The sequence below is a fragment of the Accipiter gentilis genome, chromosome Z (assembly GCF_929443795.1).
Source record: "Accipiter gentilis chromosome Z, bAccGen1.1, whole genome shotgun sequence".
In the NCBI taxonomy this organism is placed as follows: Eukaryota; Metazoa; Chordata; class Aves; order Accipitriformes; family Accipitridae; genus Astur; species Astur gentilis.
This window is the reverse complement of record NC_064919.1, coordinates 35,275,570-35,556,928: the sequence shown is the minus strand read 5'-3', so window position 1 is coordinate 35,556,928 and position 281,359 is coordinate 35,275,570. Positions and strand designations below refer to the sequence as shown.

General features: G+C 42.5%; 3 protein-coding genes and 1 long non-coding RNA gene across 11 annotated transcripts; 2 read left to right on the top strand and 2 right to left on the bottom strand.

Moving 5' to 3' along the window:
* Nucleotides 1-12,596: 12,596 nt before the first annotated feature.
* Nucleotides 12,597-85,272, bottom strand: SLC44A1 (solute carrier family 44 member 1). Of its 5 annotated transcripts, none has more exons than XM_049795266.1 (16): nucleotides 85,021-85,272; nucleotides 65,319-65,408; nucleotides 62,719-62,861; nucleotides 53,827-53,963; nucleotides 41,114-41,207; nucleotides 36,637-36,806; nucleotides 34,650-34,739; nucleotides 32,602-32,729; nucleotides 31,517-31,703; nucleotides 30,054-30,219; nucleotides 26,716-26,872; nucleotides 26,378-26,461; nucleotides 25,225-25,362; nucleotides 23,219-23,455; nucleotides 21,585-21,665; nucleotides 12,597-21,441 (listed from the first exon to the last, which is right to left on the bottom strand). In XM_049795266.1, exons 1-16 carry the CDS (start codon nucleotides 85,045-85,047, stop codon nucleotides 21,331-21,333), a joined length of 2,040 nt encoding a protein of 679 aa, XP_049651223.1. In that variant the 5' UTR covers nucleotides 85,048-85,272; the 3' UTR covers nucleotides 12,597-21,330. The 5 variants fall into 5 exon arrangements, with proteins under 5 accessions (XP_049651223.1, XP_049651226.1, XP_049651224.1 ...); XM_049795269.1 differs by having other exon boundaries at nucleotides 12,597-19,335; XM_049795267.1 differs by having other exon boundaries at nucleotides 12,597-15,934.
* Nucleotides 85,273-153,753: 68,481 nt separating this feature from the next.
* LOC126036034 (uncharacterized) lies at nucleotides 153,754-164,300 on the top strand. Its single transcript, XR_007505082.1, has 3 exons — nucleotides 153,754-153,978; nucleotides 157,496-157,801; nucleotides 163,570-164,300. It is a non-coding gene; the product is annotated as an uncharacterized LOC126036034 (long non-coding RNA).
* An 8,736-nt stretch (nucleotides 164,301-173,036) lies between these two features.
* Nucleotides 173,037-269,482, top strand: ABCA1 (ATP binding cassette subfamily A member 1). 3 transcript variants are annotated; one of them, XM_049795261.1, is made up of 53 exons: nucleotides 173,037-173,181; nucleotides 173,516-173,594; nucleotides 175,082-175,121; nucleotides 188,536-188,682; nucleotides 194,357-194,450; nucleotides 198,320-198,461; nucleotides 199,379-199,500; nucleotides 219,106-219,227; nucleotides 222,560-222,751; nucleotides 230,167-230,253; nucleotides 234,791-235,031; nucleotides 235,598-235,737; nucleotides 236,435-236,551; nucleotides 239,430-239,618; nucleotides 240,498-240,703; nucleotides 240,796-240,972; nucleotides 241,585-241,807; nucleotides 242,162-242,383; nucleotides 243,010-243,214; nucleotides 243,765-243,878; nucleotides 244,347-244,518; nucleotides 245,074-245,205; nucleotides 245,736-245,875; nucleotides 246,898-247,035; nucleotides 247,577-247,797; nucleotides 248,269-248,341; nucleotides 248,882-249,084; nucleotides 250,108-250,156; nucleotides 251,044-251,157; nucleotides 251,500-251,648; nucleotides 252,103-252,227; nucleotides 252,599-252,697; nucleotides 253,883-254,072; nucleotides 254,228-254,322; nucleotides 254,729-254,761; nucleotides 255,342-255,447; nucleotides 256,141-256,215; nucleotides 256,639-256,808; nucleotides 257,721-257,898; nucleotides 258,451-258,566; nucleotides 258,655-258,799; nucleotides 260,043-260,166; nucleotides 260,785-260,914; nucleotides 261,048-261,168; nucleotides 261,352-261,414; nucleotides 261,872-261,978; nucleotides 262,408-262,549; nucleotides 264,395-264,529; nucleotides 265,299-265,402; nucleotides 265,530-265,622; nucleotides 265,804-266,047; nucleotides 266,240-266,359; nucleotides 268,046-269,482. In XM_049795261.1, exons 4-53 carry the CDS (start codon nucleotides 188,617-188,619, stop codon nucleotides 268,055-268,057), a joined length of 6,777 nt encoding a protein of 2,258 aa, XP_049651218.1. In that variant the 5' UTR covers nucleotides 173,037-173,181; nucleotides 173,516-173,594; nucleotides 175,082-175,121; nucleotides 188,536-188,616; the 3' UTR covers nucleotides 268,058-269,482. The 3 variants fall into 3 exon arrangements, with proteins under 3 accessions (XP_049651218.1, XP_049651216.1, XP_049651217.1); XM_049795259.1 differs by having other exon boundaries at nucleotides 266,240-269,482; XM_049795260.1 differs by lacking the exon at nucleotides 173,516-173,594 and having other exon boundaries at nucleotides 266,240-269,482.
* A 1,674-nt stretch (nucleotides 269,483-271,156) lies between these two features.
* On the bottom strand, nucleotides 271,157-279,523 carry NIPSNAP3A (nipsnap homolog 3A). 2 transcript variants are annotated; one of them, XM_049795289.1, is made up of 6 exons: nucleotides 279,393-279,523; nucleotides 277,017-277,224; nucleotides 274,890-275,051; nucleotides 273,237-273,386; nucleotides 272,762-272,848; nucleotides 271,157-272,658 (listed from the first exon to the last, which is right to left on the bottom strand). In XM_049795289.1, exons 1-6 carry the CDS (start codon nucleotides 279,471-279,473, stop codon nucleotides 272,582-272,584), a joined length of 765 nt encoding a protein of 254 aa, XP_049651246.1. In that variant the 5' UTR covers nucleotides 279,474-279,523; the 3' UTR covers nucleotides 271,157-272,581. The 2 variants fall into 2 exon arrangements, with proteins under 2 accessions (XP_049651246.1, XP_049651245.1); XM_049795288.1 differs by lacking the exon at nucleotides 279,393-279,523 and adding an exon at nucleotides 278,368-278,478.
* Between the last annotated feature and the right edge of the window lie 1,836 nt (nucleotides 279,524-281,359).

Below are 281,359 nucleotides of genomic sequence, written 5' to 3'. Positions count from 1 at the left end.
AATTGCTCTTCACTTAGTGATACTTCCATGCCAGTGTAAATAAGGTGTTAAATCAAGTTCTGAAGCTTTTTAAATAATATTTTCCTCATTTAAAGCACTGAAAGTCAGTGGAGAATCTGTCTTTAGTGGCACTGAATTGCGAGGAGGGAGGAAAGGAGTGTGGTGTGATTGGTGTAAAAACCACCAGCAGCACTTGGTACACAATAAATCAGGATAAGCAGGATGAAATCTTTTTCACCCCCTCTCCAACTTGACATCATCACTGTTTCAGAAAACTTGGAGCCTGAATCCATTCAGGACACACCCTGCACCAGACAGCAGAGTGCCTGTGCTGGCTCCCTCTCCCTTGCTCAATGCTGCCTGGAGTTCAAGCCTTGGATATTTCTGAGGGAGAGGGAAAATAAGAAAAAAAAAGAGACATGTGGCATGGAGCATCTCCTTGATCAGCCACAGCATTTGGATTTGGAGGTTTTGCTTTTTGCCTCTGTAGAGACCAGACTTCTGTGAGCAGTTAGCTGGGAAGGCAATGGATGCCCAACAGGCTCCCCAGCAGGCAGTCCTGTAGCTTGGAGAGGGGAATATTGCCAGCCTGCCGCTGAACCACAGCCTCTTCCAGAAGAATTAAACATCCTGCCCCGTGCAGATTAATTTTGTGGTTTCGGTGAAAGGGCCTGTACACGCTCCTGGCATTCCACATGTTCTTACAAAGGTTATTATCTGCACGTGCCCCAAAACATGCTTTAAAAAATTTCTGAAGACGTGAGAGAAAAATCATACCTAAGCTAATCAGTTAGACACCTTGTGTTCTTCTCCAGAGTACCTTTTACTGTTAAATTCCATATTTATTTTCTCTCCTACTTCTTAGTCCCATATCCATAAGTTTCATACTCTCAATATTGCTACCCTGTGTGACCCTCCCATGTACACTACATACTATTACACACCTGTATTTTAAGGCAGCTCCTCCGTCCGTCACTGTCAGAGCGTATTTCCCTCAGGGCAGGGTCCTAAACTCCCTGGCTCCCAGCCCATGCCATGGTGCCAGAAGTATCACAGAGACACTCGCAGCTGTGCCCTGGGTCATCATCTTCAGATCAGTAGGGTGATAATAAAAACTGTATGTAGCTGCAGAGGAAGCTGAACAGAGATGGCTTGTGCACATTTAGGGTACACTTAAGCCTACAGAAAATACCAATTCCAGTGTCACGAATTGTCACAGAGCTCATGGTAACTATGACTGAAAAAAAAATAGCCATCCTCCAACCCCTTGAACTGGCCTTACATTAAAATGCATGAGCTGTGGGAGTAATAAAAGGGAGCATCCAAGCTTAGTAAAACCAGTTCTGTTAATGGCAGGCCATTGCCCTGTGCTGGTACCAGCTCTCTGGTAGCACATCAATGCCTTGGCACAGCACCAAGCTTGTGCCATCTCTGGGACCCTGCCCCGCTGTGAACTTTGTTCTCCTACTGCTGACTCTTTCTGTTGTGTTCAAAAGGACCCCTCTCAGTTGAGTTTGGCCTTCAATTTCGCTTAACTACTGCGAATTTTTTCTACCGCCCCTCTCCCAAGAGAGGGAGAAACTCTTCAGGGTACAGGATATATCTATATAGGTAGGATATACCCATATACACCACTCGAACAAAGCAGAGCCAAGGGAGTTCATGAGAGCTGCTGGAAAGAAATGAAAGACCCATTACGCAAAAAGAAAGTTAAGTATATTGCTCAGGAGTCACCCATTCATGAAGATGAAGGTTGAGTTCTTCAAATCACATGGTTTTGTCAGTTTCTGAAGTTGCTCCTCTCATGCCGAAGTGCCTATTGGAATAATCTTTGACCCATGTCAAAGAGCAGTGAATAAGTACATTTTCGTAGCCACCGCCTATGAAGGCTTGGCCCAGAGCCACACAGTCCAGAAGTCGCTTCACATTTTAAAACTAGATTTTGAGAAGCCCTGCAGCTAGCCAGGAGCAAAAAGAAGACAGGCAGAGTGAGGAGATAAACCATGGAGGAGCAGCAGCAGCAGCAGGAGAAAAAGCAGAGAAGGGGAACTTTTTCACATAGCATAAAAGCAAGCACACCTGGGAAAATGAGGTTTTCAAGGCTGGCTGCACTTTGCTGGTCTGTATGGTTGGCTGCACTCCTCTGGCCAGTAAAAGTTAAGGAATACTGCTTTTCCAACTTGCTACATGGACATCCCCTTTCCTTTTAAGAGGTTCCCAAAGCAGATTGTGGGCAAAGGCTTTACTGCCAGGGGCACCGTTGCTGCCATGCCTGCCTTTAGACAGCAGGTAAGCACTGGTGGATGGTGGGGCGCACCATGGAGGATGCAAGGCTCCCTAAAGCTGCTTCATAGCGAGGATTAGCCACTGTCCTCTTAATGGGCTCAAGGCCTCCTAATCCTCTTTTTGCTCTGCAGACCTGTTTGCCCTGCTCCCCTAGGGCAGGCACACACTCTGCATCTACTGTTGTCTGCCACAGAGAGCTTGTTGAGCATAAAAGATGTGGTTATGTGAAGCCACTGCCTTGTGGTAGGAAAGTCATCTGGGCTCCAGGCAGCAAACACCCAGCTGATGGCACTGTGTCTTTGTCAGTGTGCCTGGCCGGAGGCGAGCGGTGGGTTACCTGCCTGTGATCAGTGTCTAGCAGGAATGCTGTAGCTCCAAACGTGGTGCATGACCAGTCATTTTTATCCACTGGTTACCGCTGGTTTGCTGAACAAGGTGGTGGGGTCTGAAGGCTTTGCACAGGAGGAAGCTCTTGCACACAGAGACCGTAGCCTGGGCACAATGGAGCTGGAGGCTGTGGCATGGGTGGCAATCCTTGCTGTCCTCTTGGGAGTTGCAGATGGCCTGAAAGGTGAAGGAGCAGCTGCTGACAGCCCCACACCTTCCTTCCAAAGACAGCCAGCTCCAACTCCATCCCAACACCACCAGCACTCGCCTGCAAAGGAAGAGATGTACCCAGTCCTCACTCACAACCTGTGGCCAAGCAGACCTGTTTTCCTTCACCACGGTGCCTGCCTGCTCTCTGGAGCAGGATGACCTGTGCTGCAACCAGTCGGAGACATTCTGTGCCCATCGTGGCCTGCCAGCTCCCTCCACAGGGTGGGATGGCTGCCCAGATCAGCGAAGTTCCGCAGTGAAGCTCCACAACGTGCTCCCCTAGAAGGCTGCAGCTGTTGCCAGGGGCCTAAAATAGAAAGTAGGCTGTTGTGGTCCTCGAGAAAACATCTGTACATTGTGCATGTCTTTCTTCATAGAAACAGCTGCCTGCTGCTGATGCAGTTTGGATGTGCCTGGCTTGAAAGGCCTGCCATTTGCTGGCCAGCTGCCCAAATAGGTAGCTCACTGATCACTGACAAGCATTTATAATTAATAGTGTTTTTTACTAGATCCTTCTGGGGGCATGTCCTCTTCTGAAGTGGCTGCAGTTTTGCTCAGGCAAATCGAGTTTACCGAAGTTATTGGGGACATTTGAAGAACTTTGCAAAAGATTTGAAGAGCAAAGACAAGGCAGAGAGATGGGTGATGTGGATTTGCAAGCAGTTTTGCTGGCTTTGCAACAACCTGCATTACCCCAGGGCTTGTATCCCCACAACACCCCCAGACCTGGGTATTGGCAGCACCCATTGCTGTGCTCCCTGGCCCCACTCGTGCCCCAGGGTCCCTCAGTCCCTGCTGTTGCAGACGCCTGTCTGGCCCTGTGCCCCACAGCCCTCACCCACTAGGGGATGCTGAGGGTCCGCGCAGAAGAGGACACCATGAAACTGCTGCAGGGACACACCTGCCATTACACGAGCTTGCGTGTATGTCAGTCTGTATGCCCAGGATCATGGGGGTCTGCCACCTGCCAGCTGTGGTCTCTTGGGGGACAGGTGGGTAACAAAAAGTGGCACTATGCTCTACTAATGTGACTAACTGAAGGAAGTTTTAATTAAAAAAAGCCAGGTACTGAAAACACTAGTCACTTTAGGGTGCTCTCGGGTTTCAGTTGAAAAGTGCAGTGAAATCCTGCAGACACAAATGCGACTCCCCGTGTTACCTGAACTAGAGCCAGAGTGGAGTGCGTAACTTCTTGTCTTCTTAAAGGGAGCACTTCAAATAAATTATGGTATTTAATTTATAACTGGACCCAAGGCAAAGCACACTCTAAAACAAAGCTTTAGGGTTGTTTACATCTGAGTCTAGGCTCTGTGTCTGAATTAAATGTAAACAGATTGCTGCTTGTATTTATGGTTGTGTTGCCATGCTCAGAGTGCTGTGCCAACAAGGGACCCTGCATCTAGCACTTTCACTTAAATACTAGTTGAAGAATGAAGTTGAAAACCACCATGCATAAGGCCTTTGCGTCCTTGCTCAAATCATTATGGGGTGAGACTTCAGAGTCCATTTCTATTCTCCACTCTGCTTGTAGTGCAATTAAGGGGGGGGGGGGGGGGGCGGGGGGGGGGCAGAGCCAAGTGCAATTGAAATTCCAACAGTAACATTTTGTATTGGAGTGGGACCCCTGGTTTCCCAAGCACTGCACAATGGCACACCTACAGAGACAGAACTGTAGCATGGACGTGCAAGGAAGTAGCAACACATCCGTGTTCTCAGTTGCCAGCATTTAGCTACAGAAAAAGGAGATTGAGGCTTAAAATAGCAGCAGAACTTCGTGATCATCAACTGATCTTGTAAAAGGCAGAGCAGAGATTTCAAGCTGTTGTCCATCGGCCTAACTTCACTGAAGTTATTGGGGCAAGCCAGAGTTGCAGAATGGAGACAGCATCCATTTTCTTTCCCTGAGGGATGTTTAAACTGTGAGACAGACAGAGATATCTAGCTTGACAAAGGACAGCGAGAGCGCGGGAAAGATGAGGAACATTGTCTCAGATTGCAGGAGCAAGAGTCAGAGTGAGCAGCCATGGCTGTGTGACACATCAGGTCTGAGCTGGAAGAGCAGAGAGGTGTCATGGAGGGAAGGTTTGGGTGGGGGAGAGGTGGGGATCACACGTGGTGTTCAAGGCTGGGGCCAAGGGCTTGATCTGGGAAAATCACTGAGGACAGCAGAGAATCACAAGGAGGCACAGCAGGAGCAATGCTTGGGTGAGAGTGTGGGAGAAGAGAAGGGATCTAAGGCAGATGGGGAGAAGGAAAGCAGCTGAGCATATGGAGAGCAGAAGCACAGACTAAGTTTCAACTGTGGCACAAAGATCTCCTGTCCAAAGAAAAGAAAAAAGGAGGACTGCAGTGATTGAGGTGAGGTAAAAAATAGTGGTGCAGGCGATGTGAGCTGGAAGGACAAGAATAAAATTATAAAAGGGTTGAAAGTTACATTTCTGCACCTCTGTGAAGGCAGTGTTGCATATCTTTGTGTGCACTCTTAGGAGACCAGCAATGGATGATGGATCTGAGTCCTTAAATTCTTGTATCTTGCAGGGAAGTCTGGCTGCACAGCAAAAGAAGACTGGCAGCAGCAAAAAAACACAGTACGGTTGGGTGTGATGAGCTGTAACTCTCCTTAAGCACAAGAAGCTGAGGAGCATGAAATGGGTGTTCTGACCCTGTCCTGCATTTACCTTGACTGAAATACAAAAGGAGCAGATCACCTTTGCCCCCAAGGCTAATTTCCTGCTACCTCTTGGAGAGCAATAACCTCTGGTGCATCGCATTGGGTCACACTCTGATAAGCTAGCTGGGGGAAGCAAGGACGGGAGCCGGGGGAGGTCAGTTACTGGCAATGCCAGTGCCTTGTGCACCATCTCCTGTCTCTGGGCTAGACCAGTCAAGAGGCAAGCTTCTTATCTGTTCATGTTCCTCACGGCACTCATAGGCTGGCTGCGTCCAGCATGGAAATCACGCCAGGTGCTTGGACCACAGGCTGCAGGCGGGCAAACGCTCACACAGGTCAACCCCCTGTTGGAGGTGGAGGGATGTGGGGGGGACACACCATTAACATCTGTCAGAAGGTCATCGAGCTGGCAATAGTCCTTTGGCTAAGACCATAGCAAACCGCACAGCAGGGAGACCACCCTTGGGGCAGGCTCAGAAGGCAGAGGGGGCATGGAGATAAGAGGTCGCAGGAAGGGTCATTTGAAGCCTCACTGCCCAGCTGCAGCACCACAGTTCATCTCGGAACAGGGCTGTCCTGAACTGGGGCTGGTCCAGGAGGTGTCTTCAAAGATTGGAGACTTCATTGCACCAGGATTATTTCTGAGGTGAGAGATTTCATGCCCTGGGCTCTCAGGAGACAAACTGCCCTTTGCTGGTTTGTTAGAACAGATAGACAAGGGAGCAGTTTACTCTTACAGGAGAAATTAGAGGTGAAAAAAAATGTTGCACTTTCCTTTCAGAGAGCTGCACTCACTCTCCAGTCAGGATAGCAGAAGCACCATTGCTGGGGGGCTTCCAAACCCAGGGAGTGCCATGCATCCACTCACACTGTGGGAAGCAGTTGCACATTGCTGGGGTATTAAATTAGATTCCTTAATGAGCTCTGAGCTGCTAGTGAGATCCAGCAAGCCCCAACAAACTCCATTTTCTAGGACCTCACTGAAATAGCCTGCAGTGAGACAAGCATGGCTGGTTTGGTTTCCTGATCTTCACGCACAGGGGAAAAAGCAGGCCTATCATACCCCAGAGGAATAAATACGGCTCAACGCATGCCGAGTTGAACTGAATGGATTAATTTATGGAGGATATTGCAGAGCCGAGCGTGCAGCTGGACGGCCGCATCGCCTCTCCCAGCTGAGGTCCATGAGGGGGAGCTGTGGACAGCCTAAAACCTTCCCAGCGAGCATTTGTAACCATGCACTCCTGGCTGGGCTTGGGGGAAGGGTACGACAGAGAAAATTTGCTCGTCAGCACAGGTCTGAGCACAGCGTTCAGCAGAGAAATTCCTCCTGGTGACAGCCCGTGATGAAAATCACTTGCTGGCTTCTTTGTGGTGTTGCTTAATTGAACACACAATGAGTTTCAGGGAATATGCAGCTCCTGTGATGCTATTTTGGTGTCAAAACTACTCTATCAGCAGCCCATTCAAAATGGGGTTATGATGAAGCACCGATCTTATTAGCTAATTGTGCTTGCTAGTCTACAGTTCTGTATTTCACGGCCAAATTACAATGGTTGGCGGATGGGCTCTGCAGTCAGAATAGTTCTAATTCCCCCTGGATTTCATTATTGTGACTGCAAAGGAAGGAATAGAATAGCAGATGAAGCTGTTGCTGTTTAGGCTCATGATGCTGCCTGTGCCTTGTGCTAAGCTGTGCCCTTAAGCTGAGCGATTTGGCAGGACTCATCTGGAGGAGTGAAAACACAAATTTTGTATTTGTCTAGGCTTTTTTAATACAAAAAAATTAACCCTTTGGCTCAGGAGCAGCTTCTGGTTTTTTCCAAGGAGTAGACTACTTCAGTTTCCGCTAGGTAACCTGTACAAGCACACCATAGGTATATCTGCATATATGTGACATGCTCAGTACCACTTGCCTGCTGTGTTACCGCTATCACAGCAAGATGCTGTTTCCTGGCTTGCAGTGGTGCATCCTTTCCTACCAGACCTTCTTAACAGTTTCTCTATCAGAACAAGCAGCAAGGACAGCTTTGCCCCCTTACAAAGGTAAGACACTCAAGTGAAGGTCTCTCCAGAAGCTCCATCTGCTGCAAATCCAGTGATCCTCAGACTGTAATGGTTCATCTGTCTTCATACAGTTTTCCCAGACACCTCCATGCAAATGCTTAATTCTAGCCAAAGACGACCTAGTTCTTTTTAATTGCCAGCAGCAGCAGTTGTGTTCATCCAGGGTAGCTATAATGGGTAGAGGCAAGCACAAATACACATCCTGAAAAGAAACAGACTGCTGCCATCCCTCCAATACGTGAGGCACGGGTAATGCTTTTCGATCGCCTCTGAGATTTCCTGCAGCCCACTCCTGAGGAGGGTCTCCATATTCTGGCATGTCATTTACTGCTTATTGCCTTTTCCATTTATTGGCTTTTCCATTGCCTTTTCCCTAGTTACTAGCCTTTCTAGCCTGATCCCTCCAGAAGGGTTAGCTGGAAAACATCTGCAAGAGCTCAACAGGGGAGGGCATAGGTACAAGGTGCAAATACAAGGTGCTCTGCAGCCTGGACACTGAGCAAGGCTTTGCCATTGCTGGGACTTACCCTGGCTGACATCCTTCCTCCCACTTTCTTCACTGTGTCATGGCTGGGGCCCTTCTGGGGCCCAAGCACAGTTTGTGGCCACTTATCAAATGTTCAGCTTGCTTTGAGCAACAGTTGCCTTGCCCCCATGGCTCAAAAACTCGATGGGCACTTTTTACTTGTCCTGTTCTTGAAGTAAGTCCAGATGATGATTACGGGAAGGTTGAGGGCCCTGGCCCATGAACACAATGATATGAACATAAATGTCGGGTTTGTGTATAGTTCTCCTATATTCTTCATTCAAGATTGCCTTCCTTATTCTTTCTTTCTGAAGCTTAATAGCTTTTCAAGCTGTACATCTCCTGGGAAACTCAGACCTGCGCACTCTTGTGCTGGGGTTTTTGGGGCGCAAATTCTATTTTGATAAAGATCTTAAGCTTCCTCTTCATCATAAACATCATGAACCTTAGATGGTCTTCTGGCAGGCTGGTCTCCTGCTGTTATGCAGTACAGGCCCTTCTGAGGTTTCTTGTTGTCTCACAATGAATGAATGGATGTAACACCAGAGCTTTCAAAAGCAAGCTGTGGTGCTCCTTGCCTGGAGGCAGCAGGACTTCTGTGCTCACAAGAATGAGGCAGTCCTCTGCAGTCTTCCTCCCAGGCCTTATGAAACAGGCAGCAAACTCACGATTTGAAATCCCTTTACTGTCTCTAGCAATATTCCAACGTTAGGTATTAAAGTCAAGTTTTGCTGTTGTCATTCGGGGTAGTGCAATTTGGAGAGGTTTGGAAGGGACCCAGCAGCACCTTCTAACAAGTGATTTTTTCCTTCTTGCAGAAAGCAGGCTTTTGCGGTGGTGTTCCTGGCCTGGTATTTGAGACATCTTGTTTCAATCCAGTTCTGTCATAGAGTGCTTTATGCATGGTATGCTTCATGCATGGTTTGCTTCCACTTATGAGAGGATTAAAAACCAAAATAAAACCCCGAGTTCTCTCAAGATATGCTTCTGAGCCCTCCCTCCCCCCTTCCCTGGGACTGACATTGTTACCGTTCTTGCTGCTCCATCCTTCTGTTGATGAAAAGTCAGGGAAATGAATCCCAACACAGAAAAACATGGGATACTGAATTGCATCCTGAGCCAGGAACGCTTTCACTGAAACCAAAAGTGTCGGAAACAAATCAGAAGATGACTTATGGTGAAAGGAAGTCAGGATGACTTCATGTATGTAATGAGCTACCAAGGCCCATTAAAAGACTGGAGGGGGTTTGCTAGTAGACTATTGAGTTTTTAGATATTTAAGCATCGGAAGAGGGATGAGTCTCAGGTATCCATGTCTGTATTATTTCCCTGTAACCCACCCAATTCACTGCCTTGTGCAGCTGCAGAGAGGCATTTTTATATCCCAACTTCCCACATAGCCTTACCTGCCCCTGTTTCATTCACACCTCTTGCAGTATCTGAGTGCCTACTGATCTTTATTAATGTACTCACCTTCACGGCATCAGCATCAGCTGGGAAAGGGAGACACAAAGACATCAAGTGATGAGCCCGAGGCTACAGGAGAGGTCTGCAGTGGAGCAGCAGTGTGTTGGCCCCAGGCAGGTGTCCACATCTTTGAACCATCCCTCTCATACCTGGAAGCCCCTGGAGCAAAGCTGGGGGGATGTGGTGGGCCCTACAATCGGGAGAGGTGGCCAGACAAACCTGCCTCTGTCTAACATTTCCAATGCCTACTGAATGTTTTTTGCCCAAGGTCTGCATTCCTCCAGGACTTAATATTTAAAACTAGAATACAGTTAAGAGCTGTCAGAAAAGTAATTAAAATCAAGGGACATCTTATCACTATTTCTGGGACTGTGGCAGACTCTTTTTTTTTTTTTTTCTTTTGGCAGGGCACAGGCTTCAGGCCTGTGATTCCTTCTTCAAAGTATTGTGGTGTAAAATACCTGCTCACCCATTTATTTGTCTCCCACTTGATTACTGTCAGCTGAGGCAGCTAGATAAAACAATTCAGTAGCTTCTGTCATAGGCTTTATTTCTAGTTTTGACTGCTCTAGCAAGGGTCTCAGAAAATCTGTACTGGTGCTGGATTTTCTTCCAGTTTATTTTTAGTGTATCTAAGGTAAACAAGGACTGAGTATTAGATGGAGATTATGGCAGTAGGTGTCAGAAAAACAGCTTTTTTAGGTGCTCTGTGTGGGGGAGTGCAAGCTCCATCCATTTCACACATTCATAATTTAAATAGTAATTAGAAATTCTAAATAATCTTTCCCTGGGCACTAGCTAATCTTCATTAAACATCTAAATACCAGCGACTAAAACTGGGTCAGTTCCTCAGTGGCCCCTGGTGGGAGGAAGGAGCCGTGCCAAACTTCAGCAGCGCAGGATCTGGCCTCACTGGCTCAGAGAAGAAGCCAGTTTGCTGCATGCTAAGGGTTGCACACAGAAGGCTCCGTCCTCCATGCGAGGCAGGAGAGCTCCTTCAGCAGCCAAGGAGCTGTGCTGTCCTGCAAGCAAGGAGACTGGTCCTTCAGTTCTGGTGGGAGAGCAGGGCGAGTCAGGGAGCAGGGATATGAGGAGGTGTCTGCCTGTGCTGTTCTGCAATTACAGATGCCAGTGACCAGGTCCTGAGGCTAGCGTTCAGAGGTACATGATCACTGTAGCAGCGTGTCTTGGCCATGGGAACCACTGGGTGGCTGAAGGACAAATCCTGCTTTTGCAGCTCCAGTCCTCTGTCTCCAGGTCCCTGCTTTCCCACCTGCTAATATCTTCCTGGGTTTTCTTGCCCACTCCATCCCAGTGTCCTCAGGTTTTCTTTTCACTTCAAGCCCCATGTCCCGTTCTGTTCTCCCTGCAAGTGCTTCTCTCACTAGCCATCCCCAGCCCACCTTTAGCCCCTTCACTTTTTTTTCTCCTGGAAGCCACCAAACTTTTGTTTCAGGGCTATGGGAATCAGCACTGCTCTCCCTAGACAGCCCTTCAGTCCCTTACTGCTGGAGACGTTGAGGAGAGTCAAAGAGCTCCTGTTCTGCAGTTCTGACACAGCCAAAACCCAGTGGAAGCCAAACAGGGTTTTCGTAACCTCTATGTGAGGTTAGGGGCCTCCTGCCCCTAACACCTCTGCTGATGAAGAAAGGCATCTCTGGAGACTCTTTCGCTCCATGCAACTAAACCCATCTAGCCAAGCAGCTTCACCGTTAATGAAAAAGGCTCTATGAGCCAAGGGAACACACCTTCGGAGGAACAGCAAAACACTGAGACATGCAGCAAAATACTTGGGTCCACAGCATGGGAGCTGCCTGTGTGCAGAGGTCCTGCTTGATGGGCTGGCTGGTCCTTTTCCCCCTAACTGTATTTAGTGATTTGCCACAGTGGCTGCAGCCTCTGCTTCAGAAGTGGCAGTGGTTCCCAGATAAAGCAAACCATCTTATGCAAATGCGCTGAAATGGTTTGCAGTAAAGAGTAATACAAGCAAGAAAACATGGTTCAGCTTGGCTTATTTAGTGTATTAAAAAAAGTGGCAGTAAAGAAAGCAGAAATTTGCTGTGCCCATGGGAGGGAGAGGAGAAAGGAAGGAGCCTTTGCAACTCCACATGCCTCTGCTAGTAAGATTACACAGGTGCTGTTATTAATTGCTTCTATTCACCATCCATCTTCAGCTGTTCAATCTTGTTAGAACAGCTCTGCAGAACAGGGACCCTGCTGTGGGAGCAGGGAGCATGTACAGGACCTTGCAGAACAAGGAGGTGGCCCCATAAGAGGTGCTGCACTGGGATGTACTGTTTGCATAGCTCATAATACATAATGAGATTTCCTTCATCCCTCCCTACTCTGCATTCCCCCTAAGCTGTCCCTATAAGGCAAAGCATACGTTATTAGCCACTCTGCTCCAGATAGTCTTAGCAGTCCTGAGAGTCCTCCATCCCGGGTATGAGCAAGGGACTGTGTGCATGTGTGATGGCGACCTCCATTTCCACAGTGAAGACTTTAGCAACCTCTTCTGTGTGAAACTGACCCTTCAACACACCCTGTGGCTTACGTATCAGGGAGGCCAAGGAACCTGGTGATGGGTGAAACTGTTGGCATAAAGTTAAAGGGGCAGTTTCCTATCCCCAGGAGAGAAGCTTAAGAGCAGAAGGTTAGAGAGAAGAAAGCAAGCAAAAAAACCCCATCTTTGCTTTATGAAACCCCATTCACCCCACCCAGCTCAGTAAAGCATTAGCATCACAAGGCTTTTCTTGGCACTAGGACAGTGAGAGAGCCAAGAAGGCATGCCCAGCACTACTTGCAGCTACTCAGCTAAAGAGCAGGCACAGAGCAAGCAAAGCTTGAGCAAAGATTTGGATGGGCTTTGCTTGCTTTTGGGGATGTGAGATAATATTCCTCAGAAGAAGAGCAAGGCTTAGCACCCCACAAGGAAGACAAACAAGTTTTTCTTACTTAAAAAGAAAAACTTTATTTTGATACATTAAAAAAACTATACATTTCTTAGACTAAAATACAGTTTTGCATCAGTATCCTGGCACAATGTCAGTTTACACAGAAAATCTAAGATTAGATCAGCACTGTTAATTTCCCTTCTCTTCCTGCATTCACAGCTTGCAGTATAAAACATTTCAAGTTCTAAAGACAACAATAAACAGTGTCACATTTACTTTTCCCATTCCAAAAGGAGGTGGCATTCCACTGGAAAAAGGAGCACTTTTTAGTTGATCTTGATTCAATGTAAATCACTAAGCCAGTCCAGGGGTTTGATTGCCCTGTTAGATGTATGAGTGAAAGAAGATGAAAAATCTGTTTCCAGATGAAGCTTTGATGGACTATGACAATGCAAGTACTGTCAAGTCTTTAAAATCTGTTCAGAAGATTCTCCTTTTTCCTTGGGATAATTGCTATAATCAGCAACACAATTCACCGTATAGAAATAATTCCTTTCTATAGGTATAGGATTCCACCTTCTTTCTTGCTCAGAAGAGCTCCAGAGCAAAATAAAAGCAGGGCACAGGGGATGTTGCTGTGAGATGTCTGTGAATTGGAATGTGAATTTTCTTAACTACTGTGAAGATCCTGCAGATTTTCTACCTGTGAAATCCTGTTCTCCATGGATCCACCTAACTTCTGGCAGCTGCTTTCTAGCCTACATTAGAAATTAAACCACCTTTCTGTTTCCTCCTCCCTCACTCTACTAGGAGACACTATCGCATTGTCTGTGGCTCTGTTTTTCTAGTAAGAGATATTCTCCCTTTTCAGTTTGAGCAGGGAGGGACCCAATCAATACTAATACTGGAGCACAAGCAATATTTATTTGAGAGTTAAAAATTACGACTTTCATAGGAACTCCAGTCAGTGCCCAACTTCTGCTGGGTTTCAGGAGTAATCAGCTTCGTAATCTCACAAAACCTTCCTGAAATACTCCCTAGCTCCCCCTATTTCACTCAAGCCAGAGGGGAGTGGTGGTGTGCTTGAGGAATGGTAGCCACCCATGCTGCCAAAATCTTCCATTACATACTTAAGAGAGGCCAGAGCTGTCTCTAAAGTTACTGAAATTAGGCTAGTTCTGCTATAGTCAGCTGGTACTTTTGCTCTGAATTCTTGAAACTTTGGTTCTAAGGGGAGTCCCATGTTTCTGTAGAAAAGTACCAAATGCTTAAAACACCAAATTCTGCTCATCATATTCACATATGATGACTTGACCTCAGTGAGACAGGGGAACAGAAATCTGATCGTGTTTGCTGGTTCTCTGCTAGTTCTCTTTTAACAGATCTCCGTCAAATGAATGCCATAGTTTAGCCTCCAAATGGGTAAATTTAGATGGATTCATGCTACCTATTGTCCCTAGAAATATTTTCATAATCCTAATGTCTCTGAAGAGCTTTGGCTTGATTGCATCAGCTTGCAAACACTGCAAGACACATCACAGCTCCATCCCAGACCAGAAATTCTGCCTTTTATACATGACTTGCATCACAAGAGAGAAGTTCCATCTCTTCTCTCACCTCTCTAAATACAAAAGAAAAAAAATACCTTGAGAACAGTATTTGCTACAGAACACAAGAAATACAAATTTACTAGTCTCCATAATCTCTTGTTATGTGATGGAAGCAGAGATGAAATAGTTGAAAGAGCATTTAAAAATGAAATATTTAGAGTAAACTTCCATCATCCAAACAAACAAGCTGAGTGCAAGAAATGCTTCAAATAAGTCTGTTGAGTTTTGTTTTGGGAAATGCAAGGGTTTTTTTTTCCACAAAGATGAAATAGGATTTCTGTGGTGATAATGTGACACACAAGCTGTTCAAGAAACAATGGACTAGTGATGTTTAGATTTAGTAAACAGTATCTGCACAGGCAAAGCCATGATTTAAAAAACAAGGATGCTGTTAGGTATCTACTTTTAGATCTTAAAAGTGTTTCTTAAAATGACTGTGCCATGCTCAATACAGCGTGTAATATGCACTCGGAACCAAATGATCACTGGATGGTGATGATGAGTATATGTCTGCTACATGCATTTTATTCTGACTCTATAACATACATTCATAGAATACATCATAACCACTCAGAGCAAACCACTAAAGTGCATGCCCTGAGGGCACATTAAGTATGTTGTCTCCAACACTGGCTGCTCAATTGCCAGAACACTGATACAGAAAGGGCTCATTTTTGCTTTATATCCCCATTTTGTGCTGAAAGAGTAAGAGCTAGCATCCCCTGCTCCCTCCATGAAAGGGAGCACTGTGGAACAGGCTAATTGCCTGCTGTGAAAAAAGCCCTTTCAGAAAGAAGTAACCACCCTGAGAAGGTGCTGTACAGAAACGCAGGGAGCAAGTCTTGGATTAACTCTTGGGTAAGTGGACCTTTGTACTGGGTTACGCTGGGATGGAGTTAATTTTCTTCACAGCAGCCTGCATAGTGCTGTGTTTTAGATTTGCAACCAAAACAGAGTTGATAACACAACAATGTTTTACCTGTTGCTAAGCAGCGCTTGCACAGGGTCAAGGCCTTCTCTGTTTCTCACTCTGCCACCCCAGCAGAGTAGACTGGGGTTGGGCAAGAGGGTGGGAGGGCACACAGCCAGGACAGCTGACCTGAACAGACTGAAGAAATATTCTATACCATATAATGTCATACTCAGCAACAGAACTGGCATGTGTGTGTGTAGTTCGAAAGTAGCCATTGCTTGAGATTGGCTGGGCATTTGCCTGCTGGTGGGAGGTGGTGAGTGATTGCCTTTGCATCACTTGGGTTTCTTTTTTTTCTTTACTTAATGAACTGTCTTTTATCTCAACACTTTTGACCTTCCAATGCTCTCTCCCATCCTGCTGGAGCTACTGAGCAAGCAACAGAGGAAGGGCTTACCTGCCAGCCAGCGTCAACCTACCACAACGTGTAACTGGGTTTTTGACTTTAAGTTCTCCCTTCTATGACATGCTTTCCTAATGCAGAAAGTCCTTGGGTTACCATGCGAAGCTAAGGCCACACGTAAAACCCCATCCTGTTTTTGGCAGCTGGGAGTGTGAACACAAGCTACTGGAAGGCTGAAGATGCAATTCTAAGATGGCCATACCATATGTTTAGTCTAGCTATGGAGCAGCACTGAAACTGTAGAAGTGATGGGCTGCACTCCTAACCACAGCAAGCACAGTGATGGAGTTATCATACAAAAATAACCACCTCAGAACTTCAGCTCAGCTCTCAACTCCCCCTCCCATTCAGTCCAGGTGATATCCTGAATCATTGCCTCCAGAAACTGGAGATTGGTGGGACAAAGGGGAGCTGACTCTCTGCCACTTGGCACTCCTTTGCTGAAAGAGCAATACAGAAATGAGCGGTAAAGGAACAAAAAAAAAATCTCTAGGGCTGGAAGAAGCAATGAAGGCAACACACTGCTGCTCAACTGCCAAATAGAGAGTAAAATAATGTGGAAAAAAATTAAATCATTTAAAGAACGGCTTGCCTTTTTTCCTTTGAAACCTAGCTGATCAGAGGCTATCATGCAAATGATTTGCAGAAACCAAATGCTGGGAACCAGTAATCCCACTGACTTTGTTTTGAAACCCAAATTGTCCAGCCTGAATCTCCAATCCTCAAGCACTACTTGTTTCAGTGGACTTTGCAAGAAGATGATTTCTCTGTCTCAGCTGTCTCATTTGCTGCTCCTGCAAGTGTTACTCCCAGTGCAGCATCACTCTCTAGTTAGTCTAGACTGCTTCCCACAAAGCAGTCCATATACTGGCTTTAATAACCAGCTGGCAAAGAAAGTACTTAATCCATCACAACTGGCAGATCCCAGCACCACTACTGCCAACTACGGATTTACATGTCAAATGTTCTCCCACTCCACTATCCCCACTAGGGAAGGAAAGCAGAGTCTAAGTTTGTCCTGAAAGGTTGTCTCTTCAGACGTCAGTCTTCTGCTTATCTCCTTGCACAAGACAGAGCTGGAAGAGGGCAGCTCATAGTTTGGTTGCAAATGAACTTCAAAGGACATTCAAAAGCTTTAAAGGGCCACTGGAAAGCCTGCATGTTGATGTAATGCCTTTTTGGCATGACTGAAAAGCTGTGCATGCCAGATATACACTCAAGAATGGTGCACATGATTTTATTAAGAACTTTGTAATGATATAGATTTGTCACTTAAACATTACAACTACGCATAGAAAAGTGTTGCCTGTATATCTTAAACACCATGTAAATAAAACAAATTTATTTTTAAAACAGGATAAACTGCTATAAAAATGGTGCACAGTCAAGTCATATAAAAATACAAAATTTGTTTCCAACTGCAGTCCTAGTTGCAATTACAGAGAAAAGCCCCCACCCAGGACTTCCAGTGAGCAGAGAACACAAACTTGTGGAACTGGTCGTGGCAGAAACTTGTTGTCAAAATGAGCAGAACCCAAGGCTTCAACCAAAACACCTCCAATAACTTCCAAACAAGGTGGAAATTAGTTTCTCTGGAAGCAACTGGGTATGTGGTAAGTCTTTTAGCTTTGGAATCCAGTTTCCAGGATTCATCTAAGCTAGTTTTTAAATTTCTGTTGCTAAACCCCACTTATCTACACAAATATCAGTGTTCAGTGCCACTGCTGTCTTGAGACACTGGTACAGCAGGAATGCCTCCCCTCCATGAACTTAAGGCTGCTCCAATGCTATTCTACATAGTCTGACCTCTAACCTACACTGAGGCCTCACCAGTGCTCCAGTCTGAATCCCCTAGGTTGAAGCTCTAGTCCAGTTAGCACTTAAATGGATGTGTAACTTAACAACTTCCATACTTAGACAGCCCTCCTGATGTCAGTGGAGCTACTGGTATGGTTCATTAAATGAGTGTCTAAGTGCTTGCAGGATTGGATAATTCTGACTCCCTGCCTCCCCAGCAGCCATCATTTCTAAATGTATTTTTATTTTCATACCTTTCATATAGTTTGAGTTCTGTGATATGAAAAGAGTAAATCCTTTTAATTGGCTTACTGAAAGAAAACTAAACAAATTTAAGTTATCAAATGACTTCTGGAAGCAGAAGTGAAATATTTCACTATTGCCAAAAGGTAAGAGCACTGGTTAGCTACATGATACTACATATCTTTTTTTTTAACCTTCGGCAGCAATTTAAAAGTCTGATTCTCTGAAAGGAAGCACGGATAACTGCTTACTTATTAAACCTTGATAACACGACTTGTGCATGTCTCTACCTAGACATACCTCCACTCCATCACAGCTTCTACAAAGCTTCTGTAGAAGGGCTTTTCTCTTTCAAAAGATTTTCTTGAATGGAGTGATCGAACCATTGAGGCATTATTTATTTGTACAGAGCTTCTATTTAGTGCAATAAGTTTAAAAATTCTGCTCTGAAATATTAACTTTACATTAACAAAAATAGTTTTCTTAAAAAAATTGTAACAAAAGGAGTATATAGCATAGACAGATCATTAATTCTTAGCAAATACACTTTTAAGCATTTACCATTACAATATGCTGAACAATTGAATATTAGCATTCATATCTGGTGAGCTTCCAGACTGAAAAGAAATGTAAGTCTATAATAAGAAGAAGAAGAACAAGAAGAAGAAAAGACCACGTTCTCTTGTAATTATTTGATAACTTTAGGTAACTATCGTGGCAGTTACACTTCCAAAGAAATGTTCCTCTGCCCTTTCCTTTTTTAGCCACCTGCTACAGTACATACAAATATGGATGAAACGACAGGCAAGGAGTGGTCCCTTCCACCTCCCAGAGCTCTCTGGCATTAAATGAAATGAAGCATACAGTACTTTTTTGTACAGTAGTACAGTTCATTTCTCTTCCCATCTTCAGCATCGTTGTATTTAGTCATGAATTAATCATGAGTATGGCTAAGACTGAGCTTTAACAATCTGTTATTTCAATTGCTCATATGGAGAATCCATACCCTTCAAAGAAGCACTGCTGAAGTGTGAAGGAAGCTACTGAACTCAATGGGAGGATAGAGGGCAATGGGTATGAGGGATAAATAGGGTAAACCAGGAAGTTAATTGCATATAAAAATTATCTGTCCCCATTTTGTAGTTTCTGTTTAATAGGAGATGCAAGGGCTCCCACATACCTGAATACCTGAGGAGTTGGTTATTGTGGTATCTGATACTGATAAACAAAACTGTGCCCCGCCAGGGCTGTAAAGTAAAATGACTGCTTACAAACCCATTTGAACTGAATGAACTCTCACTGAAACCACCTTTTGAAAAACTAAGTTTGAGAATTTTCTTGATTTGAAGGTTTTACTTACATGAAACTGTCCTGAATTTAATGCAAATTTAAACAAACTAAACAAGTAAAATTCTCAGCAGATTAGCAGTGTCATGGGAAATCTGTCTCTAAACGCAGTCATCATTTCAGATTATCTTTACAGTGATACCTCCTCCAGATTGTAAAATAACAAGCAGATAAGAATCAACATTTCCATGACCACAATGAATAATTAAAAAAATGGAACAATGATAAAGCTGCTTGTAAAAGCCACCCGTATGAAAAGAGTACATGTTTCACAAAAATAATTGTTAAAAAAAGTATTAAATCCCTGTTCCTTTTCTCTGATTTTGGCTGTTTATTTTTTTTTTTTTATATATATATATATATGTGTGTGTATATATGTATATATATACTGTTTTGGAATGTCAATGGGTTCCAATATGGCTGGCTAGTTTCAAGATGAACTTGCTCCAGAGGCCTAGAAAACAAAGCCATACAGTACAGTCTTAGACAAATGCCAAAGGACAAGGAGAAAGTGAGTCAAAGGGGACACTGGAAACCATAAAGAAAGAAGTGTGAAAAGTTTTTTTTTTCTTGTGCCTTGATACAAGAACAGAAGGTCCAAAATGTTTCCTCATCTCTGATATTAATACCTATTTAAAATACAGCTGCACTTAGGGCATTTCACTTTTCAAACTAATTGTCATGTCTAAGAAATACCTGCATTTCAAGGAGACTGAACTAAAACAGTTTAGACTCTATTTTCAGAAAAAGAAGAAGAAAAAAGTATCTATTTTTCAGACACCCAATTTTGGGACTGTAGGCGCTACTAGTACAGAATAGACTTATGAATGATCCTATTCCAGATGTAATGGAGGCCTTTATCTGTACTTTGGGGAAAGGTATCAGAAATTTCATGGAGGTAACTGCTGTGTCACATCCTTGTCAGGAAGTGAGATCCTAGTTATTTCAGAATCTATTCAACTGGAGCTGAACGCCCAAAAACGGAAGACCACTTGAGAAAACAAGGCCCAATCAGTTCCAAACAAGACAATCACATGAGCAGCAGAACTGGGAGTAATTCAGCAGGTGACACTCAGGCTGAGCCCCAAGTGCTCAGCATCTTCTCCAGCAGTCCAGAGAGGACTTTCAGCCAGTGCCAGGCTCAAGCACCTAGAGTTAAGTTCCTAAAAGAGCAAGACTACCCTTGACTTGCAAGTACTTGCTTTACCCTTTTACAAGATGGGGTCAGTAAAGGTTTTAACTTCCAAGCTTTACGCAGTCAAGTACAAAAGTATATGTAGCAGTCTGTGCTAGAACTGACAAGAGCGTAAGCGGAAAACCACTTAAGGTAAACCAGTTGTTTGAATTAGAGGTTAATAGAAAAATTTGGACTGAGATTTTTTGTGCATGTGACTAGAGGGTTTGCACACCCAATTCTCAATTATTGTAACAGCAGCTTTACATCTACAGTGTTTAGACCACTCTGAAAATCCCAACATCAGTGTCTGAACAGCTAGAATTACTCCCAGAAGAAAACAGTAAATGAGCATAGAATTAGGTTTTTCTAGATAAACACAGCAGCGTTTAGGCATAAGCAAATCTAGAAACTAGTATGCTATAATGAAATAGCAAACCACGCAAAGCTACACATCTATCCACTTTGCAGCAGGAACCCATTCCAGCTTGGTCAAAAAGTACTCATGCAACATGGCTTCACATACATCATTGAAAAAAAATAATCTACTGTTAGCATACACTTATTTAGATTCCATTAAGTTAAAAAATTGTCCCCACGGTAAGGAACTGAGTCAGGCCCCAAATACTTTGAGAAAGTAATGATGGAAAAATATTTTATTTCACAAAGTCATATCACACGATGACAAGTCATACCTTGCCCAGCCTGGCTCTCCATCATATGCTCTCAGTTCTCCACCTTCCAAACTTATCCTCCTATCTGTTATCTGTACCATGTATAGCTGTTCCTTATTCCAGGCTACTCAGACATGCAATGCCTTCCTAACAGGCACACCATAAGTAAAACAGGCTGCAGAAGCATAAATGATGCATTGTTCACTGTCTGTGTATCTGACAGTGTGAGATGGAAAGAGCACACAAGAGACAAGCAACATAAGTAGTTGGCAATAAAAACAAACAACTGGGAGAAATGTCATTTGAGCAGGTTGAAAGGAATCACTGTATCCAGTTCCTTGGCACTGTATAAAATAATTCGGTAAGAGCTTTAAATGCCTGGTCCTACTTTGCAACAATAGATGTGCTCAGTAGTGTTCTTCAGGCTTTTACAGTGAACCCAAGATGAACAAAAATTGTTCAGCTCAGGGCTGAAAAGAGAATTAAAGCCAGAGCAGCCCAATGAATTCCAGAGCCATTGTCCTGGTTTCAGCCATCTTATTTTAAGAGTACTCAGCAATTGGGGCTGTCTGTGTATACCACTAAGCATGCACTACTAATCCTAATGAAATGATACTGCATTTGTTTCATATGACACAGTTCCTTTCATCTTACTTTTACAGGAGATGGTCTCAGCTGTGACAAAAACTCTGCCATCCAGGTGATAGGCAAGCTCACAAACAGAAAAAGCAGAACATCTTGAGTGATACAGAGAACAAAAACTTCTCCTGAAGAAGTGCAGTCAGTAAAGACAAAGAGGGAGAAGAAGTAAAAGTGAAACTCTTGGAGGATCGCCACCTCCTCATCTGCACCTACCATTGGTTTTAGCTCTCTGCCCTCAGCTCCACCTCCCCGGACAGCTTCTTTCATAGATTTCCTACTATTCTCCACAAACTCCTGAAAAACAGTAATGAAGTGAAAAGTGCTTTCTTAGTGCAGACTCTAAACATCAAATCTCAAGACAAAACTTCAAGATGTAACTGCTCAAAATGTCAACACAACTTGCTCCTCCCACTTCTCTTGCTCAGACTTGTCCACAAGGTATCAAAAAAGCCTGCCAAATAGCCACAAGGGTCTCCCTCATGTAGTTCTGGAAGACAGACAGGTATTTGCCTCATGTGCTGTTACAACTTTTCCATTTACCATACAATGCCCTCCTTTACGGGGAAGGCAGGTAGAAGGGTGGTTGTCAAAAAAACCCAAACCAAACAAAACTGAACCTCAGAGATCCCAGTTATTACATCCTATCCTGTGAACTATGTGGGATATTTGAACTCCATCAAACAGAGGCACTTGGAGATAATTACTTGCAATGTCTTGTTGATTTCTCTAACTTCCCTCAATTCAAACTCTTAAAATTTTCACTGGATCACAGTCATCTGTTCACAAAGATTAGCAAAGGTGCTAATTCAATTTCATGTAATTTTTTTCTCTTAAAAGCAAGCATTCTGTAGCAAGTTTCAGTAAACTTGACCTGTCGGCGTTTTGTGATACTGACTGCTGACTAAAGAAACCCACAATGCTTTTACGATTTATCTGTGCTGTTTTCCGAGACAGCATGCTGCATGTTATTCTTATTCTGTGCTAAAAAGCAACCCATTTTATTTATTATATACTCTAGATTCTGTAGTGTTTTATGAAAAATTTAACGTTAAGTTCTTGGCATGGTTTTCCAACAAGTAATCAGAAAAAAAAGTTATGCTAAGAAGTCATGAGGTCTTCCTCTAGCCTACACATGGGGGTACATTTTACAGGGACATATTCTACCCACTTAAAAACATTGTCAAGAAAATTACCTACTTGACAACAAACTGGAGGGCTTGAGCAGCAGAACTTTTACATCTTGGTCTCTAGCTACAGTGAACAGGGAATAAGATGGAACAAGCAAATAAGAACTGAATTGTGCAAAGGGCCTTGACATAGCATCTAGGCTCTGGGACAGAACATAAAACCTATTGTTTCTGTGCATGACAGACTGAGAGTCAAATTCTGGTGGCTGCCTTTCCGAAAGAAGAAAAACTCCAGTGTAGTCACTATCTGTGTGCGTGGTAGAATACTCTGATATTTTTTCTCTTTCCCATCCCAGGAGAGGTTCCTCTTAGGAAAGTACAAAACTCAAGCTGTTACCCCTTGTTTTGCTCCTTTCCATTCTGCACTGTATAATATTCAAGAAATGATACCCAAGAGTATGATTCTGCAAGATGACTGCTCATCTAACAGCCAGCAAATAGAAGCCAATACCAATGATGCCAAGGGAAGGAAGCATCATTATTTATCTGATGCTCATCAGATCACACTGTTGGCTGATCAAGCCATGAACAAGACAGCAAGGTAACCCAGGTAAAAAAAAAATTACCATATTAAACTCAGCTAGTGAGTTAATTCCACTGTCAAAATACACATTTTATGGAACCATATCCTTAGACTTACAAGACCAAGGGGAAACTTACCATGAGAACTTTATCCATGTAGAATTCCCTCCCAGGGCTCCCATCATTGTATTTTGTATCGATGGCAAAACACAAGAAAAGGACATCAACAACCATTTCATAAATGGACAGGAAGCAGTGAGCAACCAGGAATGAAAAGAGGCAGACAATGATGAGTGGCAGCACCCAGATGGTGTAATCTCGTTGGTAATTCAGCAACATAATCCCAGCCAAACCTGTACTGCAGACAATCAGGACCTGAAGAAGAAAACAGTAGACAACTCTAATGCCAGAAGCCTTTTGATCTTTTTTGTTTTGCTTTGGTTTGATTTAATTTTTTTAACCTACATGCTTCTTGCTCTACCAGGGCTAGAACTTAGAGGTTACAGATTCTTGTGGTAAAGACAACTTTACCTGCTGGATTCCCCACAGCCCCAAGTGTAAATGACATTTATCCATTGGTCCAGAATGTGCAAATCAGAATAGTTTCAAACACATCCTTCAACACAAAAGGTATTTTTCAGAGCAAATTACATTTTTATACTGCTGTCATAGTTCTAGTGTTATAGAATATTCCTGTAAACAAGAACTTTATCCTGTCAATTATAAAAACCCCAGAACTTGATGCTACCATTCAACTAACATGCAATTGTTTTATTTAGTTGGGGAGAGGGAAGAAGGTAGGCCTTAGGAGGACGGAAGTTTTTAATTTTGCTGGTGGGAACAACTTCCAAGCTTGTCTTATCTCTGTCTCATCTCCATACAAGGGAAAGTAGATCAGAATTCACATGAGGCACTTCATGTAACAGTCTCCACAGAACTACACTATGTGTGACGCCCTAACAGGTATTTCACTGGGTACCAGTTTGGTCTTTGGGAATAACAAAAGGACTAAAACAATTGTTGTGGCCACTCAATGTTTTGAACATTTCTGAACCTACTATTATGAACTGCAGCTAAACAGGAAACTGTAAAATAGGTCATCTTTACTGTATTATGAAAATACCAGCTTGGACTGGTGGAGGAGACAGGCTAGCAGCCTAGCACTGTTTTAGCTGATACTATATTTTATATACGGCACTGTTCATTTTAACTTTTCTGTCACCTGTGCATTTCTCTAATAATTTGAAAGACATCTTTTCAGGGATGCCTTTTCCTAACACCTTTCAGACTCCTCCATAAAACCAGGTTACGTAATTTCACGGTCTCCCAAGCACCTATATCTTCATTATGTGTTTATTTCTTCTCACACCTTATTGACTTAATTACTGGATTAAAAGTTCAGCCCACTGTACTCTGACTTAATAAAAGTAGAGGAATGTAGTAAGGAAGACAGTTCAGTCCAACCAGTGTCTGAATGCTTAGCCACAGGTGGTTTAAGTGTATTGGCATTAATTGTTTTAGTATATAATGGCACAAAATCCTTCAAAGGACAGGAATAACTCACTGGATTAAGTTTCCATAAAGTAGATCTTCATCAGCTGGACACCCAAAAAGCTAACTGACCACAGCAATTATTCCAGTCTCCTTTTAATTCTCAGAGTAGTTGCTTAAGCTGGCAAGTTCCTCATAGCAGGCTTCTGTACTACCTTCCAGTACAATTTTGTCATAAATGGTGATCAATAATGTGTCAATTTTCAACATAAACCTGGAGAGCCTTTACTACTTACTAAATAGAATTTAGAGAAAATGCTTCCTTTCCTTACAATTCTAGGTTTTAACCACAAAACCAATCAAAAGCTTAGAACTTCCAATCACCTTTCTCTTGACTCCCTAAAAATAAATTAATGTAAAAGGCATCATCATCTTCAGCTATTCCTTTCTAATCACTTTTACTTAACATAAGTAGATCATCTGTTTATCTTCCCTATCCTGGACAGTCCCTTCCTGACACGATGCAGCTAGATCTGAGAAAGTGCATGCTAAGAAACAGGAATTTTAAGGCATTTTGTATTTGGGGTGCAAGCCATTGCTAAGGAAAGCTTGGTACTATGTAGGTCCATAACAACTGTATACAGCAGACATACCTTTCCTAGAAACAGCATAAAATCCCCAACTGTGTTTATGGCAGCCACTCGCAAAGCATTTTCCACTAGAATAACAAAGGCATCCTTTGCTGACGTGCAGAAGTTGGTGCTGTTGATAGCTGTGGCTGTATATGCGTTCTGGGAAAAGGAGATTGAAAATTTACTCCTGGAATGATCATATATGTCAGACGGAGCCAGGGGAAGGAGGGGTGAGATACAGCTTCTGAATAAGTCACACAAGTCATATGATGCTAATGAACAAAGATTCCCTTGAGAGTTGTTGAATCAAGCAGTATGTACCAGCTGACAGAAGCCTATACGAGGTAGAGAATTCTATTCTCCTCCCTTGCTCATCATTTATGCATTAAGAAGTTTATTCCAAAAAACTACTTAAACAGAATTTGCAATACCTCTGCACGAGGAGGTGAGCCGTGGCATAACTACAGCAATTAAGTAGTTAGGAAAAATATTCTGGAAATCCAGAAGAGTTTGAGAGTCATACAAGCCCACCAAGATAATTTCTAGATACTTCACTAGACTGTATTCAAGGTTAGCCAGGACAATTTTCAAGGATTACACTGGAGTTTTTTAAATGCTTTCTTCTGATTTTACTTTCTATATTTCCACAAGCAAAAAAATGAACAGTGAAAAAGATATTTACGTATGTATTTAACAGAGGTGGAACCACAGGCCAATAAAACCTCTTTTGTAAAGGGACCTGATAAGCTAGTGTGTTGCAGCTTGTGTAGATGATGATGATGACAATGTGATGTTATGTACAGTTTTTCAGCTGTGTGAACCTTAAATATTGCACCTAGAAAAGCTTCACTCTCTTTTCATAGCAAACATATTTTGAAACTCAAATGTAGTTTGACAGAGTGAGCATAAGGGGGAACATCTCCAACCACTAAAGAAATTGTTATAAAGTTGAGATAACGTATTCAGAAAGATGAATACTGGCTATTTTTCACCTTTGCAATGTAAACAAAGACTAATGCAGTGATTTCCAATGTAATTTCAGTAATGGAGACAAGACTGAAGTACTGTCATTCAATTTCAGTTCCAAAGTATGATATGTGTTAGCCTCGGACTGCATTCTGGGAATATATATATTATCAGCCCTTACATAAAACTTGAATATTGAAAATCTTACCTGATTTAAGTAGGTCAGGCACTTTTCTAGACACCAAAGGCAGCAGATGCAGGCTTTAAGCATACAGCGAGCACAAGCATTTTCCTAGGAAAGCACAGAATGTGGGGAAAAAATATAAAAAGTAAAACCAACAGACTGTAAGAAAACAAGTATTCCTTTGTGTTTCAGTAACTGATACTCAGCTTGGTAACTTAAGCAGTGCTGCTCAATCCCACAGTGCTTTAAAGACCAAATATTCCAAATCAAGACTTTCTGCCTCCCATACAGATTAAATTAAATTAGCTGTAAACACATCAGGTCTTGAATTTCAGTAAGAAAATGGAAACTATTTCTCTTACTTTTCCTTTGAGTTGTGTATGAATATACATAAGGATCATTCGTGGTATCTTCACTAGTGTGATAATGAAAGACCCCTTTGCTACTGTTCCTAGGTGGTAACAAACAAGGCGATTAACAGATGCCAGAATAGGAGTAAACGGCAGATTCCTTTTCTCCCTGTTGAAAAGAGAAAAATAATAAAGGAGAATGATCAGTATGTATGTAATGCCATCTAGAAGTGCTACAAATTCCCAATAAACGAACATGCCAAAGGAGTGTATTATCCTTATACTAGCTTTCGGGGTATATTGTTTAATCCACATTGACTGCGCAAGTCACAGTTTTGGTTCTAATGCAGTAACAGGAATAGGATAAGGAATCAGTATGTCTTAAGGGTAGTCTTACTAGCAGTTGGCTGCATTACCACTATCACCAGCTAGCAGTTTCTATACAACTACATTTGATGGTGTGCAATTCAAAACCTTCCAAAAAAGTGAGAAACAATGCTAATGTTTTATTAGTCAGATTACTGATAAACTTGCTTTCCCCTTCTCTCCTGTTCTGTTGGACATCTTTGTGGAGACTTTGGAGTATAGGGTATTACTATTTTTATTTATTAGGTAAATTCTTTCCTCAGATGTTTCACATTTCTGATTTAGCTATTATATCCTCAAGGAACCAAGTATTAAGCCTTAAAACAAGCTATTTTATTCCAACGTGGCTAGAATATTTTTGATCTATCAGATGAATACTCACTTGCACACCTTTGAAGCAATTCCCTCTTAAAGCTTTTATTTATATTTCCCATCAAGGAAGCCACTTCTGTTTCTCTCTCAAAGAACAGCTCTATTTAACACTTAAAGAATGGCTCTTTTTCTTTATTAGAAATATTAATGTAACGATAAGCATATTAAAGGAACAAGTGCTAACATTCCAAACATAAAATATCTCCCCAGCTTGGGAGAAAGTTACTTTCATGTGAGTTTCATTCAAAAAAGATAAAAAAGCAGAGTCTTCATTCCATGAAACTAACATCTGCGTAACTTAATCCTGAGATGTTAATAATTAATATAGGTTTACCCTGTATTTTCTTCCAATTAACTTTTAGAGCTCAGGTGGGGGAAGATAAATTCTATTCCCCTTTGGGCATAATCACATAAATGGTCTGAGCCTTACACCCAGGCAACCCAACCACTTCCTCCTTTTGAGATAAATATAACTGAGGACAGAGTATGCAATGCAGAACACCATGAGGTCTGCTATTGCCTGAGTTGAAAGGAATCCATCCGGCTAAGGTGAATGAACAGTGAACATATATAAAACATTTCTCCATGGGTAACTTAAATCTCATTTGCTGTGGAAAGCTGTTAATACAAGAAATAATGGGGAAGTCCAAATTAATGCCCTTTCTAAGTCACTTTCCAGATTAGATTTGTACCTTAAAATACAAAAAAGGGTAGCAGGAGGGAGAAATGGGTATTTACTACCTTAAAATAGAATTCCTGTTATGGAATGATAGGGTACAGTTAAAAGAAAAATCGTTTACCCTCAGGTGATAGAACATACATAAACTTACAGATGAAGCATATATATTGCCAAACAATCTATTTAAATGTGAAGCTATCCTCTCTCTTCTGTATTTTCCTAGTTCTTTACTCTATCTAGTTTAATTATTAACAAGATTATATCCCTGTAACATCTTGTAATAGCTTCATAGATGTATTTCATTGGTATACTGGAGGACTTAATCATTAATAAAATAACAGAATTTCTGTCAGCACAGTAAATTAATTTCTTGCCTTTGATATTGTTCTAAAGACTAGGGCAGATAAAGAGTCAAATGTAATTCAGATAGTCTCAATTAAAAAGACAAACGAATTAAACATTTGTGATCTGAATCATGCACTTGAAAAATATCCGCATGCATTATTCAAAATGGCATTTTAAAAAAACCAACCAGACTCTGAAATGCACATGGCAAGAATAGAGTATGGTTGCTGGATATCACGATAAATTTTTATATAGGACATTCTTCATATGAAAGGCTGAAAAAAACACTAGCCGAACTACATGTGTATTTAGGATACTAATGTTTTTTTTCTTAGGGATAGCATCATGCCAACATTTTGGTTTTCCTTTCTTAAGTAAACCACCACTGCTAGATATCTTGTCAACATTCTCTACTCATGTTGCTCTTTATCCTGAGGAGTTGTATTATTATTGGTTGGAAAAGACTTCGAGAACATTTGAAATAAAATTACTTATCTAGCTCCTGAACAATGATATGGTGGGGTTTTAGGGGTTTTTTTGAAGAAATGTATCATGAACTACTAGATCTAGGATGACATGTGGAGAAGCTTCATTAAACTGTACTTTTACAAAACAGGTATTATTGTACTTGCTTCTTTTCCTTACCAAAAATATTGCCACAGTTCTGCTCTACATACCAGTATGTAATACTTCAGATCACTGAAGTACCATTTATTCTCATGAAATACCAACAAAGCATCTGATACCAATTTTTTTCTGAAAAACTTGGGTCCTACATGGCTAAAATAAGAACTTTAATTTTCACTTATTTAAAGTAAACTTAAGCAATCTTAATTTCAGAAAAATTTTCAAATACTAAAGACTAAAACCCCAAAGCTAAGTTTGTGATTCTGAAATCATTTTCTTACCTCTGTGAAGCAAAATTCTTGTGCCTGAAGGTTGGTAAAACCATTGCTTAATAATTAGTATTGCCTTCTTGAACAGCTAGCAGATACATGCAGAATAGCCAGAGTAAAGTATGCCCTGATACACAATTTAGTACAAAAACATAGCAATGAAATAAGGAGCTTTAATGCACATATATTTTGTATCACTCTTTATTTGTACATGATCTTGTCAGAATCCATATGTAAATGATGAATCTAATAAGATCTTAAGTAATCTTGTGTAAGAAAGATTAATGAAGCACTGTAAATAATTTAAACAGCACTGTTTTGCAATTAAGATAATAATCGATTGCTTTCAATATTTTTTTAATCTCCACCAAAGTTATCAGCATTAATTATTACCGTCATAGATGACATTCCAGGTGCATCCTGCTTTGTAAACAACCCTCTGTGTCTGTACAATGTGCACAAGTTACAAGGCAAACAAGACTTTAAGTCCTAAATATCAAGAATATCATCTATAACCAGCAAACCAGATTATTTTAGAACTTGGTATGATTTGAAAAGAGTCAATACAATTTCAACTGCTCTCCAGCTTTCAGGACAGAAGCAAGAATTCTCCCCAAAAATTCTGTCCCTCATTATTTCCACTAATTCCATTTCTAGGCTACTCTCAGTAGAGCTGTCTAATTTGTTCTTACCTTGTAAAATAGTATGTCACAACAGCCCCTGCTACTGTCATCTGCTGACAAGCTAGGATAAACTCGCTGATCCAGATGAGTCCCACTACATGGTACCACCACATGTATTTCAAAGGACCTAACATCCGAAATTCAACAAATCCTTCTTCATTTGGGACAGGACTACCTAGAAATAAATGAGGGTAAAAAAAGGAAATGGTGCTTATGCCATCTCAGAAAGAAGAAAGCATATGGCATCTGGCCCTATTTGCACAAAGATTTTGTTTAACTGGTATCAGTGAAGATACTGAGTCCATGTAAGGCTAAAAGCATAAATTAGCCTTTGCAGAATCAAGGCCAATTGAAGATTTCCATCAGTAAAGTATAATATCAGCCTAAGTTCTGCTACAAATTTAGTCCCTGTGCAGTGGTCTTTAACTCACAGAGTGAAGCATGGGACTGAGATTTAACTCACTTTCAGAGGCAAACATTTTCTGCACATAGGTCAACATGTAACGAAAACTAAAAATTTCAACAGTAATGATAACAAGAACACGTCAATTCTATTACCTCCATCCCTCACTAAGAATTCAGGCTATGAAATATAAAATACTTAGCTTGTCTTAACCTGAAATAGCTCTGTCACCTGAAACACTGCTACTTTTGGATCAACAGTAAACAATAAATTTCAAAAGCCTAAGGTTTTAATAATGAATGATGGTCTCTATTTCCTACAACTTACTGCAAAATAACACAGAAATCTCCCATTTTGAAAAGGAGTTGCTGCGTTTCTCTGCTGAAGTAACTAAGACTGGACCTACAGGATCGACTAACTCTAGAAGCTCTTGTCAGACCATGAACACAAATGAAACTCTCATCTTCTACACTCTTCACAGCAGGCAGAAATCGAGAGTACATGGGCTGCTCTCAGAATACAGTGTACAAACAGCAGAAAAATCTCCCTAATAATCCTAGAAAATGCTGGAGTAATACTGGACACCTAAGTTATGAACAATTGAAAACTACTTCCAGTATATTTACATTTTGGGAGACAGTAATTGTGTGCAACAGCCCTTTCATTACTATGTCTTCACCTGTGTGAGTACTGGCTGCAATACAATACTTTATGAGATTAGCTGCAAGATTAGGCTGTTTTTAACCTCTTTGTGTAAAATTAGAGGGAATTATTTGAAAAATTGTTATAGCAGCCTTATTAATGGTGCCTTGTGGTTTGCAACATGCCAACTTATATCAAATCAAAAAGCTGGCCTAAGGCACAAGTAACATACTGGGAATGCAGACTCAAACGCACAACAACTTTCTTGAAATTAGTGTTTTGAAGTCACCGAAGCAGACAAGAACAGAAGCACAATATGTGGTGGGTTTTTTCCCTAGAGGTTCCCACATGATTTTTAACCAACGCTGCCTGAAACCTTGCAAAAATGGAGTGGAATTTGTTTAAAATAAGACTGGTAAATGCTTACCTGTAGTACCAAGGAAAAGCAGGACTGTGATCCAGTATATCCAGAAGAGGATAAGCACAAAGAATGTCCAAAATGGCTGGAAGACTAGCAGTGGCAGGTGAATGAAGACCTTGCCGGCCACGTGGAACAAGGCAATGGTGAGAGCTACTCGTTTGCGCATAATTAACATTATCAAGAACAAGATAACCTAGAGGGAGATGTTTCCAAATCACATTTTAGACAACTGAAAAATAAGAAAGCTATCATTTTGCACAGCTAGGATATTCAAACACAGCAAATTGACACATGCTCGATCTATAAGATCACAAGATCAAAATATAAAACATCTATCAGCTTCTTCTGGTGATAAATCATTTTCCAAATTATACTTCTGGGGAATTCCAAGGTCATAATTATATAATTGGAATCATCATTGGCCTCAGGCTGATGAGATTAGACCAGATTCTATCCTCAATTATGTTTTACAAAACAATTAAATCAGCAAGATTTAATGAAGAATACAATTTAATATTTATGTTTGAGCATGGTGTGGTGGTCTTGACATGGAAGTTAATCAAACTTTGTAATTTTGAGTAGTAAAGTCACTGACTCTGAAATGAACAGCAAGGCCTAAAGAAGATAAATTGTTTCAGTAATCAGTGTTAGTATTTTAGTTCACAATGATCCTTCTGTAAATGGAAAAAGTTTGGGAACAACCGATTTCATAAGTAGGAATGGTCTAAGGACTTTCAAATAAACTGAAATGACTAAGTACCTCTGAACTAAGAATCTAAGAAAAATCTCCTAAGTGCAATTGGATAGGGCGACCAATATTGTACCTATTCTTGGAAGTCCTTCTGGACATTTTACAGTAGATGAAAGTAGCTGCAGGGTTAGGAACTCTTTCCTGACTCAAAACCAGATATTAAAGAACAATGCCTGGAAGTTAAAAAAATAAAAATAAAAAATCACTGCAATAGAGCTTGTAGTAGAAATAAACTCTTCAAAAATGTGTGCAATATAAACCTTTCACCTGAATTAAAAAAAAAAAGACCACCAGGAAAACAGAACAAGAAAATAATACAGTCATTAGCAAATAAACATACCGTGAAGACTGTAGCTGAAATGGCATAGATCAGGAGAGCCTGAAGATTGTCTTTGGCTATTTGAGTCTCAACAGCACTGGCAGATACTCGTTGCTTAGCATAGAGCCACCACAGGACCCCTGTACCACCTATGTTTTAGAGAAGAAAAAAAAAGGATAAATGGAAGATGCTCCTTCTGCATGACACAGTCATACTATCTAGTACCAAAGAAACTAAACTGTTACTTCTTATTAAGTCTAGTCTGGAACAGAATACTCAAGGGCACCAACGCTTAACCCAACAGGAACTTCTCAGGAGGGAGAAGCACTTAGCTCTCCTGTGTTGCCCTCAAGTGGATATACTCTTTTCACAGTCTCACCCCACTACAACCACTTAAGAGACTTGCAGCTCTTTGACTCTGTGTTTTAGGGTGAACTGCATGTAAGGACTAGTTTATGGGGAGCCCTAACAATGAATAACTCAGCTCCCATTAGATAGGCAATAAAGAAACAAAAAGAAGGAGTTATACAGCAGGATATATGTATATACATGTATAATAAGGTAGGGAGTAAGAATTTAGAAGCAACAGAGAGGGAGGGACCTTTGGATTAGGATCCAAAATAACAGAAGGAACAAAAGGAGGAGTTTACAACTCCTGGGAAGACTAATCAAGACGAAAAGGAACAGCCCTGATGCTGAAAACAGCACCTCAGGTTAATGACGTGTAGCTATAGCTGCATCAGACAATGTCTTTTGAGCACTGGAAAAAACATGAGAGAGGCACAAGAGGCCAATATAACACAAGGTACTTTCTTCTAACCCCTGTTACCAAATCCTAGCCTTATGGCCACAATATCATTCTCCTATTCTAGCCACCTTTCCAAGTTAGAACTTTTCTTAAATACAGGACTCCAGCCCCTCAGGGAGATAACCTCTCCCCTCTGATACATTTTTTTTCTGAGTATCCTTCCGTGTTCTGTTGTTATTTCTGAATCAGCTGCATAAGCTTATCTAGAGATCACAAGTCTTTGATGAAGGTACTCCGTTCAGGTCTAGAACAGTGAATACAGAATAAGCGGTATGTCTCACAAATTACATGTTCTTATTCAGTCTGTGTAATAGATGAGATTTTTTAGAACATGATAACAGATGGCAATAAGATATGTCATTCAAATACTTCACTCAACATAGCTGCTCAGCTTCTAAAGAGAATATAAATGAAAAAAAATCTTTTTTTTTCCTTTTCTGTGGTCACAGATCCTGAGACCAGTAAGCAGAAAAACCAAGTGATCCTGAGAAAACATATATGGTTTGCTGATTTTTTTCCATCCCTTGCAGTCATGAATTGCAAGAATGAAATTGCTAGTGCTTCCTAATTTGATTATTCTACTTTTGTTCCCTCCCTACAGTCATCTCCCTATACATTTTGGCTTAGCTACTGAGTATCAATAATAGAAAACTTTAGTTTTACAAATGTAAAAGTTAATGTGATAAAGTACAGATATTTTCATGCAAGCTGCATCATTTTGTATGAGACAATCTTTGGCCATTCCCATGACAGCATGGCTGGTTGCATTTCGTACATAACCTAGCTGATGCAGGACTTTCTGAGTCATATGGAAATACAAGGCTTTAATTAGAAATGCTAGAAAAGCACCTTTGCTTCCTCTCCTCAAGAACAGGTCTTAGATACACCTATGGAGCTACTCAGAGGACTGAAGGGGTTGATGAACATGTCAGGGTTGTATGGACACTTCTACATCTTAAGGTCCCCTGAGGCTGCATAAAAAATAGCTGCTATTTGATTCCTGCATGCTTGAGTATGCCCAGCGGGTGGGTATGCCATCAGACACACCCAGACTGGCAAATCTCTAAGGAGCAACATACTCTCTGGGAGGGAACTGCAATTACAATGGGGGCATTTTTGACATATGTCTTGCAAGGGACTCAAAGGAAAGTTGAAGGGAAATGTACGGTCCATGATCAGTGCAGGATGTAGCTGGCCTTAGGACATGCAGCACAAAGATTAGAACTGGGCACTCGGAAAGTGGGAGACAAACAAGACTTACCAAGTGATCCCAGAATGACAAGAATTGTTAAAATCCAGACAAGTATTCTTGAAATGTACCTGATTATAACCATCAAAATCATGGACAACACTGCAAAAGAAGATAAATAATATAAGCAGAGCAATTATTTCAAGTAGAAATAGCCTTCCTAATTCTCCCACTGTTCTAAGGTAACTGAGTTCCAACAGAATTTTTAGACAGGGATTTCTTTTCTGAGGCTTACAAACTCACTGCACAGACAGTTAAGGAAATTAGGCACCTCTACAACTTTTGCTTTTTTACTGTTGATTAAAACAAAGAGAGCATAAATACATTTACATGGTACATTAAATACAAGACATAATGCATACATACAGAGATGTATTTAGACAATGACAAAACACACAGCAAGACATGACAGTACTCCCAGTCTGGTAACAAGAGAACACCGCCTGAGGACCAGAGCAGAATTTACACTCAAATACACTTGTCAAACAAATGTGGATAATGTGACACCTGTGTATTCCAAAATGTCATGCCAGTAAAAAGTAAAAGAATTACGATTTTATTTTCAACATTCAGAATGAGTTCTTTAACAAGCTTTGTTCATATAGTTCCACTGCTATTCAGGAACTGCACGTCAAAAAGCCCTCTACAATCTCAGCCAAGTAAGATTTAGTGAGTGGTGTGTGTAAGGGCACACACATATTTTTGCATATACGTATTTGTGTACAGTAGTTACATGAAAGCCACTGGAACATGGTTTTCTGAATCACACAATCTTACTCATTGATTAGAAATAAATTCTATTTAACTATGAAGGTATGAAAAATATTTTTTAAATTAACTGTATGCAAAACCTCAGTATTAGCTTGTCTCTAAGCAAACAGTAGCACTGCTGATGAGCCACTAGCTTTCAGATTCAGAACAGTCTTTCTACTGTTATTATCAAACACTGAAGCAGTCAAGATAGAAGAACAAACAGCTTTCTAGCTATAGTTGAAAAGATACTCAATGGTCTCTTTTGTGGTTTTCATTTGGTTTGTTTTTTTTAAATGGTATCTAGCATCCTCTTCTTTGTTTTTCTTTTTTTTTTTAACCACAAAGGCAGACTGAAGAAAAAGGACTTATTAATCTGGTATAGTTTCACAGTGTTTCTTCCTAAACCACACACTGCTCATATACATAGCTAGCATCAGGAGCCTCCCATTTTGGGATTTCAGATTTTATACTTGGTACGAGTAAAATAGAGTCATTAGGAGAGTAATTTCTGTGGGTGAGTAGCTTTCTACCTTAATTCACAAGACTTCGTTAAAACAGCACTTCAGCCTAGTGCAATGTGTCACTCTATAGGCCAGAAGCATCTCCCAGCTATAGAAACAATTTAGCACATCTATACTGCTGGGAATTTCCAGCTCTTCAGACAAGGCTGAGATTTTCAAAAGTGCGAAGTTTTTAATTTTAGGGGAAGGGGAAGAAGGAAGTAACATACAATACAACAAATGGGCACCTAGATTTCTTGTTTTCCCTTTGAAAGTTCTCATATCCCTGCACAAGTATGTTAAATGAAACAAAGTAAACCCCCTACATTCTAGCAGAGTGTGCTATTGTGCATTTCTCACCCTGTCCTTTTTATCTGGAAAGGGTTTACTTGGACTTGGGTTGGCAGAAAATGAATATTAGAAATGGGAAAGGGGAGTACTATAATAAAAATTTGGAGAATGGGGAAGCTCTGTTAATTATACCAAAACTAACGTTGGCTAAGCAACAGCCATACATCCCCTATCTCATCATCAGTGGAAGAGGAGAAAAAACAGGAATGCATATGTATATTGCTTTTGAATAAGTTATCCAGCTGTCAAATAAAATTTTTAAAAAAAGCATTCTGGACCATATTCTAAGGGCTCATTGCTATCATGCATGTTTCTTGCTCATATTGTAGTTAGAGGGTGTTAACAATCTCCTAATGCAGTACTAAGAAATAGCTAGTAATGAGAAAAACAATTACCTAGTGATAACAAGCAAAGTCCCATTATAATCTCTTTGCTGGTCATAACTCCACTAATCAGCCTGTGTAAGACACTACTGTCACTGACAAAGGTGATCAGGGCCTCTGCAAACTTGGCATAGCAGGAAATGTTCACAGGAGCACAGCGATGGAAGAATGGAATAGGTGCACTGGTGACACAAGAAAAAAAAAATCAGAAAAAAAAATTACTCCTACTTAATATAAATGCCACATCAACACACAAATGAAAGGTGAATAGATGCAACCATTCCACCCTCATAACATTATAACCAGAAACCATGTGTTGAAAGCACAAGTGCTGCTGGAATGAAGATGATCATAATGGGAAGTGATGTAGTTCTTACAAGTAATCCTGTGAGTGTGGAATGCACAGTCCAATAGGAAATTATTACCCTCCCACCCTTAAACAGAAAGGCTCAGAAAATACATGTTCCTATTTCTACTTAAACATCTCTCATTCAAGTGTCAGGTGGTGAACCAGCAGCTGAAACAATGCCTTTCACTCATGTTAGAATGGAATACTGGCCCATATTTGCAGCAAAAGTAATCCCAGAATGACAATAGTCTTCTTGCAAGCATACTTTTTATGCTTAAAGACATCAGCATGTACAACTGCTGCCAAGCAAAACCAATGTATTTATTCTTAGTCTTTCCCCATACTAAACTTGCTCTTGTATTGAAGATTACACAGTATTTACTTCCATTAATTTTGTTAAAATTATGCACTACATTCTTTGCAAAACATGCAAAGATGCCTCTATTGTTTCATTATTCTTGAACTGTTTTGAAAGCATCCTCCCCAAAAATACTCATGCAATGCATTAAATTTTGCAGAATGCTCAGCAGAACCTGTTTTCAAGTCCATCAGAGGACGATACAGGAGAGCAAAAACTTCACTTTAAAACTGGGTAATTTTGTTTTCAAAATGTTTCCCATTAGAGTAGCTGCCTTTCTTGCTCATAAACTATCTCAGATCTCAAAGTGGCCCATTACATCTTTGGATCAATCTTCTCAATTACACTTCAGACACATTCCATGAATTACATGTTCCTTCCTCTAGTTGGATCCAATGAAAGAAATGTCTTCCATATTAAGACAGTCTTTTCTTCTAACCTCTGTACTTGTTTCACTCAGCCCAATCTTCCTTACTTAAAAGATTTCAGTGGACTATAGCAGCAATGCACATAATCTTTTGCAGTTTCCTCCATTTCAGCAATGACCTATAAACCAGCAATTTTCTGTACTCAATAACTATTTGTTAAGCCCATGCCTTTCCAAAATTCTGTCATTTTAAACACGTAGTGAGCAAACCAGCTGCCTTAGGCACATAGTTTCTATGCATTGTTTTTGAGGAAAACAAGTTGATGTTAAAACCATTAGTGTGTAATTATTCTGTACAGAATTCAGGATTATGATCACCTGACATACCTAGGTAATTAGTAGATCCTAGGCTTTTGTTTGAAGTGACTGACAATTGTAAATTATATGGCTTTAAACTTACTGTGCTGAGTAGGTAAATGCATTTGGAGATGCTCATGTGGATGGTCTACTTTTGGGTACTGATGAAGACAGCAGTTAAGCATAGCAAAGTAATTGTGAATTAGTCACAGTTGTTAAAAACCAAATTAAACCCATAATGATGGCTGTCCTATTTAGAAAGCAGCCCATGTATCCTCTCAGCCTCTTACAACATAGCCTATTTTGGAATATGCAATATACTGCAGTTCATTATCTGCAGTAATACTGGAAAAGACTGAAATTTGGGAGGTTTATTTAATTGTTAATTGCTCCAACTTTGCAGAAAGCCTAGAGCATTTATAACTTGTCAATATCAGTAACAAAGCTCAAATTTTGAGCTGGGAGTAGGCAAAGGACTGTCATTCCTGCATCCAAATACGAAAATATCCATTTTGAAAAGGGGAACTAATGGGATTAAAATACTGTTCAAAAATACATCCCAACAGAGGAAAACATGCTTTTTGCCTACCAGAGTTTATATTACTCATCTAACATCCCTTAAGCCATAACAATCTCACTACACATTTTAATTTACATATTATCATGTGCAATAATTAATTTCTAACTGTTGTAATTAATAAAAAAATGAGTTTGGTGGTTCCTACAGGCTTTCTTGAGTAAATGGGACTCCTGAGAATCCACCTTTTCAGATCTGCGCTGTTTCAGTGGTTCTGACTGAATAAGTGAGGTAAGGTGTCTCAGTTAATAAAAAATACAATAATAGATCTATTCTGCGTGACCTGTGCTATTTTATATGGCCTCTTGATTATAACTTGGTATATTACATACTGAAATGGATTTACAAGTTTCTGAGGATAACAACATGATGCTTAATCATGAACAAGAGCAAGTGGAGTTCAAGCCAGCAGATGATGGTGTTAAAAATTGTATTTTTAAAGCAACATTCAAATGAAGTTAAGAGACCCATCTGATTGTTCGAGTACTACATTTCAGAGGAGAGCTTCTTCCTCTCACTACTACACCTGGACATATACAGCAACTTCTGTGTGGGAAGCCTGGTTGGAATGCTACTGCTAGCTGCTCTTTATAACATCTACAGGGCAGCCCCTTGGCACAGCTCAGCACAGCTGGTTGATAGGTAAATGCTGCAGGGATAAGCTGGATAGGTTTTCCTCTAGGGTCCTCTAAACAGTGAAGTCATGCTCTACTGAGGCTGAGATAGGCTGGGCACGACTTCTGGAAGACACATGTATTGCTGGCTGCATTGCTAGACAGCACTGCTGTGTCAAAGTTGGACATAATGCCTTGAACCTGAAGGACCAGAGTCCCTTGAGAGGTGGAGCCTCAACTGAAGAGCATGAAGAAGCCTGGTCATCAGACAACATCAAGGGACAGTCCTCACAGCATACGCTACCTTCATCCCATGGACATAATGGGAATCAGATGATGGTTCATACCTCTGACATCAAATCTGAGGAGTGTTAGGTATGTTGTCCCGGAATGCCTCAGCCTACAGGGTGTTGAGTTTTCAATTGCTTGTCTCCACAGGATTCTATTTCCCTTCCAAATTACACTAATTTACTCAAATAATTTAACTATAAAAATCTGAAAAACAGAGTGGTTTACCGATGCAATATTGGCCTTTTTTGCCTTAGAGCATTAAGTTCAGACTTTTCAACCTCAAAAATATTGAAACATATTGTACATTTTATTCATACCAAATAAAAAAGGCGAAATGCTCCACCTACACAATAGCTTTTCAAAAATAACTCTTGAGGTAGTTTTTGTGAGGAATTTACATAGTGTTATTAGAGCTCTGACATACTGTTCTTCTGTTTTCTTACTAAGCTATATTCATTCAGACTGAATGACATAGGAACACACAGTGAGAAAAGTCAATATAATTCTGGCAAAAATGAAGACTGACAAGCCTTTTCAGTATGCAAGCTGGCACTGAAGTTTTCATTTGTTTTTGTATTACAGCTATAACAGCTGGTTAGCTGCATGGAATATTAATCTGCTGTGGGGAAAAGTAAAAAAAAAAAAAAAAAGTTAATATAGTTAATATTCCAGCTGCTACTTATTGTCACTACAATATAAAAAAAAATATTCACTGGAGAAGCTACCATGCAGACAAGAGAGACTTAAAATCAGAGTTTTTAGAACTGACACAATTATAACATTTAATAAAACCATAACAAAAAACTGTGCATAGGAAAAGACTCTGCAGTTACAACCTACTACTGAATATGTTTGAGAAGCTAAATTTTGAGCATACATGATTCTTCTTGAGTGAGTGGAACTACTGACAGAAGGGTGTGCACAACAGCAAACAGATCACTTTTCTCAGCAATGCTCGTCTCCACAGCTCCAGCCAGCACAGCTAGCAGAGTTTCTTTTCCACCCTACTTCACAAAAAGCAGTCTAATATAATACTTTAAACAATAAAACTTATATTGATCTGTTTATAAAATACAGCCCTCTTTTTGGTACTTGACCACCCTCATATTAGTCATTTGGAGACCAAAAGAATAAAAAATGAAGCAATTTGATAAATCTGACTGGCTGATATAAGTTATAAGAAGTGAACACTGCAGAGCACTGTGTGTCAATATATCTTTTTTCCTCGCAAAGATCCAAAGTGCTCCATAATTGTCTCTGATCTGCACTGCTGACAGGCAGCTGGCTATAGGGTGAAAGGCAGTAAAACAGCTGATACTCAGCACAGTGTCAGTTACATGAGATAGAAGAGAACTTGAAGGTACCTGCTCTATACTCTCAGTAACACATGCATGATAGTTTGTGTTTTTCTTTAAGAGCTGCTTTCACAATCTTTTAAAAACATGTGGCAATAAAACACTAAAACATCCACCCGTAAAACAGAATAAATCTGTGCTGCATATTTTCTGAAGAACTGTCACAAGCAAGCCAAATCTCTGCTCCCTCCACCCCCAATCAGACAAGATGTTAGTATTACCTCTCTGGAACAGGATATTTAGGACATAACTTGGTGGCCCTTGGGTCTGTAGTGTACTCTGATGGCTGTAGTTCATAGCTACACAGAGTGGATCCTGTTGAGGGAAAAAAAAAAAGATTGATGGGGAAAAAAATAAAAATCAAATATTCCCGTTCTTTGCAAACAGTATTAAAACTGAGGTAGCTCCTGATTCTGCAGCTCCTCATGTTATTACCACAAAGTTATGTTACAGTTCCTCCTGTAATGGAACAGTGGATCAAGCCCAATACAGGCTTCAGTGTAACAGAATGACACTCTCCATCTACTTTTGGGTCTCCCAACATTTGTGTGTTCAGGTGGAAAAGGCTAATTCACAATGCAGTGTAAAAGAGAAGGACACACAAAGCACTTTGAAGTCACCCTCCCCTGCTACTCCACCAAGCTTTTTCTTGATCATTTTTAGTGCATGAATATTGTATAAGACAACATTCATTATGGAAAGAGAACATTCAAGTGTTTTTTTCATTTTGCTGTTTGTTTGTTTGTTTTTTTAAAATACAACAATTTTTTCAATATTCAATAATACAGTCTATAAGCTCCAGGGAGACAAACAAAGGAACCAAACTGCTGAAGTTAGAAAGTTGGCTGAAAAACAACACAAGCTCTCCATTAGATGTCCAAAACTTTTAACAAAGCTGAACTCCCTCCATAAACAAATTGCTACAGCACAATAAAGATCAAGTTGCCTACAAGAAAATTCAAACATAATTTAAGGACTCCTTAGTACCTGACACTTGCCTAATGAAAGTACATTACCAAGACAGATCTCTTTCCATTTGTTTATAATCAAGATATTGAACATCTGAACCAAGGCTTCTAGGCATATAGCAACTGCCAAATCAGACAGGAGCAGCAGTCTCTCAGAAACTGGACAAAGAAGTAAGAAAGCCTCCAGTGGTACAAACCGCCTATCCAAAGATGAGTTTCTACCCAAGCATGTTTGCTAACAGATTGCTTACTCCCCAGTGCAAGGGCTCTGGATACATAGCCTTTAGGGTCCTTGTTTCCTACATAATAAACTAAGGACGTCTTGACCATCCCTATAAATATTCCGTTATTTTGATTATGAAAATCTCCTCTCCAGAGATACTTTGTAGCAGAGAGTTGTACAAACTGGATCTGGATTATACATACACACTTTTACCCAAATTAAAACAAGACTTTTGACCAACAGCCTCATCTTGGCTTGTGTGACACCAAACAGAAGTATTATTTGTAGAAACTGTAGAATATTATTTGCAGAAATCTTGTTTACCATTACCACATTGCTACCTCTATGAAGAGACATCATCTGTTTACAGACTGAAAGAGAAGACAGCAGCTGAGCAGGCTATCCCATGCAGTATCTGGAACACTACTTAAATACCACTTATGCGAATTAGTTTTGGGGGGGCAGGTCCAAAACACCAAATACACTACTAAAGAAAGTTAGATTTCCCACAAAGAGAAGGTTTCAGGTAAAACATCTGAACTCTATTTTCAATTCTACTCTTTATATGAATCCTTAGGACTCTACTTGCTTATGTGGAAAATACAGTGTCAGATAAACAGACACCAGATAAAACTACCTTCATTATACTGTAGCTGTAAACGTAGTATCTAAAAAGTAATTATTATTCTTTTTGGACAAAAGGCTCTATACTGCTGCAAAACTTTTTATTCTGTTGTTGTAGATATGAAAACATCTGGATCAAGTGCATTTACAAACAATTCAAGAATTTGATGGAGGGGCAGCAGTTGAGAGAGTCACATGTTTATCTTAAAAACAGAAGGAAAAAGAAGATTGCAGATATTTACATTTATTTTGCATTGCTTTGAATATAGGCCAAAAGCTAAGCTATAAAGATGGTAGACAGCTCACTGAATATGAGCCAGCAGTGTGCCCAGGTGGCCAAGAAGGCCAATAGCATCCTGGCCTGTATCAGAAACAGTGTGGCCAGCAGGAGCAGGGAAGTGATCATCCCCCTGTACTCAGCACTGGTGATGCTGCACCTCAAATACTGTGTTCAGTTTTGGGCCTCTCAGGACAAGAAAGATACTGAGGTGCTGAAGCACATCTGAAGAAAGGCAACAAAGCTGGTGAAGGATCTAGAGCACAAGTCTTATGAGGAGCAGCTGAAGGAACTGGGGTTGTTTAGCCTGGAGAAAAAGGAGGTTCAGGGGAGACCTTATCGCCTTCTACAACTAACTGAAAGGAGGTTGTAGCGAGGCGGGCGTCAGTCTCTTTTCCCAAGTAACAAGCGATAGGACAAGAGGAAACGACTTCAAGTTGTGCCAGGGGACGTTTAGACTGGATATTAGGGAAAATTTCTTCACCAAAAGGGTTGTCAAGCACTGGAACAGGCTGCCCAGGGCAGTGGTTAAGTCACCATCCCTGGAGGTATTTAAAAGGCATGTAGATGTGGTGCTTAGGGACATGGTTTAGTGGTGGACTTGGCAGTTTTTACTGTTGGACTTGATGATCTTAAGGGTCCTTTCCAACCTAAAAGATTCTATGATTCTGTTCTATGATTTTATGACAAGAACAAGAAGTTCCATGGGCGGGGGGGGGGGGGGGGGGGGGGGTGGGTGGATGTGGACAATTGTATACAGATTCGTGATACAGAATGTTCAGTGCCAGCTTGGTCATTCTGCCACTCAACACTACCAGTGTTGAACTGCAGTTAAGTATCTTATGCAGAGGCCCCCACACCTAAATAGGCATAAGGGATACGGCTGATCTGTGGATAACCATGCCTCCTTGTGACTTCTAGCAGTTCAGGAAGAAGAGAAAAAGGGTAGGATTTGCTACGGCCAGGGAAGGAGGTTCAAGGTTCCTTGCACAAACGTGTATCTGAAAACCTTCTGCTTGGATCACAGATGTAAGCCAAGCAAAACCAAATGCCAGATCCTGATCTGCATACAGGTCACAAGTCATTCAAGTAGGCCTTGTAGACTAGGGTAACACCCCAACAAACCCCTGGCTGTGGAGGAAACTGGACACACCTTGCCAGGTCCCTCTGGAACCCAACGTTGTGTTCCCTCTTGTCATGCAATGGAGCAGTGGATGACTCTGGCTGCCACTGTCAACTCTTGCCTGGGAACTGCTCTTGGGGCTCCTTTGGAACTCTTCCCTTCAGCTGTTTACCTCACATAGTATGCTTCTTTAGAATCCCAGCCAAGCACAGAAATATTTTCATGGAGCTTGTCAGACAAGGGACATTAACCACCCTGCATCTAAAGAAACTACCAGTCCAATAGCTGAAATAATCCCCATGAGATTTATTTGCCCTTTTGTCCTACATAATTAGGCAGAATAAATTTTTACTATTCCCATAAGTATTTATTTCTTTATATTTTGAAAACCTTCCAACTTCTTTAATACTGTGTAGGAGACTTTTACAACCCAAACATGTGCTTGAATAATATATCATTTTACATCAAATTTAAATTGATTTCTCAACAAAACATCCTGTACATCAATAAATAAAAGTTTTAATTTTGTAAGGTGAGAGTGGGAAGAATGGACTGCTTTGCCAAACCTTCCACCCCATAGTAGTTACTCTGTGTTAGTAGACACTGTCTTAGCACAGCCAGTCTTACTATTGCTGTTTGAGTTTGCAAGGCCTGCAAAAGTTTAAAGAAGAAATGAATCATCTACCTTGTTGAGATAATTATTTTACCAAAGACACTATTATTATTCCTAAATTATTGTAACTCGTAAATGTTTCAACAACATTATGGGTAGAATACAGAGAACAAACTAAAAAATTATTAAAGTAATACATCCTTTGCTTCCTGCAGCAATGCACATATTTCTTCTGGAGAAATCATTAGGCAAACAACATCAAACTGTCCTGCAGGGACTGGATTTGAGATTCCAACATGTTGTAACCTCAAAGAAAAATACTTCTAAACTATGCAGAGCAACAGATGCCAGGCTGCTGGTGAGCACACAGAGTTTACTGGTCCCACAGTGCTATAATTTGGTGCTTTCACCTACAAAGTGGTATCTTGGAGACACAACACAGCTCCTGTTCCATGGTTTCTTTCCATGAATAGAGGTGCTCCAGCCATTGGAATATTTTGGTATCATGACTGGAGCAAAGAATCTCAAAAGACAAACTTTCCTTTCAACCTTTATCTAGCCATAGGAATGCCAGCCACCATTTTCTTTACAAGCCTTCTTTCTGTTTTGGCTAGGCTTGGATTAGTAAGGAGCTGAACAGCCATTATCTCTGGCATTTCTAAAACCAGCCACATTTAGCACAAATTATGTAAAGATGCTGTAGAAAGCCAGGACAAAGACAGGGGACCAAACTCTTACTTCAAAGATTCTTTCCAAGTGAGAAGGCAAATTATTAAGGGTCTTGTGTGCTTAGAGGACACAGCACACGGAACAAGACATAACCCCCTGCCTTCCACAGCAGTACAGTAAATTGGAAGTTCCATACTAACCCAAGGTGGTTAGATAAAACTACTTTTAGAGACCACAGCTTCAGTACAGCTTTCCTTCCTGCATTTGCTGTGTTGTAAAAAAACACACAAAACCCCTGCTACATCAGCATCACTATCAATATCAAAGTTTACAGCTTCAGAAATGGTAAGACTTCCTAAGCCATCCACTCAGAGGACCAGCCCACAGAGGAAACCAGTGACATTAACACTGCCTGAATGATAGTGGTGGAAAGCACGCCAGGGGTCCTGCATTCCATTCTGAGCTGCTCGGCAGTGCCTATCCATCTATCAACACTGTTAGCAGGAACTAAAACAAGGACTTTCATATCTTAAAACATGGACTCATATTCAGAGTCAAGGATTTAAGCAGAAAAATACGGAACTATGCAGAGATACCTGGGATAGCTTCAATACCAGAAACAGAACAGTCACCTTAAGGGCTCAGGAGTATGTTCTACTTATGTTAGGCGTGGCTCCAAGCAGCTCCACATACCCCTTTTCACAGGCACGTGGCAAAGCACAGCCTGAGAGACTAGAAACCAGTTGTGATAAGGTAATTTATATGGTCTTCCATGTATGGTCTCACTGTTCTGAGTCTGACTGACAATATGCATCTATTGCGCACATACGTGACCCAAATGACTTCTAAAACACCCTATGATGAAGCAGAGATTATTGTTAAAAAACTCAACGTCTTATTCCATTTTAAGCATTCTCTCTCCTTCCCAAGCAACATCCTATGAGTCCATCAGTAACATAAGTCCTCTAACACAGGAATCAAACTCCAGGTAACCACAGATACAGAAATGTGCAGAAATGTTAGCAGGAGTGAGACTGTTATTGTACTTTGTTGTGTTGAAAGTACAACTGTGGGTTCTCGGTGTTTTATGAGTAAGTGTCACCAATTAAAACATAGCTAACATTGTGAATATATGACTCACAGACGCTTATGCTTGAACAACCCACGCAATACAAGCTAGAGGTATTAACAGCTGGATATTGACAGAGGTGGAGTTCACTGGTATTCAGGAAGGACAGGGCTCACAGACTCTCATAAGGATGAAATTCTTAACACTTTCCTACTTTTCTCACTCCAGAGCTTGCCTCAAATCTATCTGTCAAACTCTATCAGCTCTAAACTGTTAATGTGAACCACATTACCAGTCCACAGCTTCACACAATAAGACAACTTGGTACACTACCAATAATTGCATATTATCTTAGCGTATTATGGACTAGCAACACAGCAAAGAAAAGTGGAAGCTTAAGACACTGGCTTATGTATCTGTAGGGAACTCTGCTGTAAATTCCACAGCCAAAACCCACAGATCAGGTAAGATGCCAAGCACTACTTCCAGTAGTAAATTACTATCCATTGCCGACTTCTGCCAGTAACAGAGAACAATGCTGCATGACCTCAGAAAAAGCGTGCCTACGGGGAGTAGTAACAAGACCATCTCTTCACAAACTCCTGCCAAGTGGAAAAAAGTTCAGGCTATCATGAAAGGAAATACACTGATGCTGACCAGACTTTCTTCATCCTTTGTCTGTTAGGTCTGACAACTGTAATTATACCTGGTCTACAACTATTAGGAAGTAATTAGAACACAAGCACTAAGAATACATAAAATTTAGGCTTGTAGAAACTTCCTATTTGCCTACCGGTTTTTAGAACAACAAAAACATTCCAGAAGCAGACAAGTTCACATTTGATGCTTCATTTAGGAATGAAGTAGCATTTAACTGTGCACAGATTAGCATCAGAGCTGGAAATGAGTAAGAAAACAAGAACTCCACTTCTTAGCCATTGATTTGTGTGCGGCGTGAACCAGCAGTTAATGTGGAAGCATCAGAGGACTGCACAAACATACCTAAACATTGTAGCTATGCTTTTTACAAATGGTGCAGGAATAGAGGCAGAAGGCCGACCAAGGATACAGCTGATCCTTAACACCTAAACCTAATTTCTGGGCCCTAGTAGAGCCTAGAAAAATAGTGATGCCTTGAGATGAGCAACAAGGCATAGTAAACACCACTCTGCAGTCAGGATTTCTCAGATTAATGACACATTTGTTCTCAGTGAAGAAAGTAAGCTTCATTCTCTAGATATATCCACTGGTGCCTTCCAGAAGCATGGTGTGTGTTTTAAAGGAAGGAAAGTAATGATTGTATATATCTAAACTTCTAGTTGTTGCAGAGAGACATCCCATCACTTCTTTAAAAGAGTGAGCATCAGAGGGCAGGAGAAATTGCAGCTTGCTTTTATAAATAAATGTGGAACTGAAGTAAAAGTAAGTATTCTCCAGTGCCTGCAAGAATGTTCCAAGAAAAATCCAACAAAAAAACCCACTACTAAGATCTTCATATGTCTCCAGAACTGAAAACTACAAAATGAACTACTGAGACAGCGAAGCACAGTTGCTGTTACAACTAACTGTACATAAAAAAAATAATAAACCCAAGTCAGAATTCATATACATGAATTTTGAGGTGTAATTAAAAAGCCCAGACTATCCTTTCTTTATCTCCCATTCTTAGGAACAGTACAAAAAGTTGAAAACAAGTATTAATTTACCCATTCCTCCACTCATATTTCTTCCAGTGCTAAATAAAATCAGCTGTTCTGGAATCAAATTAAAAATCCATCTAGTCCCGTAGCAGATGTTTCCTGTATTCTATCTTTAGTTCTCTCCCAATTATAGCTCAAGGATATCCTTGGGTGCTAACCACCTATTAAATATCCAAACACTATTATTCTAACAGTTTATATTTTGGTATCTACAATATCTTCACGGCAATAATTTTTGTAAGTTAACCATAACTTGTGTGTAAAAAATCTGGCTCTTTGATGCCTAGTAATTTCATTTTTGATCTCTAGTTTCATATTACTCAGGTCATGAGATCAAGGAATAATACTTTTAACCTATGTTTTAACCTCTAAGCTATTTCTGCTTTTAATGACGTTACTCTTCCTGATAGTATTCTCTTTTCCAGGCAGAAGAATCCTTGGTCTTTTCTTGTGATGATCCTTGTTTGCCTTCTAAGTATGTGTACACATACTGAGAATACACATATATGTGTGTGCGTGTGTGTAAGTTCAAAAAAAACTTAAGAAAACACTTGTCAAGGAAGGACCAGAACAGAGCCTTTATGATGCCAACAGAGCAGGAGTTTACACAAAATACAGTCCCTAATTTTTTCTCTTCACAGTTAATAAACATTACACTTTCAGAGAATGCTGAGCCTCCACCTAATCCTCTTCCTATCCTCAGTAGCTTCACAATCTCTTTCCCAAGTAGCAATAACCATTTTAAAGTAAAAAGCTAAATGCATAACAATGGTTGTTTCCCACCCCTTTGTTCTGAAGGCATTCCTTTCCATTTGACATTTTATTCCACTGCAATTGATAACAGATTTTTTTAATGTAATTCAAATAATTCAGTAGCCGCAGCAAGATTTATTACCACACTGTTCTTCCCTCTTTCCAAGTGGTTTATTAATGTAATCAGTAACACAACACAATATTACTGGAGGACTCCACGTGCAGCCACTTTCTGTTGTGAAAATGATTTCATTCTGACTAGAGGATGCATTTCCAACGCAAGACAACCCTGACAGGCAGTTCTGGTAACAAGGTAGAGTAGCAGTGGATGACTCCATATCTCAAAACCAGTCATAGCGTACTTTTATTCCAGCCGCTCAAAAAATGACACACAAAATTAACAAACCCAGGTTCCTAAAGACCTACCGGTGCAGAATCTCTTTAAACATAAAATGCCTCTAACTAATATGGTACAACAGGCTTCAGGAAATCACGAGCAAAGGATTAAATTTTAACCAGCACACTTTCACTAAAAACAAAGTGTGGGGGGGAACAGAAGCAGAATTAAAACATCAGAAGCTGGCGGCAACTGATTTTAACTGCTATTTCTGAGGCAAGTACCAACAGTAACTGCAAAGCTCTACTTTGATTATTACACATGAAGATGTCATTACCTTCAGACAAATGAAAAATCCTTTTTGTTTCCCCTATGGTTTCTTCCCATAGCTCAGAGACATAACCTGCTGTGACTTAGCCAGACTGATTTCTGTTATTGATTTCTTTCAGGTCAATCTCCATAGCAGATTTAATGTAGCTTTACCTCTGGCTCCAAGTCCATGCAGACCTCAACTAGCCCAGCCTAGCTACAGAATTTTGACATCCAAGATGACTGCCAACACATTGTAAAATAGAAATTTCATTTTAGGTTCCTAAATATGCATCCAGTCATTTACACAACAGATAGGAATATTAGTTCCCACAATGACCAGCCAATATAGTTATCACTGAATTAAACATGAAAGAAATTATGGCCACCTGTTTAGTGTTTCTTTTTAATAAAGACTTTTCCATTATTCATTTGGCACAATCATATATGAATTAAAGCTTCAAGGATATTTCAAAATGCTTTGGCAAGTCCTTGAAAACAGCACTGTAGTATTTCATGGACATTATGTTTTGAAGCATCAATCAGCTTTCTGGAAAAAAAAGCTTTCAGTCACATTACTCAAAATACATAATTTTTTAAGTGCCAAGACCAAGAGCAACATTGAATCTCAAGTACTCCCTGCCTGAGGTGTTCTGCTGGGTGAGAAAATCCTGGTGAGCCCAGCAGCAGTCAATTCACAATATACTGCATTCTCAGTTGTCTTCAGTCCATAACTCTATAATAAACTCAAGTATCATCATGGCTGTGTGAGAACAGCATTAGAACATGTTCTCAGCCAACACTGCAGCTTTCTCCATCACCTACGGGAGTTGCTCCAGAACATTCCTGTATTTTACAACTTGCATCTTGGCACAGGCTGAAGATCTGAGTGGTCAACTGCCCAGCTTTTTCCTTCCCTTTTTACTCCTCTTGTGAAAGGTCCCAACTGGTTCCCAGTGTTCTGGTTGTCAATTATTCTGAACAGATTAAAGGCGCACACTTTCTTGTCTTCCTAAAATCAGACAGGCTTTGCAAGGGATGTTCTTCTCTCCTTAGATGGGAAGGTACTGAAAATGCAGGACTGGACAGTGGGAGCTCAAGTGAGGTAAGGGTTGGGAGTGAAGTCACTGTCCTGAAATGGTACAGCGTTATTCATCAAGTCAGCTCCTTTTCCCAAATTACAGCAGAATAGCAAGTGCATCACTACTGATTCAGGAAGCCAAAAGGCTGCTTTGTCATGAAATGATCTTCATGCCTCAAGCAAGCATTTTCCATGCCCTAAATGCTTATTTATAATATTGCTTATAGAAAAATACAAGCTGTACTGCACAATAGGAGTGCTGCCATAACAGCTCTAAAACTTAGGGGTTAGCAGTTCTGCCATGTTGTGTACAGGCAATCAAGTGCCTGTCCCACTTTGGGAAAGATACCATAAATTCTAAGCTAGCTGGAAGATCATACCTGTTATTTATAAAATCATTAATCAATAGAAGGATGTTGTAGTATGTTTTACTATGTTACATCTTTTGATAAAGATGTTTAGATAAAAACTCCTCTATATGAACTTACCAAACCACCTCTTGACATGAGGATTTCTTTGGGATGGAAGGGTTCTTAAACAGTAATTTATGAAAGAATTCCAAGGTGCATGGACAAGTAAGGTGATTTCAGGGATGGTATGTGAGACAGGTGAAAATGGCTAACTCTTCAAATGCACATGCAGCAACATACATAGGGCCTATCTCCAGCACAAGTGCTATTTTCAGGTTGCAGAAGGAGTTAAAGCTTTCAGAAAGGCTCAGCTGAGCAAAATTAAGAGTTTACTGCATTCTCTACCCATATATTTAAAACATTAAGGTGGTTTTCTTGTTGAGTGTTAGAAGTTGCAAGCCTGGGAGAATTCATCAGTGGTTAGCACAAGAAACCAAACACATATGTCTTGCCCTCCTTCTTCAGAACTTGACAGATGAACTCTAAATTCTAACTAGGTATCATCACAAACATAGAAATTGCAATTAAGCTCTGTGCAGTCATGTTCAAAGTCCTCAGATTTCCTTATTATCCTTTTGACAGTGGAGTCTATGGTCACTTGAAACAGACTGCCAAACATAATCCTAGTATTAATTAATTTAAACCCACTATCATAGTTACAAAGTGGCTCTCAGAAAAATGGTTCTGTTTACTAAGTACTATAGTTTGGGTACTAATTCACTGTTCTTGCATGGTGATTGAACTTTTACTATAATATGCAACATTTAAGGTGATCAATACTTAAGCCGTTCTTTTGCTGCAAACCATCACTTACTGGAACCTGCACAGGTTGGTAAACATTTAAGCAGAAACATAACCATGAGGATGACAATATTTCTCTGAACTGTGTGATCCCAGTCTTGCCCAGGGTTCATCTACAAAAGGAAAGCTCAATTTAGTTTAATACCTGTTTTTGATAAGCCCAATATCATATAATGAAAATTAGGAATTGAACTCATTGATGATTCTGTTCTGCTGTAGCACCAGGTTTCATGCTTTTGACCAAGTTTCTGTAAACAGGAACAACTGGCTGTGATATTAATTAAAAAAAAATATCTTTTATCTTTAGGTTTTAAAATCTAAAACACTAAGGGAGATACAGTTAGAATGGAGAATCATGAGGACAAGGCATATCAGGTTTTAGGAAGAGTGGGTTTTGGTTTACTTTAAGAGATGGTTATACTGAACATATTTCAGGCACAGTTAATAAGAGACTTGACTTATAAACATAGAAACAGTATTTGTGGTAAAACAAGGCACAGCTGCATTTCATTATTTCAAGAGGTACTCCGCTACTAATGACCTTGACTTCACATCAACAAATACCTGGTCTGCATTAGTTAAGAAAAACACAGCATGGTCAGATAAGGGGTAGAGAGTAAAACTGTAAATATATATTGGCTAATTTCACTGTGGGCTTGTATTTGACAACAGTGCACAGATCACATGAGGAAGTTCCTGTTCTCAGACCACCTGCTGCACTGTGCTGGCACAGCCATCTGTGCAGCTCCGTGCATGCCGTAATGTCACATGATAGTTCAGCTCTCTGATTCAGGCTGTCAGACACCCAAGAGCTTGGGCACAATGCAGTGTGAGACCCAAGGGCACTTAACAGTGTCCTAGGGCCACTTCAACTCGCTCTGCTTTCAAACAAGAAGTACTCACATAACCTGTACCAGAAGAGAAATCAAAATTGCATTTCCTTCTATGAAAAAGCATCAGTTTCACTGCTTTGAACTTGGTCACCCAGACTGACTCATCATTAGCCAAATATCTCACAAAATCTTACTGCAGCATTGTAAAAGATGAAGTAGGAAAGTTTAGGACAAAACGCTCCCACTTGAATAGCTGAAATCCCCTGAAACTCCCTCAAATTATCTTTACTTTCTTTTGGAAGGTCCAAAAGGTGGTTACCTCACATGCGTTTTATTCCATACAGTGTTAAAATATGAATTGAGCTAGTACTATCAGTATTATTACTAGAGAGAAAAAGTACTGCTCTTAGGGGAGATGAGGTACAATTTGTTAATACAGTTAGTTTCCTTCACACTTCTTTAAAAAAGTGTAAGAAAAAAAAAAAAAAAAAAAAAACAGGAACTCCACTGTAGCACTGAAGGAAAGCAGGAATATTTTCACATCCACAGCCATATTCTGTGCAGCAGGTGCCTTCTAATAGCAGCATTGCTCTCACTAACCCCATACACATGAGGATATTTCAAAGCATTACTGTTGAGCAGCAGTGTCAGAACATTTCCACAGGAGTTGAGAACACACCCTATAGTCAGACATTCCCTCAAATTCTTGTTACACTTTGTAGTCCTGTTCTAACAATGAGCTTTCAAAACTGTCCAAGACATGACAGAACAGAAGCAGATTAATACTGTAAGATTTAGTAAAGTTTTAGCTTAATATAAATATCACATTATTTCTACTGGTATTTCTTAATACGTATTTAATTTTTAGTTCACTAATACCCAAGTCTTTTTTTAATCCTATGAAAATACCTGCTAGATGAACAAAAACAGACATGGGTGTGGTGAGGCACTAGCACAGGTTGTCCAGTGAGGCTGTGGATGCCCCATCCCTGGAAGTGTTCAAGGCCAGGCTGGATGGGGCTTTGAGTGGAAGGTGTCCCTGCCCACGGCAGGGGGGTTGGAACTAGATGACCTTTAACGTCCCTTCCAACCCAAACCATACCATGATTCTATGATGTGATTCATAACATAGTTTTTTGCATACCATTAGTTTCTGCAAATTTCTGAATATCAGCCAGAGTTTTTAGTTCTTTCCTTGGACAAGCTGATACACACAAAGCAAGTGACTTGATCCTCTGGTGTACTAGATCAATGTTGCATGGATCCAGGAAGAACACATACCTAAGGAAGAAAAAAAATTAAATTACTTCTGTTTTAATTAACAATTACACTGAACAAAATCAATTTCATTTCAAACGAAAGGATTCAGCTAAGACTAACCTTCAGTCTACCCAGAAACACAGAAAATTTGCTATTACCATAACTGTGAGTAGAAAGAATTCATGTACTCAACATATGCACCACAAATACATAGATATTTATATACTACTGGATCACACAGAAAGGATGTTTAACCATACCAGATTCAAGTCCATTCAAATGGTGTTCTTCATAAAAACAGCAGCACTTCCACCATGCCTCTTCACAGATATGAGTCTAAACATTCACAAAGCTTCATTCCAACCTTAAACTTGACTTCAAGATTTCCAACTTTTTCCAAAAAGACCCAACAAACCCCATAAGTTTATACTTATGCTGCAAAAACGACAACGTCCATAGCTATTTTAAGGAATACGCATAATACCAGCAATTAAGATCAGCTTTTTGGTTTATATTGATTTTCCACACCACTGGTCCATATGACTGAGCAGATTAGTATTTACATAAAAATAAAAATTGTTCAGATATTTCAAGGAGAACTATCCAATGTTCAAGTGCAGTATTTTAAAGAGATTCTATTTGCTAACTTTCCATGATGAGTCACTGTCATTTAAAAACCCAATGCATGAAGAATGTCTTATAGCTTCCTGGCTAACATCTTCTCCTGGCTATACACATTTCACCACAAACATTAACCCTACAGTATTGTCCATTCATGGTATAATACAGATGCAGAATGTTTTTCTATTTTGAAGTTGAACAAGTCTTTCAAATTCCTACAATTCTAGTGATATACTATGCATTGAAACACTCTCTTCATATTATCTAACATCATCATAGGAAAACACCAAACTGCCATATAAAATGCCAGTTCTGTTTTTGCAGTCCTCATGATGGGAATTCACTCTGTAATTAATAAAAAACCTTCCTGCTCCTAGAAAGCACTTCGGTCCTGCCTGAACACTTTCAGTCTATATGCCAATTGCTGTCTAACTTTCCCTCACAGAATGGCTGTTCTATTATCCAGTCTCAGTATACAAGAATTATTAGTACTTAGTACAGTTTACTTCCTGATAGTCCATCAAAACCTATGTTATCAATATCAACTGTAATATGGTAACAGACTACTTGCATTCTTAAAACATCCTCTTTCCTTGTCCATACATCCTTCCTTGTTTCATCTCATAGAGATGAAAATTACCCAGTACTATTTCTGTTTTTTTCTTAATACATACTACACATCTCAAGACTCCATAGAACATGAAAGTCTAACAAGCAAGTGCAAACAGGAAAACTTCCATCCCATAGACACAGCCAAAGTAACTGCATGTGACCAATAAGCCACTAATTCCACAGTTTTCCTTTATTTCAAAGAAAAATACTCTGGAGTTGATACCAAGACATACAATACTTGTATTAGCTGGACACTCCTGTTATAACTTCCTCTTCATGAAGGCAAGTTCCTGCAGTTGCTATTCCATACCGTAAGGCTACATGTAAGCACAGTGTCTGCTCCTTTGAGGGTATCTGGTCAAAGAAGCTACAAACAAGAACCTACTAAGTCAAACCTGACTGACCCTGGTAAGGGAGGTTGCGATGGGAACAAATCTGGTCAGTTGCACTAATTGGTAAGGATACAGGGAGTGTGAAAAGTCTCATCTTTCAGTAAGATTATCTAGCTAAGCACCTTACCAAATTGTGATGATAAGGAAAAGCAGGGAGACACTCCACATAGAACTTGACCAATGAAAACAATAACCAGAAACAAACTCAGTCAATCACAGTAATTGATGGGCTATCAAGAAACTGCAGGCAGGGACTTTACAACTGATAAGGATGCAAACCTGAAGGTGCAGGAGGGGTCAGTGCGACTGTGCCAGCTGCTAAGGAAATGGGCAAGAGACAGGACTCGGGCAGAAACAAGAGGGAGGGGCAGACTGAAAGAGGTGTAAAAGGGGACAGTTCCATGTAGGCTGATGTCAGTCAGCAGTACATTGGTCTGATTGAGCCCAGCAGCTGATGACTGCAGTCTGTCCTATCCTTTTACTAAATCCTTTCTTAACTCTCTCCCTGCATAATTCCAGTCTCTATCCCACGTGCACGGATGCTGCAAGTGCTACAAGAACTAAGTGCTACTTGGGGGACCGGCGTGATGGATTTGGTGCCAGCACTGGAGTCAGACCAGCGGTGTGGGTGCACTAGATCTGTGGTGTCAGTTCCCACGGAGAGTGAGGTCTTAGTGCCAGCAGCTGGGTCAGGGAGGGGTCTTGGCCACCAGCCACTGGGCTGGTGTCCTGGTTTCAGCTGGGATAGAGTTAATTGTCTTCCCAGTAGCTGGTACAGTGCTGTTTTGGGTTCAGTACGAGAAGAATGTTGGTAACGCACTGATGTTTTCAGTTGTTGCTAGTAGCATTTATACTAAGTCAAGGATTCTTCAGCTTCTCATGCCCAGCCAGCGAGAAGGCTGGAGGGGCACAAGAGGTTGGGAGGGGACACAGCCAGGACAGCTGACCCCAACTGGCCAAAGGGGTATTCCATACCATGGGACGTCATGCCCAGTATATAAACTGGGGGGAGTGGGGCTGGGAGGGATCACCATCCGGGGACTAACTGGGCATTGGTTGGTGAGTGGTGAGCAAGTGCATTGTGCATGACTTGTATATTCCAATCCTTTTATTATTACTATTATTGTCATTTTATTATTGATATTATTATCATCATTAGTTTCTTCCTTTTTGTTTTATTAAACTGTTCTTATCTCAACCCACAAGTTCTACTTTTTTTTCTGATTCTCTCCCCCATCCCACTGCGGGGGAGGGGGAGTGAGTGAGCAGCTGCGTGGTGCTTAACTGCTGGCTAGCGTTAAACCACACCAGGTGGGAACAATGTGTGTCCCCAAAAAAACAGCTACAGAGGTGAAGGGCTCAGCATAGGTGACTGGAGCAGGACTATGGGTCACAGCCTGTGTGGTTCTTGCTGTTGACAGGGGCTGAGCATCTGTACCTTCCCCAAAATGGGTGTGCGCATGTGTAACTGAGCAGCAAACTCCAAGCTGTACCAGCTGGTGAGTAGGAGGCTCTGGGTCCACGCAGAGTTGTCAGGTGGGCGGAGGGTCTGTGCTGGTATTTGGGGGGAACCTGTGAGTGTGGGGTGCCTGTGGGATGAGGGTGTGAGTGTTTGCTAGTGAGCACCAAGCTGGACCAGCTGCCGAGTAGAGGGGACCCATGGGGTAGGTAAGGGGGCCTGGGATCAGGGTGCCAGGTGGGCAGAGAGGCTGTGCTCATTCTTGTGGGATTCATAACTGTGCATGTGCTTGTGAACCTAGGGAGTGTTATGTGTGTGGCTGCACTAACAACCTTCTGTCTCTGCCAGCCCATGAGGAGGAGGGGACGTGGCTGTCTGTGCTTGTGTTTATGTTGAGTCCCGCAGTGCGGGCACTGTTGAAGGCAGCACCTTGTCAGTGCCAGTCCGTGTAACCAGCCACGTCAGTGTTGCATGTGTGTCTGTCCATCCACAGCCCTCAGCCCAGACAGAGACCCTGGATCCCAGGACCTATCAGGCGGGGCTCCAGTGGCTGGACAGGAGACTCCTCCAAATGTTTCTTAACACATATTACCTACGGAAACCAAGCTAGAAACCAGCCCACTTCTACAGTGTTTTAAACTCAAAGGCCAAGCTATAATTTTAATGGCCAGAAGAAGTTAGAATTATTTTGTAAAATAAACACTACAATTTTAACTCAAGCCTGGAAATTTAGACGTACAATTCAACTAGAGTGCCATATGCAGTTTTGACAGAAGTGTGCTGTGTTGGCATACGCTTAAAGGGACACAAGTAAATCAAACACTGCATTTGCATGGTTCAGAGACAGTTCCGACAGCAATAAGGGAGCTGCAAAGCAAACTCCAAGCTATCAAACCTGTGGCTTCAATCCATGGTCTAGGAAGAGCGAAGTAAGATTTTTTTTTATTTTTTTATTTAATTTCTAGCAACTAAAACAAGAATCAAAATGCTAGGCACCAGCATTACAGAGGAAAAGGTATTTTGGTTTTTGTTTTTAAGGCTTACTTATGGAAAGTGAGTGATTTTAGTACAGAAAATTCCATACTGTGTCCAGAGAACAGGTTTTGTTTCTCATTAGAAGAACATACTTACATGCTTTGTGCTGCAAGAATTTACGTACATGCTTTGTGCTGGAATTTCAGTTATTTAGAATCAACAACAGACTAATTTGTTGATAAGAAAGTAACTTAGATCAACAATACAAAGACTGAAGTAAACTAAGTATTCATATTGTTAGAGATGCTTCAAGACTGCACATGAAGATTTGTTTGCTACAAGGAATTCAGTATATCAGATTCACAACCTAGGAAGCATCTTTATGAAGTATCACCCTTGCAGAGAAGGATTTGGGGGTACTGGTGGATGAAAAATTGGACATGAGCTGGCAATGTGTGTTTGCAGCCCAGAAAGGCAACCATATCCTGGGCTGCATGAAAAGAAGCATGGCCAGCAGGGCAAGGGAGGTGATTCTCCCCCTCTGCTCTCGTGGGACCCTACCTGGCATAGTGCATCCAGCTCTGGGGTCCTCAGTAGAAGAAAGGCATGGACCTGTTAAAGGGGGCCCAGAGGAGGCCCACGAAAATAAGGAGAGGGCAGGAAAACCTCTCCTATGAAGAAAAGCTGGGAGAGTTGGGGTTGTTCAGTCTGGAGAAGAGAAGGCTCTGGGGAGACCTTATTGTGACCTTTCAGCACTTAAATGGGGCTTACAAAAAAGATGCAGAGAGGCTTTTTACGAGGGCCTGTAGTGACAAGACAAGGGGTAACAGTTTTAAACTAGAAGAGTGTAGATTTAGATTAGATATAAGAAGAAATTCTTCACTATGAGGGTGGTGAGACACTGGACCAGGCTGTGCAGAGAAGTTATTGGATGCCCCATCCCTGGAAGTGTTCATGGTTGGGTTGGACAGGGCTTTGAGCAACCTGATTGAGTTGAAGATGTCCCTGCTCATGGCAGGGGGGTTGGACTACATGATCTTTATATGTCCCTTCAAACCCAAACCATTCTGTGGTTCTGTGATTCTTTGATCTTAACAATCCACTTTTCTGAAAATCAAAGTCTGTTAAAAGAACCTCTGAAATACAGCATGATGAACAAGTTACTTGAGTAAAAACAACTGCATGTAATTTTTAGTATGTCTACCTCCTGTCGCCATAATAAAAATTAGAAATTTTAAGCTCGTCTTTAAGCTGATTCCTGTACATAAAGGAAAATAAGGAAAGAGTTTATTTAACTTTTCAAAAGCCATGGTGTCTGAAAATAAGGTCAAATTGTCAATCATGAGGCATGTAATCTAAAATTAACTCCATTACAACTTTTCAAACCACACCGTAACTTTTTTTTTTACAGTTCTATAGGTTAACTTTCCTTATGCTCTACTATGATTTTGAGTTTATATTGCAATGTGTTTCTTTTTTCACTTCTGAAAGAAAAATCTAGATTTCTAGGCAAGTAATTAGAAATATAATTTCAAACTGACCAGAGGTTAAAAAAAAATACCCCCAAGCCCCTTCAAATCAACAATTTTGGCTTCTGACTAGTAGCTTACTAGACAAGTGCCTACTACCTACTTATGCCCATGAGAAATACAGCAGTCTCCTCTTCCCTTGCAAAACCAGGAAGACAAAGCAACATCATTTTGTACACTACACCTTGATTCTGGAAGCACTGTGGCAAATCCTATGAACAAGCCAATCTTACCTTCAAGTAATTTGTACACTCTTACATCTGCCAGTGTCATTGATTTTCTGTAAGCTCTTAAGGCATCTCTTTATAGGCAAATGAGTACTTTACAGAACAACCTTTGCTGTCATCTACAAGCATCTTATCACAATAATGGACAAGTGAATTAAGGGATCACACCCACTCTAAACAAATTGTGGGTAGGGCATATACATTGTCACTCAAACCAAATTCTCTGTATGCATGCTGCAAACTGTCCCTGGGTTTTTCCACTACCTAACCCCAAGCATTTTCCTGAGTCAAAGGCATTTATTAAGGTGGAATGCCATCCTAACTCTTCCTTACAGTGTCACATGCACATATTCTTATACTTGAGCGATCAGCACAAACTGAATTCTGTCCAAGCAGCAAAATCAGACTGAACTAGCATTTCAGGGACATATATTTGGCTGCCATAGTCATCATTTATTTGCAGATAAAAGGTCTTTTTTTAACCCTCTTATAACTGCCAGAATTTGAAAAGCAAAAAGCTTATTTGGAGCAGATAGGTTTAATGAGAATTCACTGCCAGGGCTAGACTATAAATCCTGTGTCTGACTCTAGAGCACAGGCTATTAAAGCTGTACTGTGTTTTCTTTGTAAAAATAAAGAGATGCCTGATTCACTCTTTGTTCACGAGACCTGGCTGTAAAATACTCTTTCCCAACATTTCACCTCACTGGTTTCAGCATATCTGATGCACACAGATCAAATCATATCCCTGTGAGGACTCTGCTTTTCATCCTTACCACCCAGATTTCCATATCCACACAGACTACATCCATTTCACTTCCTCATTACAGTGCCTATGGGTTGCTGTCATTTGCAAAGAAGAAAACATTATTATTACAGATGATTTAGCTTTTCTGCCCTGGACTGGGAAATGAAGACAGAATTACCCTGCAAGCAGAATTAAATGAGAATAACTTTGTGTTTCCAGAACCACATTTGTAGAGCTTAAAGCCTTTACCTTCTCTACACAAACTGAAATGTACAGGCAGGAAGAAGAGTTTATTTTTATAGTCTGTCTGAAAAGTACTCCTATAAAATAGCACAAAATACTCCCATGAACTGCACCTCAGACACTGCAGGAACTCCATCTGCTAGAAACAGATGCAAAGCAGATAGTTTCTTCTGAAAAAATTGCCAAGCAAATTTAAAAAGCTATAGCTTTTAGAAGTAGTGTGAGAGTGGGAAGGATCACTCGCTTATATAAGAACCAGCCTCTTCCAAAGCTGGGTACCTTGGACTGTACCAGGCACTTCACTGTGAACAGTTATAATAATCTGCCTTGGTAGAAGGTTTTCTCTCACTCTCACCCAAGTAGAGATCATGATGTCCCTTATGAGTGTATCCATTAATTTGCTTAGGTCATGCCTCAAACCCTGATACCTTTATTAGGAAAACATAATCCTCCTTGTGAACCTTATTAAGCCTTTGACAAGCAATGGGTTCTGTCTACTGTGTTAAAAATAGTCTCTAATTTTATTTGCTGTCTTTCAATCTTGCCTTTATAAGAGGCGATCACTTAGTGGTAGATGCTTCTCCTCATGATGGCCTGATTTCTGTCACATGTAGGAGACTATTACACTATTTATTGTTATATTTCAATAAGGTGTCTGAGTTTCTCCACCTTCACACAACTCAGGCACCATTTCTTTCTAAATGCAAGTTTAAAATTATAATTTTAAATTTGTATTTTCTCTTGCACCACAAGAATGACAATTTTGTACTGAATACACCTGATCTTAGAAAGTGTTAAAATATTTATATTAAAAAGTAGGAAAATTACGCTGCATAAGTTTTAAGCCCATCAACCCTCCTGGAAGCTGTGATTAGATTAAGAAATTATTCTTTTGTCAGAAGAAATGTTAAAAGTTTCAGGCCATTTTATTTAACTCAAATTCTTCTGGCAACACACCAATTACCTAGCCACATTAAATCTTAAATCAGATCTTTAGGAATCGTTGGTATAGCAACTCAAAATAAGCAGATCTTAGGAAAGCAACCCTCCAAAGTAATTCATGCAAATTACAGATTTTCAGTTAGTCTGAAAGTAAAGTGTGAAGTAAAAGGCTATGATACTCAGATATTAAAGGCTTTTTTTGTTCTTTGAATTATCAACAGTGAAAGAAAGATCTTTTTTGTCAATTAATAGCACTGTTCTAAGGTTAGACTAAATAGTTTACTTTCTAAAGTCATCCCAGTTGTACAGATGCACTCTGAGCACTGACTGGCAGACAGACCTCAACAGATGTTCACAGGTTTTTCAACACATCAGTCCAGAATTCTTGTACTCAGCTCCAGTACTACTACTGCAGTATGGTGTTTTTCTGCGTAATAGATAGGAAATACCTGTGCTGGTTCTGACCTGTAAGTATGTGTTTTAACATGACACTGCTTAGTAAGAGCTGTGTGCTGCTTAAAAGTTTTGCGCATTTTCTCCACAAGCCACTTATATATATTCTGCTTACAGTTTAAATTTTAAAGTCTCCTTTTAATGTGTTGGATATATCCCATCTCCCTCTAAACTCAGTGGCAGAAACTGAGCATACAACATCAAAAGTGAACCATTTCTACATAGATAGCAAAGGCCTGCTTCCAAATCTGCGAATACTTGTCATACCTACAACTCTAACAAACAAGATTCTTCAGTGGCCCAATACGATCTCCTACATGATGTGGATGCTAAGAAAACGAAACTCCTCAATGTCTTAACTGTACTCATATTGCACATCTGTCAACATATAATCTCCAAGTACCGTTGCTGGTTGTTACAAAACATTGCTGTTCTCTAGGTGAGAAGAGTAGAGAAAGACAAGTAGGAATAAGTTAACATGTCCTTTTTCCCATTTTATTGAAAACCACTCTCAAAGGAAGAAAGGTTTTGCCTTTCCTGATTTACGGAATGAAGCAATTGAATCGTATACTCACTTCTTGTGTGTGAGGTCCAGACCACTGTTGACTATTCCCTCCACCTTGACATTTTTCTGTCCACAAATATTTCCGTAACTGTCATATCCTGAAAGCAGTCTTGCAGCTGCTCCTGTAGCTATTGAAAAGCCACAGATAAAACCCTGGAGGAGAAAAAAAAAAATCCCACAGTTTAGTAATACTCTGTTTGACAGCTGGGAAAAGTCAGTTTAATTAATTTGTTTCTAAGTGGAGGTTCTTTAAAAATTCTTTCAGACTGAAAAAGGAAAGACAAGGACCATCCAAAGAGAACTGTTGTGCAATTATAAAATTGAATGCAAGCCAGAAGAGGATTCAGACATCTAACACTGCATATTATCCAAGCATAGTTAAGAATCTTGTAGGTGTTTTTTTGAGAGTCACATTGTCAGCAAGTGGTGCATGAAGCAGAAGGGAGGCCAAGGGCAGGGAGTAAAGGAGAGCTACAAGCAGAGCTTGAGCTGTCAAGGGTTAGTATGAATCTTACATGATCCCAGACAGTCCAGATTTGCTTGCTTCAAGATTTTTTTTTCCCTTCAAATTACGTACTTTCAAAGATGAGTTAGAATGAAGAAGCCTATCTGACAAGATCCTTTTAAAGAAATCCTCTAAAGCAAGTGACCAGGTCAAGGCCACTATGGTTCAAGATGCTGTGTTCAAATGCAGGAAAGAGACACAGAGCAAGAGAATGCAAAATGGCTCAAACAGACTAATGTGGAAAATACCCACTGCCAGGCAGGTCTTGCTGTGAACTTTCAGTGATATTTCACTAGCAAAACCAAGATCAAGGCGGTGATTATGCGAATAGGCGACTGGCCCAAAAGAATCATTAGCTCTCTAGCAATACCACTGAGAGGGAGAAGTGAACCATCGGCTTACTCCACTACCATCAATGAACTGTTTTTACAGATGAGGCAAGCTAAGATTTGAGAACGGAAAGCAGAGAAAACAGCCATGTGTGGAGCAACAGATGGCAGCGACAGGATCAGATGAGATGATAACAACAGGTAATGAAGTCAGCATGGAACAGTTAAAATGTGGGTGGTTTTAAAGGTCTGAAGATACAGGAGAGTGACCTTCTCTGATGGACAGGCTATCACTACAGAGAAATTCCAGACAGCAATCTCATCATTATCTTTCTCTTGCCAATGCACTAATGGACTTACAGACTTAATACTCAAAGTAAAAACAAGGGCAAAGTGAGCAAGAGGCTATCACAAGTAATAATTAAACCTGATTTCCAGCACGCACTCACAATTTTTCAGATCCCTTACTATTCTGTAAACAACATACTAGCATGCATTTTACACACAGTAGTATTCAGGTTCTTGGCTGGTTCAAGAATTTTTTTCCTTGCATACAGGGAAAGGGAAATCATGCAAATCCTCCACCATCTAAGCTAATTTACAACAGTGTGGGGATGCCCTCCTGTGCCATCATGGTACCTGACCCTTCAACTGAAATCTCCTAGAACAGTAAATAAAGGATAGGATATACAATAGGATAACTGCTCTGTATATGATATTGCTTAGACAGGAAAATCTGGGACACTCACCCACAGCAGACTAATTTATAATAGGGGGAACAGGAACATCAACAAAGGCAGAAAAAAAAGCACCACAAAAAAGAGCTGTTTGTTTCAGGAAGTACTGTGCTTTTTATGATTTTAAGGTATTCACATTACAGTGAGAATATAATTCATATGATTTAAACAAAACATTATAATTTTTGCATTTGAAGTGCAGCCAATGACAAACACTTTGGGGAAAAAAAAAAGAAATTTTTCAATGGAATAATTCCAAAGACCAGAGACCAAGGGACAGTAAAAAAAAAAAAGCTGACAGCACAGAAATCCCAAACTCCCAAGGGCTACTGCATGCAATACAGCAGTACAAGACAGTAACAGGCATTGTCTGATTATGAAGAACAGCATACATGGGTCCATGAAACAAAACAAGATGTAAAGAAGCATATTTCTAGTTTTCACTAATCTGCAGCTCTTGGAGGTTTGTTTTTTTAATATAAAGTGCACACTGTTGTGACGCTGTCTTGAGAAAGGTGATCATTTGATCACACAGGACAAAGCTGGGATAACTTGGAAAGAAAGATCTTACCATTAGTAATATGGTTGTTAATAGTAGGTGCTTCTACATCCAAGAAAAAAAAAAACACAATCAACCGTTCGATATTCAGAATCTTTATTTCTCAGGAAAAAGTTTACTGTGATTCACAGGACCATTCACCAGACTCAAAGCTATGACTTCTGGGAAATCCACAGTCCCATAAAGAACATGAGACAAGTGATACCTCAGCATGCTGAAAATCACTTGCAGGTGAAACTGGAGTTTCACGGCAAGAGGAGCTAGAGCAAGAACTGGCACAAACAATAAATTATGGATCCCTACCAAAGGCTTTTGATATGTACATACTACCCTTTTCTGCTCTACAGCCGATGGTGCCCACGCCAATATACCCTGACCTTACCCTGTAACTAAGTTACTGATAGGCTTTAAAACTTCTTTCTAATGAATGCAAACTCTTCAACTATGTAACAGTCGCAAAATCCTTTGAGTTTTACTCACCATTCCTATGCAGAAGAGGATAAATAAGAGCAGCCATGGTACATCTGTGCAGCTGTGGTCCTCCAGAGGCTTCCACTCTCGCTTGGAGCTCTTGTGTGAGGAGAGAGAGATGAGGTTAACAAAACTGTTTTAATTGTCTTCTGCTCATAATAGAAAAAGTCAGAAAACGATTCTCCAGGGCATTAACATACAGCAGGAGTTATATTTAATATAGCTGAAGCAGCTTGGTCAATAAAACCACTAAGGCTCATGAAAGACACTTCAAAAGAAGTGCCTCCACTGGAAGTTAGATGGACAAAGAATTATTTATCCAGATAATTTACCCAGGAATTTACAGGTATTTATCCACAAAACAGGTTTTTTTTCACTTATTTTTTTATTAAGAGAAAAGAGAAGCTAATGGCATGGAATCAACAATATGCGCTATTGCAGTCTTCCACAACTACCTTCCAGTAATCTGCTTTCCAAGAAGGCTAAAAGGTTACATTTTTCAAAGGGTCCTAAGTTTTAAAACACTATTGGCAGGTTTAACAAGTACAGTACACGTAGAAAGGAGGTAATAAGTTGCTGTTAAAGAATAGTTCTCTACCTGCCAAGAGGCAGCTCAGCTTAACACTTCAGCAAAGAAATCCCTAGTCAGTGCCAGGTGCCAGAAAGGAAAGTCGTGTACTTAAAGGTTGAAATACCCAATGATGTAGGCTCTATTGCAAAGTATAAAGAGGCAGTTGTAAACAATTCAAAGAGTTTGCTGCTCACAAGGCAAAATTTCTAAAGTGTGTATACACTACTAAGATAATTCAAGTCTGTTAAAAACAGCCATTTTGCCATCTAAGCGATATGTTTTTAAGAAAAGAATGATTGTAAGAAAAGAATGAGCATTGGCTGTAGCACAAAACTAACAACTGTATCAGAATTTATTGTAATAAAAATATTGATTACAGCTACTTTTAAAAATACACAGTTACACAGACAAGCTTTTTCAGTTACTTCCCACATACTAACTGTTCATATATGTCCACTAACACCCAAAAAATGAAGTGTTTCCATACTTGAGGAAGAAAAGGAGATTGATATAGGGAGAATACAGAATAGCCCTCTTGAGAGACAGAACAAAAGGGGTAACCTATTCAAATTTTGATTTTATTTTTCCTCTAAGACTCTGAAGCATCTTCAAGATTTTGTTGACAAGGTAGCAAATGTCAGTGCTGAATTAAAACAGAATGGTTGGATGAAATGTCAACAGCTTTTATCTCCACTATGTATTTTTGCAGATTTTTATCAAAAAAGCTACAGCACATAACTCATGTGGTATTAGCAACGTGGTTTTTTGGTATTCATGACTTTGTTTTTTGCCAATTCACAAGTACAAAGCAAGCTTTTCAAATAATACCATTAGAAAACTACAAACTGGGTACAATATAAATGATAGTCTGCATGCACTGTGCTTCAAAAAGCACAGTCTCCTAAGCAGCCTGGCTTTGCATTACGGAAATCAATGCTACTTTTGTAATCTTGTGTTAATAAAGTTCCACTTGCAGATGTTATGTTTGTATTTTTAATTCAAACTGTGCAGATTCACTGAGTTCCAAACAGTCAAACTTCTTTTTATCTTACTCAATCAGTAGTGAAAGGTGCTAAAAGGTCACATTATGCACTCTACAACACTCATTCAACAAAACTGTCTTCTGATCCTGGTGGTTCACACTTAAAACTAACACACTATTCAAACTTAACATTTACAACAAGATTGTGACATTTATTTTGTTATAATTAGCATAATCATAATTGCATAATATATGTAAAGCTTCATGCTTCCTATTCCTAAATTCACACCAAGAACTCTGGATTCTTTAGAGATTTACTTTTATTTACAAACAGCAGAGATAAATTTCAGCTATAGCTGCACCTTAAAAGTAAACTGGCCTTGACAAAAGTGGGAGCAGTAAGATGTACCACATAGTGTGGTTTGTTTGCTTTGTTGTGGTTTTTTTTTTTTTTTTTAATCCTCTCTGTACCATCTGCAAACAAAATCTTTTAATAGGATTTTTAAAAGCCACTAAACATCCTCTAGAATAGCTCCGGCAGAGATTTAGGTTGTCTGACTAGTCACAGTTACCATAAGTAATCCATTTTATTTACTAAGTGGACTGCAATTTATATGTCAAAAAGAAACTGGAAATGCCATTGCATACCACACAGTTAGAAGGCCACACTGAGGAATTCATTCTGTGTCCATAGTCTTTACTCTGCTCCAAAATTGAATTAAAGAAAAGGAAAAAAAAAGAAGGTATTTTAAAAAAAGTACCCGTGGAGGCAACTGAAAAGGCACTAGATACTTAGCAACCTTCAATTTCACCACATAGCATACTAACATGGTATGAAATTACACATCTTTAGAACACCACCTTTTTCCAGTAGCCTGCCCAATCTTTCTTCTCTCCAGATCTTGCTACAACCCAAGCCAGCTGCCATTCTGTATCTGCAGTTTTCTTCTCAGTTGCTTCCTTGTATTCTGGATTTCCACTGAATCTTCTTCCATAGTTTCACAGCCCTTCATCCTCATCTTTGATGTTGGTGTCTGTCTTTGTAGTGACTGCTCCCTGTCCACTCTACATCCTTAGATGTTTACTCAGACCATGATATTCATGCTTGGGCAACACAAATTGCTAGTCTATGGTCAACATAAGGTCTAACAAATGTTGTTTGTTCTGCAATCTGGAACTATGCTTTGTCTCAGTCATAACTGAAATACCATAAAATTTTAGCAGACATGCTTTGCCTGCAATCCTAAATCAGCACTTCTACTGATTTCAGCCTTTCCTCCAAGGGAGACTAAGAGCCTTCAGCATCTGCTGATGCAAGAAAGCTAGATAACCTGGAGGAAAAAGAACATTTTTGGAAATTATTTGATTCATTTTAAGTTTTCTCTTAAAACAGAGCTTTCACAATTTATGCTATGCTCTCTACTGATATTCTTGCCATTAACAAAGCACAGGACTACCTGTGCACTGTTATGTCAGCACAGAGACTCAAGAGTAGTAACAGTCAAGAGTGGCAAGCAGGCAAAAAACCCTATCTCTCCAAGACAAACTTGCGGGTTGGGAACAATTTTCTTGCCTCTAACAACCCTTCTGTGCTGATTTTAAGAGTTATTTGCTCAAGAACCCAAATAAGTGTGTTCAGAAGTTTATGTCTGTCCATTTTGCAGAAGATTTAGCAAATTCAATGCTTCTCAAAACCAAATCAGAACTGTTGGGTGCAGCACAATTTTACAATTACATCTTAATTCCACACCTAGAAAGTTGGATGTCTAAAGTTAGGCTTTCTCTTGCAGAAGATAAGTGTGAAGAATGCCAGCACATTAGCTGTTGGCTTTTCTAGTTGAATTCAGACCTACGTGGGCTGGAGACAGCAAGTACTTGTATGCAAACGCAAAATATAAAGGGGCTATTTTCTTGGTATTCATTGCATCCAATCACTTCAAAACAAACATAGAACCGCCCCCTCCAGATTTCTTTCTCCCTGCCACTTCCAAAATATACCTTTGCAGCACCAAATAGCAGGCCTGAATTTGAGTCTCTTGTGCATACTGTAACATACTTCTTTACAGGTAACAACATAGCACAAAAACAATGGTTACCACTTCCACTGTTAACTGTAATAGCTATACTAGATGCTACCATACAAGCACTCACCTGCCCCAACCTGAGTGCAACACACACACATAAGAGCAGAAAAAAGTGTAAAAATACGGCATGTCAGCAGGAGACTACAGATGCAAGGAGTTAGAGAATTTTTTTAAAACATAAAACATCTCCAATGTAGAATTAGGGAGTAATGTGACTGAAGCAAGAAGCCAAGTAAAGAACATCTGCAGTATTATATATATGGATAATCAAGCTGTGGGTAAGTAGCAAAGATGTGAATAAGATCAGGATAAAGATGGAATTTGCCATCAACAGAGGATGTTGCAACATCATGAGAAAGGCAGCAGAAAGAAATCCTAAAATGATCAGATCATATGTTTCAGGAGGAAGAAATTTGAAGCTACTATTGAGACAGATGGGCTGAATTAAGGACAACCCAGTGAATAACTGGCCTGAATAACATCCACTGGATGAAAAAGGAGATGCAGGGAGAAGTTAGACTCTAGGCCTTACTTCGGCTAGCAAGTTTAAGCTAGCTACTGAAGAGTATAGGACAATTCCAATTTGCATATGAACACACAAGTGGTAAGAATACAGTCATAGCTTCATTCAGGTAGTCCAGTACAAAAAATAAAACCAAACCAGAACAAACAAATACAACCCCCATAATTTTCAGCCCAAAACAAGTCTCAGAGAGACCCAGGATGAAGGATGTCTCATCAAAATCCTATAGGAAGATTCCCTAGTCATGAGGAAGGCCAGTTGTGCGAACTGCTAATCTAACTCCATGACTACAATACACAGTGTTACGAAAGCCGAGAGGTGATAGAATTTTAAAGCAATGTCCACAGCCAAAAAAGCCAAACCAAATTAAACTTCATAAGATTCCTGTTACATGATCTATGCTGTTCTGGCTCAAGACAAGGCTTTCAAGTACAAGTGTTCTGAAATCCTGGAAGGTCCACATCCAGGACAAGATGTTCATTACCCTTACTTGTACATAATGCTACATAAAACCTTACATGCAGATGAAGCATAGTGACCCAGTATTCTTCTGCTTCAGCATTTGGTTTAAATCAGTTCCACTTCCAGTCAAAAATAACAGAAAATAAGACAGAAAAGTTGAAATAGTTTTTAAACAGAGATGTGCACAAATCATTTTGACATTCCCTCTTAAAAAAGCAATAAATTCTTTTTAGTTTCCTTTTTTCTTTAAACCTGGTTCTAACACAAGACAACATCCAGTTTTCCATTTGCAAGCATTGAGAATAAGCTTTTGTATTTTCTACCCTTAGAAATGGCCACTTTTTTTTTTCTATTGAATACTGAATACAAGACATGGCATCTTGACTCATCCATCTAAACAATCAGGCCTAGATTTACAAAGTTTTTCCAGATCCTAGCACACTCAGGCACTTCAGTATTTGGCCCGTTCCTCCCTTAGCAGCTTATACCATGCTTTAAGGATGTGACTTTTCAGACCACTTATGATTTCTGAAACTTCTGTTGGTTCAACTGGCAAGTTACAGTACTGCCAAGACACAGACCTAGTATATGGAAACTTCACCACTGCTTTCACCATTTAAATTCATTCATTATTTGACCTTTCCTTAAAAACTGGATAAATTCACAAAATAAATCCATCCACTACTCTCCCCTCACCAATGCACACTGAATTTTTAACAACTTCTGGCCCCTAGTCTCCCTTCTATATTACATCCACCTTCCAAGTTTTTAATATCTCAATCACGATAGCAACTGCACACCCTTTACAAATACCTCCTCCCTAAGATAATTTACAAAATTTAAAACACTTTAAGGTGCATCTTCTTTTCACAGAACTGTTGTGTTAGGCTGTCAATTATGAACGCTGGTATGAATCAATATCTGAACTCCCATTTGTTCCTCAAAATGGTATCTGTGACTATTCTTTCCAGTGGGACATAGTTTTTTGTTTTTTTAAGCAGAGAACCCAGCTAAAAAAAACATATTGATAGTTCTAGAAGCCACAGAACTAGTTAAGATTGATTTCCATTTGTCTCTCTGGACAGTACAATCAGATCCTCTGATATCTAACAAAGGGAAAGTTCTGATCATAGTTCTTCCTTCGTGCAGTGGAAACAATTCCTGATTTTTTTTTTCCTTCTCATTTAGGTTTCCTGATATTTAAGGATAAGTCAGCTTTTGTTACAGCTCCTTTCTCTGTGGCTACAGTTTGACCTCAATCTTTCATTAAGCTCACAAGAATACACCTGAATCTTTGAATCAACTATCACTCCTGAATTAGCTATCAATACCAAGTTAGCTCAGTTGGATCAACAATTCTTTAGAGTTATTGGGGATGGGAGAAACAAGCAGGAAGGAATGAAACGTGTGTTATCTGTGCCAAAGATATTTTTTTTTCTAAATGTAAGTTACCAGCAGTTTAAATTACTACAGAAGCAATACATAAGTTAACTTTTCAAATAGCTTTAATTAAGGGGTTTTTGCTCTGCAGAGAGTCACTGTAGAAAAACTTGGAATATTCATTGTTATGATTTCTAACCAGTTTCAGTAATGACAAGAAGATACTGAAAATTCTGGGTTGCAAGTATTTCAGGTTTTTTTCTTCTTAAATGAAAGGGCAGGTTTTATTCTACTTTTAAAAATCCTCATGTGGCAGTTTAAGATAATTTGCTATAGAACCCCATCCTAAGAACCACATTCACCTAACTACGTCCCCTTTCAATTAATTCCCTGTTATTTTATCACCTTGATGTAACATCTGGATTCAGAGTAAATGTGACTGTAGCTCAACACAGGAAAGTAAATAGAAATTACTTCTGTTTGTATATGTAAATCAAGGAATTCAGAAATGACTGTGTAGCTGTCTATCTACAGAAGAGATAAACAGCCACAGTATGCACACAGCATTAATGAACAGTCCTTAGGTTACTCATCCTGACTGGGATCTTTTGTGGGAAACTGCCACAGAGTCCTGCAGAACCTCCCCTTCCTAGAAGGAAGGCTGGTTCTGATAAAGTGCCAGAGATTCAAGTGATTGTATGAATAGCATTCAGTTTATTCCAATCACACAGTGAGTTTTGATGCTTCAGAATTGGTGGGTCCATTTGCAATACTGTCCACACCACAAAATGACATGTAAGGCATAGTCCACTCTTGAGTTCTCCTTTGAAAAAAAGGCAAGCCAGGTTAAAGAGGTTGCTACCAAGAAGTCATCCAGTCCAGAAGTTGTCCTGCAAACTAAGGTTAAAACTACAACTTGACATGCTATTGAAACATCCCCACACTGCCAAAAAAAAAAAGACTGTTCTTGAAACATTTGTCATCTTTTCCTAATGACCATTTAAAGAGCTGATTCTTTACTCATTTTACATATCTTTACAACCTAAAGAAGTCTCAGTCACTTGCTGGCCTTTATCATGAAGCATACCACCTATGAAAAAGAAGAACCATAATTCACTAGTTTACCAAAATGTTTCCAATGCAAGAATGCAATTCTCTAGTTTATCAGAAAGCACGGCATTTTTCTGTCCAAGACATGGCACACCTTTCTAAGTTATTCAGCTGTTTAAGAGAAGAACTAGCAGCAACTGTATATTGTCCTAATAAAACTTCTTCCACCTCTGAACAGATCTTAATTCTAGAGCCTAAAGAGGAACAGGAAATGAGTCCTGATACCAAGCATCAATAGTTTAGGATGTTTCTAGATCACTCTAACTTGAAGCCTAAAACCAGGACCTAAGTCCCCTATTCCATAAGCAACTGCAGCCATTGTGACATCAAAAGAAGTTACCAGCTATTCCTCTCCTTTCATTATGAATGTCAAACAGCAGTGAACAAGATGATCAGTATGCTGCATCTGAACTATATTTTGACCGCAAAATGCTTAAAACATATGTGATACTAATTACAGGTGTAGACTAAGTGTGTCTCAATATAAACATGAACCAGTAACTACTTCATGAAAAACAGCATTTCTCTGCATACACAGCCAACTTAGTAGATAATGACTGAACAAGTGTTTAAAATATCAGAATATAAAATTAAAATCTAGCAAGTTGTTTCACATTTTCAAACAAAAGCATTAGGCAACTTTTAACCTATTAAATACACTGTACAAAGAAATTTATAGTGAGAAGGAGGGAAGAGACATGGACATTTTCTAACACCTTCACAAATAAAGAGAGCCTAGAGTCCCTGACAGCACCCCTATGAAGGTCTGTTACCTCTAAGGAGAATGAAGTCTATAATTATTCTAGGATCTTCCTTTATTCTTAAGAATGGATGACACTGTCCCTAAAAAAAGCCCAAAAAACCTACCCCCCCCACCAAAAAACCCCCACTCACTTCCCCACACAAGTATACTTCTGAGAATAACAGTAGCAACTCAAGTAAACTATCCCTCTATATAAAACCTTCATGGAGTGAATGCACTTTGCATAAGTGTCCAAAGCAAAGTCCTGAAGCATGAAAAGTATCTTCAGTTCATGACTTTATCAACTATCTTACAATTTTTTATAGAAAATCCTTTGTTTACTGCACTGTGAAGCCTAAGAACACTGTGGGAAATTGCCCTAGTTAAAATGCTCACAGTAGCTTACTGCAGTTTATCACAAATTCAGATGATTCTCTCATGTCCACAATAAAACTGATTTATTATACAGAAATTACTGGTGTGTCTCCATTACTAGAGGAGGACCACACACCAGCAAACCTAGACTTTTACTCTACTAAACTATAGCAGTTCCCTGGAAGAATGAACTACTTTGTATCAATAAAAATATTCCCATAAACACACCAAGAAAATTCTTAGTGTGGATTTGTCCTGGATCTCCCTCTGGGGAAGAGCAGTATTGCTTCTACCCCAAAAAGCCTACCAATGATAACATTCTCCTGAGAGGCAGGCAGATGATTGAATTCCCCCAGACTTCCAGAACCAAAGCTATGTCTCCCACTTCCAGGGTGTCCTGGTTTCAGCTGGGATAGAGCTAATTGTCTTCCTAGTAGCTGGTACAGTGCTATGTTTTGAGTTCAGTATGCGAAGAATGTTGATAACACTGATGTTTTCAGTTGTTGCTCAGTAGCGTTTAGACTATAGTCAAGGATTTTTCAGCTTCTCATGCCCAGCCAGCAAGAAAGCTGGAGGGGCACAAGAAGTTGGCACAGGACACAGCCAGGGCAGCTGACCCAAACTGGCCAACAGGGTATTTCATACCATGGGATGGCACATCGAGTATATAAACTGGGGGGAGTGGGCGGGGGGAGTGGGTGGGTGGGGAATCGCTGCTCGGGGACTAGCTGGGTGTCGATTGGTGGGTGGTGAGCAATTGCACTGCACATCATTTGTACATTCCAATCCTTTTATTATTGCTGTTATCATTTTATTAGTGTTATCATTATCATTGTTAGTTTCTTCTTTTCTGTTCTATTAAACCGTGCTTATCTCAACCCACGAGGTTTACTTCTTTTTCCCGATTTTCTCCCCCATCCCACTGGATGGGGGGGAGTGAGTGAACAGCTACATGATGCTTAGTTGCTGGCTGGGGTTAAACCACAACATAGGGGCAAGTGAGCTTGTCACTGTAATACTATTACAGCTGCAAGAGGCAGTCACCTCTAGAAAGAAATGAAAATAATACACACTGTTCCCTGCAAGTGCCCTCCATGATGACATCATCCTCTGGGTAACAAGCCCAAACACCTCTGAGCAATTCCAAAAGGGACTGCATTACAGAACACGCAAATGACAGTGGTGCCTAAGGCCTCTTTTTGTAGAATTTCTGCTTTATTTTTCAATTTACTGCAAAGCAGATATTAGTCATGCTTTTGGATTTTACTGACAACCACATGCCAGTACTTTACATATAAGCACCCACGTCCTTATTTGCCTAATAATTCCACATCACCACTTGTTCTCTGACACCTTGTCCACCAACAGGACGCATGTGCTCTTTACAAGAACAAAACTCAGAGTTCCTGTTAGGAGAAGTCTTCTGATGGCATAATACTACTTTAAAGTTATCCATCAAAGGGTAATGAATTTACCACTTTCATTCTCTTCAGAGACTAAGCATACCACCAATTCAATGTGTCCAACACCTGCATACTTTACCAATGTTCTCATACTCCACACACAGTATTTATGAGTTTTCAACGTAATGTAAGCAAAATTGAGAGCACATAAGACAGCACTTACAACATTATTGATGGTGTAATATAAAGATGTTTATCCTGAAAACTCATACATGGAGACTTCACTTATGAATCTGACACACACTCTGCCGTATATCATCTTCCACTCATCTTTTCAGTCAACTCATATTAAACATTGCTTCTAAAACTCCTTTATTACATGCTTCCACCTCAGTCTACAACTTAAATATTTATCTTGAAACATAACACAGCTAATTAAAGAAAGAGCTGACAGGATCAGCACACCTGCTGAGGTTTTGAAGTTTTGAAAGAAGACCATCTGCAGACAAAAGCCCAGTTTTTAACCCTCAAAGTACTTAGTTATTGTTTCTTTTCTTCATTACAGGTTAAGTACTTATTTGAAAGCAGTAATAAGTAAGGACACTACAAATATTATAGTAATATTTTTCAGGGGATTAATATATCCATTTCAATGCATGTTTGGTACTCCCCTGTTTCTTAATCATTAATAAAAAGCAGTCATGCAAAAACCGAAAAAAACCCCAAACAACAAAAAAAATCCCCAACCCCCCCCAAAAACAAACCCAACAGTTCACTTCTGAAGATATATTGCACCTACCAAGTTACTTCATCACATTGAATTTTCTACTTGTACATCTACCTGTTTAACAGAATCTCAAATTTTTTTCTTACTATGAGACTGCAAGTCCCAAATCACAAAATATTTTCAAACTTTAGAGTAGTAAAACATTTTCCAACTGCAATACATATTTTGTTTCCAAATGTGTTAGTTTTATCACATGACATTAGCAGAAGAAAAAACACAGCAGAACTCCCCAATTAGTGGTCTCCACAGAAGATGAAAGACATTCCATAGAAAACGCTGCCCGTTCTTTGCACTTTCTTTGTGTGTGATGAGTAGTTTTCTCTAAAAGAATTTTTTCACCCTTTTAAAGTGTCTAAAGCCAGAATTCAAAACCAAAACCATCACAGGTCTTTAAGAGCTCATGGCCTGCATAGTACTGCTGTGAAAAATAATGATGTTGCCACTTAGTAGAGACATTCATAGCAGTTTGCTAAGTATTCTTTCAAAATGCATCCTACATTCAAATGGGTTTGTCAATTGAACATCATAAAAATCACATACTCTTGTATAGCATTTACAATCCTTGCAGAAGAACTTCCTACCTTTCAAAGGCAAAGGCCTACTTGGTGGAGGGTTCTGTGAGGTTAGAGGCTCACATTTGCACACGTCAACACAAATGTGGTTCTTGTGGCACTACACTGAACACTATTAACTAACTGTTGGATACATTGGCCATGTGCATTCTTCCCTATCACTGTGTACGAAACCTGAACGACAGAGCTATGTTGGAAGTTGAGAAGCTAAAAGCCATATTCAGTTACATTTAAGGGATGTAATCAGCACAATAAAAACTTCTCAGAACACTTTTTTCCCCCGCTTCCTCTAACAAAGATCAGAAAAATTTTAAGCTTACATTTGGGGGGGAAAAAAACCCCCTCACATAGCTTCTTAAATACAAAATCCTAACTTACAGGTCCAAAATTCTGGCATAACAAGAAAGAAAACCACTCACGATTACAATAAGAGGGTAGTGCTCGAGGACATTGAAAGCTTATTAGATTAACAGGAACCAATGCTAAGAGGGCTCTATCTGATTTATGGAAGAAAGGATGGGAGGAGAATGGAAAGGGAAATAATGTGTCAAGACCTTAGCTTATTACATAAGCATACTTCCTTATAAGTAGGCAATTATTTTGCAGCTTTTCATAGCAAACTAGAGGAAGTCTGACAAAGCATTGCCAGGACAAGGTTATCGTGACCTTGAACAAAATACTTTAATGGGTTTCCTGGTTTTTTTCTACGGATCTGTATATGACATTCAGAGGTCTCTTCCTCAGTCAAATAATTTATCTGGAGAGCAGCAAGAGTGGTTTCAATTTAAAACAAAACCAAAACGGGTCAGAGCTCATTTCTGCTGTAAACAGCTGCTTCACTACATTGCATTTACTAAAAGTGGATATCAGGCACAAGTTACCATGATCTGCTCGTCATGACCCTCCACCATATTCTAGCAATATTACTGGTTAAAATAGCACCAGCTAGAAACTAGCATGTAAAAACGTAGTATGGAATCTCAGCTTTCCTACATACTGCACTCATCTCCTATTCTTGCAGTGCCATGCATACTTGGTGTTGAAATCATATTAAAGCAGAGAAAATTAATCTTAGGACTGCAAAGCTTAACTTTAAAGTGAAGCTGACTCTTCTTTCTTAAATATGTATACAGATGTTCTTGAGGCTGTTGTCATACAATTGTACACTTTTATTCCACGTTCGAAATTTGCTTACCTAGAAAATTAGGAAAAAAGAAAAAGAGGGGGCCTAGGGACAGGAGGCCAATCAATGCAATGAAATTTGTTTACTTCATAAATCTCTGAAACTTTAAAGTATCTGGAAGACCTAGAAGAACCCTATTATATATGCACCAGCACAGACTCTTTCTCTAAAATTGATACACAAAAAAGCTCTCAGTATAGTTTCATCAAATAGAGGTAAAAATTAGCAATCAGTTTAGTCAGCAGGTAGAAGTCACCTCGCAACACTCTGCTTAACTGTTTTTTAGAAGCAAAACGCAAGATTTACACAATTTTCCAACAGCTCCTTCAAGTGAGGAAGATTCAAATACAAAATAACAGAGACAGTTTCTGTCAAGTTGGTTTGCAAGTTTTGATTTTCACAAAAGAAACCACTGAGGAAAGTTCAAAGGAACAAAAATTATAGTCAAAAGGAGAAAAAGGCATGCAAAAGTGTAAAGCTTGTCTTTAGAGTAAACAGTATAAAAACAGTTGACAACTTCACTACATAACAAATACTGTCATTTCTTCATAATGAAAAATAAAAGCAGTCATTTGGATATGAATATACCTTCACAATTACTAACCTAAAAGTCTGATGGCTGACAGCATTCTAGATGCCAGTTAGATACAATAACATAAGCTTTGGATTTAGCATTCACTATTAACAATGCAAGATAATCAATCTTTTCCAAAACTGTTCTCACTTTATCAAAAAAATGTCTTGTAAGGATGCAATATACCACGCTTGTTCTTAATCCAAACTATTGCTTCTTGAAGCACTTAAAAAAAGTCAATCTTTGAGTTACCTGCCAAAGTAAAGGAAATAACGGGCTACTTAAAACTTTTAAGATGTGACACAACGGAAAGATAGTCTAACTTCAGAAGGAGCTAGTCCTCAGTTGGAAAACTCAATAAATTTGAAAGAGTATCTATGTAGTTGAAATATTTATTTCTACATCAAGATCAAAAGGAATTATTTGCACAGATTGTGAAGCTGCTTGTGACAGCATTTGTAAAAGGACACCTCATGCTTCACAGGAAATGAATAGAGCTCACAGACCAGAAGTACAGAGAAGTAGTCAACAACTTCATGAGATGCCTCAATCCTGACCACTGTTTCTGGATCCTGCTTGTACACTTCCTCCTTCATACTATATCTCCTTCCAAGAAGCTAGAACAGAAGTTTCATCTACTGTCAGCACGTTGAAAGGAAAATCAAGCTTCCTAGCTCCTGAAGTAGAATTGACAACTCATTCTGTTTCTGCCCATCAACACCGTTATTCACCTGGTTGTCTTCTGTGATCGTACTCCATGCTCACAATGAAATGGGCATGTTTTGATGCCCCCTGTATTCATTTAACTGCAAGAACCTCTGCCAACTGAAGATATGGCTGAAGTACAATTAATGATCTGTATTGTCCATAACAGCTCAGAAGAGACATTTCATCAGAACTATGAAATTTTTTCAAAAGTTAAGAACTTCAGATTTATTCTGTGTTGCTTTGACAACAGATGCTCAAGGGAACATTAATGGATGATCTGTCTTCATCTCCTCTTATAATGGGAAGTTCTTATAGTCTTGTAAAAGCCAAGGCTACCACCAAGAATAACATGTGCTTTGTTTATCCCAGTCACGCCTCCAATCTCCAGCAAGGTTTCAAGCTTCTCTCACACGTACCTTAGATTAAGCAACTGACATACAATGTAAGGATAAAATAAACAAACACACACAGTATTTCCCAGTCCCAACACAAACACCAAGACCTCTGTAAGAAGCCTTGTTTCCTATAACGTCTTGCCACAGCAAATGCTTTTGAACTACAATCAGCCACTTCAATTCAACAGCAGAAGAGCAGGAAAGGAGAATGATTTTGTATCACAACTACTCCAAGACAAACCAGTTTAAGGTCCACTTCTCCCCACAGCTTGTTCCCTTTCACGAACTACAATTTCTGTCCCCTCAGATGTAACGATGCAAACGTTGTAGAGCTGTACTATAAAGTAGATCAGTGGAGCAATCTGAGTTACACTGTAAAGTAAGTTTGCTTGCCTAAAAAAAAAAACCACACCAAAAAAACCCAAAAATGTGTACAGATTACTTCAGTCAAACAGATTTACAACACAGCCTAACAGTTATGGTGACTTGAGAGCGATGAACTCCAGCAGTTATCTCCTGCAAATCCAGTTTTAGAATGTACTAATGCTGTGATAGCAGAAAATACTACTGATTAAGGAGAAGAATGAAAAGAAAGGGAAGAAAGTATTGCCACTTAAATGCAGATTCCGTTTTTCTTCTTTAATGAAACTAAAGATTTGAAAGAAATTTGATTATTGTATCAACTTAGAGCTTTAGCACCATTCGCTCAGAAGATCCCAGCATTTGAGAAGATCATTTCCAAAACAGCACAACAGAAAACCCTACCCATATCAAAAATGAGTAGAAACTTTTTAAGCTTTCTTGCAGATCCATGATGAGAGAGATGCACCTAGATAGAAGCACCTGTCTTGAGAAGCTCATGATAAAGATATGGCAAGGGAGGACAGTGGGCTGAAACCACATGAAGGTATTGACAATCAACAGCACTGCAAGACAGGAGATACACAGAGGTGTTTTTTTTTCTCCTGTCCTTTACAAGGTTTTAATCCCCTATAGGTCAGCACACTTTGGCCAAACAACTACAGTTCAAAGAAGCGTTACGAGGATCTGGTCATGATAATTTATGAAAAGTACATTGACTGCTCTAAGAAAACAACTGTAAGATGTAGGTGACATTGCAAAAGGTTTTCCCAGCAAGCTCAAGCTTCAACATGGTGAGAGTCAAGAGGCAGCAAGCACTATAAAAAAAAATATAGCTAAGTCCATCTAAATAAGTAGAGAATAGCACAAGCCCCTAAAGAAACAGAGGATGACAACATTGTAAAATGGAAAAAGGAGCAACAGGTAAACAAGAACTCTGGTTGTGATGATAAAGAACAAGCGTAGATCACAGAAGATACTACGCCAGGGGAAGTACAAGAACTTTGTATGAGCGTGGAATAAGACTGAAATTGAGAAAAGAAATACACTGGACAGAAGTATTCCAGATTGAAGCGACTCAACAGGTAAAACAGCAGTGGAACAACAGGAAAGAATGAGAACACCTGGAAAGATTCCGGTATGGTTGTATTAAGTTAACATCACTCACATCAGTTCAAGTTGAAAAATTTGGTAGAATAGGAGGTAAGTTAACAAAAGGGGGGAAAAGACTGCATGTACCAGCTCAGACAGCAGTAGAGGAGAAGAAATAATAATCAGAGAGTAGAAGGCAGTGAAGAATAGCAAGAGGACAGTATTACAGAAGCCCAGGGACAATAAGACATCGAGTGGTAGAGGATTACTGATTGTATCGAAAGCAGCAAAGATCAATGAGGTCAAGAAAGGAAGGGAATCCTTGCAACTTGGCCAGAAGGGGCCTGCAGAGATCTCAGTGAAGGCAATTTCAGCAGAACACAGAACTTGGATTAGAATGAATTTTGTACAAAGAAAGAGGAAGGAATGTACGACAACAAATGTAAATTCTTCTGTTTGGGAGTTTGGAAAAAGAAGGGAAGCAGACTAGAGTTGACTGTCAGCTTTAAGGATGGAGGATGGTAACTCAGAATAAAATTAGGAAGGGAATAAGAGGTAAAAAGGTGGCAGCAAGAGGTAAAAAATTTGGAAATAAAACAGAAAAATTGAATGAATGGAGCTTTGGGGTCAGGCTAAGCAGTTAAAGGCAGAAAAAGCAGAGAGCAAACACAAGAATCCATCACTGTAAGTAGCAGGCAAGAGTGCTGAGCAAAGGTAAACATGCCAATTCTAATCAGTTTTTCTCTGGAAACCTTTAGATTCTGCAGGGGAAGAGATACAGGAAAAAGCCTAAGACAGAGCTCTAGACAGCCTGCAAAGCAAAGGAACTGGGAAAAGTATTGGGGGGGGGGGGGGGGGGGGGTGCATAACTGAGTATGAAATAAGAGTTAGGAAGAGGACGTCAAAGAAATTTGCCTGGTTCAACAGTCACAGGTAGGTGCATTATCATAAATGAGATGAGAAGGTGCAGTAATCAGATAAGATGGCTGGCAAAAATCAAAACAGAAGTAACCATTTCTCTCAGAAATAGAAACGGGGATTAGCAGATGAAGATCAAATAGGCTAGAGAGCTGAAGAATAAACTTAATGAGAAATCAACTTGAGAAACAAGTCATCAGGAATGATGGTGAGATGACCATGATAAGAGACTGTATGTCAAAGACCAAGATGAAGTTACACAGGGAGAAGCAAGAAGTGAAGCAACATGAAGGAACCTCTGATGGACCCCTGCTCAAGGAAAGCTTAAGAAGAAATAACAGAGGGGGAAGCATAAAGACAGTGGTAGATGAGGAACACAACATTTGTTGTTAATGATAAAAGGGAGGGTAGGACAGTGTCCTGGTTTCAGCTGGGATAGAGTTAATTTTCCTTCTAGCAGCCGGTATAGTGTTACGTCTTGATAACACACTGATGTTTTCAGTTGTTGCTAAGTAGTGTTTATACTAAGTCAAGGATTTTTCAGTTTCTCATGCCCAGCCAGCAAGAAGGCTGGAGAGGCACAAGAAGTCGGGAGGGGACATAGCCAGGACAGCTGACCCCAACTAGCCAAAGGGGTATTCCATACCATGGGACATCATGCCCAGTATATAAAGTGGGGGGAGCTGGCTGGTGGGGGGTGCGGGTCACTGCCCAGGAACTAACTGGGCATCAGTGGGCGAGCAGTGAGCAACTGCATTGTACTTCACTTGTTTTGTATATTCCAATCCTTTTATTGTAATTTTATTATTGCTATTATTATCATTATTAGTTTCTTCCTTTCTGTTCTATTGAACTGTTCTTATATCAACTCACGAGTTTTATGGTTTTCTTTCCAATTCTCTTGCCCATCCCACTGGGTGCAGGGGGAGTGAGCGAGCAGCTGCGTGGTGCTTAGTTGCTGGCTGGGGTTAAACTACGACAGACAGACATTAGGCTCTAATGTAATGCTGTATTGTTGGTAGCAAGGCTTCTGCAATCAATATACCAGACAAAACTGTTGCTGATAAAATATTCAGCAGCTAGCCTTTGATTTGAATTTCCTAAGGAGACACACAATCGCTCATAGCTAAGGAATTAAAGAAACAACCATTCTTTATGCTTCAGTTACATATATATGGGATACAAAGCTCAATTACTGTACCATATCTTGCCACACATAAGGAAAGCAAGTGAAAGGTTCAGTAGCGTACTATTAACATCATGCACCCTGACAGTAGAACACAAATTTAACTGAAAAACAAAATCAGCTAGTTGAAACCTATGAACAAGCCAGAAATTTTAACTATTTGATCCTCTATTTCTTCTGCTTTTGGTCTAGTGTTACCCACAAATAAGCCTGCATTTTCACTTAAGAACATTAACAGAGACCAGCAATTCAAATTCATAAAGAAGAGCTCGAAAGGGCTTATTAAACAGTTAAGAGCAACAATTTGGATAGGAATCACAGAAAATAAGGATGGAAAAGACCTCAAAATATCAACTTCACTCTCAGTGCTCCAAGTCTATATCAGCTTTCCTTAAGCCACTCCTGACAGATGCTTATCTAACATTTTTCTTTTTTTTTTTTTTTTTTTTTTTTTTAAGCAAACCTCAAACAATACATACTCCACAATCTCCCCTGGCAGTCTACTGCAGTGACCGAACAATTTCAAAATCTTCCCCTAACATTTGGCATATATCTCCCTCTCTGAAATTCAAACCATATCTTCATGCACCATAAAGCTGATTGCCTTCCTCTTTGCAGCAAATTGGCTGTACGAAAAGGATGTTTCCTATTGCAACTGGACAGCTCTCTGCAGTGTTTTCCATTGGAAGGACAGAGCCCTTTATTAAAAAAAAATAAAAAGTCTGCCTGAACAAAAACTCGTCTCTGTGATGAGTCATCTGGGACAGCAGAGACGGACTTTCCCACATAAGCAGTCTGCTGGAAGCTGGATTCAGCCACCGCAAGTGACACAGCCAAAGGAAACTAACATTTACAAGCAAGCAAAGCACAGCCATAGCGTTAGTCATGATCGCTCGTCCTACAGCCTTCAGAAAGGAGTCAAGTGAAAAAACAGTATAGCCCTGGTTGTGTTGTTCAAAGGGAAAGTTAAAATGGGAAGCAGAGCCGCAACTGGAGCGCTGGGTGGAGCTCCCGATTGTGCCTTGCTTGGCAGCACCACTCTGGGGGGAAAAAAAAAGGAGTCAGTAAGGGCAAAGCAGAGCAAGGGGGGAGGGGGAAGAAAGAAAAACCGAGCTCGGAAATAAGAGATGTGCATGGGGCCAGTCACACACAGGGAAAAGGATGCAGGTAGGCACCTGAACCCTTGGCCACGGAGTGGGGAAGGGGGCTGGGATTAGGATTGTCTCCCTTTCCAGAGGCAGTCGACTTGGGGGAAGCCCTGGACATGGCAAGTTTCTTCCCATGAGATGGCTCTGCTCTCAGGGGTGGGGCAGTAGGGACCCCAATGGAAAAGCTGTAGGGAAGAGAACAGATTGCAGAGCTGTACGGGGGGTGGAAGGTGCATCAAGGCATGGCAGAGGGGAGGAAGGCGCATAGGACAGGGGTGCAAGGCAGTATCAGGGTGGCAGGGGAAAGCTGGAGATATGTAGCTGCAGCTGTGGCAGGCGACTGGAGCGGGGAACGGCAAAGACTGCAAAGCCATAGCAGGCCTGGGGGAAGAAGAGGCAAGATGATGCCGATCCACAGGGGAAGCAGCACACAAAACAGTGTGCAGAGCAATGCAGAGGATGGAAGTGCATAACATGGTGGGAGCAAGGCTATGAGGGGTGAACAAGGGGGTGCACAGCCATAAGGGGGAAGAGCAGAGCTATAGAGGGGAGAAAAATGCTGCACAGTTATGTGCATCAAGGCTTGGGGGGAGTGGTTATAAAGGAGTTCACAGCCATGAAAGAGCAGGACTATAGGAAGGGAAAGCAATGGGTTCACAGCCATGGGAGAGCAGAGCTGTTGGTGGGGCAGAGGGGGAAAGGGAAAGGAAGGGGTTCACAGCCACGGGAGAGCAGGGTTACAGGGGATGCAAGTGAGTGCGCAGCCATGGGAGAGTGGTGCTACAGGTGTAGCAAGGGGACGCGCAGCCACAGGAGAACAGGGCTACGGTGGTGGGAAGGAGCAAAGCAGTGCACGGCCATGAGAGAGCAGGGCTATGAGGCGTAAAAGGGGATGCGCAGCCCGCAGAGAGCACGGCTATGGGGGGAACAAGGGGGTGCACAGCCACGGGACGACAGCATGAGAGGCAGCCCTGGGGACGGGGGGAGGAGCAGCACAGCCGTGGGGGACAGTAGGCCTGCAGGCGGGTGTAACCGGGCCCGGCAGCAGGGCCAGGGGAGGGGAGGGGAGGGGAGGGGAAGGGAGGGGAGAAGGGCAAGCGGGGCCAGGGCAGGGGAGGGGGACGACAGGGCCCGGCGGCGGGCGCGGGCCGCTCACCTGCGCGGCGGAGCTGCAGCAGCCCATGGCGTCCGCGGGTCTCTGCCCTGGCGGTGCCTGCTAGGCGCCCGGCGGCGGCGGGCAGGCGCTGGGCATCCACTCGCCGCGACGGCCCGCCCCGGGGGGACGGCGGCGAGGTGCGAGGCGGCGCGGAGGACCGCCGGGGAACCGCCGGGCCCGATCAGGCGAGCGCGGCTGCAGCACCAACGCCGCCGCGGCTCCCCCTCATCCTCCCCCCGCGGCGGCGGCGGCCGCGGCTGAGGGGAAGGGGGCGGGGGAGGGGCGGGGGCTGCGCGGGGGCGGGGCCAGGGTACTGCAGCGCGGGGGGTACCTGCCCGGCCGGGTGGCACCGCCCCCGCTTCCACCCCGCCCCGCCCCGTGCGCCGCGGCTCGCTTCCGGCGGGCGCGATCGTTTTTGAACCGTCTCCAAGGCGACGGCTGGGCTGGGGTCAGGCGGCTGCCGGCAGGCCCGGCCCGGCCCTGTCCTGCTCTGGGGCCGTGGCTGCTGCCTTTCCGGAGCCGGACACGGTCGGACGATCCTCCCTCTTTGTCCTCTCGACCCGCCGGAGGAGGGGGCGCTGCCCAGCGCGGGGACGGCATGGGGGATAGCTGCGCGGGGACGGCATGGGGGATAGCTGCGTGGGGAAGCCGTGCTCTGGTCAGGGTTGTTTCCAAGTGGCTGATACTCTCCGAAGAGGAGGAGAGAGCTGCTTGTGTGGCCTTACAGGGTGTGCGTACTTGCAAGTGCAAGAGGGGGCTTGAGGTGCCTCTGCTTACAGGTGGGAGATGCTTGAGAAATCCACAGCTCAGCAGGCCTGTGTCTTATACTGCCTTTAGTGTGGTTTATCCCATTCTTCAGACTAGGTCTTATCATTGGTGCAACGTGCAGAGTATCCAGTCAACTGAAATGGTAGCCTTGAGTGATTGCAAAAGATGTGAATCTGTCCCCAGGATTCACAGCTGATTGCCATATTTTTTCAGTTGGTTTTGGCAAGCTTTATAGCCTTCCCAGAGACGCAAAGGCCATTGTTTTGAGTTGTATGCCTCAGTAACTGCAAAAAAGTGGTTTCATGAACTACATCAGGATGGTGCTTGCCGCATAGTTAAACGATACAAGTTCAGGCTTGGAACTGTAGGCTGGGCCATGTTCCTAAGCCATGCAGGTAGCAACAAATGCCTCAGAGTTTCCGAACCAGTGAAGTCACTACATGGCTGCATTTTGTAGTTGTTAATGGCAACAAAGGGGGTGACAGCTTTTCCCAGAATGAAGGAGTTCTCTCTGGAACCTGGTAGTCCCTCTTAGGGTGAGTTTACTGGCCCAGCAGTTGTGTTTGAATGTGGCCTAGACCTGTTAAGGGATACTCTAAGTTAAAATAATTTTTTTTGTTGAATCTTAACTCTGTAGTGGGTTTAATTCTGTCACTATAGTGCAATATCCATGATTCAAAATAACATCACAATTGACAGGCAGGATGAGGCAAAAGAGGCCTTGTGACTAGAGAAGGAATCTCATTCGGCTTCCAAAATAGAACAAAAACTGGTGTGGGGGTGAATTGTGAATCACACTTTTTTTTTTTAGCTCTTCTCAGTTTAATGGCAAGTAACATCCCTTCTCACAATTTTCATATTTTCTAATGTGGTTAAAATACCTTTTTACCACTTACATATGCATTGCTGTTACTTCTCCTTGTTCCACCTCGTTCTATCCAAATATTTCTGTTGTATTCAAAGAAGTGACCATCAAAGAACTGTTCTGCAGGAACACTCTTTAGGAGACATGTTTCTTTTGGGATTGACACAGGAATAGATAACAAGAAATACGTAGTCAATTCTTGTGTAACTTTGGACATGTCACTTCAGTTTCTCTGTTCCTCAGTTTTGCCATTTATAAAATTGACTTTTGTCCCAGTGTTTTTCTGTCTTGTTTGCTTGGGTAACAACAGCATGATGTCTGTGCCATAGATGTGGTTAGTCAGTCTGTTAAGTAGACCAAATTAAATTTTTTTAAATATTCCTTTTATTTAGGACTTTCATTTCAATAGTTTCATCTAGGACCTCAAAGTGTTGTCAAGGTAATTAAATACTGCCTCCTACTTTTTGCATGTAGACTAAACATGTTCAGCACGATTATCAGAAGATAGTGACAGATTAAAACACAGTCTCTGCCCCCCAAATTTGTGGACTATTATTTAAAAAAAAAAAAAAAGACATTCAAGCCAATAATCAGAAGCTTTGTGCAGTTGCGTAGGGGGAATGGTAGCTTTATAGTGATTAAAAAATGCCAGTCCTTTGTTGACTGGGGGAGCCCTTATGGAGAAGCTTGTAAAGACATACCAGCTGTAGCATAGGTAACTGGGGTTTAGTTGAAGTATGTGACAACTGTAGAAAGTATTTGGACAAATTTGAGCATTAGAAATAATCACCAGAGTAATTGCTTTTATCTCTGTTTCTGGCCTAAGGAAATTAGTTGCGTTTTTCACAGGGATGCAGTAATAGCAGCAGCGATAGATGTCTGGCTTTCATTAGTTTACCCGTGCTTTGTTTGGCCAGTCACACAAAGGAGAGGAAAAGTTAAAAGGTTCTTGCTTATTCATGATTGTACTTGCTTTTATATTTATTCAGATCAGTATTTTGTGAAGAAACTGAAAGGGTTTGAAATGGGAATTGCTGAATCTTAATTCAGTAATACAGAAGTTGAACTTTAAGCATATGCCTAAATGCATTTTTTAATTGTGCTTTATGGATTCCTTTCTGAAGCTGATTGTAATCTGCTCTAAGGCATGGTTACATCACAAGCGACTAAAGTGCAAACCTGACTGCCCCGATTTAGTGTTAATAAGAATCTAGCTTTTTTTTTTAATAACAGATTTGAGTCTGCCCTTCTACCCTCAGCCAAGAGGCATGAGCCGTATCTATATTTTCATTTCATTGCTAGACTCAGAATGACAGGTTAGTTTTTGAAGTACCATCTGATACTGGGAAAGGGAGACAGCAACAGAGAGAAGGCCCTAAAAAGACAAAAATGCCTTTAGTACTTGAGTAAATTGTAGGTTGTATCCAGACTGCTTCCACTCTGGGAAGTGTGGGGAGGACAAAAAAAAAAAGGCAAGGAAACAATCCAGAAAGCATGAATTGTGTGATAACATTTATATTTTCTCACCAGGTGTAGGACCCTGACCTTAGGCACCCATATTTAAACACCTAAGGATTTTCCAAGGTACAAATATAGCTTTTGTTCCATATTAATAAGGGAAATACCTTTAAAATAGCAGTAGATAAAATTCAGACCAGTTGGATATATTCTTAAGTATGAGTTTTGGGATGTAGTTTTCAAACAGGCTCAGAACTGGGCTAACTTCTCCATCAAGAGGCGGTCCAAACCTGGCCTTGCTGCTAATGAAAGGGAAGAGTTGCATCATGCAGACTAAAAATTGAGGATTGCACCAGGAAGGCGTTGTTAACAGTCCATGTGTTCGCCTCCATCTCCTAATAGAGGAACTCAGCTTATTATCATTCTGCTGACTTCTTCCACCTACCAGTAAATCCGCACCTACGAATGCTTGGTAACCACTCTGGATTTTTCAAAATCCTATCCTGTGTGCTTAGCCTCAATATTCCTCTTCTGGTTTTTTTGTTTTTAATCTATTTAAATACAGAATCACACATATTTCCTCCATAACATGCCCAGGGAACAAACTAAGTGTTATCTTTCATACACGTGCATCAGTGCAGGATTAAGAGTGATTCTGCTGATTTCAGCAGAATACTAACAAAAGTAAAACATGAGAAGGCATTCCAGCAAATACATGGCAAATAGGATGTCAGCACTCACTAACCCGCTCAGAGTCCTGTGGCCTCATTATCTCATATATCTCAGAACCCACCTGAAACTGATCGTCTTCCTGAAAAGTTCAACCATGCCATTGCACTTTTTTTACTACTGGGGAGCTACAGTGTGGATGCTTGTGTCAAGTCACACAGGACACCTGTCACAAAACAGAGAACTGAAGCTCTGTCTTACAAACTCCAGCTTGTACACTGAAGATCTAGTCAGTTATGAATTTTAGTCAGTCATGGCACAAGCTTCTGAGTGATCCTGCTTTGCAGTTAGAATGGCAGGTTTCTTGCAGACTTTTTCATCTCTGACTAAGAAAAGTTGCATATTGCTCAGTAAGTCTGACCTCTCACAAGTTAAAGCTTAAGATTTTCTTCTTACTGCCTGTCTGAACACAGAGGAACAGTCAATCCAGTGAACTTACTGGGAAAGTCAGAAAACCTGCTGTGATTCTACTTTGTGCTGCAGCCCCATAAATTGGTCCCGTTAAGTCTGTTTCAATTTAAGAACTGGATACTCCAAGGAAACAGCAGCAGAGAGCTTTTTGAATTAATCAGGAGGGTGAAATCTTCGTTCCCTAGTTCTGAATCAAAATTTTGGTCCATTGTACTCTTAGAGATGTAACTTCTTGGTGAGGGGACAGAAGTATACAGTGGAGGTCCTGTCCATTGATGGCTATCAAAAATGTTCAAAACTCATTAGAAAAATAATATTTTTGTGTGTTGGCAAAATGGCTTTCTAAGCATATGCTTTGTGCCTACAGTAGTCCATTCATGCCATAGTGAAAATAAAATAGATATCTTTTCTATATTAAAACATGTTGCTTTGCACTATTTAATGCCTGTTGGACTTCATTCTGATGTTGGACACCTGTGCATGAAGAACTGTATGAATAGATCATTTCATGCAAGTGAAACACCTGTCACACACTTACATCATTATCAGCCTAAGCCAGAATCATGCTAGCAATTTGCAGCTGAAATGTTCCATATCCAGTATCCAAAACTCCAAGAAATCCACTCTTTAGAAAATGTTCTTTAAAACAGCTGGGACAGTGCCATTGCATATGTGGGGGTGGGATGTCCAAGTGATGTCACAGTAGCAACCAGAAAAATGTAATCTGTTTCAGCTTTGTAAGAAAGTTTTGTGTTGCCCAAAGGAGACACACAAACCCAAGTGCAATCCTTCCTGTAGAGACAATATCATCATAATACATGATTAGCCATTATGATCTCCTGTCATTTCACTCCAGGAGAATTATGGCTCTCACACTGAGGATGTAAGACTACAGATGGAGGACTGCCTGCTACAAATCTCTTGTAAGGCTGCCGCAGTAAATCTCTTGGAGAAAAGTCATTGCCTAAAAAAAACTATGCTAAAGGGACCTGCCATTTGTTTTCTTAGGGAGGATGGGAAGAGGGGCTGTGGAGGGAGGTACTGTTCCATTCTACACTCCTTAATGTTATGCAAGGAGGCATTCATCAAGGAGGACTCAGCTTTTTCTTAGAGTCAGACAAGAAAGGCAACATGGCAGTATTCAATGTGTTGTGTCGCTCTGGCTTTCTGTATAGTATTTTGTATGAGATAGAAGGAGTAGAGACATCACTCTCCAGAGGCTGACTCTAGGCTGTGATGGATTTTATAACTTATTTATAGTAATGGCCAACTGGAGGTTGCTAGATTGGCACAGGTCTGGACTATTGATTGTGGAGAACATCTACAGTGGGCTCAGAATTGGCATTCAACTCAGGTGCAGGCTTAAGACCAAATAGTGCTTTATCATGGACACAAACCCTCATTCATATACTCAGTGTAGGTGCATAGACACTGATGGAGCTCAAAATATTGATGGGTATCCTCTGCATGGGTCCTTGAAAGTACTCTTTTGAAACTTTGAGGCTGAGTTAAACCAGCAAGGTGGAGAGAGAGATGGGACTGTCACAGGGCTCAGCATAATTCAGCTCCATACTGCAGTTGGCGGTATACATACAGCCAATGTAGCTGGCAGTGACAGCTAACAGGAGAAGATAGGAGGGGCTTCACAGTGAATTTCACTGAACATTTTCCTTCTGGGGTGGATTTTAAAGGTCCCAGCCTCACTGCTTGGTTGTTCTTTGAGTCACTCATGTTCACCTTTAAAATGAGGGTATTAAAAATTTGAAAAGCAATTTGTTTCTATACAATGCCCACCACTCTAATTACAAAAATAAGTACATATATATAAAAACAGGTATCAAGATTTATTTGAAATTGAGGATCTCAATTTGCATGTTTTCTACACATGTAGACATGCTTAACTTTAAACTCATAACAGGTGCTTTGCTTGGTGAAAACCTGTAGATGATCATAAGAATGTTTGAAAATCTGGTGTTATGTTAATTTTTATGGCTCGCAGGAAAGAAGTTCTGTGCATCCATCAGCTCCTGTTAATCTCGACTTTCTTTTAGAAAAAAAGGACATTGCTTATTTAAGAAAATAATTTCATCTTTGTAAGTGGTAGAGCTTATGTGACCTAGCTGGTATAGTTGGAGGGTTTCCATCCTTACTGGTCCTGGACAGCCAGATGGTACTGTGAACAACGTATGTGCTCCAGTAGATGTAGGTTGCATCTGCTCAGCTATATCAGATTATCAGGCTGCCTGTGTCCCTTGAACCAGGCTTGTGCTGACTGACACAGCCTCATGCTAACATCTGTGGGGTCTAAGGCCACAAAAAGCTCATGTGGGGAAAAAAAATCCTTGCACATGTGCAATACTCACCGTGGTATAAACACCAAAGAAAAAACATTGGCTGACAGTATTCTTGAGAAGAGCAAGTCCTATTAACTTCTTCAAGCATTTTTTCTTGTCAGCACTTTATCTTTGATTACCAGGTCTTTGATTATCTGGAGGCTATGGCTCACCTGCAGAATTTGCAGAGATACAGTCTTCTGATTGTTCATTCAAACTCAGACGTATTTTACAGGAACACAATCAGTCAACGTTTTTTTAGGTTTGGTTTGGTTTGGTTTGTTCTGGCTACATCTGTTCATTTGGCAAAGTATTCCCCTAACTACTGGAATAATATCCACCAAGTAAATTGTTTTATAATGTGTAGAAAGCCAGGATTTGTCTGTGGGAATTTTGTTACTGTGCCTTTCCCATAACCATTAATTTAACAGTACTCCAGAATGTTCTGGCTGCTCTTTGCTTCTTCCTGACACTATTCAACTCCAGACTGTAGTCACCTGCACCAGTTTTTCCTGCTATTAATGGTTCTGTCGACAGCTGTTTTAAGTTCCCAGGTAGGAGAATACTTCCAAAATAAAAGGAGAAACAGTTTGCCTGTAGGCAATAGCCTGACGTGCCAAACTTGTTGTTGCTTCACTTGGAGATACATCACTGTTGAGCAGGTGACACTGAGAAATAGCTCTTTTGCTGTGACATCATCACAGTTGTGGCAGACAAGCAGAAGTGTTTAACTTCTGTTGTGGGACTAATGAGCATGTGATAAATGACACAGAACTGAGATATTGGGGTGAAGGGACTCCGGCAGTGAGATAAGGACATGGGGGAAGGTGAGATGAGTGCTGATGACTGACTGAAGAGGTTTTCTTTACCTCTTTTGTCACTGTCCCTGTTAACTCACTGACTAGATTCCAGAAACCTGACAAAGGCAGCTAGCTGGCATTGTGGAGGCTGACCACAGAGCCTCCGACAGACCCTGAGTACTAACAATGCAGCTTTATTGGTTTCCATGGCACTCTGGAAAAACCCCAGCGCAGGATGCAGTGTTTGGTATGGATGCTCTTGTAGCTATGTCTGGTAGGAGGGATTGGGGAATGGTGAAAAGCTGTCACTTTGAAATTCAAAGATTTGGTGAAACAGTCTTCAAGCTGGAAGATGGAAAACTTCTAAATATGGAAGATGTGGGTTTTTAACAGTGCTGTGGGAAAGCTGTATATTTTAGAGAGGTGGAGTCTATCCACCAAGTCTATCCAAGGTGGATGCTTGTGATAGCTCATTACCAGAAAGCCTCTTGCAAGCTTTAGAAGTAGATGAGGAAGCCTCTCCCTTCTTGCTTCGGATCTTTGTTATGTAGAGCCCAGAGCATATCCACCTTCCAGTAGTTTAGTTGGCTGAGTTATGCTTAGCTGTCTGAGCCCAAGGTCAGCTCCTTCACTAGTAAGAACTGTTGTAGAGGAGGCCAGAGGTGAGGGCCTGCCCCTCTTGTCCCTGGGGAGCTGCTCTTATGCTGAAGTTCACAGCTGTGTAAGCAGATGTGTCAGCATCTGGTCTTCACCTTGATCCAGACCCACTGGCTGGGCTGCCTGGCTTGCCATCAGACTGCTTCATTTCTTGTCTGTCTGACCCTGATCATTGTCTCTGGTCCTGATCCTGACCGAGACTTGCCAATCTGCATCTCACCTACTTGTTGGTGAGGTCCCTGCTCACAGGACTTGTAACAAGGCTCCCAGCTACAAGCTTACCCGCCTTGTGGAGCAGCTGCCCCCCCTCACTGCTTCCTGATGCTCTATGCATTTGAGACAGGTTGAGGGTATGGCAAGTCTGTGTGTGCAAAATAGGAGCAATGAATGAATGAAAATGGTGAAAGGCAGGAAGATTGGTGAGTACATAGAGAAAACACAGGTTCTCTGACTCCCAGTTGACTTACATTAGACATTGGACTTTACACAATAAAACCTCCTTATCAGTGGTAAACGGTGACCATCCCACGAAAACAGATTTCAGTAGCTAGCTGTTCTGCAGTATGAAAAAAAAGGAATTGACTCTACATTATTTCCTTTTAAAAAAAAAAACCAAACTGCTTTTTGAGTTGATCAGCTAATTACTAAGATATTACAGATGCTGTTCACTTGTTTTTCAAATGAATGCCTCACTCTTTGAACAGTTGGTTATATTTGAGTTAATGACCAGGGGCAGACTCTTGTATAGATCAAACATTGTATTTGATGTATCAAAATTCATTTCTGACAGATTTAGGGCAAGATATATGCATTGCCACAAGAAGTTTGTTTCAAAGAACTTGCAGTTTTCAATGAGAAATTGCTTAGTGAAAATATTTCTTAAAACAACAAGAGAACTCAATTGCAATAAAAGCGATGGTAAAGTAAAAGTCTCAAAGAGCTTCAGTTATGATTGAGAGACCTGCCCTCCTTTTCAGATTTTATTCTATTGCGTTTGCCAAACAGCTTAACCTCAGAGGCTTTCCTAGAACAAATGTCATCCTACTGTGAAGCTTTTCTCTGATCAGAGCCACCAATTCCACAACATCTCCAAAGGACGTGTTCTGCTGCTTAACACTGGTGGCTAGGTACAGGAAGAGGGGACTTCTTCCACCCCTCTAATGAGTGGATCTGCCTTTTTCAATGGAGGAGGGTAACCTATGAAAGAATTAGAAGAGCTGACTGCATTTGGTCCTTCTTTAGAACAACTATTCTGTGGTAGTGGATTGCCTATGGAGTATTTTCTTATGACATTTCTACATTTTCTCAGGCTTGGAGGAATAAATAAACTCCACCTCAGCTACTGAGCTTGCAGGAGGAACCACATTTGTTTTACGGCACAGATTCATTCTGTTGTGAGGAGGGTTTGTTTTGTGAGTCATCATGGAAGTCACTAAGCAGGTGTCAAACAGTGTGCGTGATACATTGGTAAAGGAGAGGCAGATGAGCTACGCTCACTGTAAGTAGAGAGGATATTGGCTCCTGCTGTTCTTGTGTTTTCTTTTACCTGGGTCTGGCTGAATACCTCTTGCAGCAGTTGTTCCTCCCTGTGAGTTTCTAGGTGGGCATGAAGTTATCAGTCATTAGCTCTTGCTTTTTAGGGTAATAGTTGTTTTGTATTGTCACCATTTCAGTGATACATTGTGCAGAGCTGACTGTGACATCTGCAAAGGAGTTTTTTGTCCCCTTTCTATCAGGAAAAAAAAAAAAAAAAAAGAATTCTGAGACGAAATAAATTTTTAGCTCCATGTTTGTGTCTGTTCTAGTGTGCCTCACTAGAAAGGAAAGTTGTACCCAGACCTGAGTTGTGGCCTAATGACTCTTCTAACATGACGAACTACAAATGCCTTAACTGTGGTACTGATGCACAGTGAATGTCAAGCTGATTGTCTGTGTACAATGCTTTTCATTGCATACTTTCTAGAGGCATCTATGCTTTCTTTGGTTCACTTCTATTTAAAGTGAACAATGACCATGCACACACATGCAAGACATAGTATTAGCTCTGAAAATCAGATGTCTTAACAGCACCTCAGGATGGAGAAACAAAATCATGAGTCATTTAGAGATCATCTGCAGTATAGAACCAGGAATATTCATCCAGGCTAACTGTGGAATTTTTGATCCTTCGATTGGAAATGTATGACAGTATGGTTCAAAAAACAAAAGCGGCGTACACATTCATGTCAGGAAACAGTTGATACATATAGTAGGACAAATTACCTGAGTTGAACCTTTTAGATTATGCTCCATTGTGCCCCTAAGAAATAGCTGCTGTCTTCAGTAACGTATGCACCATTCAGTTCCTTAGAAGATAAAAATTGAAACATTTTCTGGATCTCCTTTGGTATCCATGTAACTTTCCTCTTTTCCCCCACCATTATTTTCTGAATCCAATTTGTACTGAAACAAACACTGCCTTAGAGATTCTGCTTTCAAATAGTAGCTAGAATTTCCTATTCCCTGAACAAAACAGGACAGACTGAGAAACCAGATGGAGCTGGAGGATAAAATACGTATACTGTGCAATAAGAATCTGGCATCCTTCTCTCTCCTACCAGAATCTTGCTGTATTTAGTTGTTCTAATACATGGTTTAGTCACCAAGAATGTAGCATTTCTATTTTGCATGACAGTATGGAGAAGAAAAAAAACCAAAGGGGCAGCTGATTTATGTATATTTTACAGTATCACTGTCATAATCCCAGGTGCCTTTGATGCCAAGTGCTAAACACACTGTACAAAAGGAGGGAATGCCTTCCAAAAAATTTAGAAATAGCTGTATGACACAAAGTCTGTCACTCATCAGAGAGAGTAAATACTTTTTGGTTTACTTCCCTTTTTGTTTCCAGCTCACAGTTGAAAAAGCACTGCATAAATGCTATAGCTTCAATGGGGAAAATAGCTAAAGCTAAGTGTATACTGAAGTGCAATAGAAATGCCTTACTGAATAGCTACCTTTATTTTCCTGGGACAAGGCTGAATAGCTGTATGAGATACAGGGTTCTGAAGACACTGGACGGGTATCTCCTCTCACTTTGTTTTAGCTCCATGGATTCTGGTGAAATTTTCTGAGTTAGATGTATAAGAAAGAACAAACCAGCTGCCTGAAACCAAAGCCCTATAACTAGCTTTACTTCCAGTAGCCTTTTTTTTAATAGCAGTGTTACTAAGGATGTGAAACAGATGCACAACTACCTAGGGACAAAGGATTTTCAAGTTGTTAGAGCAAGGAAGATGGAGATGGCAAGCCTGGATTCTATTTGCAGCCCTGGCCATGCCAAGTTTTTAATGATTAATTGCAGACTTTATTAATTAGTAATACAGGCCTGTAAGCAGCTCAGCTTTTTGCACCTTTAGTCTTTCAACTGTAGTTTCCTATCCATTTGCCATCCCCTTCACAAAAGCTTGAAAAGAGTCTTGCTATAGGTAAGCACTGAGAAATGCAGCAGGTAGCAATGAGTTCACACCTATCTAGCCTAGGAATGCTTCCAAGGCAGATGTGTAGAAGCTAGTTGTTTTAACGCACATAATTTTGCTCTGAAAACACATTTCTAAACACCATGCTATTCACCATTTCCCTTCATAACAGCAGGCACAGCAACCTTTCCACTCTAAATGCTTTATCTCCTCCTAGAACCTGTACACATGGCACAGGACGGTGAAAATAAGGTCACAAGATCCTGGGCCGAGAAGAGCACGTATTTCCCACTGGATGCAGATGATGCCCTTTTCATGTATGGCTCGGGTCAGAGGACTCCATCTGACATTTAGGAAATTGCATTGAATCGCTCCGTGGCCAACAGCCTTCAGAGATGGAGAGTGCTGATTGCTGGCATTTCATCTGGAGAACAGTGCTGTGAAGCTTCACTCTCAGTGGATATGTTAAGGGTTCCCTGTGTGAATTCTGAACACAGGAAGGTCCTGCTGAACCACCACCCATTCACTAGAGCTTTGGGGTCCAAATCAGGCTCACTGTCCACTAAGCCAAAGGACTGGGAAAGAACATCAGTGTCCGCTGCCTTCCCTTCTGCCAGTGTTGTGCTCCTGTGCAGGCAATAGCTGAACCTACTTACTGAGCTCCCTGAAGACAAGGTCTAGAATCATCAGCATTCCAGCATGTGCTGATGAATAAACCTTGAGACTGGGCTTCTACATACCGGCTTGGTCGTCCTTCTCATGCACTGCTGAGCAGCGCACACTCATTTCCTTTTATGCTCTGAGCGTGCAGGCAGACTGCCTGGGTGAACCACGGATACCGATGGCGTTATGGCAGTGCCCATCCGACAGCTGTGGCACAGTTGTTGCTGTTTGAGCCAATCCTCCCCGAGCTCGTTCATGAACTGTAGGTTAATTTTCCTTGGTCACTAGGTGGCAGAATTGGCGTTCTATAAACGAGGTAGGATTTTTTTTTTCAATGCTTACAACTACTTCAGCTCTGTCCCTGTAAATGAACTGGTAAGTCCTGATAGAGGGAGCTGTGTGAAAGGAACAAGCAGGACTCCCTCTGAAGGATATGATCTGTCCTGCAGCTGATGGGTCACTTGCGTTAGGCTGGATTCAAGACATGGGCAAATTTGACAGGTTCTCCTGTTAATGCAATCTTTCAGGCTTTGATTTGCAGGTCTGGTGTCAACAGAGGTTCAACCTTGATTCCAGGGGACTTTTCTACTTGCTGAACAATATTTGCACTTTTCGTCAAGAGGAATCTGTCTCTTGAGACACGTCCTGCAGTGCTTTTGGCTAACACTAGTGGAAATCTAAGCTCATGATACATCACAAGGGATCATAGGGATATATTTTTTGAGCTAAGCTAAAGCACTTGGAAAATTCGGGTTTGGAGAACTTTTTTACTTTAACCTCTTTCTGCCAAGTGTTTTAGGTTGGTTTGACTCTTTAGGCCACGCAACACAGAGAAAACATTTAAATAATGTTTTTAATTCCAAGCACCTTTCTAATAAATGGAGAATGTCCAGGAAACATGTATAACAGGAATGTGATTTTAAAGTGAGATTTTAAACTTACTTACAAAATCTAGATAGGTTGCAGAAAAGGTAAACATAATGATACCTGAAGCTCCAGATTAAATCAGCTTCTAGTTTGATAAATTAATCTTGAAGTTGCTATATCTTCTGTGCTTGGCCATAGCAAGGGTTAGTCAAAAGGAGAAGCAAATGCAGAGAACAAGATCTCCCAGTCTGGAATAAGACTGCTGTTTCCTGTCCTGGTAGATCTGGAAATACTGAAATGGCTGAAGGACAGGGTAAAGAACTCTTCTGCACCAGGGCTATCATTCAGCATAGCGAAGAAAACACTTGCCACCTTCTTTAATCCTGTAATTGGCCATCCTTTACACTTTGGAGAGAGAGACTCTTCCATAATTCTCCCAGTAGAATGGAGAAGGAAGGAGTACAACTTGACCATTCATTTGTTTCTGGCTGTCCACAAAGAAGCATAATATTTCAGTATACAGATCAATGAAGGAATGTCTGTCTCCCCTTCCATTTCATTTCAAAGAAGCAGCTGTCAAATTAGTAGCAGCATTTGATGAGAGCTTGCTAGTATAAGAACTCCTTTCAAGTGTTCACAGAGGTTGAGTGAGATTTCAAGATTTTTAACAAAAATCTTTGGACCTTGAGGGGAATTCAGCTGCAATAAAAAGTTATGGTATTAACTCACTCCAGTTCTGCATTTCACAGGCTTCGTAATCTTCTGAACCATGTTGCCAGATCTCAATGTCTTCGGACTTGAAACCTGATTCCAGCTCTGTACCTTGAGCCCACTGAGAATTATTCTGCATGCACAATTCAATGCTCTTTACCTTCACCAGCTGTATTCCTCCTAGCTAGGAGTACTGAAGTCTCTGAAGGAAATTGGTTTGCTGTGGTGATTCAAGTGATTTTATATTTTCTTCCTGCTTTCCTTGGGTCCTTGTACTCAAATGTGTTGTTACTGTTCTTCTCTAATGAGTTTTTTTCTCATTTTTCTTAGCAAAAATAAAGGGGATTTATTATGCATGGAAGTATAATACTTTGGTGCTTAATGCCTTCTCTGCCTCAGTCTTCAATAGTAAGACCAATTGTTCTCAGGGTACCAAGCCCACTGAGCTGGAAGATAGGGAAGGGGAGCAGAATGAAGCCCCCATAATCGAAGGGGAAATGGTTAGTGACCTGCTGCACCACTTACACACACACACAAGTTTATGGGACTGGATGGGATCCACCCAAGGGTACTGACGGAGCTGGCAGAAGTGCTCACCAAGCCACTTTGCATCATTTATTAGCAGTCCTGGCTAACCAGGGAGGTCCCAGTTGACTGGAAGTTAGCAAATGTGATGTCCATCTACAACAAGGGCCAGAAGGAGGATCTGGGGAACTACTGGGCTGTCAGTCTGACCTCAGTGCTGAGGAAGGTTACGGAGCAGATCGTCTTGAGTGGCATCATGTGGCATGTACGGGACAACCAGGTGATCAGGCCCAGTCAGCATCAGTTTATGAAAAGCAGGTCCTGCTTGACTAACCTGATCTCCTTCTATGACAAGGTGGCCTGCTTAGTGAATGAGGGAAAGGCTGTGGATGTTGTTTACCTGTACTTTAGTAAAGCTTTTGGCACCATCTCCCACAGCATTCTCCTGGAGAAACTGGCTGCTCATGGCTTGGACAGGTATACTCTTCACCGGGTAAAAAACTGGCTGGATGGCCTGGCCCAAAGAGTTGTGGGGAACAGAGTTAAATCCAGCTGGCAGCTGGTCACAAGTGGTGTTCCCCAAGGTTCAGTACTGGGGCCAGTTCTGTTTAATGTCTTTATCAATGATCTGGACGAGGGGATCGAGTGCACTCTCAGTAAGTTTGCAGATGACACCAAGTTGGATGGGAGTGTTGATCTGCATGAGGGTAGGAAGGCTTTGCAGAAGGATCTGGACAGGCTGGATCAATGGGCTGAGGCCAACTGTATGAGGTTCTACAAGCCCAAGTGCTGGGTCCTGCACCTGGGTCACAACAATCCCATGCAGCGCTGCAGGCTTGGGGAAGAGCAGCTGGAAAGCTGCCTGGCACAAAAGGACCTGGGCGTGCTGGTTGACAGCAGGCTGAACATGAGCCAGCAGTGTGCCCAGGTGGCCAGGAAGGCCAACGGCATCCTGGCCTGTATCAGAAATAGTGTGGCCAGCAGGACTAGGGAAGTGATTGTCCCCCTGTACTCAGCACTGGTGAGGCCGCACCTCGAGTACTGTGTTCAGTTTTGGGCCCCTCACTACAAGAAAGACACTGAGGTGCTGAAGCACATCTGAAGAAAGACAACGAAGCTGGTGAAGGGTCTAGAGCACAAGTCTTATGAGGAGCAGCTGCAGGAACTGGGGTTGTTTAGCCTGGAGAAAAGGAGTCTGAGGGGAGACCTTATTGCTCTCTACAACTACCTGAAAGGCAGTTGTAGTGAGGCGGGTGTCAGTTTCTTTTCCTAAGTAACAAGCGACAGGACAAGAGGAAACAGCCTCAAGTTGTGCCAGGGGAGGTTTAGATTGGATATTAGGGAAAACTTCACTGAAAGGGTTGTCAAGCTCTGGAACGGGCTGCCCAGGGCAGTGGTTGAGTCACCATCCCTGGAAGTATTTAAAAGATGTGTAGATGTGGCATTTGGGGACATGGTTTAGTGGTAGACTTGGCAGTGCTAGGTTTACTGTTAACTTGATGATCTTAAGGGTCTTTTCGAACCTAAATGATTCTATGATTCTATGAAAGTAGCATCTTTGACATATATTAAGAAAAGTCACAAAAAATCGCAGCATTGTTCTTCCCTCAAATTCAAAACACGCATAGAGCAAAACTCTAATCACAGCAGACACCAGCTCTGCTTGCCTTTCACAGCCAGGAACTTGGGGCTTGCATTGTGTCCTAGTAGTCAGACTTCTACATGTTCTCATCAAGGAAACAAAGGCAAAGCTTCTGTGTTTGTATTTCTGGCCATCACTGCTGGTTATTGGTGGGAGGGAGGGAGGGAGTGGTCCAAAAAGAAAACCTGAAAGTAAGGAAAACCTCAGAGACTTATAGTAAGTTTGCTCTTCTCTCCATTGAGGCAGGCAAGAATCTTTGTGCTTCAAGTCATACTGTGATTGTGCCTGTAGCTAGAAATCAGGAATAGCATCTCCCTATACATTTGAAATGGAAGCAAGGTTTATTTTTGACTCTGACATATATGGAAGCTGCTGAAGACAAATTGTTTGGCTGAAATACTGGAGGATAAAATTGTTCCATACCTGCTGTCCGTGGGACTAAGTGCCTTCTGTAGGCATTGTTGCTTAATACGAGAAAATATTTTAAGTCTCATTTCACTATTCAAATGTTATGATACTCCCTTTTCAAGAAGATGGAAGGGTCCCTGACAATACTGCAGTCAATGAATTTGTATAGTTTGTAAAAATATTACTTAACCTCATTCGGAATTTGAGATGGCCATCTTGCCATTTGCACATTCAAAGACCTGATTTGCCACACAGCTGCAGAAACTGCATATCTAATTTAGAATTAAAAAGTAAGCTCACAGCCCTGGGATTCTGGGTTTTTTTCAGTGTCTAGCCTTAGAAGTCAGACCTGTTCTGTGTTCGAAGAAGACAGCAGCTATTTCTTTATGCATACCAAAATTCTGCACTAGAATGAAGATGGAAAGTATTTTTAGCATCCAGCATTTGGATGTCAGCAGAAATGTTGTTAACTACTGTATTAAAAATAGTTTTGCAATGACAAAGTTTTCATATCCCAATATTTTGTCTGTTCTTGCAGGGCAGGAGATTTTCCAGTTTAGGATATAGTGATACCAGACTTGGTTTATTTCATTGCTGGGCTTTTGAAGACAATAGGATGCTTCAGAACTTTTGATGACTTTTCAGAGATGATCATTGTCAAAAATCAATGCCCACAGGCTTCTGGTTGTTTTTTTTTTCTCCACACATGGTGACTTTGTCTAATATGTAATTAAATAACTTTAGGAGAAAGGCTTCCCACTATACCTTCCTGCAGGCCTTCCTGGCATCTTAGTAGGAGAACTCAATCTCAGATCTTGTTGGATGTAAGGATCTGGTCTAGCAAAGCACTTTAGACAGGTGGTTGATTTCAACCGTGTGCTTAAATGCTTGGCTGAATAATGATGAACTTCAAGCACATGTGTAATATTAACTGTCTGCTTGGTACATTGCTGACCTGGTGCTTTGAGGACCAGTTATGAGGCCTGAGCTCTCAGCTCAGGCTTCTGGGCCTAATGGTTGTTTTTTGAGTTGGAACATCCTGTCAAATAGATAATCTCAGAATGCATGAGTTGATGCCATTTGGGACAAATGGACTTAACCTTGTAATATCAGTGAAAGAGACAACTCAAGCCTGCCCTCCCTGAGGAGGGAATTTGTCTCTGGAAGGACCCTATTGCAGACAGCCACTGAACTCTTTGTCAGGACTCCTGCTCCCTGCTTGTTGCCATTACTTTATGTGAAAATAATGCTGCTTAACACAACAGGAATGGAAAATGAGCAGTTCACCAAGAGCAGTCCTACTGCATTGTGAGCATCCAGTTGCCATGCATTTTAGTGGAGCTCTTACAGACAGAACTGATGGCTCTGCCTTCTCTGTCCAGTCAGCAAAATAACACTGCCTTTCCCCTCCTTCCTGTATTCCTGTATTCCTGTATTCCAATGCTTTTGCAAGTCAGTACAGAAACCACTTGCATGTGTTTAGTTAAGTGGAGCAGTGTTGGACAGGCAAGGAACTGGCATGCAGTTAGCAATGAAGAGAATATTCTCCTCCTTTCCAAGCAGTCTCTATCTGCAGCGGAGTCAATGCTGACCTACTGATGAGAGCATGTAGATAGACAACAGTGTGCTAAAGAGAGGAGACATCTCCAAGCCATTATGGCAGAAGAAAGCGGCACTCCATACTCCTGTATGAATACACCAATATGTGCAAGTGGGTCAAAAAGTGGGTATTTTAAACCTTTCACAAAGACAGACCACAGCATTGGTCTCCTCCCCGCGCTATTCTATAAGAGCATAAGAAGAGACATACTTGGTTAGACCCTAGGTTTCTCCAACACAAGCCAAAACACAGTGTTTAGGGAGAAGTTTAAGAACAGAGCAAGGATGCAGTAACATCTTTAAATGCTCCCCCAGATTCTACTGAGAGGACTTGATGTGGCCACTGGGATTTTTCTCCTACAGATCTTTAAGTACTCTGTGTTTTCTGTGTGGCCTGAGTTATTTCTGCTGCTGGGTAGAGCCAGCTTACAGCTTTTGCCTCATCCCAGCAGAGAGGAGAAAAAACAGAAGTTAGGCTACCTGTGTTTCAAGGAAAGCAAGGAGGCTGCTGCAATTGTGACTGAAAAACCTCCCTGACTTGGGATGTGGTCCCCATAGGTGCTGAGAAAGGACTTACTGCAATGAATACCTTTGTTTTGAATGCAAAAATACTTCTGGCCCTAATGATAAATAGATGAACAAATCCAACATTTTAGAAATGTCATGATATTTGAGTCAAGTTCATTTTTTAATATTTGGAATTGGAAATATGAAAGCTTCCCATTATATGATAAATACTGTAAAAGCATCTACATAGAGCATAATGGAGAAACAGTAACCTCTTTGCCTTTGACCTTGCAACCCGTTTCCATTAGTGAGCTCTACCTTTTTGTCTTGAAGTATAATTTGGCGTGGAAGTTATTACATTTGAAAGCAAATGTGAATATGTTCAAAAAGCCTGAAGAATATTCAAGCAGAAAAAGCTGGGGAGATGTAAAAGAAAGGTCATATTTCAAAGGCAAATCAATCTTTCAGGGGTAGGTTTGCTGAATTTTACCATTTATACAGCCATATTCTTGAATTATTTTAGGATACCAGATTATATACTACCCATAAAAAATAGGCCAAATTATTGGCTACACACAACACACTGCGATGGAGAAGTGGGTCGTCAGTACACAACAGATTCTCCTTGTCTTTTCAAGTGGGGAGACAGTCACTCTGGAAGTGAGCTAGCTCCACTGATGTCAGTAGCTAGTTGTGCAGAGAACTTGCAGACATTTGGGGGGCCAAATTCTCCCGTTTCACAGTACATGTAGCATTTACCTCTTCCAGAAATGGCCAGAGGTATTGAGGGCAGACTTTGTGAAAAAGGGGAGCGCCAAAGACACCTTGTCTTTCCATTATTTCCTTCTGCGGGGGATGCTGTTGGCAGGGTGTGCTCTTCTGAGAGTGTTGCTGCTTCTGTGCAGAGCAGAAATGCAGGCTTGTTGTGCTCCTGTAGGCTATGACCGTAGGTCACCGAGACAGAGGCTTGGGGGAATTCCTCTCCTCCCTCTTTTCACTTGCCTGCCAATTGTGCGGGTCTTTCCTAGCGTGTTCAGCTGATACAGCTCCTTTGCCAGTGAGAGCATTTGTGATAGATCCCAGCTCTGAAGTAATGTTGGAAGAATTCCAAAAGAGGGAAAGGGTTCCCTGTCTTTTTGGTTACCCACTGGCTGTAAGCCTAAGAGTCTTGCAGCTTCTCAGAGTGCTACTTACAATCCATCAGCATGTGACTGGTCTTTCTCAGCACTGAGGAACCTAGCCAGCACAACACAGCATTTAGTTTCTGATCTGGGGAGTTGTTTTGTGGATCAGGATGTAGGGATCATTTGCATAGAATGATCAAACCAAAATTTCCTAAGCTGACCCAATTTTAACAGATTCCATTGTGTTTTCATTCAGTTTATTAGATGCATTTATTTCTGGCAGGCTATGTCAGAGATTATTTCATCAGTGAAAGCTGAGGACTGGGTATATGATTCTTTTTTCAGGCAACACTCTGCCTTTTCATGTGCTATTCAGACTGAAGATGATTTGTTACCAGATTTTCTGTCTTCCCATAAATCTGATTCTAACCACACAACAATCCACAAAGATGACAATACTGCATAGTGGCCATGAAGAAGATTGAGATTTTAGAAATGTACTTCTCTCTCCATTCCCAATCTTTTCTCTTCCTTGATTTTGACTTAACTCTACAGTAAAGGCAATGTTTTTACATAATGCTTGGCACTGAGGGGCTCAGGCAAGGTCTCCCAGAGGCAGCTGCAGCAGAAAGATATATCTTTCAGTAGCTCTGACTGAGATTTTTTGCCCACTTTAATCTCTTGTTTCCACTGTTTAAAGTTGACAGCTGAGGTTAAACTCAGTGGGTCAGGTTTGACTTTATTATTACACTGATTTCAAAAAGTCATAAATCAGTTTGACTCATTGAAGAGTTGACCATGTGGAGTTAGGAGAGATCTTCACATTTAACTGTTTTCCTACCAATGACATGGTATTTCAGTCCATAGTAAATGTTTCCTCTTTCTCTGAACAACTTTGCGAGCTTTCCTCAATATTTTGTGCTCTTTGTTTCAGATGAAAATGCTTTTTTTCTCAGCATTATTATTATTATTATTATTTATTTTTTAAATAATTCAGCTTTATTTCCTCTGTTTTTGTAGCCACTTTTTCTTCTTCTGTCCACATGCATCCAAGCTCATTTGTACAGTAAGGACAAAGATCTTATCAGCTCGCCTGCCTGTCATTGAAATGCTACTTGCATAATATTCACCTTGGATTAAATCTGTGTCATTCCAGAAAGATTTGTTCAGTACCAAACAATGTCTTTAGCTGTATAAATGTATCTCTGATCAAATCAAGGTTTTCTCTAATAGATGGCTCCATATACAGTCTTTGTTGTTCCCTGGTAAGCTAAGAAGCCAACAAAATACTATGAAGGAGAAGCCATTTTGCAGTAGCCGATGGAGAGCTCCAGTGAGAGCCAAATAGCAATGTCTCAGATTGTCATGATGGCTGTTCTGTGACCCACTCTTTAATTTTCTGGAAGACAGTGTTTTTATAGCTAGGCTATTCTAGCTAGCTGTCAGCATATTATAACAACGCAAAAGTGATCTATTGCCCATAACAGTTGACTGATGAGGATTCAGCAGGCTCATTGTATGCAATGAATACCTTGAAGTATTATGAGAAAGCCCTTTAAACTGTGGATGACTTATGCACTCATTAATATGTTGTCCATATTTTTACTGACCTTTTGCAAAGCGTTTTGCAGTCCCTGGATGAATAAGATCCCAAAAGTGTCAATAGCACTTTTTTATTAGCGTGAGCATGAGAACAAATGAAGCAGAATCTTGACTGCCAGATGACAGTGCCACTCAGAACCTTGATAGACCAGTATGTGAGCTACACCCCTGTTGGCAGGCCTTTGTAATCTGAACAGCACAAGTAACTACTCCCCTTGCTTTGAAGCAGTATGAAACTTCAAAGAACATGAAAGCTATAGGGATTCAGTGCCAACCATCATACTATTTACTTTCCCCCATTTGAATGAGTTCATGCACCAGTGTCATGAGAATAATGCTAGACACGTCCCCTGCCCTGCTTAAGATTCATGCTTCAAAGTTCTTGATGAAGAGAAGAATGCAACAAAGATCTCAATGTGACAGCCTACTTTTAACTTTATTGTCTCTGGGTGTTTTAGCTTATTGTTCTTTTCTCTGGTTCACTTTGCTGGCATTTAGACCAAGACTGAACGTTCACTTTATTGAAACAGAAGTACATCCTGCTCACTGCACAGTTTCAAAAACAATGTGACAAGAAGGCCAGTAAAGCATTCATAACCTTGTACTGAAAAGTCTGACATGCAGTTGGCAGTAGAGAGCTGAAGGAGGAAATGACTAGGAAAATATAAAGAGCTAGTCATAATGCTGCAAAGAAAGAACTGCAAACCATTCCCAAGGAGATAGTAGAGAGGCATTGGCCTTGGCATGGGATTGCAATGCTAAAACTAAAATCGGGCTTGCTTTTGAATGTATAATTCCAGCTTTTCATGTGCAACAGGTAGGTAGCAAAGTAATTAGTTATGCCCCTTGAAGTCAAGGGATGGAGTATGAGCAACAGCTAGGTTTGATTGGCCAATATCAGATGCGCAGACTGCAGAAAATACTAATTGCTTCAGAGCTGTTGATCAGCTCTGCAGATTCAGACAGCAGGAAGAGAAGTAGCACAAAAAGAAAAAAAAAGAGATTTTTTTTCTTTTTGCCTTGAGTCATGCTTGACTACTTTGCTCTTCTTGGTCATAAATCTCTGCATTGGTTAATGTGGCATAACACAGCTGAAGGCATCCTGTGTCCTGCCCAGTGCTTTCATGAAAGTGAAGAAACAAGGCATATGTCTTCTGTAAAGTTTCCATTAGACAAGGGGCATCTGGGAACAGAATGCAGCCACTAAGCATCCATCTAGGCATTACATTTTTAAAAGCATCCACCTCCAGTTGCTTTCCCAGTCTTTTGCAAAGTGATATATGTCTGTCATTGACCAATTACTTGATGGAGATACTTACTGGTTGGATAGTTAGTAGGAAAGAAATATTTCTTCCAGATGGCCAAAGGGAACGTGCCCATGCCTGGGATGGCTGTTTCCACATTTCTGTTTTCCACCTATTTCTACTTGTTCCTACCTGTTTTGCCATAGTCTTTGGCTGTACCAAGTATTGTCATGATGAATTCAGTGGGAATATCTGTGAGGTGTATCCTTAAATATAGTGAATCTCTTTGTAACTTAAGAAGCTCAAACATCTGGATTTGTATGCAACAGCACCACATTGTAACCTTCTACAACGTGAAAATGCCAGTTATTACATCTTTTCGTTTATGCCCACCCTTGGCTCTAGACATAAAACTCTACTTCAGAACTAACTTGATGAGCACTTGAAAGCTTCTGCTAGTGCCAAATATGCCTACTTGCCCACTGAGTCAATGTGCTCTTGCAATACATAGCTTCTCCTTTACAGTCTTCAGAGGTGCAATTCAGCCATTGGAAGTGTTGGCTGCACTGAATCCCACTTGCTCTGCACTGCTTAATGGTAGCAGTGTTGAGAAAGAAAGCTTTGGCTTTCCAGCTATAGACTTAAATGGAAAGCAGGCAAAGCAGGTCATTCTCAGAAGGTAGTCCTGTTCAAATGAACCAAGCAACATATATTTTTTTAGTGGCACTTGCCAGTTTATCATGCTGATATGTATCTGCCACTGAATGCTTCACAATTTGTCCAGTGTTGTTTGCCAGTCCAAGTTCGGGCAGTGTAAGTACTCACCTGAATTGTACATCCTCCCTCCCATGTGCACATCTATGAAATTCTGCCAAGCCTACTTGTCAGTAGACAGTTAAATGTTACTGCGTGCATAATATCTGTTAGCATTTTTCTCTCATCCCACCACATTAGAGATGAATGTGAACTGGTTTTCTTCATGTCGGAAATGTTGAGATTTCATTAAATATTTGGCTGGAACAAATAATTTACTATATTAATTACTCTGAAGTTTTGGAAGGAAAAGTCTTTGAGAAACACCCTCACAGAGCAGGAATTAGCTCTATGTTCAGGACCAGAGTAACAAATTCAGACATAAAGAGCACAACAGAAGCAACAGCTGTTACCTCTTGCCATAGCAAACATATAGCTTGGTCTAGCAGAGAAGGAGGAATAGGGACTATCTCCTCTTTGAAGAACAGAGTTGAAAGGCACCAGGGCATTACATCTCCCTGCTTTTGTTTAGGTCACTGATCTAACAGAAAAAGTTTAGTCTCAAGTCAGAGACTCCATTGATAGTCTTCTGCCTGCATTTCTTGTAGGACTGTAATGTTTCCTAATGGTACCATGTTAAGAGTCTCCACTCATTTCCCAAAGAACTTTTATTCAAAACAGTATACATTCACTCATGGAGACAGCAAAGGAAAGCTTTTTGAGACCCTATTTGTGAAAAAAGCATCCTAGACCTACACTCCTTTGTATTTTTAAGGAAAAGCAAATTCCTGAATCTGGGAAGTCTCTATAAAATAAATTCTTCTTGGACCACAGTGAGGAATACCACTGAAGGCCAGCAGTTTATGTACAGGGGCCTTTGTGCACTGGACAAGATTTATCTGACAAGATTCATACACATGACACTGGCTGGCGGGTGCAGCATGACTTCATAATTCTGTCAGTTCTTACCTTTGAGCAAATATAAACAGGTCCAGTGAAAGGCCCAAAGCAAAGGGACTTGCAGCTGCAGAACAGTTTGTTTTCAGGAGCTTCCAGCTTTGTAACGAACCACAATGAGTGGTAATGTCATGAACCCAAGTCACCCAAAGAATGATCAATGTTCAGCAGCAGAGAGCTGCTACTAAAGTAACAAGTAGCCAATCAACTTTTTGTCATGTTATTAAATATCACACTGGGGAACTTAAAGCTCATTTATCCTTCTCCTTGTTCCCAGAATACTGCTAAAATGACAACTTTGTTAGATAAGAGAATTTCACAGGAGAGTGTTTCACAGAACATGTGCATCTGTAAAGTTATGTGTTGCACTGTACCTGTGTACAGGCAACAACCATAGAGTGTTAAATGAAAGTTAGGCTAAAATTCACAGGTATGATTTTTTTTTTTTTTTCCCTTCTCACTGTGCTGTTTCTTTTTCTAGTCACTGTCCTATTTGTCTACACGTTGCCCTTGATTATATGGGGCAAATCCAGACAAGCTCCATGGCAAAAGAGTAAGCAGCTTTGGGCTTTGGCCTCTGTGTTTTGACTCATAATTTTGATTTTGCTGTCTTTGCCTGTTTCACATTCCAGTCAGTTTTCCACAAAAGTTTCGATGCAGAATAAAGTGACACCAGTAAGAATGCTATGTGTAGTAAGTGCAGAATGAGTGATGAGATCTTTGTTGGCTATTAGAGAGGGAGATTAATTATTAGTCTATCTCACAGTGTCTGAGTTGTATGACCTTCTGCTCTGATACTGTGAGCATGGCTTGAGAGTGGAGGGATTTATACCAATTTCTCAGAAACAGACAAGGATATGAGACAGGATCAGCCAAAGCATGAAAGTACTGCAAGTGATTTTAAAGCTTCAAAATACCTGTGTTCCAAGAAAGTTCTCAATTTCCAGAACCCATGCTCGCCTTCTAAGGAGTGGCATAGACACATGTGTTCAAGTATGAGAAATGCTGATGTGCTGTGGTATCAAAAAGAAGCAGATGCCTTTCTAGACTGCTAGATTGAAGATTTTGTCACCCATTTCTCAAGGAGCTTCTGGTCTTGGCTAAGTGAAAGCCAATGTGAGGTCACATTTTTGGCTTTTGAAGGTGGGCTCCTCTAGCTTTAGAAAAAAGTTCACAGGCAGAATGATGTTTTCTCTGTGTATGCTCTACAGAACCTTTTCCACTCATTTCAATCACCTGCAGTGTTGCTTTGAATCAAGACTGTTTGGTTTGCTGCAGCTGAGGTCAGCAGCTGACAGTGGCCTAGGGAAAATTAAAATTCATTGAGAGTAAGCTGAGGGACACTTGTGAAGATGTGCAGAACATGGAGGGTGCTGAGAATAAACAACCCAGATCCCAAATTCACCTTAATGGAACAAGAGAGGACATTCTCTCAATCTGCAGCTCATAACCCTGCCTCATGCTGAGGTTTAGGAAATCAAACTCAGAGAGTGAATTCCAAGTTTGCTCAACTCTACTCTGTGATTGCATTTTTGAAGCATAAGATGAAGTCATTCGTTTCTTATAAGTTATGTTGCTTTACCCATTTACATGAAATGACAATTGTGCACACTGAAGTCACTATTATAGGAAATACGGTTCATGTGAAGAGGAGTGATAATCTCAGAGCTGCTTGCCTCTTACAACAGGAATTGGAAGCATGGTTCTTTGCTGTATACCTACCCTTCCTGTTCCCTTCAGATTCCCATTCGTGTAGTTTTATCCCAGTTTGTCTAGAGCTCCAAGGAACTCTTTAAGACCTAAGCCTAAGTTGGACACCAGGTTTTTAAATAAGGATCATTTTTTCTGCCACTACTTGAATTTTTGCTCTTTATAGGATCTCAGTAGGTCTCATACATTAATAGGAGGAACTTCAGCAAAGTGTATACATTCAGCTTTGTCTGTAATTATCTCACAGCAACAATGAGGTTATTTTGAATGAGAATCCTAAAGATTTAGCACATATGTCACTGTTTTTTCCAGCCACTGAACAGCTGTCTTACATATATTTTCTATGTCATCATCAGTTTCTGTGTTTTTGTAAAGCTGGAAGTAAAATTCACGTGTCGCTGGGTGCTTGGGGTACACTATGCATGTGTAATAATGGCAAATCTTTCATCTGTACAAATTGTCATGATTACTTTAATCCCTATTCAGCAAGGCATTTATGCATGTGCTTCACTGTAGGCACATAAGTAATCTCTTTTACTTCCGCTGGATTATCCATGTACTTGAAACCAGATTTCAAGCTTGCTCACACTCTCTAGTTTTCTGAATAGGAGCCTCAGAATAGAAAACAGTGCAACACAGCCAGCTAAATACATCCCAGATGAGTTAGAGAAGAGGTATGAAACTCTAGAGCTGTAAATCCCAGATTTAGGCCTAGTCTGTACTCTTCTTCAAGCTTTTTTTTTTTTTTTTTTCCTCCATTATTTCCACAGCTTGCTTCTTTTTTTAAATCTCTCTTCTTAGACACTGCTGCGGTATCTGAGTGTTTCACAATTTTGTAAAGTGTGATCATAAAAGGATTTCTTTCTCCTGACATCTGAGAACACAAGGGACCCTGGAAGCTCTTTGTTTCTGTATCTGTGCATGTGCTTCGAGGAGTGGTGTGCTGTGTGGACATCTTGATCCCCTATGGGAGAATGTCCCAGGTAGCTGGAGCAGCCCCCTGGAGCATTCTGCATCTGTTCTGCCTGTTCTCCGTGCTGAGCATGACACTGTCCTACGTGTTGCAGAAGCCTTCCCCAGTCAGAGAGAGGCCATCTCTCTGATAATATGAAGATTAAAACTCTCATCTTATATTGACCTGGAGCCAGGTAAAAGAGCAAAACCCAAGGCTGCTCTGTTCTTAGCCATCTGTGTTGCATGAGCAGATGGCCTACTGTGTAGTAAACCAGCTGTGACTGTTTTAAGGGGCATCTGTTCTGTACTTCAGTGTAACAGTTGATGCTATTTGGACCTGGCAGTCACAAGTGCTGGCTCAACATAGCTCAGCCTGACTCCGACAGGATGGGTGTGGCTTATTGCTAGTTATCAGGGAATGGCCATTTGAGGAAGGAAACGAGAAAAACAGTACAACTGTCAGCCTTTCAACAGAAGGGGAGAGCACCTCGTAGGAGCACCTTGTAATATTTAGGAAGAGGCAGGGTTCAGCTAGTTAAGTACCAGCTTTACTGTGTGACTGTGGCAAATCATTTGTTTCTTGATAATTGATAGATAAACAGATAAATTGAGCACAGTCTCAGGCCTCTGCTTCACTGGAACAGGCAGATTGCGGGGTGCTTGGATAATACAGACCATATAACCCCCTAGGAAGTAGATGGTGAACAGTGGATTATTCAAAGTGCTTCCTTATGCAGGCTGCCTTAGTCTTCCCCAACATGAGCCATCTGCTCTTTCAAGTCAGCTGAATTTTCAGAGATCTGAGTGGTAGATTTATTTGCACAGGATGGAGCATCAATGGGAGGAGGCTGTTGCCAACAAATTAACTTGACCAATGCTTTCATAAGCTGCCACTGTAACTTCATGTACTCTATATCACAAACAGATGAGTGGAGTTCGCAGAACTAGATCCTCATGTGGGAAGTGCCCCCGCTCTCCATGAAATATCTACTGTGGTATTTTGGACTGCTTGTTTGTTGGCTAATTTTTTTTTAAAGTTGTGTTAAAAGGACTCAATATTTCTAGCAGCTATTGTTGATAAGAATTTGTTGAGTTATTTGCTTCTGAAAGAAAGGCAGCTGCTAGAAGAGGTAGATAGCTGCTAGTTAATCTTTGATGATGTGATGGCTGCAGTGAGGGATTAAGTGAGGAATTTCCTCTCAGCCTCTGCAGCCTCCTCTACACAGCCAGTCTCCACACTACAAGGCTGTGAAAGACTCACATCCTTACTTGGTCAGTGGGTTATACTAGGGAAATTTGCTGCTTAGCTGAGTAGCTGCTAAGTTGATTTACACAGCTGTCCTCAGCAGAACTCAGTAGCCTGGTGAATCAACAGTCCCAGTCTTGTCTGGTTTAATTCCCACTGTGTAGGTATAGCTCCATGCAAAGAACTGTTAACAGCAGAGCATAGGATGCACTATAAACTCAGTCCCTAGCATGCCCCACGTCTTTGTGCTTAATGTTTTCAGAAGCTAAAAACCTCACTGGGAATTTAGTTGAAGCCATCTTCTGATAGTGCTTACAGCTTTGGATATTTGCTTTCTGGCCCCCATGCAGTCCATCTTTGTGTAGTCCCAACAAAGCAATAGAAACTACTTGAGATGAGCCACAACACAAAACAGTATTACTGGCTATTCCTAATTATTCCCAGTGTTTGTAATATGGTCATTACTGCAGATTTAGGTAACTGTTCTGTTGTGTTTGGCATTGTAAAGACTAATAAGAAAAAATTATTGCCATCTCAAAGATCTTGCAGTGGACAGGCAAGAATTACTACTTCTCATTACAAAGACATAGAGAGATTTGGTTACTTCCCAAGATAACAGAGGAAACCGATGTCACAGTTTGGGACTGAAACTTCTCAACGTGTGGGAACACCCAAATCCTTGTCAGAGCCTGAATACCAAAGAGCACTGCTCCCAGTCTCTGAGGTTCAGCTCATGATAGAGCAAGGACTGCAGTAAGTCAAGCGGCTAGGATAGTCTTCATCTCTCATGATCCCATGCTGTGACCTGACATTGTTGTGGGTCTCTTGAAGCCATAGACATTGAAATTCATGACGTCCAGAAAACAGAAAAGTGAAAAAAAAGGAGGTTGCTTGATGTGTGTGTGTATTCATTACAGTCACTGTAGAAACAGATATTGCAAGATAAGGTAGAAATATGTAGGTCATTCAAAATGTCTTCTTCCCTGGTATGGAGGAGGTTGGTTTTTTATTTTTTCCTGAAGTTCAGAGATAAGGTAAAGACTGACACTGAGAGGGTGTGGAAGCGACAGGTGATGAAAGAGAAAGAGAATGAAAGTAACTATTGTAATAATGCCTTTGAATTAACAGCAGATGAAAAGAAACTTGAACTAAATCAAGGCTAAAATATATGGGGATGTTTGTCTGTGATAAGGCAAAAGATACAGCACTAAGCAATTAAAGCTGAACATCAGCTTCCATTATGCCAGCATGAGACGGTCAGGCAGGAAACAGAAAACAGATTGAGGAGGGAGAATAGCAGAATTGGGGCCTGGGAAAGGGAGGGAAGCTTGCAATAACATGAAAGTCAAGCTACTTATGAAAGAGGTTTGGGGGTTTTTGCTGGCACCAGTCTAACAGTGTTTGTGATATCCTAGCCTAAGACTCAGCATACCAAATTCTGTACCATAAAAAGCAGTCAAAATGCAGAAACACAGTCCCATGCACAGAAAACTCTGATATTTCAGAATTCTTTTCTTCCCAAATAGCAACAGTATTGGTACAGTATTTTCTGTAAAAAAATCCTTTCTGGCATTACCCAAATCTGACTAGGTTGAAGTGCTTTGTTTAACCTCTTGTCATCTGACATATTACACATTGCAGCATGGCATGGATAACGTTAAACAATATTTGAAATGTCGGAAAATTAAATTAAAAGTTCTTAAATAATCCAAACCCCAAACATTTTATATCTTGCTCCAGTAACATTGGTTAAATGTTTCTGACTTTGCTGAACTGAGACAAAATTGCCATTAAAAATTCTGCTAAGAAATTTTTATTCTGCTTTGCCTTCCACTTTTCCTAATCATTCTCAAATGCGTAAAGAGGTGACAGATAGGTTTGATATGGTCTGAAAGTGGAATCGAAGCATTTTGTGCCCTGTTCACCCAGGTGTGAAGGACAGTGCAAGGTACAAGCAGAAGGCCTGGCATGCCAGGCCTTCAGTGAGCTATGGGCTTGGAAGACACCAGGAGTCAGTACACTGTTGCAATGTGCCTCCACTAGAGTAGCTATTAGTTTGCTGAAAACTGAAATGGCACAGTGGTAGAAAAAGCAAATTAGAAACATGCTCAGGTATTGAGTTTTGACCCTCTGTTTTCAAGTCTGATTTAATAAAAGTTCTATGTTTTAATTTTATCTGTATAGGTTGCAAATACGCTGTTAAGACAGGTTGTCTTGGTTTCAGCTGGGATAGAGTTAATTTTCTTTCTAGTAGCTGGTATAGTGTTATGTTTTGGATTTAGTATGAGAATAATGTTGATAACACACTGATGTTTTCAGTTATTACTAAGTAGTGTTTATGCTAAGTCAAGGATTTTTCAGCTTTTTATGCTCAGCCAGCAAGAAGGCTGGAGGGGCTCAAGAAGTTGGGAGGGGACACAGCCAGGACAGCTGACCCCAACTGGCCAAAGGGGTATTCCATACCATGTGGCATCATGCCTAGTGTATCAAATGGGGCGAGCTGGCTGGGGGGAGTGGATCGCTGCTCGGGCATCAGTCAGCAGGTGGTGACCAATTGCATTGTACATCACTTGTCTTTTCTTGGGTTTTATTTCTCTCTCTTTTTGTTATATTCCTTTTCATTACGATTATTATTATATTTTGTTATTATTGTTGTTGTTATTATATTTTAGTTTAGTTTAGTTTAGTTTAGTTATTAAACTGTTCTTATTTCAACCCACAAGTTTTAGGTTTTTTTCCGATTCTCCTCCTCATCCCAATGGGAGCAGGGAGGAGTAAGCGAGTTGCTGATGGTGCTTAGTTGCTGGCTGGGGTTAAACCGTGACACAGGTGTAGGAAGTTATGTTCAAGATTCATAACTCTATCAATATAGCATTTTGTGGCTGAATTATTAATAGCTTTGCTAATACTCCTTGCTCTGTAGGACACGGTGTAGGTCTTATAGCACAAACAATGGTAAAGATATAATTTTTCATTTAATTTACGCTTTGCATGTTGTGGTGTTGTGTAGCGTTTTGTGACAACTGTTAGTTACTACTGTTGCTAGTTGCCACAGCAGCTTAGGGGTCACATGTGGGCCAAAGTACCACTGTGGTTAGAGTTGTACGAATAGAGGACGAAGTGACTGTTAGTGCCGTAAGACCTTTATGGGTGCCTGCCAAACCTGAGATTTCTCCTCCTTTTATATAAACTTGCACCAATCCTTTGGAGTTATTGACGCCATGCAGATTTACACCACTTGAGGATTTTCCTCCTATTTTTGTAGATACAGCAGGATGTTGTAGCCTCCAAAAGCAGCTAAAGACAGCCTGTTCTCTTGCTAAGCTGCAGCTCCTGTTTGCAGCTCCAGCTGTCACCTGGAAGCTTTCTGGGTGGCTTATTTGCTGGGAGCTGCAGCTTCCCAATGTGCTGGTCTTCACACACTGAGACAAAGCAGTAAGACAGTTATTTTAATTCCTGAAGACAGAAATGTTTAACTTTCTCCTCTTGTCACCCTGCAGGTAAATCAGCACTGCACTGGTACAGCCTTCCAGCTGCTTCTCCTTGGGTTGTTGCTGCTCTTTCTCTCAGGCAAGCGGCATTCATTGAAAGTTGAAATGGACTGTCTGAATGAGTGCAGGTGGGAGGGTGGGAACTGCTTGTGCCTGGTTCTGTTTCCTGCCTGCCGGAATAGACTCTCTTCAGGCAGACACATTTTAATTTCAAGCTTTAATACCTGGACACTTCCACCTTCATGCTCTTAGAAGGTCAAGTCATCCACGTGCAGCAGCGGGTCCTGCAATGATGCCCAGGCTCCCTCACTGGCTTTGGCGTGTTTTAGGTCCTGTCCATACTATACTTGTGGCCTGAACTTTAGGTTGCCTTCAAGCTCAGATTTAGTGGTTGTTCACACCACAAAGTCCTTAGCTTGACACCCAGTGGCTATGTAGCCCTTCTGCAGGCTTTGCTCTATGGTATGTGAGATTAACCCTGTCCCCTTGCCTCTTCCCCTCACGCCTTTGCATGTCATGTTTGGAACTTGCTGCTGTGATCTAGAGTCAAGCAAAGAAAGTCTCCCATGTGCTGCCCCAGCTCACATCTCTTCAGTGATGTGTTCTCTCTTGTGTTCATTTAGAGCCAAGCCCTGAAGAGGGGCTGGTATCTGGCAAGCTCTGCTCAAGGAGCCCAACACAGAAAGTTGCATGGTCAGAGTTGGGTGGGGGAGAAAGGGACAGACAGCTCATGTGAGTCAGGCAGGGGAAGGGAAATCTGTAGTGTAGTCCTGTGCCAAAGAGGTGATTTGAAAGGCTGATGACCTTTTTTTATTGGTGCCATTTTGAAACACACCATCCTTTCAGGGTGGAGAAATAATACCAGCTCTGAGTTAGGCCTGGGAGCTTTTAGATTTTGCCTAACTGTGAACTAAAATACAAAAGCAGATTGCGGCTTTAGGTCAGTAGCTATTATGGCAAGTTTTGTTAGTACCCCAAAACTCAATTTAAAAAAGTAAAATATTTTAAGAATACCACCAGCCTTGAATTAACAACCATGCAGAAAATGCCTCCCTGAAGAAGGTTTTAATCATGTTTTTATCTACTTTCAGTCAAGTATTTTTTGCAGATGGCAGATTGCATGTCATTGCATCAGTAGATGGACCACCATGTTGGAGGATCATGTGCTTTTTAGTTTAACTTTGCTGGTTCAGAAAGTAATTCAACAAAAGCAGTTTAGAGAGAAGATATTTGGTGATGCCAGAAATGATTGCCAAATGGGAAGAGGACTGTACTGTGTCAGCCTGCAAGCTCCATTCACCTAATTGCCTCATAGGCAGAGGGGTGAGTGGTGCCTGAAGCAGGTCAGTGGGGAATAGCCTGTATAAACAGAAAACCAGTGAAGAGAAGTAAAGCAGGATTTAGTAAAGAGCAACCAACACTGCTGTGTGGTACTCCATCAGTAACGTCTGAAGCTATAAATCCTCTACTTCTCTGGATACCACATGCCAGGAAAATAATATGAAAGGCTTGAATTATTGGTAAGTCTTGATAAAGCAGTTGGCAACACGAGGAGCAAAACAAGCATCTTTTGATGTCTGAAACTTCATTATTTTTCAGATAATAAATTGTGTGGAAGCCTTGCTAGGCCTGAAAGCTGGTCAAGGGCACAACAGCATCAAAAGCGAGAGATGGACCAGCTGAACAGAGGTATGTCGAGGCCACAAGGCTGCAGATTCTGAGTTACTATAGGCCCATAGGGGTACATCCGCTGGAACAAAGTTCCCTTCAATGCAGGTGCTCCTCTGCCATATCAGCCCCCTTCATGGAGCAATTTATATGTGTTCTAAATTTTTGTAAGACTTAGTACTTTCTTTTATGACAGAGTTCATATAGATAGAAAGCTGAACTCTGTTGCTCTGTGTTCTCTCCTATAGCTGTAGAGATAAACCGCTTCTGCCTGACCTGAATCCACAAAGTAGACTGCGTGTTTATTCCGTGGCAATTCCTACACCAGGTGTGGAAAGGAGGAGAAAACTGGGCTATTTGTTTTCACCTTTGTTGGAGACAAGGCACATGCCCTTTTCTTATTTCTGTTTAACTGTATGGGTTTATGCTTTCCTAAAAATAACTATTCCATACTATTTAGCTTTCTATTTGGTGTTAAAACTATGGCGATCCTGTGTTCATGTGGGCTGAGGGAAGGAAGATAAACACCATGTAACAGCAGGGGGATTAAGGAGGAGGAAAGTTAAAATGCTGTCATTACTTTAAGGTGACTCAGGAGTCTTCGCTACCTCTCTTGGGCAACTCCTCTTTTTAATGGTCAGTGATGAAAATGTGTGTGTAGGTCCATACACACAGGAGTTAACAGGAGCTTACCTCCTTCTTCAGAGCCTGACTTCTGCTGGTTATAGCTTTTAATCTGAAATATTTGCAACTCTGTGCAGGTTTGTTGATGTATGGTATTTTGGGAGATTCTGTTAAGCTTGTGTTATAAATGTTTCAGGAATGTAAGCACCAAGCATCAGCTATACTACAAATGCATTTTTATCTATTCCTGCCTTTTTTATTCCTTACAGTCAGTGGTGACTCCTGTTTATGGCAACTGAGAAAAGAGCAGGGTGGTTAAAGCATGTTATCTATGTATCTGTCATGACTTCATGTAACTTTAGCATGAACTTTGCTTTTCCCTTTCTATTCTTGATATAAACAGATATATTTTTTGCAACTTTCACCAGGTAAATTTCACATATTTCTCAAGGTCCTATTTTATTTTTTTAAAAATATTTTTTTAGTGTTGGAGAGACAGAGTTTATTAGAGATGGCACAGGTTTGTCACTTGTAGCAACATTTTAGTACTTTTCTCTAAGCGTTTTTATTTCCTTTCAATACTGGCTTCCTCAAAAAACCACCAACATTTCATATCCCAAATCTAATCACAGTGGAATTGGAATACTTGAGATAAAGCCAGTACTGTAAGCATGCAATTAATTTATAATTTACTTTTATTGATTGTACAGTAATTATGGATTCTTCTGAAAAGTTGTGAAATAATGGGAAAACAGTTGATAATGCTTTATCAAATGGTTTATAATGTTCCTGAAGTGCTTTAAGATTTACAGTATTATAAATGGTTATAGCTGAAACCTAAAGTGAGTTAGAATTAAAGCTAATTGTTTCTGATCTAAAGATCTATTTCAAAAAAATGATGACTGCTTCATTTTTTTTATATAGTTGAGGTTTTCTGTACCTGGTCTTTGCTTGAAAGATAATTGTTTTAGGAAGTTTGAGTAGAAACAGTTTGGTGCAATGGATAGACTTTCTTTCTAGCTCTTACGTTTATAAAAAAAGGTGTATTTTTTCATGAGTAGACTAAAGCATCTCAACAGGAGACACTGAAAACCCAAAATCTGGAATGGAGATAATGCATTAGGCTCAATGGAAAAAATCCATTTTGGTTTAATCAGATCATACAGATATACATTGCATGCCTTGACTGTGTATTAACTGAGACATCACTAGGGAACCTGGATCTCATTTGGTGTCCACCAGATGGATCGGATATTAAACTGATGAATGAGGAAAGGCTACATCAGGAACACTAACATAAAACTAAATGTAGTTCATCTTTGTCATTTGGTAAGCAGAGAATTTGTGAATAGGTATTATAGTATTGAAGATTGTATTGCAATTGCACCATATTGTCATGAGGCAGCAGAGCTAAGAGTTGGTGTGCAGCCTTGGGATACTGGACCTCTGTGCTCCTCACTTTGCCATCCTACTGTTCTGCTAGTAAGTCTGAGCAATTGCATATCAGCATTGTTTTGTCAACTTTGATGGTGCTTTGCTGATTTACAACAGTGAATGATCTACCTAGCAGCCTCATTAAAAATCAATATGATGTGAATCATGTTGTGTCATGCTTCCATTTAACCCTCATGCCCTATCCACCCTGGCATGGGATAGTGCACCCAGTTTGAAGGGCCAGTCTAAATTCCTTTTAATCTGTGACATTCTTTATTTAGTTTGACTTAAAAATTAATCAAGCTCTGCCATGATTAAGCAAGACACTCAGTCAAGCATGTGTCTTAACTTGGAAGCATGTGAGTGATCCTGTTGAAGTGAGAGTTTAGCCTGTACTTAAGGACCGGCCTAGACAGGGGATGTAATTAAAGATATAGAGCAATATCATGGAATGACTTTTGACTCAGTGACTGATACAAGAATTGCATCAGATTGCAAATTCAGCATGACTGAGAATGTAAATATGCACCACCATATACCTGGGATAGCTCTTATTTTAAACCTGAAAGTGATCCTTCCACTTTTTCCTTCCATTCTGCAGACAAGTAAGAGCTGTTTAATGTAGCCCTCATTCAGTCTCACTAAATAGTGGCACAGGTAGACTGCCTGTGCTCCTTCAAGCATCCTACAACCTTTTTGTCAGAACTGTTTGTTCATGTAGTGACTTTTCCATGATTGACTTGTGCCAAAGGAGGAAAAATGTATGACTATTTGTTCAAACAGCAGCAATGTGGCAAAAGAAGTTTGAGGTATGCTATGAGGATGTTGGATTTGCCACTTGATCTAAATGAATGCTGAATGTAAGTAAAACTTAATATTCAGAGTTCACCCTGTTTTGGAGCAGCAGAGGCACATCATTAAAAAAATTTCTGACATGTCAGTGAGCAATGAATTACCATGCGTGCAGCACTGTAAAGACATAACAAACAACTCCCTGCTGGTGTGTAATGTGCCAGCACATGGAAGATGATACATAGAATGAGATAAGGAATAGCTCCTTAGGGAATAAGATGCTTCAAGCCTAATCCTAAGGTGGTGTAAGAGGCATATATTTCCACTGAATGAACTGAAGCTCAACTGATTTACAGCAGTCTGAGTGCCAGCTCTTTCTCATTAGTGAACAGAGATGATGATCTCTCTGTTATACCTTTTTCCTCTCCAACTTAATAAAATTACTTCATCAGCTATGTTAAGGTTTCTCCATTGCTAGCCATCTGCTGCCAAGTCTCATCCTTCCACTTAGACTGGTGTTCTACCCTTCTGCTTCCCAGCCTTCCATACTGAAACTTGACAAGCCATTCTCTCCTTTAATTGGGAATGTATCTTGACAGTGGTTTCCAGCTGGTAGTCCTCAACAACCTGTCATGGGACTACAGAAAATCACTACCTGTTCAGAAGGCTTAAATTTACCATACAGGGATCTATACTTTCACTGGAAAAATAGAGTCTGCAAATTGATAAAGTTTTAATGTCAGAGTGCTAGTGTTTGATTTTTGTACCTTTAATGAGTTGACAGTGATGCATGGCAGGAGGGTGGGAAACAAGCATAATTTGAAACAGGAAAGGTCCAGGTTGATACAGGGAGAAACTGTACCACCATGAGGACAGCCAGGCAGTGGAGCAAGCTGCTCAGAGAGGTTGTGCCATCTCCATCCTTGAAGGATTTCAGAATGTGACTGGACAAAGCACTGAGCACCCTGGTCTGACCTCATGACTGACCCTGCTTTGGGCAGGAGGTTGGATTAGAGACGTCCCGTGGTCCCTTCCAACCTAGATTATCCCATAATCCCACAATGTTTATAGGAATTCCTTTTAGTCTATCTTTAACATTTTGGTGATATTTCTGTGTTCAAAAGCACAATTAAATATGTAGATATATACATATAAATACGTATGTATAATATTAAATTTTTTTAACTAGGGTCACACTACTACAAGCCTTTTTGCTTGGTGTATTGGCTGCTCTAACCCCAACAGTAGATCTAGCTGAACCATTTCCTACTGTAATTGTATTGATGGGATATTGTCTAACTGCTAGAAGCATCAGAGTTGAATCTGAGTTACATTGTTGGTGCCTGTTGCCTCTTATCGTGCCCAGTTTGTATATTTGACCAAAAAAAGATATAGATGGTATTTCATGTAGATTGTATTTGAATAATGGCAATTAAAAAACACAAAGAGAAATCACTGAGTTAACATGTCCCAACATCCCCTGGAAGTTACGGTAATTAGCTGTAAGGAAGCACTGAGTTAGTAGGTACAGTTTTCAGTAGATGTTCTTTCTTTAACAGGACTCCTGCATTGCCTGTGCTTCCATGTATAATTATTGCTTAGCTGATGTGTTTACTACCAATGCATGTTTGCAAAATCATAATTAAATGCAGAACATATGCTACTGTTGTGTATGCGGCCTCTCTGGTAGGGCATTTATCAATGGGTGTTTTTGTCCCAGTCCTGGGGTTATTCTAGTGCAATGGAAGACACCCAGATCAACAACTGTTTGCAAAACTGTGGCTCTGAGCAGTGCCAGCCCACAAAGGAATTTTTGAACCTGCCTGTATAGTCCATGACAAGTGAGTAGTGGCAGGCAGAAGGGTTACTAGAGTTCACCAAAGGCCTGCAGAATGCATGGATTACTCCATTCTCACAAAGCTTTTGCTGCCAAGTGAGCAGGAGAACATTGTAGGATAAATAGCAGTTATCTGTATTTAGAGGATGCCTTCCAAGTGAGATGGAAGGTGTTCTGCCTTACAGGATTAGCTGGCTGTTCATCCTGTCACGTGAAACAACCATCCTCTGGTTGTTATAAAACATGGGCTGTCAACATAGGGGCCACAGCATGGTATCATAAAGTCACAGGCACCATTTCTATGGCTCTGTAGTAGGTGGCAGAGGTCTTGCCCCAAACCTTTATTTATTTAGGTTTACATATTATTTAGGTTCACTGATACAAGAGTTGTTTTGAAAAAAAATTAAAGGCTTCTGATTCTAACCAAATCCAGTTTGCAAGGTTGTACACAGAATTTCTTTTGCTCTTTACTCTGAAACTTTATTTTCTATTTATGGTAAGAATAATGACAGATTGAGATTCTGACATGATTTCTCTCCTCTTCTTGAGCCTATCCTAATACAAACAATGTATGATGAGTGTTCCTGGGGACAACACTAAACAACACTAAATCCAACCTCATAGGAAGTAACAGTTTACCAAAGTTGTTGTCAACTATTTGACTTCTGGCTCAGATGTTCAGTTAGTGCATCCTTGGATAGCTTCTTTGGTCCTTCATGGTTTCATTACTAATTTTTGTGGGGGCGGAGCATGACAGACAAGGCAGAGAGTAAAACAAAGGAACTATGGCATCCACAAAAGGGTCAACATGACTTACCCACCTGTCTTTATCTTTTCATTCTCCATGTCACCCTGTCCTATACTGACCTTGCTATTTTTTTGTAAGCCTTTCTTTGGGAATAGATCAGGAGAAAATAAGAATTTAGAAGTTGTCTTGAATTTAACTTGTTCTCAGTTGGATGAAAATCCCACAGGCAAGGTTTTAGGCTAACTCATAGCAGCATGACTTTCTTCAGTGACCTTTTCTTACTGACGGTCTGAGGCAGGAATGGCACAAAACTTCTTTGCCCCTTTCTGTAATTTACCACCTCGGTAACCAAAGCTCAACAGATTTCCCTGCTTCCTGATTTACCAGGCCACTACATGTCTTTTCACAGGCCACACCATACGACCCAGCAAACTCTGTGGCTTTTCATCAATCAAAAGAGAATACTTCCTTATTATTCCACTTCCCCTTACTAATGCTTTCCACGTGTAACCTGCTGCTACAAGACTGGTACCACTCTTGTTTGCTACACACTACTGTTAAAGCTAAAGAAAGCCCTCTGCCTAATTACTACCTGTTACTCCACCATAATGTCTGTTTAACAGACATACTGTTAAACAGCATACTGTTCTGTCTAACTCAAGAGTGACTTGGCCCAGTTTCCCCATTCATTGTCATATATTCTGGTTTGTTTTCTTGGTTGACCCTGCTTGGAACAGGAGGTTGGACTCAAGAGGTCCCAAGGTCCCTTCCAACCAGAATTATTCTTTTATTCTATGATTAAGTGATGTTGACTGAAAGATGTCATCACACTTGAACAGATAATCTTCCTTTTGTGCTCACTGGATAGTGAAATATAATCACTAATATAAGTAAAAGAGTGAGATCTCAAGCATGGAATTCAGCTTGCATTGTACTGAATACTAGTGCTGTGGGTTGTTTTTGTTGATGTTTTTTTTTTTTTAATGTGGCGTATTCTGTGTTTTCAATAGTATTATGTATACTGTGGAAAAACATTTCTTGGGGAAGTATTTAGTGCTTCCTGACAGTTCCAATTCTGGTACCACTTGAGATTAGCAGGTTGACAGGCTCTTACTGACTTTGAAGCTTTGCATTTGCCTCGGGAGAATATGTCTTTCTTCCCCACCCTTTGCTGATGGTGTAATCACGGGGAGCTGAAGTGTATTTTATCTCATGGCACAGCTAGTTGTTATTTTTAGACACTAAATAATTTCTTTGGAGTTACATTCCCTTTTAATTATAGGCATTAATGATACAGCTAGCATTTTTTAAAAGACTGGGTAAGATCCTGAGGCTAATCAAGGGTACTGGTGAGGCTTTCACATGAAATCACTGATGTCCTCTACAAGTGCCTATAATGCCTTGACTTATGTTGCTTGCGTTAAAAGGAAATTTAGGACCAATTTTATGCAAATTATTAACTATAAAATCAAGAAAACATTTCTTCAAAGCTATACTGCTTTTGATAATACTTATTTAAGACTAAAGTAATACAACTACCAAATCAAACTCATGTCAGCAGGTTAACACCAGCACTCATTGGGAATAAAATTTCTCTGCAGCATTAAGCTATTCTATGAACACAGCATATGAATCTGTATAAATTCCAGGAAGGAATTCAAGGAAGCGTCCAGTGACTGCAAAATCTTGACTACAGTATTTTACCAAAGACAGTCAATTTAAAGGGTCAAATAAGGAAATAAAAATAAATTTTGTGTCTGAACTGCAGCATTAGAGTGAGTGCAATGCCTCCTCATAAGCTGTCTGGTTTCATACACAGGTTAACATTTCCTCACTAGTTTTCTCTGTAGTTCAGGCCATCACTGATGCTCTGGCAAATGAAGTTTGGCAGCTCTTGGCTGGCGGTTTATAGTTCAATGGTTTTCACTTTTTCAGGTTGCTCAGACAGAGAATAGAGAACATGCTTTAGTGAGTACCTGTATGAGGCTGTTTAGGACTGTAGAGCTTGTTTTGTAGAGCTTCTTCTCCTTGTGAATTTTTGTATCACTTAGATGTGCATAGGACAAGTTATATTTTTATACCTCTTATGCCTCCATTGGGAAATTAAAAACCTGAAGACATTGTGGAGCAGATCATACTCAAGATCCTCCATGGTAGCACTTTTGCCCAGTTATCATGAGGTGTTTTCATTTTGGAAGTGTTGTCATCACTGCACAGAATAAAACCTCCACTGCCTGCTCAGTCTGAATCTAAAAAGTACAAAAATCAGCTTTCTGAGAAAGCTCTCTCCCTCTCCAGCTTCCTTGTGACTGCATCCTGCCTGACATGTTACTGGCTTGTGGAAAGCTCACCCACAAAGTGGCAAAAGTAAGAGACTTGAAAGGTCCAGCTACTTGGCACTCAACTTTGGCAATGCAAAAGCAGTGTAGATATCTTATAGGCAGATAACACAATTCTCTTACAGAATAAGAGCTGGCTCTGCACTCGAAGGAGTCAGGAGTATTGCTCAATATTACATCTTGTTTGCAACCTCCTTTTTGGCTTTCCTCAGGTGTACCAAGAGGCAGGCAAATTTGTTTGCTGACTCTGCTGTTTACTGTTTCTGAGGTAGTAAGTCTGAGGGTCTGGAAATACCAGCCACTCAAGCCCTTACCCTTGATCTTCACTGCCTCTGCCTTGCATACCTGCTCCATAACCCTCAGTGATGCTCCAGACCTCCAGTGGAGCAGGCTGGCCCATCACAAGCTGTTTCAGCATCTGAACAACAAATGAATTCAAGCCCTCCTCTCCTTCCTCACTGTGGAAGTGTAAGTACTAAATAAGTCTGCTTTTTGAGAAAGCAGTGTGAACATCTTATGGGCAGATGGCACTATTCTCCTTGCCAGCTAGACCATTCTGTGGACTTTATATTTAGGGACTTAGACCACAAGTCAATCAGCTCATCTTTAGAGTGTCATCCCAGTAGAAATAAGCAGATGGACAGCCAGCCAGTGGTTTCGTATTAGCTGGATCTTCTTAGGAAATCAGACTTAAAATATGGAAAGTTTATTTAAGGTCTGCATTACCCTGCACATTTTTTTCTTTTATATCATGCTGCAGAGCTGTAGAATAGCAAAAACATCACTGAAGTAGATGGACTAAAATGTTCAGCATGTGTTGACTTGCAAATCCCAACTACTTTTTCTCAAAATTGTCTCATAATAATCAGAAAACTGGATTGTACCATTTATCCACAGCACTCTAGACAGGGATTAAGGCCAGGGTGAAACACTTGCCTCAAAGGGAGAATATCCTCCAGAAAGACTATGACCTGGTTGTAGTAACCTTACCAGCATTGGGTCACACCTATGGACTGTTGTAAAGACGCAGGCAAGTAGGGTTCCTCTTTCCTGACTGCCTCAGATGATCTCCATGGAGACAGAGAATGCAATGCTGGGGAGAGGCCCATGCAGAGGATTCCCCTGCAGACTGGGCAGAAAAATAAAACTATCTATCTTGGACAGTTCTGCCATGGTAGTCTATAGGGCTTGGGTTTCTTTTCAGACAGAAAGTTTGAAAAATATTTGCTGAATTTGTTTTAAACTGTATTTATATATTTTCAATATTGCATTAGGAAGGTATTTATTTAAAATTTATAACTCGCTAAACATTGGCTTATCAGGGTGAGACTTCAGAGATGCTTTTTCTGTATTTCTCTCCAGTTCCCAGATAGGGAAAAGCAGATCAAAACCAGAACAGACACCTCCTTGCTAAATGTAAAATGAAATTCAGATCTTAAAAATGTCGAGAGTGAAAGATACTGTGGAGTTTTGCATTTGTAAGTTCTATTTGTGTAGCAAGTGTAATTTGTAAGTGTATTAAAGAGCTAACAAATCAGAGAATCCGTAGCAAAGACTGCATGTTGACTACCTGGGTGGAGAAACTACACTCCAGGTCAGCACCTAGATCTTTTCAAAAACTTCTGGAAGTAATTGACAGCCAGCACAGTTCTGGCAGGAACCTAAAGGTCAGTAATACCCTGAGAAATTCTGTTAGATGGGAATGGGAATGGGGATGGGAATGGGAATGGAAATGGAAATAGAATGGGAATAGCAAGGTGAGACATTACTGTCTTGTTAACTATCTTCTGAAAAGTTCGTCAGAGACTCTGGAGTCATGTTATGTTGTTTGGATAACATTTTATTTTAGCCCTTTAATTTCCAAGGGGCACAACACAGCCCTTTGTTATGTTCATAGAAGTCTCAGACACTTAAAAAAAATGCCTGTAGGTGTACTCAGGAAGCAAAACATTGAAAAGTGCTGATATCCAGGGCATTCCAGTAACTTATGCTCCTAAGATGCTTAGGTCTTTTTATAGTTTTTATTCTTGTGACTAGAAAGGTGAACAAGGATGGGTTAACTGCTTCTGCTTGTATACATTGAATTGAGGTGGTTTTCTGAATAGATATAAAAATGTGAACATGCAATGGTGCCCCCTTTAGATCCTATTTCTTGAATCAAAAGAATTAGCTCCAGAAGCAGCAGAATTCATAAATCCTGGTTTCTTTTGATGTGCATCTTACAGTTGCTGGATTTTTTTAACATTTATGTTAAAGCTGCTTTGTCAACTCACTCCTTGTTAGACACCAGAAAACAGACTGCAGAGTGAGTTTTTCTGGTCAGTTAAGTATGGCTCTGACTAAAGCTATCCAGTGGTTGGGGAACTGGTAGCATCTCTGTCCCATGTGTGTCCTTTGCTATTAATCAGTATTTAGTGCAGACTTTCCCTTAGTGAGCATGCTAATAGAGTCACTCTGCCACCCATTCACCTGTTTTCCTAAAATGTGAAGGAATTCTCTATCTTTGTGATTGCTTTCTCTGTCAAATTTGACTGTAAGTGGACTACAGGTTAAGAAGTTATTAATGAAAACACACACATCTGCAGCACATGACTGCTGAAACTCCATTTCCCATAGTACACTACCAGAATACATACAGCAACACATGGGCAAACAGGGTTTTCTACTCTAAAGTGGCACGCTTTGTATTTGGGCACACTTCCAACTTCAACCCAGGATTTCATTGTCTTTCCATGGCTCCACATCCATGCCTTGACCTGTCATGGTAAACTCAGCAGTGTGCTCTGAACGTGACTGCTGCTAAAACTCACCTGTCTTTTCCCCACCACTTTGCACACCTGCCTGCCACCTCTTTGGTCACAACTTTGCTGCTGCTTCTAGAAGGAAAACTCTTGGAAGTCCTTGGTATCTGCAGGTATATAAGATACCTCCAAGCAGAAGAGGTGCACCAGACTCAGTCTGCAGGCAGCCTCCTCACAAAGTTGTTGTTATACCCATGCAGCAGGTATGCTGTCAAAGATAGCAGGCAATAATGTAAGGAAAGGGAAGGGCATCTTGAACGTGTTTGGTTGTAATGAGAGTCCAAATAATTTTTAAGTGAAAGGTCCTTTAGGCCACATGTGAGTGAATATTTACGCCCTCAAAGTGTGATTACATCCTTCATTCATTTCCTAGTTCAAGTGGAATAGGCAATGAAGACATATGTTGAGAGAAGATCTAGTGGCCTCTTTTACAGGTAGATGCCAGAAACTTCTCATGAGTGTTTATAGAACTCACCATTCCTGTCTCTTGCTTCTCATAAACATGGATAATAATAGGTATAGCACATATCTCATTGGGATTCCTACGAAGAGCAATTAAAACTTTGAAGATTGAAATGTTTAACATTGTTTATAGTCCAGCTGGAAACAGGAAATGCCAGAAATTACATAAACTCTCTAGGTATGAATAAGCTCCATATAGACATCTGCTTCTCTTTTGGGTTGTTTGGCAGTACCTTGCATAATAAGGCTCTGATTCTGAGTGGGAATCAATGGGGGATGCCTGATTATAACATGATATGATTGTCATGTAAATGACATTACATGATAGTCTGAACCGCTGGCGTTTGTTTTGTATCCATAGCCAGGGCTGTAGTTCCACCTCTCCTTGGCACTGTCCTCATAGTATGGAAATAGGGAGAGGGACTCTTTTCTCTGGACATTACATTTGTTATTTCCTTATTGCATCCTCTAAGGAAAAATAAATATAATCCAGACAAAGTACACATTTTCTGTCAAGGGAGAACATCAAAAGGCAGTGGCAAAATGAGCATTTTGCTGTGGTCCTCACAAGACAGGAAAAGATATGCTGATGTTTGTCTGCTGATGGAGCATTGTCATAGGGAGAGGCATTAAAAAGAAATGTGATACAAAAACTGTAGGAATTGGTGATTGTTTGCTAGGACTGGATGACGTTTGCCTGGGAGTTCCTAAGGAACCAAGGAATAAAATAGCTATGCTGGTGACAAAAATTACGCTCTTTATCATTCAGAACAGCTGCTTGGCTGGAGAGTCACCCATGTTATACTACTTTTCTGAGAAAAACTGTGAGAAGGAAATAGTCTAAAGAAAATCATTACACATGGAATTACATAGCATTGTGATGTGAACAGTATAATAGGGATTGAAATAGTCCTGCCTTTATAAATCATGCTTCTGAAGTAAATTTCTTAGGAAGACTAGTGGAGCAGACTCTTGGCTGCTAGATTCCCAGCCAATATAAAGCAGCAGAGTCCCCTGACTTCAGTGGTGTAAGGCTGAGCTACATAGGCTAAGGGGGGATGAAACAAACCATTCATGATAAAGAAGTGAAGTTTTCTAAATAGCTTTTTTGAAGTGCCTTGTTAGAAGCTATTAAGAAAGGCTGAAATCCACAGGCTGAGAATGCTTTGAGAAGGATTAAAAATTGGCTACTGGTTAGAAAATAAAAGTCCCTTTCTCATTAAAGCAGCAAAACCTGCTGAGAACACAGAATTATTTAAGGTAACCAAGAGTAGGGGAGAGTAGCAAAGTTCTAGAAAGGCTAGGTAATAATACAGTGTAATATTACTTGCCCTTCCTATCATTCCCCTTCCTGCTGCTGACTGCACACTCCTGCAGTTTCCCCTTGCGCCAGCACAGGCAGCCACACAGCCTTTATGAACTCACTTGGCTCATTATAAAAAACCTACTCCAGAAGCAAAACCCAAATATAAATGGAGCGGACAAGCTCTCACTAAGGCTAGAAGGAAAGTGACCCCAAGCAGCAGTAAAGGCAACCTATACATTACCTCCGGCTGCAAACAGAAGTGGGATGGTTCTCAAAACAAACCTTCTGTGAAGACATCTTATGTTGGTGCAAGGTAAGAGCGGAATGATGTGGAGAATTTTCTTCGAGAGTCATGTCTGCAGGTATGGATTGTTCCACAAGCTACCTGGCTGAGATCTGCCAACTTGTAACATATAGGTTAAGCTGTGGATGAATACCAGAGGTGCCAATGGGCCTCCTCCCCTCTCCTTTGCTTTAAAAGAGCCAGGATGTCCCTGTTAGTTTGTATGTTCAAACTGCTTCAGAACTGCAATTTATTAGGTGTTTATGGCTTGAAGTATTAGCAATAATCAGAATATACCCACAGCTACCAACCCCAGCCAGGTGGCAGCCCTATTTAACCATGTGTGCTGCTTTTGACTGGGATAGAATTATTTTTTTCCATAGTAGCTTGTATGGGACTCTTCTGGATTTGTGCTGAAAACAGTGTTGATAATACAGGGGTGTTTTTGTTATTGCTGAGCCATGCTTACGCAGAGTCAAGGCCTTCTCTGCTTCTCAGACTGCCCAGCCAGTGAGTAGGCTGGGGGTACAGCACAAGAGGTTGGGAGGGGACACAGCTGGGACAGCTGACCCCAACTGACGAAACGCATATTCCAGACCATATGATGTCATGCTCAGCAATTAAAAGCTGGGAGAAGAAGAAGGAAGGGGGAGACATTCAGAGTTATGGCATTTGTCTTGCCAAGTAACTGCTACGCATGATGGAGCCCTGCTTTTCTGGAGACGGCTGAACACCCGACTGCCGATGGGCTTTTGCTTTACCTGTTAAATTGTCTTTATCTCAACCCATGAGTTATCTCACTTTTACTCTTCCGATTCTCTCCCTGATCCCACTGTGAGTGAGCAAGCGGCTATGTGGTGCTTAGTTGCCAGCTGGTGTTAAACCACAACACCATGGTAAACAGGAGCCATCACAGATACACGGCTCTGACCACACAACTCCCAAATCTCATGCACAGCTGGGGAAAGTCACATACAAAGCTTTCACAACATATGTCTGCAATTTTGCACAGAGCCCTTGACACTGATTTTTTAATACAAATTATTGAATAGCAAATGGATGTTTATGTTCCAAGTAAGGCTGACCCAGACCTGCTTGTCAGCAGGCAGGCAGGGAATAAGTATCACTGCTGGTCATTTTATTTGTGGGATGGGAATTTTACAAGCACTGAAACAGTAACATACAGTACTAAGTCACTGTCTCCAAAGACAACATTGATAAAAACAGTAAGTGGCACAGAATGAAAGCTCCATCCTTTCCTAGGCACTGAAGGATTAGCCCAGTAGCCAACAGGGAAGCAGAACTTCCTCCTGTGTATTGTCAGCTTTTATTGTGGCTTGTACCCCGAGTCATCCTGTTTAGAACAAAATAAATGACAGACAAGAGAGATGCCTTCTTTCTGGTGTTGTTCCACCCTTTCAGGATCCCAAGCCTTTTCATTATAATGAATATGTTGTTCCAAATCTCAGTTCTCTTACTTTAATTAAGTACTTCCTGAAAATAGGAGGCAAACTCATTAAGGTGTATTTCACTGAACACAGAATTTTTTGTGTTTTCCAGAAAAATTAAGAGTTGACAATCTTACTAAAGCTGAACAAAAGAAAATGGACTTCATGATTGTCTAGAAATTATTTGAGTTTAAAAAAAACCAAACACAACACAGTGATAACTTGCCTTTTTGGTTTCTTTTCTCTTTCTTAGTTTTACCATTCTGTGTTCTTCATACACAGATATATACAACAATGAGCAAAACTCCAGTGTCCAGGACCTGAAGCTGAAAAAATTAACAAAAGCAATCTGATTTCCAGGTGCTGATATGTACATTTCCCAAGGAGGCTAGTGACAGCCACATGTGATCATCAGGTCTGGAAACCTGTCCTACATTCAGAGTTTTAGAAAAGGACTTTATATTTACACTTATACACACAAATCAGGTATGTTCATGCAACCTTCAGTGTCTTTGAATACAGTATTTGGGCCAGTAGCATCTAAACTTAATGGTGCATCTGGCTGAAATCTTTCCCCCTTCCTGCTCCTCCCCTCCAATAAAACATTGTCCAAAGTGCTGAATTAGCAACATGAGCAATTTGTGTGAAAATGTTTGCTCTTTGAAATGTCTTATGCTTAAAAATTACAATAATGACAAAAAAAAAAAAAAAAAAAGAACCAGGCATCTAAAGCTATTTAAAGGGTTTAAAAATTTGGTCAGTTAACTCATGTAATAACTTACGTACAAGAAAGAGAAAGCATGGCAGCTGGGTTTGCTCACCCTTTGTTTTGGGTATTATGTAAATTAAATGTGAACGGTATCAGCCACATCCTGGATTGAACAAGAGTCTTGTGTACAGGAGATTGGACTAATCTTTTCTTCCAACATTTGCATAGCACAAGGACAGGCGATTGTCCCTGCAATTGTAGACACTGTTTCCCATTGAAAGACAGGTTGCTGAAGGTATGAAAGTGAATTACTGAGCTGATAAGTATTTGTTCCTTGTTTTAATTGTTTTGGCTTTTTGTAGAAGCTTCATTGTAAAGACATGGATTCAACACCAGAGATGACTAAGGCAGCACCCACATCGAAGTGTAGTGATAATTTAGTCTTCCCAGTTTAGCTGAGGAGATGACAGTCATCTTCTGTTGGGACAGGGTTGGGGGGAGAGGAAGTGTTCACAGCAAAAAGCTGTAGGCACAGATCAGTAGCTTCCAATACCCCTTATGACAATACTCTTTCAATACTTTTCATGTGTTACCCAAAACATAGGTCACAAAGGTAGGTCATTGTGTTGATGAGTTGTTTTGAAAACAAGAACAACCAGCCAAGCCCATCTTTGGAACATTATCAGCAAAATGGGTGATGCCTTTATTTGTAAAGGTGTGTCTAGCACCAGGTCCAGGTTTATATGGGGTTATGGTAGTGCTAGCCCTTCTCCATATGAATATTTGCCAGTGCAATGGGTGTTTTTACATCACACATGATGGTCATGCTGCATCATCCCTAAGTACTGATGGCAATTTGTTTAAATTTCATTAGATTAATTAATGGAAGTCCATCATGGACTAATAAACACAAAGGTGAGGATACAGTTTCTCCCTAAACCTGAAACCACTGCAAGATGACAGTGTATCAGCGAAAACACTTCTATATGATTGTCCTATTCTTGTAAATTTTTTCCTTTTTTTTTTCTCCTGTCTTTGGCTACTGTCTGAGACAAGATACCAACTGGATCAGCGGACATTTGATCTGATATATCTCATATTTGTAGCTGTACCTAGAAGTTAATATATAACGGAGTCGGATTGTTGCTGACACCTCACTTTTCTTATAGTGGTGCAGTTTTCATTGTGGTTTCTTTAGACAACATCTTTGAATGCATTGTGCTTTTTTGGCACCTTTCTTGTTCTTCTGCCTTTTCCAGAGAGGTTGCACAAATGGAAGATCTAGTCCACTTTCTCTTTGCCTCAGTAACTATTCTAGGCAAAAGAAAATAATGCTCTGTTTTTCAGATTACTTTAATATCTGGCATTTTTTACTGATTGTCCTTGGAAAGAGACAGAAATTCAGGCTTCTCCTTTAGCATCTGTCTCTGTAATGTTACACTTGTACTGTGTTGGCGATATTTGTGGCCAAGTAACACTGAACTGGAGCTCCCACCTAGTACTGGCAACACCAATTAGAGTCACCAAGTAGAAAATGGAAAACAGTTCCAAATCTGGGTTAAGTTCAAGAAGGCCAACAGCATCCTAGCCTGTATCAGAAATAGTGTGGCCAGCAGGAGCAGGGAGGTGATTGTTCCCCTGTACTCAGCACTGGTGAGGCCGCACCTTGAGTCCTGTGTTCAGTTTTGGGCCCCTCACTATAGGAAAGACATTGGGGTGCTGGAGCGTGTTCAGAGAAGGGCAACGAAGCTGGTGAAGAGTCTAGGGAACAAGTCCTACAAGGAGCGGCTGAAGGAACTGGGGTTGTTCAGTCTGGAGAAGAGGAGGCTGAGGGGAGACCTTATCGCTCTCTACAACTACCTGAAGCGGGGCTGTAGTGAGGGGGGTGCTGGTCTCTTCTGTAGGGTGGCTGGTGATAAAACGAAAGGAAATGGCCTCAAGTCACAGCAAGGGAGATTTAGGTTGGATATTAGGAAAAATTTCTTACTGAGAGGGTTGTCAGACATTGAAATGGGCTGCCCAGGGAAGTGGTTGAGTCACCATCCCTGGAGGTATTCAAAAAGTGCGTAGACAAGGTACTGCAGAACATGGTTTAGTGGGCATGGATGATGGTTGGACTCGATTATCTTGAAGGTCTTTTCCAACCTAAATGATTCTATGATTCTATGAAATGTTTTTGCTAGAAAAACAATGGGAAATGTTGTAACTTCTACTTTGCATCTCAGTACTAATTTGATAACTTACCAACATGTCTTTTGGTTTAGGTTGAACCAGAGTGATTATTTCCCCAGCTTTGGTGTGATCATCTAATAAAAATTTCACTATTTGTTTTCCCTAATTTAGGAGAGACAGGTTCAGTTCCTACCTCTGCCAGTAGTTTTCAGTGTGACATTGAACACTTTTCAACATTCAAGCCTCTTTTTATAAAATGAAGACAATGTTTACAGTCTCTTTTATAAAATGGTTTGAGATACATGGATGAAGAACATTGTATGAGATCTATTAATATGTTGCCATCAAAGGGAGAATAGGATTCATGTCACTGGCAATCACAGTTCTCACTCTTACTTTTTTCTGAAGGTATTTCTGACTCTCCTGATGGATAAGTCATTACAGCCTATGAACCAAATATAATTTAAAATCTCAGAAACTAAAAACACTGGTAAAGTGCACATCAATAGCTACAGTCTTGCTGGTTACGTCTCTGCTGGTATTGTTAATCACTGCTTTGTTAATAATCCTTTAGAAAAGTAAAAATAAATTACAGAGAGAATGCAATTATATTTTTTTCTTGGTGCTTTGATGCAAATTGTTTTGATCTAGAGAAAATAATGTTTTCTTCTTTTTCCAGGGAATGATACTTTCTCATTGAAGTTTCCACAGACTTGAAAGAATTATTGATTTCTAGAGTAACTGAGGTTGAAAGGAAGCTCTGGAGGTCTCTGGTCTCATTGCTTGCTCAAAGCAGGTCAGTTATATCTGGCTGATCAGGGTCTTACCCAGTTGAGTGTTGAAGAATGGAGATCCCCAACAGGCTTCTCTGGGCTCCTGTTCTAGGGACTGACCACCTTCAAAGTGAAAAGTTTTTCCTAACACCATATTAGACTTTCTCAAGGTGCAGGTTGTGCCTGTTACATCTCATCCTGTTGCCCTCCACCTCAGAGCAGGGTCTGGCTCTCTAGACTGTCACTTTCATTCAAATGTACTTCACACCCCTTATTGTAGACCAGTGCACGAGCCAGAGTCCTGCAAGGCAGCCATACATAAGCCTTCCTCCTACTTTGCAAATAAATTATCAGAAAGCTGATAAAGAACCTTTATACAGCCCAGGCCTTTAGTTCAAACCAGACCTTACATACTCTTTCACCTTTATGTAAATATGCATTTTTTAACGCTCTTTATAACCACTAAACTCCACTCCAAGGCCAGCTTATTCTCCTTAATGCTACAGCTGTAGTCCATAAATTCCCATAGAAGACGACCCAATTCCTCCTGTAGGAGCTGAAGTAGATTGGTAGGAATTATTACTGCAGTGTATGCTGTCAGTATTACAGTCCTGTGCAGGTTTCAGACTCAGCCATCATGCCAGTGAGGATCTTCTGGGTTTAGGGCATTATTTTAAAACTTCTTTTTTTCCTCTTTAAGCTTAAAGACACCCTGATATCTCTGAGGTTTAGGTCACTGGACACTGAGAGGTTATGCCAGGGAAATACCACTATATGCTTGCCCTCTTTTAATATTCATCCTTGGGTGCCTGCTACTGCCCTCTGGACACTGAGGGAGGGGGAGCTCTGATCTGGCTGATGCAACCATCCTTACGTTCTGTTAACACACAGAGTTGGAGACCTACAGAGTTCTGCTCTGAAAATTATGGCACAATAGCAAATCACCAATTACACTTTACTTACTTGTCACCAGAATAAACCATCTTCTGACCAGACCAACACACTAGGTCATTCCAGACCAAGCTAAAGCTAACAGGACTAGCAGAATATATACATAAAAACCTTGACAGTAACAGCTGTGGTCTGCATCTCAGTATTTACCACCTCGATAAGCATGGAAATACCATACCAAGAGAAAAGTTACTAATAAGAAATGCCTTTGAGTCTTACTGCTTTCACTTTGCTGAAGCAAACAAGCACCAGAGTGAAACTGGAGACCAAGTTCCCTTTCTCTTTCACTGTGTAGAATTGTGGTGAGATGTAATATTGTCTTATCCAGGATACAGTTCAAGTGCTCTGAGACTTTCAGTTCCTCTTCAAGCAGATGCTACAGCACAATACATAGCTCAGTCTTCCACTGACTTTATTACAAAAGCATTTGAGGTTACTACTCAGGTTCAGTACAGATAAGCTTGATGTCAAGTCAGCTGATAATTGGAAGAGTTCTTGGCTGTATATCCTGGCTAGCTGCATCCCCCTCATGGCCTTCAGCTCAAGTGATGTAGAGTTATGTCCATAGTTGCTGGGGACTGTAGACCAAGGGGGTCACATGCACACTACATAAGCACTTGGTGTAGTGATGCCCTGTGGGCATAAGGCAGATGCTGTTTTCTATGGTGGTCAGCGTTTTTCAAACCTGGCAGCAGAATGTTTTTTTAGCATGAAACTGAAATCGTATGTTTCATGCCTTAGGCCATAGCATGAGGGGATGTAGAGGTGTTTTGAGGGTGCAAAACCTTCTGGGATATGACTAAAAGGTTATATATGGCAGACCTGATGCTGTCTTACCCAACCTGCCTTTTGACCAGAGTGAGCTACCTCCAAAATTATACTTAGGCCTTATATAAGAGGGAATTAGTTTGCTATCTCAAGGGAAAAACAAAACAAAACACACACACAAAAAAAAAAAAAAACAAAAAAACAAAAAAAACCAAAAAAAACCCCAACAACAACAAAACAAAAAAAAACCACAAAAAAACAAAAACCAACCAACAACAAAACCAACCAACCAAGGAAAAACCCCTACCAAAACAAAGCAAACCCCAAATCCCCAAGGATTTCATAAACTAACATTTATTTAATGGAGACAGCAGGGAACCACAACAAGGGATGAACTAGGGAGCTTAGTAATTCAGTGTAGATGTGTACCATCAGAGAGTTATTTCAGAGATTTTTATGGAAAGAGGAAACAAGGGAACAGTTACTGGATGAACAGACTTTCCAAGGGGATGATTTATAGATAGAAAAATATTGCAATCACTCACATTAATGTAAAGTTGAAAGCAAGGGTAACCCAGCCTCCTGGCAACATGAGACACATACCAGTCTTCATGTGACAGAGAACCAGTAGCAACACACCACACACCATGGAGGATCAAGGAGGCAGGGTTTTCCAGGGTTGTTCACAGGCAGGAGATAAACTGATCACCAGCTTCCAATGATGCCACTGTAGATGGAGTTAGAACAGGTTAGCCTATGGACCTCAGGGCAACCTGAGACACTGAGACACTTCTTGGCTCATTTCATCTTGTGTGTGGGGGCCCAGATGCCCAGCAGTCCCCACCTGTGCACAGGTGGCACAAGAACTACACCTAGAATGCACAATCTGTTCAAGGACTTACGTTGGTCATCCCTTGCTTAAAGGCTTTGTGGGCAGAGGGGACCCAGGTTTTTTCCTTCTTATCAAGTAATTAAAGTAAAATTAACTCAACTTTTAAAATAGCATGTATAGAAATTATTAAACTTACAGGTTTTACCAAAATGACCCTCTCAAGACAGACTTATCCTTGTGAAGAGTCTGAGACAGTCTAAAAATTTGGATTTAATTGTAAGAAAGTAAGAAGACCCAAATATAGGATGTCTTGGAGGAGAAGTTGGTTTTGTTTTGTTTTGTTTTTTTTTAATTTAGTAACCACCATTATCTCATGGATCACTTGCAGAATCACTTATCTTTGACATGTAGATACAAACTGAATATTGAGCTGATCTTACTGATCTCAGTAAAATGAACAAATCAGGTGATTAAAAGTAATTGCATGTTTCTGTCATTACGTGAATGTCTCTTAATAGAGTTGGTCAAATAATTTAGTGAAAAACTATGTGGTGAAAAAAAAAAAATTACCAAAACCAAAAATTGCTGTCAGAATATATCAGCTTCTGTACTGTATTTAGTTATTAGAAATCTCCAGTTATTTGGGGATAAATTCTTCTTTCTCTCCAGCTAATATTACTTTTTTAAAGCTGTGATTTTACTATTTGCTATAGGTGTATTCATTATAAGTTTTTAATCTAGAGATATTAAAGCAGTTTGAATATGCATTACTTCTAAAACTGAAAAAGTGGAAAAGTTGATAAGCAGAATTAAATGCAAAGAATGAGGCAGTGTTTGTATCAATCTATGTCAAACAGAAGACAGCTGTTAGACTTTGGCATACATTCAGACTATATGTTTGGTTTTTAGAGACAGACCAAAATCTCCTTAGATAGTAAGTTAAAGAATTAAAGTCATTATTGGAATATTAATAATACACAAAAAGCAAAGCTTAAAAGGAAAGATTGTTCCTAACTAAGCTTTGTCTCTATTTGTAACATGTTTTCCTCATATGCATCCATTTTGTAACTCAAAAGAATGACCTCCAATTCAGGACTTCACATTCTAGCATAATGATTCATGTAGGAATATTAATACTAAACCACCTATATGGAAGATGCTGAATTTTGTGATGGTTGTGATTTTTTTGTTGTTGTTTGCTCCTTCTCCTAAAGAAGCTGAAAAAATCTCATCAACCTAGATTGTTGCTTCAGACATTCTGCGGAGCAGTATACCAAAGTGCCCATGTGTTGAGTGTTTACAGATTTGAAGTTTGGAGTTGAGTATGTGCCAACCCCTCTTCAGCTGTGAGCATGGAATCCTGCACCAAAATTGCTGTAGACCTTTCCTGGTATTTATGGTATCAGTATGGATTTCTAGCCATTTTTGTTTAAAATCATTTAATCATTCAGTAGTTATCACTCATGACAACCCTGAAGTTTTCTATGTCTGTGCAACCAACATGGAATCTTTTGCAAGTCCCTGATTTTCAGAGGCTGGAGCAGATGTCACATCTCTCTGCAGAATTCTGCATGGTTTTAGAGGTCTGGGTGGTAGTCTAATGCATGTCTGACACACAATACTTCTGCAGATGACCTGGGTCCAAGGGCTTGGGACTCACTAAAATTGTCCTGTTTGGTTTAGGGATAGGGTTGGAATAACTCTTACAGGAAGGTCTTCAAACTCTTCCTCTCATGGGGGCTGTACCTTTGCTGAAATATAATCAGCACTGGCAGATGACTTTGCCATGCTAAAAACATGCTTTTACTTTCCGTAGGTGACTGGGAATGCTTCTCCTAATACATCCTGAATGGACAGAGTGGTCTCAGGAGTGAGCTTCACGTCACACCTGAGGCAGGTTGTGTAGCCTTGTAATGCAGTGTTACCATTGCTACTAACATGTCACAGGGATTGTACAGAGTTTGCAAGGCCTAAGGACTGAAGCTTGTCAGGCTTGGTTTGCTGGAAATTTTCTTGACCTGACTGGAGTTTTGTTTTTACTTTACTTAGCTGTAACAGCAATTTTTCTAATGGCCATGTGGCTGTGTCTAATTTTTTTAGTTGTGCTTCTCACTGTATTGTACAGCCATGGTTTTAGTATCAGTAGCATTAACGAATAGTTGTTCTGTGAAAAGCAAGATAGTGATGCAGCGTAGAGAAATAACAGACCCGGTAGGAGAGCAGAGGCCTTGAGAAGTGGGTACGCAGAATGCAGTGTGGAAGGGTAAGGGCATGGAGTGATAAGAGCTGAGTCGCAGGCTGGTTCTAGAGGTCCCAGCCCACCAATGACCAGTTAAAGAAATGCAGACATGGAGGTGGGCAATGCTCTTCGTAGGAGTAGCAAAGCAACAGAACTTTACAACTATTCCACATGCATAAAACAAGTAATGTATAGTAAACTCAGATGTAATACAGAGTTGCAGACCAGTGAAGAAAGAGCAAGGTGTGAAAGCATAATAGAAGACGTGTATGTGGGGAAAAAAAAAAGAAAAAAAAAGGAGGGAGAGTAGGAAGGAGAAATGAACATCACAGGCAAAGGAATTTGGGTGCTGATTATTTACTCTAGCCCTTCCCCTCCAACTACATGGAAACCATCAACATTAGGACCCGGAGGAGCAGTAGAGAGCAAGAGTAACACCAGGAAAAAAGGTAGAAACGAAGAACCATGTGGTTAACATTTTAAACTGTGTTATTATGGAGACTTTTCTCTTCATAGCAACATCCTTCTCTTTTGTTTTCTTTTTGTAATAATTAGATCTGGACTGATAATAATTCATTGACTAGACTATTAAGATTTAATTTATACTATTCATAAATTTTTATCTTTTCATATAAGGTGTATTTACTTGTTTCACATAAGGTTTTGAGCATAGCATGGCTTAAGCATGGCTGCTTAACAGAACTTACCACGTCCTGCCTGGAGTTACCTATTGGTGACCTCAACTATGTGGCAAGGAAAAGCCATGTAGAGACTCCCTGTGCACAGAACTCCAAAATAAACTTCTTAGATACAGGGAGAAGAGAAGATCTTTAGTCTGTTGATGGCTGACAAATGCAACTTTGAATAGCTTGGTGTGACAACAGAGGAGGTATATTTACATCGGTTCAAAATTATACCAATGTAACCCCTCATATGACTCTGCCTGATTTCCACTATAGCTTTTTTCCTATAAAGCATTTTGCAGGAGGACTTCCTGTGACACATAAGGTACAAATCAGAATGTAAATACATATCTGTATGCTTCTCTTTGGCACTGGCTTTACCTAACTGAGTCTCCTCAGTTCTCCATTTAGTTGCCAGTAAATTCTGAATTCTGTTTTCCAAGTACTACATGTTTGTGCATGAGTTTTTGAAGCATCATGCAGGGATTTAGTGCTTTGATTTCCATTAAAATTAATGGTTATTGTGTGGCTAAAACAGTGCATGAGAAACAAAAAAAAAAGAAAATATGTGCCATCCTAAACATTCCAGTCATTATTTTTTATAAAATGCATTTATACACAGCTAGAAGGAGACTGAGTATCACTGTTTCTTTTATGGGTTACTAGTAATATCGAGAGTCTTTTAATACTTGTGGTCTATCTTAATGGCATCTGTTTCTGTGGAACATCTAAAAAAAGTTGCTATTTCCAGTCTGATGCTGATCAAAAACAATAATAAAACCATTTCTACAGAACTTGGGAAAAAAACTGTCTGTGCAATTATATATATTCCTGTAGGATACAGAGGCCCATTAAATTAAGCCCTCATGGTGCTAGCTGCTGTATAGAATAGTAAGATAGCCCCAGTCCTGCTAAGGGGGGATGAGTTGGATAGCAAAGATCTGTGTGAGGAAAGATAAAGCACTGAAGTGATATGCACGGAGCCTTCGGGTTCTCAAGAAATGCAGGTATTGACTTACCTTAGAGAGCCCCCACATTCCTAAATCTTTTCTCCTGAATTACCAGAGCTGAATGAATAGCCAGGGCAAAGGAGATCTCCAGGAATGTATCTTCAAAGTCTAAGGAAAACTAATTTTCAACACATTCACAGCCTTTTTTCCATCACTTCCCAGAAACGTTCTCACAGCTAGATTTTCATAGTGTGAATATATGATTCATTTATTTCCCACAATGGAAAATTAAAAGCTTGATCATACAACTAGTCCAGACTGTTCTCACAGAAAATTAGTGGGCCTGCTTACTCCTGATAAACATGGATAAACTTACTTCAATGCTCTATATGTGCACAAAATGAGGAATCTGTTGTAACACTGTAAACACAAATCTGTGCTAGCCAAAATCATGTTTTAGACTCAGATATAAGGTCTGAGACACGTTCTTGTTGCTTAGTTACAGAAGTTCTCCAACAGAGAACAGAATATGTGACTTGATAAGCATGGAAATACCATACCAACATACGAACATGAAAATATAAACTGAATATTTGTCAAATTAATCCTTGGCATTCATGCCACCTGCACCCGAAGTATTCGGGAGATTGTGAATAAAACTTTGAAATATGAAAATTACTTCTGAGGGTTAATGACAGAAAATGTGCAGAAGCTGAGTTCACGAGCCTATTAGTTGTTACAGAAGCAACGCTGTTAGACTGCAAAAAAAGCATCATGAGTTGTTCTCTAGTGCTCCCTCTGGTTGATACCGGGAACTGTAGCTTCAGGGGAAACACGTTTTTAACTGGAAGAGGGGAAATGACTGAAACCTCGACGAAATCAAGGACAAAATGCGAACAATAATAAAACTTCCTGAAAAGCCTAAGGTGTTACTTTCGCTTGGAGTAAATGATCCCAATGGGAGGTGACATTCAAACGCAATGAAGCAGAACCTGTTCCAAGTCTAAACTTGACCACACCCACATGTCCTTAATGTATGATAAATGAGCCACGATAGATGTACATCAGGTCAGTGATGCTGACACTGGCAGATGGAGATTTTTTTAACAGAACTCCCTGAATAATGGTATGCTTGTGGTAAGTGCTGCAGAAAGGATTACATTTAGCTAAATGCAACTGGACGTCAAGAGTGATAGGTATTTGCTTTAGGGTATTGACTCATTTATTCAGAAGAAGGAAATGATTACAATCTCTTTTTTAATTTAGTATCCGTAGACATTCCCAGACTTACCTGTGTGCAGGACAAACCTATTTATATGCTTGAGACTTGTGAAATAAGCCAAGCACATGAAAAACAAAAATTCATGGGAACTTGTTGCTCATGGGAATTCGGGAGTTCATGGTTAAGTGGCTCTTCTTCTGCCCACCTTGATATGCAGCCAGACGCCCTGGCCCTGTTTTGGCATGCTTCAGTCCTGGCAGCTCTGAAGGATTATGTTGGAGAAAAGAAGGTTATAGTGTGTGCAGGTAATCCCAGAATGCATATACGTGAAATAGAAGAGTATTAGGGGGCTGCAGCAAGGGCCAAACGTTCCCCATTACCTTTGCTAGCAGGTTTTTTTGAGTTTTTGTTTGGAATAAAAAAGAGACTAATTACTCAGCATCAGGGCAGTACAAGACATGTTTGCACCACCCTCCCTGTTCCAGCCTCCTGATTCCCTACCACTGATTCAATTGCTCACTTAATTTTAAAAACCAGCAGCGATGGCCAGATATATCAATGCCAACGGCAGTAACAAGGCAAAGGGCACGGGGGAGTCCTTCACTGCCATGTTACAACAACATGCCATCACTACACACGTTTCATTGACATGCAAAGCTGTATGACTCTTCACCTTCTGCCATTCACCAGCTTTGTGAAGGCACTAGGGAAAGCAGTCAGCTGTTTGGACAACTGGGTATCGTCTTTGCAGTTTGACAGCACCATTCAAAGCAAGGGGGTTCTGGCACCCTGAAGAAGCGTGTTTGACTGAGGTGAAGGCAAGGATGTGTATAGGTCAAGTGACTCTGGGATGCCACATATGAGTCTAGCAGGTATAACCAGTCTCATCCTCTTCTGGAGACAGCGTGCTGTGGCTGTTTGAATTCAACTCCTCTTTCCACTGTGAGTTCAGAGTCTTTAAAGTTTATCTTCAATCTCAAAACATTTAAGGGACAGTTCCTGTGACTGTGGCACTCCTGAACTTCTCGGAGAAAACAGCTTTTAGTTTCTAAAGGAGGATCAGGCAGCTGGCTGCAGGGTGCACTGACTGGTGCCCTCAGTCATTGGAGTCATTCTGCCTTGTCAAAGCAACTAAGCCTTCTCTGAACAGTTCTCTCCTTGAATCCTGTTTAGATTTCAAATGTCTGTCCTTCTGGTTTGTTTGGAAAACCACACGGTGAGAATAAACTCGAGAGGAGACAGCCATTACCTCGATTTGGTAGGTCTCTGACTGCATCAGGGTTGCTATTAGAAAATGTCAGTAAATTTAGGGCTAAAATCTTGCCTGCTGCGAGATCAGGCAAACAGATTTAAAAGCCCCTCTGTTGCCACACTGCCTGCTGTGTTGCTACTGCAAAGGAGGCAATTCAAAAGCCCTGGGCTACTAAACTAGTTTGGGATTTCAATGTGGAGGAGAACCTTTAGGATACTGACAGCCTTCAGAGGCAGATGAAAACCTATGAGCAGTTGTGTCAGTAAAGACCTGTTGGTTCACCCACTGCAAAACTCCTTAAATGGTCCCACCATAATTTGCTGAAAGCACTCTCGAGATGGGCATCATGAGATGATCCTGCTAATACATTAGGGAGAACTACCAAAATGTACTCTCCAGAGTACCTCCATACCCAGGCTGGAGAACCATGCGTGCCTCTGGGTGAAAGTGCCAAGTGTTTAGGAGACTGAAGAGGCTGATAACCTCTTTGTGAGATTTTCCATAACACTGAAATAGCTTTTAAAATTTGGCCCTTCCATCCCCGGAAAATTCCTTACATTTGCACCTAACAACAGGGCTGTAGTTCCAAAATGCCAGCATGTTTCAGAACCCAGCTGTCCCTTGCCCCCTCTAGCATTTATTACCTTGAAAACCAGAAGTCTTTTTGGTTGTCCAATACTGAAAACAGAATTTTGCATTTCCCTATTTCTGTGACTCAAGGCAGGAAGATCAGGTTCTGCTGTGTGGCCTCTTCCAACACTTGTAATAATGAAAGAGTTCTCCATTGGGGTTACTTTAGTTCAGAGTCATTACACAAATGCAGCATGCTGCTTTATCGCCCAGCAAAATGCAGCCACTTCTAGGTTGAAATGGAGGAAATGTTTTAACAGCAGAGCACAGAAGATACCTAAGAACAGAAGATACCGGAGTTAAAAAAGAGAACTAGTGTGTGCGTGAGGGTAGTGCATGCCTTGTGCAACAGCCTGCCAGCCGTGGCTATAGCCAGAACCAATAGTAGCTCAGTGGCAATTTATTTAAAAGCAACTAGCATTTGGGGGTTTTGCTAAGGAAGGATCAGGAAGGGCTAAGCCAGTTCAGTAAGAACAAGCACTGTAAGTGCAGATGAGAGCTCCCAGTCTTCTGGGAAGAACTTGGAAAGATCAGAGATGTAAACCGCGAGGAGCAGTTCCAGCGGAGCTGATACTTGCGCGTTAGATCGATGAGGAGAAGCATGAAAGTACAGCTGCTTCTAACACAGCAGGCATATGAAGGTCAGGGAACTGCAGAATTCTCAGTGTGCAGTGATCCTTAATATAAAAAATTTCATGACTGTCTGACAGGACCTGGTAAGAGCTGAAGATAATCTAACACAGCAGCTGTAATTATGGTTACAAATACTTCAGGGAAAAGGTAGAGACTTGCTTCCTTTACTTGTTTCCTGGGTAATGCTAAAGTGAGCAGGCATCTGGGACAGGCAGTCAGGGCAACAGAGACATTTTTCTTACCATCTCCACTGCCATCTACTTTAGTCACCTGCATTCCAGTCTCCTCCCTATCAAGCACCATGGTAGGTGTCCATGCAGCTGAAGGACTGGGAACACGGTACTTTTTTTTTAAAAAAAGCAGATGCCTCCAACAGATATTTAGGCAATGGGCATCATAAGCCCCTTCTACACTGAACTCACCTGTGATAGGATGATTTTCTCAGCAAGTATGGACTGGGGGTAGGCTGAAGAAAATGAAGTGCAGGTGCTCACCAGACTCCACCCATTTGTATCAGTCAGACCCCATCTATTCATAACAAAACAACAGGATGGCAGTTTTGCAGCTCTCCAGAATGGAACAATCTATCTGTCTTCTTTTGTCAGCAGTTCAGTAGGGATATCTGTTAAATCTGAAAACTAATGATGGTGAGCCCGCTCTGGTGAGCTGACCACGGTGTGGTTTTGGAATCTGGTTCAGTATTTTTGACACCATAGAAGACAAGGAATCCATTTAAGTTCTGAGATACGACATATGACCATTAAGGAAAAGTGTTGGCCTGCTGAGCCACTACAAACTTGTCGTGACTTTGGTGATACAGCTCCTGAAATATAAGGGAGATTGGGTGAGAAAGCAGCAGTAGAGGGCAGGGGTATAGCTTCTCTAAGGTAAGAGCGATGCCCAATTTAATCTGGTAGGTAAAGGGTGAGAAATGTTTGAAGGTGTATGCTTCTATAGCAGTACTGTTAACATACAAGCATGGTGTGAGATTATAGCCCCTTCCTCGTGTTTGCTGTATGTACAAGAGATACCGATCTGAAATAACTTAACTGAAGCACATGTAGCAGCTGCATGACTCACCCCATTTTTGCTACAGAATTAGTTCTGTGCCTGTCTTGTGTCAGCCTGTTCTTGAAACCACTTCCTTAATTTACTTTGTCTAGATGTCATGGCTTAATCACTTGGTGTTGAAACCAATCTGAGGTTACAATAAGTCATTCACCTTATGTTTGAAAGCAGGCTGTATACGCAGAGTAAATTAGAGGCAAATTTTCAGCCTAGCATCCATATGACTTCATCAAGAATAATGTGCTGTGTTGTGGAATACATTTACATTATGTAGGACAGATTTGTTTAACAGCTCAGCACTAAAAAACTCCAGAGAAATGAAACTGCCAGATTTCCCATGCAGCTCAATCCCCACCAAGCAATAGGCAGCTGCATGGTTGGAGGGATATGAAAAGAGCTGCACCCTCTTTCCTCCACTTCCCCTCTCTTCTCATGATGCAGTGAGCAGAGCGCAACAGGGGATGAGGATCTAGGCCTTAAGTTTAGCACTTTTAAGCTGCCAGGTTGCAACTGAGGCCTGAATTTCATCAGGTGTTCTCTTGCGCACTTACTTACTTACCTTCCTTTCTCATGCTTCTCCAAATATTCTTCTGTGACTGCCTGACTCAGTTGTCAACATGAAGGACAGGCATGTGGGTGTAGGTCATTCTTATATTCCAGGGGCCTTCCAAGCACCAACACTTGGAAAGAGGCTTTTGGGCAAATAAAATCCAGTGGTATGACAGACTTGCAAGCACTGTGAAAGAGCAGGTTGGGAGAGGAAGAAAAACTCTCAGGGGTACTCAGGCAGTCTGTGACCCTCTATACCTGGGAGGCCTAATTAGCTGGATGCTACAAAAACTTGCTTGCAGCTGACAGGAAAGGTTTACTGTTGGGAGAGGAGAGGCAAGAAGGGCTGTTTCCTGCAGCGGGAGAGCAGTGGAAGTTTTCTTAGGTTCTGAGGCGCAGACACACAGCTTTGGGCTGAAGGCACTGGGAGCATGTGAAGCAGCATGAGGCAGTATCAGGACCTGCGGAAGGCAGGTTTGATGTGTTAAATGGAGCAGATCATCTTTGCCTGTGTGGCTAGAAAGCAGGAAAAACTAGTGGCCTGTGAGGCACGTGATCCTGCAATAACTGTGGGCAGCCCACAACGGGCCTAGTAAAAGCACATAAAATAATGCTCAGTGAATCCAGTGTTTTCAAGGGTTTACCTCAGGTACCAAAGTGAGCAGGCTTCTAGTCTAACTTATAGATCAAGACTTCTCTCCTGAGGAATGGAGCCACTGAAGCTCAAAAGCTTTGCAAATTATCCTGTGGCTGTCTGAACTCCGGTCCTGTTTGAAAAGACCCCTAATTAGCTGATACGTATGAAAACAATGGCCTTCAGGTTCTCTAGGTTAGGCTGGATGGGCTAGCTAGGGCTGCGTGCACTCAAAAGGAAAGCTAGTTTTTGAAGGATTCAGGTGGCTGAGTGCAGATACTGTCCTGTTGTCCTCTTTCACACACAAAGAGCAGGCAGAAGGAAAGGCAATGTGTAACCCTTGAAAAAAAGGTTATTTCTACAAGTATATTGCTTGCATCAGCCCCTCACAGCAGTGAGGAAGATACATGCCAACTCCATTTCGTCCTTGTCTGAGTACTTGTGGAAAGCCTGTTACAGTGAGAGAAGCCATAGGAGGAAGAAGTTTGTCAGAAGGCGAAAACAGCAGCATGACACTTAAGTAGCATCACTGAGGCATGATCCATCTTAAGGTTGTGGAAACAAAGCTCTGCTTAAACTAAACTTAAGTAATGGAGGGTCTGATTTTAATGGGAGAGGCCAGGTCAGGCTTTTGCTGGGTTAACAGGGATAACAGGTCCTAAAAGGTGAAGATGCCATGCAATTTTACTGGTATCCAACTGGTGAACTTCAATTCCTAATATCTGAGATTTTCAGCAGCAACTTGGGCGAGATCAGCTCCTCTCTTACGGACTTCGGTGAAAATTTAACCATGGATTCAGGGAGTAAAGCAAGGTGAACACTTGGAAAAGTGGCTGCCCAACTTCTGTGCAAACTCAACACTGAATCAGTGCCCTGAAATGAAATGCTAACATGTCTGCCCCTTACCACTCCTGACTGAATTTGTCAGTTGCTCCAGTGTTAGGAAAATGGATTGTAAACACTTTAAGCCAGAACTTATTTTCAAATGGTACTGTGAGGTACCCAGCATTTCTGAGGGTGCTGTAAAACAGAAATGGTATGGTTTTAGGAATGCTATTGTCCAACTGCCTGGACAAACATGAAGGGTTTTGAAATAATACATTCTTCCCTGCACACTTTGAAGGTTCATACCAACTTTATCTTTCCTTCTCTATTGAAATACACTTGCAGCCTCTCTGTGCTGTCCTCTGGGCAGCTGTGTTCTGTTTCAGCATGTTCAGGTTGTGGGAGAGCAGTGTGTTCTTTAAGGTTAAATACATTTATCTTCCTTAGGACTGGGCCACACAGTACGTGGAACAGTTGTTTCTGGGACACGGCAGCTGCAGAGAAGACTAGCAGACCTAGAAAAGAGAAAAGCCAAGTGTACAGCGAGTTTTCATTAAAGAAAAGACAAGGTGATGTCAGTCTCAGAGAAATGTACAGTCTCTCTACACTTAAAACAGGAAATGGAAGAAATTCACATAGATGTAGTTGAAAAATAGGTTTAGAAACCTACCATATGGAGTAATGGCATCATGTTTTCTCCATGTTGTTACGGTCATCGCACCTATTGCAGTTTCAGACAGATAGTTAAATCAGGGAATGTCCTCATATTCAGTCAAATGTGTGTTTCGAGATGAAATCTGCCCGATGATCTCCTATACCTTGTGTTTACAAAAGGCGGAAGTGGTAACACAGGATAAACCCACCACGGTTTTCACTTGTGCAGCTTTATGTACAGCTGTAAAGCACCTGCAGAGTTCCTGGCAGTGTAGTTTGGTTTGGTTATAGTAATCGCTATCCCCTACCTCTGGCTGTACTCAAAGCTCAGAAAATACTGAGCACCAGTGCTCTTTGTGCTCTGTAAACTGTAGTATAATTTCAAGCTCGCAAGAGCTGCAATAAATTATAAGAATTAAATTCCAGAGGAGGGAGAGGAGATGAACACAGATTGTGAGATGCTGGAAACCTCTCTCTATTAGAGCATCTGCACCGTGCCATCCTTGACATTAACCACCCTCCTCCTGTTTCACCAAGCAAAGGCCCCCTACAGCGCTGTGAGAGGGAAAAAAAGCAACAAAGCTGGAGATTCCTTGGCTTTCCCTTGTGACTTCAGGTTCCCTGCGCAGCTGTTTACAGAACAGCTTCCCAGCTGGAGCACTCCGCTCCTGCCTCGGGCACAATGGTCGGCCCCATCAGTCACGCCTGCCGGCCCCGGGCACGGCTCTCCCCGCGCGGCTTTCGGTCCTTAACCACTGTCCACTGGGAAGCTCTAGCGCCTAAGATGCCAATTACATATAGGATCATATATATACAGAATACGTATGTATGTGTATGAGCGTTGGTGACTCCTTTTCACGTGCTGGAAAGCGTTAACGCAAAGGTCTGTCTGGGTTAGGACCAGCATGAATTACCCCAACTCCTTAAAGGAGATCATGAGCAGCTGAAAAGTCTAAAGTGAAGCCGTCTGTCTTCTTGCCCGCGTCACCGTAGGGATGAAAAGATCTGTTACCATACCAGTATGTGCGTGAAAGCGGCCGAGCGCAGCCTAACCCTTAGAAAGGAAGGCCTGCAAAGAGCAACTCGCGAATGAGCAGCAGGCAGCGGCTTGGGCCGACCTCGGAGCGTGGGGATCTGGCGGGCCGGGTTTGCGGGTGTCACCACACGCAGCGCAAGGCGCGACGCAGGCCGCTGGGGTACGCGCCAGCGCTGAACACGTCTGCAGCCTCCCTCAACGGCACAGCTGCCAGCCGGGCCGTTCTGGGGGGAGGACGCCTGCGGAAGGAGAGCAGTTGCTGCCCTCTCTGCGGGGGGTTGGGTTCGCAGCCCCCTCCGCCAGCGGAGAGACCGGGGCGGGGGCAGAATAGCTCCTTGTGCTGCGTTACCGGCGCCCCCACCCCCGGTCCCTGCCTGTATTCTGCCTCTGCCTTCGCGATGCCCAGCGCTCCTGCCAGACACCCCCCGGCCCTCCGCACTTCCTGGCCCCCGGGCCGGGCAGCGCCCCCCCCGCCGCCGCCGCCGCTGCCGCTGCCGCCGCCGCCGCCGCCGTGGAGCAAGCAGGGCGCGGAGAAAGGCGGGGGGGGGTGGGGGGGAAGCGCTTCCCGCGCATGCGCAGGGCGCCGCGGCGTTTCCTGAGGGCGCTGACACCGAGTTACTTTTCACCTACTTCGCCGCGCCGCGTCCCGGCGGGGTAACTGTCGGTCAAGCGGTGGCGCTCAGCGCGCCTGCGCGGGACCCCTTTCCACGGGACGTGCCGGCTGCCGTGGGGCTGCCGCCGTGGTGGGGCTGCCCTCCTGCCGCAGGCCCGCCCGGGCATCTCTCGGCAAGACCACCACCCCCCACCCCCCGGCAACTGCTGTTCGCAGGACGGACATCCAAGCCTGCCTGCTCCCCGAGTTCTCCCCCCCCCCCCCCCCGCCCCCTGCGGGCCAGAGCGCGTCTGGGGGCTCAGCCTTTCCACGGGGAAGGGGAAGCAGGGCGGCGGCGAAGCCAGGCGGGTGGCACAGGTTCTTGGTAGGGGTGCGTGCGCTCGCCTGCAGCAAACGTCGGTGCGTGCTATATTTGTCAGGTCGGCTCCCCTTCCCCTCCCACCGCCGCTTATTTTGCAGCCGAAAGGTTATGGGCTTGCAGGGCTCACGCTGTAGATACCCTAGTGCTTGCTCATCTTCGAGGCTGGCAAGGGAAGAGCGTGTTTTTACTTCTAGCGCAGTGTGGCTGTGCGCGGGGTTACTGTCGGTCACTGCTGGAGGGCGTGCACATGTTGCTCCGCTTGCTTTCCTTCCCTTCGGAGGGAAGGGGGGGGCCTTCTGTGCCTCGCATCCTTCAAACCACGCTTCTGGTTTCCCTTCAAAGGCTGCTGGCGAAATGGTAACGCAAGCCCGTACTGCTCCGCGATTACCTGGCAAAGTAATTTTCAGCTGCCCCAGTGGTACGCTGCGTGAATGAGTCTTCTGTTGCACGCAAAGCTTACACCAATGCTGTATAGATTTTAGCATGAAAGGATTACTTCGAGTGAGAATTTTGATCTTGGATCAAGCGTTAAGTGCTCAAAAGAGACTTACGAAACCTCTAGACCAACACCAAACCTTTCTTTCTGAGCTGGCAGAACGTGATGGAGAAAAGAGTTTAAAAGGGGAAAAAAAAAATTCTGCAGTCTTTTCTAGGAGCAAATTGAAATGCTCGCTCACTCTGGAAGAGGTGGGTATCTCTACAGCATTAAAACCACAGTGGTGAGGCATCTACAGCAATTTTTAAAAGAGCTAAAATCAGTATGTTGTAGATGTGGTTACTGAGACTGGACACGTGAATCCTTGCAGCTGGGTTGAATTTTGCACTTGGCGGGTCTAAATACATACTTTTTGTAGGTGCAGTTTACCCAGTCTCAATTTGGCCTCTTGTATTTATTCCACAAATTTACCCTGTGGTCCTTAACCAGGAAAATCAGGTGAAGAGCCTGTCCCTCTGGGCTGCATGTAGCTAGAGCACCACTGTTCCCTATGTTCCAAGGACATTGCTGTAAAGGATGGTGAGGATGACCCTAACTGGCCTGTGAACTGAAGACTTGGATTATCCTTGGGTTTTTGTAGCTCAGTTTCAGGAATGTTTGTAGTTCTTCCTGACGCTGTAATCACTTTTTTCTCTTTAACTGTCTTAACAGCAGGATAGGCTCTCAAAGCACAACACAGCAGTCCTCCCTTGGCCTAGAAGAGACCAAAATTGAAGGAAATTTAATGCTGCAAGAATTTGTAACATGATACATGTTCCCGTTTCTTGTACACCACTCCATAAAAGCAACTGAAGTACAGTTTAACTGTCATTACATAGCTGCACAAGAGATAAACAAATTTTTTTTGTTCTTTCACAAGCTACAGATTGCTTCTGTTTAGCTACTCGAGCTGTAGCACAGGCTCACACAAATGACACGGTATTGCACAGCAATGTAAAATTAAGCAGTAGAGAATTTAGGAAGAATGTTTCCTCACTCTTAGAAGCAGCTTTGTGATTTGCTATAGAGTTAAATGCTTCCATTGTTTTCCTTCCCCCTTGTGTTTTTTGCTGTTTTTCACTGGGATCCCACCCGTCGTTCCCTTGTAGGCTTTCTTCTCTCCACTTCCAAAGCACTGATTGATTTCTTTTGCTCTCTTGCTTACTACTCTGTTGTTACCAGGTTGCTGCGTAAAGTTGTTTACTGGTCATCCCTGTGCTGTAAAAAGGCACAAATAAATTGAGGGGAAATACTTAGATTTGCTGTGGGAAACGGGGTGGTGGTAGGAAATTAACCATTTTACCACTTTTACAGCCTTTGAAGTTATTTCCTGCCCCTTCTCCCCCCCCCCCCCCCCCCCCCCCGTTGCCCACACCTGTTGATGAGATTTTCCACCTGTATTTGTTATCTTTCAGAAGTATTTGAGGGAAACTGCACAATTGCTGTTTACTAAGTACTGAACTGTCTGGGGGCCCATTATACATACCAGTAACTCTTCTGACTTCCTCCTGAATACAGAGTTTATCAAAGCTCTAATTTTTGTTTTTCTAGTGGGATAGTATCTTATTTACATTTATTCACACAATTTTATTGTCTCCTGAATTTCGTAGTAGCTGTAGACTTGCATACATACCAATGAAGAAGCAGGTTTTATACTTTGAAGATAAAAGAAGTGTCAGCATGCTTGGGAGGACAGAATTACGAGGTAAATTGGGTCTAGATAAAAAAAATCTTTTGATGAGTGGCATACCAGAGCTGGTATTGCAGTCCCTTCCAAAAGACCCTGCCTTCCATGGATTGTGTTCTGGATCTGTTCTTGTGAGTGCTTGCTCTTTCTGTGCTCTTCCTTTTCCTCCTTCCTTGTCGTCTGTCCTTGCTCTACAGGCCTTTGTCCCTCCTTGTGTCGTGTCAGTGGTGACTCAGAGTTGCAACCAGGAATCTCAGACTGCAGCAGCAGAAAATGTTGTGCTTCAGGCAAGAGCATCTCTTCCCATCTGTCTCACAGTGATTGTGTTTGAAAAGCGGATAGACACATATACAGCATTTTCAAGCACCATTCCTGTCCTGCTATATTTTAAGATGGTTTTACACTCTAATCTGGACAGCTTAAACTGTAAAAGAACTGTTCTTGAAAAGGGTAGAAAGCTCATGCTTCTGCAGCGTTTCTAACAAGACTGGACATGTCTCCCCAGCTTGGAAACTAAGCCAGTTGAGCTGGAATTTTATTGTAAACTGGATTGCCTTTAAAAATAGCACGGAGTTCCAATTCAGTTTCCTTGGAGGTGTAATTGGAGCCTTGTTTAGTGGAATATTCATTATCCAGCCTACAAAGGCAAAAATTCCATTATACCCAATGTTGTGACACCCTCAAAAGTCCTGTATGGTAAAGACAGAAATTAGGATCTTTTAAGTGTTCATTTTCAGCTTCCTTTTTAGAATCAGGAATTTTAGAATTAGGAACTAGAATGACATTATCTCAAATGTGGGAGTTTTTTGGTCAGATTTTTTTTTCACCATTAGCAGGAATATTGTTAGCCTCCTTAGGTCTTGGTTAAGACTTCAGTCACGTATCTGGGATTTCTTAAACAGATTTCTGAAATGATTTAATGTAAACATGTGTGATAAATGAGGCTGGGTATGGAACTAAAGGGACTTAATTTTTTTATAAGGGGTTCACAGTCTGCAAATACAGTGCTCCAGGTACATGAAAAATGTTTATATGCTGCAACAACTGTCTTCATATTTGGTGTTTACAAACTACCTGGTTACTGGCTGGAAGTGTTGTGCATTACTGCAGTACAAACGGTAAAATATGTTGTGAGAATTATCATGTGTAATAAATGATAGTGGTAATAAATGCTTTTGCATCAGGCTGGAGGTAAAATCATAAAGCAAAATATCATGAGGAATTCAAAGTCAAAAAGAGGATAAGTGGAAGTTAGTTGTTGTACAATAAGCTTTCCTCTCTAAGAAAAGTTGCGTTCTCAGTTTCTTTGTTTTCAAATGGATGTCCAACATCCATACGGTTAAATTAAGTGGTGAATATTTCTCTCTATGTGCGTGAAATCTGGGTATTTTTCTCAACTGAGCTCCCTTTAAATTTTCTTTAAATGGTCAAACTGTGTCCCACAGTGTACACACAGGTGCTGCAGGCTGAGAGGCTGACAAGCATACATACACTTGCAATTGATTGCAAGAGTAGGGCTTTCAAACAATCCCTTTTGGTCGTGCCCAGTTACTCTTCAGGGTTTGTCACCACAATGATTGGCACTGTACAGGTCTGAAATAACAGTGAACTGTGGCCACTTGGCTGTGAAAATGTTCTACCTTTATAATAATTCTTCTATTAATACTGTGCAGCTTTTATTTTCATGCCAAAATGGTAACACACACTGATGAGCACAATGAACAAGCTAAATTCTCTGGCACTAACTGTTCCTTACAGCTTACAGATCTACACTGTGTCTAAACAGCCTTGTGCTCTGAACAAAAGCTTTCCTATTGGAGAAGTAACTCCCTTTGATTTCAAGAACTGTGCTGAACTCCATAATCTCTTCCTGTTCCATGGCTGAGGAATTGAGGGGTTTAATACTGGAAGCAAACAAACAAAAAAATCTCTGCAGCATGGCAATTTAAAAACATATAGTTCAGTATGGAAACAAATGTGGAGCCCAGCCCTCTTACCTAGGGAAGCAAGCATGTTCATTTTTATTACAGTAAGAGCGGGATTATTGCTTTACATCATATGCTGGTTATTTAATTTTCCTTTCAGAGGCTGTAGCATGCTCTGGGTAATTACCTGTTAGCAATAACTAAAGCATCTGCCTGGGTCTGAGACCTGGCTTTACAACCCCAGCTGGTTGAAGAGACTAAGTAGTACACAGATAATAAATACAGCTATCTAGGAGGTAGAAACAATGGGGATATGCCTGGGAATTTTCTCCCCCATAAAGGTAATATTGTCTTGATAATTCTTCAGACTGCCATTATAAAATACAAATTGGACATTTTAGTGTTGAACTGAATAAAACTCTAAATTGTATAGCTGAATCCCTGTTCTTTGAATTAAGCCCAGAGCCTGCAATACAATATAGATTGAATCGAGCAATCTCAAGCCTTCCCTTTGTTTCCCTGATTTCAGTAATTTTGGCACTGGTGTGAAGTCATCACAGCTTGGTGTATCTTTACCAGGGGTTGTATTAGTTCAGCTATTCCTAAAGGAAATAGTGGGTAGGTGAAATGGAGGTAGAATGTCCATGCCACAGAAACACTGTTTGAATTTTTGAGATTTGTGGGTTTGATGTATCTTCCTCCTTTTTCTATTCAGTTGTCGGGGGGTGGGGGTGGGGTGGGTGTTAGACATTGTTTCTGCCTCTACATTATCTCATTATATGGCATATGAATCCTAAGTGTGGTGCTTGATATAGTTCAGATGCAGGATGTGGGTCTTGGCTCTGAGGACTGTTTTATGTGCTAATGTCAGTGCCATTAAAAGAAGGGTACAGTGAATACATTTTTCCAGACCTGATATTAACAATAACGAAGATATGAACCCCAATGCAAATGGATGCAAGAGGTCTGGGTTTGGCTGCTGAACTGCACACACTTGTGATTCTATTTAATCAACAATGTAGAGATGCTCTAATCATGAGTAATTTTTGGCATTCTTGACCTATTACCTAAGCAGTTCTCTGAATTGGCTTCTAAGGTACTAAGAAGAGTTACAGTAAAGTACACAAGCAGCCTTCATAATTGTGTCCCCCTCAGGGTCACCTGGAGCTTTGCAGAATGCGAGGAAAAATCCTTTTCCTGAAAAGAAAAAAAAAGTGAAGGGTTTTGTAGAGGTCTTTTGGTGCCAGCAAAACTTGTCTCGCCTGAACATGCCTGAAGGAGGAGACTGATGCATTTTCTGTGATTCCTGAATATAAAGGAGGATATTGACTTCTGGCTGGGGATATGGGTAATATTGGTTACAAAGGTTATCTGTCAAGATGATTCTTCACAGCCAGGAGATTTTACTTCTGTTTCAATAGTAGCCATGCACACTTGGAAAGAGAAGTTCTGTCCAGTTTTAGGCCACAGGGGTGTCTTGAATTAAGTGATGACCAAACCTTTGGTGGCATTTATGTTTTACAATTTACAGCTTGACATTTTTTGTTCCATACGTACACCAAACAAAAGCCATTAACTCACTTTGCTTTGCATGTCTCTGCCCATCCTAGGAAGCATTCAGCTCACTTCTGCTCAGGCACTGCCAGAATAACAACAGAAAAAGCTGTCAAAAATAACCAAAAAATCCCACCCAAGTACAGCAGGATCCAAAACATCTTCAGCTTTGAATGGGATGGTGGAGCCTCTAGGTACTGTAGTGTATCAGCACATGAAATCTGTGTGAGAAGGGGACAAGGACCTACAGCTCCAAACTCCAGCTGCATCTCTTCCACCTTCAAAACCAGTGGCCTTGTCCAAGGCTTAAAAGTCCATGTGCAGATTAAGTAAAAGGGACATACATCCTTTCATTTCCTCCTGTAAGTTATTTGGAAGTTTCTCTTCACATTATTTTTAAATGTCATTTGTTTAGCCTGGGCAAAGTGTTTTTTGTCTGGAGCAAGGGTGTAGAGGAGTGAGGGTCTTTGTAAAGGAGAGACCTAAACTTACATTCTTTTACACAGTACTGAGGGATCTGCACTATGCATGGGGCTCAACCTGTGCACAGCTTCCCTGGCAGAAGAAATCAGATGTTGTTCGTAGTGATTTGTACCAGTTTCTTCTGTCTTCTTGCATGTAACTGCACATGAAAATCCCAGAATCACACGGGCTCAGTGTGGGACTCTCTAAGAATTTGTACTAGTCACAGTGTAGTGTTGGCAAGGGCGTTCAAGCTGTATCTTTTTTTGCTTACAGATCACTTAGAAAGGCAGCCCCATGTGCGATGTGTTTATGAAATCTGAGTCAACATACTTTGAAGCTGTTAGACAATTGTCCTCGTGATTCCAAACTTCTATCTTAAAAAGTAATAATTGAGGGCCATATATATATAAAAATAGGATTCATGTACCTAGATGGGTTTTTTTATTTCAAGTTGAGCATCTCAGCAGCTTAACTAGGAATGGAACTACACTCTTCACTTGTGATGGGTACGCCATGACCAAACAAGTGGTGCCAAAATTTATGCTAATTTAACATATCCATGGCCTAGTATTGTGTGTGTTTCTCTGGGTAAGAATGAAAACTTACCTGTAACTGATAAAACTGGAAGAGAGATATTTTCAGACTATGCTGCCATGTCTCAAAATTATCACCTTCCCATTGAGTATAGGTCTTGCTTTGTAGCCTTGTTTCAGGAAGGTTTAACTGCCTTCCTTAGTCAATGTTAAGTCAGAAAAGTTGGGACAAGAAGTAGCGAAGAAAGAATGGTATGTCAAATTGGACAGAGAAGAGCTGATGGGTAGAACAGCTAAGCTGAAAATAGAAGAAGAGCCAGTAAGAAGAGGTTGGTTGACAAAGAACTCTTGAGGTGAGTTTTAGGAAAGAGAAGGATAGAAGGCCAAAGGATTTTGCAGCACAGAAGAGGAAATGAAACATCAGGAAAGCTTAATTTTCCTTTTGAAAATGTAATAGTTCTGTTAACAGCTGTCTGACCAACAGGAGAACCCACCTCATGTGTATGTGTGTGTGATACAGTGAGAGCCTTTGCCCACGCTCCTTAGGAGTTAACCTTCCAGCAGTTAACCTACCATCTGTTTGGCAAGCTACAGAAGGGTATCAAGAATGGATTACTATGGGTAATAACCATAACTTTCAGGAAAGCTATGGTTTTCTTCTAGCTTTTTCCATCACTGGTTCTTACTGCGTATTTCAGTATATTCAGCATATTTGTCTTCACTGGGTCTCACAAGGCTGGTCTGCATTGCACTGGGCAGTCTTCAGGGAATCATTCCTGAGCAAATATTCACACAAGGTTTGACCAAACAGTAGCCTACTTCAGGCACACTGACTGTGTCCACAGGAGAATAGTGCTCAACTGTAAATTCACTTTCTTCCTTACTAAGAAGTAGCTTCCTTGCGTAGACAAGCTCTAAGCCAGTTTGTGTTTAAACTAGCAGTATATTGAGATGGAGGAATGCCTTCCAGTAATTAGGCATATTTGCAGCATGTCCCAGCAATTCAGAGATTTGCTGACTTGAAATAGCAAACTCCCTGTGTGCATGAGCCAGCCTTTAACACTGGTCTGCAGTGGTGTAATGTAACTGAAGGCGTTGGATGCACCCTGCTTTATCCTGTCACAGAGTCTGGCTCCATGGGCTGCTGTTAACTAGCGAGGCTAGTACAGGCTAGGACAAATAAAGGAAGTCTCTTTTGTAGGGAACAAGGTAGAGGAAGGAGAAAAGTACAAGGGAGTATGAGGTATGCACTGGCAAAGACAGGAAATCCATGGAGATAATTCTCTGTACCCAGCATGGGAACTTGTTGATATTTGCTTTTGTACTACAGTATTCCTCAGGATAAATATGGATTAGATGGTTTAGAAACCAGTCTTGTCAAAGAGAAAAGAGGTAAAACAATGTGCTCCAAATACATTCTCAACTGTGTATAATTTGCATAGTTGCATTAACACCAACAGATGAGGATTTATCCATTTATTTAAAGGTCATTAAACACACGAGTAATTAATTAAGCTTGTGAGAATTTGAAAAGCGCAAACTTTGCTATGAGACGCTCAGTTTTAACCATCTCCAATGTTGCCTTGCAGCTAGCCATAGGTGTGCAGGATTTGGATGTCATTTGTATGTGCCAGAAGGAAGCTTTTCACATAGACTGGTTTGACAGAAGGGTTTGAAAAGGTTTTTCCTTTAATATGTGCATGTGAGGCCCAGGTTCTCTAATGCAGCTTCATATAAATCAGTAGTATTATTTTGGCTGATGAAACTGTAATCACTAACTAGCAGAAAATACTGCTGTCTTGATCCATGAGTATATGAAAGGCTGAAATGAAGTTTACCATCAGTTTACAAACTGGACTTGAGCTGATTTTGTAGGAAAGGTCAGGGCTGATTTTGTCCTGCCATGACTGGGGACTCTCCTTTATTTTGGGTTTATATGGAACCGAGCACAACTTCATTTTGGTTGTAGCTGGTCTCCAGCGATGTAAAATAATCACTCCTCTGATCAGAGCAACAGGGAGGAACTTGATTCAAAGGTGAGTGATAGTTATTTGTGGAAGCGTCAGAAGTGGGGTTATGTTGTGCATTGCTTCACAGCCCCTCTCTCCTATACCATTACCTGGATGGACTATTGCATTCAGTCTCTGCTTCATGGCCATACATGGTACTGTTGTGGTTTAACCCCGGCCAGCAACTAAGTACCATGCAGCCACTCACTCACTTCCCCCATCCAGTGGGATGGGGAGGAAATCGGGGAAAAAAAGAAAGTAAAACTCCTGGGTTGAGATAAGAACGGTTTAATAGAACAGAAAAGAAGAAACTAATAATGATATTGATAACACTAATAAAATGACAACAGTAGTAATAAAAGGATTGGAATGTACAAATGATGCACAGGGCAATAGCTCACCACCCGCCAACCGACACCCCGCCAGTCCCCGAGCGGCGATTCCCTGCCCCCCCACTTCCCAGTTCCTAAACTAGATGGGACGTCACATGGTATGGATACTAGGAAGACAGTTAGCTCTATCCCAGCTGAAACCAGGACGGGTTCCCAGTCAGTTGATGCATCTTAAAGAAAGGAGAAAGGCCTGCCATCTGCTCTGTACTGCTGCTGCCAGAATGCCACAGAATCCTAAGAGCAAGACAAAGCTTAGCTGCCGGCAGTTTCCATCTAGGAAGCACCAGGGAGTGCAAGTGAAAAAATGCAAATACAAAAACTGACTGTCTGCAAATCAGTCCCAGGAACAAAAAGCTGGAAGAGCCAGGGTTTTGAGGTTCTCAGAAAAGTACAGGTAAAAGAAATGTACACAAGATTTGCATGCAGTTGTGATAACTCACTGTAGGCAAGGGAACATGTAGTTAAGTACAAAGTATGTTACTGTTGATATTTGAAGACACAGGTCAAAACTAGAGTTTAGTTGCTGTTTTTCATAAAATCAGCCCTGCTTTTTCTTTTATTATCTTCACCAGAGTTTTCCTCAATAAATGATTTAGGCATGGAGGCCCACACGTTCTCACATCTTAGACACATGCCAGAAAACTGGTCAGTGAGAATGTTCTTTTCTAAAATTGCAATATAAGTGGCAAAGGGGTGTGTTTGAGTTGTTATTATTATTACAATACCAAGCAGATAAATTCCATATGTCAAAAAATTATTTGTGCATGGCAGGTAAACTATCAAACAGTGAGAGCATGTCTGAACAGCAGTGGCTTATTCAAGTCTCCAGCGTCAGTTCCAGTTGGTAGGGGAGCCAATAACTCCTGTACTGCTGGAAAATTTTGAAACCTGAAATGCAGAGGCTCACATAGAGCTCTGGTAGCAGTCACAGTACTGGCAGTAGATTTACATTGACATTCCCAAGGTGGCTGATACTGTGCAAAGGGAGGAGGTGCCTCAAAACTCCTGACTGCTGGTCCTCCTCTAAGCAGTTACAGCATGGCAGGATTTTTTTACTGTATGTTTTCTTGTGAGAACAGGGCTTCCAGCCGTGGTGCTGTAGTTGGTTTGACTCCTCCTCTGGCTCCCCTGTGGCAGTGTGTGCAGCCAAGCATGTTTGCGATATAGCAGTATGCAGGTGTACTTTTCCAGTTACGCTCTATTCCTTTGTAGGGACAGTAACATGGAAAAACAGGGCGGGAAGATCCTTTAAGAAGTCATTTTCTCCACCACGTTATTCCAAAGTAGGATCAACTAAACTTAAACTTTTCCTAACAGAATAGCTGGTCAAATTTCCCCAGGGTGCGGGGTGAAAAACTGCCATGGGTTGACACAGTGAGGGAATTAAAGATATAGGAACATTAAGATAATAGTGTAAATCAAGATGGATTCCTCCTTCTTGCCATCATTAGTTGCAGTCATTTTTACAAAGTGGTAATATATAAAAAGGGTTATATTCCAGCTGTAGCCTTCAGGGACACACCTGCACAGGGGCAAGAGCCGCTAAGCTGCTTAACACATAGAGGATGCTCAGTTCTCCTTGAAAAATGACCCAAAGAAACCCCTGAAAGAAAGAACATTTCTTTATTTCTCTAGAATGAGTTTATTCTTGTGTAGGCAGGGTCGGAATGCATCCCGAATCAGTACTGTTTCTATTTGTCCGCATGCAATAAGCTAATAAAGAACAAGCTAACCGGACAGAACTAATAAAAACATTGACAGTTATTCTCTGAAAGCTCTGATTTGTGGCTGATACAAAACTGAAGTGTTTGTTCTTCTCAAGGGTATTTCCTGTTTGTTTGCTGCCTTACACTTCTTTCTAGTTCTTCCTAGCTTTTCTTGGTTTGGGGTCATTTTTTTTAACTGTGAAAGGGTGGCAGCAAGGACAATGGAAAGAAAGAACAAAGGTGGAGTCCTTTTATACTTGAGTTTAGGGTAAGAATTTTTTTTTTAATTCTGTAGGCAGCAGATATTTTTTCATTCTTACTTTGCTAGAAAACCTATCACCCATTTTTAAAGGCTAATTCTGAGGACAGAAAAGCTTCAGTGAATTTCCCAGTTAGCTCTACAGCCTTGGTTCCATCCATGCAGCCTGAGATTTCCCAGCTGTAATACCCTACAGCTCACATTGCTGCATTTGATCTCTTGTGCAGGAATCCATTCAGGGCCCAGTATTACCTTATTTACACAATGTCACGTGCTTATATGTCTAAACCGTAATTGCACAGGGAGGAATTTTGCATAAGCTTTCTGCCATCAGAGATTTATTTATCATGAATACTGGAGCATTTATAAACAGATCATTAATATTACCTTTAAACAGTACCCTAATCATTGTGCGCAATGTCTAGAAAAGGAAAACAGATAAGACATTGTGGCTCCAGAGCTGTCACTCCAGAGTGTTCCAATGAAATTCTAGCGATTGTTGGCAGCTTCAAAGGTACTCATCTGTGAGAGTTGACTTGATCATTCATTGAAAATGAAAACAACCTAGGAAAATTAAACGTGAATGCCCAAACTCAAAAATTTCCAAAGCAGTCTTGGGAGAGCAAGAGTGAAATTCTGAACCTATCGCTTTGAGTGGATTCTTTAAAGTAGCAGACATTGGGACAAACACTTCCCAACTTCCCATTTAATTGAGGACTAAAATCACTGGGCAGCTTTTAAAATACAGCCTTAATTTACTTTTCAGAGTCAGTGAACTGCTTTACCTTGATGAACTAAAGGGACTGCAGAACATGCAGATGGACTGCACAGAATCTTTCTGTCCCTGAGAGAAACACTAAGCCCCATCAATAGCAGGTTGAATCTGAAGACGACTGAACTTCTTCTGTGGAAGAAATTTCTGGATGATAAACATCTATTGTAAACAAGACCCCTTCTGTATGTTAACAGGCATCCATGTAGTTTCATGTCTTTTTAAGACCAAAAAGTGGTAATGGAATGGGGAAAAGAAAAATTAATAATGACCACATGGGCCTGGTTCAACAGGAAATATACTTGGTGAAGGAACTCTGGATCTGAAGTTGAGCTGCTGAAGTAACACCCAGTTAATCAGCCCAGTGTGTGCTTAGAGGGAATACAATCTTGCAGGAATGGATGAGACCCAAAGCCCATCTAATTCATCTCTAAAAGTGATCATAACCAGATGCATTACAAAATGGTGTGTGAACACTGAAGTAGCTCTACAAAGCTGTATTAACTCCTAACTGCCTATGATTAGCACAACATGTGATGTATGAACTACTAAAAGCACTAATGTAAAAAAATGTTTTTACAGAAATGAGATTGTATAGGTTTCCTATATAGTTTTCTTGATCATAGCTTCTTATGAGGTAACACTGTTTCTGGCACATGGATTGCAAGAATTTGTCAATGTTGTATTTCATTGATTTTAATGAAGAAAATAGAATATGCATTATGCAAAAAACTAAAATCCATGTTCATCTTCTGGTTGACCTTAAGAGAGCTTTATACGATAACATAGGAATTAAACTTGTCTTGCATCTCTCTGTATGGTCTGTATCCTCTCTTCTTAGTGTTACATACCCATCAGTTTTCTTGTGCCTTCCATTTCTTTATATAGCTTTTTTGGAAACTAATAGTTCCGAGCTGATAGCTAGGAATCATTTTCACTGCAGATTTCTTTCTGGTGGACTACAGTGATTCAATAGCCCACACATCGCCAAAGCGGAGTCCTGGAAATCTCGGTCAAAAAACTTGTCGCTGATCATAACTTCCTTTAGAAAGATATGAAAGTCAACACTGATGAACAGCTTAGGGAGGAAGCCTGGACAGAGATCACAGGATACAGCAATTGTAATAAAATTCTTTCCTCAATGTGCAATAAGAAAGTGGACAAGTTTTTACAGCTATCAAGAAAAACAACACAAACGGATATCTCATTGCTCTGTAATTCTGATGGGGCTAATGCTGAAGACATTGCTTTTCTCAAGGAAAAGAAAATATTTTATTGGCTGCCAAGGAGAGGCCTGATCTAGTGGATCCTGACTTGGGAAGAAAAATGACCAGAATGTTTTGTTCCTTATAAGGTAGTAGAATCAGCAAAGCTAGCTAACTCCTGTACAGTTGTGTGCAATACTCTGAGGCCTAAGAAATGGAGGAAACAGCTAATAGGAGAAATAAGAAGCCCCAGAATTACTAGTTTTTGTGGAGGGTCTGGCTAGCATGACCACGAGCAAGTACACCAGGATAGAATGACTGTGTAAAGACTTGAGGACAGAGAAATGGAGGTTGATTGTCTTGTCCTTCTCCAAAAGTACTGGGCCTCCAAAATGTTACATTATTCTTGCTATGGGTGCAGATGGGAATATGCTGAAGCAGAAGCATCAAAGTGAGAGGGAGGTCCTCTAAGCTGAAGAGAAACAGAAGGAACCTCTTCTGACAGAGAAAAAGGGTCTAGATACTGATATCAGTGAGTTTTGATGCTGGACAATGAAGCGACAGCATTTCACACTTGGGCATGCCACATGGGGATAAAGAGGAAAACCGGCCAAGAACGGTAAGCAAGGACGTAGCTTAGGTACTGGAGCCTCTGTGGAAATGTACAATAGCTTGTGAGTCCATTGAATCCCCAGAAAGATTGCTGATATGCTGACCAGTGGCTGCACAGCCTCTGGCACCAACACTGGAGGCAAGACAGGATTTGCAGTAATGGGATTAGTCTCTCCAACTACCTGATGAAATCACACAGTAATGGGGGGGGTGGGGGGGGGGTGGGGCACCTGAGAAGATTAAACTCAACTATGTCCTCTTGCTGCAGATGCTGGGGAGATAATGAACAGGCACAGGGCGATACCTGTTCTTCAGATTAAGACAAAATGAACAGAAGCAGGAACTGGCCCATATTGGAGCCAAGAAGGGGATTGTGTCTGCAGAGCAAGCTGGCTACACCCTAGATCCAGCCCCGGATGCCTGCAAGTAGCTAAAGAATGTAGAGGTCAAATCTGCTGCCTTGATAAAAGAGGTGGAAACATTCAGAAAGCGAAGCTGTTTCAGCAAGGCAAAATGTTACAGCTGGCAGAACTCAAAAACTGCCTGGTTTTTTAATGTAAAAGCATAGCACAAAGCAACCCCCAAACTGAACAACCTAGTCAGAGGAGAACAAGTTAGGCTCTACAGAGCAGACTGCAGTGTCTGTTAAGTGTGGAAATCAGCAGGCAATTCTGAGCAGCTCTGGAAAAATTTGGGGTTGATCAGAGATCCTTCTTTCTGCAGAACGCATTTGTCTTGATGTCCGGGGAAACGCAAGACTTGAAGAGACGCCTTTAAAGCTCACTTGCAGAAGGTGTTTCTTCAGCTGTATAAAGAGAACAAAAGCAAAACCTGGTCTCAGTCCTGTCTCTGGAAAAAGTCACTCCTGGAGAAGGAAGTGTAAGAGGTGTTTCTTGCCTCCTGGAAAGCAAGTCCTTGTAGGATGGCATGGACACACAAAAGCTCGGTAATGTGGAGTACTCATGAGCTCAGCAGAGGCCAGGGATGGGAAAAGAAGAGGAAATGGTTCTGACTACAACAACAACAAAAAAGTAGTTCTTTAAGGGCACTGCAGTTCATGGCAGGCAACAGGCCTGTATCTTCCCTTGTCATAGATGTGGAGACGTTGTCAGGACTGAGACAGTCTTCCAGCTCTGTGCTGGAGGAAGCTGCTGTGAGGCTGAAGAACCTAAAAGCACACCTTTGCTTGGGTGGAGGCCAAGGGGCTCAGTGATCTGTGTATTGCAGTGAGGTTAGGTAAATAACACCTTCCAGGGCCTGAGGATGGCTTGCTCTGAGTCTAACTCTTCTGCTGAGATTGGAGGCGAGGGATAGCATACTTTCCTCCATGGCCTCTGGTCATGCTGGCACTGAAGCAGGCTGTACAGTTATGGATTAGTCCGTCCCCCCTCTTTCCTTCTGATTCACAGGCTGGTTTTGAACACTTGATGGTGCATTTCCTTCCCTTCTTGACTGTCCTTATCTAGTGAAGGAAAAACATCACTTCCTAAAACCGATCCCCTTTCCACTAAGATTTGCACTAAACAGTATTGTCTACAGCTCTAGAACCGTGGGTGAGAGAAGATTTGTTAATCAGGGATCGACTTTGTTAAAATTCAGAAGGGGCACTGTCAGTGTATGCAGTCAAATTCCCAAGCACACATCTCCACTGACTTAATGGAGCTACTCGAAAACATGCTCTCTATGTAGAATGAAGCTTCTGTAGTGATGAGCCCAGTGTAGGAGTCCTTATTCAGGCAAAAGTTGCATTGAGTTTCGTGAGGACTGACTGAGTAAGGATCTTAAACAGTCAAATTTTTATCTGTATTAAATAATTGTTTAAGGACTGGAGCGCTGCAGCTGAGGTGAAATGGCATTTGGATGGCCACAAGGAAATTTGGGGAATTGACCATTTTAACTCGCATCTCAAGGGCTAAGTTAGTGAAGTTTACTTCCTGGTTGGTCCATTTTACACCAATGAAGATTTGCCCATCAGTACGTAAACTGAGGTTAGATAAAACCACATTGCATCCATTTATTTGGCTTTCTTTGCATTTGATCGTGTTCTATGTCTACTACACTTCTGTTTTGTGATGAATTTTTGCTTCCTTGTTCCAAGCACTGGGCTTGTTACTAGCATGAACATTTATCATGGTAGATGAAGTGCAGAATTTTTAAAGCATGGGCTTTGTTCACAGTGAACTTTTACATTCTGCATAGCTATCCATCCAATCACATTTCTTGCACAGAAACCCTGACTCGTGCAGGCTACTCTATCCCTATAAAAGTTGTCTGGCAATGCACATGTAATGTACACTGAAATATTTCTGCAGGAGTCCTGGTTTGGGCTAATTTTTGAAAGACAGACAATTGTACAGAGGAAGGTTGAAATGTTAACACAAAAATACATTCATGCTGCATGCCATTATAAAGTATACCTCTGGGGAATCTAAGAAAGGAAGAAACTTAATATAAAATTACAATTGCTACCTTACATAAGCTTCCAGTATTTTAGTTGGCAACTCTACATATTTTCTTTGTTCTTCAAACTATAGGTTAGATCCATGGTTGGGAAAATCAGCCTATTTCTGGCAAAGTCAAAGAGTTTTTACCACCAAAGTATTTGGCTGCATGTATATTTTACATCCAAAATGTAGTAATTTTGTTAACAGTGAATTTCACAGCACCTTGTTGTATATAGGTAACTGCAGATGTAATTTTGCTTATATTTAATGTTAAGTGTTTGTGAGAAATTACAAGGCTAAGCTCATGGCAATGGGCTCTATTCTTAAAATAACAGCAGCCATTTGGCAACTAACCCTCATGAGAGATGGCTTTTAAATTACCCTTCTTAAACACAAGGTATGTTACATTAAGAAATGTTACCCATAACTGCTTAAATTGTGGCTTGCTCATATCTAAGCTGCAATATATTTTATTTAAAGGACATAGAAGCTTCTTGTTAATGACTGCAGCCAGTTTGAGGCCTACATTTATATAGAAAGATGGAGAGGATGAGAGCAAGCTCTTTTGTTACCAGCAGGCACTGGGACAGGCCTGCAATATTCTCTGATTTGAGGGCAGTAACTTCCCAGATTCACTTCTTCACATGGCACAGATAAGCACTTCAAAGGTTCCCCACTGCAGGGCACAGTGGAGGATGTAGGGATATTTAAACCTCAGCCAGTGCTTCCCTTTCTCTCCAGGTGAAACAACTAAACAGCCTGTTACCTGTTTTTCTCTAAATAGAAGGATGGGAAGAAAAGTGAGCATGGTAGGTTGCAGTAAACAGCATGATGCAGTCACTTGTACTCACTAGGCTGTAAACCAGGTTGGAGTGACTAACTCCCATGTTAGGAAACACAAATTGAAGCTAGAATGCTCAGTGAGAGCTTATGTTGCTATAAAATAATAATGCAATTATTTCTTACTAAAAGTTAGGAAGCTCCTTCCAGGAATACCTCGTGAAAGCTGTCACCATCCTCTGACTCAGATACTGCAAATCAAGAGAGAGTAAAACAAGACAGAGCAGATGCTTAGAATGCAGCTTAACCTTCATTGTGCACCCCAAGATACAATAGTGAGGCATCTTGAAGCTATGGTTGTGCTACAAAGCTGTCAAATAATAGAAAAGAGGTAGAGCAAAGCTCTTTGAAAGGTTATTTTCTAAATAGAAGTATTACTAATCTGATATTTTTCCTGCTTCCTAAACTCAGTCCAAACTAGGTCATCTAGGGTTAAAAAGAGCTTGGATTTCCAGATGAAATACCTCAACAGCTGACTGCAAAAGGTGTATTAAACTGTGGCTTGCTTTATTGCTGCAACCTGCCTTAGACCTCTTCAGTTTATACAAGGCATTTCTTGATGTGCTTGACTAAGCCCACAGTCTTGTCAAAGTATCCTGACCTTAGGAGCTATCAATATTGCAGGCTCAACAATGGTGAGTTCTGGCTTGTAGAAGTTACAAGTACAAAGAAACAACTTCTTCCTCATCAAGAACACAGCGTGTTTTCCTACTTTCAGTTCCACCCCTTCATTCCACTACCTAATGTCTTTTCCATGAACAGCAATTTACATGACTTCTGACCTCTCAGTAACTGGCATAGCTACAGGCCCTTTGCAGCTCCACAGCTCTTCCCTTGCACCCAGCCTTGGACCCTAAAAGGACATTGTGGTGAAGGAACAGGTTGAAGGAGAAGACTAGACTTTGGAAAAGAAGAAAGGATCAGGTCTAATCTGAAAGTGCATGTCATGGCAACTGTGTATTGGGCATAACTGGCAGGCTTTTAGTTGCAGGGGGCCGCAAGGGAGGAGGACATGAACTCCACTGTGCCAGTCACAGCTGCTTTCAGCCAGCTTTGAAAGGGATGAAAACAACCCACCGTATGCCAAAACCTCAACTAATGAGAGCAGCACATGGCACCTCTGCTCTAACGTATTTAAGAAAGAGCAGCAGCCTCTAGGGCAGGAGACACTGGAGGAGACATGAGGAGATCTGTGAGGAGATGGAGGAGGAGGAGGAAGTGGAGGAGACACATGGAAGGGAGAGACACAGTCTTGGAGGGAGGCACTCCATCCCGTAGCAGGAACACCCTGGAGGGAACTGTGGCCCATGGAGGACCTATGCCAGAGCAGGGGCATCCCTGGATGGACTATGGCCCATGGAGGACCCACTGTGAAGCAGAAGAACAGTAAGAGTCAAGGAGCAGTGGAGGAGAGTTAGTAAGAAGGATGGAACAGCAGAAAGAAGCCATTACATGCTGACCCAAACTTTCCACATTGCCCAGTGCCTCACAGAAGGTATCTGAGCATAACACCTATTGAAAGTGAGGGATGTTGAGGCTAGGAAGGGGGTGGAAGAGGTGGTTAACTGAAGCTGAGCTTGGGGAGGGCGAAAAGGTCTTTCCTGAAGTGTTCAATTGTTTATGTCTTCTTTTTTTCCCCTCAGTACCTGAATCAGTAGTTGAAATTTTGTGTGAAGTGGCAATAAATTAAGCAGAATTCCCTGACTGAGACTGCTGTGCCTGCAAAGACCTGTCACGCTTTCCACAGGACACAAAAGCCAACATAGTGTTTGCTGTGGATGTAAGACTTGAAAGGTAGAAATGTCTCTGAGAAATCTCTAGGAGCCGCATGTGCTCATCCACTCTGAAAACTCAAGCCACCCAAATAAAAGTATAGTTGGTGTTATTCTTAGAAGCTATTCCAGCATGGCTATTGACTTTGTGTTTGTACAGCCTAGCCATTGGATCTGATCGTGCCCCCTTCCCTTGTTATCTGTCTTGTACCATTTGTCAGCACTTGTCTCTCAGTGACCTGATGCCACTGTCATGCAACCAGGAGAATGCAAAAGCGGACAAATGCTGTCCAGTGGTGCACAAAGATTTCCCACCATCCTACAGGTATTTTAATGGAGCAAACTAAATTAAGCGCTCCATTTGCTTCTCATGAACAGCTGTATATTAGCTATTTAATTGGAAAATGTCCAAATGCTTTAACAGTTGGCACAGGTACCGATTTCCAGAATTTAAAAAATCCAGCCTTCTGACAATACTGAAAAACCCCACACTTCCCTTAGAGGACCCTGGTTTAAGGAAGCACCAGTAGCAGGGCAATTTTCACCTTGCTCTTTGCTATTGACGTAGCACTGTTTCCACTCATGTCAGGTCACTAATTCTTTTGAATACCCTATGCAGTATACCCACCCTCTTTCAAACTCTGTACTACATGGGATGAGCCATAACACACTGCTGATGGTAAACTAAATGTACTCGTTCTCCCTGTGTTCTGAGTAAACATGCTGAAATTATTTATTTTAGAATTTGAAATTATGATCCAGTAAATGTTTGGAAATATGTAAAGATGGAAAGGTCTAGTATAGGATTAAAACCACACAGCTGCATTTATATGTTAAAGAGCCATTTTTTATTTCAGTTTTACAACCAGATGAACGTACAGAGTGAAGTTTAAGTCAGTGAAGTTATGTAGCAACTACACTGGGGAAACCAAGATCAGAACCAGGAGCTTTTTTATTTTGTCCAGCCCTGAGCCCCTCTGTGAGATGGTGGCTGAGGGAAGGAGCTTGGGTCACTGCTGAAATGAATATGTCAGCTTTTATTCAGTGTAGAAGGCTCTGTGTTATTAATTTGAATAGTTACTGCTATCTATGACACTCCAGTGCATAGTATTATTTCAGATTACTATCAGTCTGAGCTCTCAAGAGTTTGCTTTCAGGTATCTGTATTTCTATGCCACTTGAAGAAATATAACGGTGATAGGCTGTGCATCAAAATACAAGTCCGGAAACCTGCAGATACAGTTCCCTCACTAACCACGTATCATCCAGATTGCTCATAATAAGGCAAAGCATTAACAGCATGAACGATAACATCAGCCACTTCACTGCAGAAGAGCAATGGCAGTGCATTATGTCTGCAGAGGGAACCGTAATTTAGATGCCTGCCTTTTGTGTGTTACTTGTTTTCATTCACAGAGCATTTTATGCATTGAAAATGCACGGTTACACTTTCACAGATTGCACTGCAGTGTTTTTAAGTGCTCCTGCCGTGTAACAAGCAAAAGATGGGGAAGGGGTTGCACGATGGGTGATGCTTCTAGGGGAGGAGCCCATTTGGGAGGACGAGGGACTGTGACACCCTCAGCATCTGAGAATTTAATAATTGCTGAGATCAATAACACAGCCTATTTCTCAGGTAGCTAAAACACACCATCATTTACGGATTTTGTGTTTGGAGCAAGGCAGGTTTGGCACTGTGAACCTTTAAATTGAGATTTTGGGGTTTTTTTAAGGTTTGTGAGTGGTTGTTAATTTCTCTGGGAACTGACACAACTGAATTCATCCTTATTTATGGAGACGTACTGAAGTGTTAGCTCTCACAGGTCCTTGCCTTTTCCTTACCATAAGTGACATGGAGGACAAATTCTGGTCCGGTTGAAGTTGGTTATTATTTCTGACTGATTCTTGCCAGGCCAGCGCTCTTGGTACAGCCGAGGAGGTACCTGTGCCCAGCTGGTACCGGCTCTGCTCCGAGGGTGCGGGAGCGGAGCGAGTGTGGAGCTGAGGGCGGTGGGAGCACGCTGACCTCGCGAGTGACTCAGTGCCCGGGTTTCTGCTCTTGCTGCCCAGGGGCTGGCCGCGGGGCAGGCGTGGGAGCCGAACGCGAGGGGCTGGGATGCTTCTCACGCACCTGGGAGCGCGGACTTTCGCAAAAAGCAAGGCAGCTATCCCACGCCACGCATCTCCGGCCGGGGGGGGACGCACGGGGGGACGCCACACACGACACGGACATACACAGCCCCGCAGTTTGTTTTTGGCTGCAGTGTGCCCGCCTACATGCAAATCGCCGCGGCCCCGTGTCGTCCCCCCCCCCTCGCCCCTCCCCAAGCAGCCGCGGCGGAGAGCAAAGGTAAAAATAAAATTTAAAAAAAAAAAAAAAAGAGAGGGAGGGGGAGAGAAAAAGAGAGAGGAAAAAGAAGGCGGCAAAGACGAAAAAGAAAAGAGAAAAAGGAGAGTAGACACCAGAGGGAAGGGGAACAGCAAGCTGCTGGGCGGCCCCGGCGCTGGAAAGGGCGGGCCCGCCGCCGGCCGCTCCGCGCCGCCTATAAGAGGGGCGGCGGGGCGCGGGTGGCCGGCAGCGGGGCCGGCGCCGGGAGCGGAGCGGAGCGGGGCAGGGCAGGGCAGGGCAGGGTGAAGCGGAGCGGCCAGCGCGGAGCGGAGGCGGCGGCTCGGCTCGGCTCGGCTCGGCTCGGCTCCCCGCGGGACCGACGGCGGCTGCTACAGCCCGGGGAGGTAGGCGGCGGCGGCTGCTGTCGGGGGCGGGGGGGCTTCCTCGCTTGTCCCCGCTCCGCCCGGAGCAGGCGGTGTAAAGCGAGAGGAAGAAAGCAAATAAGTGGGGTGGGTTTTTTGGTTTGGTTTGGTTTTGGTCGGGCTTTTCTTTTCTGGTGGTTTTTGCTTTGTTTTTGTTCTCCGGCGTGGTGCCGCTCGCTGTGTCCAGCGTGCCAAGGAACGTGGCTCGGAGGACGGCTTAGGGGGTAGCGGGGGATCGGGAAGGGGCTAATAGTGGGGTTTTGGTTGGTTTGGGGTTTGTGCTTATTTTTTTTTTTTAACAATTATTTTATTTTAGCTTATCCTGAGCGAGGCGACTCAGACTTGGCAGCGCTTGTGTAGGGTGGCTCACCTTACCGCCCCCTCTTCCAGCCCCGGTGGGTGTGAGAAGATAACGGGAGGGTTTTCATCCCCTTCACTCCTACGTGAATCCTATAAAGTCGCGGAGGGTGAGGGGAGGGGAGGGCCTTGGGTTGAGGGGAAGCGTAAAAATAAAAGATTGATCCGGGCGCTTTTGTGAGGGGCAGGAGGTTCAGTTGCACACAACGTATCTTGCTTCTGCCTGGAAGACTGTTGTTATGTCAGGACTGCTACATTACAACCTATCATCAGTCTGTTACAAAATACTACTGCTTCGTTCTGGAGGTGCACCGCTGCCCAGATGCTTAAAATGTGTCAGGAAAGATCCTGCAATTCTAAATTAAAAGTTCATATTAAACAGTACTTTTGCCGGTTTTAAACAGGAGTGCCCCCCTCTCCCCTCTTTACCCCAGCTGTTGGCCTTGGAGATTTTCAGGCTGTACAAATAACTTACTTGGAGGATCAAAGTTGATCTTCAGTGTGCTGGAATAGACCTTACTGAAGCCAGAGGGATGCAAACATGTGCTTACATACTTGTAAACATGCTAAATTGAAACCTAAAAATGAGTTGGACTTCCTTGAAAATTACTGATATGGATTAAGACATTAAAATTCATTTTGGAGGTACCTTTGAAAATGAGTTGGCATTTGCAGGAGTCATGGTAGTCTTTTTGGATATCAAATCCAAATTTCCTCTGAATATAGCTGCATAGCAGTGCAAGCAGGTATGTTGAAAGTTTCTAAATGATCTCTCTACCCAGTGAGATTGAGGCATGTTTATAAATCAGTTTGCCACAGGCAGCTGCCAGCAAACCCTCTTTGTAATGCTAAATTTGTTTTCAAAACCAAGTGTAGCTCAGTGCTATTGGTGTGAGCAGAGACTTGGTCTGGGAACCAAATTTGACATCTGTGGTCACGGTATATATGAGTGGGTCCTGGTGAAATGCTGGAACTACAGAAGATGAAATGCCATGAGTTTAAAAAAAAGTCAGTAAAATTATTTTGGCCTTTGTTCCAGGAGTAGCCTTTTCTCTAGCATTCCTTAGGCTGAACTTTCCCCAGCTGTGTGAGGGTAAAACAGTCTGCTGTGATTCACGAATAAGCCTCAGTGACTTGAAGAAAGCAGCTGGGGACCTACTTTCCAAGCAGATTCTGGGCTGAAGCATTCTCATGTGTTAAGCGTAATACACACAATTCAGAAAGCAAGTCTTCCCTTGCCTTCATCTCTGCAAGCCTGTTGTCTTGCCAGTGAGTTCACCTTGGCAGGGTTAGACCCATAGAGACAGAGCAGGAGGAGGATTGGTACTGAACTCACCCATTGGTGGCCAGATGTGATCAGCTGTGCTAGTGTTTATCACATGTGTTGCACCATGCAGGCATGATATTTCTTAGGGTGTGGTTTCTTCAGAACTTTAAACCAGAGTAGTTGAAGGTTGCTAGTGAACTAGTAATGGACCTCCTTCATTTTCCCCTGACTGCCCATTCTCTTTTCTCTCCCTATCAGTTTCGTCCTCTGTGCTGGCACTGGAGTTCACCAACCCAGGGTGAGTAATTGAGAACAAACTCTCTTCTCTTTGCTTGGTGATTTTTTTTTTTTTTATTTTATTTTATTTTTTCCAGCATCCTATGTGCAGAGTCTTCTCATGCCTTTGAGAGCACTGGTGTCAGCACAATGATGACAGGAGCAGAGCACAAAGGGAACCAGACTACCACTTTGTTTAAGTAACCTTGGAGCAAGCACCCTTCGTGTTTATATAGGTCTCCTAGGCTGGGCAACACACCAAATCCTGAAATAAGTCCAGAGGCCATGGCTGACCAAACACCAGCATGCTTCGAGTAGGCTGGTTATTCTTGATGTCTCCTGCTGTGAGAGGGGCTAGATTTGGGACCTACTGTTTAGTAAAACATTTTATACATATGACACATTTTCCTTATTCATCTGAAGAAGCTATGCACTCTACTCACTTTCTTCAGGTCTGACATGGTAGAAATTCACTCTGAGATTGCCTCCTTTTGATGGTGGCTGAGGATTTGAATCCTGAATGCTTGAAAGCTTTCTGTGTAGTTAACAAGCATGCACATCTGCAGTTACTGATACTAAGAGTATAGATTAAAAATACCATGGTAAGACTCTATGTGTAGTGTTCAAAAGAAGCTCACCACATAAAAAAGTTAAAATATTTCATATTCTGTAGCTGCATGTCTTATATTTCTATTGGTCGTACAAAAGTCATATAGAGTAACTCAGAAGAATTACCATGATTTGAACTACTGACTGGAGTACCCTGTTCTCTATTTTTTTTTTTTTTGTCTGTTTCTTTGAAATAAGTGGCAGCAAAGCCAGTCCTGTCTTTTTTTTAGCATTTGTCACTGGGGGAGAAAGCACGTGAGCTTGCCTCAAGGACTGAGAGTGAGACAGAGTAGGATGGAAAACTGTTGATGCAGCTTTCCTGACACAACAGGCTAACACTGTAGGAAAAATGGGAGCATTCAGGTCTTTATTCATGGGGTTATTAGTGAAAAAGCTTGATCATAGATAATAAGAATGTGGATTAGTTTGGCATAAAAATCCACATACAAGCTGACCTTTTTCCTCTTCTGCTATTTTCTGGAGGAGTGTTGCTTAGCAGAGCTCTAATGCAATGAAATTGGTTTGCATTATGCTAACTTTGTTATGGAATAATTGGTATTGGATAGGAAAAGGAGAGCAAAATAGCCTTCCCAATACTGTTCTGGTTTGGGCTAGATAGCAAGGTCATTCTCCAGGAAAGAGCAAACATAGTCACAGCCTCTGACCACACAGTTCAGAGATCATTCTGGAGGTCTGGTTTCCTTTTTAGCAAATAGCAGGCAGAGCTATGTGGAAGAGAGAGGTGGCCAAAATGCGTTACCACCCTACTAGCTTGGCTCCCTGAAGCAATCTGCAGTTTTACTAGCCCATTTCCAAGTGAATGGTTGTTACCGGGAGCAGGCAAGCAAGCTGTGCAACTAATATTCAATAGCATTCTTGGTTGTTAGCTTAGTAAAAGCCAAAATTAAGCCATGTGGAAGGTGTCAGAGCAGCAGTGGTGCTGGTAGTGTAGGTAGCAGGAGCAGGACTAGGGACCAGGAGAACCTGGTTCCCAGCACCTGCACCCATCTTCTTGTGATGACTTGCCCGTTTCCTCTTACCTGCTTTTGCTATTGTTACAACAATGACGTGACAAAAGTTTATACTCTTCATGGTAAAAGTGAAAGTGTGGTTTTTTTCCTCACCTGCAACAGGTAACACATCTTTTTAGAGACTGTAGGCTGTGTTGCTAGTGTCAGCAACCTGCGTTTAAGTCCCAGGTTTTCAGATGTAGTGTCAGCTTTTCTGGGTGAATTTTTGTGCCTTCAGAAGAAAGAGGCAAATTATCATACATGTTCTTTTGTCTGAGAGCTGTATTCGTGGGGAATATATTGATATTCTAGGGATCAGTTGATGACTTTTTCTTCTTGCCCATATTGTAATTATGCCACCATAACAAGAGTTTGGCTATGGCTGCTGATAAAAGCAGAGTTAGGACAAAATTTGAATGGATTAAAAAAACCTGCAAACTTTCCTCATCCAAACAGTGAAGCAGCACCAACCTTTTCTGAGCACGGACACATGGATGTTTCATTCTGGTAGCAGTACAAGAATCAAAGTTCAAAATCTACTCCTCCCCTAAATGAAATGTTCCTATTTAATAAACTAAATTAACCCTGCATTTGTAGTTTTGTTCTACCAATGAGCAATGTGCATATTATCTGATTTTCTTTGTTTTAAAGCATTTTAGATATTTTAATTATTCTTTATCCTATTAAATCAGAGTAGCAATTCTTACTGCTTTGTTTCCCAGCTCTCTCAAACCTATATTTAGATACTCATCCTGAAGTAAGCAATAGGAATTTTTTCTACTGTCTTTGGAGAGCTCTGGACTTGCTTCCTTCTAGCAAACTGACACCATCACCTGTGCACCACCTGTTTTCAGATTTCTTCAGATCTTATTTTCCTCAGGTTACTATTTTGTTCTCCTGATTGTCATGTCTTCCAGAGCTTCATTCCCAGTTCTTGTGACACGCTTTTAATAATCCACACCACTACATCTATCTCCCCAGTTGTGTTTATGTATAAAACCAGACATAATTTTAGTCAACTGGATTGTCTGCCCCAGTAGAACTTTCTCAGCACCATTAAGGATATCCTAAGCTCAGTGAAAAAAACCGTATGTTTTGGATCCTATATGCATTAAAAACTTGCAAAACTTTTGATTATATTTCTCTCTTGCAAGCTTATTGCTTTTCGGTTTGGCGTTTCGTGCCACTTCTGTGCTTACCTCAAGTGTTTTCTGTCCTGAGTCTTGATTGAAACTGAGTAGACCACAGCTCTTCACCTCAGTGCTTGGTCTGTTGAAACTATTGGAGAAAACTAATGAAACTCTGTCATGAATCCTTCTGCATCAGATGTCGCTTAGGACATGAACAAATTCTGTCATCCTCTCTCAGATCTGTGCATGATGTTAAAATAGGCAAACATTAGCTTGCTTTGCATGTCTGTTAACTGTCATGCTGAGCCTAAGGATTGAAGCTTCAGCGGTGGGGTTATGGGTTGTACAGTTGGAGCTAAAGAATACAAAGTGTGTGGAACAACTGTTGCGTCTGTGGATCAGGCAAAATGGGGAAGACTGGCATGTGCTTTCTAGCAGTGCTCCCAGCTAGCTGCCCTGTGCCACACCTGCCACAGCAGGCACACGGGCGTCCTTCTTATTGTGTGTGCCAACAATTTTCATGTTCTTCTATGAATAACTTCAGAGAAGTGGTTATTGAACTCTGTATCGGTCGCCAAGGCTGATCAGAAATTCATTCCTTCTCATAGCTGACAGTCACTGCTTTCAAAAGTACTTGGACATCTGTTTATCACTTCAGTGAATTACTAGCTGCCAAACCCATATGGTTAGATGGTAGCCATGTGGGAGGTGAGGTCTTGTTGTGGCTCTGTTTGTTGCAGCCTTTAAAAGATCAAACTCTGCTCAAGCTGACAATGGCTGCTAAATACCGTCTTTGCCAGTTTATTGCTTTTTTTTCAACAATGTCATTTCCTTTCATTGTGCTAAGAGGCTTTTTCTTGGTTGATGTTTTTCTGTGTAGTTCAGGGATGTTTTTGTTTCATCTACTGTTACTTATACCTATGCCACAGGTAGCGGTGCAGTTGTGTAGATATCAAGCTTAACAGACAGCTTATTCTTTATGCCAGTGAATCTCAAAGGCACCACTGGGATGTTTTCTACAGCATAAGCCATGTTGTGTTCTGCCCTGCTACTGAACACATGTGCTGGTTTATGGCATGATGGTCCCAAATGGCAAAGATGAAGAAGGAAAATAACAGTAAAGTTTCTTTTGATGTTTCAGGGCAGGCATACATCTCAAACTCCAGTTTAATCTTGTACTGGGCACAGTTTGTGTCCTTGTCGTCTTCCAAGATGAAAAGCAAGTTACAAAAACAAGATGTAGGAGAAGACACTCCTTTCCAAAAAAGATCCTTATCAACATGATGGCAAAGCAGCAAGGCTTGGTGACTTTGTTCAGTGGAAGATATAAGCATGCCAGTGGTGCTCCAGCCACTCTGCTGTAGGATTGTGGAGCACTTACCAGTGCATACTTTGTTAAACCAGGTCTATGGCTGCTTTGTCTAAAGTGATTCAGTGGCCAGGATGTGCTGTGGAAGGGATGGTGATCAGAAGTGGTTTTGTCCTAACACCCTCTGAGCTCATGGATTTCTTTTCCTAAAATTTGTTCAGGCTGATGATTTTCTTGGGGGAGCCCTCACTTCCTTCTCCCCCTTGAGGTTGCTTCCAAACAGAAAAGTTACCTTTTGCAGTGTGAAATGCTTCACCCTTTTTCCTAGTTGCAAAGATAATGCCCTTAAACAGGATGCGTCATCAGCTGGAAAAAGTGACTGAAGCTGTGTAACAGAGCTTTTTGCGGACTGTGTACTCATGATAGTATAGTTGCTCAGAGGTCAAATCTTAATGGCATGAATTGAGCTCAAATGTTGCAACTGTTATTTTAGCAGGATGTTCTATTATTTCTAGATTCCACTAGAGAAGAGCTCATTCTTTGAGAGCCAGAAAAAAAATACCTGCTAATGTGGACTATGGATTTTTGGACATTGGCCGTGATAAAGCAAATCAGCTTCTGTGTTTGTTTTTGCTGAAGAATGGACTAGATTTTGGCTTTTTTTGTATGGGGAAAGTAGGGGACGTTCAGTGTAATATTGAAGTTGAAATGCTTCACGTATTTCGCAACCTTCCAGTGGAAGCTGGGTTTTTTGTAAAATAGATGACTGCATTTCATCTTGAGTTATACTTGACATTTAAGCAATTCCTCTTGCCTAAGTGCATTCCACAGTCTCTTGCACTTGCTTTTCATTGGGTCAGTCCAGCTGTGGCACATGCAAGCTTGACATCTTCCACTGCATTTGAGCTGTGCTGGTTTTCACCAAGGAGCCTTTTGAGCATGCTAGGAAGTAACAAGAACCAGTCATTGTGGTCATTCTGGTAGGCAGACATTGCTCCCCTGGGACCTGGGATAGGTTTTCGAAACAGCTTGGTGTGTTGTGTCACAAGGAAAGCTTATAAAACACCAGCCATTTCTGAAAATGGGGCTTTGTGTGAATGTCTAAGGAGGCACTGAGGACTTCGGAAAATGTAGTCCAATTTGTATTATGGAGTACTTTGCAAGCTAGTGCTTGATTCTTTGGGAAACTGTCCCCTATGGTTTATTTCTGATTGGTAGGGATGGGCCCACCTGTGGCCCAGAAGTATATCTTAGGAGTTCAGCTTTGACAGAACAACAAGATGGATGCTCTGAAGAGTTTAGGGCCGGGGATTTCAGTGCTCATTATGTTAATTCTGGGCCAGGTCATCTGATCATCTGCTCAGCTGTTCATAGTGGAGCATTCAGAAAGGCTCAGACATAAATCCAGCACATAAATTGAAAAATCCATTTGCTCAGTCATAGTGCCAAGGCTAGGTACCTTTAGAAATACCTTGCCATTTTTCCTAAATAGTCGAGAAGCCAGATTTCTGCCCCTAACGTGACATTATATTAGTTCCAACTCTTGCCAGAGCAAGATACAGGCTTCCTTCTCTGTGTAGTACCTAGTGGAGAAAGGAGAACCTAGTATTGGGCATGGGTTACGTCACTAGTTGGTTTAATAGCAGCAGTTAAAGCAGGTTGTGAGTAGGTATTTTGTCAGCCTGTGCTAAAAGGAGTCCTTTTCCACTAGTTGTCTCCTGTGAGGTTGGGCCCCCTTAGGTAACAAAGGGAAGTCATTTATTTGGTGTTGTTGTAGCTGTGTGCATGCTGATGCTGCTGTAAGGATCCTGTGGATGAGTGAGATCTTATGTGTCTCAGTTTTGTCTGGACCAGAGATGGCAGATAGCTAGAGGGATTCCCTGAGACTGTTTCATCAGCTTCCTGATGTTTTTGCACTGTCCTTTAATATTAGTTTTACAAAACTTGACATGCTCTTCAAGGAGGGAAAATGCGTTAAACTGGTGTCTGTCACCCAAGTCATTGTTATTTGGAGGGCAGGTGGATGGCCATGCTAAAAGCAATGTACTAGTTCCTTTCAGTATTAGTAAACACTGGAGAACAAGGTCAGAACCTGTTTACTACCTAACCTAAGGCCAAGTAATCAGTGTGTGTAAAGTGATGTAAACTAGTTGAGGATCTTGCCAAGAATTGCCACCCAAATATTGTTGTTTGTGGTCCTAATTAAATTCTTGCCTGCTGACCCAGAAGCTCTCAATCACATTGTTAGCAAGAAGGAGTTGGTGTAAACCCTGTGATGTGACCTGGCTGATTTTGAAGAGGAAAACACTTCTCACTGAATGGCTTTTTAGATGGAATAGGAAACTTGGTGTCTGATGCTCATTTGGCAAATGGGAGAGAAATGTCCACTGTGAGCAGGTTATGAAAGACCTGCTTTTAGTTGTCTGTGTGGCTCCACTGATAATGATCCTGTGACCCAGGCAGCAGGCTGTAGGTTCAAAGCTCACACTCCTACTGCTGATCCTGCATTGCTTGTGATTGCTACAGAGTCTAGGAATGCTTAAACCAGGAGACAGACGTGTGGTTGTATTCTCATCTCTGCTTGTGCTTTGCTTGTGGCCTCAGATGAGTTACTCGAACTCTGTGCTGCTAAGGCTTTTTGTGGCACCTTTTTGTAACTTAGTTCAGATTTTTTGGGTTAGATGGTTACTTTAAAAGAGCAATACTGCTACTCCTGTAAAATTATCATCGTTTGGGTGGCAGTTTCCCTTCTTTCCTAGAGCTCTAGTAGATGCCATAAGTTTTTTGACTTCTTGAAAGTTTTAGAGATGAGAATGTCAGAGTTGCTCCTATGGGTTTTGCAAGCTTTAGCGTGAGTTGTTTTGATCACAGAGGGGACATTACTTACAATTCTTTATGTACTGGCTGTTTCTGCTGTTGATATTATCTCCAGTTAGATGTCTAGCAGCAGGATAAAAAATTGCTTGCATTTGTCCACAGCTGCTCTATATCTAGCCTAATCTCAACAGAACTGGGATTAATGCTGTTTTCCCTCCTACTTTAGTCTCATTCGAAGTTGCATAGGTGCAAAGTGCTTTTCACTTTCTGGGAATTATGGAAGTTATGGTGAAGGTGTCCTCCAAATACTTGTGCCTTAAGAGCTTCTTATGGCCTTGCACAGTCATAGGTTGTACAAAGTGGATGTAGTTGTATAAGAGTGATTCTTCTGGTTGTAGCTACTATGCTGGAAGAAAGAAAATGCTGGTGCTCTGCAGAGAAGTGGCCAAGGCACTAGACCTTGCTTTGGCAGATGTGGATTTAATCCTGGACTCTTGGCTTAATCTGCACCTCTGTTAACCCAGATGCCCATCCAGGCCACTAGTTCTCTGATGGTTTGTCTTGTTTGAGTCGAAAGGTCAGTTCATGAGGCAGGCACTTCTGTCCTGCCTTGGTGTTCATAGCCCTCATGGGGGACCTGCTCTCAACTGACAGTGTATGAAGCACCGGGGGACTTTGACCTTGGATCTGGGCTGTGCAGAGTTGACATGGCTCGTGGTATTGCTTGCTCTGCAATATGCAGCCTGACACTGCCTAAAGGAAATGAACTGTCAAGACATTTCTCAGCGTTTCCAAATTGGACTATATTTCTGCTGAAATCTGGTGTTTGTGCTTTACTTGTGCCTTTTCTTCTGAAGTGGGTCTTGTTTGACTTGATTACATATGTAGGCAAAAGCTATTGGAGTTAAGCAGATGTACAACTTTTTGTCTGAGACAGAAAGTGTGAAGTACTGTACCACATCTGCTCATGGAAGAACGACAGCACTGGTTCTGGTAGCTCAAACTTGGGCTGTGTCCAGCAAATAATGCCTTTTTCCCCTTCCCAAGGGCATCATCTCTAGATACTAGGTTGGTACTCTCTACGGCTGCTTGGTCTGTGGAGAGCCACTAGTGGTGGTAGCTTTTGTGATGTGAAAAGTCTGACTGAGGGAACAGGACAGTCTTTTAACTGATTTCATGAAGGCCACTGAACCTTCGTCAACTAGTAAAAGCTTCTAGCTCTGCTGACCAGGACAGGGTTTAGTGGAGAGGTAAAGGGTCTATGTAGCCTCTTGCCAGAATCCTGAGATGTTCCAGTCTCATAAGGTTTGATAAGTTTGCTTTGTTCCCTGTCTAAATAGTGATTTCTTCTCTAGGGGAAAGGTTTTTTAGTCCCCCAAAGAAAGCAAACAGCTGCATTGTTTGCAGAAAGCTGCTTTTGAAGGCTGTTTTATGTTTACTTAGTACAGACACCAGGCATGGGGGTGGGGAATTGATTCTCTGCCACTTGAGCTTTTTTCCTCTTTAAATCTACAGCTGTAAAAATACATTGCTTTGTATTTAGATGGATTGGGGCTCGAGACTCTTGGCATGCCAGCTAATGGGCTTCTCAGCAGCCATTCCACTTCCAAGTAGTGGGTAGCACTGATCTAGAAAGAAAGCGTTGGTCAAAGTGTGTGTTTCACTGTCAGCATTTTCAGAGGTTGCCTTGTAGCCTAACTTTCTCTTACGAGTAATTTTCTGAATTGCACATTGAGATGGAATTGCAGCCCTGTAGGTCTGGAGGCTGTGCAGGGTTTCTGCAGTGGGGGGAAATGTCATGTGCAGGCAGACCAGGGGACAAGTGTGTGGACCCCTGTGCTTTAATTGTACTGGTGGGTGTTTTGGTTGCTGGTCTGGCTGGGTAGAGAAGGTCCTGACCTGGTGTTAGAACTATGCTAAGAGCAAAGCAGGAATCCCAGGCTGTATCAGAAGGTACACGCAGATTGCTCTGCACCTCCTGCCCATCCTTTCATGTCCAGTGATTCTGCAAACTAAATGAGCTCTTGTGTAAGGGTAAGCTTTTCCCTAGGGGGTGAAACTCATATCAGAAGATCTGGGGAAGTATTCAGACATCTTTTACTTGATCCCTCCTGTGTGTTTTTTGTAAGGAATTGGGAAAACTTGAGGCAGCTGATAAACAGTATGTTAAGTGTGCACAAGTCTGAGTGGCATCTTGGTAGAGCATGCAAGGACCTCTGTATACTGGATCCCTGCTGTTTATTTGCTGGCTAAATACAAAATGGCTTCTTAATCCTTACCTCTTCTTGCCTGGCTGGTTAACTGAATGCTTGTTGCTGTATCTACATGTTGCACAGGGGACATGCCTTGATTCAGGACATTATTCCAAACACATACTACTTGTTTTGATTATAAGGCAGCTCCTTCTGATGATACCTGTTTATTTGTGGTGAGGTCACAGTTTGAGTTTGCACCTGAGTTACTAGACAGCTGCCAGGTTTACCCTGAAGTTCTAGGTAATTTGAGTCTCCCCTGGTGTGCTCCATGTAGTCTATGTTTTGCAGTTGTGTTGTGTATGTTGACGTGGAGAAATGCTGAAGCAGAGCTAGACAAAAATAGATTTCTGAGTGATGAAGAGGAGTAAGCCTGATGCCTCTAGGCTTAAAATTGCTGTATATTGGTACCTACCTCTACTGGAAAACTTGCAGTGTTCACACAATGAAGAGATTGGATGTGAAAATTGTGTGTCTTGCACAAAGACCTCTCCAACTAAGTTGCACTATTTGTTGCAGTTAAGGGAATTCTTCCTACTTCCACGGAGTAAGCACTTTATAAAAGCAAGAGATTGCACTTTAAAAGGATGGGTCCGGTATTGGCAGATATAAGTCCCCATTCTCTTCAGCAGAGCTGTGGTATTTCACATCACAGAAAACTTATGCTATGGTGATGAATTCATGCCGCTTTTCTTACTCTTACAGAGTATTGCTGCTTTAGGCAGTTCTGGGTAAGTGTCAGGAGTGATCACTGATACCTACTGTTGGCTCAAAATTTTACTTGGGTGAGACACAAAAGCTCACATTGGGAACTAGCTGGTATTTGTCTGTTTTGGCACTGCAGTGCTAAATGGAAAGTTGGATTTCCCAGCTATGTTGAACTTAACAGACCAGTCTGAAGTGGAGATACAGATGGACTTCAGCTCCAGCTCAGGTGGGAGTGTTGGGTCTATCAGTTTTCTGCATGTCTGGCTTACAATTCTTGCCTATTGTCAGCTGGAAGAACATCTGAAAGGATGCTAACCCATTTTTCCTCTGAGATTCTTAGTTTGCAGATAATTTTCTGATGCTATTTAACTTGTGTCAGCAGTGAACCAAATATGTCAGCCTGTGTGGATCAAAATCAGAGACAGCTCTAGGCATCAACAAACCTGTATTACCCAGTCTGTAACACATACTGGGGAAGAGTATATCTTTGAAGAAGAACTGGGCATGCTTTGAGTTCAGGTTTTGTGCTCTTGGTGATTAGTCCAGTGTTAGGCCCTGTCCACCTAGTTTGATGTAGGGACTTAGCTGGTAGTGTCTGTATCTGGGCCAGGTTTTCAGTCTTCAGGCACAGTCCTTACAAATCAGTATTTTTCCTTCATTTGAAACTTGTATCCAGGCAAACTGGCCTTATTTGAAGGGCAGAACGTTTGCTTTGTTCCCAGTAAAGTTTAGCTGAACTCCAGAGAACTGGAGTCCAAGCAGACAGCCACAGTGGAGTCTTCCTGGCTGCACAGGCTTCTGCTGATCAGCTGAGGTGTGTTAGATGATCAAATACGTGCCCTTATCTCACTACAGTTTGCTAGTGCAATGTGAACCCTACAGCCTTTATAAAGCAGTATTTCTGTGTTCTGGATCCTGTGGACTGACTGTAATTGCAAGGGACCAGTGTCTGGAATTTTCACTGGCATGGATTAAACCAGCTACCCTGTGATTAACTCAAACACCCCACAGACTGCTTCAGATTTTATTCTACCTCTGAGCAGGGTATTAAGGCATAGGAGTTGGGTGTATTTCCATTGATGAGAATGCCAAAGGTCTCTTTGGCTTTCCCTGGGATCCCTCCTGCACTCTTCCTGTGGCCCTTTGTATGTGTGGAAATTGGTATTTAGCTGTAATTGCTGGGAAGTGATTGTAGAAGGCTTTGTAGTCCCTTCCTATCCTCTACTTCTGTACGCCAAACTTGTCCAGTGACTGCAGGATTGGACTTGGGCAGAAGGACTTATGTTTTGTGGCATGCTGGAGAGCACAGCAAAGCAAATGGAAGTCTGTGACCCACAGAGCAGTGTCCTTGTGGAAAAATGCTTGAAAAGAGCACTTCTCCTGGTGTTCTATGAAAGATTTTTGTACCAAGTTAGTGGTCATGGAGTGCCTGTGCACTATGGGAGTAGCAGTCCAGGTTGCTCAGCAGGGTGAGTAAAAGCGTTGTTGCTAAGTTCCCTGAATACAGAGCAGAAATGGGTCAGTGGTGGGGGTACAGAGGACGGGTCATAATATTCCCTATTAGTTTTGTCTCTGGGTTACATATTAATTGCAGCTTTAAATCTGCAATACTGACATGCAGAGGAGGTACTGCAAAGCCCCCCTGTATCCAAGCCTGTAAGCAAAGGTGTGCTGTGGGTCCATAAGCATGTCTGCACAGTCCTCAGCAGCTAGGGTTTGACCTCTGAGACTGTCTACGAAGGGCAGTTTTTTTCCCTGCTGTGGATTTGCTATTAGCCTGTCAAGTACCTCGCTTTGGGAATTCACTATCTACCAGACAGATGTGCATGCAGCTGAAAGGTGTTAGTGTCAGGGTGCTCCAACCAGCAGGAAGCAGTGGGCAGGGGAGGAAAGCAATCCTGCCAGGTCAGTTGGGCATCCCTTTGTGAAGGAACATCTGTAGAGGTCATGTCAGTGAATTACAGCGGTACCCAACAGAAGTTAATGAGTCCATGCTGACTGTACTCTCAGCTGCCTGTGTGCTGACAGGAGGTACAATTTGTAGGGTTTTGTAGGCGTCTGTTATTATTCCCCCCCCCCCCCCCCCATACTAGCATTAAGAAACACTGTTGTCTTGTTGTGATACTACAGTGTAGTTATCTGTAGAACTCAGTGTAATGGGTTTAATTGTTTTTTCTTAGTCATGTTAGGGAAACTTTTTGGTAACACAGATCTATATTATTAGAGACAAGTTTTTAATCTGCAAGTCGTTGTAATAATGGAATTTACTTTTGGATGAGACTTAAAGGCCACAAGTGTTCATTAACACAAAGCTCACACCCAGAATGGCCATTTATCATCTCGTCTTACTCTGGTATAGGACTGGTCAGAGCATTTCCTGAGGAAGTCTTATGTTCCTAGCACACTTGTGGATTTTTGGGAACCTTTTCAATGCAGTTTGCAATCAGGCATGCAACTCTGAATCACAGGGCTAGGGTACTGGTATGTGGGACACTAGAATCAAAAGCATGTGTGTTCCCAGTTTAACAGATGTTGGAGGGAATGGTCACTCACTGTGTGTTGGATCGGCTGCTAGCTGTCCTGTTAACACTGAGCCTGTCAACAGAGTGTATTACATAAATCAGAATTAATTTGATGTGGATTAACTAAATTCCTGTGTGGACGCTTACTCAGAATGAAACTACTCTTAATCTGAAGTGGCCTCAAACTCAAAAGTAAATTAAGCTATGCCAAATTAATTCTGGAAGAAAGTTTTAATGAAGTTTAACTAATGTGCTATAAGCTCACCTTTCCATTTTATTGAGTCTTGCTGAAAGTCTGTGTGTACACAAGCCTATACCATCCTATTATTAATAGCCACCAAAGAGATGAATATGTTTTTTAACCCTTTATGCTTTCTCATACTCTTGCAAGGTGCATACTGAATGCACCTAGTTCACAACAGTAGTGGATGCCAGGTAGCTGCAAGACCTGAACACTGACTCAACAGCAATTTTCCATTCACTTTATCCAAATATGAATGGCTGCAGGGTCATTCTTAGTCACTGACCTTCAAGGAAATGGATGTTTCTCACTTGCCTGTTTAGAGCATAGCATTTTCTCCTACAAATGGTGGTGTTGACTGGACTTCAAAACAAAGGCTTTCCTAATTTGGCAGCAGGCTTTTCACCATGATAAAAGTAAATATGGAAGGAAGCTTAAAAAAAAAGGGGGGGGGGGTTGAATTGTATGGCTCAGTCTCATTCAGAGGGGTCTCTAAATTGGCTTTCAAAGCCTATGATTTTTTTTTCCTCCTTCTGGGGTGTTCCTGCTCTTGGAATTCTTGGGCAGGAAGGAAGAAAACTGTTGTCCTGCAGGTCTTGCATTCTTTTGTGCCTCGGAGCTCTGAGGTAAGAGACAGTCTAAATCTGAGCTTACTGAGACCTGTGAGACTTGGCTGGAGTGCATGGGGTAAGAAGGCAGCAGTGGGGAGTGCCATGGTGGGCTGCAGTGTTACATAGGGTCACAGAGTGTAGCCTCCACCTTTCCCTTTCTTGTTGCCTTTTCTGTTATGACTGACACAGCTTTTCCTTTCCAACCTTTCCCCTCACCCTCCCTCTAGTTAATGCCCAGCCACATCACCTCTGCTCTGTACTGCTACTGCTGCTGCACAAACGGAGCTCCTAGGCTTTGCTGAAGGAAGATGGCTTTCTGGACACAGCTGGGATTGCTGCTATGGAAGAATTTCACCTACAGAAGACGACAGACTGTAAGTATTAGCCAAAGGGGTTTCTGAGGTCTAAGTTGTAGCCCTGTGGGTTGATCTTCAGCAGAATGGGGAAACGTCATGTATCTTAATGTTTTACCTCTAGTGGTCCCTGGCAGAGCAACTGGGTCTGCCTTTGGAAAGACCGGATTCAAATTGAAGAGAGTGGTGGGTGGACAGAAACCAGAGGGCTCGAAGGTGATCAAGACTTCTGTCCTGAATCCCAACATGAGAGAGAGTCAGAGTACTGAAACGCTCATGTCAGACCAGGCAGAGAGGGTGTATGACTGCCATGTGCAGCAAGGAAGATATGAAATGAAAACCTGTGCCATGACTTGCTCAGCTCTGCAGGTAGGGCATTGCCAGACTGCAGGGATGTGTGCTTGAGTCCAAAAGCTTCTGAATGCTGGCAGGCTGCAACAACAGCAACAAAATTGTGCCACTTTGTAATGGCAGCAGTGGTGGAGGCAGTAGCAGGCATCTGCAATCTCTTTAATCAGGGAGAGAAACCCAAGCCTATTTTGTAACTTTACAACAGGAGGTATAGTTTAAGTGACTGGCATGAGAGATGTTCTTACGCTGGCATGGAGACAAATCCAGGCAACTGATGTTTTTCTGCCAAGGTGTGTTCTGATTAGTTTAAGTGCTAGCCTCACCATCTGTTAGCCGTGTGGGAATACACCTCTTCAGATAGAAAATATGCAACAAGAGTTTCTTCTTGTGGTGACAGGAGCATGAATCCAGTATGGTGTTCTTAAAATTATTCTGCCTTTACATTAATGAGACCTCACAGGATGCTGCAACTCCTGCAGACAGCAAAAAGCCATAGAAAACATGTTATTTCCTCTCCAGGGATTTAGGGGATAACTGTGTTGCACAAGGGCATGTCCTGTATAACAGGCCTGTGCAGAGGATCTGTCCTGTTAGATCTGACCTTGAGGAGGTATGAGTAGGGAATGCGAAGGGAACATGAGTTACTGAGGTGGTGAGTGGAAAGTGGTCTCTGATAAGCTTTCTGAACCCTGCAAATGTCAGGCTACTTGCCAGCTGGTTGTGGCTGAGTTGTTTTAGAAACTCAGAGTCACAAGGGAGGGGAGGTGGGGTGAGGCTATCATATTCACCACTGTAGATGGAGGCAGTCTCTGAAGTCTTTGCTCAGGTGTCTGAGGCTTGTTTTCATAGGAGTTGTGTCCAGTGAATTCATAGCTGGAATTAGTCCATTCTTAAATAAAACCAGGCAAAGGGGGCTCATGGCATATTTGACTTTTCCTGTATACCTCTGTGGTTACAGAGCTGCCAGTGATGGCAGGAGTTTCTATGCGATTTGCATGTTTTTGGCCTTACTCCAGGAGCCTTGATCTCCCAGGGCAGGATTGCCCAGCTGAGAGACTGTGGGCTATATCAGCTGCAAGGAGTGAGGCTCTCTGCTCTCTGGATGTATGGGCCAGCATCCTGACCTTGTGAACAGCCTCATAGTTTAGAAGAATGTTGCAACGGAGCTGGGGAAGGTAGTCTCAAAACTGACTACAGCTCCTAAAAAGATAGGCTGTTCTTAGCCATTGCCCATGTAACCTAGGCTCTTAGAGCTGGAAACAGTTTCTTCCTCCCTTGCCACTAAGAGATCTTAATCTTGACCTAATCCCAAACTGCCTTTAGCAACTAGGGGACCTCTAGGACATTGATGCATCCTCTGAAGCAATGCTTAAACTGGTTAAGCCAGGAGGAGATTTCAGAGGAGTTAAGTTTTACACTGAGAATGATGGCTTTTTTGTCAGGGTCTTCTGAAAATAATGCATCAGGTTTGAAGGTTACTTGAAGTTGAGTCTAGCATGTATGTCCTGTCAAGGTATCTGTAGGCTAGCTTACTGGGCAGCAGAGGTGCATTTGGATCCTTTGGTGATGCCACAAAAACTCAGTAGGCTAAGTGTGTGTCAGTGAAAAAGAGCTTCCTGCTTGTAGTTTTGTCATGATCTTGGATCTGCTTAGCTATTTCTGGGTCCCTTCTGGCACCTTTTGTATCAGTTTCCCGTGAGGTAGCCCAAAGGGCATGAAACTGCTCATAGTCTCTATTCCACACTGATACTATTGGTCAATTCACAATGAAGGCCTGAGGCATCGTTTGTTTTTGTGGGGGTCCTCTATCTGTGGGATTTTTCTCATTATGGTTCCCATTTGGGCTTTACCTGAAGATGTCAAGAAGGAAAGGCCACTTAACAGAAAATGGCAGAGAGGTAGCAGAATATCTCTTCTTGCCATGCTGTGACCATGGCTGCACATTCATTCATCTATTTGCTTTATTGTTAGGAGACCAGGGCCCTTGAGCTGGGTATATTGGTGATGGCTCTCTTCCATTTGTACTTAACTGAAGCTGTAGCCCAGAAATAGTTTGATCCTTACCCTTCTTCCCACAAGAAGTGTGGGCTAGCCTTTGCTTCCCACCAAACCCTCTCCTTGGCTGCTGTGAGTTCAGGCTGCATTGCGAAAGCTGGGTTCAAAGCTCAGCCTGACGTGTGCAATTCAAGTGTTACTTTGTACTGGATAACCTCCAACTGCACTGGAGTGGGGGGAAGGAGTCTACAGGGGGAGAGGGGGAAAGAAAAATCGTGTTCAGGGGTCACTGTGCAAAAACATTTCTTTCTCCCTGCTGTCTTGCGAATAGGACACCTCAAACTTGCATGGAGAGACTGGTCAGCTGCTTGTAGCTCCCTGCATTGAAACTGGACCATAAAAGTGGGGAGTGTGGTTGGCAGTGAGATGGGGTGATAGTTGGTTAGCTCTTGCTCAACAGATTTCCTGTTGACACAGTGTAGATCTCAATATTTAATCGTACCCTGCATCACCAGCCAACTGGTGTAAACTGGGCTTGCTTTGGGGACTAGCTTCAGTAAAATTAGGAGCAGTTTGTTCTTGGCCAATTGCTGCCTCTGAATTCACCTGCCGTGTGCAAATGGGATGTTCCTCCTTCAACTCCAGATGGAGCAGGGGTAGCAGAGGAGCTGGAGGTTTGAAGATTCATTTCACTGTTTACCAGGCTGGTCTAGTAGTTGCAGGACAAAAGTGGGTGAGGGGACTTGATTTTTTTCAGTATCTATTTAGTATAAATACGAGTGGGACATGTCTCCTTTAGTATCCATGTGTCTTCCTCTGCAGAGGCCAAAGTGGATGAGAAGTGCTGCCACGAGAAGGTCAGGAAGCAGTAGAGGAAGGAACCTACTGACCTCTAGGAGCAAAAGGAAGATAATTCAGTTTTTGTTGAACAGCAGAAGAGGCTGGCCAGGGAGTCCAAACTCTCTGCTGAAATGCTGCTGACACATTGAGCTTGACCCTGTGCAAGCCTCTGGTGCAGCAGTTGCCAGCTGTCTTTCACTAAGTAGCATTTCACTGGCTGCCATGATGCAGCAGTCTTCAGCTGTAAAGGTGCAACTTGGTCAGTCCAAGCTGCATCCTGCCTTTCTCGGTCCTCCCCAAGCCTGTCAATCTGCAAAGTTAGACATGTTGCCTGTGCAGAAGCATACAGCCCACATGTGGTTACCTTCATGATTGTGTAATCTGTGATTAACCATCACCAGGCATGCAAAAGAGGAGCTATGTATGCAGGAAGCCAGGCTCCCCGTTCAGCAACAGGGCCATTTGGGCACTATTGTGTCCGTCCGTCCCCCCCACCGTCCCCCTCCCCCAGTGTGGTGTGGCTGGGGCTGATATTTCTCCAAGCAAGCCAGGGCTTGATCTTAAGGGCAGCATTTTGTTGCTGGTTCTGTAGCAGTCGCAGGGGTGCAAGACGCTTTCTGGCCTCCTTGGTTGCCCTGAGAAGCCTCCACAAGCCCAGCTGACACCACTCTGCCCCAGACAGTGTAGTAGCAGTCACTTGGGATGCATGCTCCTTGCCTACAGCCAGGGTGGCAGAGGGCTGTGATGCATGCCAGAGCATGGCCATCGATGCTGGCAGAGGGAATGTCTTGTCCTGGTCTCACAGCCACCTTTCTGTCAACAGGAGGAAAAGTCCTGCTACATCATCCTGGCAGCAGCTGTGAGGGGATCCTGAAAAGGGAAGGAGTATACAAGTTGTTAGTGTCCTAGCTCTGGGCATCTCTGACCTCTGGGAGCCAGATCACTGTTTAATGCAGAATGAAGCAGGCTGTCACTGTTAGGGGCTTGTGTGTGTGCTGCTGCTACACTGCTTATTGTGAAAACAGAAACCAAAGATAGTGAGATATCTTCCTGGCATCTTTGTTGGCATGGTGTCAGTGGAGTTTCTCATCCAGTAGTCCTACAGTAGGTGCGTGAAAAATAACGGGTGGAAACAGTATCCCAAACTCATCCTGCAGAGGCTGGCACTTACCAGGAGTGCCTGGGAGCCTCTGATGCTCAATTGTTATGCCTTTTAGATAGGGTTGCTGTTTGGTTGGATGTCAGCAATTAAGGGTATCTGTGAAGAGCCATCCTAGGTGGTTTCCTCTGGTGGATGAAGTGGCATTTGTTTTAATGCACCGTTTTTACGGTGTGAGATTATTTGGAGGTACAGTAATCACCTAGAAGTCTCAGCTCAAAGTTTGCATGGAGTGCCTTGTGCTGAGTGTCCAGAGCCTTATTTTAGCTGTTAATGTTGTAACATGCGAAAACACATTTGTGTGTGTGGATTCTCTCTCCCACTGGGATGCAGGTCTTATCCTATCTGGCTTGTAGTAAGCACGATGTAGACATTTTGTTAGAAAAGACAGGGTTTTCCAGGAAAGAAGGGGAAAAAATTTCTCTTTACTTGACTGAGAAAACACTCTGGTTTCCCTCTCCCAAAGGAGGACAAATATAAGAATCAGCAACAAAAGCTTTCAGTTTTTCCTTGTCTCATGGCTTACCTAAAATGCATGTTTAGGCAGCATTTCTGGAGTGGGAAAGGAGGAGTGTGGCTGGTGAAGCTCAAGCCTTGGAAACATCAGCTTGTGTCTCAGAAGCTTCTGTGGGATGTGGCTGATCTCAGTGAATTTTTCTGTGCTTCAATTCTTTGTCTAAAAAACGCTCTGCGTTTAATAGCAGACCTTTCTTATATTCTTGTCTTAAGTTTTATGTCATTGCCTGACACTCACTGCCTGTCTGTAGGTACCCTGGGCCAGTATGTGCCTACCTTTGGGAACAAACATACATTAGAACAAAACAATAACTAGGTGTGAGATTAATCTTAGTAGCTCTGCTTTCCTGATACCAATAGACTTCTGCAGCACTGAAACTGAAAGATTTGGCATAGCTATGCACAAGCACAATTTCCATGCCTGATGTGTTGGGGTAGAAGCTTAATGGTGCACTGTGAGAACGGGATGGAAGTACTTCCCACTACTTCTAAAATATGAGGCCAAAAATTCAGCGCGTTGCTGGGAAGATTCATTGGAAGGTTTCTTTCAGTCAGGGGACAAAAGGAACTCTAAAAGGAAGCCAAAAATAGCCCTTAAGCACATCTAGTTTAGTCCCATAACTGGCATATATCAATGAGAAAACCCTGTAATTCTTTGCAGATTATCCTCTGAAGCTGGAGGAGCAAACTTCTGGTCCTGGAATGCATAGGCAAAGCAAAGTCAGGCAGTGCTTGCAAAACTGTCCTGGCTTAAAAGTGGATTGTCCTGGAACCTCTGTTCTGTCCTGTAATTTGAATATGATGTCTTAATATTTTGTCTTTTATTGTTTCCAGTTCCAGCTGCTGATCGAAGTTGCCTGGCCTCTGTTTATCTTCTTCATTCTGATCTCTGTAAGACTTTCATATCCGCCCTATGAGCAGCATGAATGTAAGTACCAAACACAGCAGCTGCACCTAGAATGGTTGTTGTTTCATGGTTAGAACAGAATAATGTAGCTGGCAAGATGCAGAGAGCAGGGGCAGTGGTTGCATACTTCAGTCAGAAATCTTCAGGGAAGTTTTAATGGCACCTTTCCTTCCACCTTGGGGACTGCAGTGTGTTCCGACATGTTAATACTGCTCCAGGACTGTACATTGCTGCTGTTTTTCTTGCTGTTTCTCATTTTTTGCATTTATAATGTATTAGCTGAGTATTTGCTGTAAAACTGTGACAAGTCTACAGAACCCAAGTCTTACTTCTCATTGTTGATCTGTACGTGACTTTATTATAAAAAGAAAGCAGTGTTCAGATCTGTAAGAAAGCAATCTTGTTTTCAGGCAGTAATGTGGGTTAATGTATCACATACGAAGAGCACAAGAGCACTTCCATTCCTTCTAACCATTAGACTGTCAGCTCTGTATTCAGTAGATTCAGCAGTCATACATTTGTGGGGAAAAACTATTCTGCTTTTCTCTTTAACGGGCACATTTCTGCTTTTTCAAAGGAAGCTTTATCCTTGCTCTGCAAATGACAATCTTTAGGCCTTTGTTGGTTGCCATTTGATATAGGAAGCATGACTCCTTTATTAGCAACATGCTTTGTCTTACTGTGATTGGTGACAATCTCATGCTGCAATTAGCTGACTGTGGAAGAGCTCTTTGTTTATCTTTCCTTTGCCTGATTACTGCAGGTTAAGGTTTAAGGGTCAGCACAACGTGATTCCAGAGCGCGTTCTGAAGTGCTTCATTCTTAAAATGGATAGAGAACTAGTTCTTACAGCACTTACCCTGTGGTTCTTTGCAGTGGCTGGGGCATTTTGTGCTGCTTGGTAGGCTTTCAAGCTAGCAAGGATCCTTTCAAAGCTAAAGCGTTAATGTTTGCAGTTTCCCATTACACTTTGGACACTGCTGGTCCCATGTACTGCCTAACTCACTTGCTACAGTGCTTGGAAGGGTAACTGAAGCTTCCCTAAATTAAATCTCATACTTAGCTGCATGGCATTTGAATTGGCTGTTCTGACTGGATGTACAGTGGCATTAGGAGGTGCCTGTAATAAGGTCATAAAGCTGAAGAGAAGCAATCAGCAGTCTACTCAGCTGGTGTAAATAGCAGCATCAGTGGTAATTTCTCAGCTGTGGCAGTGCTGTATATAAATTCAAACCTAGCAAGAATTGCCTTTTCATAATGCTGTTTAGATTGGGCTTGTTAGTCACTAGCCTCCTTGTAAATCCTTTGCTCTGGCAACCTGGTGTCACAAGCAGAGTTTTGAGGCTTTCACCTGCAGCCCTTTTTCCTTCCCATTTGTGTTGACTGATGTTGTTTTGTCTGCCTTCTCCCTGTGTTGTCGTAAGGAATTGTAGAGTGTAGGGCATGTGGTAATTTTTTAATTCACTTCTTATGGTTAACTTCTCTCCATTTTTTGAAAAGCTTCTGAGAACAGATAACTAAATAATTTCATTTAAGTGTGGACTGATTTCATTGAATGTTCACTCATATGCTGATGGATGCTGATGTGTTGTATAGTAGAACATTTTTTTGCTGAACTGTGAGCAGAGATAGAAAGAAAGAAACCTTGAGTTCACGGTGAACTCTGTGGCAACCCTGTGGATGCCTTAAGGGAAACAGGATTGTTATCTGTAGTGGCAGTGCTGTATGCTGTTAAGAAATCACTTGCAGGTAATGCCTGATGATAGCAGTAACAGAGCTGCATGCAAGTGCTTTGTAGCCTCCAGATAGCCTCGGTATTTTAATGTTAATAGTCTTTTTCAACAGATGTGATTTTCAGTTCTCTTTTCCTGTTTGAGGAGAAGAACCAAGGACTGGGCTGTTTCTGTGGTCAGACTTTCCAGTCAGGATTTTTTATTTCTAGAAGCCTGGCCTATTGTGAGGATCCTTATTCTGAAAACACAGGGGAAAATTTTGCTAGCTCTTAAGTGATAGTTAATGGCTTTCACCAGACCAGCCAGAAAAGGCATCTTGGATTGCATTTGAGCAAGATTGCTGAATTGTGTCTTGTAGAGTTTGGCTTTTCTGTTCCTGTGACCCTTTAAGGTATTCAAAATGCACTTCATTTGAAAAACAAAATCTGACAAAAAGTGACTTTAATATCTACTGAGAAGCTAGATGTATGCAACAATGTCACTGAAAATGGTGTGCTGTTACACTGTTTTCTGTGTAACTCACCTGACTTAAAACTGGCAGAATCTGCTTTACTCTGTGAGAAACTGCTGTTACATGCCTCACTGTATATAAAAAGTTACCATGAATTCTTATGCACCCTTCCTCTTTTCATACTGCTTTTGTAGTTTTTTTGAGCTCTTATCCATGTAAAATAAAAGGCACGGAGGAGAGAGAAGGTGATTCTCTGGGAAATTTTATTAAAAGAATCAAAGTCTTGGCATTTTTCCTCTTCCCCCTGCTCCCCAAGCCCCTCAGCCAAGAAGAACAAAAAACCAGAATGAAACAAAAGCCAGAGAGCTCAGGTAAATAGCTCTTCTATTTTAAACAGAGAACTGGGAACAAACAGTCCCCTGCATGCTGGAAACAATGAACCTTCGGTTCCTTCACCTTTCTCCTGGACAGAGTCCTTGGCTTTCTCCAGGGAGGGCTGATAAGCTCCCCGTCTTCCTTCAGCCACCTACATTAACTAGCCTTGTTGTAATTCAGCAGCTTCAACCTCTCTTCGTCCTGGGGTTCTGGTACCTCCATTGTGGCTGGGGAGGTAGGGAGCCAGCCCCCTGTGCGATCGCAGGCATGCTGCGAGGGCGAGGTGGGTACCGGAGGGGAGAATGTGCATCTCATGGTCAAAGCCTTGAGTAGCTGCTTTGAGTAGCTGAGAGAGCTACTGGGGAAGGGGCATAACCTTCTCCTGTTCTCCCCTCCCTAGTGTGGGGGTGAGGAAGTGAGTTTTTTCACAGCAAACAGCCTCACGGCTGGTCTGAGGTGCAGGATTACACAAAGGGAAGCCTTTCTTCCTCTGTCGCTGGAGGGTAGGACATTCACAAGTGCCTGAGTGGTGTACGGGTGGAGATTGGCCATGACTAGTTTTGTTACTGCTTTAACTCTTGACCAGAATGCAGAATGTAAGCAGGACACAAAGTCTGAGCTATGCTTAAGTAGATCTTTAGTAACAAGAGTTAGACTTCAGCAAAAAAGATTTGAAATATGGCAGGCAGGTGCCTAAATGTTCTAGGAACTCTGAAGTTTTAAGACTGCCTGGAAATCACACTTAATATGGGACAGCAATGACATACTTATCTCAGAGAAACCAATGTAGGCACCCACCCCACAACTGCTGACCCTTTGCTTGGTGGTTACAGTGTGTGTAATTGAGTTGAGTGGATTTTGAAAACCAAAAGAACTGAATAGAAACATTATGGGTCTTCAGAACAAAGACCCTGACTGGGGCTGTCCGTGTGGCCTCAAGCTGAATCCTTATTTAGTTAAGCATGCAAATCCAGAGAAGCGCGGCTGCTTAAAAGCATCTATGTGCATGTGCTCACTACTGCCAGGCTTTGGAGTTGCCTGCTGTTGGGGACTCCTCAGCAAGAAGTACCATATCCCTGTCAGCATGGCCAAAACCAATGCTGCAATGATGAAAGTAGCGAAGAGCTTCTCCTACAGGCTTAACAAGGTGTAGTTTTTCAGTGGAGGAGGCTAGAGCTATGTGGGGAACTTAATATGAGCTCAGCCCTTCTTAGTGTTGGCAATTTTGCACTCTCATAAGCAATTTGGGGCAGTAACCAGCACAGGATTAGCACTGCCTTTCAAATGCAGTGCTGTGTGGTAGTGGCTTGTATCCTGTGTTTCTGTTCTAGGTCACTTCCCAAACAAAGCTATGCCTTCAGCAGGAACCTTGCCATGGATACAGGGGATCATCTGTAATGCCAACAATCCTTGTTTCCGCTACCCAACTCCTGGGGAAGCCCCTGGCATTGTTGGTAACTTCAATGCCTCCATGTGAGTCTGCCTGCTTTTTTCTCATGTCTGTTCTTGGGGGAATATGTGGAAAAGGGATATTTGGGAGTCATCAAGCTAGTAACCCTACAGTAATCAGCTAGTTGTGTAACCCTACAGTATTGAGGGTTTTGCTGTTCCTGCCACCACTGAAGTACCAAGCTCTCCAGCTGCCAAGTTCAGAGGGGCTAGCAGAGAGCTGGTATGTGTGCAGTATCCCTGAGTCCAAGCAGTTGAAGCTCTTGGTGAATGAAAAGCTCTGCCTGGGTGAGCACTTGTGTCCCTTATCTTATTGGTTGCTCAGAATTTTGCCCATAAAAAGGCAAGGCCTAAGCTCTTTTTTCAGAGACCGTCTTTCCTTGGGTAACAAACTTCTGAGACGGGCAGTGTAGAGTGAGAAGCAGTTGAAGAGCAGGTCTGGGGGATACCCCCTGACATTTGTCATTTAGTACTGCCTAATGTGTTGCAGAAACCTCAATTTACGGCCAGCTTCCTCACACCATGCCGTGCTTGCTGCATTCATATTGTCAGGGCAGTTAGGCTTAATGCAGAGTAAAATGCATCTGCAACCTGGAGAAGCATTTGAAAGGAGCAAGAGCGTACTTAAATTATTGTGCTTCTAAGAGGAAGCAGTTTATAGGCAGCAGGAGGCCCTCTCCATCCCGGTCTTAAATAAACACTTCCAAATGCATGGAGGTTCCCAATGTAACTTTGTTTGACCTTGCATTAGCAGCCGTCTTTTATTAGGCTCTTTGGATTGTCCCAGGGTGGTCACTGAAGAAAGGGCTTATTTTACTGGAGAAGGCAGTGGCATAACTGAAAGGGACTGAACTTTGGAATTGGGATGTAAAACTGTATCTGTGGATGCTGGCTCACAGAGCTGATGACTGCTGTTTGTTTCTGTGTTTTCCTGTCACCAGTGTTTCCCGCCTGTTCTCAGATGCCAAGAGGTTACTCTTGTACAGCCAACAGGACACAAGCATAAAGGATGTCCAGAATGTCCTGGGAAAACTGCGCAAGCTGGGAAACTCCTCTGGCTCAGGTAACGGCATGGTAGAAAGAGCCACCTACATCTGGCATTTCTGGCCTGGTTAATTCCTCATGTGTATAAATTTCTGAAATGTGCCGTAATGGGAAAGTGCGTGGTTATAATTTACAGCTCATCAAAAGCTTTCCAATGCTGCAGAAGTACCTTAAGCCTCTCCTGTGTCAGAGCTTTGTACGCTCTTTAGCTTCTTCGGCAGATGAGAAAAGGGATGGTCTGTACTGCCAAGAATAGCAGCTGTTTTGGATGTGAAATTACAATCCTCAGCCCACTGAAGTCAGTTAAAATGCTGACTTTCTCAAAGGAGTCTTAGTGTGTCTTTTTGGAAAACACTAATTATTTTGCTATTTTGTCAGTGAAGTGGTGAATGCAAATAGCTACAATTTAGCACTCTACCCCCTGAGCTCCAGAGGGAAGTGCGCTTGAAGAACACAGATGAGGAAAAGCTGATGTTGGCCTCCAGCTTATAAACTCAAAGCTGATTGTTATCTGACAATGAAGTCTTCATTTCCGTTCTTGGTTTTTGTGTTTCCACATGACTGTTTGGTGTAGGATACTTCATTCTCTGCTGTTGTCTGGCAGGATTTTGAATGGCAGGGTCCAAAAGAAAATGTTTTGTCTTGGGGGCTCATGCAGCCCTGTTTGCCATGAAAAATGAGAATCACTCCATTTTTAGCTTGTGTGAGAAGGTCTGGTGTGCCTTCCTGTCCCATGCAGATAAATGACTAGTGTGAGATCACACAGGATGCTTGCAGCAGAGGTGGGACATGAAATAGCTCTGCCCAGTCTCAGGAAGTGTGGCATGTCTCTTATTATTGCCAGGTCTCTCTGACATGGCAACTTGTGAGAGTTTCTTGGGGTACTCTTAAAGATTATTTCTCTTGGCTGCTGTCTTAGTGCTGCATGTGTCTGCTGGAAGTGATGGAAAGTAATGGTTTAGAAAGAAATAGAGCAGGGAACACAGCTATTGACTGTCTTTGCCTACAGCCTCTATCCAGGCATGTGGATCTCTTTGAATGTAGGTGGTATTACAGTGTTTTGTGAAAGTTGTCCCTTGTTTTACAGTTGTGGTGGTTCTTCCTAGCTTTCTTGATTTGAGCATGGCTCAGGCAGGCTCCAGGAAGAAAAATATCTGACCTGGCATGATGTGAATAGTTTTGTGTCTGATGTGTGTCCTGAGCACACTTCTAAAGCAGAGATGGTGTTTTTACATCCTTTCCTGTGTTGCTGAGTACATTGCAGGTCACTTTGAAATAATCTGTATTGTTCGTGACAGGTTGGCAGGTGTGCACTGGCTGTATGTACAGACACAAACTGTGCAAGGGATTTGTCTTGGATGTATAACCTTCCTCTCCCCTTCAGGGCCGTGCAGAATCCTGACGTGATCAGATCTGCAGGTGATACTGTGGTCTGCTGACTCTGAGCATTAGTTGATACTTTTTACTTACATATAAGGGACACTCTTCTTTGCCAGGCTCAATATCCGTACCACTGGGCTCCCCTCTTTTTACTCTGAGAGCTGGTTAAGTGGCATCGTCATGCTTTTACTTAAATCTGCAGCAGTTTAAGAGGGAGAGGATGCAGAGTGAACCCTTTGTGCAGAGATGGACACAGCCAAAATGAGTTAAGATTACCATTTCCCAAAGAGAGGTTTAATGCTGTTTTTCATGGACCTCATCAAACCTCTGGTTTGACTTGGTGGTCTTGTGGGAACAAGCTTTCTCTGTCAGAATGATGGATGCTGCTGTTACTGGATTTTACACTTTGTGCCCGCAGTAGTATCTGCAAGTTAATTCTTCTAAAGAGAGTAGATGGTGGTGTTTTGTACTGAAACATGCAATGAACATCAGACACGGACATTTACAAGAAAACTGTCAAACCTATAAGCTGAAGCTTTCATTGCTGGGGAAGTTTGAGGGGGAGGAGTGATTCCAAGAAGCATTTTGCATAGGGAGTATTGTACAAGTTGAAAGTCAGAAGCCTCCTGTTTCTCTCTACTATAAAGACTAGTCTAGCAGACTGACTGCAAATATAAGCCTCAGACTAGTCATCAAAGATCATATTTCTATAATATATTTCAAATGTGTAATAAAAAAATCAAGCCTCTGTGTCATTAGAATGACAGACTGCCCATTGTTGGTAAGGCTTACAGAGAACAAAGCCTGTTTGTCCTTCTCATTTACAAAGTCTCCAACTTGAGGGTCCCTGCTGCCCACTCCTTGGCTGCCTGATTCATTCTCTGACAGCATGCATAAAACAGCATCCTCTAATCTTACAAGTACTTGTGTATTTATGCGTAGCAGTGCTTAGATGCCTGTGCAGGGAAGGGAACTACAGGTCAACCCTTCAGCTGCTGTTGACAGTGAGGTGTGAGAGATGTTTAAATCCTTCCCTCTGTGGAGTATTTCCTTCAGTGACTCTGGGAACCTAAGACAGTAGAATTGGATGTCAGATGTAAGCACATCTCCAAACCTGAAAGCACTGCCTTTATACATGTTATTTCCCCAATTAGCAGGAGGTCTAATCACCTGTGAAAACATCTGTAATACCTCCTCTCTTCCAGCTCTGGCCTGGATCTGAAGCCATGTGGATCAGTGGTGCAGAGAGATAAAGCTTTGCAGCTCGTGTTTCCTCAGTGGGAGGGACTGTATGCTCCCTACTGTGTGATGTGGGCTCTGCTGCAGTCTCTGCAGCTCCTCCATGCCCCCTCATGCTGGTGTGATGTCCTGCTTCCACACATGCTCGCCACTGTTGCCTGACAGCTTTGAAACGGGCTTCTGGAGGTGATCTTCCATTACTAGCATACAAATTGGAACTGTGGTATAGATTTTGTTCCAATACTAGTCATGCAGAGTGTGTATGTCTGTATTTGGCTTCAGATATTTGAATGTGTTTAGGGAGCATTTGCCAAAGTCCTTTCCCTTCAAGCTTGTTTAAAACAACCCTCACAAACTAACGTTCAAGGTGTGACTATTTGTCGTCTGATCTGAAATTAGGCATATGTTGAACTCTGGGGAAGGGAGGCTTGCTTAAGATGCCAGGGTGCTTACACAGGTGTCTGCAAGTCAGTGTCTTGATTAAAGACAAGGTAGGACACTAAGATGTTGTTCAGGCAGTGCTGTGCACTCATGCCAGCAGGCTTTGCATCTCAGTCACTTCTTGATGAGATAGGGGGTAATCCTTCATAACAGAGCTGTATGTCCAGGAGTTTGAGGAATGGCTCCTGTTCTCTGCTGCTCTGAGCTCCAGAAGAGCTCTCTGATGGAGAGAGGGAAAGGTGTTAGCAGTAGGAAACAGCCCACCCTTGCTTCATAGAACATCTTTTCTGGCCAGGATTAAGTACTAACTGGTGGAGTGAGGGAGTTCAGCACAGGCAGCAATCGTGCTGTATGGGTGCTGCTGCTCTAGGGACCCTTTCAGCAAACCCTGAGCAGTGAAATCTACGTGCAGGCACACACATACCTTAACATAATCAATTTTGCAGGGAGGTGCCAGGTGCCCTCTCCTTCCCAGCACTTGTTACATCTCTGTCCAGCAATGTCACCAAGGTCTTCAACACTCATGATAAGGCAGAGTGCAAATCAGAACAGAGAGTCAAAGACCTTGGTGACAGCACATCCAAGAGCATGACATGGCTGCTGGGATTGCCACCTGCAGTAGGTTTGGCTCACTGCTTGCAGGCACTGGATTTGCAACTGGCATCAATGCTGTTTAGTAGAGGATAAAGTGTTTGCAAGAAATAAGCTTGCCTCCTTTTTTAAAAGGTGGGGATACAGCTTGCTATGGGCTCTGAGGCACACTTTCTTCATTTCTTCCTTCTCTCTATAGGGCTCCCAAATACTTTGTTCTGCAGTGCCATGGGGTAATAAATCAAAAGGTAAAATGAAAGCCACCTTCTTTGGTTGTTGCTAACAGTTGCACGTACAAGCCAGTTGAGCTGGTGTTTGCTTCATGGCTCGTAGTTTTCAGTGATCCCAAAGGGCATGTTTCTAGTTTTCTTGAAGTCAACCCAACTAAACAAAAATGGAGCATTGGAATAGGCAGAGGGAAACAAACATCACCTAAGAAATTGCATCAGATCTCAGGCTATTATGTGCTCTGCCTTTCCCAGTTTGCTGGATTAGTATTGCTCATGGTGTGGGAGAAACATCAGATGGGTGGCATCCTCTGCTGATGTTGCACACTGCTGCACAGGCAGATGTTGAGACTGAAGGAGTTTGCAGCCTGTCTGGTCAGTGCTATTAGTGCTACTTTTATTTAACAGGTAAAGGATGATGGAGGGCTTGGGCTGAAGAGCAGCCTTGGGAGAGGCTTTCTGGTGGCGTGTGTCCTGCTATATGATTATCAGAGTGCTCAGGGAAACAGGATGTTGTGCATTATCTACTTGGTGATGTTAAAGTGATAGCTAACTCCCTCCTCAGTGTCTTCTCCCTAAGAAAAATGACCCCATGCCCTCAAGCTAAGCATTCCCACTGATTCTTATACCTGCCTGCCTCTCCCTAATTAAGCTGGTTTCCTGACTTCCCTCGGGAAGGATCCTAGCAGAAACCAGCTAGGCTAGAATGAGGACTAACAAACCATATGTCCAGGTGGCCTTCACCCCCGGAAACACCTGCAGACACCAACTGCAGCGGGGCGGCATTCCTGCCATTGCATGGTTGCACGTAAATATACAACTGGGTTGTCTGATGCTTGCTCCACAGTGACATGCAGGTCCTTCCCTTTCCTCTAGCCTGGGGAAGATGTTGCCAAAAATGCTGCCCTGTGGTATCAGTAGAGAGATCTTGACTTGTAGGGGTGAGTAGGAAGGCTGCTTTACCTTTGTGTTTTCAGTATGGGTTACTTTGTGTTAGCCCTCAGCATAACTCCACAGGGTGTTCCTGGCTGCTGCTGCCTCCCTGCCTGAAGCATCCAGCCAGGAAGGGAGGCCCAGGACTGCGTGGGAACCAGTGTGATTTCCGCTTTGGTCAGGAGCGGTCTGTCAAGATGGAGCAAGTAGAACAAGCAGCCAGTACTGGGTACTTGGATGGCACAAAGTGTTTTGCAGTGTGCCAAGTTGATTGGGCAGTGAGGAGATTCAGGTACATGTGGCAGTTCTCCCACATTTGCCTAATTTCTTCAAAACGCTGGGTTGCTGAACAGCACAGACTTGATTTCTCTCTCTTCTTTTTTTTTTTTTTTTGCAAGTGAATGGAAGTTGTGCAGGCAACTTGCAGATCTTCTGGAAAAACCTTTCAAAAACATTTTTGGAAGGGCACTTGAAGTCCCTTACTACAGGTAGTGGACAAAGTCTGTGTGTGAACCCAGTGGGTCTGTTATTTTTTCTGTCCTGAACTTGACACTGGGAGGCTGACAGTCAAGAGATATGCAAAGGTAGAGAAGACTTATGGCAGTGTGGATCCCAAGTTGTGTGTTGGGCTGTTACGTATGCAGCTTTTATTAGTGCAAATGTGTAATTCAGCAAATGTTACCACTTTCAATAGAGTCTGCCTCTGCTTTCTTTGTTGTTTTGAAGCCAAAGTTGAGATTGAAGTAGTAAAATGATGATGATAGAGGTATAGGCACAAAGGTCTGCTGCAGCATTAAATCTGTTACCAGGAGAATCACACTTCTTTCCCATGGGGCTGTCCATGAACTTTCAGAGGTTTCTTTGTCAGTATCAGCATTATTACATGACTTTGCTTAGAGCTTGAGATGGGTAAACAGATACAGCATAATGTGCATCGCTGTCTTCTGATCCTGCAGAACTGGGCTTTGGTGCCTGGTTTTGGTCCAAACTTCCCTTCTGCTGAGAAGCTTTTGAAGTGAGAGGTTTAGAATTATGCCAGCTGGGATTCTAGGTGGATGTGTGTGGATGTGGGAGGAAAGACTGAAATCCCTTTGAAAGTGGAATTGAAAAAAACCATGCAGAATTAAACCTGGCCTTGCTGTAGTATCTTTACAATACTAGGTGACAGGAGCTTGAGAAAAACATTTGAGAAGTTTATTACAGAAGACTGTATGAACCCTGTTAAAAACACATGAGGAGAATCACAAGCATTGGTTTCCACTGGTGAACGGCTGCACTGGCAATTTGGTTACTTTAAGACCAGCTAACCTGATGGTGCCAGCTAATGGTTTGGCTGCATGCAGGGAAGCCAACAGTGCTGATATCTACAATTAGCAGAACAACTATTCCAGCAGATACCAAATCTTAAAGGGGCTTAAAGGGGCCATCTTTATCTTGCTGTGAACTTGTCTAGGTAAAGACACAATGATAAAGAAAACAAGAATTGTTTACTGTGCTTGTTACAGTGTAAGTAATGTTGGCATGTGCTGCAGAAGCAGGACAGTATTAAAACGTTTAGGTGCTTTCTCTAGTCTCCTAAAACGCTTCAGCCTGGTCTGTCAACACTGGCTTTTATTTTGAACCAGCGATTAAAATGGAGAGTGTTAAATAAACAATTACAGCTTTCATGCTCTCCTATTATCTCCCTCTTTTTATATGCAACCTTATCAGTACAGCTTGCTAATACCAGCATTATGTTGCCGAAAACTTACGCTCAGTGTTAACTTCAGTTTGCATTTACTTTCTATGTTTTCCACTCTGACACAATTTCTGGATTTGTTCTCAGTCAATTCTAATCTCAGAATCTCAGTAAATTGCCTGACCCGTGAAAGATTGCATTTGGTCTATTTAAGCTACAGCCTGAGGTTGGTTGAGACAGTGGGATAGAGACTTTTTACATTGAGCTTGGTGCTAGTAGTCCCCTAGGAAATATGTACCACTGTCATCTGGTGGAAAGTTCAGCTTTGTCAGGGGATTTCCATGGGGCTGACCTCTCATGAGAGTGGCGATTACAAAATTGCCACAGTTGGAAAAAGCCCTGTCCACTTCTGTGTCCGACTTGGTACTGAGGCCGGAGTGCCTAATTCAGATCTGACCTCCCATATCTCTCAAGTTAATGTTCAGCAGTCTTCTCCAGCAATAATACATTTAATCTTCAGTGTGCATTATGAACACTTACTGCCTATTTTTTACAGCATTCCTTTGAGCTAAATAAACAACTGCCAAGGAACTGGAGGCCTCATTCTGAACACAGTAGGATGTGGCAGTTTTCAGTGAAGTCAGTATGCAGTAAAAGGTGGTGGCTTTGAAATATTGTTGCTGTTGAATCAAAGTTCGTTTTTACCCAGGCAAGAGGATGGAGCACTGCTTGACTGAATTTTTTTGAAAATCCATGAAAGTTCAATTTTTGTAGGCAGCCTTTTTCATGGGAAACATGCTGTTCTATTTAAATATTTTTGGTCATAAAATAAGTGAGTGTTAATGCTAGTGTTGCCGAAAAACTCGGAATAAAGAACTTATCAACATCAATTTAGTGTAGATAAGAAGACACTTTAGTGACGGCCGGGTGCACGGGTGAGTCCTCTCAAAAAACCACGCACACCTGAACACTAAAATCATACACCTTATATTAAACTTATTTATTCATTAGGTTTCCGAGAAAGGTTATACATATCCATTAGATTTCTGGGAATTTATTAGCATATGCAAATGTCCTTCTACAAAGGCATGGTGAAGCCTCTGGTGGTCTTCAGTAGCCCTCTGGTGGTCTTCCGTAGTCTTCCTCACTTTGTCCGATAGTTGACCTCTCAGGTGATTCTGCGCAATACGATTCTCACCACCATTTACATAAAAATGCATACGATGTCTATTCTTAAATATAACCTTTCTAATGATTGGTCCTTCCGTCACACCATCTCAGTAATATTCTGATGTTCAAACAATCATTGGTTAATCTCACTTAACTCTACTGATTGGAATCCTGGATAATTAGATCAAGGTGGGAAGGGTAAGGGGTTTCCAAGCAGCAAACTGGTGTCCATAATGGCTTCCTTAGTTTCTTAAAACAAAACACTACTGATCAACAAATCTTTGTCAAAGTTTCTGTGCTTAAATGATTTTAGACAATACTTGAATTCTTATGGTTACACATAATACATTTTCTAAGGTTCCTGAGTTCCTATGACTAGATTTCAAACTTAACACTTCCATGGTTAAATGTGTAAAATGTAATAGATCTGTATAGTTTTGTTAAAATATTTCTTATAATTCTACATTCCTATTAAAATTAAATATGATTAATTCTAACTAATAACAAATCAATACCAAATCAGTAACACTAGGATCCTGGCTAAAATCAAAGAACATATTCTACCACCTGTAGAATGTTGCTAAATTTCTTTGCAGCTTCAACAAACTACAACATTCCTCACTTCCAATCCTAGGTTTTGGGGTTGGGGTTGGTGTTTTTTTTGCTGTTGCTGTGTTTTATCAAGCAGTGGTTGCATCTTGTTTGAGATGCATTTTTAGTTCAGGTTACAGGTTTTATGCTTGTATCATACTTTGTGTATGGGTTTTTTTTTTCCAAAATTCTGGAAAAATCCTTTGAAATCAAATGGAAAAGCTGAATAATGAAAAAAAAAATATATACATATTTTTATGTATTAACAAAGTGTTTGTGATTAACTGAGTTTGTTAAAACTACATATTGCTTATGCCTGTGTGGCATAAAATCCTCAGCTGATGAAAAATTGGTGTAGCTCTGAAAATTTAGTATGTATGTAGCTCATCTGTTAGCTGAAGACCTTGCCCTAGCTTTTTTTTTTATGCTGACCTGGCAGCACTAAGCTATATGTGGATGAGATTCAGGCTGATCTGACACACATCCTCTGTAAACAGCCAAAGTTTCCTTCCCTTTCTAATATAGTTTTAGTTTTAAGGATGGTGCAATAGAAGACCCTTTAAGGGATTTTAAATAAAGACCCTTTCCTGCATGGTGGTTTTTAGTTATTTTTCCTTCCCCTCCCTGAACATTTCCGTTCTTCTAAATGTATCTTTTGAGAGGCAAATACTACCTGCGTTAGTCCTTGGATGCCTTTTTGGTTGACACTGGCAGAATGTTTGCATGACTACAGCCAGCCAAAAATTAATAAGCATAAACTATTACATCTCTGGAGGTCCTTTCCTTGTAGTTCTCCATCTATTTTAACAAGTGCAACTGAAACATAACTGGACCATATCTGAGGCTGACTGAGCATACATATATGCCAGAAGGGGATTTGCTGATGGGACAAAGACAGCTTACTGCAAAGATAGCAATATCTCAAGTGTGAGTGCTTGTTCTGATTTGTGCCAACTAGCTACTTAGGAATGGAGCACCTGTTGTCTTCAGACAACAAAATGCTGCTTCAGAACAGTAGGAAAAAAGTGCTTTGCCACTTGAGACAAGATGCAGACATGAAAGTGCATTGTCCCAACAACTTTCCTCATAGCAAAGGCACAGCTGTGTGATGATGTGGTCAGCAGCGATCAGATATCTCTGCTCACCTATGTTATTACCCTGCTCTGTCCACATACTTGTACACTACCCAGCAGGTTGGGAAAAGTGTGCTGTAAAGCCAGAGAACAGAAATCAAGACAATGGAGTAGCCCTTTAAGACCACAAGTGTCTTCACCTACTTGGTTCCTTTTCTTCCTTTTCATGTTATTTGTTGCTGCTACCTGAAGAAAGTGCAAAGAACTTCACCGGTGCATCCATATAAATAATGCAGAAGACGTCTGCAGCAGCACACACTCAATTTTGTTTGTGTTAACTGCACTGCTTTGGGACTGGTACACAGGACCAGGTTCCTAGAGCAACAAGAGGCACTGCTCTTTTCTGTGTCTACTAGTCATGTTTCTGTCCTCTGAGTAAAACATAGTGGATGCTGATATTTGCACAACTACTCCAAGGTGTATTTTCAGTCAGCAAGTTAATGTCAGTACTGAAGGGAAGGAATGATTAGGATACTGACTGTCCAGAAGAATACAAAACTGAAGGATGAACTCAGACTACCAAGGCAGGGACTGTTGGGAACATCCCAAAGTAAACAGTGGTATAGTGTCACACTTAGGATACAAGAGGCATGATCTCTAGCCAAGACTGTGAATTTGGGCAATACATATCTACCAAGCATCTGCTTTGCAGTCTTTCCCAAAGAGAGAAAGTTTTTCACCTGTTTTGAAGTGCTGCTGCTCAATAGTCTGATTTATACTAATGAAGGGGCTGAATGGTTGCAAAGTTGCCCTAAATGAGGTGGAGAAAACATAATCTTTCCTTTCAGCACTGAAGCTTGATTATTCTCCCACCCCTTCCTTTGGACTTGAGTCTCAAAAGCAAAACCAAACTACTATCCATAAGCCATAACTTTCCAATGGCCAATGAAATTGAAACATAGGGAGCAATCATGGGAGGTTGAAATAATTTAGATGCAGGTATGTTTTCAGCATAAGTAGACAGTGTTTCTGCTTAAACTAATTGGACTTTAATGATTGGCTTATCCTTGTTAATCTTTGCTACCTGTTGGATCAGTTTAACCCTTTGTTCTGGAGGTGGCTTCTGTTGTTGTGTGCTAGATGAGGGGCGTTAGATTAGGACTTGGCACTAAATCCAGAAGTGACAGGTCTTCCTGAATGTAGGGGAAGCAAGAGCCACTATGATCTGCCGACTGCAGACTTGATATCGTGTTAAACTGTAAAAGTCAGATGTGAGTCGGGTTCCCCAAATCTGTGCTGAGTGAGAGGAAGGGAGCAGTGGCGGAGTGAGGCTTCACACCAAAGGGAGTGGTGGCTTTTTCTCTTCTCATCAGCCTTTCTATGTAAGGCAAAACATTAATGTAAGTACAGGACGGTAAGGGCGCTTTCATCCCAGGCAGCTCTGCCTGCAGTCTTGCTTGAGGTTCATCATTACCCATGCCAGTTTTGTGGGAGAAGTCTTTCAAACTGGATGGCTGGTGCTGAGTTTCAAGTAGCATGATACTGGTGGGGAGTTCTGCCTGCTTGTTTTGGGGCTTTGAGATGGTTCTGATAGAGGTGTCTTCTGTTTACTTTTGAACCAGCAGTCACCCAGATGCATGCTCACGTAGCCAGCTCATGAAAACCTTTCTGCTGTTAGTAATGGTCATTTGATTAAAATGTCCAGTCCTGCTTTTTCCTGTGACTTGAATTTCCACTGAATTCAAGGTCACTTGCTCAAGTACAGGGAATTCTGGATGGGGTCCTACTTGGTCACAGCTTATGCTTTTAACTTCTGCTTAGCTCTGTGCTTTTTAGTAGCATAATGTCATTCCTTGTATGCTCACACCAGTGTTTGTCATTAGAATAGTGATATGTGGCTGGATGTGCCCATGGCATTCAGTTTCCAGTCTGTCTATTGATTTTTTAAATGTGTTTCATTGTGTCTGAGTTGATGTTTTGAAACGTCTAAATTCTGTGTATTATCTAGGGCATAATGTTCCTAGTGCAGTCAAAATCTAATCTTAACAGCAAACCCTTATTTTCTGCCTCTTTAGATGCATTTCTCTCTCTCTGAGCTGGATTTGACCTTTAGAGACCTTCTCCATAGCCTGTACCAGACCTAAATGTGTTTCGTATACCACTCCTGAAAATAGTTTTGTTGCAATAATGAAGTATTGTATCTAGTCGGATCTGAGGTCTGTCATCTCTGTGGCTGACGAGCCAATACAAAGGCTGAGAAATTAGCAGTTTGTCCTTGTTCCGTGAAAATTAGCAGGAGAATTTTCAACCAGTTATAACTGTCACATGATTTGGAGGTCTGCTCAGGATTAGCTTCTTAAAGCAGTACAGCAAAGATACTTGGGATGTTTACTTTGAGCTTACTTCATTTTTTGCACTGTTAGAAGCCTGAATAAATTTTTCTGTTTTTTCATTGGCAAGCGGTGTTTCACAGTTGTCTGTGCTGATAACAGAATTTGGCTTGCAGCAGGGGAAGGTGCGAGAATATCTCTTCTGCGGTGTTACACAGGGCCTAGGGAGATGGTTGGGCGCGTCCCTTCGCAGACAGCTCTGCAGTCTGCGTTTGCTGGCAGGACTGCTGGTGACCAGCCTGTGGCTTTTGCTTCTGTGCCTTGCATCTCTGCTTTCTGATGCAGTGTCTTTCTGCTGTCCTGTGTGTCATATGGGGGGGAACACGACACATGGACGCTGATGGTATTTAGGTCTTAAAGTACTACTACCCAAAGACAGGTACGAGCCTTGTGTTTGCTGCTGACTTTCCATGCAGGTTGGAGGTGGGATCTCAGCTGGCTTAAATGGGCTCTGCATTCTCGAAGCCAACACAGCCCTGAGTGAAGGCTAGCCAAGGGGTGGTCTGTTGCATGTGCACCAGTACACTGTGTCAGCTGTGCTTTCTGCCAGGGTGATTGCTCTGGTCGCTATTTTTAAAGCTCTTCTGAGCAAAAACGATGACTTGTAGAGGAATGGAGATGGTCCCAGTGTCTGCAGTCCCAAGATAAGAGAGATGGACTGGGCCTGTTGCACAACGTTTCCCTTTATCCCAGGAGAGATCCTAGCTACTGGAGACGGATGGCAGGCTGCCTCCTCTCTACTCAGATCGTTATTTGGCATGGCAAATATATGAAGATGATAGGCTCTGGTTAAGTGGGTGCTCACTTGGGTATTATCTAGTGTCTGCAGAGGCAGCACTGTTACATGCCTGATGGACACAGAGCAGAGAGCTGTGTAGCCTACCATAAAAACAGGTCAAGCCATGGCTACAGAAGCAACAGCATTTCAACTGCAAGCAAATGAGGCTTGTATTTTCACACTAGCTGATCCTGCCCAACAGGCCTGCTGAGCTGCTTGATTTCTTGCCAGCAAATCAGGGTACGGCTGTCCAGCTTGTTCAGAGGACAGTTTTGGCTCCTGCCAGTATCAACAGGGATACAGGCAGCTCTGAGAGCTATTCCTCCCACGCAGGGCGAAGCGTGCCTTATAGGAAAAGGAAAACATAGTAATCACTTTAAAAAAAACACACCTTAAACCAATGTTATTTTATCATGCTTTCTGGATGTGTTGTCCCAAGTTAGGAATATAATGAAGGCAGATAAAAATTTGCTGCCTTGCTGAGTCCAGCCCTGGTCAAACTGAAAGGCTTGCTTTTCACAGTGTAGAAAGTGTCATTCACAGTGTCATTGGCTCAGTAGGTACAATGCTGTTAACAGGCTTCAACGTTAGGAGATCACGGTTTCCTCTGGGTGATTGTCAATTCACAAGTAATTCAGTCTTTGGTTCCACTGCAGAACTTCTTTGGAAGCCCATTTTTATGGGAAGTAGCTTCGGACACCTTTTGTCTATAAATCACAGTGATGGGTAATGAGTGTGAAAATCATTTGAGGTGTTCAAGTGCACCTGTCATGTGTTCCTGAGGAATACTTCCCAGATACTTCACTGAAAAATTAACACAAAATTCCAGTGTAGGAGGTAATTCTGCAGCAGCACTTGGTTTGCCTGCCCTGGTCCTCTCGCTGTGTGAGGGTTTGCTAAAAGCTCTAAGGCAAGGAGCTCCAGCTCTTGGTCTTAGCTTCAGCCTCTTCATGTGCTTGTGTCTTGCAAAAACTCCTGTTGCTGGGAGTATGACCAGTGAACAAGCGATGCCCTGTGTGAAGCAGGCCTGTGTGACTGGGGAGCCTTGTGACCTTCTCCTCCGGGCATGCCCAGGTGCTGTGGAGCAGTGTTGCGCAGGCTTGACAGCCAGCTGTTGCCGTCAGGCTGGTGTGGGTGTCTTGAGTTACTGCCCTCGTGCGAGAGCACTACAGAGGTGGCGCACACCCACCTCCCTTGCTGTAGAAGTGCGGCTTTACCCGAGTGTGGAACTGGGAGCTGTGAATCTGAACTGTTTGTGCAGGGAGAAGAAAATGCCTTATTTGCTCACTTGCCACTCTTCCTTGCTTTGCTCCTTCTGTTAACTGGTGGAGACAGGTGCCTCTGACCGTATTGTTCTGGGAACCCGCTCGTCTGTCTTGTCTCCTTTGGACACTTGTGGAAACCTGCTGACTCTGAAGAGCAAAGCTAAAGTTTTTCATGCCCCATCCTGTCTCACTGTTTCATCTTGCTGTGACGCCTTAACGCTACTGTTGTGAAAATGATTGGGTTCCCCTGTGAGCAGTCTCTGTGGCAGTAATAAAGGGTCGTAATTTAACACCAGCTTCTCTGTTCCCTTGATGCTCGGCTGTGAGGAATACGTGCATAGCCAAAGGCTAGTAAATCCTCCAACTGCAATGGATATATGAAGAAAAGCATAATTGTTTTCTGCCTTGTGTGTTCCATCATTAGGGGGTCAAATCCCCTGAAGATGGTCATGTTTGTAGATGGGACACACTGCCCTGCTTTCCTTTTAGCTTCTGGATTAACTTAAGGCATGAATCCCCTTCTCCCCCTTCCTTCACCCAGTTCCCTGTAGGGACTTACAGCACGTGAAGCTGGGAAGTAAACAGTAGATCTGACTGTCACGTTGTTTTCACTGAGCTTGTTAGTTTGAAACTGGCTGAAAGTCTGGCTTTCTGTAGATTATGGACACAAACCCTTTGTGCAGAAACCCCACAAATTGAAGTCAGACCTGGTGAGCTTTGTACTCTATGGTGGATTGAGATATGTTGAAATACCACTTGCGTGCCTTTTATTTTTAGAAGGCAGCGTTCAGGATATGAAAACTGCAGCCACAATTTCCGTGGGGTTTTGTTTTTCTACCCTATTGTTTAATTTTAAAAGACACTGCACAGTTAAGTTTCTGGAGGAAGCTATGAGCCCTCTGTGCTTCCAAGTGAAGCAAGAAAGAATGGCGGAGAATATTGAGAACAGTCTTGCTCTGTAACCTGTCCCCACAGGCTTTTTTGTCCCAGTTGTCTGTGGATCTTCCCAGTATTGCTGGAAGTGGTCACTGCTTATTGAGGGACCTGTCATGGTTATAGTTGTAGTAAGATCAGAAAATTAAAACTGGTTCCCAGCTGTGGTTTCTCTTGCTCTTTCCTGCATTGAGCCACCTTTAGAGCTTGTGAAAATAATTGGAGATATGTTTCTAGAAGGAGGATGCTAAAAATCTCTGGCTGTGGAGAACGTATGAACTATGGACACTTTCTTCACTGCGCAATCAGTGTTTCAATTCTGATCTGCATGGAACGGAGACCCCACATAGCACCGACTTGCTGTTATTTATAATTAAATTTTTTTGGTTTGCTGTTCGATTTAACCAACAATGTAGCAAGTGTGGAGGTTCTGTTTTTCTTTGCTAATTCATGTGGATGTCTTGAGCTCCTTGAGTAGGTTTGGGTTGTTGTTTTTTTCTGTTGTCACAATGATTTGATTCTCAAGCAAGGAATGACCAGCCTCTCTGCTCAGGCATGAAGGTGCTGGAAAAGGTTGAGCTGTCAGGACAATGTAAATCTTACAAAATTTAAACGACTGTGTAATCCTGTAGGAGATGCTCTGCAATCTGAAAATCATGAATTTCTCGTTTCCATGCCCAGAATTCAGCCCCCAGTGTGGGTTTGAACTGTGTGGAAATGAAGGACAGATGTGCCTTTCGTGAAGTCAGTATCTGTGAAATGCTGCCCTGTGTGATTGTCTAATCCTGACCTGTGACTTCAGAGAGGAAGGACGGTTTTGTGGTTAAGGCACAAGACCTCCAGCTCTGGGAGCTCTTGGTTCTGCTGGAGGCTTCCTTACGTGACTGTAGGGAGGACCTTTCTCCCTGCCCCGTGTGGGAAATGGACTTCTGTTTTCCTGCATGTTTCACGTGGATGGGAGGTGTCTCCTGCTTTGTTGACGTACGGTGCCCGAGCTGGAGCTAGGCAGAACAAAAGCATTTCAGCCCCACTGGGCCTGCTGGGTGTTATTTGCATGGTTTTATAAGCAAAGCCTCTGCTTACGTTCTCTGCTGTTCTGCTTTTGCTCCCTTGGGGTCAGGACTGAAACCGTAGAAGTAGCCTACCATGAGGACAAGCTACCTTAGTATTTGTTCTGCAGACGTTCACCCCATCACTGAATCGGCGAGATGGTTCACATCAGATCTGACTATCTTTGAGTCTGATTGCTCCGTCTGACCTCAAGTTCTTCTCCACATTTGTGTGTGGGGCTTGTCTCAGTTGCTGGGACCTGAGGTTTTGGCCAGGAGGCTGTACCCTGTGGTGGTTGGCGGGGGGGGGGAGAGCTTTCAGGACTGTGGCTCCCTTGGTTTTCTGTTGAAGCTCAAGAGGGGAGGGAAGGGGAGGCTGCACATCCACATCAGCAAAAGTATATGGAGAAAGTTGTCTCCAATACGCTGTCCAGACACTGCAGCTGCATTGCTCTGTGCCAGCCGGCTTGTGATCGCTGACCATGCCAATGCTCTTGGTCAGTCTCAAGGGTGAGAAAAGGTGCGTGAGTTAAATCACATTTGAGCTGACATATTTTGCCTCACGTTTTTTGAGTAAACTGATAGTGTGTCTGAGCTTTTATGGCAGGAAAATATTGCAGTAGTAGGCCTCTGATTGTAAAATGTGTTCTTCCACTCCAAATGTTTGCATTATTAGGTAAGCTTCGTATTAGCCTTCAAAAGATTCGCCTGTTTCTTTTGTTTTCTATTTTTGGAGGAGCTCTTTTAACTAATGCTCTTGTATTTCCTTAGGCCCTAGTGGGCAAGCAGTCTTGGAGGAGAATGGCTATTTTCAAGAGGAAACCTCTATTAACTCTTGTCTTTTTGAAGTATCCAGGGCAGGAATTCAGACTGATTGCAGCGTTTAGTGCTTTTCTGTGGTTTCGTATGCAAGTTATTATGCATGCCTCCACGATTGAGGGAGATTGCGTAAGACACTCAGCCACAAGTGCTGGAAGTAGGACCAGATGGGGTGGGGGAGAAAACGCAAGGTAAGAAAGGCTGGCTGTTTGCTTAGGGCGCTGCAGCAGGACCATGGCGTTGGGAGTTGGTCCCTTGGTCTCTCAGAGCTTCCATGTGTGGTCTTGGGCAGACAAGGGTTATATGATCAGTGAGGATGGGTTCATGACCAGCTGGTTGGAAGCCAAGCATTGTGCCACCAGCAGTTTTGGTAACTTTATGTTCTGTTCCCTTCATGTTTTCCTCCAAATGATGATGAAAACTCCTTCAGATATTTGTAGGAGTTGCCTTGGAAGGCAGCTTTGATTTTCAGCAAATTCTAGTGCTGAGCAAGTCTGAAAGGGTTCAGCATGACAAAAAAGGAAAGGGAGAAATGCCCTGTTAATGCTGGGCTGATTAATTACAGCAGTGGAAGATGGCAGGCTCTTTGTGACTCCCCGTTACAGTTACGGACAGCCAGCAGGAACCCCAGTGTAGTTCAGGTTGCTTTCCTGCAATTACCTGTGGAAAATGTCCGCTACCAAGAAAATCCTGCTTCCGTATGGCAAAAAAAACCCCAAACCAACAAACAGGAAAAGCCTAAGGAAACTCAACAGCAAAACAACGACGAGGAAACAGAAGAGTAGGAGAATTGTTGCTTGGTTACTTTTTAAAGTGGTGTGTGGCCCTTTAAGAGGAGCTTGAAAAAATATTTTAAATGGGGACAGATTAAATGAAGAATCTTGCAAACATCTGATCTCTGCATGCCAGTGTGCCTTCAGCCAGCTATCCCTTTGTCTATCCGAGTTTCCGAACTGTTGATGATCTCACCAAAAAATAAACAAGCTGCAGAAGCGTTTAGGGAGTTCAGCGCATTTAAGAAGTAACGGCGGAATCAGGGTGGGGGGAATTTTTCTTCCAGTTGTGGTGAAGCAGGGTGCTTTAGCCTCTGCTGGAAAGAAGAAAAGGGCGTGGGGTTTTGGGTTTTGTGGTGTTTTTTGGTTTTTGGGGTTTTTTTTGTTTGTTTGTTTGGGGGGTGGGTGGGTTGGTTTTTGTTGTTTGTTTTTCTTTGGGTTTTTTTTTTTTTGGGGGGGGGGGGGGGAGGGGTCGTTATTGCAGGGGCCGGCTCTTTCCCCAGCCTTTCCGCGGGCTGGGAGAGGGGATGGTGTCAGGGTTTGGTGACGGGGAGCAGCGGGTGCGTTTGCAGGGCACGGTCAAACCCGGTGTATTGCTGGGGGGTCCCGCGGTGGGGGGGGACGGGGACGGGGGGCAGAGAGGAGGGCGAGGGAGAGACTTTTGCCCCGAAGTAACCTCCGCGTCGCCTCAGCGCGCGGCGGTGGGGGTGGGGGAGAGGGGGAAGGGTGTGTGATTTACTTTTTTTCGCGTGGAACAAAAAGGCAACCGGGAATTTGTAACTGGATATGTAGATGAGGGAGCAATGACCGTCAGTAACCCCTGCGCGCGAGCAGAGCGCGTGGCTTCCCCCACTTCCCGCCCCGCCCCAGCCCGCCGCAGGCGGGAGGCTCGCGCGCGCCCCCGGAAGCAGAAGTGGAGCCCGGGCCGGCGGCCTCTCTCCTACCGCCGGGGGCACCCCGAGACCCTAGCATGCTGCTTTTTTTCCTTTTTTTTTTTGTTTTTTTTTTTGTTTGTTTGTTTGTTTTTGGTTTTTTTTTTTGTTTTTGGGGTTTTTTTGTTTGGTTTTTTTTGTTTGTTTCCTGAGGGTTGGGCTTTCTTGAGGGTATCAGCGGCCGAGCTAGGAAAAAAAACCCAAAACCAGAACCACAAAAAAACCTACACGGGGGGGGGGGGGGGGGGGGGGGGGAGGAGAAGTTCTGTTACAGCCGTTTGCTGTAGGAAGGGGAAGGTGCAAACTCAGGGGTCTCCCTTGCGTTACTTTCCCTTTAGAGCTCATTGGTTTGCACTGTTGGCTGTGGGCTGCAGCATCCTCTCTTCCTAGAGTAGAAGAAGTGGCGTGACACCTAGCTGGTTGACTTGGCTTAGCCCGGAAATCTTTGCCCCAGTAAATCCCATGAGGCTTGCTCTCTCAGCTCCTCCTGGCAGAGCTGCTCTCCTCATCGCTGCTTGTTTAAACATAGTAAAGATAGAATTGTGCCCTCTTTTTCTCTCTCTCCCCTCTCTCTCAAAAACCCCCAAACAACCCAAAACAGTGTGAGGATCAGTTGCTTAAGCTCCAGGTTTGTGAACTTTAATAGTGTTAATAGATTATAATTTCCAGACGGTTCCCCTCTGCTGCGATGGAGGTACAAATTTGTTTCAAAGCCAAGAGCTGAAACACCAATGGCTTCAGAACGTGAAACTTTTGAGAAGGAAAGTGGAATTAAAAAGCACTTGCAGAAATTTTGCCCTGTGGTTGATTGCTTCCTAGATCTGCATGCTATTCTGTATCATATCTGTTTGTCTGCATATGGCAGACTAAAATTTATAGTAGAGTAACATCTCTTAATTAAATACAGGCTAGTATATCACTTGGTGGTCCATGCTCCAGCTCAGTTGTGTGTTCGGTAACAACACAGGGACTAAGTGATGCTGAACCTTTGTGCAAGGCTAATGCTGGAGTAGGTTTCACCCCCACATCAGGGGAGTAGCTTGGTGTGCCTTTCTTCTTCTGTCCATGTGTGTGCAAATTGAGCTGAAGTAATGATGTTAAAGGGAGTTGTTTTCAAAGGTTCTTTTCTTTTTTTTTTTTTCCCCCCTTTTTGTGAGATCAAGACATCAGGGATTGATATCTCTGAAAGCTGCCAAGTTTCAGAGCACTTTGCCAGCACCTCTTCTTTTCCCTTTGTGCTATGGTTTATGTAATTCCCTCTCCCGCATATGGTCAGTTTTGCTCTTCCTGTTCAGAGCTCTCACATGAGTTTCCCTTTGGCTTTGCCCTGACCAGAACATTGCTTGTTTTTTCACTTTCCAGGCTTGAAACTTCGGGATTTCCTGGTTGACAATGAGACGTTCTCAGACTTCCTCCATCGTAATGTGTCCATGCCATCCTCCGCAGTAGAGGAGCTACTGGACGCAGAGGTCAACCTCCAGCAGGTAAAGAGCACTTTCAGCCACTAACATAATGCTTGTGTATTGTTTGTTTAACCACGGTGCCAAGAGCCACAGTGCAGGACCCCTCTGTGCGAGGTGTTGTACAAACATGGGAAAACGTAATCCCTGCTTCTCTCTTCCCTCTTGCCCTCAGTTTACTGTCTTTGGTTGTAAGCTGTAAAAGGACACTGGAGACCCACGTGCAAATGTTTTGATCTGCATAAGAAAATAGCCTAGTACCCTTCAGGCTAAATTAAATTCCTTCTTTCCTGTTTTTTGTTGTGTTTTTTGTTTGTTTGTTTTTAACCCAAGTAAAACATTAATTAGGTTACTAGTGCTGTTCAAACTGTTATACTTTGATTATAAATAAAAATGGGGTGGCTGGTTGGTCACTCAGCATGGACTGGAGTAGGGTTTCTCTGTGTTGCTCTGCCTTAGATTCATGTGCAGTGGAAGGAGGAATGCTTTTCAGTTTGTGGCCAGCTCTTCAAGACAGACAGTAAACTTGTATATTATGTAGTACAAAGAGAGTCCTGATCTCAAGTGAAACTCCTGGGTGCTCCCACGATTGCCTTTGTAAGCATAGACAGGGGTGACCGTGGGCTAGAGCCCTGTCTTGAGATGACTGTCTGCCATTGTCAAGCTCAGAACACGTGTTTTGCTAGGCTGGATGAATTAGTCCACCAGCTTCCTTTCTAAATGCAGAAGTTAGAACTGGTTGCTTCAGGCTTCAAAGGAAGACCTGTGGTCCTCTTAAGGCAGTGCAAAAGGAGGGGGAAACCTATTCTGCTTCTCAACTTCAGATCAGATCTTTTCTTTGAAGTGGAGTTGATTAATAGTTCTTTCAGACTCTGTTTTCACATAGTTACCAAGTGCTGTCCCCCTTTGCACTCATTGTCTGGTTCTTTAGTGAATTCTGTCAAGCCATCTGTTTTAGTGCAGTTTGATAATTAATCCTACAAGTTAAGGCTATGTTCTACTAAAAAAAGTAAAGTGGAAAAAAAATTCTTACCCGCTTTAGGCTGCAAGTTTTACTTTACTTGAAACTAATTTGCCTGAAATTCATGCTAGGTTAAAACAGAATTGTGCTACGGATGGTGCTGCAAGGATAACCAGAAGGCTTCAGCAACAGCAACATAGTTGTTCTCCCTAAGCTGGTGGAAAGGCAGAAAGATTTTCCAAGAGGCAGAAAGCTAGCTCTGCCCTTATGTTGCATATCTGCCGTATTATATCAGTTGTCTATGGCAAAGCCAGTGGAAGGGGAAGAAAAGCCTAGCTTTAACCTACATAAGGTGTCTGAAGGGTGGTGAAGGGGTAATCAGTTGGCTAGTTTTTCCTCAAATGCTTTAAGCTTTGTTCTTTGTCTGTGGAATTATTGTGCTGATTTTGCCAGTACACCAGGAGTGATGCTGTTTAGTCTTAACAGTGGTTTGTGCTCTGGGATGGCAGGAAGAGCTAAACAAAGCAACAGGGCAGTAAGCTGCAGAGGAGCGCAGCGGCCCACCAAATCTTTCTTTGAGCATTTTTCTAATACAGATAATAACTGAGAGGCAGAGCACTCTCTTCCTGCAGGATGACTTTGTCTGACTCACAAAATGGACCCCTTTGATTTTGCTGGAGATCTGGCGTGGACATCTGACCTCACTACTGAGCTGCACGGTGACTGCTGTATTAATAGACATTAGTTGTTTGGTCTCTGACTGTATGAGTGGGTCACAGCTTCATTCACAAAGTCATATAGAAGTGCCTATTTAGAGTATGCAAACATCTCACAGCAAATACAGCCTTCTGCTGCAGTCTGTTAATGTCGTGTGGTTGTTCAACAAGCCCAAAAGTTAGGATTTGCAAGCGAGTAAGGAACTGAAATCAGCAAGGAGCTGGGACTGTTGTTCACTGGTGTTACTGTAATGACAGTACTCCCACATGCCAGTCAGGGTCGTGTATTCAGCATACTGAATACAGTGCAAATACATAAAAATGACCAAAGTCATGTCTTGAAGGGCATGTTGCTTCGTGGGGCAGAATGGCTCAACATTGTGTTTCGCCAACAGTGGCAGGTGTGCTCAGAAGGAGAGCTATCCGGTTTATTCAGCTGAGCATGCAGCATGGAAACATCCTATTCTTGGCATATGGGTGCAGACTAAAGTTAAAGGTTTGCACAGGTATTGCATTATAAATCTCTTCGCTCTTCTGTAAGTTCCATCTGCTTGTTTTCTGAACATAGTGTGCTTTTTCCCTGGATTATTGATGCACTTTTGGTTTTGAGAGATGAGAAGATTTTCAGACTTACCAGTGTGATTCGGGAACTGTTAACTCTTCTGGGATTTAGATCAATCCTCTTTATTTATTGCTGGAAGTTGGGCAATGCATGCTGGGTATTACAAAAGAACAGAAAGAAGAAATGAAGTGCAAAGCTGTTGTTACCTGTGCATTTACAATAAAATTGTTCCCTCTGTTTAGCCCCAATGCAAACAAAAAATTCTTTCCAATGGAAGACTTCGGATTTTCCTTGTGTTTATCACCTTTATGAAGTCTGCACCTGTTTGACGTGTACCTGTTTGCTGTTCAGCAAACCTAAATCCTGTAACTGACCTTATTAAAAGAAACTAGGCTATCAGGTCTGAAAGGGACTGGTGATAATTCAGACGGATTTTATGCATTTCTTTAATAAGATGGATTAGGAAACATTCTTGACAAGCAAACCATCACCTTAAGTAAAATTACATCTGTGAAAGAAGACTCCAGGATCTTATCTCTTGTTTGTTGCAGCCAGTAAAATATTTCTTTTTTTCACATTATCTACCCCAAAACACTGCAAAATGTTTTACTCAGCAGTTAGTAGATACTTCAGAGCTAAGGGATAAGGTGATCCTGATCCAGAACAGCACAGAAAACTTGTGTGGCAGATACATCTAAAGAGTTTGGGACTTAAGTCTCTTGCCCTTCACATACATTTGCCAGACTTGAGTCTGGTTGCAAGCCTTGTTTTGTCTCTGTGGCTCAGTTCCCAGAAGACTGAAGATTAGGCAATACGTGTACCCTTGGTTGGAGGAAATGGCTGCTGTGGAGGACCAGATTGCTGCTGCTCTGTGCATGTTTGTGGAGAAGTGGAGAGAGACCTGCCTCCCCCAGGACTTCTTCATGTACTCAGCAGGGAAATGTTTTTCTTGGAATTGAGTACCGCATGGGTCAGGGCTGTGCAACCTGTAGAGAAGGTTGCCCTCTTACCTCTATCTGGAAATGTTACGAGTGGTTAATTTTGTCTAGGTGATAACAAATTTTGTGCTATAAATCTTAAGTGAAAGGAGACTTACATGCTTTCCCCGCTTTTCCAGGTCATTGTGTCTGGTTACCGAATGCGACTGCGAGATCTCTGTAATAGCTCAACACTGTCTGAATTTCTTACAATCCAAAATCAGACGGTGGCCATGGACTCTGAAGCCTATATTTGCACCTTGCCAAAGGGAAAACTCCATGCAGCTGAACAAGCCTTCCGTGCTAACCTGAATCCTTTGAAGCCCCTTCAGGTGAGTATACTGGTCCCACCTGTGAGAGGCTATCATTGACACAGTGATATTTTCTAGGGCTTTCAGTCTAGGAACTCATGCCTGGATTTCCGGAGTGAACTGTTCGTTGGCAGTAAGAAAAAAGAAGGATGGTCTTTATCACTGGAGCATGAACAACATTGTTTCTTCCTGTCATTCTTACCCTTCCTGTTGCAGTGTGGCACTTGCGGAGCATAAACATGTGTGGTCTGCAGTGCACTTTGTCAAGATGAAAGTATTTATGATGCATAGTAAGAAATAGGCTCTTGGTTGTCTCTGTTTTGGTCAGATGTTGTGTCTTGGCTGGAATGAACCCAGGTGTTAGCCTGGCCTGTGCCGAGTGCTGAAACCATCACTCTCTGCCCTTAGCATGGGGCCACTGAGTACTGTGCAACCTGTAGAGAAGGATGCCCTCTTACCTCTATCTGGAAATGTTATGAGTGGTTAATTTTGTCTAGGTGATAACAAATTTTGTGTCTTACATGAAAGGAGACTTTTATTCTTTTCCCTAGAAAGTTTCTAGCCAGTGGCAAGCCACAACCTTTGAGCAGGTTTAATTGATACAAAGCAGAGTTAAGTTTTAAAGCCCTGTTTCACAGATTGACCAACTGAAAGGGTTTCGAAGCAAGAATTCATTGAACTTCAGGAAAATACATTATTTAGGGCATGACTGGAGACTGGAGCAGACTTAGCTGTTTATGTAGGGAAAGCCAGTGATGCTTTGTTATAAGTCTGCAATATCTGGTAATATACAAAAGTTTGAGGAAGTTAGTGCTGGAAACATCAGTAGAGAGAAGAAGCGACCACAGAACCCACTCTGTTACCCACTAAAACAAACACTGTATTGTCTGCTGTGGAAGAAATAAACACTTCGGCTGTGTGAGTTTCCAGATTTGATGAGCCTGTCAGGACTGAAAGTCATGTACCACTTGCTTGGCTTTGTCCCCAGTCAAAGAGGGTCATTATCAAGTACTGGAATCATATTACTCTTCTGTGCAGTACATAGTGGTCAGTTACTTCTCTCCACAGCTCATCATCTGTTTTCCACGTGCCCTCCATCTGCATTTTTTCTTTCCTGCTGGAAGAGCAAGATAATCATAAGCGTTAAGAGATGAGGTAACAGCACTAAAATTGTCCCCATAACAAAGATGGGCTGTTTGAAAAAGAATGGCTGTAAGCAGTTTCTTGTGTTCAGTTAGATGTATATGCATGTATTTAAAATCATTTTGGGGACCAAAGGGGATGAAAATAGCCAGCTATAATACAACTCAGTATTGGTCCTCTTGTCCCTCTGGAGACTCGGTCTTGCTTCTCTTATTTATAGAAGTCTGTGCAGCTGTACAGAAGCTGACAGAAGCTGGTACTAACTGTACCTGTATTGTTACATCTATATTGTTTGTTGGTGAAAGAAAGTAGTCATAAGTCACTTTGTGCCACTTGGCAATAGCAAACTAGATTAAGACATAATGTGCAATTTTGGGGGACTTCTGAGAAGCTAGCTCATGACCTTGGCTTCAAAGGAAAAAAAGCTCGAGTCCAGAAGCCAGCAGTTCTAAACCTGCCGTGTATTGTACACTGACTTGTAAAGGTCCGCAGTTTTCCTTGGAAAAATGTCATAGGCTACCCTCTAGTTAAGCTGCTGTAATGCATCAGTGAGTGAAATAAAAACCTACTGGCTTCAGCGGGGCCAGGCAAGATGAATAAATTAACTCTAGGATCAGGACCAACACGTTTGAAACTTAGTGTCTTTAAAGGCTAAGAAGTGCCTTGACCTGCAGTAACATGTTTGAACAAAGAGGGAACTTTCTGTTCATGAACAAAGGAGGCTTTTGACGTAGCTTGTAATTAAAGGCACTGTGGGTCAAATCTTGGACATGCACACTGAAGATAGCATGCACCATATTTACTACAGACTCTGTAAACGACTGCCAACAATATGGCTAGAGATTTATTTTTAATTTTTTTGCTTATTTCCCTTGATCGGCTTTACAGCATGGTATTTCAGTAAGTAAAAGTAAGGGTTGAATCAAATGGCAGGTACAGCAGCAATTCAGAGGCAGGTTTTTGGCTAATGTAATGGGACCTGGCTTCTACTGGTTGCAGCATTCTGTGATTTATGGAGAGGCAGCATCTTAATATGATAAGGCCAATACAATTGCGGTGAAAAGGACTTGCAACTGTGTGCAAGAACTGTGTAAATTCAGCACCAAGGGCTTGAATAGTAAAATGGGAGGTTTTGCCACTCAAGTATCTGGGCAGTAGAGTGGCTAGTTTCTTGAGCTATCTTAATCCAGAAGTCTCAGGTCAGCATCCACCTGCTTGTTCCTGCCCCTGTGCATTCATGTTTGTTGTTCCCTCTGCAAGACAGTGGGGGAAATTATGTCATGGAATTGATCCGGATTAAAAGTGAGTGACCTGATTGTGTGCTTACACAAACACTTGTGCTGAAACATGGAGGGGAGGGTGCAAGATTGAGAACCCAGTGGTCAGCGTGCATGTGTGTGGGCTGAGATCCCCCTGACATCAACACCTGCCTCTGCCAGCTTGAAGTGTTTGTTCATTTGCAGTCTGCGGGAAACTGTAAGTGTTCTCAGTAACTCGCAACAAAACAGTAAGTATTAGCAAATTATGGACAGAGCACAGTTTAAAAAAGGAAATTAAAGTGCGTGCATGGTGAAATGCATGAGCTCTAAATGTCATAGCACTGTTAAGGAAGGGTTTTTTTAAAAAAGGCAAAAAATAAACACTTCTCTTTACACAGTTCTATCCAGAACAGCTTGAGTGTCTCCCGAAGTGCATTAGTACAGTTAAGACAAAGAAGGACTTTTAATTAACATTTTCCACTAGGATTTCTAGCTCTGCCACTGATACTTTGTGTGACTTCAATTTAGCCTGCTCTTTAAGATGAGAAAACAGAGCCAAGGACATAGAGGCATGGTAGAGAGGTTAAAGTGTGTCTCCTTATTCTTTCTTACGTAAGAACCTGTTTGGGGTAGGCTGTTTCGATCAAAACCCAGCAGAATATCAGGAAGTGATCACACAGTACCAAGGCAGAGGATCAGCTTGCTGTCTTGACTTGAGTATTCACTCCAGCAGAAGCAACAAGTGTTTCAAAAAGTCAAATTCCCTTTTCCAGGACCCACGTCTTAATCTTCATCCATTCTTTGAAGCCTATTGGCCAACAATAAGTACTGCGTGGTGTAGGACAAGCTCCTTGTGGATGCATCTCCTCTTCTTGAGGTTTGCCTTGCACTGGGTGTATTCCACGAGACTGTGAGGCAGGAGAAGCTGGTTTGAGAACAACAGCAAAAACAGTACCTCTGATTGCATGCACACAAATTTCCTTTTCAGCTTTCTCCCTGTGCTAGGATAGCAGTTGTCCCATGGAAGAACTACACAGTTTGGGAAAGGTTACAGGCACCCCTGGTTAGTAAGAGCAATTGGCAGTAAGTCAGATGTGTCCCACTGGACTGGTGTTGTGAGGGGTGGGGACTGTTTTATATCATAAAAATACCTGTCTGTGGGACAACCTTCTCTCTGCAAATGTCCCCTGTTTTGAAAATGATTTGGGGTGAAGGTTAAATGACAGAGACAATTCCAATTGGTCCAGTGGGATTTCATCTCTGCAGTGCTGCCTAAGAATGGCTTTGCCACACTCACTTCCAGTGGTGTGGGTCTGTAATAAGCCATAAATATGTTGTGGCTTGTGTACTATAGTGGTCATTGAAGGAGTGTGGGTGAGCACAGGAAAATCCGATTGTTTTTTCTCCCTTTGTAATACAGGTGGGGGTTTTGTCGTATGGTCAGCGTGAACTAAGCATTGAATAATAAATGCATACCAGTTAAAAGATAGCTTTAGAAAAGGTATCTTAATGTAAATACATGTTGCAACTGAACTTCTGGCTTTCCTTGCTCTTTTGAGAGTGTTTTCAGTCAAGCACAATGATACCATGCCTTTAAGCAGCTGTACTTTGGGACTTCCACTCCCAGGAAACAAAAGCAGAAGCTTAAAGCACATGATTTTTCTGCAAAGTTCAGTGTAAAGTTTCTGCTAAGATCAGTATGAAGTTGTAATAACTGTTTCAAAGCAAACATGTCAGAGTGGTCTTACTAAGCAGAAACAGTTAGCTGACAGTGGCTGAATTTTCTTATGACCTCCCAACACTTCAAACTCATGCATCCTCCTTCATGTTAAAGAAACAGTTGTCCATCCCTTCTAGCAGGAGTTGACAGGTGGACTTATTCAAGGCCTGTCTTGATTGTGCAGTCAACTCTAGTCATCTCAAGTATTTTTCTCTGTTTTGAGTCTTGTAGTATGCACATACAAGCACACAGACTCTGCTCAGTGCAATCTGTACCTCAAGAGTTTTATGGTGTTGGCTTCTCCAAAAGATAAGACTAGATGAAAGCATGACTTGCCAGCCACTAACACAGTAATTGTACAGGGCAGCTCTGTTCAAAACCTACTAGAACTTTGTCTTACCCCCATGTGCCTAGAACGAACAGGTGATGTTTTTGCAGCATTTCACCAGAAAATGGCTCACTGCCTCCGCCCCCCCTGCTGCTCCCAGAAGTGGTAGTGCAGACACCTACAAAAGATGCTCTCACAGTGGGACCAATCTTACTGGAGCTGCCCTGAATCTAGAGGGCTCTTACGAATGTAATGAAATACTTAATGAGCCACTGCAAAGAGTTATTTTCCATGGAAATTCATGATATGCTCATCTGTACAAAGATGGCTGGCTACTTGTGACTGATTTTTGTCATTGTCTCTGGAGATAAGACTTGTGAGAGGCTCCCTGAGTGGGCTTTAGGGTGCAAAGGGCAGTGGTAAAGAAAGCAAAATTCCCTCCATAGCAATGGTATCATTGCAAGTTCTGGTGAGAAATCAACTGGCAGTGCTGTGCATTTGTTAGGGAAGAAAGGTCAGCATGGTGGGGTATAAAGGGATAGGTGGGTTCTCCTCCCATTTCAGGGTAAGGTTTTCAAACTCCTTGAATCACCTAAGACTTGTGTACTGGGTCAGACCAAAGTTCTGTTCAGCTTAGTGTCCCCCAAGTGCTAGTCCACCTGTGGCCCATAATGGAAGCATGTGAAAGAATAGAGACGTGGGGCAAGTATATAGTAACGTTTCCTTGATGTAAATTCTGTTCTTCAGCAGCTTGCAACTCAGACTTTCTCAGCTACAGCTGGGATGTTGGTGTTTAATAACACTTGGTAAGCTTTCTTCCTTTAATGAATTCTTCTAAGCCTTTCTCAAACCCACATTAACTTTCAGTACCTTCAGCATTGCATAGTATCTACTGAATTTCTCCCATTTTTACTAAGTTGTGCGTGAAGTAGCTCCTTTAGTTTGTTTTAAATTGAACTTTTCACTGGAAGCCCTCTAGTCCTGAATGACGAGGCACAGTGAGCAATCATTTCCCTGTTCCTATTCTCCATCCCACTTGTAATTCTACAGACCTCTGTCATAATCTCTATTTGTCATTACAGGTCCCACTGGAAGAACTATGGTCTATTGTTCTTCCTTCAGAAGCCATTCTTATCTTGGATCATACTTGTGGCCTTTTTCTGTACTTCTGTTCCTTCAGAGATGGAGGACCCAAAACTGCACACAGTACTTGAGAACCAGGATTGCACTGTGGATTTTTACTGGTGTTGATCTGTCTTATCACTGTAATTCTAAGATCTCCCTCTCTGAGTAGCAGTAGCTAGTTGAGAGCCGTCAAAGGGTATCTTAAGGTAGAACTGTCTTTTCCCTAAGTACTTTACTTTGCAGCACTGAATTTTGTCTGGCACTTTATAACAGTGTGTCAGCATGAGGCCTTTCACTAATTCTTTGCAATTGGCTTTTGACTTTTCACTGTGCTGAACCAATTAGTATCATCAGAAAACTCTTCTTCATCTACCCTGTCCCTGAATCACCTCTGAATAGAGTAAACAACACAAATGTGTGTAGAGCTTGATGAGGTACATGGAGCAGAACAAGCATGTCTACTGTTACGCATGAACCTAGGACTTTCTATCTCATCTTGTTGCTAAAGTGGTAGTGCAGCTATGTAGCTTTGATATTTGCTGACTATATTTCTTTAAATATGTCTTGAAGATCTTAGACTGTAGGGAGTTTGAACTACTTCTAGCCCTAGTGATGTATTTTGCTTTACCCGAACCTGAAGGACTGTTCTTAGTAGAAATCCATAGATGTTAGAGACACCCTCCCTGAATTTGCAGCTGGCTTTGGAGCAGGCACTAGCTGTGCACTCAGAAAAGTTAGCTGTGTCTTAAATGCCCCAACAGATGAGTGTAACAGTGCCCATTTACACCAGCTGGCACTGACCAGGTCTTATCACCCTCCAGCAAATCAACTAGAAGAAGTGAAAGCCTCCAGAGTTTGATTCCAGAAGTTACCCAGGAAAGATGTGAAGATGAAAACCTTCAGCCCAAAAGTGTGCCAATATCAATGGCCCTGGCTGGTCTTCTGTGTGTCACAATGCTGTAACTTTAGCATGCTTTCAAATGCTGCAATGTGTAGCTGCTAATGTGAAATTTTAGGAAGTTATTTTAATCTTCATTCCCTTGAAACAAGGATTGTGTCCAAATGTTTCCAATGCAAAATAATCCAGATATGTGAACAGAAGGGAAAAAGAATCCAACAAACCAAAACCCAGGCCCACCAGTTACATGTAGAGCAACTGGAAACAAGGAGTTGTCTTCAGTGTGCCCCCCTGCTAGAGCAAATACTTTCCTGAAAGCTATGCCTTCCACTTTGGGAAATCTGTCAGTCTTTCCCCTGTGATGATGGTGAGTGTCAGCTGTTTCATGAAGCTGGTTGTTTTAAAATACACCCTTGGTTTAGGTAAAGAATGTCAAGGCCTGGTAGGAGGACTTGAGTGATGAAAATGATGTACACTGCAGGAGGAGTTCTCCATATCTGAGCTGGGATCTTTGGAGTCCCACTGAAAGCTTGTGTCTACCAACTGGTCTTTTCCTCCCTTGTACAGACTTTGCATCCCCTTCTTAGCACTGGCTTGCAGGATTTCAGGTCTGTCCACGTGCTATCCTGTAGGCTGTGCTTGTTTCGTGACCTGGAATGCAAGCCATCCTTGGCACTGTAAGTCTACATGCGTGCATATAGCATTTTACTGGGATGTTCTGGTTATGGCCTCTGTGTACCTAACCTGTGAGGAAGGAAAGGGGTGTCACCATCATGTTATGGGGTGCTGAAGCCTAGGGTATTTTAAGCTCAAGGTTGCACGGAAAGCCAGCTCTCCCTTCCCTATCAAGCACTTTGCCATGTAAAGAATCCTTACTACTCTTTTTGAGAATGTTTACAAGAGTTTAATTTCTTCACTGGTGCCTTGCAGTGATTTCTGGTTTCCTTTTCTCTCTTCCTGCAGAGACGACTTTCTTTCAATTCCTCCTTGGAGGATCTGTCAGAAACTGTGGAAGCTTTGAGAGAGAGCCTTGGGAAGCTTTTTAAAGAGGTAAGGAGTGCCTCTGTGTCAGGAGGACACTGTGGTTGCTCTCTTGGTCTGCAGTCGAGTACAAGAAGCACAAGTCTGCGTGGTGCAACTCAAAGTCAAATCCCTGGCTTGTTTTGAAACTTCCCCCCCATACTATAGCAGTTCTCCCTGTGTCGGAGGCAGCACACACTTTGCAAGCCCTTGGCACTTAAAGCTACAAACACAATAGGAGTTTATCAGATGTGTGGCTAAAGATTGGGTCCTCGTGGGAGGAGCAGGAATTGAGACATTTTCTGTGGGGTTTGCAGCCTTAGCAGTGACACAATTGTTGGGCTTGCAATAATACATCTGCTGCCTCACAGTGCCTTTCAAACTGCACGTGGAGGTTTGTCTTCTTTCTAGTTTTTTCACTCAGTTGCCAACCACTTGGTTGTATCTACTGGTCTCTGGGTGTGGTGAGGGTATGGCATGTAGAAGAGATGTTGTGGCGGTTCTAATCTAAATTAGTAACTATAGGCTACTGTTTGCTTTTTGTCTAACTAGCTTTTTGGGGCAGAGGTTGTTTTCTGGTCCTTGTGGGGCACTAAGTGCAATGGCATCGCAACACTGGCTGAGAAAAGCTCTGGCAAAACATAAATAGCAATTTGCCCAGGCAAAGTGACATTATAGAGATGGCAAGTATTTGTTTTTGCAGGTGAAATGATGGATTAAGAAGAAAGCCCTGCATGCCTAGCATGAGTCAGAAGTCAAAAAAAGGCGGGGGGGGGGGGGCGGGTGAGACAGAAACTTAACTTAGTTGCTTTTTGGCTGGCTCTGACTTTGAAGTGCTGCTACTAGGCAAAAACATTCTCTCCCTGAAGCAGAAATAACAACCATCTAAACTAAACAATGCTGCCTCATCCTCCTCCCCTTTGCTAGTCTTCCGCCTTTGCGCTGGAGCGAGAGGGCTCAGAGCTGTGAACGGCAGTAACCTCTGAGAGCACGCACAAGAACGGGTCACTTCAGGTTAGCATTCGCTCCACTCCCACGGAGGGGCAGCTGCCGGGAGCCAGTTCCATGCCAGCCAACAATTCCTGGCACGCACCCCTCCCCGAGTCCCACAGCCTGCCACCGGGTCCCATTTACTGTGAAATTAAGATGATTCCAGGATCAGCTTCGGTTAAGACTGTGGCAGAGCTCTTGCTGCTAGCAGGGAGGCTGCCCTTCAGAGTTTGATTACAGCTGTTTCCCGTTACATCACTTAAGCTTGCCTTTTTTTCTTGTCTGGGATAAAAATAATTGAAACCATGTGATACTCAGTTTGCTGATGTGGCTGAAAATGTCCCAGGGTAATGTGCCTTTTGCTTGGCAGCTGTTTTGGGTAGGACTACCTTTTATTCTGCCCTGTTGCTGTGCAAACAAAGGCAGCTTTTTCCTCTGTGTACAGCATGAGCTGCTCCAGATGGCTTGACCGAAAGTTACTTCTTATTGTCTGGCAGGCTGATTTCTGTGTGAAAAGGAGGGACTTGTTCCCTTTTTTCGCAGGGCAGCAGCTTGAGGGGGTGGAGAGAACTATTGTTTGTGCCATGTCTAGGAGCCTTTCTAGCAAAGAATTTTAATTAGAGAATGGTCTGAACAAAACTTTTCTCGGAGTATGGGGATTGATTGGATCTGTGTCCCTGGGCTCTTTAAATCAACCTAGGAGAGCACATTAAATACTGAGAGCAAGGGCAACTATTAAGAAACACTTAACAGAGCCAGGTCTCATGTCTGGGAGAAGAAATAGCTCAGTAACCCTTCACATGTGAGGTACTTGCTTCCAGTGGTGTGAACAGAGCAGCTCTGCATGTTAATAGTAAAGTTGCTGGTGCCAAACATGAAACAAAGCTCCTTGCTCAAACTGTTTTAAAATTATGTGTAAAAATGTATTTGCTAATGCAATCCCTCTGCAAGATGGCTAACACCTCATAAGTTCATGGGAATTAGCTGCACTTCCTATTTGGGTACCTTTGCTCATGTTAGGGAGTTTATGGTTCTTTAGCTAAAGCAGTTGGCTTTTTTGCTGAGAAAAATCTGCTGGTTTACTTATGGTACCAAAAGCTCCCCAAGGGGTCCTTTGAATTGGACACTTAGACTATCGCATCTGAAATGCAGCCTTGGCCTTTTGGGTAAGGAATCATCAAATCCAAAAATCCACATGACCATACGTAATCAACAAAAGCTGTTGTGTGACATTTTTTTCATTCATGTCACATGATGCTCGTGTCCTGTCAGTCACCCTGAACCTGTGGAGCCAGATTGAGTGGCAGCAGGGTGCAGACAAAGGCAGCAGTGAGTAGTGAGGAAATGAAGGTACACTTGAAGCAGTCGCTCTGGACACATGTACTGAATCTCTAGGCTTTAGCTGCTCTTACAGCTGTCTTCCATCATATCAATGTGTCATGTGTTTTCAGGCAGCTAAAAATAGAGGCTCCTTGTGTATGTGACTGGTGTTTAGCATCAAGAATTTTTGTCCAGATGTTGGCACATGCACAGTGCTACAGATGAACACAAAGGGTCAGGTTTGCCTCCCAGTGTAAGGCCAGAGATTCTGGGTGTGCTTTCCTTGGGTGAATTTGAATTGAATTGTTCCAGCACACTGTTGCTTTCTGCATTGTTGCTGGCTGGCTTTGCCAGCTGTCCTAGGCTTTGATGACCTGCATTTTTTTTAAACAAAGGTGACAAAACCAATATACAGTGCTCAAAACTGGCAGATGGTCTTTGACTAACGCTGTTATTGTCTCTGAGAACAGGGTGGTTGGGCCACAGTATCTAAAATTGTTTCTGAGATGCAGTTGATGAGCAGTTACAAATAGGTGTCTCAGCAGGTCTGCTTGCCCTTATTAGTGCCTGTTGCTGTTCTGGGCAGCACAGTAAGAACATTGAAGTTAACGTCACCTGGCATCACAGGAGAAGTCAAAAAAACTGGATCAAATGCTAGGAAAGATTAAAAAGGGGTAGAGAACCAGCTGTAAAATGTTACCATGACTATATAAAACTGTGGATTGCCCTTCTGTTTGATGTGGAATACAGATCTAGGCCCCTCCTCTCCAAAAAGGTGTAGCAGAACTCGGAAAAGTTCAGAGAAGGGCAATTAGGACATTTAGAAGTGGAATGACTTTCACACAAGGGACAAGAGAGTAGGCTGGGACTTGTCAGCTTGGAAAAGAGATGAATTGGGTGTATGACAGAGGTCTATAGAGCTGAATGGCCCAGTAAAAAGAGATAGGGATTGAAAGTTCATGGTCTCTTCCAGTGCAAAAAACATGGCACCAAATGGAGCTAACCATAGCCAAGTTAAGGAGGGAGGAGATGAGGTTCTTTCCAGTGATATGTTACATGTTAAATACTTGTGGATGTTCAAAACTGTAGGAGTTTACCATGGAAGAAATTAATTGAGGGTTAGGAAATAGAAGTTCCCTGAGCTGAAAATAAACGGAAACTGGAAGATTACTTGGGGGAAGTATCCTACATTCTTGCCCTTGCCTTATTTTTTCCTAACATCCACTTATTGTCACCATCACAGAGGTTACTGAGATAAACAGAATTCTAGTCTGTATGGATGCAGCTCTGCTGATGTTCTTGCATCTCCAGACAGGGAGTCTGAGAGCAATGCTCAAGTGTAGCATGAAACCAGTGCTCATGGAGGTGCATTGCTTTTTCTGTTGTGGAGAGCTTGGCTGTGCCTCTGAGTGCAGAGACATTAATGCAGTGAGTGTCTCAGGCTGAGCACATGGTTCTTTTGTTCATGACATATTGCAGGTAGATGCTTATGACAGACAAATTAGTCTGGAGGTACCCATCGTACCGGCCAGTTGTGCATTGTCCTCTCAAGCCTGGTGTCAGGCCAACTGGACAGGAGAAGGCTCCTTGTGGTGGCTGGCTGCATGCACAGCTCATGCTGTGATCAGGCTCCGGGATGCAGCTGGGCTTGTTTTCAAGGGTTTTCTGGGAATGCCATTGACAACAGGGCAGGGAGGTGCTGGGGTAGGGACAAACGATACTGATCTAGGAGGTCAAACTGGCTGCCTGGTATAAATCAGTGGAGGCTTGCTGACCTTTGTGGAATTGTGTCAGGTGATACTGCTGCGGCCTGCAGCTTATCCAGCTGTGTCCTGTGAGCTGCACTCAGTTTGTGTTGTTCCTTACTCCCTCTTCGGACTCAATGCACCCCACCCCACCTGGTGTGAGGGGGCTCCCCTAGAATGTAAGCCATTGTGCAACCAGGAGAAGTGGCTTCCATGTGAGAGGGCAGAGAGAGGAGGAACCACCCACTGCACTGGAGGAGAAAGCTTAAGAGTAAAGAGCTTGACAAGGGCAGATTCCTTGTGCATGCACAGAAGAGACTTCCCTCTGCATTCTCCCACTGTGGCAGGGGGAAATGTGCTTTCCCTGGTATTTACTGTTCATGTTGCATTCAAGGGGGTTCTCATCTGTTCAAAAACAGATGTGTGATTTGAAGAAGAGTGGCAAGATCTTCTCCTGTTGCTAATCCTGTCCTATCCCTGCTTCCACTCTCTTCTCCTACCTCCCCCTCCAGTTGCTGAGCATGAAGAGCTGGAGTGACATGAGGCAAGAGGTGATGTTCCTGACCAACGTGAATGCCTCAAACTCCTCTACACAGATCTATCAGGCTGTGTCGCGCATTGTGTGTGGCCATCCCGAAGGTGGAGGGCTCAAAATTAAATCCCTCAACTGGTACGAGGATAACAATTACAAAGCACTGTTTGGAGGCAACAGCACTGAAGATGATGTAACTAACTTCTATGATAATTCCACAAGTAAGTGTAACCCTGGCATGGCCTAAGGTCCCATCTACTTCATGGTTGTCATCACTAGTGTTTCCCAAACTTCCACAGATGAAAGCAGACGGTCCTGAGGGACAGAATACCTTCCACTGTTTCAGAGAGGCATGTATGTGCCACCTCCTGCACATGCCCTTAAGGCAAGCGAAGACACAAGGGCCTTGTGTAGAGTCCAGAGAAGGCTGTGTAGTGGACCTCGTTCATGGGGGAAGGGAGCACAGTCAGGTGCAGCCTTTGGAAATTTGGCCTTTTCTGGACAAATTTGCTTGTGCCGTGCAGTGAGGCTGTGGGAGCAGTGCAGAAATAGCAGTGTGGCTCTTAATGCTGGAGGCTTCCTGGCTGTTCATGTTTGCTGGGCAGACCATGGAGGCTTGGACTCAAAGGGACTTTTTGTGGAGCTTTGCAGTAAGCAGGGTTTTATTGTCTGACAAATGCTGTGCTTTCAGCTGTAATTGTCCTTGAAGCCCACACAAGTGGGGCATATGCATTATGCAGTTGTCACTGTGCTGTTTAGCCACTCACCCTTGTCCTCTCCTCCTCAGCACCCTACTGCAATGAGCTGATGAAGAACCTGGAATCCAGCCCGCTTTCCAGGATTATCTGGAGGGCTTTGAAACCCTTGCTGATTGGGAAGATCTTGTACACTCCAGACACACCAGCCATAAGGAAGGTCATGACTGAGGTAACTCTAGCCCTATCCTTTGGTATGTAGAATGAGATATGTCCTCTGGCTGTGCACCTTAGCTTCTCTATGTTAAATTGGGCCCAAACACAAGCCTAGAAAGGATTGCCTGCAAAGCACAGCCTCCCTAGTATCTCACCTCCCATGCACTTGCTGTTGAAGGCTCAAGGAGAAAAGGCCAGGCTGAACTTTTTTCCTGGACTTGGCTGGAAGTTTTCCCTGGTGCCTTTTGATTATCTACAGGCTTTGCATCTCTGATGTGGGATATAGGCATGGTGAAGACCTTGATAAGCCTTCAGGTGTCCTTTGTCTCCTCCACTGCAGGCTGGTCAGCAGATCCTTAATCATTTCCGGTTGTGGGTTACCTAATGTGCTCTGTAATTCCCCAAGCTTCCTCAGCAAGACTCTTTTAGCACATGGGGAGGGGCTGCCTCTGCATGCCCTTCATCTCCAAGGCAGAGTCATTTTCTACCAAGCCTTGAAAGGCAGTGCTCAGCCACAGGCATCCACACTCCCTGTTGCTGTTTTCCTTACAAGTGCATTTGATTTTCCCTACTTTGGTCCCTGCAGAAGCCGAGCTGCTGTTTGAATATAAGCAACACTCAGTACTTCACTTGACAGGTCAATGCACCCTCTCAGTCTGCAGTGGATCTCAGCCAGCTCTTGGAAGTAACCTTCCTCTCCTCTTTGCTGACAGGTGAACAGGACATTCCAGGAGCTGGGTGTGTTTCGTGACCTTGGGGGGATGTGGGAGGAGATAAGTCCGAAGATATGGACGTTTATGGAAAGTAGTCAGGAAATGGATCTCATTCGGGTAAGTATGCTGTCCTTGCTAGAGCCACCACTGTCGTCTTCTGCAATAAGTGAAGAAATGTTTACTTTAGATAGTGCTTCAGTACAGAGCTAGGCAGACAAATAGTATGGATGGGACCCCTTCTTGAAACACATTGTGATTGTACCAATCTTGAATTATGCTTGGCATTCCTTCCTTCAAGTAACAGTCCGCTGCAAACAAGAACAGTGTGTGTTTAACACCCATTTCTAATCTGCCTGTGTGGAGAAATGGGCACAGTGTTGCCCTAATGCGGTATGAGTATCTGACATGAGGTATTTCTGTAAACTGGAGATGTGTGGGATTGGTGACATGTTCCTGTGCTGTGCAGTTCTCCACAACAGTGCTCACACGATGGCAGCAAAGTGAGTGGTCATATACCTAGGTCAGATCCTGGAAGCTGCTGGGTGGCCTTGGGCCCCATTGGGTACCGTAGGAATTAACTGATGACTGAGCTTCAGCTGAACCTAGATGCCTGCAGTAATCTGGCACAAACCTTGTAAAAACTTAATTTGGAGTTGCATGGTATGCTTAACTTAGTAATACTTGGGTGCTCAGGGGAGAAGAGCAAGTATCACCCTATGGCTGATCACTTCGTAACATGCCATGCGTTCTAGAGCATGAGAAGGTGCTGGGAGTCTTGTTCAGATTTGATGTGCTTTCTGCTAGCCTGTTGGCTATTGTGCCAGGTGTTAGACCTGCATTACTGGGATATTATCTGCTTAAGTGGCTTAGTCCACTGTTGCTTTCCTTAGGTGCAACTCTGAGGGGTGGATCTTTGCACCCTGTGCTGCTTACTTTGCAATCACAGTGAAGTAAATCTGGGATCGTGCAACAGAGAAACAGTTGCACAGTAGCTTTTCCTTCTGTCTCTGCAAGCCAGCTGGTTGGGTGTCATAGTGCAGCTGTTATACAGACTCCCTTAAGCCTTGAAGTTCAGTCCTTTTTTACCCCAATGTAATGCTGTGCTGAATAGTCTCTGACCTGCCCTATTGCACTTCCCCATCAACGTGATGATATACTGGAGGGTCAGAGATGTGATTTTCATCACTCCTGTGCCTCTCTTGGCTTTATGAAAGTTAATTCTGTAGATATTGGCATCAGGGAGGTGAAAACCGTGGCCACCAACTGTAAATTGAATTGTTTGCAGCGTGCGCGGACAGACAGTCAAGGTTTGGGTATTGGTTTGCAGTTGTGTCATTTGAAAAGTGAATATAGCTGCCTTTTTTTTCCCCCTTATTTTAATTGAGCCACAGGCTTTTCTGGTTTTGTATTTTATGCTTCTTGTTAACCGTGCTGGTTCTGGTAGTTAATTCTTGATCTTCCCAGCAGTCTGGTCATCTCATCCGTGTTGGCACAGTGGTAGGGGTTCATTTGTTGTCACCTGTTGCAGTTCACACAAGCAAGAGGACTTCTGTCAGTGCCTGGACAGCTCCCAGGCAATGTCGCATTCAGTTTAGAGGTTCAGGACAGATCACTTGTACATGAATAGGCTGAAACATAGAGTTGCCTGCTTGTGGCTGCTTTCAAGGGGAAGGCTGGCTCTTTGCTGTTTGTTAGCCACTGAGGCTGCCATGCTGCTGGGTCACTAGTCATCACCTCCCAGCTTTCTGGGTTGTGCGATCTGTTTGGCATATTGCTTCCCGCGGAAGGAGAGGAAAGTGCTTTGCTTGCCCATCTCTGGCGCTTCCAGCTTGATGCTAATGCAGCTGCTAACTTCAGGGAGGACAACATGTGCCCCTGGAGTTAAGGTGCTTTAACGCTGCTGCTGAACGTGATGAGGCTTAGCCTCTTCCCTGCAGGCATGTTGCCTTTCCTGCTGGGGATGGTGGTGCAAGCCAACCTTGGGAGACAAAATGTGAAGAGAGTGCAGCGTAGCCGATCCCTGTTTGCTCAGATTTCCCTCTTGCAGGTTCTCCTTTGCCAGCTTGGCCTGTTCCGTTTTCCCGGTTCACCATGCTATTTTCGTAACTGTGTGACCCATTACTTTCTGGTTTGCTGGTAACAGCAGAGCATAGGGAAGATCCTCATCTCTCTATTTGATTCTTTATTCTGGCAGAAAATCCATTTCTTGTTTTTATTGTTTAGGATTTTTACAGTTTTCTCTCTTGCACAGGCTTTTTTTTTTTTTTTTCCCCTCTCTCCTACTTCAGTTCAACTGTGGCCTTTAAAATTAATGCTCCCCTGCTGCCTGCCCTTATATTGTCTGCCCAGAGGACTGGTTTCTGCTTCAAGGCCAGGTGCTTCTACCTGGACTGCACTTGTGTGGGGTGTTGTGCATACACGTAGTGGGGCAATAGCCTGTCCTCAGAAACCTGGAAGTTAATGGCGCAATAGCAAAATATGTAAGAAAAGCCACCCAGGCTCTGGTGCTGGTTATTTCTGCTCAGCACTGTGACGGTTTAGCCTCCAGCCATGCCACAGCCCCTCTCCATCCTAGCCAGGAGCAGAGGTTTGTTCGGGAGAGGTGAGCAGAGCTTGGCAGCCACCGTCAGCCCAAGGCGTTTCTCCTGAACACGCATCTCCCTCTTCCCTGTTTTGCTGGGGCAAGACCCGGTTTGCATGTGCGGGGTGCAGAGCTGTGCGTGGCTCTCTGCTGCCCTCTCCTTGGGAGAAGGGTGGCAGGACATGGAGGCAGCCAGCTAGCCTGCAAAGCACACTACACCGGGGGAGGCCCATCCTTTGCAATGGGGGGGTAAGAGGAAGGACCCCGCCATGCTGATCTCAGTATGGCAGAGGGCATTTCCCTGCACATTTTTAAAAGGCGTTTTCCCCGGTAGTACTCGTTTTCGTGATGAGAGAGGAGATCTAATGTTAAGTCTCAACAACTATTTCTCCTTTGAAAACAAAATATCCACAGACACTGCTGAAGGGCAAAGCTCTCTGGGACCTGCACTTGCCAGCTTCCAACTGGACAGTGGAGGACGTTGCCAGTTTCCTGTCAAACCATCCGGAGGACTTTGAAACAGCAAATGGCTCAGTGTATACCTGGGTGGACGCCTTCAATGAGACAGACCGGGCTATCCAGACCATCTCCCGCTTCATGGAGGTGAGATCCTGCCACTGTGGGCAAGGAGGTCAGGGAGGGCAGCAGCTTGGTCTCCATTTGTGCAGTGGGGCATTCCTGGAAAGGGAAGATAGATGTTCCTCAGTCCATTTTCTGTAAATGACCAGGCTTTAGTAGGGCTGAGTGCACAGCATGTTAGAAAATACCATTTTTTCAGATGCCTAAATATAGACGTAGGAACCTAACTGTAAGCCTTGTTCTTGAAGCTCTCACTTTGGCCATTGCATGTGGTTTCCCACCCTGCTGTTACTGGGAGACTGAGAGCTCCTGCTTGCCTCGGCAGTGTAACAGCTCATATTTTGATCTGGGACTTTAGCTGGGGACTGCAGTGAATCTAGCAGCTGCCTTAAGCTGTGGAAGACATAGTGAATAATGGAACTTGTTCTGCTTGTTACTTGATCATCTTGGCAGGTGAGTGCAAACAGAAACAGGCCTTGGCCTGTCAGGGGCCTGGTCCAAAGCCTTCAGGTCTCTCCACTGATTTTTAGAGGCTTTGAATTAAACCTAGTTTATTGGTAACAGAGAAAATATGACTATCTATGGAAATTGGTGCTTGGAAGGGATCCTGTAGCTAGTACTGCAGTGCTACCTAACCTCTCATTGGGAAAATACCTTTGCTGGGGTATTTCTCGGTGATATATGTTAGACTGTCAGATGACCATCAAGCATGAAAAAATGACATCTCTAGCAACTTGCTGGGCTACCATGAAACATTGCAAAGTAGTCCAGCACTACAGCCTTTTCTTGGGCATGGCATTACCATTGCAGAGTTCTCCCTTTTTTTTCTCCCACCCAAACATAATCAAAGTACATTTGGTTTGGTAATATCCCATAAACGCTTCGAAATCTGTTGCTGTCTAGTGTGTCAACTTGGACAAACTGGAGCCTGTGGCCACAGAAGTCCGTCTTATAAACAAGTCCTTGGAGCTTCTGGATGAAAGGAGGTTTTGGGCTGGCATAGTCTTCACTGAAATAGCTCCTAACAGCATAGAGCTCCCTCAACATGTGAAATACAAGATACGTATGGACATTGATAATGTGGAAAGGACTAACAAGATCAAGGACGGGTGAGCCGTGACATCCTGCCTTATGAACAGTTTCTTACAGGGGATGCAGTGATAAGGATTTTTAACAGAAAGGTCTTGTTCCCTTGGTGCAGGTACTGGGATCCTGGTCCCCGTGCTGACCCCTTTGAGGACATGCGCTATGTTTGGGGAGGCTTTGCCTATCTGCAGGATGTGGTGGAACAGGCCATCATCAGAGTGCAGACAGGCATGGAGAAGAAGACAGGAGTTTATGTACAGCAGATGCCCTACCCGTGCTATGTGGATGATATGTACGTATGCAGGCTGCTTCAGAAGTTTCCAGGTTGATTGTGGCTTGGGAGGCATGGGCTTTTGTTACCCCTCAGGCATGGTTTATGTCTCTACTATCAGTGGCGGAGCAATCTCCTTAGTGTTTGTAATCCCTGGGATTAGGGCACCTGCATGGAGGATTTAGAGTATGTAATGATTTGCAGAGTCCTTCCCCGGAGAAGAATTGTCTGTATGGGACTTTCACATACAGAGTGCATTCCTGAGATGTGACCATATCCCAAAACCTGATACAGGCAAAAATAGCACTGGAAAAATAGCAGAGGCCTAGGCACAGGAGAGTGGAAAGAGGACAGTTGAGAGCAGTCCCCAGGAAAGGCAGGTTTTTGTACCCGCTCTTCCACTGAATGATAGTTGCAACTCTAGCTCCCACTCCAGGCTGATGATGTGCTCTAGACCCATCAGCCTCAGCTCATGGTGAGACACTGATCCTGTCATGTATGCTCTGCACATCTGCTGCTTCGTGCAGTGAAGCCTTAGCTGTTCACCATGCTCTCCTAGCCCTTGAGTGGTACCTGAAGTTGCAGTGATGTTTTTCACTCTGTTCTCCTGGCCCTTTTCCTACCTTCTCTCAGATTTCTGCGTGTCATGAGCCGCTCCATGCCTCTCTTCATGACTCTAGCCTGGATCTACTCAGTGGCTGTGATAATTAAGGGCATTGTGTATGAGAAGGAAGCCCGGCTGAAGGAGACGATGAGGATTATGGGACTTGACAACGGGATCCTTTGGCTGAGCTGGTTCATTAGTAGCCTCATCCCTCTCCTGATGAGTGCAGGCCTGCTGGTACTGATTCTTAAGGTGAGTTGACTGGTTTGATCTGTGGCAGCAGAATCTAGAGTCTTGAGTCTGCTAAGCGGTAGTCTGCACTGGCACACTGGGGAAGAGTTAGTGAGTGTGGGTTGATGAGCAACTTTTTGGGAGCAGGGTTTTGGAACAAAAGAGGGCTAAGTGGCTGAAAATAGCAGGAGGGGCTGTAGTAGATTCAGTGCTCTTGAAAAGGTGTCTCTGGTACTGCCCCACTTCTGGGAAGGCTGTTGGGCAAATTGCAGCAACCCCAGCCTCCCCTGAGCAGCAACTCTGCAGACCTGCTTGTACTAGACCCACCTTGGAGTGCTCTTTCAAAGCCTGATGCACCTGTTGTTCTCCTGCCAGATGGGGAATCTGCTGCCTTACAGTGACCCTAGCGTGGTGTTTGTTTTCCTCTCGATCTTCGGTGTTGTGACCATCCTCCAGTGCTTCCTCATCAGCACCGTGTTCTCCAGGGCCAACCTCGCAGCTGCCTGTGGGGGCATTGTCTATTTCACGCTGTACCTACCTTACGTGCTGTGTGTTGCCTGGCAGGACTATGTCAGCTTCTCACTCAAGATCTTTGCGGTGAGTCTTGAGGAGACTGTCCTGGGCACTGGGTGTCAGCCAGTATGGCACTCAGCAGCTCTCTAGCTGGACACTGATAACAACAGGGGGGAGGTGGCAGTGGGACGATAATTTTCCAGTGTAAGAGACTATCAGGGCTGGGCTTGATGAAGAGGTTGACTGAACCTGCTGGGAGCTGCTGGGAGGGTTTTGTTGGCTTTGATAGTAGAAGTAATTCAGCCAGACTAAGCTCCCTTGATATCTGTATTCTATGATGCTGTGCCACCAAATATGCAGGCTGAAGGAACCAGCTGCCTTTCCTCTGTGCAGCACTTCTGACCTCTCTGGAGACAGTGGCGGTTAATGATCTCTTCCTCACATGAAAGTCCAAAGAGCAAGGGAAAGAAAATAGGGAAACAAACAATTCTGGGTGGTGGTCCAGCAGAGACTTCAGGCCTTGCTTGCTTGCTGGAACCAAGACTGAGTTTTCCACTCCCTCTCTGCAAATACGGGTCATGTTCCTTGGACCTTGGACTTTTCCTTTAAGGCTTCTTGACTATGCCCATTAGCCTTGTGCTAGAGCTGAGCTGCCCAATTGGAGAGTAGTTGTGAAAAACTGAATGCATGTTCATGCCTCCCATTTGCAGAGCCTGCTGTCTCCAGTAGCCTTTGGCTTTGGTTGTGAGTACTTTGCACTGTTTGAGGAGCAGGGAGTTGGTGTTCAGTGGGACAACTTCTTTGAGAGCCCATTGGAAGAAGATGGCTTTAGCATCACCACATCTGCTGGCATGATGTTGTTCGATACCTTCCTGTATGGGGTCATGACCTGGTACATTGAGTCTGTCTTCCCAGGTGAGGTCTGCTTCTGAGGGAGGATCATGTCTTCACACTTTTAAATAGATTCTTTCACCCTACTCATTTGTCAGGGGACAAGTTGGGCCCATTTTTAAGCAGCACTGCAGAAAGGTCATGGAGGAAAACCACAGACCAGCATGACAGTGAGGTTGTTGCTGCTAATAGCAGTGACTGTTGCCCAGCACAGAGGCTGTGCCCAATTGTGGTGATGGCTGAGCTAGTCCCAGAAGCTTTGGTGCTCTTCAGGTGTTCCCTTCGCTGAACTGCTGAGTTCACAGACCCTGCTGCAGGGGAGGAGTTCAGAGTATCAGCACCACATGTGGCTGCTTAGCACCTTCCAGCACAGGGCCTTTAACCCTGAAGTGAAGTTTGGGGAAAGAGATATCACTTACCCCCACAGTCTGGCAGTGTCTTCATCAAGAAAGATCTCTTAGTCCTGCCTAACCTAGAGGCTTACTGTGGGTGGAGTACTTCCCTTCTTGTCCTGAAAGCTAATATAAGAAAAGGAACAGATGCAGTCAGGCTCATGTAATGCTTTTGTCTTTAGGCCAGTACGGGATTCCCAGACCCTGGTACTTTCCTTTCACAAAGTCTTACTGGTTTGGCGAGGAACCACAGGACAGGCAGCACCCTCATCCTGACCAGAAGGGGCCTTCAGAAGGTAAGTGCTGCACACAGAACCTTTCTTCAGTGAAGTGTTGTGGTCTACCTTTTTGAAAGGAGAGTCCAAGGACAGCAGGACTGGCATGGCTAAGATGAAATTGATCATCGCTCTGTTACTACAGTTTGGGTGTGCTGATCATGTGGGTGTACCCGGATAAAGTACTTTGCCCACGTGAGTGCAGATGGGTCCTCCAGCCTCATGGAGTTGAGAATTCCTCCCATTTTTGCTGACTCTGGTGACACTGGAGATTTCCAACTCCCACATGAGCCCAGTACAGAGAAAAGAGCTAAAAGATGACTTCTCTTGAAGGTTTCTGCCCTGAAGAACAAATGTCGTCAGTTCTTCATATAGCTCATTTCTCCTTGCATCTCCACAGACTTGAGGGAATGTGGTGTTTGTTAGAACTCCCACACAATTGCTGTTAAAACCTATCATATCGCTCTCTACTTCGCTGTTTTCTTCCAGTCTGCAAGGAGGAAGAACCTATGCATCTGAGCCTTGGTGTTTCCATCCAGAACCTGGTCAAGGTTTATCGTGATGGCAAGAAAGTTGCTGTAGATGGTCTCACACTGAACTTCTATGAAGGACAAATCACCTCCTTTCTGGGACATAATGGAGCAGGGAAAACCACTACTATGTAAGAACAAAACAATGCTTTAAGACAGTGGGGGAAGTGACTCTGAATACTGCATTTCCTATCAGTGAGGTAGAGGTAGCTGTACAGCTGCAGTGTGCAAGCTGGTACAGACTAGGGTGCTGCAGTGATTTCAGTGGAGCCCTGCTGACCTACTCTAGTTGTGCAGCTGCCTCAGAATATGCACAGGTACAGGGAGCTGAAAGTGGAGGTAGTTCAGGTTGAGGTTGTGCCGAATGAATCTGCTGGCAGCATTTTTTAGTAATGCCATTTGTGATTCTGACTTACCAGTGTAAGGAAACGAGTTGGGACTGAAAGGATGAGAAGCTTTTAGAGGAAAAAAATATTTCCTTCAAGCAGAGTCATTTGGATATGCTTTGATTGCTGTTAAACCATTGGAGCTGACTTTTTTTTTAATCCATTTGTGAGATGTTTCTCAGACTTCTTTCCTGATGTGGGAGTTCCCCAGGGCTTCCACCTACTCTTCATCCATCCTGGTATGTGCAGCAGCCACTTCCTAGTGGTCAAACCTGCTTAGCTGTTGTGTTTGTCCTTCAGGTCCATCTTGACTGGCTTGTTCCCCCCAACCTCGGGTACCGCCTTCATCCTGGGCAAAGATATCCGCTCTGAGCTCAGCACCATCAGGCAGAACCTGGGTGTCTGTCCACAACACAATGTGCTGTTTGACTTGTGAGTAGCATCTGTGAGATGCAGGGCTGGTGTTATCCAACAGGCACTTGGGTTCTTTGGGAGACAGTAGTGAGCTTTCAGCTAGGATGGTCCTATCTTTATCTGTGTGAATGGTGTGAGGCAGCAGGGCGGTGTGAGATCGGTGCAAAGACATTCTGTTTATTAGTGTGTTTGTACATGCTTGTGAATTATCAGCAAGAGTCTACACTTTAATTTTCTGGGTCTCTTTAAAGAAATCTGCTCCATTAAACTTAACTAGGCCAAATGTTTCCCCATTGCCTAGTCATTTGGGGTATTTAGGATACCCTGTCAAGCGCCCTTAAAGGAGGATTATTTACATTGGTGCTGAATAGCCACACCCTGAAGTCAGGCCCAAGCTGAGCACACCCAGTCTGTAGCTCCTTCCTGAAACCTCGGCCTTAAAAGGTGTTTTCCCAAGCCAACAACCATCCCTGCTGTAATGCTAATGCAAGGGATGAATCCCAGCCTGGTGCTCTCAGCTGTGCCCTGAACTTGCTTGTGTTCCCTAGGCTGACTGTGGAGGAGCACATCTGGTTCTATGCTCGGCTCAAAGGGCTGCCAGAAAAGAAGGTGAAAGAGGAGATGGAGCAGATGGCAACGGATGTTGGTTTGCCCCACAAACTGAAAGCTAGGACAAGCAAACTCTCTGGTAGGTTCAGCTGCTTTTACGTTTCTCAGCTACTTCCTCAGCCCCAGAAGAACTCTTGGGTTTCACAGAGGCTGCATCACAGACCTTGGTTGGATCCTCCAATTAAATATAGACTACCACACAATTAAACACTTAAGGAAATCTGCTATTTATTAGGTACCTAATCAGCATATCTTAGTAAACTTAACAGTCTTACACTGTCTTATGCTATTTAATGGCCATAACAAGTCGCTCACTTTCTCTGAGTATTTTGTACTTGTTTCCATCATGACATAGACCAGCTACATGTGATATGTGTTCTCCAAATGCTTACTAATATGCTTGGGTTTTATGGGTTTATGTGAGAGTGGCTCATACCATAATCTCCATGTCTCTTGCTGTTTGTTCTTAAGATGACTTCTCTTTCTTCAGTTGGTGTCCTAGAGTGTCCTTCGCCTTTGTTCAGCAGTGGCAGAATTCCTGTGTCAGTCTGTACCAGATAGTTGAGGGACCGAAACTCCTTTGTCTCTGACTCAACTATCACAACAGACTGTGCATTTGACCTTGGGAAGGGAGAGCAGATGGCCACAGGTTGGCTTTAGTATTAAAGAGTGTAATATAATTCCTTCCTGCTGCCTCTGGCACACTTCCACAGGAGGAATGTCTCTTGGGGGCCTATTTATGCAGCTCAAGCTCTGGAGGCCTGTGCTCCAGATACTGAAATATGGTTAGGGCTCCAAGCTGGCGATGTGCTACTGTCAATGTTGAGATTGTATGATTCACTTATGGAAGGGCTTGCAAAGTGAGCTTTCCTGCAGTAGGAGAGTTGGACTCCACTGAGAGAAGACCATCCAGATGAATTATCCCCTGTCCTGAAGGTGATGCGACCCTGAAGGCCTGAAACAATAGCAGTGCTTGGTCTTCTCAGTATGCAATTCTGCTTTCTCTTGGAGAGCTCATTATCCACTGTGCTGCAGCTATTGCTGTTCCCCTCATCTCTCTCTGTGTCAGCCTGAACACCTCTTTCTTCTTGTGCCTGTCAGGTGGCATGCAGAGGAAGCTCTCAGTTGCCTTAGCCTTTGTTGGTGGCTCCAAGGTTGTCATTCTGGATGAGCCCACAGCTGGGGTGGATCCTTATTCTCGCAGAGGGATATGGGAATTGCTCCTGAAGTATCGGCAAGGTATGTGGTCTTTTTCTCTACTCCTAATGAATGTATTGTGGAAAGCGAAAGAAAATCAATCTGATTTAGGATTTTCTCAAAACAGTGTGTCTTCGCAAATCTGTTGTTGCCTGCACCAAGGAAGGAACAAAGAGCATGTAGGACAAGGATGTTCTGATCTTTCATCTGTCCTCCTTTCTCATCCTATTCATGTCAGAGGTCATGAACACAGTTCCTTGCTGGGTTGTGAGGGCAGTTGAAGTCAGAAATTCACCCTTGGTGTGCAGCAGTGTCCTGTTCTGCTCTGTGCAACCAACCTTGCTGACAGGAAAGTAACCTGCCTTTGCTGAGCATGACAAGGGCCTGCAGAGAGTGGGGAGAATAAATCCATGAAAGAAGCTGCGAGCCTTTTCCGTACTGCTAGGCCTTGTTCAAAGGAGCCTGGACTTGTGGCATCAACCTCCCATCCAACTTCATGGCAATATACAGATGATTGTGGCTTTGGCTTGGGAGCATGAGTATGGTTGACTTAACAGCAGTGTCTTCACTTGCGTCCTTCCAGGCCGCACTATCATTCTCTCCACACACCACATGGATGAGGCAGACATCCTGGGGGACCGGATTGCCATCATTTCTCATGGCAAGCTCTGCTGTGTTGGCTCTTCTCTCTTCCTGAAGAACCAGCTGGGAACAGGCTATTATTTGACCCTGGTCAAGAAGGATGTGGATTCCTCTCTGAGCTCCTGCAGAAACAGCAGCAGCACAGTGTCCTATCTGAAAAAGGTACAGCTGACCCTTCCTGCTCATATTCATTCTTCCTTCATGAAATCTTAGGTTTACGGGAAGCAGCAGCTAAGATTTTACATGGTAGAATGTCTCAGAGAAACCCCTTATTCTTTAAAAGAGTTGTTATTTGCTTTTATAGGTACTATGCCACCAGATACTGTCTAGTTAAACCGTTTCATGGGATGTACATCTCCATTAGGGTTTCTTTCAATGCTGGTGGTCCAGAGCTGATTGGAGAGATACAGAATGGATGAAATGCACACTTTAGTAACACTCACTTCTGTAACTGTGACCTCTTGGTTGTATTTCAGCCCTTTGCAGTGGTATGTCACCATTACTTTCTGACTCCTCTGTGGAGTATCCTACGTGTTGCAGCATCTGGTTGGAGTTAGCGAGAGTGCAGCATCTGGTGGGCCCTTTTTCGGTTAAACAGAAGGAAACAATGGTTGTCTTCTCTTTTGTGAGCAGGATGACAGTGTCTCCCAGAGCAGCTCTGACGCTGGCCTTGGCAGTGACCATGAAAGTGACACGCTGACAATAGGTGAGGCTTGGAAAAGAATGTAAGATTCAGTCCCAGTACTGACCTTGCTCTCTCTTTGACCTCGGACAACTGCCTAAAACTTGTGCCCCTGTGTAGCTACAGTCTTGGGACAGTTATAAATTTACAGAGATGGTGTTTTTAAATCCATAAATACTGGAACATTTTTCTTTAGTAAGCCATTTTGGGTTCAAGCTATTCTGAGATTTAATAACCAAAGATTGTATAGTTACTAGGCTTTTCAGCAGTATGTAGTGTTTACTGGTGAACTGTACATCAGTGACTTGCAGGGCTGCCAGTAGCATGTAAAAGCTCTCCCAAATTCTGCAAATACAAAGAGTAGCCAGGCTTGGGTCCAGGCTGTTGTCCAAGCTTGTATTAAATGTAAAAAGAAACCAGACTTCCCATGGAAATGAGCTGCTTTCCAGACATGTCCCATTTTCCCCTCCTTTCCTTCCAGCAAGGTATTTAAGACTGAGCTGCTCTTTCTGCATAATGAGGAGTAACAAGATAAACACCATCTTTTGCTTCTGGTTCTTCCAGATGTCTCTGCAATTTCAAATCTCATTACAAAACATGTTCCTGAGGCCAGGCTGGTGGAGGACATCGGCCATGAATTAACCTATGTCTTGCCATACAAGGCTGCTAAAGAGGGAGCTTTTGTGGAGCTGTTCCATGAAATTGATGACCGTCTCTCTGATCTTGGCATTTCCAGCTACGGCATCTCTGAAACCACCCTAGAGGAGGTGAGTAAGCTGAAGATTCTCATTTGACTTAAACTAGGCAAAACAAATCATGGCAGAAATAAGAATGAGACAGAGTCTGCTCTCTTCCTGTAAACATACATTGTGGAACAGGCAGCTTTGTGTTCCTTTCCAAAATGGGTTGTCTTCTGTCCTGTTTTAAGTGTGTGCTCATGGAAGCATGCATTAAAAACTGAAGTGTAGTACAGGCAAGCATAGACAGGTCCTTTACTCAGTTGCACTTCACTTAGATGTCATGTGGAGGTTGGCCCCCAGTTGGCTTCTAATGACTGTGTAAACATCTTTGAGGTATTTTTAGGGATGCTTTGTGCTGCATTTAACTGAAAACATACATTTCGTTACTGGAAACCATACTTTACAGAAACCACTTAGAAGTATGCTCTTGTTATGGATGTTTTTAGGGTTTGTTCCTTGTGGCTGTGTTCCAGCTGAGAAATTTCCTTTTCTTTTATCACAGAATTGTCATGCACTTTTTCCTGCTTATGTGAAATGTCCTTTTTAGATAATGACAAGAGAAACTGAAATGGTGGTGTTGTCACTTACTGAGGTTGCCCTCTAGGTTCTCCCACAGCTTTGAAGGCCTTGGCCGCTCTCTGGAATTTGATCCCCCTCCCCGGTTTAGGAGACTCTGTGGGACAAGTTCCACAAAGGGGCCTATTCAAGCGTGAACAGGAGTGTGAGGACTGTCGGACTAGCAGGAAGATGGGATTCCCCAGATTTAGTAGCTAGGTATTTATCTGAGACATGGGAAAGGGCTTGTGTTTGAGATGCACTGAGAACTGATATTGGAAAGGGGGAACATCTGGTATGTGGTTACAGGCTGGCTCCTGGAAGCTGAAGAGAAGCCACAAAGTCCACGTCCCCATGGCACAGGGGATAAACCCTGTATCCTCTACTCTTGTGCTACATCTGTTAGTCTTGCGCTTTCTCTTGGCATCCTCTGAAGCAGTCCCCGCAATAGTGCTCCTCTTCTGATTTTTACTGACCCTTACCATTGCTTTTCAGATCTTCCTGAAAGTGGCTGATGATAGTGGTGTGGATGCAGAAACCTCAGGTGGGTGTAGTTGTCCCCTACAATGTTGAAGGGGACTTCAGGGGGAGGTACACTTTTGTATGGTATTTGTGCTGTTTAAGCACAAGGCTGATCAAGCGTAGATATTTCAGGAGTAAAATCTCAGTGCAGAGCTTAGCTCCCAGGGGAATAACGGGTCTAGTGGGTATCTCAAATGAGGAGCATTCCTGGTCTCACCGGCCTTGGGCAGGTGGGTGACCTTTGTCTATGGCAGTATGTCCAGCTATACAGTGACACAGACCGAACTGGAACTCTGCTGTGCTAAAATTTTTAATGACCTAAAATAGCTGTTCTTAGTATACTTAATGCATGCTTTTATATACTGTTAACTTCTATTGACTCAGTAGTAGCATATTTATTTTGTAATACTGGAGAGCTTCCAGTTTTTGAGTGTATTGTGAATTACTTTACTGAAGCTATTGTCTTCTCTGAGGAATAGGAAAAACTCCTGACAGGGTCAGACCATAGTAGGGACCAAATGACTTTCTGAGAGTAGCACACTGCACTAGGTGCTTGTGCCAGGATTTTGTGATAAACTAGTGCTAGCAAATGGCACTTGGAGTCATATATGTATTAAGCGAGAATTTTCTTACAGTGAGAGCAACCTGCCGTTTCCATGGCTAAGTGGGGAAATAAAACTGTCCAGTGCACTGGAAGAAGGTTCTAGGACAGCACACAAACATGGCGCATAAAACAAGTGACCCTGGCAGAGTAACAGTCTTGTTTTTACTTTTACCTGCACTGGAGTCACTCCAGATCAGCTCCTCAGTTTGCAAATGGATGACATGGAAAATGAAAATGATACTGCTTTGTTTTTTCTGGGGCTAATTGGAGATAAGTTCAGCTAATCATAACTGCATTATTTTCAGATGGGACATTGCCAGCCAGAAGGAACAGGCGCGTGTTTGGAGACAGACAGAGCTGCCTCCGTCCATTTACAGAAGATGATGCATTTGATCCTAACGATTCAGACATAGATCCAGGTATTGCTGGAGCTCAAGCCTGTTTTCTTCCTGTGGAGACTCTTTCATATTATTAATACTGCAGATCATAAGGCTGAGACTGCCAAAGGAGTGGCGGTTTATTTGCCTTTAGCAATAGTGGGCAGTGCAGTATCCACTGCTCAGTCCTCCTATCAAGGCTCTGAGAAAGAAGGCTGAAAATGCATTCATGTGAATTTCTGTTGCTATCTGTGCTCACAGTTCTCTTGGGGTTTTTTGAGTGAGAGTAGCTGCTCCAGCTGTCACCCTGTGTCTCCAGCACAGAAATGCCCAGAGAATATCTCTGTGAGCTTTTGAATGAGGGTCATTTCTTCTTGCTAACAGAATCCAGAGAGACAGACCTTCTCAGTGGCATGGATGGGAAAGGCTCCTACCAGATGAAGGGCTGGAAGCTCACCCAGCAGCAGTTCATGGCTCTGTTGTGGAAGAGGCTGCTTATTGCCAAGAGGAGCCGGAAGGGCTTCTTTGCTCAGGTGAGAGCACCCACCATTGTGCAGGGTCCCTCAGCAGGGACAGCTCTGGACCATGCATTGTATTCAGAGTTGAAGGTGGGCAGAAAATCTCAAGAGAATACACATAACTAAAACTGGTCTTCACTGCACATCTGAGCAAAAAGGGGCCTGTGCAAGTGAAAGGAGTTATGTGATAACCAAGTGGTTACAATATTCTTGCCCAGCAAAGACGCAGCTGAGGTTCAAATCCAAATTTGGCCTTGAAAGCCGCATTTGCAGGCTGAATCCTATGCATCCCAACTGAGTGCCAGGATGGGTCTTGTATTGGTATCTAGCAATGCCTTGGTGTAAATAGCAAAGACCTTACTGGGAAACTGTGAAAACGTTTTGATCCATTAAGTGACTCACATGTAGATCCTGATGCCTCTGGGAACATTTGTTTTAAAATGGGTTTGCTCTTTCCTTGCAATTTCAGATTGTGCTGCCAGCTGTCTTTGTGTGTATTGCTCTCATGTTCAGCCTGATCGTTCCTCCCTTTGGGAAGTATCCTAGCCTGGAATTACAGCCCTGGATGTATGATGAGCAGTACACTTTTATTAGGTATGTTTCTTGTGGCCTAGACATGGTGCTAAATCCTACAATTCTGTTCCCTGCAAACCTGAGTTACTAAGCTCCTTACCAGATTGTTTAAATTTGTTTTCTGTGCTAAGATCAGAAGCACATTTTCACAGAGTCCTGGTTATTTTCTTTTTGGGCTTTTAAATGCCAGCTCTTAATTACTGGCAAGGCCACTGTGCACAAAGACCGGGGAGGGGGGTGTGCTCCTAGGGCAAGCATTCTTCAAAGAGAAATCTCCACCCATATCCTTTTCCTGAGCTCTTTCACTGTGCTCTGAGCCTTGCTCTGCTGCTGCTTTTGCTGTATTCCTGTTATCCCACTGACCTGATAGTGTTCCTCTGCTGTACCCATAGCAATGATGCTCCAGAAGATGCAGGCACTCAGAGGCTTTTGGACGCCCTTCTCAATAAGCCTGGCTTTGGGACACGCTGTATGCAGGGACACTCCATCCCGTAAGTAGGACTCTGCGTTGGGAAGAGGAAGCCCTGGCTTCTGGTCACCCAGTAGATTTAGCTGGCTCTAGGGAATGATAGTCATGCGTGGCCAGAGCAGGATTCAAGCCAAAAAATTTGCAATTACATTCAGTTTTTTTGCTCAGGACCTTTTAGAAAGTTATCAGCCCTCAGCTGGTGAGAGAGTGAGATGTGAGTGCAAGTCCTTAATGACAGAGGTGGAAAGGAGAAAGTAGTCTCTACCTCAAATTACTCTTTGGTCCTGAACATGGAAAAGGACCTAGTCATGTTGCTGTATGTTGTTGACTGTAGCTATTCCCGTTCCACAATCCTCTGTTTTTAGCTGCACTGGGAAACTAGGTTAGCACCTCCACAAGCACCAGCATTGAAAGAGTGGAGAGCTGGGCAGCATGGTGGTGTTTCCCAGCTCTGCCACTGACTTGCTGCATAGCCTTGGGCAAATCCCTGAAGATCCAGGCTATGGGTGGAGCAGGGTTATAGAGAGTCTGGGATGGTGTGTCTCTAGCCTGGAAGAAATGCAGCTCATGTTCACAGGATGATGGGGAGGGGGGGTAAGGGGCCCTATGTGCTGGCCAGTGGTGCAGAACAGACACGGGAGCTGGGTTACTCCACCCATGGGGCATGGGGAGGAGGCTGCCCACTGGTGCTGCCCTGGGGAAAAGCAGTATTCTGGTGCCCCAAAGGCAGAAATGTCGTGCAAGAAATGACTGTCTGCTATGATCTTAGAATCATAGAATATCTCAAGTTGGAAGAGACCCGTAAGGATTATCAAGTCCAACTCCCAACTCCTTGCAGGACTACTTAAAATTAAACCATAAAACTAAAAAAGAGCATTGTCCAGATACTCCTTGAACTCTGGATGCTGTGCATGCTGGGACTGACTGAAGTAAAGCACTCTCATACTTCAGAGTGAATGAGAAGAGGGAGGTGTCTGGCACTACTTGGTGTTGGCCCACCTCAGTCTTATTTGGCACTGGGATCTGTTAGAAGCGGCAGAGCCTGGTCTGATGCTCTGAACTGTTTGTCTCAGTGAGGTTAGGCTCCTTTGAAAAAACAGCGTGCCTCTTCTGGGGACTGTGGTGTCTGTTACTTAAATGGCTTGTAAGCAAAGGCCATCACAGTTGTTTTAAAAACTGCATTTGCCTTGCCTCTTTCCTGACACAGAGACACTCCTTGCACCATGGGACAGAGGGAATGGACTACTGCTTCAGTCCCAGACTCAGTCCTGAACATCTTCTTGAAAGGCAACTGGAGCATGGAGAATCCTTCCCCGTCTTGCGAGTGCAGCAATGAGAAGATCAAGAAGATGCTGCCAGTATGCCCTGCTGGTGCAGGCGGGCTGCCACCCCCACAGGTAGGAGGGGGCTCAGTGCTACTGTGATGAGGGATGCTCCTGGAGAGTAGAGCAGCTGGCTGTGATTCTTGTGTACAAAACTGCACACAGTTTGTTTGACTCAGCATCTGCATTTTCTGATGGGCATTTATCTGTGTTTTCCCTGGTGACACCAGCGCGAGCAAGACACTGCCGACATTCTCCAGAATCTGACAGGCCGCAATATATCGGACTACCTAGTGAAGACCTACGCGCAGATCATTGGGAAAAGGTAGCTGTTGAACACACCCTTTCCCTTCCCTCCCCACCAAATGCTGCTGGCTGTATGGGGGATGCTGCACAGATTAGGCAAATATGCCTGGGCAACCCAAACTCTTCAGCAGCGGGCCAGACCCACTCAGCTCCTCAGACCATTCTGATCCACAGCTCAAGTGGTTTCTACTTTATTAGCGATGCTGTGGCAGCTCTGAGATGGGTGTCCTGAGGCTTATAGACAGAGTACAGGGAAAGTCTGGGCACCAACCCTAGGGATTGCACCAAAGAGGAGTGGTGGGACATATGCCAGATGTGAGAGAGTATTGCACTCTTTTCCCTGGCCATGTGCCTGCAGCAGTAGTAGGTCTGTCTTTCCTCTTCTTCCATGTGTCATATATCAGCTTCCTTTTCTGTCTCTGCAGCTTAAAGAATAAGATCTGGGTGAATGAGTTCAGGTGAGTTACTGCCTTTTCTCTAGCTTGTATGTGTCCGCTGACACTTGAGCACTGTATTAAGCAGTACAGACCCATCCTGCTTTGCAGTTTGTTTTATATGACTCTTAATTACTAAATGTTGAGGGAGCGTGTTTAAGGATATACTAGGGCAAACCCAGAGCACATCACTGGAAAGCATCCTTGCCTTCTGCGGAGAGCAGTATTGGCTTGAAAAGATTTGCAGGTCCAGCCTACTGATACTCCATCCTGGGAGGTGCTATTCTTCTAAGCAAGGGAAGCATGGAAATGTCCTGCTCTGCCTGCACTGGCAGCAGAGGATAGCCGCATTCCTTAAGCGGAACGGCTTACTGAGCAGTCATGAGATGGATATTTAACCCCAGAAACAAGGAGTAGGAAACATCATGGCTAAGTAGCTGTGTAGGAAGATCAAAGTCATGCCTTCATGTAAGAGTGGAGGCATTTGCCTTGGATATAGTGCAGGAAGAGGAGACATCTGGAGAGGGAGGAGGAGTGGCATTGTGACCTCAGGAGGTCACTGAGTAGTCAGGTCTTAGCATCAACTTTCTGTCTGAATTTTCAGGTATGGCGGCTTTTCCTTGGGAGCCAGCAGTTCCCTCATGCTTCCTCCAAGTCATGAAGTCACTGATGCCATTAAACAGGTGAAGAAAATCTTGGAGCTAGCACAGGTGAGCAGCTGTCTCCCATAAACCCAGGATGCACTAATGTCAGAGTCCTGTTACTTGGGAGATGACTTGGAAGCCATAAAATGAGAAGCGTGTGTATGTTAGCTGTGTCCAGTGGCTTACCCCCATTGCCTGAGCTGAGGTCCCCCAGGCTGGTGTCTGGGAGCAGCAGAAGGCGTGGGGACATGCTCAGCTGAGGCTTACGCAGCCCATGTTGCTGATGTGGTTCTGCTCAACACCAGTTGCAAGCTAGACACTTCTGAGTGTTCTGTCGCAGGACAGGGTGGGCTATCCCAGAGAATTAACAAGTGGTTGCCATCTCCTTCAAAACTTCAGTTGAGCTCTCCAGTGGTGAGTCTGCCTTGGCTCAGAAGAGAATTTGGGCCACTGTTTTCTTCTGAGACTGCCTGTGGGCTGTAGTGTCTCCAAAGGTTCCCTGCAACCCTGGTTAGTAGTTACTGCTGGAAGAAAGAAGGCCTAAGGCTGACCTCTCTTACCGGTGGGACTGCAGAAAGGAAGGCAGGGAGGAAAAGTGCAGTTCCTCAGCTTTCTTACCACCTCTGGCTTGGTGGGTACAGGCTGCAGAATGGAAAGAAAACTCAGAGCTGTGAAAAACATAGTGTGACCCCTGCTAGGCTCCAAGACATGAATAAGGTACTCTCAGAGGGGTAGTAACTGTCTCTTTGCTGTTTGCAGGGGAGTTCTGGAGATCGGTTTCTCAACAGCTTGTCAAGTTTCATGAAAGGCCTGGATACAAAGAACAATGTGAAGGTAAATCAGCCAGTCCTCACTGCTGTGCCTGCTATTTGAAGCTCTGGTAACCTGGAGTTATTTTTAATTAGCAAAGTCCCAGCAGTTTGCCTTGGACTACTGTGCAGACCAGAGCTCTCTGTATTTGCTAATGGAGCAAACGCAGCTTGTATTCTTGTATGGATTTCTCCAAAATCTGTTTCTCCCTTGGGAGTCTAGGTCTAAGGCCCAGAAGGAGTTCAGTGCTGGATCAGTGCTAGCTTCCAGCAGCCTCTTGTGGTTATCGATCAAAGTGTATGTTCTGTCCCTGAGCAAACTAGCTGGAAAGATGTGGAAAGAAAGTACATGCCCTCAATAGAGGAAGGGATGTTCTGCAGGGCTCAGGATGCTGTTGGGTAGCTGATGTTCCTGGTGCCTTTCTGATACTGATGTGGTCTCTTGCAGGTGTGGTTCAATAACAAGGGCTGGCATGCAATTGCCTCCTTCTTGAATGTGATCAACAATGCCATCCTTCGGGCCAACCTGCAGCAAGGCAAAAACCCTAGTGCTTATGGGATCACTGCCTTCAATCACCCACTCAACCTCACCAAGCAACAGCTCTCTGAAGTAGCCCTGTAAGTCCTGATATGAACATGGATGGGTTTGGACTCGTCAGCTGCTGATTACTAGGAACAGGCAACATGGGAGATTTTAGCCTCACTGGCAGATACTCAGTGGCCTGTGGTATTTAGGCTCTAATATGCGGGCCTTATTTTCTGTGGTCTGGGCAGGTGGCAGTGTGCTGTTGAGCACTTGCTGTTGAACAGCACTGCTGTGCAAGCTTTCTATGTCTCTGAGTCCCTAGAAGCTGCAGTTTCTAAGAACCAGTGTAATCTTCAGACCTTCTGCCACTTGGGAAATTCTTTTCAACCGTATCCAGAAAGGTGGCTTGCCATGAATTTGGTCATTCTTTTGTCCCAAGGTGCCACCATTTGACTAGGAACCATTGATAGATCCTGTTCAATTTTGCCCACTGTCTCAACCTGGGGGGCACACAGTAATGCACAGGGCTTACTGCACTGGAGCATTGACTAGTCCACTACCACCACAATCAGAGTCAGGACTCAAAAGCTTTCTGCAGATGCATCCTTCAAATCTTAGAGCAGTGGCAGATGGCAGTCAGATACCTCTGAACTTTAAAACAATGCAAAAAAAAAGACAAACCCCCAACAACCCCAAGAAATGCATGAAGTGGGAAACTGTTGGTGGTAAGGAAAGCAGAAAGCAGTATATTGTACTGAAGTTACTAAGCAATCTCCAGGTTGCGGTGCTGTCTTTGAGAAGCCAACAGGCTCTGTATCTTCCTTTGTTATATGGCTTAGAAAAATTGTGCAGTTAAGACAGCCTGATGTGGTAATCTTTTACCCTGCAAAACAAGGACAGCAGAAGGAGAAATGGTTTCTGCACTGCCCTGCATGAGCTGTCTCATTTCATCTCAAAGGAGCCAGCACCAGCATACAAACACTTCGCTTTCTTTTTTTGTCCAGGATGACCACCTCTGTGGATGTTCTAGTCTCCATCTGTGTGATCTTTGCCATGTCCTTTGTTCCTGCCAGCTTTGTGGTCTTCCTTATCCAGGAACGTGTCAGCAAGGCCAAACACTTGCAGTTCATCAGTGGTGTGAAGCCTGTCATCTACTGGCTGGCCAACTTTGTCTGGGATATGGTAAGGGCTTTGTGACTGTGCTAAACTGTCATCCATTCTGTGTTTGCAGTATGTCTGTTGCACTGAAGTGCAAAGTGCAGTTGCGGCCAGTGGGCACCACATTAATTCAGTGAATAACTACTGTGCCTGTGACTTTTGTGTTTACTGTCTTGGGGCAGTGGTTCACCTAAGTGGGACAAGGAACACTGAACAGAGGATGGGAGGGCAGCCATAAGCTCAATCATCATCATTTGTTATGTCACTCTTAAATACCTGCCCCAAAATGTTTACTTTTGTAGCCCTTTGTTCTGCTCTGTTCAAAGCAGGTTTTTTCAACCTGTGGTGTCCAGAACCTCCAAGAGTCTATTGACTACTTCCAGAGGGACCAAGAAATGTAAATTAATGTGTACTACATTGTAGTTCACACATGTGACACTCCTAGGAGTCTCCCATTGGGAATAGCTTCAGGAACACTGAAGAATGTTGAAAACTGTTGGTTCAGAGCAGAAAGATACCTTTCTTTTTTTTTTGTCATTTGGAAACAAATCTAAAGCTGTATTATTCACCTTTCAGTGCAACTACATCGTTCCAGCCACGCTAGTCATCATTATCTTCATCTGCTTCCAGCAGAAGTCCTATGTATCCTCCTCCAACTTGCCTGTGCTGGCTCTCCTTCTATTTCTCTATGGGTAAGGGCTTTCTCACGAGTAGGGTGACTGGGAAGGCTCCTAGGCTTGGAAGGTGCTTACCTGATGTTGCTGCCTTTCCTCTTGCCAGGTGGTCCATCACTCCTCTCATGTATCCAGCCTCCTTCGTGTTCAAAATCCCCAGCACAGCGTATGTTGTGCTGACCAGTGTGAACCTCTTCATTGGCATCAATGGTAGTGTGGCCACCTTTGTCCTGGAGCTCTTCACCAACAACGTATGTTTCCCCAGAAGCTCCCCACTGTTGTGCTGCTATGATGTAGTTCTGTGTTGGTGCCATGTTGTCTTTAGCAGCCAGTTCTCCAAAAAGGCTAGCCCCTAGCCTGTATCCATTAGCTACTGCAGTGGCTTAAACACAGGTTCTGATGGAAATGGGTTAAAGCCCACTTCAGCAATGTTCACAGAATAGTTAAGGTGGGAAGGGACCTCCTGAGATTGTCTAGTTCAACCTCTGAGCAGGGTCAGCTAGAGCAGGTTGCTCAGGGCCATCAGGTTTTGAACATTTCCAGGTATGGAGACTCCACAGTCTCTCTGGACAACCTGTTCTGCTTCTCAATCACCCTTAGGGGGGAAAAAAAAAAAAATTTCTTATGTTCAAATGGAATTTCCTGTTTGTTCTTTATAAGAGGCAGTTTGTGTCTACTATTTCAAGCCATTTTCAAGCTGTCTGCCGTTTCAAGCACTCAAGCATTAGTTGCTCTCAGTTTTGCCTCCTGTGGTAGATACCTCTCTAACTGTATTGGGAGCTTACACACCTAACTTCAGATTTTCCAAAGCGTGTATGCAACACAAGATGTCTTAGCAGGCCCATTGGACCAGCGTTGTTGTGAGGTGTTCCTTGTGGGAGGAGGTTGAGGAGACCCTCTGGGGGAGTTACCTGTTAATTGTACCACTGCCTGTGGGCATAAGGAGGCAGTCCTTGGTGATGGTCCCTTTTGTTACAAGGCCTGTTTTAGCTCAGTAAAAACATGTACGTGCTTGAACATAAGTGCCTGGCAGAACAGGAACTTCTCCTCAGGCTGCTGTCAGTTCAACCTGTGGGCTAAGCCAACTGGAAGACAACAAAGGAAAAGGATTAGAGCCTCCGGGGGGATAGGGAGGGGCTACCCACAGCCACTGAGGTAACCAGTCTATGCAAGCACAACTTTCCTGTCTCCTCAACCTGTAGCCTTTTTGCATGTTATCATTTGCAGACACTGCCTTTTAGACTGTGAGTGTTTGGAGGAATCTCTCCTTCAGTGCAGTTTGCTTGTATTAATAACATCTTGAGCAATGCAACAACGCTGACCGTCCAGCGGAGCCATGGCACTGGCTCTTGGGAGAGTATTTTTAATGCTTCAATTTTTGTGGGGTTGCAGTGTTCAGGGAGGGAGGGGTCAATCACAACATGTGTCACACTTGGCAGATGGTGGCTGCTTTCTGCTCAGATGGCTCACTGGCACTTGATTTTGTCTTAACAGAAGCTGAACAACATCAATGACATCCTGAAGTCTGTCTTCCTCATCTTCCCCCACTTCTGCCTAGGGCGCGGACTCATTGACATGGTGAAAAACCAGGCCATGGCTGATGCACTAGAGAGGTTTGGTAAGTGAAATTTTGTGTCGTGGGGACAGTGGCCTGAACTGAACAAGGGAAGTTCAAGTCTGCTCCAGTTGAGCACCCTTTGTTCCTCTGACTTTTCAGGAGCTGAAAGTGCGCAGTTTTGAGCATGGATCTGATCAAAGCTGGCAGATCTCCACAGCTGTCCTCTTTAGATTGTTACAAGGACTGAAGAGGGCCTGGTAGATGGATCCCCAGAGTTTTGAGTTATTAGGGGCATTAAACAAAGATGTATAAAGCCAGCTGTATGGAGAGGATCATTAGGCCAAGTGTAAGGAATGGATGAGCTTCTGGAAAGCTGGGTATTTTTTTTCTGGGATGCAGATGCCAAGCCTGAGTCACAGTCTTTTTGTGCTTCACTAACCTTTCGGGAAGGTGGATCAGCTCTTCTTTGGCAGACTAAATTCTCTGGGCCCAAATCCCAACTTTGCTACAGTAAGAAATGTGCATGCAGCCACAACTGGCCCCTTGTGTGGTCCTGTCCCTTTCCTCCTCCCGCTGGTGGCTCTCCAGTTGCCCTGGTGCCCAACTTGGTGAGCTCAACAGGAAGAAATGCTAGCCTGCTCTGGAAAGGTGACTGTGCTCTTCATCTTGTTTTGGCAGGAGAAAATCGTTTTGTGTCTCCTCTGTCGTGGGAGCTGGTGGGAAGGAACCTCTTTGCCATGGCAGTAGAGGGTGTTGTCTTCTTCCTTATCACAGTGCTCATCCAGTACAGGTTCTTCATCAAACCCAGGTAGGTTGTCTGCTCCACTTCACCCCTGCAGGCAGGTGAAGTTTTCATTGTTATCCCCCATGAAGTGTGGAGAATATTAACTATGGAGGCCCTGTCATCTTCCGCTAAGGCTTTATCATTTTGCTCTCTCCAGGCCTGTCTATGCCAAGCTGCCTCCTGTGAATGATGAAGATGAAGATGTAACAAGAGAGAGACAGAGGATAATTAGTGGAGGAGGACAGAGTGACATCTTGGAAATCAAGGAGCTAACCAAGGTGACAGAAAAGTTATGCATTCTTAAGACTTCCTGGCACAAAACCATGCAGTTCACCAGAAGCCTCATTCAGAGGAATTTAGTGAGGTCAAAACCAGAGCTTGGTTGGAGTTGTGAATATTTATGGTTCTAATTATAGTTCTGTTTGACACTGTCCTTCTCATTCTTTTCCTTCTGGTTTCAGATTTACAGAATGAAGCGAAAGCCAGCAGTTGATAGGATCTGTGTTGGAATCCCCCCTGGAGAGGTAAGCTTATCTGTCAAATTCATTGCTTTGCTGTTATTACAGTATATAAGAGCAACAGACAACAAAGGGTAGGGTAAGATCAGAAACAGATGATGTTCAAATTACATCAAAGGAAATTGCCTGGAAGTTGAAGCAGTTTCTGATTCTCTGTCTTTGAAGAAGATACTGAGGTCTCAGTGTCTGAGACCAGAGGCCAAACTCTGGTACCCCCCGAGGTTTGGCACAGATATGCTGTGGTAGCACTGCACCAAGGTGACACCAGAGTTTGTTCATTTTCCCAGCCTAAAGCTTTACACTTAAAATGAAGGTCCAGAATTTTTTCCTGAAAATGCAGCGAAGACTCCCTCCAGCTGTCCTGAGGGTCAAGTTTGTTCCTTCCCATCTTGTCAGTGCTGAAAATAATGCAGCTGAATCGTGTTCTCAAACACTGTGCTCATCTGCTCTTTTGTATCCCCAGTGCTTTGGACTCCTGGGAGTAAATGGTGCTGGCAAGTCATCCACTTTTAAGATGCTAACTGGTGATACAGATGTGACAGGAGGAGAAGCTTTCCTCAAAGGAAACAGGTGAAAGACCATGCATCTTTCCTCTGCTTTATGTCAAAGCAGGTCCTTCGCTGCTTTCTCCTCCAGCTTTCACAGCCTTTGTTCCACTTCCAGCAAATCTAAACTCTGCCCCACTTTTCCCTTTTTCAACTCCTGGCATCTCTTTCAGCCCTTTGCCAAGTCTGGTAAAGTGCTTCAGTGGCTTAGGAAAATTGATGTTGTCTGGTAGTCACTCTGAATACCTGCCTTCTCACGTTTAAATGTCATATTTAAAAAAAGAAGGGGTATATGGGGAGAGAGAAAAAATAATTTAGCCAAAATGGACTTCTAGGATCCTGTATTTTTGTTAGTTCAGTGATTTGAAAACCACTGTTTCACTTTCCTCCTTTTAGCACCTAAAATAGCAGTATGTACTTGTGAAATTCTAACAAAGGTTTTTTTCTTTTACAGCATCTTGTCCAACATCCAAGAAGTCCATCAGAACATGGGCTACTGCCCACAGTTCGATGCTGTTAATGAACTGCTGACAGGGCGAGAGCACTTGGAGTTCTTTGCACTCCTGAGAGGTGTTCCAGAGAAAGAAGTCTGCAAGGTAAATGGAACACCATAGGACCCACCCCAGTGACCAACTGTTCCTGCTTGCATGCACCTTCCCTGCAACACATGCAATGCCATGATGTGAAGCTGCTGAAGATACGTTATGGTGAAATCTGTCCCACTTTCTTTCCAGGGCAAACCAAAGTTGCTGTGGTCTTTCAGTGCTGCCTAGAAAAGTGTACTAAATGGAAGGGCAGATACTTTGGGTCCTGCATTCTCATACTGAATGCACTTGTCCACTGAATGATTTCTTCCCTTTAACAGTTTAAGGGCTGTGGAGCTGCAGGTCATGCAGAACCTCACCTGCTGTCAAGAATTAATTCTTCACAGTCCCAGGGAGCAAGAACTCTACAGCTTAATAGAAGCCTCATGCTGGCTGTCAACATCTTTCCAGTTGATCATGCTGCATCATTAAAGAGCTGCTGTTTCAGCTTTCAGACATAGGGTTACACTAACACTCTTTAGGCAATTAATGACAGGTGCTGATACCATACAGCACCCTTCTCAGTGCTGTTACCTTGAGTTAACAGCAGTTTTCACCATATGTGTCCTGTGTGCTGCAGAACAGGAACTGCTGTAGGTAGCAAGATGACAGCTGTACCCAGTGCTTTGGATAGGGCCACATCTGGTGTCTGGGTAGCTTGAGTCCCTCTTTGAGAGTAGTGATGATGAGTGAAAACTACAAGCTCCTTCAAAGGTTGCTGGTGAGTTCCTTTGTGTGATGTTCCCACCAGTCCCATTGTTGCCCCAGCTGGCAACTAAGCACCACACAGCTGCTCACTCTCTCCCCCCACAGTAGGATGGGGAAGAGAATCGGAAAAAAAACCCCAAACTCATGGGTTAAGATAAAGCCAGTTTAACAGGTAAAGCAGAACAAGGAATTCACTCACTATTGCCCATTGGCAGGCAGGTGTTCAGCCATCTCCAGGAAAGCAGGGCTCCATCACGCATAACAGTTACTTGGCAAGACAAACGACGTAACTCTGAACTTCCCCCCCATCCTTCTTCTTCCCCCACCTTTATATGCTGAGCATGATGTCATATGGTATGCAATATCCCTTTGGTCAGTTGGGGTCAGCTGTCCCAGCTGTGTCCCCTCCCAACTTCTTGTGTACCCCTAGCCTCCTTGCTGGCGGGGTGGTGTGAGAAACAAATAAGGCCTTGACTCTGTGTAAGCACTGCTAAGCAATCATGAAAAACATCCCTGTATTATCAACACTGTTCTCAGCACAAGTGCAAAACATAGGCCCATACTAGCTACTGTGAAGAAAATTAACTCTGTCTCAGCCAAAACCAGCACACCCATATAAAAAGGGACCCAATTCTGAGTATGATACAAGTAGTAGCTCCTTCTCTTCCCGCTAATACTTTATAGTCCCCAGGGCAACAATGCCTGCTTATTGGCACCAGTTATTACTGATATATACTCCTGAGTAACAAACCAGATCCTCCCCATCTGTCTGAAGGGCTAAGGTGCACCACAGTGGGATTGCTGGGACCGTGTCCCTGCTGCAAGCCTACAGCAAGTGGAAAGCTAGCTAAAGCTGGTGCTGCTAAGAGCACTGCCCTGGTGGTTAACATGGTTCAGCTGATGTTGAACTCGTGCTCAGTGGCCAATAAGCTGCAGCCAATTGATTTTCTGGCCTCCCAGGGGCAGGATTGCATATATCCTGATCTAGAGGCAAACAGGGTGTTTCAAAACCCATATCCATGCCACATTAGATCCTCATATGAGTGGCTCTTCTGAAAATTGTTTTTAAAGCCAGAGCTCATAAGGAAAATCTCACTGTGTAGATGTTGCTGTGCTTGATTCAAGTTGGTGTTGTGCTGTCTCTTGTAGGTTGGCGAGTGGGCAATTCGGAAACTAGGCCTTGTGAAATATGGAGAAAAATACGCTGGGAATTACAGTGGAGGGAACAGGCGCAAGCTCTCCACAGCCATTGCCCTCATTGGAGGGCCACCTGTGGTGTTCCTGGTGAGTCTGCAACTTTTGCTCATTAACATTTTCCTTGGGAAAACAGAAAAAGCAGGTTCAAATGAAGACTAGATACTTCACAGCCAACTAATGTTCAAATATATCATTATTCACTTAAACGTGGGCAAACAGCACATGGAAATAAAGATTCCCTATTTAAATGTAGGGGCAAGCTATAATGTGCCTCCAGGCTTCTATATCTGAAAAATCGGTGGGGAAGTAAGGGTCTTAAACATGATGCCAAACTGCTGGCTATGTAGCATCTTCACCACCTTAGTGGTTGCTAAGTGGCTGCTGCAAAGATTTCTATATCTACAAAAAAATAATAGCCTTCCTGCTGGACACAAGTGAATCTTACTGTGCAGGAGAACCAGTCCTGTGATTTTAATAATTCAATGAAAATTGGAAATAAATATTTTAGATTCTTTAGATTAAAATCAAGGACAAACCTTAGGATTACTAAAGTTCATAGTGTGGGAGAAAGTAGTCTAGTGGTCTATTTAAACAAGCTAATTGACTTTAACTTGCTTTAGAACTGGATATTTCAACAAGTTAGAATTGCAGAATAAGCAGTAGTTCTCAGTTCTGAAAAACTTGTTTGCTAATTTAAAATTTGGAGCATAAATTATTTTCTCATTTTGGAAAATGAGTGAAACTTGCTTATTTTCAGTGTTTCCAGTATGCATAATCAGAATGTACACATCATTTCAGAGATTAAGTGTTTGTTGGTAGAATACATCATAACGTGATTTTTGTATATATTTTGCAGGATGAACCAACAACAGGGATGGATCCCAAAGCACGTCGTTTTTTGTGGAACTGTGCTCTGAGTGTAATCAAAGAGGGGAGATCAGTGGTGCTCACATCTCACAGGCAAGTAGCAGCCCAATTCTATCATACCCTGGCTTTTGTGTCTACCAGGGCTGGAAGCTAAACTCTGCTTGGCTGCTCTGTCCTTCATTGCCACTTGCAGTGCTAACGAAGTTACTTCTGCCTACAGCATGGAAGAATGTGAAGCCCTGTGCACTCGAATGGCGATAATGGTCAATGGGCGGTTCAGGTGTTTGGGCAGCGTCCAGCATCTAAAGAACAGGTAGCTATATATTCTTTTCATGTACACCACAGAGTTGCCTGCATTTTTAGGGAGATAGTCAGATTTAATTCCTTATGCAGCATTCCCATTGCTATTCTGGCTATGGGAGATGCTGCTGGATTTTAAGCTGGAATTCTGTTTCAAAGGCACTTAACTCCTGTGCTGGCCCTCTTGTTTACAGGTTTGGAGATGGTTACACCATAGTGGTGAGAATTGCAGGGGCAAACCCAGACCTGAAGCCTGTTGAGGATTTCTTTGGGCATGCCTTCCCTGGAAGTGTCCTGAAGGAAAAGCATCGGAATATGCTGCAGTACCAGCTTCCCTCTTCACCATCCTCACTGGCCAGAATATTCAGTATTCTCTCCCAGAACAAAAAGAGGCTCCACATAGAAGACTACTCCGTTTCTCAGACCACACTTGACCAAGTAAGTTTTCAGTAGCCTGTCTGCCAAAAGCTTCTTCGTGCAGAGGTAGGAATAAATTCACCAGTTTACTGGACCTAAGGACATTTTAGCAGAGTGCTGAATCCCAGGACTAGTTCAGGAAGCCCAGTGTATAAAATGCTCTGAATTAATGAAAATCCAGGGTGATGTGTGATATGGTCTTTTTTCTTGTAGGTATTTGTAAATTTTGCTAAGGACCAAAGCGATGATGACCACACTAAGGATCTGTCACTGCACAAAAACCAGACTGTGGTAGACATTGCAATCCTTAATTCTTTCCTGCAAGATGAGAAGGTAAAAGAAAGTTGTGTGTGAGCCAATTTCAGCAAAGAAATGATGAGCAGAATGCAAAATTCCTTTTCCTGGTATAGGATACTCCCAAAGAAGAAGCTAGAGGAAGAGAAACTGGACACTCTACTGATAACCATTCAATGCAATGCAATTCAATGCAATGAAAGCAAAATTCCTTTACAGGGGCAGTGCCTCATAGAGTCGTCTTGTACTGTTGTCAAGTGAAAGACTTGAACTTAGCTCATTACAGTATAACTCTGAAGCTGTGGTAAAGCACCCACTAGATGCTGTGGGCTTTCAACCATACTGTATCTTGTCCTGTACAGTATATTTTCACTAGGGTTGCAAAAACAGTTCACTGAGGAATCATGGCCAGTGGTTATTTATAGTTATTTTAGACATGCATGTTTTAGTCTTTAAAACATTCATGTCAGGAGTGGGAAGTTCCTGGTGCTACATCCATTGCTGGCAATGAATGCACCAACACAGTCAGTGGCAAAAGTCACCACCAATGTTGCAGCTTTAGGTTGTGAAAACTTCCTGGAGTAGCTGCTTTTCCTAGACTGGTGTAGGTCAGTTGGTGACAAATCTTGGGCCACAAACCAGTACTGTGCAGATGGGACGGCAAGAGACAGGCCATCATATCCATACATCTCCATCAGTAAATGGTGATATGCAGAACTGTGAACCCTGCATATGCACAGGGTTGTCCCACCAGCATCACAACCAATAACATACTCTGACTAGGTTTTTGTGTAGTTAAGTACTCTCCTGCTCCTTTGAGGTACTGCAGCAACTGCATGAACACCTAGTAGGAGAAGTGGGTGAGAAGCAGACCTAGGGTTTGAACCACAGCAGCAAACTCAGTAGTTGTACAAGCTGCTAATGCCACGAGCAAATGCTAAATCGTGAGATTTGTCACTCAGATACGTAATATGTGCTCTTTAACCCCTGCTTTGCACCAGAAAGGTACCCATCATCTGAAGTTACTGCTTAGCACAAGCATGTTGCCATTTCTGGCTTTGCCAGATAAAACTAGAAATGAGATGTAGATTATTTTTTTTAACAGTATTATTTATGACTTTGAATAGGTAGGTAGCATAATTAGGGATTGAAAGTGCTTTCAGTTGATCTTTGTAGCCACAGTATTTCTTTACATTATGCCTGCAATGTTATGCTCTCGTTCTATCCATTTGGCGATAGCTACATTCATGATCTGACCAAGTTCCAGACTGTAGCAATCAGCTGCGATCTGCAATTACTGCAAGCTGTTCACTTAAAATGTTCCTGTTTGGCAACTGGTATAATGTTAGATTAATGTGTAAGTTTCTGCTTCTGTTGTGCAGTGTAGTTTCAGTCATTAGGTGATCCCTAACTGGAGAGTACACCCTTTATTATACATGTGACAAACTGCTTCAGTAAAAATCCCCTTGAAGGACAAGATAGTTCAAAATTTTTAAAGTTTTACAAAGCCAGAATAATATTAGAGGGGATATTATATAGCAAGAACAACCAATTCTTGTTCACATTGTACAACAGTTGTGGGAGAGTATGTTTTCATTAATACACTTATGGGCCCCTCTGTCTTGCTTTTACATTCACAAATAGGTTCAGTAATGTGGTTTGAACCTAAGTGCAGTTCCTGGGCTATTACTCTATGTCATGCCTCTGCCTTAAATACTTGTACAGGTTCTGCACTAGTTCTTGATGCTACTCCACCATGGATTAATCACGCACCATTTTCTTCTGTGAATGCCCATAGCAGCCCAACAAACAGTGAAGAGGCTGGCATGAACTTGAAGAAGGTTGATTGCATATTTCCAGGTATACTTGGTAACACTGACCTATTCAGCATTTTTAAAAAACAGTTAAATATTTAGCACAAGATCCCAGTCCCTGCTGTTTCCTGCCTTGGGATAAAGTAAGAGCTTACTACATGCTCTGCTGAAGTGCCTTTTTCATACTTTTTTTTTTTTAATCTGTATAATACATTGCTAAGGGGATTGAGCAAGGAGTGTAATGGGGATTGGTATACCTCACTTAAAACATGCTTTGTTATTATCTTTATGGCCATCGTCACCCTATGGGGATGAGTTACAGGGTGATGAACACACCAGACTTCCAGGTGCAGAAAATTAACTGAACAGCTGAGCTACAGCCATGACTTCTCTGTAACAGGCTGCAGATATGTTATGGTATCATTGAAACAAGTAGTATTGAAGGCTTACCACTGCTAAAAATCACTATTACAAATCAGCATAAGTCACCAAAGTGAAGGGCCTAAGTTTTGCACTGCACCGAACTAGTGCATGTAGAACTAGAACAAGTTCTAGGAGGATTCAGATTTGGTCCTGAAAGGGCTGTGGTTTGCTTTTTCTAACTGCTCATGTAAATGATTTATTCGGCAGCAAACAACAGTTACATCATAATTCTGTTTCCTTAGCCCAGGAAAATGAGATTCTTGATTCCTATTGCCCTGTGACTGTCACGCTTATACGGAGTCTATCTGTGACAAAATGTTACAGTAACCATGGATATTAACCGAACTATTTCACAGCTCTGATCTGTCTTGTTTGTACTGGACAGACAGCATAATGTAACTCTCACATGAAGGTTTGTCATGGAGTAAGTTCAGACAGCCACTAATTTACTCTTAAGTGTGTGTTGGGGAAAAATCACTCTAGAGTCACATACAGTATATGAACCACTCTTGATAATGAAACTGCACTGAGGTGTTAACTTATTTTAAACTTTATTACTATTGACATGTTGCATCCCTCTTTGTAGTACATTTGTATTTCAGTAAGGAGTTGTTGTATTTTTCCCCATGGTTAAACCACCACTTTGTGCTTATCCTTCCCTCCTGAATTGTAGTTGGTCCTTCATTCCAAGCACTTTATGCTATCTGTAATGGGATCTATTTTTGCACTGGAATATCTGTTAACTTTGCAAAATCTAGAGAGATTTCACAACTGAAATTTCTAAGTTAAATCCTTAAATGGACATTTTCATTAAAAGCAAAAAAAAAGTATATATATTTGTATTTGCTAATAACTGTTATGTGAAGTATTAAAAGGCACTCTAATTGCCTTGTATTAAGTAAAAAATAAAGCTGTTATGGCACCATTGGTCTTCAAAGTGTCATTTTTGCATATGTTCTTTTGAGGAGTGCTGTTAGAAGCTCTTTTTTGCCCAGTTTTGTTTTGTTGCGAACTTTGATGCATAATGTACAAGCAGGTTCCAGTATCTACAAAGTAGCATGGGGCACATACTATTTTCAGGCAAGTGAGGTGATGTAAGATTTGAAAGGCAAATGCTACTTTTATTTACTACCTTTAGAACCTTAAAAGGTCTCCAGCAAGTCCCCCCCCACAAAAATGGTCAATGTAACTGTCAAATCCAGCTGCAGAACATAACAAACCTATCTGGATGTTTAAATTTCAAGTCAGGGAGCTATCTCTGAATATTTCCATTACAGAGACATGGCAAGTTGCAACTATTGATAATTTTTCCTCCTCTTTGTACCTGTTTTCACTAACGAAGCAAAACGTTGAGTATAAAGACTCCGAACTACCCTAAACTTAGCTAATCCTTTGCTAATATCAAATTAAAGGAAGATCACTCAAGTTAATACTAGGTTGATTTTGACCAGCAGTTTACAAATGAAAGCAGAATAATGGTCTGATTGCTCAAAGGAAAACTGATGGTAAAACTTTGCCTGCTACTGCCTGTAGTCCTACTATCAACCAATTAAGTTCCAGAATCCAACCAATTCTTTAAGTTACACTCATCAGAAAAATTCATCCAGAGGTAAGCAGCCAATTAAAATTTCCTGGGTTTTTCTATTTTAATGTAGTGTCCAGCTGTTGCTTTGGGTAATGTGCTTGATTTATCAACCTCTTGTCAGAAAACAACAAACTTTGGAATAAAGCATACCTCTAACATCCTCAGTGTTCTTTGCTTTCAATGCTGGTGACAAGGAAAATAGTTTTACTAAAAAAAAACCCCTATACTGTTTTTAATATACCTCTCTATTTTTTATTCCAGTAAACAATAAAACAATTTTTGCACTTGTGAGGAAAAAAAGTCCTCTTATTCCCTGTCCCATTTTTCAGCCCATGCTTTTGTTACTAAAAAAAAAAAAAGTCCTTTGAGTTAACTGCCGTAAGGCAACATTCTGAATCAACTTGGTAGCAATGGTTTATTGGCCATTTATATTTTACAAATAAACTTTGAAAGGTATTAAGACAGTAGTCTCTGAAGTGTTGTTCCACCCTGAGAATGCTAAAGATGGCTTTATTGGCGGGAGGAGTGTATGAAGATTTGGGTAGAGGAGCTGGGACCTGTTACACTCCTTTGTACAGCTGCATCCTATGCACCCCCCTTGCCTACAGGTGTTTTTTCAGTGCTTTCCATGAGATCTTAAAGCAGTTCACAGAAGCAATAATAATCATTAGGCAGACAGCTCAAAGAAACTTCAGGAGAGAAGTGAAAACAATTGCTTTTTGCAGGTCAATGATTAACCTGTGGAAAAGCCTCCTGAGTACTCTGCCAGTTAGTGACCTTTAAGTTGCAGAAGAGGGTGCTCTGTACCACTGTACCCAAAATACAAGTTTGACTTCTCAGCCCATATGCCCTCTGCCATGCTGCTGTTTGCTCCAGCTTACTGGTTCTAAAGCAACTATTATCAAGACTCTTGTTCACCAAAATGCAAGACCTGCAAAATGCTGTACTTGGAGAATGGGGTTTATCATTTCACAGTTTAAAAAGAGTAAGAGCTTGAGCTGTAAACACTAAAAATTCATGCTTTATACAAATTTATTTGGCTTTTAACAGTCTGGCAAAAAGTATTTCAAGAAAGTAAGCATCAGCTGAGTTTGACTACATGGTTGAACAAGGGCTAATCAACTTCAGTACCCTAATCAAGTATTAAAATACCTAAGGCAAAAAGCATTATGTATGTAATCCACAGTTTTGAGGAAGTGTTTACTGATCAAAAAAAGGTGTCATGGTTTAACCCCAGCTGCCCAGGAAGCACCATGCAGCTGCTCACTCACCTCCCTCACAGTGGGATGGGGGACAGAATCAGAAGGGTAAATGTGAGAAAACTCATGGGCTGAGATCTGACAGTTTAATAGGTAAAGCAAAAGCCGCACACGCAAGCAACGCAAAACAAGGAATTCATCAGCAGGCAGGTGTTTAGCCATCTCCAGGAAAGCAGGGCTCCACTAAGCATAACGGTTACTTGGCAAGACAAATGCCATCACTCCAAACGTCCCTCCCAGTTCATATGCTGGGCATGATATCACGTGGTATGGAATACCTTTTTGGCCAGTTTAGGTCAGCTGCCCTGGCTGTGTTCCCTCCCAACTTCTTGTGCCCCTCCAGCCTTCTTGCTGGCTGGGCATGAGAAGCTGAAAAATCCTTGACTTAGTATAAACATCACTTAGCAACAACTAAAAACATCAGGTTTTTAACAACATTCTTCTCATACTGAACCCAAAACATAACACTATACCAGGTACTAGGAAGACAACTCTATCCCAGCTGAAACCAGAACAAAAGGTAGGGGCTGAAGTGAGCTATAACAAGACAATGACTAAATGCTCACCTTGTGGTAGAGTTCATCAGGACACACTACCTGACCAGCTTCACTGCAGCACCTCCTAGGTGCAATTGCAGCCACACTGATGGTTTACATTTCTCAGAATTAATACAAAGCATTCCAATGAGAAGTCTTGATTAAAACATAACTGGGTAGCAGATATGTGGGGGCATTCCTTCCTAGACCAGTGTGTAATAGCCAAGACGTGATAATTACAAGAGTCACCTAAGTATGTTATGAAAATGATACCAGCCCTGAGCTGTAATGTTGGTAGAAGAACACTTAACCTACTAGGTTTGATAACTGATCTAGCTATGCAGAAAAGTATTAAGAACTGAGGGGTTAAAATAAAGGAAGGGTGAAGTGTGGTTCATGCCATTAGTGATATGGCTTGAGTTCTTTTTCCTGGGGATGTAGGGACATCACCATAAACTTCTGTTTAGCAATTGCTATCAGGGTGCAAAATTTTACTGATTTACATTGCTAGTGATCAGCATTTTGCATCCATTTGTCATAAACTGAAGAACTCAGTTCATGCGGATATAACGATCTGTGTGATGGCAATGGCTGACAGCACTTTCATCTTGTCCTTTCTGTCATAAGTTACATCCTTGAGAAGGTTACTTGAGCGGTGAGCACTGCAGAGGAATCAGGAGCACGTTTTTCTGGGATTCCAGGAACCTGACACTGTCCCGCACTGAAATTAAAAGCATACATAATTAAGACAGCAATCCAATGAGAAATAATACTTTTCTCAGAATGCATGCAGGTTACACTAGTGCTGCTCCATTGTCTCTTACCAGCTGCTACCACTCTGGCATCTTCATGGGCACTGTGCCTTCCCGCTGCCCGGTGATCTGGGCTCTCATTCCACCAGAGCACGTGGACTGAGAAAGTACAAATAAAGTCAGATGAATTCTGTTAATGCTGCAATACAACATGTACTGTAAGCCCTAGCAGTCTGCCTTCACTTGTTAGATGCCTTGCAGTTAGCAGAAACAATTCTCCAGGCAAGTAAGTGGTGGGATGATCTTTTGCTGAGCCTTTAAAAGGGTTGGGTCTTTAACATCAAATCTGAGAGTCTTTTGAGATAGCAGCACCTGGCTTAAGCCTATAACCCAATATATAAAGCTGGGTTCAAGGACTGTTTACAGGACTTTGACGATCCGCACCAACTTTTTCATCAAGCCAGCCAATCCTGATCCAGGACAAGGGCTTGCCCCTCTCCCTCCACCCCTTCTCATGCCAAAGTCCATATCAGAAGTCGAGTAGTACCTGTGTTAAGTAAGCCATACTCTGTGTGGAAAACACCAATCAGCTTGGTGTAGCCTGTGTTGATGTGAGCATTAATTGCAGCTTGAAATGCTTCACCCCACAATGCTGGCCCACCAGGCTTCATCTGGAAAGTAACCCATTCATATACTCCTGGAAGAAAAGGCAAAGATGATCTCAAGGAAGGAAATACAAATTAATATGCTGGTTCTCAAACAGTGCGTCATGGCCGCAACGTATTTATTGTGAAACCAGTACTGCAATTCCCTGCCATCTGGGGTCAGCAGGACATGAAACTGCCCCTTCATCCCAGGATGCACAATAACTCACAGCTTCCAGGGGCTCACAAGACCACAGGCAAGCGACTTGCAAACTGGAGCTAGTTCGAGTGTCAATGTAAGTACTGGGACCCTGAGCAACAGAAGGCTTCATACAAAGCCCAACTTAGCAATTTCCAGTGTTGCCTGAAAATTTGGGGAGATTCAGACTACTTTGCAAAAGTCACAAATACACATATTTACAGAATTTGGATGGCTGATTGAACAACACAAGGTGGCCTTTTCTAAGACTGGCAATGTTTTCTGGCATTGAAGTGGTTTAAGACATTATACACCCCTTTGACTCCTGGCAATTGGTCACAGCAAGATCTGCAGGCATAACCAACAAACCAGGACTAGCATAGCATCTCTGCTCTGCCAAACAATCATCTCCCTTGTTCATAGACAAATGACATCATGATTTGCCGAAAAACTCCAGTCCTGCTACAAGACACGTTATCCATCTCCTTTCTGTTCAGGAAGTTACTCTAGATCACAATTGCTGACACTTTAATAGAAAGCCAAACACTTGCCATATGTCTGGTCTTATTCTCCAGGAATGGGCTGGAGGCAAACTAAAATGGGAACAAAGTGTTTGAAAAGTCACCTCTCCAGTTTTAAGAGAAAACAGCATAAAATTCAGAATCACAGGGAAATACAGAACAAAGATTACTGTATATAGGCACATGCTGAGGGCTAAAACAAGGCCTGTTTGATGTCACTCCATACAACAAAGTCTGCAAACGTTCATAAATCAGGGAACAGTCAATACTATTAATACATTTGCTACAGAGAGAATTAAAACACATAGGGACAGGACATCTACACCTAATCTATGATTGTTACAAAGTATGTTTGACTTGCACATATCTTTAAAGGGTAGGGATTTTTTTTGTTTTTCTTAAAACTATTATGCAGTAACATCAAAGCAAATTGATAAAAGAGAAAAACCTCTGTGAAAGAGAACAATCATTGTCTTTTTAGTGTGTCCAGGAAATGCCCTCTCACTGGTGGATGGACAAAGCAAGTCCGGGATGACTGCTCTGGCCACTACTACAGCATTGCCATTTTGCATGGTCGTTTAGTCAATTCAAACACCTCTTCACAACATTAATGATCAGGGCTCTAGTCAGTTATTGATTTAAGTTAGTGTAAAATCTTTCTTAAAAACTTTGTCCCTTATCTGTATTATGTCACCTTTTTCACATGGGTTTACATAGATGCATTTGTTACATAAAGGGTTATAAACCCATGTAATACCTGGTTTAAGCTTTAAGCTATTTTTTGTTAGTCCATCAGCATCAGTAACTTTAATCGGCAAAAGAGAAGATAAGCTCACCCCCTTCTTTTGGAGGCTTCCCAAGTTGACACCAGGGTACCAGATAAGCAACCTCATTGTGCTGCTTTTCTATCAAGGGGAGAGCTGGGGAGATGAATTTTCCTTGCCAGTCTTTGTCATTGGCTAGTGCATGCCGGACTGCTGTCCTATGGGCAAAATTATCTGTAAGAAAAGAAGAAAAGAAAAAAGAAACTATGGAAAAATGCACTTAATTTCATATCAGACTCAACCAAAATGTGTAATTACAAGGAGGCAAGCTGTACTTCCATTAAGTTTGAAACTGCTATTTTCAAACAGTGTATTAGCTCAAAGCAGATGTGGCAAATTTCCTTTAAATTCTGCAAAAGTCTTTGCTTTAGCACTCAGATTTAAATGGTTTCAAGCCAAACCAAATTTTCCAAGAAAGTTTATATAAAAGTTAAAATATGTTAAGCAATGTTACCATTAAGAAAGATTCATACATGGCATCCACAGGAATACTGGATGTGGCAACATTTACGAAGGATAAGGAGATTCGGAGAAAGCACAGTGGATATGGAAGTGAAGTGGAAAAGAAAATTCAGAAGGAATATTAGCCTATCAAGAGAAAATTAAGAAAAATGTGAGTTTTGGCTTATATCAAATGACGTTAAAATAAGTGTAGAAGTAATGTTTGTTTGTTCAGCTACGTAAACAGTTATTAAATGCCCAAAATCTAAATCTTATCTTCTTTTTTTTTTTCTTAAATAAAAGCAAATCCACTGAATTAAGAGTGTCTGAATTTCAACTGGTTAGGCTGCAGTGGCATCTTAAGCAGTACGTTTATGCAGGCAGCTTTCAATAATACAAGAGAAAAATCCAGCATCTGAGAATGAGAAGAATTCTGAGAAATATTAGTATCCTGGGACTAAGAGAAAAATAAACCAATTATTTTTAACTACTAAAGAAATATATGCAGGGGTCTGATTAATCAAGGAGAAAGGATGTTGTACATTACACATGTAAACACCGTTAGGAAACAAATAAAAATTACAGGTTTGTTTCTTAGTTTTGCATTTTAAAAGTTTCTCACAGATTATGAAAAATAGGGGGTTTTTTTTAGAGAGAAAGAAACAATAGACAAGGCTAGAAAGTTCTGAGAAGCAGGACAGTTTATTAACCATACATGCACATAAATTCATAATATTCCCATTGACAAACAGCTGGTCCCTTCACCCCTCCAGGACAAAAGGGGTGACTCTTTATTCTAAAGGGGTACTCTGAACAGGCTGGATTTCAACAAGCAGATTGAGGACTTCAGAAACAAAATTCCCTGTCTCAGCATACAGATATACCCGAGACTGTAGCAGGTATACAAAGAAATGATACTGCTGTGCCTTCCCACCTCTCCATAACCCAAATATCAAGTTCCCTTGGGCTCCACAAAGATCACAGCCAGCACACCTAGTTTCTCACATAATTGTGGCTTTTCTTGGCTCACCAGCACCTTCCAGGTCAGCACCAACTCCAACAACATAAAAAGTTGTTTATACTGCCAGATGCCTGTTGCCACCAAGGCTGAAGCAGCAATGAAACACTTTGTGTGCTTGGGCAGTCAGAGCTGGTGCAGTGGCTTCCCACGTCAACACAGTCCAGCTGCAAAAGGAGTTTAAGCATGCAAACTGTGTCTTCATTGTTTTAGGGGAGTGAACTGAACTAAAATTTGAGAACAATTATATATGCATATAAACATACACAGACTGCATGTAGATTGTCTGCACTTACATGTATTATCTTACTAAGGAGGTCTCAACATTTTTTCCATCCATTTTGAAATTCTGGAGACATTTGTGGTTCAGGAACTGACCCTAATTTAAAGATATTTCCCATGAAAAAAAGCACTCTGCCGCAGTTCCTCTATTATACCTATTTTGAGCAGAGATTGCTGCTTAAGAACAGTTGTAAGTCCCTTATCACAACAGGTCAAAATTGTCATGACAGGCTCTGCAGTGTTCTTTTTGGTAATCAATACAGGTGCAAGATTTTTTTTGACACTTCTTTATAGTAAGAGCAACAAATAAAAGCTGAGTAAGCATTCTCCTCGCCTTTTTGCCGCGGAAACAGGAACCACAGAGAGAGCAGATCAGCGCAAAGGGAAGCTAAGCATACCGTACTTCCAAATGTGGACCACCTTATTCATCGCTCCCAGCTCCGCAGACCAGAATCCCACCAGCTCTGAGTGAGCTGTGCGAAGGTGAAAGTACTTGTTGACCATTTCCACAAAGTCCTTCATCTTCGATGGCTTAATATCATATGTGCGAATTTCATAGAAAATGCTATTATTTTGTCTGGGCCCTGTAGCAAGGGATGCAAGTACCTGAGAGAAAATATTAAGAAAAATAACTAAAACTAATTCTCAAGCCGAAAAAAGTCTTCTGTCTAATTTCTAAACTTTTTTTAAAACAGTGAGATGCTATAGATGGATTTTTTTTTACTGGGGACTGGGAGATGGGGGTACTTCATGATCTCCACTACAGAAATATCTTGTGACTTTTTTCTTTGGAAATAGTTCCCATGTGCATTATTTGCTGCAACTCCTTTTGGCAGTGCAACAGACCTTTATTTGTCACACTGTTCTGGTTTAACCCCAACCAACAACTAAGCACCACGCAGCCACTTGCTTACTCCTCCCTGCCCCGGTGGGGATGGAAGGAGAACAGGAAAAAAAAAAAAAAGTAACACTCGTGTGTTGGGATAAGAAGAGTTTAATAATTGAAATAAAGTAAAATAAAATAATAATAATAATAATAGTAGTAGTAATAGTAATGAAAAGGAAGATAACAAAAAGAGAGAGATAAAACCCAAGAAAAGACAAGTGATGTGCATGGCAATTGCTCACCACCCACTGGCCAGTGCCCAAGCAGCGATCTGCCCCTCCCAGCCAACTCCCCCCAGTTTATATACTGAGGATGATGTTCTGTGGTATGGAATATCCCTTTGGCTAGTTCAGGTCAGCTGTCCTGGCCATGCTCCCTCCCAGCTTCTTGTACACCTGCTTGCTGGCAGAGCATGGGAAACTAAAAAATCCTTAACTTAGGATAAGCGCTACTTAACAACAACTAAAACATCAGTGTCTTATCAACATTATTTTCACACTAAATGCAAAATACTGTACCAGCTACTAAGAAGAAAATTAACTAACTCAGTCCCAGCCGAAACCAGGACACACACTCAATTGTTTATATTAGCCCATAACAAAGCAGGATTTTCCTTTTCTCATACCCCTTCCTCAGGAAGCCAGCAGCAGGATGCAAGAAGTCAAAGCAATAAGAAGAGAGTCAGCTAAACACACTACTCAAAGGCAAGGCTGCCAATGCCACCGAAGCAGAGGCAGCATCAACGTCTGCCTGGCCTGCATTGCCCTTACCCGACCAACTCGCACTACTGCAATCTGTTTTCTAATTACAATCTTACATTATTAGCAAATTACATACGGTTGGCAAAAGAAAGAAAAACATACCAAGGCTTGGGAAAAGACTAATTCCTTCCAGCACAAGACTGCTAAAGTCTGCATCCTTGCCCTTCGCTGGCTGCTTCCCAAAGGCTGGTCAAGAACAGTTCTTCTATTCATATAACATAAACCCCCTTCAGAAGTCCCAGAATATGCTTACTTTTGCAACTGCCTCAATAACCTGGAACATGCTACTCGCCTCTCAGATAAAACTAGAAAAATTAAGGCCAAACCAAACCTTTGGCCTTAGCCTGTATTTGCACAGAGGTGGCTGCAGGATGGATTTTAGACGTCTTATTTCACAAGCATCAGCAGGCAGGCACAGCGTACAGCTCAAGCCACAAAATACAGATGGCCAAGACCAAAGGTCTTGCTTCCCAATGACCCTTTGGAGTATTACGCATCTAGTTTTGGTCGCCATGTATCACAGCTTCTTTTAGCATTTAGTTTCTAAATCCCCACAGGATCCTGAACTAGCAGTAATCCTGCACCGGTGACACATCCAATGCCAAATTTCTTGCAGGAAAAGAGAAGCCCAGCAGTTTTCTGCCACTCATGCAAATATACTGGGCCACTGCCGGACGACTCCTCCCGTCCAAAGAAGCTGTCACACGATTCTGGAGAAGACCCGGGAACGACCCTCAGCACGAGGCCTGCCCGTGCTTGCAAACAGCCCCGTGAAAGAGGATGTCGCGACAACGACCGACCCTGCCCCGGGGGGCAGCGCGCGCCCCGCCCAGCCACAAGCGCCACACCGCCCCGCCCCAAACCCCGTCCCCGCCGACCTAAGCCCCGCCCCCGCCCCGCCCCACGCCCACCCCTGCACCAAACCCCTCACCCAAACCCCGCCCCCGCAGGCCCACCCCCCGCCCCCGCTGGCCCCGCCCCCGCCGGCCCCGCCCCCGCTGGCCCCCGCTGGCCCCGCCCCCGCTGGCCCCGCCCCCGCTGGCCCCGCCCCCGCGGCTCGCACCAGCAGCCCCGCTCCCGGCCGCCGCCGCCGCGCTTGGCTCTCCCCGCAGCGCCCCGGCCGTTACCTGAGGGCGGGCCCGGGCCAGGCGGGCGGCGGCGGCGGCGGTAGCGGCGAGGGGCCGGCGGAGGGCCTGCGGGGGCAGCATGGCGAGCGGCAGGCCGGGCGGAAGGCAAACGCAGCGGTCTCCCGTTGGTTGCGTGAGAGCGCGGGCGGACTGCCCTGGGGCGGGGCGGCGGAGCCTCCCTCGGCGGGGCGGCCGTTGGGGCGGCCGTTGGGCGGCCGTTAGGGCCGGCGGGGCGGCCTCAGCAGCTCGCCCTACTGCCTGGGTCAACAGCGAACTGAACCGCGGCGAAGGGTGTTCAATTCCTGGGGTTTATTCCGCTGGAGTAGGAGGGAGGGATGAACGAACGAACAAACGAATGGATGGATGGATGGACGGGCGGAAGGACGAATGAGTGAGTGCACGGCCGAGGAGAAGTGCTCTTTAAAGTTACCAGACCCAAGTGCGTCAAACGTGGTACCTCTCTCTCTGCCTGAGTGCCTGAATACAATAAAAAAGTATCCTTGGTTGCTTCTGGAGACCTAGGACTCTTTGTCCCCACTAGGCTGCCCTGGGGCAGATCACTCAGTATGTCACCCACCTTCTAGCATTTGCAGGATCGAATTTGAAATTGTACGGCTACAGATCTGCAGTCCTCCTCCAGAAGAGAGCCCTCTGTGGCCTTTTTTTGTAGCGTTCTTTTGGGTAAAACCAAGCTTTGTGCCAGGGGTGTACAGTGCCAAGCACTGTCACCCCATTAGAGCTGTATTGCCCAGCTGTGTAGGTCTTAACTGCCGCACGGTTACCTAGGGGTGGGATTTTGTGATGGCTGAGACTGTATACCTTTGCGGAATTAAGTATGTAAAGTATGTAAATTAAGTATGTAAATTAAGTGTAAAGGTAGAATTTCCATTGGTGTCAGTGCATCCAGTGTTTTACCCGTGGGAGACAAATGAGCTCTGAGGAAAGACTGGCTTATGGAAGACAATCTAAATTGGCAAGGCAATATGCTTCATGATTCCTCTTAATAGCAGCAGCAGCACATTCTTTCCTCCACCCTGAATAACTGATTTGGAGGGCCTCTGCGTGGAATTAAGCTGAAGAGAGAAATGATGGTTTCATGCTATGGAACATTCATGCTTTTTCTCACAATTACAGACAATTTTTATTACAAGACAAGCCCAGAAAGAACAACTGTCTAAAATGAGATAGAAAAAGTTGTTCTAACAAGCACATTAAAAGAGTGGTGTAGAAAGAATGAAGCATCTGCACTGCATACATGTTACATGTTCATTTGCAAGTGGTATTCTTGGTTACATTTTTTGTATTGGGACAACTGAGCATGATACATGCTAAAGTGTTTTTGCAGTGTGGCATGTATAATTCTCATAGTTTCTACAGCAGAAGCACACATGAAGGTGATTACTGATGCAGTTATTGCTGGTTTAAGATTGGTTTAATGTGTGGGTGTTTTTTCACTTAGGAACAAATTTTATTTCAGCTGAAGGCAGGGAATGAGATGGCAAACTCCACAATATCTGAGGTTCTCCTTTGTTTATCTTACTATATGGATGAAGTAATGTTGTTCATAGCCATGTTGTGCTGAAATATTTCTTTACATTTTTAAAAGCTTTTATTTTTATTGTTTGAACTTTTCCTGTATTTGCTTTCTCATCAGGAATGACCAAACAGGCCGGAATTTGAACTGATAAGTCATAAAAAGCAGGTTTTGTTCTTGCTAGCCTGAGTAGTCAAGAAGGAGCTTTAATTTAATGTTTCTTTTGTGTAGTCAAGGAACAGAAAGGTGAATATGATTTTCATAATTGAGCAAAAGAGTTCAACACAGTGCAGAGCTAAAATGTACAACAAACTGCACTGGAACTCAGTGAAGGCCTGAAATGATTCCCTGAAATAATTCAGCAAATTATTTTATACAGCAAGTAAATTTGAGAAGACTGCTTATGAGTACAGCCAGGTGGCTAAGATAAAAT

Coding starts and splice junctions, on each gene's coding strand:
- SLC44A1 (XM_049795265.1), bottom strand. CDS start 85,047: ATGGGCTGCTGCAGCTCCGCCGCGCAG. Junction 30,220..31,516: donor GCTTTTCCTTGGTACTACAG/GTAAGCATTTAC, acceptor ATTTATTTCTAG/GTAGTCCTGTCCCAAATGAA. Junction 21,666..23,218: donor ACATGGATAAAGTTCTCATG/GTAAGTTTCCCC, acceptor ACTGTTTTTCAG/GAGTTTGTGGAGAATAGTAG.
- NIPSNAP3A (XM_049795288.1), bottom strand. CDS start 278,478: ATGAATAGAAGAACTGTTCTTGACCAGCCTTTGGGAAGCAGCCAGCGA. Junction 275,052..277,016: donor GGTCCACATTTGGAAGTACG/GTATGCTTAGCT, acceptor CTTTTCTTACAG/ATAATTTTGCCCATAGGACA. Junction 273,387..274,889: donor GAAGCCTCCAAAAGAAGGGG/GTGAGCTTATCT, acceptor CTTTTCTTCCAG/GAGTATATGAATGGGTTACT.
- ABCA1 (XM_049795260.1), top strand. CDS start 188,617: ATGGCTTTCTGGACACAGCTGGGATTGCTGCTATGGAAGAATTTCACC. Junction 219,228..222,559: donor CAGAGGTCAACCTCCAGCAG/GTAAAGAGCACT, acceptor CCGCTTTTCCAG/GTCATTGTGTCTGGTTACCG. Junction 261,415..261,871: donor TTGGAATCCCCCCTGGAGAG/GTAAGCTTATCT, acceptor TTGTATCCCCAG/TGCTTTGGACTCCTGGGAGT.